The sequence below is a fragment of the Lithobates pipiens genome, unplaced genomic scaffold (assembly GCF_037356315.1).
Source record: "Lithobates pipiens isolate NorthernLeopardFrog02 unplaced genomic scaffold, aLitPip1_a1.2 Scaffold_28, whole genome shotgun sequence".
NCBI classification, from domain to species: domain Eukaryota; kingdom Metazoa; phylum Chordata; class Amphibia; order Anura; family Ranidae; genus Lithobates; species Lithobates pipiens.
In genome coordinates, this window is record NW_027507789.1 from 27,973,881 (window position 1) to 28,262,238 (window position 288,358).

A 288,358-nucleotide genomic window follows, 5' to 3' on the forward strand; every position below is an offset into this window, starting at 1 on the left:
GCCAGTGTCACTAAGGCTGGGTTCACATTGCAGCGGTTTATGAGAACGGATGTGATTCGCACCGCACTGCAGTGCAAATCACATCCGATCTCTGTGCGATTCGAGTTCAGCCATACAGATAGTATGGCTGAATTCGTGTCGCACCCGCCGCAAACTCGCACGGGACCCTTTTTTTGGTCCGCAGCAGAATCGGATCGCATGGGTGTTCACACCATGCAATCCGAGTTTGCAGATCGCACTGCGATATGCGAACTGATCTGGGGGTGTCATTAACAATTCACTGACACTCCCAGCAGTTCGCATAGGGCAGTGTGAACTGCCGCCGGGAGGCATGCGATGCGGGAACCCGCCGCGGATTCGTGGCGTTCCCGCATCGCTCCAGTGTGAACCCAGCCTAATAAGCAATCGTTTTTCTGATCGCTGTATTAGTGTCACAGGTGACGCTAGTTAGGCAGGTAGGTATTTAGGTTCGCCGCAGCTTTTTATAGCGCCAGGGACCCCCATATACTACCGCATAAAGCCCCCTGATTGCCCCCTAGTTAACCCTTTCACCAGTGATCACCATATAACTGTTACAGGTGACGCTGGTTGGTTAGTTATTTTTTTATAGTTTCAGGGCACCCGCCATTTATTACCTAGTCTCACTAGTGTACCCCTAAATTTAGGGGTGTCTACTTTCCAAAATGGGGTCATTTGGGGGGGGGGTTTGTGCCATCTTGGCATTTTATGGCCTTCAAAACTGTAACGCCCTTAGAAAGCCTGAAGGCGGTGCTTGGTTTTCGGGGCCCCGTACGCGGCTAGGCTCCCAAAAAGTCCCACATATGTGGTATCCCTGTACTCAGGAGAAGCAGCAGAATTTATTTTGGGGTGTCATTTCACATATGCCCATGGCATGCGTGAGCAATGTATCATTTAGTGACAACTTTGTGAAAAAAAAAAAAAAAAAAAAAAGTTTGTAATTTTCCCGCAACTTGTGGCAAAATATAAAATATTCCATGGACTCAACATGCCTCTCAGCAAATAGCTTGGGGTGTCTACTTTCTAAAATGGGGTCATTTGTGGGGGTTTTGTGCCATCTTGGCATTTTATGGCCTTCAAAACTGTAATAGGTAGTGAGGAGTGAAGTCAAATATTTACGCCCTTAGAAAGCCTGAAGGCGGTGCTTGGTTTTCGGGGCCCCGTACGCGGCTAGGCTCCCAAAAAGTCCCACATATGTGGTATCCCCGTACTCAGGAGAAGCAGCAGAATTTATTTTGGGGTGTCATTTCACATATGCCCATAGCATGTGTGAGCAATATATCATTTAGTGACAACTTTGTGTAAAATAAAAAAAAAAAATTTTTTTTTTGTCATTATTCAATCGCTTGAGGCAAAAAAATAAAATATTCAATGGGCTCAACATGCCTCTTATCAATTTCCTTAGGGAGTCTACTTTCCAAAATGGGGTCATTTGGGGGGGTTTTGTACTGCCCTGCCATTTTAGCACCTCAAGAAATGAGATAGGCAGTCGTAAACTAAAAGCTGCGTAAATTCCAGAAAACGTACCTTAGTTTGTAGATGTGACAACTTTTGCGCAAACCAATAAATATACAATTATTGACTTTTTTTTTACCAAAGACATGTGGCTGAATACATTTTGGCCTAAATGTATGACTAAAATTGAGTTTATTGGATTTTTCTAATAACAAAAAGTAGAAAATATCATTTTTTTTCAAAATTTGCGGTTTTTTACGTTTATATCGCAAAAAATAAAAATCGCAGAGGCAATCAAATACCATCAAAAGAAAGCTCTATTTGTGGGAAGAAAAGGACGCAAATTTTGTTTGGGTGCAAGATTGCATGACCGCGCAATTACCAGTTAAAGCAGCGCAGTGCCAAATTGTAAAAAGACCTCTGGTCATTTACCAGCAAAATGGTCCGGTCTGAAAGTGGTTAAAAAAGAAAATGACTTTTTTGGCCACTAGATGGCGCTGAGTATTATATGAAATTCCTATGATACTTAGTGCCATTTAGTAGCTATAGGTGGTATTTTCTGTTTTAAAGTGGAGTTCCATGAAAGATTAAACTTCTTTGAAAACATAAGTACTCCCCATCCCCGTCGTTTTTGGATATTTTTTTTTTTCATACCTTTTTGGTATGTTTTCTTCGAGACTTCTGCCCCACGTTGCGCTGCCACATACGTCCCTTCTGCAGTTTTTCTCCGAGAATGATCGAGATCGGCCAAGAACGGCTGAAAGCCGCCGAGATACATGGGACATGGGAATTTTTCCTTAAAATTCCCTCCTAAACTTGGGGTGCGTGTTATACGCCGGCATGGTTATACACCAATAAATATGGTAATCACCACTGGGTTTTTTATTTTTGGCAAAAAAAAAAAAAGGAGACCAAACATTTTGAAAAAAAAAGCAAAACATTTTCATGGTTTGTTATAAAATTTTGCAAACAGGTAATTTTTCTCCTTCACTGATGTGCGCAGATGAGGCTGCATTGGTGGACACTGAGAGGCACTGAGGTGGCACTGATGAGGGTGCACTGGTAGGTGGCATTGATGAGCACTGATGGGGCTGAAACTGATGGGGACTGATTAGATGGTAATGGTCGGCACTGATGAGGAGGTACTGATGGGAACTCATAAGTGGCACTAATGGTCTCTGATAGGTGGCACTGATAGGCAGAACTGATGGGTGGCACTGATATGCAGCACTGGTGACACTGATGGACACTGATGGGCATTGATAGGTGGCACTGATAAGCAGCACTGATAGATGACACTGATTGGTAGCACTGGTAGGCACTGATAGTTGGCACTGATTAGCAGCACTGATGGGAACTGTGTGGGACCGATTTTCCTGTAACAGAAGTCGGTTACCGTTTTTTTCCTTTCTCCTTATGCTATCAGCGTAAGGAGAAAAAAAGCAGATAACCGGCTTCTGTTTACTTCCATGATCAGCTGTCATTGGCTGACAGCTGATCACGTGGCAAAGGGCCGCTGTGATTTGCCCTTTATCCCGTTCTGTGATCAACCGAGTCCGAAGGACTCAACGATCACACAGCATGCCCTCCTGGCACTGGGAGCCCACGCAGTAGCCGTCTATCAGCTATAGCGTGGGCTAAAAGTGGTTAAATCAGTGTGCAATACCGCATTTGGCCAATAGTTGGCAGCACGCATTTTATGAAATTCCTATGATACATAGCGCCAGCTAATAACCAATTTTAAACTGGTTGTTCAATGTTTCAAAAAATAAAAATATGTTATTCAGCTATTTCCTGTGCTGGTTGAAATTTTTTTATTTCTCATTTACTCTTGCTTCGGCTTCAACAAGGCTTTGCTATACCTCTCTGAATGCCAAGCCAAGCTCCTATCATTAAATATAATGGTTAGCTTACAGTCCAGTTTACACCTTGCTTTTACTTTGCTTCAAAATTATACCCCATGTAGCTTCAATGGTGCTTCAAAGCGCCTTTAAAGCCTCCATAGAAGTCTATGGCAAAGTTTGCTTGAAGCCCCACCGAAGCCTCATCAAAGCTCCACCAAAGCCACCTCGAAAAAGCCTAATCGAAGCCCCATCGAAGCTCCACCAAAGCCCCACCGAAGCCTCCTCGAAAAAGCCTCATCGAAGATCCACCGAACCCTCATCGAAGCACCAAGCAAAAGCAAGGTGACTGTAAGCTAACCATTTTATTTAGTGACAGGAGCTTTGACTGGCGTTCAGAGAGCTTTAACACAGCCTGTCCGAAGCCTTGTTTTGAAGCAAATGTAAACAAGCCCTAAAACTGAAAATAACGCATTTGGCCACTAGATGGCGCTAAGTATCATACGAGATACCTAGCGACGTTTAGCGATGTGGTGTTTTCTGTTTTAAATCAGTGTGCAATTCCACATTTATCCAATAGATGGTGACAAGCATTGTATGAAATTCCTGTGATACACAGCGCCATCCAGTAGCTAAATACGGTATTTTCTGTTTTAAATCAAGAAAACAGGAAATAGCCTAGTAACATTCTTTTTTTTTGGCCCATTCACGCAGAATGAATGTTCTTGCACTTTCACTGCGTGGACTGCAGGGCTTTTATTTTTTTATAAATACACCCAGTAATGTCAACGAACTGGTTTCTCTAACTTTAGTATTGGTTGCACGACTGGATAGCACTTATTGTTTTTTTTTTTTGGCTATTGTGATTTTGTATCGGATGGAACAAGGAAGTGTTGCAATCTCTGTCTGGATTTTATTGTGGTCAGGACAGGAAAACAGAAAATGGTGGAAAGCCTTTCCAACGGGAACACTGCATGCCTTCCTGTCCTGTTAACCCCTTTGCCCTCATTTCTTCTGCAGTGTCACAGGGACAGGAAGTAAGGGAAAATCTCCCCAATGGGGTCACAGACAGCAATGGAAAAAATGGACACGATTTTACTCTGTACTATTTTTAGGAATTTAACCAGCTGCTAACACTGGTATCCGACCCTTTAGGCGATCCATAATGCACCAGGCTGCTAGAAAAGCCTCCCAATCATGTGGCACTGTGATTGGCTGATGTCATCGGGACCCATCCTATCGCTTCCAGGCGTCGGTGGTTGACTGTGAGGCTCTGTAATCTTGCAGCACTTATGTTATAATTAAAATCTCACCCTCGTGTACCAAGAAAGCCGTGTCCTCCCCCTTAAAGTGTTACTAAACCCAGGAGCCTGCATTCACCATATCTGGTCTCCCGCAGTACACAGAAATGCAATTAATTTAGTAAATATAAACTACTAAATATCTTTTCTAATCACAGAATATAGTCTTGTGGCTTCTATCAGTGTCCGGTTAAAGCTTGTAGGAGTTTTCATTCTGCTCTGATCAGGGCCGTCTTCAAGGCAGGGCAAAAGGGGCATCTGCCCTGGGCCCAGTCATTGCTGTGGGGCCCAAAGCAGCTGCCCTTTGAGCCTACACTGCCTGAAAATAGTTGACAAGTGGATTCAGAAGGACCCAAGAAAATGTTTGCCTGGGGTCCAATCAATATTAAAGATGGCCCTGGCTCTGATTGTCCTATGAGGCTGGAGGACCCCCTGACCCTTTGTCTGGACAGTGCTGATAGGCCCTTTGCTGATCACATGCACGCCCCCCCCCACCCACATTAAAAAAAACTCTCTAGCAATACACACCAAACTAAGCCTGTACAGTTTGCCCCCATGGCTTCATTCTAGCAGCAGATAGATTGGGGACTGTGGAAGAAGGGAGGATCAGAAAATACAGGATCAAAAAGGTAGTTGAAGCACACCTATGCTCTCACCACACATATGCGTTAAAGCCATCATAAAGGGATTCATTTATTTTTTATGCAAGTAATGTAATGTATGTAAATACCTGAATCTGACCTGACCTTGTACCAGCTTTTTGTACAGCAGGACTGGAGCGTGAAAGAAGAAGCAGCGCAAGGTGCCAACGCTGATTGGAGGAGAAAACAGAGCGACAGAGAGATGAGCTCATCACTATGCTGCTTCTCCTTTCACTGTCCAATCCCAACCTGGGGTGGGGCTCAGTGGAATGATGCTGACTGAGGACATCTAGTGGTATAAAAAAAGTACTGTGGGGGGAAATCTCTAGAGTCTAAATTAATGGAGATATTTTTATCTTTTGCTTTTAAAGGTAGAGATTTGGGGTCTTATAGACCCCAGATCATTCCATAAAGAGGACCTGTCACTGCTTATTGCTGTTACAAGGAATGTTTACATGTTTTGCGATAGCAATAAAAGTAATAAAAAAAAAATGAAAGGAACAGTGCAAAAAAAAAAAAATACATTTTTATTTAAAGAACCCCCGTCCCTTCCCATGCAGTGGTGAACGCATATGCAGGTCATACCCCACACATGTGAGGTATCGCCACGAACCTCAGAGCGAGAGCAATATTTCTAGCCCTAGACCTCCTCTATAATTCTAAACTGGTAACCTGTCGATATTTTTAAAATGTTGACCGTGGAGATTTGGCACCACTCCATGACAAATGCGCAGTTTTAAAGCGTGACATGTTGGGTATCATCTTTCATATTTACAAAAAAATATATATATATTGTGTGTTTTTTAATACATTAACCGCTTCAGCCCCGGAAGATGTACCCGAACAAAATGTATGTCCTTTTTTTTGCGCTATAAACAAAAAAAGAGCGACAATTTAAAAAAAAAAAAAAAAAAAAACAAGATTTTGTACTTTTTGCTATACTAAATATCCCCAATTTTTTTTTTAAAAAGCTAATTTTTTCTCAGTTTAGGCCAATATGTATTCTTCTACATATTTTTGGTAAAAAAAAAAAAAAAAAATTGCAATAAGCGTAGTATATTAAGAAAAAATTAGATTGTCACCAAAAACAAAATCTGTGCCACTGTCACCCAGCAGAATGGTGACGGTGGCACATATCTGCGATTTTTATCAGGACTGCAACATTATGGCGGACACATCTGACACTTTTGAGACCATTGGCATTTATACAGCCACCAGTGCTATAAAAATGCACCGATTGCTGTAAAAATGTCACTGGTGGGGAAAGGATTAACCACTAGGGGGCGATCAAGGGGTTAATTGTGTTCCCTCTCTGTGTTCTAACTGAAGGGGGGATGGGACTGTGTAGGGGAGGTGACAGATCGCTGTTCATACTCTGTAGGAACACACAGTCTCTTCTCCCCTCAGAAAACCGGGATCTTTACACACACACAGATCCTGGTTCTCGGTGTGTCATGAGTGATCGTGGGAGACCGGCGGTCAATGCATACGCCGGGCACTCACATCGGCTCCAGGGGTCAGCCCCTAGTGGCCATAGGGCAAAGCGACTTTACAAGAACGTTTTTTCCCTAAGCCGTGCCATTCTGCCGCAGTAAAACTGTGGCAGCTGGTCGGCAAGTGGTTATTTTATTTTTTTTAAATCGCTTCTCAAATACAGTGTGACTTAAAAAACTGCAACAACAGCTATTTTATTCTCTAGGGCCTCAGCAAAACAAAAATCGTATATATATATAAAATGTTTGGGGGTTCTAAGTAATTTTCTAGCAATAAAAAATAAAATACATATATGAGAGAAATGTCCGATTTTTTGGCCGGTAGGCAAGTGGTTACATAAAAGAATAATAAAAAAAAATGTATATAAACATTAAGCAAGTAAAATAATTTTTTTTTTTTTTTTTACACCTGCTAGTTGGTAGTGCAATCAACCCGCCCGCTCCTGTTTTGTACGGCCCAGCCAAGCAGCAACCAAAAGATTTACCCGGTGTTCCCAGCTCACGTTGCACCAAGCGCGGCCGTCGGATTGCTCTGTCACGTGAAGGGGAGCGGCTGACCTACATTGAGCCAATCAGCGGAGGGGAGCGGCGGCAGCTTCGGCGTGTCACGTGGGAGTCGCGCTGATTTTGGAGCTTCTGCTGGGAGAAGAGGGTCGGGAGCGCGCGGTCGCGTGCTCGGGAGCGCGCTTCAGGCTGTTCTTCACCTCCATATATGATGCCTCACACAGCCACAGCCTGCAGCCAATTAAAAAGTCTTTTACAGCAGAGCTGCCAAGTGTATGTATGTCGGTAGTTTCCAGGGGCAACCGTGAAGTTTGTTTTTGGTCAGCCCTGGAATGTGTAAAGAACTTCTGACCATTAACTCTTAATCTGCTGGGACTGAGCTTGTGAGAATCAAAATTGTAGGGAATTAAGTGCAAAACCAAAATCTAAAATAATACTCATCTCTCCCCTGCCTGCCGATTGCTTCTTAAGTGGAATCGCCCACTGGAGAATCTTCAGAGACCGCATCCATGGCTTGTTCCCCCCCCCCCGCTGCATTCAATGGTACCTCCCGCAGACCACTTCTTTACTGCTGTGTGCTAAATTAGTGGAAGGAACCACTGAGTGCTGCAGGGGAGGAGAAAAAAGTCTGACACTCCCAGGAGGGTTCCTTTCTGATTCTTTAGGGCTCATTCACATCTGGGACATTGAACTGCATTGATTCAACGCAACAGTTATTTTCCAAGTGCCATGTTCACACTATACATGTGCAGTGGTGTGCGCTCCATAAACATGCCACACCAGTGCACACGTGGATTAGGCTTCATGCACCGGGCTGTACAGCATGCAGTGCCTTGAAAAAGTATTCATACCCCTTGAAACGTAAATGTCTTTTACTTTGACCTGAAGGGAACGTCCCATTGTGTTGTCCTGCAGTTCCCCCCACGTCAAGGGTCATGGTGTTGTCCTGGGGTTCCCCTCAGATCTAAGGGCAATGGTGTTGTCCTGCGGTTCCCCCTAGGTTGAGTGCTATGGTGTTTTCCTGGGGTAGCCCTCAGGTCCAAGAGCCATAGTGTTGTCCTGTGGTTCAACCCAGGTCGAGGGCCATAGTGTTATCCTGTGGTTCCCCCCAGGTCGAAGGTCATGATGTTGTCATAGGGTTACCCCTAGGTTGAGGTTCATTGTATTTTTCTGGGTTTTCCCTCAGGTCCAAGGGCCATGGTGTTGTTCTGCGGTTCAACCCAGGTCAAGGGCCATGGTGTTGTCCTGTGGTTCTGGTGTTGTCGTGAGGTTCCCCCTAGGTTGAGGGTCATTGTATTTTTCTGGGGTTCCCCTCAGGTCTAAGCGCCATGGTGTTGTTCTGTGGTTCCCCCCAGGTCAAGGGCCATAATGTTTTCTTGGGGTTTGGGTTCCCCCCAGGAATCAAAAGAAAGCAGAGTCCTGGTTTGAGGAAACAACCTGGAGGTGGAATCACCACAACAAACTCTTCCTTAAGAGTGTACTGGGGGAGATGGGGAGAACAGGATTCTGTGGCATCACAGCCACACATACAGCCAGTGGGGGCCACTAGGGGGTGATTTGTGAGGGGGAGCATGGAACTGGAGAACCTTAATATAGGTTTATACTTTTGCATGTCGGGAATGCGTGCAAAATCACATTCTTTCCCGACCCAGACAGAAACTTTAGCAAATGCATGGTGGTGCCACTAATTGTTAATGGCACTGCCACGTAACTGCTAATGTGCGTGCCAAACCTGGTGCACATTTTTGGAAAAAGGGTTAAGGACCTGTTTGTAAAACGCACACGTAGGTGTGAACTTAGCTTTAACCACTTCCCGACCAGCGCACGACGATGTACGTCGACAGAATGGCACGGGCAGGCATATTGGCGTACATGTACGTCCAATATTCGTTGCCGCCGTGCCATCGGGAGTGCGCCGGCGGCGCGCTCCCGCGCTGGTCGGGACCCCCGTGAGTCCGGTCGCGGGACCCGCGGACTCGATCGCCGCGGGCATCCCCGCGATCGTCTCACGGAGCGGCCGAATGGAGGAAATGCTGTATAAACAACATTTTTCCATTCTGCCTAGCAACTAGTGACGCTGATCTCTGCTCCATGTGATTGGAGCAGAGATCAGTGTACACTAAATGAAAGCCCAACTCCCCCACAGTTAGTAACACACCCCTAGGAACACTTAACCCCTACACTGCCACCCACTGGTTAACCCTTTCACTGCCAGTGTCATTTACACAGGAATCACTGCATTTATATAGCAGTGATTACTGTATAAATGACAATGGTCCCAGAAATGTGTCAAAAATGTCCGATGGGTCCCCCACAATGTCGCAGTCACAATAAAAATCGCAGATCGCCACCATTACTAGTAAAAAAATAAATAATAAAAAATTATTAATAAAAATGCTATAAAACTATCCCTATTTTGTAAACGCTATAACTTTTGCGCAAACCAATCAATAATCGCTTATTGCGATTTTTTTTTACCAAAAATATGTAGAAGAATACGTATCGGCCTAAACTGAGGGAAAAAAATGTTTTTTTATATATTTTTGGGATATTTATTATTACAAAAAGTAAAAAATAATGCGTTTTTTTCAAAATTATCGCTCTATTTTTGTTTATAGCGCAAAAAATAAAAACCGCAGGGGTGATCAAATACCACCAAAAGAAAGCTCTATTTGTGGGAAAAAAAGGATGTTAATTTTGTTTGGGAGCCACGTCGCACGACCGCGCAATTGTCAGTTAAAGCGACGCAGTGCCGAATCACAAAAAGTGGTCTGGTCTTTGACCAGCAAATTGGTCCGGTCTGAAAGTGGTTAAAGAGACTTTGCCCATTGAAACAAAGTCCCTCCAGCTGACATCTTCACTTCTGTGTCCCATGGTGATTTAGGGGGGGGGAAGAAACCACAATGATCAATGGAAGATTCGGAGATGGACACACCCGGAAGTGTCAGTTTCTGCTGGCAGTTTTCTTTTCAAAGACATGGCAATGAACGGGTACCAGAAGGGGTACTTCTGGTCTTCTTTACAGGCACATGTTTTAAGGGTGCTTTCAGTTTGGTGACGGGGTCACTTTAAAAGGAAAAGTCGCAGCCGTTTATTAAATCTGGAGCTGGCTGAAAAACAAAGATTCCATTTATAATACAATCATTCTATTATAAATTTCAGATTAAGACGGCAAACCTGTCCATCAAGATTAGTCTTCCCTTTTTTTATCAGTCCCCAGTATGAGTCACACACTGGTGACATTGTGTTCAGAGAGGAGATGTCCTCGAGCAGCGGGTGAAATTACCGGCACCTACTGTAAACAGGAAACAAGGTGATCAAATATATTTAAAGCCAAACCTTTTTGAACTCCATTCAATCTTACCTTCGGCCTTGCGCAGTTGTACAGGCTACTCCTTTGTACTGAAAATGACTTATTTGGTATTTTTGAATAGCCAATAATAAAACGGAACTTTACCCATAACGATTTGATAAAAAATAATGTTCTTTAGCAAGGAACTTACATTCCACATTAATAGTTATGTTATTAAAATTATAAAATTATTGTGTGCTGTAAATTTCCTCCGGCATTGCTCCTGATTCATTTACACAGTAATCAGTGCATATTTATAGCACTGATCAATGCATAATTGTCAATGGTCCCAAAAAAGTGTCAAACGTGTCTGATCTGTCCATCGCAATATCGCTAAAAATCGCAGATCATTACTAGTAAAAAAATAAAAAATAAAATAAAAATGCTATAAGTCTTTCCCATAGTTTGTAGACGCTATAACTTTTGCGCAAACCAATGAATATACGCTTATTGCTTTTTTTTTTTACCAAAAATATATAGAAGAATATATATCGACCTAAACTGATGAAGAAATGCGTTTAAAAAAAAAAAAAATTTGGGTATATTTATTATAGCAAAAAGTAAAAAATATATATATTTTTTAAATTGCTGGGTTTTTTTGTGCCCTTTTGACACTTTTTTTGGGACCACTGACATTTATACAGCGAATACTGATTACTGTATAAATGTCATTGACAGGGAAGGTGTTAACACTAGGGGGCGATCAAGGGGTTAAATGTGTGTCCTAGGGAGTGTTTCTAATTGTGGGGGATGGCACTGCCTGGGGGAGGAGACCAATCGTTGTTCATACTTAGCATGAACGACAGATCTGGCTCCTCTGCCCTGACAGACTGGAGATCTGTCTGTTTAGATCCGCCGGGCACGTGCATCACTCCATTGTCACACCGTGCGCGCACACCCCCTAGTGGTCATTAAGCGCCAGACGTACAGCTACGACGGCTCGCCCAGGGGAGCCAACCTGCTGCAGTATAATGACGGTGGTTGGTCGGAAATCAGATAACATTCAGCTCCTATGGTGTTCGGATTTGGCAAACTTCTATAATGATTGTTGAACCTTGCTCAAACCAAACCCAGGTATCTCTGGTACATCCTTAAAGCTGTAGTAAACTGCAAAAAAAAACAGACAAAAACGGCAAGAGAATAGCATAATGTGCTAGTATGCATTGCATACCAGCACATTATGAAATTCTTACCTTAGTATGAAGCCCTGCAGCGGCACCCAGTCACAGCTGAGGGAGCTGACATGTTCCCTCAACGTTTCTTCCGGGATCGCTGGCTCCGGCGCTGTGAGTGGCCAGAGACACGATGTCGTCGCTCCAGCGCAAATGAGCGCAGGAGCCCACCGTTCCAGCAGGATATGCAGGACCTGCAGAGTGTACAGACATCAGCGGTAGCATACAGGGTCAATATCTCCTAAACCGTGTAGGTTTAAGGGAAGATTCTTTTTAACTACAGGTAGGCCTTATTATAGACTTACCTGTAGATAAAAATCCCCAAGCGGGGTATAAAACCGCCTTAAACCCTTCAGGCTGCATTCACACCTGAGCGTCGGGTTTTTGACTGTTTTTTCAAGTGTTTGTATGCGCATTTCTGTGAGTTTGTATACATTGTTTTTAAAGTGTTTTTGTGGTTTCTTCTTCTTTGGTGTTTTTTAATTGGCCAACAGAGAAAAATATAATCTGTTTCATCATTTGTTGCTATATTTTTCAGCCTTTTCATCCGCTTTTATTATTTATTATTATCTATTCATTTTTTTACTTTTTTTTGTAAGGGGTTAAGGGTTAGGGTTTAAAGGTTAGGGGTTTATTTATCTTTATTTACTTATAGTTTATTTACTTGTCTTGTTAGGTTAGTGGTTAATATCAGGGTTAGGCTTTAGGATTGGGATTAAGGTTTAATATTAGGGGTTAGAGCTTAACCACATCCCGCAAAATCACATATTGATATGCCATTTTGTTTAAGTGGTTGTACCGGGGTGATGCCTGCCCCCCTCCCGCCCCCCTCCGCCGTCCTGAACAAAGCCAAAATTGGCTTTGATCGGGGTCTCCAATGTAGTAACCTGGAGTAGCCAGGTCACAACGTCACTTCCAGTTGACACAGCAGCCAACAGCGCCAGTTTTCAAAAATCTAAAGTATTTAAAAAAACACTAATCTTGGAGTTTTGAATACTTTCAAGTGCAAAGGAGGGTTAAGTGTTTTTTTAGACCTCAAATCCCTCCATAAAGAGGACCAGTCACTGCCTTTCACTGTCACAAGGGATTTTTACATTCCTTGCGACAGCAATGAAAGTGATCAAAAAAACAAAAATTTATAGACATTGTAAAAAAAACAAATAAAAACAAATGAAACACCCTATCCCTCAGTGCCGAAAAAACGATGCGCAAATACCGTGTGACATAAAATATTGCAATGACCACCATTTTATTCTCTAGGGTCTCTGCAAAAAAAATAAAAAAAAATAAAATAAAATAATATATATATATATATATTTATATATATATATATATATATATATATGTAAATATAAAAAACAAAATATATATATATATATATATATATATATATATATATATATATTTTTTTTTTTTTTGCAGAGACCATAGAGAATAAAATGCCGGTCGTTGCAATATTTTATGTCACACTGTATTTGCGCATCGTTTGGGGGTTATAAGTAATTTTCTAGCAGAAAATACAGATTTTTAACTTGTAAGCAACAAATGTCAGGAAAAGGCCTGATCTTCAAGTGGTTAACATTAGGGTTAGGGGTTAATATTAGGGTTAGGTTGGGGTTACGGTTTTCTATTTCATGTATTTAGTGTTATTATTTTTCTTATTTATTGCATTTGAGCCGGAAAACACTCAAAAATGCGCAACAAAATGCTTACAAATGCTCAAATCAAGCGTTTCCATGCGTTTCTATGGACCAAAAAAAGCTTTAAAAAAAAAAAACGCACCAATCTGCCCAGATTGAGCTACAAAACTGCTCTAGAACTGTTTTGAGCTTCACGCGTTTGGCTTCAGATGACTTTTTTGTGGAGGTGTGTCTTCATTGAGAATAATAGATTTTTTTCTCCTCCAGCGTTTTGGAGCTTCTGTCCCATCAGGGAAATGTTCTTTGATTTTCTTTCCCAGAGACACTGATTGATAGATATCTGCATGAAAAAAAAATACATACAAAATAAATAAATAAATAAAAAGATCGGTTTGATCATAGCACAACTTCTGCAAAATGCAATTAAAGATCTATTCAGTGTAACAGAACGTACATTTATCAAGTACAATTACTTGGGGAAAGGAGATAGAATTTGCCAAACAGGTGAAATTTTTAACTATGCGGATTCTGTTGTTCAGGAGCAAAGTGCTGAAGGAGCCATTCTGTGCTCTCCTAACAAACAAATAAATCTTCCAAAAGTTAAGATCAGCGAAGCGTAACAGATGACTCTTTATCAGGAATTGGTAATTACAGCTTCTCCTTCGCTCTGAAAATATATTGTTTGTTCTTTTCTTTTTCCTTGCGCAAGTCCCCAAAAAAACAAAAAAAAAACAGGTAGTTGATATTTGGGTGGATTGTGGAATTTGAATAATACACTGTCTTCTAATAATCCTTGTGGGCAGTGCCAGTGCCAGCTCCACCCCCCTACTACAGGTCATTACAGAAAGTATTTTCTTCAATGTGTTGCTTTTATTATTTGCGTCTCCCATAGAGGGTTTGGCCAAGCCAAGGCTCTATCAGAAAGCAAAGAAATAAGGAAACCTACTTTGCTTCTGTCCATGGGGAACGCCTAGGGCAGCATCTCAAAGCATATGCCAACCTGGTTGAGATACCCTCTGCATTGAAATGGATCGCCCCCAAATCGCTGGGGGAAGCGGAGCAGAACCAGACATACCTCTTTCAGAGGTAATACTCGAGGCGGGTGCCTGCGCAGAGACTGGAGCAGCAGCAGGGATTGCCTGCAACAGAGGTTGTACCGGAACAGCCACAGTGGGAGGGTCCAGGTGAGCCGTGTGAATCAGGAGCGTCTGTAATGCCATGGCAAACTGATCCATGCGGTGATCCTGCTAATTCAGAAAAATCTGGAAAAAAATATTACCACTAGGTGGATTACCTGCATCTTCTGAATTCATGGCCTTTGCCTAGTGTCAGAAACCATGAATCAGACAGAGGCAGAAAATGCAGTAAAAAAATCACACCTTTTAATATAGCGGTAAAAATGGTGCAAATAGTAAACATAGTCAAAACATAGACAGAGTTCGGTAATCAAAGCAGGTAGTCAGTGCAAGCCAGTAAATCAGGAAGCCAGAGGTCAGCGTAGACGGAGAAAGCAAACAGGATCAGGAACCAGAAGGGATGTCAGCCAGGCAAGTCTTTAACAGCGAGAGCGGAGACCCTCCTTACATCTGTGTTCCCAGCGGAGCCCCTCCTTACATCTGCGTCCCCAGTGGAGCCCCTCCTTACATCTGCGTCCCCAGCAGCACACCCTTCCTTCATATCGTGTCTGTCTCTCTCTCTCTCCTTCATCTACTTCCTACTTTTGCCTTGTAGCTAAAGTTGATTGACAATGTTAAATTTCAGGGTTCTGGTGGGGGGGGGGATTAAATCTTAAGGTCAGCCCGAGAGTTAGGTTGCAGGTCACTACCAGCACTGAAATTCTTGACGCTCAACACTAATGTATGGATCGAATGACCCCAGATGTGCCTGCCTGTTATAAATATGCCTCTTAAAACTTTTTAGTGTCAGAAAGAAAGTTTAAAGCTTTTCCTTGTACCGATTTCTTGGCCACATAAGCACCCAGGAGTTGCTACTGTCACCTTTAATGTTAACTGTGACCTGAAAGCCTGGTGTGAAATGTTCTTTGGTGAGAATCAAACACAGTCGGAGAGGTCACACGAGAAATGAGAGGTGCAAGAGATAATGTTAAAGCAACATTGAATATTTATTTTTTAAATTAAAATAACAAACAAGTCATACTTACCTGCTCTGTGTAATGGTTTTGCACAGAGCAGCCCTGATCCTCATTCTTAAAAGAGGAAGTGCTGGAATCTCAATGCAACTCTACAGCCAGTGCAAAAAAAATCTACAATTTTAGGTTGTCACCGGACCAAGAATAGACACAACCCCCAGTAAGTACCTAAATTTAACCCAGTAAAAGTCTCCCTTTACACCAAAGCTCAGACTAGGAAAGGGAGGAGCTAAAAAAGGCTAGGTTCATACATATGTGGGTCAGGGAACACATGCTAATCATACCTGTACCCTGACCATGCACTTTCAGTTACCGGTATGACGCCATGTGCTCCTCCCAAAGCATTGCGTCACAGAGTAATGCAACACCCCCTGATAAAGACACGTAACTCTCTGACGCAACTTGTTGGGAGGAGCCTATGACGTTACATCGTTAACTGGAAGTCTACCATCTTGAGTGAGGTTTGTTCTATTAAAATTAATGTAAAATGCTGTGCACCAGGATATGTGCACATTTCAAGTTGAGTTTTTATATTTTGGCTAATTTTCAATAAAAAAATACTAGTGGTTATACAGACTATATAGCACTAAATATCCCTTTCTAAATATCCCTTTCTTTTTTGAGTTTTGCATGAATATTAACTTAGGATTGCGGAGGATGGAGATGGATTAATAGACATCTGGATGCAGGAGAGAGAAACAACATTCCTGGTTTATGAGGTCCTGGTATTAAAGGGAAAAGCATATGGGACCTGATGTACATTGGGTCAGAACATAAGGTGAGAGTATTGGAATGCTGGAGTTATGCACATGAGGTGAAACAACACTGCAGAGGTTCAGCTATAAGAACGACACTCATGGAAGCACTATTATTACCAACATTTATATTATAATTTAATCAAGTTTGATAAGAATTGTGGATGAATTGGATTATTTTTTTAGTTTTTTTTTTATGAAGAATTGTTTATAACATTATACAGGTTATTTGAATACTATGTGTCATGATCACTTAGTGCCCCCCTTTTCCTCATTCCAGCACCCATCTGTATTCACCTGGAAGGTGATTGATTTGATCAGTCACCTGATGTAAGCAAACTGAACACTCTATCCCTTTCTTGTGATAGAGACAGTTACCTACATTGTTCCTGTTCAAGCCTCCTGTTTATCTGCCTTGCTTTGCTGTTGGATTTCCCTGTATATGACCCGGATCGGATATTGGACAATTCCCTGAACTCAGCCTGCCTTATTACCTGGACCGTCTTAGAACCACGCTATCTGTCTGCTAAACTGCAAGTAGTCTGTTGTTTGCGTCTGCCCTGGTGTGGTGGCCAGGCACTATAGCATTGTGTATACGTCCTGGGGGCAACCAGGTACTGGGAGGCCTGTTTGACTTAAGGGAAAGGGGGCGGCTATTGGTGAAGCACACAGTATCCAGCTATACCGTCTGACCATCTGCATTGAGGTAGACATGAGATTCATGGTTTCCATTTAAAGCAGTGGTCTCCAAACTGCAGCCCGGGGGCCGGATGTGGCCCTTTTCTTGCATTTATCTAGCTCTTTGGGCATTATTCCCTCCACTGACAGCAACAATTGGGCACTAGTCCTCTTGCTGACCAGCCGCCAGTTTTACTGTGGCAGAATGGCATGGCTGGGCGAAACAACGTTATGTTACGTCACTTCGCCCTGTGGCCACTAGGGGAGCAAGCCCGCTGCTCGCCCCAGGAGCCGATGCGAATGCCCGGCGGGCACGATGATAAACATACAGATTCCGGTTCTCTGAGGGGAGAAGAGGTTGATCGTGTGTTCATACAAAGTATGAACACCGATCTGTCATCTCCCCTAGACAGTTCCCTCCACCCTTCAGTTAGAACACAGAGAGGGAACACAGTTAACCCCTTGATCGCCCCCTAGTGTTAACCCCTTCCCTGCCAGTGAAATTTTTCCATTAATCAGTGCATCTATAGCACTGATCGCTGTATAAATGGCAATGGTCCCAAAAATGTGTCAAAAGTGTCCGCTATAATGTCGCAGTCCCGATAAAAATGCTATAAATCTATCCCCTATTTTGTAGACAATATAACTTTTGTGAAAACCAATCAATATACGCTTATTGCGATTTTAATTCACAAAAATATGTAGAAGAATACATATCGGCCTAATCTAAGAAAAAATTAGCTTTCTGAAAAAAAAAGGGGGGATATTTATTATAGCAAAATGTAAAAAAATAATGCATGTTTTTTTAAAAATTGGTGCTCTTTGTTTATAGCGCAACAAAATTAAAACCGCAGAGGTGATCAAATACCACCCAAAGAAATCTCTATTTGTGGGAAAAAAAGGATGTCAATTTTGTTTGGGTACGGCGCCGCAAGAAAGTGCCGAATCGCAAAAATCACTACTTTTTTTTTGTTTTTTTTATTCTTTGCCAAACAAACAAAAAAAGACCGAAAATTTTGAAAAAGAAAAAGTTTTTCTTAGTTTATGTTATAAAATATTTGCAAATAAGTAATTTTTCTTTTTCACTGATGTGCGCTGATGAGGCTACACTGAGGCTGCACTGATGGGCCCTGATATACACTGATAAGCTGCACTGATGGGCACTGATATACACTGATAAGCTGTACTGATGGGCACTGATATACACTGATAAGCTGTACTGATGGGCACTGATAAATTGTATTAATTTGCACTGATGGAGCTGCACTGATGATAAGTGCCCTAATTATCAGTGCTAACCATGTACTACACAGAGACAGCGTGTGAGGAAAGGACTGCCGATAATCGGTAATCACACGATCGGAATAAACTTCGAAGATTTTTCTGACGGAGTTCTGCTGAAACTGACGTGTGTACACACAATCACACCAAAGTCAGATCTTTAAGAACGCGGCGACCTACGACGGGACTAGAAAAAGGAAGTTCAATAGCCAATAGCTGCCCATGCGTCGTTTTTGGTCCGTCGGAACAGCATACAGAGGAACGGTTTTCCAGATAGGAATTAAGTCCGTCAGACAGATTTAAAACCTGTTCTATTTCTAGGTCCGTCAGAAAATCTGATGATGCCCACACACGATCAGAATATCCAATCAAAAGATTCTGTTGGACTTTTTCTGGCGGAAAGTCCAACCGTGTGTACACAGCATTAGTCTGTTTACATGTGACCAGCTGTGATTGGACACAGCTGATGATATGGTGAAGAACTGCTGTGATTGGCCCTTTAGAGCCGGTTCACACAGGGGCGACTCAGATCCGACTTCAGGTCGCCCCTAGTCGCCTCAGGTCGGACAACATGTAAAAATCAATGTAAGTGAATGAGAGCCGTCCTAATGCACACTACTGAAGTCGCTCCGACTTCAGAAAAGGTTCCTGTACTACTTCAATCCGACTTGTAGGCGACTGTTACCCATTGATTTCAATGGAGGTCGCCTACAAGTCGGATCTCCTTCTATACAGAGGCGACTCTCACGGAATTATCAGCTCTGAAGGGGGAACTCCACGCCAAATTTATTTAAAAAAATTGGCGTGGGTTCCCCCTCCGAGAGCATACCAGGCCCTTAGGTCTGGTATGGATTCTAAGGGGAACCCCCTACGCCGCTCCATACCAGACCCTTATCCGAGCACGCTACCCGGCCGGCCAGGAAAGGGGGTGGGGACGAGCGAGCGCCCCCTCCCCTCCTGAGCCGTACCAGGCCGCGTGCCCTCAACATGGGGAGCACCTTGTCCCCATGTTGATGAGGACAAGGGCCTCTTCCCGACAACCCTGGCCGTATTAAAGGGGGCTCCCGGATTCCGATAAGCCTCCTGCCCGCAGACCCCAAAACCAGCGTCCAGGGTTGTCGGGAAGAGGCCCTTGTCCTCATCAACATGGGGACAAGGTGCTTTGGGGTGGGGGGGCACGTGGCCCCCCCTTCCCCAAGGCACCCCCCCATGTTGAGGGCACGCGGCCTGGTATGGCTCAGGAGGGGGGGGGCGCTCGCTCGTCCCCACCCCCTTTTCTGGCCAGCCGGGTAGCGTGCTCGGATAAGGGTCTGGTATGGATCTGGGGGGGACCCCCACACCGTTTTTGCGGCGTAGGGGGTTCCCCTTAGAATCCATACCAGACCTAAGGACCTGGTATGCTCTCGGAGGGGGAACCCACACCAAATTTTTTTCATAAATTTGGCGTGGAGTTCCCCCTTCAGAGCTCATTCTCTGATTGGCCACGGCAAAAGTCGCCTGGCCTGGGGCGACTTAAAGTCGTGTTGTAGGTCTCCCCAGGTCGTGTCTAAGTCGTGTTCAAGTCGTCTCCAAGTTGCCTCACAAAGTCGTCCTGGAAGTCGTGTCGCCCCTGTGTGAACCGGCTCTTACTGTGATCTGTGATCAGCTGTGTCCAAAGGACACATCGGTCACAAAGCACGCCCGATGCATGCCCCAGGGGGCGCAGTTCTGGGAGGACGTCCATGGATGCCCTCCCAGAACTGGAGAGCCACGCTCTAGCCGTCTTGTGGTAGGGAAGTGGTGCAGCTATTGTCCTTATGGCTTAGGGAGGATGTCCATGGACGCCCTCCCAGAACTGGAGAGCCACGCTCTAGCCGTCTTGTGGTAGGGAAGTGGTGAAGCTATGGTCCTTACGGCTTAGGGAGGATGTCCATGGACGCCCTCCCAGAACTGGAGAGCCACGCTCTAGCCGTCTTGTAGTAGGGAAGTGGTGAAGCTATGGTCCTTATGGCTTAGGGAGGATGTCCATGGATGACCTCCCAGAACTGAAGAGCCACGCTCTAGCCGTCTTGTAGTAGGGAAGTGGTGAAGCTATGGTCCTTATGGCTTAGGGAGGATGTCCATGGACGCCCTCCCAGAACTGGAGAGCCACGCTCTAGCCGTCTTGTGGTAGGGAAGTGGTGAAGCTATGGTCCTTATGGCTTAGGGAGGATGTCCATGGATGCCCTCCTAGAACTGGAGAGCCACGCTCTAGCCGTCTTGTGGTAGGGAAGTGGTGAAGCTATTGTCCTTATGGCTTAGGGAGGATGTCCATGGACGCCCTCCCAGAACTGGAGAGCCACGCTCTAGCCGTCTTGTGGTAGGGAAGTGGTGAAGCTATTGTCCTTATGGCTTAGGGAGGATGTCCATGGACGCCCTCCCAGAACTGGAGAGCCACGCTCTGGCCATCTTGCGGTAGGGAAGTGGTTAAGCTATGGTCCTTATGGCTTAATAACCCTAATTGTTCAATTAAAGATTGTTAACAATTCCTTTATGCACTGAACCGAAATGATCACGTTTTGGGTGGACCAACTCTTAAAGTCAAGCAGAAAAGCACCTGTTCGGCATCACCTTAAAACTTCACAGTGAAGGCGTTGAATACATTATCGCTGAATCGCCCGCTCCTGCGACTGCAAGGTTGCAATTAAACTCTAAACTGCTTACAGCACAAAGAAAATCCATGCATCTTCCCCTTACCTGTTTATCTTTTCATTTCACGTTCAAAAATTAACTTATATATGCATTTTCTCCATTATTGGAAATTCCTTAATGTGTCCCCATTTGTATTTAGCTGCAAAAAAAAAAGAGCCCGACATCAGTTAAAAATTAAAGATGATCCAAGAGATATTATTTGCTGCCGAATACCTTTATTATTTTCTCTTCCCCGTAGAATAATTTGCGGCACATTTAAATAAATAAATTTCGCCTCAACAAAACGATTCAGCAGATTGGAAAGCCAGGTGCTGAAGTTTTGCCGTCTTCAGTATGTTTTATATGCTTGTTTTTCACGGGGAGCAGCAATTAGGCAGCGACAGACCTGGGCAAAATAAATAAACCTTTCAAAGTGAAACTCTGCAGATTTCAAAGTGTCTTGTCTCCGGGATATCGGGGCAGCGCTGCCAGGCCTGGAAAAATGGCTATTTGTTTTTCTTGGGTGTAGAAAATCTCTTTATGTTCTATAGCTTTGTCAAAGAGTTATCCTTAAAGGAAAACCAAAAGTAGAACTCTTAATATGTTCCTTATATGTGGCGGCTGCATTTGTTTTCTTTTTTTTTAGGCTAAAAAAAACATTTTCAGCACAATACCTGTTGGTCCTGCCAGAAATGCAGCATCCTTGTCACTTTCAGCATGCTGTGCTATGTGGCGTGCTGTAATGCAGGTGCGTTGGCAGCTACTATATGGGGTGCGTTTAAAAAAATTTGCTTCGCTGTTTGTCCAGAGAAACTACGTGTAAATTTGTTCTGTGCGAACGGGCAAAAATCATGGGGCGAAAATCAAATGCTCTCAGGCTATATATTTGCAAATTGAATGCGTGGATAGAAAAAATACTGCATTAGGGCCACTAGATGGTGCTGAGTATCACGAGGAATAAGGCACCTTTCACACTGGGGTAGTGGGTGCACCTGCGGTAAAACGCTGCTATTTTTAGCGGTGCTTTACCGCCAATTTCGCTGCGCTACGCCGCTAGCAGGGCACTTTTATCCCCCCCTGCCAGCGGCTGAGAAAGGGTTAAAACCACCGCAGATCACTGCTGCAGTAGCGCTATGCCGACAGTATAGCCGCGCTGCCCCATTGATTTCAATGGGCAGGAGCGGTGAAGGAGCAGTGTATACACCGCTCCAGAAATGCTGCTAGCAGGGCTTGTTTTTAGCGTCCTGCCAGCGCACCGCTCCAGTGTGAAAGCCCTCGGGGCTTTCACACTGGAGACACAGCAGCGGCTCTTTCAGGGCTCTTTGCAGGCGCTATTTTTAGCGTTGTAGCGCCTACAAAGCGCTCCGTGTGAAAGAGGTCTAAGCATGCTCATCGGCTCCATCTAGTGGCCACAATTTTCCCCATTCACACATTTGATCTATAGAGAATATACACTCGGAACATTTGATTTTTAGTACCTGGCAAATTTTCTTTGCTGTTTGTCCATAGAAACTGCATGTATAATTTAAACTTTACATTTTAACCACTTCAGCTCTGGAAGATTTGACTGCTGAATGACTGAGCAATTTTTTACGATATGGGCACTGTGTGGACAATTGTGTGGTGTTGACGTCCTTTTTTCCCACAAATAGAGCTTTCTTTTGGTGGTATTTGATCGCCTCTGTGGTTTTTCTTTTTATGCGCTATAAACAAAAAAAAGCGACGATTTTGAAAAAAAACTATTATTTTGTACTTTTTGTTATAATAATAATTTTTTTTTAAAAAAGCAATTTTTTTCTCAGTTTAGGCCGATATGTATTCTTCTACATATTTTTGGTAAAAAAAAATAGGGGATAGATTTATAGCATTTTTATTATTATTTTATTTTTTTTACTAGTAATGGTGATGATCTGCAATTTTTATTGTGACTGCGACATTATGGCGGACACATCGGGCAATTTTGACCCACTGGCATTTATACAGCATTTATACAGCGATCAGCGCTATAAAAATGCATTGATTACTGTAAAAATGTCACTGAGATTGAAGGGGTTAACACGTGAATGGGGCCAAATTAAATGCTCTCAGGCTATATTCTTTGCAAATTGAATGCGTGGATAGAGAAAATACTGCAATAACCCCTTTGCGCTTGCACCTCCCTTACCCTTTAACTAGTTAAGAACCGAGCCTATTTTTCAGACTTGGTGTTTACAAGTTAAATCTGTTGATAGGATCGTGTGCGGGCGCCACCATACTAACTAAGGGAAACAGGCAGTGGAGCCTTGCGGCTTCACTGCCCGTTTCCTACTGCGCATGCACAAATCGCGTGGCGCTTTGTGAATGGCCCTGTAGAGTTCTGGGACAGCACATGCCGCAGAAGACAACGGGGCAGCTCACCCAAGAGGAAGAAGTGAAGGAACAGCGCCGCGGAATAGGAAGAGGCAGATTAGGAAGACAACCTAGCAACAGGGGTTTCTGGTAAGTAAAACATTTTTTTTATTTTTTTTTAAGAATTTTTTTTGTAGAATGTTAATGTAATTTTTAATTTTAGGGTGGACCTACGCCTTCAGTAGATCTGCAGGCCAAACTTTTTTCTTCTAACTTTGAGTAAAGTGAGGACGGATGTTGTTTGATAAGAGATCCCTCCTCCTTGACACAACGATCACCGGGACAATGGGAACAGCCAACAATGAAATGTCCACAGAAGCTAAGGCTAGGATCACCTCAGTGCGGGTTGGGTACATATGTATAATTGTGTGCGTTTCAGACCAACAGGCAAAACGCTGTGCTCTTTTGCAGACATATGTGCCAATTAATTCTTAATGACACCCACTGCATTGCCAAACGTGACCTGTTTTCAGGTGTATAAAATCACATAGTGCTGCATGCGGCTGCACTTTAAAAAAAAAAAAAGAAGGGTTGTGGACATTTTTTCCCACAGCTACAGCACCCTATTCAAACGAATGGGCTGCTGTGCCCATGCAAAAGCACCCATACAGTTGTGAACCTGGACCATACAGTAGGCTTGTCCACAGTTTGCAGTGCGTTGCTTTTCAGAGGGCATTTGGCAGGTGGTGAAGTCTTCTCCTCATTGCCTGCTTTAAATCTTAAAATTCTGAAGCACGCGGTTGCGACGTGCATGACCATATTCACTTGAATGGGTAACTTTTAGAGGGGGTACTACCTCCGATAACAGCATGCATTTAATTTTTGCGGCAACCCTGAAGCAAAGTAGAACGCCATGTGTACAGCCCTGAGTGGCTGCATGCCCTAGTTTAGGTAGGTGGGTGGTCGGTAAAGACACGGTTCAACTGCCTGCTTTTACGAACCGCTGGCCACGTGTGTGAACGAGCCTTTAAGTGTTACTAAACCCACAGCAGTAAAATCAGTCTGTATATGCAGTAAAGCATCCTTGTTATATTCACTGAGGAACCCTAAGGGGTTAATCCTCTGCATGTAAAAAGGCCGTTTGATCCTGTCTTCTCTGATCCTCCTTTTTTCCCACTGTCCCCAATCCATCTCCTGATAAGACAGAGCCTTGGGGGGGCACTCAGCACATGCTCAGTTTGTTGTGTATTGCTAGAGAGTTGTTGTTTTTTCTGGGAGGGTACATGTGATCAGCACAGGGCCAATCTGCACTGTCCAGACAGAGGGTCAGGGGTCCTGCAGCCTCATAGGACAGTCAGAGGAGAACGAAAACTCTTCCTACAAGCTTTAACCAGACACTGATAGAAGTCACAGGATTGCTATACCATACCTCCCAACTTGTTGAGATGGGAATGAGGGACAGCTATCAAAAGTATGCAGGCATAGGGCACACCCCTTGCCACGCCCCCTTAAAGGAGAATTGTACAAAAACAAGATTGGTTAAACCCACCAAGTGCTTTTTTTTTTACCACTACTATTCCTTTATATTGGCTTTTAGAATTTACAAATGCAGCAATTTAGAAATCGGATTAAATGTTTAGCACCGGAAAACACTTTTTGATAGATAAAAAGTGCATTTTATATACAACTATAGAGATCAGACCAAAATGAGGGACAAATGAGGAGGAATGAGGGACAGAGGGACATTGCTCCAAATCAGGGACAGTCCCTCGAAATCAGGGACAGTTGGGAGCTGTGCAATATATTGCCGATGAGAAAAGGGTATTTAGCAGTTTATATTTACTAAAATAATTGAATTTCCATGTTCTGTGTACTGTGGGAGACCAGATATAGTGAATGCAGAGTCCTGGGTTTAGTAACACTTTAACCTCTCCCCTTTGTAGCCAAACTAGAAAGGAGTTTAGACTAGAGCAGGCCTATAAATGTCATAGTGCTAGGTGCATTGTCCTGTATATTACACGCTGGACCGCCATAGAACTACTGAATACATGGATGACACTACAGTCAACATAAGGCCCTCAAAATATATTTTTATATTTTGAACCAGCTGGCCGCAGATCAGAAAGTTTGGTTTTGACGTCATTCTCTAACTGCAGGAGACCCTAATTACTGCCAGGCTGCGGCAAACGCTGCGCTCTGTTCACAGCTGAAATTGCTGTTCCTGAGATAGTCAGCAATTGGCGGCATAAGGGGAGAGGCCGAAATCGATTTTATTTTTAGGACATTGAAAGGTTTTTGTTCAATGTACGGAACACAACAGACGTAGCGTGGAGAGATCAGTTACCGTCTCCGATATATATATATATATTTGTGCTAATTTGTGTTATGAGCTGTTGACAGCAATGATGATGTCCCGTCTGTTCGGGGTTCCCGGCCCAGAAGAACCCCGATCAGACGGGACATATATATGTATATATATATATATTGAATTACTTGACAGAGTTGGGTGTGTTGGTGTCCGTTCTACTTTTAGAACAATTTTTCAGCAACATTATCCCATCGAATATCCATAGGATATGGAAGTGGTTAAAACAACAAACACGTTATACTTACCTGCTCTGTGTTATGGTTTTGCACAGAGCAGCCCTGATCCTCCTCTTCTGGGGTTGCTCCTCCTGGCCCCTCCCCCCTTCCAAGGACATACACGCCTGTATCACTAGATTTAATGGACAGCAGCAGGAGTCAATGGCTCCCGCTGCTATCAATCTGTCCAATGAGGAGGGAGACAGCGGTGGGAGCCGCTGCACGTCGCTGGATCAGATCAGGCTCAGGTAAGAAAAAGGGAGGCTGGGGGAGGAAGTGCCTAGATGCATAGAATGCATTAAGGTGAAAAACCTTAAGGCCCCTTTCACATGGGCGGATAGAGATTCAGCTTTTAGCTGCGGATAGATGCCGTTATCTACCGCAGCTAATCTCACACAATGCTTTCCTATGGCCCCGTTCACACACTGCATTTAGCAACGGTTTCGTCACATGGGGTTTGGTGCGGTTAGAAAAAAAATGAATTTGACTGCGTCCAGGAGCGATTTATTGCAGCTATCTGCACATAACCGCAGGTAATCGCAGTGTACTATTTCTCCTGCAGATAGCAGCGGCAACAAGGAAAGAAAAACAACAGGAAGTACATGAGAAATGGCAAGAATGTTCCACCGCAGCCGCATGTAAATGCACGTAAACGCAGCTAATCGCAATGTACAACTGCAAGTGAGCGCTGTGTCAGGATTTTTCTCTGAATTTCAATATAACAAAACATGCTTTTAACAGCCGTGTGAAAGGGACCTAAGGGCGCGACTAATTTGTCCACTAATTTGTACTCAAAAGTCTCACATGGATTTGTCCTGCCCAGAGTACAGCATGCGTGTTCTACACACTGAGGTCATATCAGAATCACGGAGATAGTGGATTACACCCTGTTATTAAGCTGTGATTAGCTCATCCTGTAACACACATTGTATAGTGTACATACATCTTGTCTTTGTCTAATACCATTTTATTGCCTATCCAGCACTCTTTAGGATATAATTATTTGAATGCACTCTCGCGTCGTGTCAATGTGGATAATTAAAGCGTGTTTATTATGAATGTCGGCTTTATTAGTCTTATTGCATAACCAATTACTGCAGTGTTTTCATAGTACGATGGGCGCAATCGATCGCGGTCCTGATTTATCTGCTAATTATAGAAGGCCAAGAGCTAACGTGCTCATCTGCTGAACAGAACACAGGAAGCAATGGAAATGTATGGCTCTGCCAATATATTTTAAATACATGTTAAATTAACATATATGTTAAATGTCAATACATGTCAATACATGTTAAATTAACAACAACAAAAAACCTGTTAAACATAAAAAAATCGTTGGCTGCAATACTGACCCCCTTTTTGCAGCAGTACCTCTTCTCCGCCACAAGATGTCCTCAGTCTTCCGGATTTAAAGTGGAGTTCCACCCAAAAGTGTAATTTGTCTCCTCTCCCCCCTCCGGTGCCACTGTTGCCACCTTTTGGGGGGGAGGGGGACCGGATACCTGTCTTGTCGTGGCCCGTGACATCACTGCGGGGCTCCCTCCCTGTCACTGGGCCAGTAGGAGAGAGGAGTGGGGCCTCGCGCATGTGCAGTAGGGTTCCCGACGTAAAGCCATAAGGCTACACTGCCGCGTACCCTCATCTGCAATGGCGGATGGAAACATCAGCTGCGGTGCCGACATTGCTGGACTGCTGGACAGTTAAGTGTCCTATTGCAGCTGCAGTATGTGTTTTTTGGAGGGTTTTTTGGGGCGGAACACCGCTGTAACCACTTAAGCCCCGGACCATTTTGCTGGCCAAAGACCAGAGCACTTTTTGCGATTCGGCACAGTGTCGCTTTAACTGACAATTGCGCAGTCATGCGACGTGGCTCCCAAACAAAACTGATGTATTTTTTTCCTCACAAATAGAGCTTTCTTTTGGTGGTATTTAATCACCTCTGCGGTTTTTATTTTTTGCGCTGTAAACCAAAAAATAGCGACAATTTTTGAAAAAAACACATTATTTTTTTTACTTTTTGCTATAATAAATATCCCCCAAAAATATAAAAAACATTTTTTCCACAGTTTAGGCCGATACATACTCTTCTACATATTTTTGGTTAAAAAAAAAATCAAAAAAAAAAAAAAAAAAAAAAAAAAAAAATCGCAATAAGCGCTTATTTGATTGGTTTGCGCAAAAGTTGTATTGTTTACAAAATAGGGGATAGTTTTATGGCATTTTTATTAATATATATATATTTTTTATTAGTAATGGTGGCGATCAGCGATTTTTATCCTGACAGCGACATTATGGCGGACACATCGGACACTTTTCGCATGATTTTGGGACCAGTCATTTATACAGCGATCGGTGCAATTAAAAATGCATTGATTACTGTGTAAATGTGACTGGCAGTGAAGGGGTTAACCACTAGGTGGCGCTGTAGGGGTTAAGTGTGTCCTAGAAAGTGATTCTGTGGGGGGAGGGGCTGTGTGTGACACGACACTGATCACCGCTCCGATTACAGGGAGCGGTGATCAGTGTCACTGGGCAGAACAGGGAAATGCTTGTTACATTAGCATCTCCCCGTTCTTCTTCTCCGTGAGATGATCGCGGGTATCCGAGTCCGCAGGACCCGCGATCACGCTCACGAAGCTCCCGGTGAGTGCATTTATAAAATGTGTGGACAGCAGTTTCACCCAGTGAAAGCGCACATACATTCAAATGGAGCAAAAAAAATAAAAAATGAATGTTATTATGCTATTTCTTGTGCTGTTTGACAGTTTTTTAATGATTAAACCAGAAAATACTGCATTTGGCCACTAGATGGTGTAAAGTACGATTCTGATGCTAGATATAGCTCTGCTCACTCTTGATGATACTTATTGCCATCTAGTGGCCAAATGTGGTATTTCTGTTTTAAATAAATCAATGACAAATATTCAAACAGCACAGGAAATAGTCTAATACCATTTGTTTTTTGCCTATTCATTTCAATGGCCCCTGTTCCCATCAGCTGCTTTTCAGACAGATCTGACCGTTTTTTCTCGCCCTAGGCTTTAATGAAAAAACGCGACATAAGACCTCCGTTCACACTTTTTTTAATCTCGAAGCGCGACACTCAAAAACGCTCAACAAGCAAAATCCCATTCAAAATCTGTTCACATTTGAGCATTTTGTTGCCTGTAGCAAAATAACTCAGTCAAAAAAAGTACACAAGCTGCTTTTCAGGCAGATTTCAGCATTTTTGTCCCCATAGACTTAAAAAAAAACAAAAAAAAAAAAACACATTGACAGCGAGAAATGTTGTATTTTTTTTCAAGTCTTTTCAGCTCAAACAGCAGCTCCCCCTCTCCTTTTTTAGCAACACTCCACACCTTACACAGGTTACTATTGGCCACAGCAAAAAGGCCTAAATGAAAAATGCCTATGCAAATCTGCTAAAAAAAAAAAAAAAAAAAATGCTCAAAAACATCTGAAAAAACAAACAAACACTTGAACAAAAAAAAAAAACGACTGAAAACGCTCACCTAAATGTGAATGTAGCCTCAGACAAGACCATCCGGTTTGTTGCAGGCTGGCTGGTAAGTGAGCTGGGAATTTGTCTTTTTAAACTAGATGGATTTGTGTTTTTTCTACCAGATTAAAGTGTCGCTAAACCCACAACAGTAAAATCAGTCTGTATATGCAACATAACAGTATAGTTATTCTCACTGCGGAACCTAAGTTTATTGTAACAGAACCTCCTGAAGAAGCTGTGAAAGGCGAAACATGTAGAGAGACAATTTACTTATGTTGATATTTGTTACTGATGTGCTGTGGTTTTATCTTTTTTTTCACATATGTATTTTTAATTCAATAAATATTTTCTATTTTTCTACATTTTGTATATGTGTGTGCGCTTTAACCACTTGCTTACTGGGCACTTAAGCACCCTTCCTGACCAGACCAATTTTCAGCTTTTGGTGCTCTCACACTTTGAATGACAATTACTCAGTCATGCAACACTGTACCCAAATGAATTTTGTGTCCTTTTTTTCCCACAAATAGAGCTTTCTTTTGGTGGTATTTGATCACCTCTGGGGTTTTTATTTTTTGCGCTATAAATGAAAAAAGACCGAAAATTTTGAAAAAAAACGCATATTTGTTTCTGTGATAAAATTTTGCAAATTATAATTTTTTTTTCATAAATTTTGGCCACAATTTATACTGCTGCATATCTTTGGTAAAAATAACCCAAATTAGTGGATATTATTTGGTCTTTGTGAAAGTTAGAGAGTCTACAAGCTGTGGTGCGAATCGCACAAAATTGATCACACCTGATGTACTGGTGGCCGATCTCATTTCTTGCGACCCGAACAAGTCAGGAAAGTACAAATACCCCCCAAATGACCCCTTTTTTGAAAGTAGACATTCCAAGGTATTTACTAAGATGCATGGTGAGGTTTTTGATGTTGTCATCTTTTTCCCACAATTCTTTGCAAAATGAAGATTATTTTTTTTTTTTCTCACAAAATTTTCAATGTAATAGGTTATTTCTCTCACATGGCATGTGTATACCACAAATGACACCCCAAAATACGTTCTGCTACTCCTTCTGAGTATTACGATACCAAATGTGTGAGACTTTTACACAGCCTGGCCACATACAGAGGCCCAATATTGAAATAGCACCATCAGGCGTTCTAGGAGCATAAATTACACATCTTATTTCTCAACCAACTATTACAGTTTTGAAGGCCCTGGAGCACCAGGACAATGGAAATGCCCACAAAGTGACCCCACGTGGCACTGACGACACGTGGCACTGACGACAGGTGGCACTGACAGATGGCCCTGGAGGCAGATGGCACTGGAGGCAGATGGGGCTGACAGATGGGGCTGGCAGATGTCGCTGACAGATGGCACTGGGGCTGGCACTGGCAGATGGCACTGGCAGATGGTGCTGGCTATTTGCTCTGGCAAATGGGGCTGGCAGATGGCACTGCGGCTGGCAGATGGCGCTGGCAGGTGGCGCTGGCAGGTGGCACTGGTGGCACTGGGGCTGACGGCACTGGGGCTGACGGATGGCACTGGCAGGTGGCACTGGCAGGTGGCACTGGCACTGGGGCTGGCGGCACTGGGGCTGACGACACTGGGGCTGACAGATGGCACTGGCGCTGGCACTGGCGGCACTGGTGGTGGCAGGTGGCACTGGCAGGTGGCACTGGCAGCACTGGGGCTGACGGATGGCACTGGCAGGTGGCACTGGCAGGTGGCACTGGCGGCACTGGGGCTGACGGCACTGGGGCTGACGGATGGCGCTGGTGCTGGCAGGTGGCACTGGGGCTGACGGCACTGGGGCTGACGGCACTGGGGCTGATGGATGGCACTGGGGCTGACGGATGGCACTGGGGCTGACGGATGGCGCTGGTGCTGGCAGGTGGCACTGGGGCTGACGGCACTGGCGGCACTGGGGCTGACGGCACTGGGGCTGATGGATGGCACTGGGGCTGACGGATGGCACTGGGGCTGACGGATGGCACTGGGGCTGGCAGGTGGCACTGGGGCTGGCAGGTGGCACTGGCGGCACTGGGGCTGACGGCACTGGGGCTGTTGGCAGGCACTGGCGCTGGCAGGTGGCGGCACTGGCACTACTGGCAGATGGCACTGGGCTGACAGATGGCACTGGCGCTGACAGATGGCACTGGGGCTGACAGATGGCACTGGCACTGGGGCTGACAGATGGCACTGGGGCTGACACACAGATCGCTCTCCCTCCTCACACGCTGTCTGTGTGAGGAGGAAGAGATACGGCAATGGGAGATGATCTCATATGTTTACATATGAGATCATCTCCCATTGGCAGCTGCGATCGCGCTGTGAACGGCCGCTTTGATTGGCCGTTCACGGCGATCTGTATTTGCCTGTCTCCGGGAGACACGGCGAATACAATACTTCCGCGATGCGCGCCCCCGGCGGCGCGCATTGCGGAAGTAAACACAAGGCCGTCCAGGGACGGCCAGGCGAAGGAACCCGCCTGCTCTAAGGCCGTCATTCGGCTATAGGGCGGGGCGGGAGGTGGTTAAAGGCCCCAATTTCTTTCCTTCTGTTATTTTTGCAATATGGGATGTGGTGCCTAAATTTAGTCTTTGCAACAGACTAGCTCTAAAAACTATACTTCTCCCCAGGGGAGGCAGAGGTTGATGTTAAAGAGGAAAGGAGGGAACAGGGGCAGACTGCAGGGGCACTGTAATGTAAAGGGGGGCTATGATGTAAGGAGCACTGTAATATAAAGGGGACTGCACTGTAAAACGGGGTCTGTTACAGTGCAGTTCACTTTATATCACAGCCCCCCTTTACATTAATGTAAAGGGGACTGCACTGTGAAGGGGGGTTTTGATGTTAAGGGGAACGGAGGACACTGTGGGGCTGCTTCAAAGGGAGAACTGTGATGTAAAGGGGGACTGTAGACACTGATATATAGGAAGGACTGTGCTGTCAAGGGGGGGTTGTGGTTTGAAAGGGGCTGAGGACAGATTTTGTGAATATTCCATCCCCTGGCCCCAACCACCATACCCCCCCCCCCCCCCCCCCCCCAGCCCAATGCACCTTCCCACTCTGGTCCCTAGGAAATATGGCTGCCATGAAACCGGTCCCTGCAGCCAAAAAGGTTGGGGACCGCTGCTGTAGAAGACAGTTCTGGATTGAAGGTAAATATTTCAAAATCTGTTTTCGTTTACGGTATTCCTTTTTCCAGTTTTTTCTTTTTTTTTTTATTAAGCTGAAGTTCTGCCTTACCTCCTTTAGTCTTTTCTGTCCCAGCAGATCATGCAATGTCCTGAAATGATGAGTTCAGTTCAGCGTGCGCCAGCAGCAAAGGAAAGTGTTAATCACCCCTTGACGCTTCTCGGTGTGCGATGTTCTAATCAGCAGCTTTTATCTTAAATTCCAACAGAACTTGTCAGGTGGGTCTTGTTTTACTCCCTTCACTTGTGTGTCGGGCGGTATTCCTTGGTCAGCGACGGCAGCAGAGAAGACGGCACCGTGTACCTGCCAAGGCGGTGTGAAAAGAAACACGTTTGGCAAACTGCAAATGTGCGTTTCCTGAGATGACAAAAGAATACATGTTATTTTCTCGCAATTTGCACGATTTCTTGCTAAAGACCTTGTTTTCATACACAAGCCCTGGAGATCTTGCTGACACCGCAGATTAGTTGGCAGATTTAAACTAGAAAGAGGCAAATGAAGAAGTAGGTGTTGTCTTAAAGGGAACCCATGCTTTCCTCATGTAGGCCAACAGGCTAACTTTATTGTGGGCCTCCCCAGCTGCACATCTCAGTCATCATTTCACTCCTCTGATGCTCCATAAATGCACCAGGAGTGAAGAAAAATGTCTGATACTTTCAGAGAGGGGAATATGTGACTACCACCCCTTCTCTTCCACATGAGCTTGTAATTGGGTATTTAGGCACCCATCACTTTTAGGCCTCTCGCACATGTGCGGCTGTAAAAATAGGCAGCCGAGCTGCGTTGCTTTGCTTCATGGCTTTAGTAACAATTATACTCCTCATCGTATTTGGCAGTACCACCAATGGTTGCGGCAGGGTGGTACAGGCTTTTTATGGTTAAACAGGCAAGTGAGAAGGCAAAATAGTCAATAGACCCTTATTTGAGGTTAAGTAGAGAGACATTTGACCTGTTGAAGTCCCAAATTGTCACTTGGAGCTTACATAGTATTGGATCCTTTGCTTCCGGTGACTAAACATAACAGCAGAGAAGAATGTGTAGCTGGGGGGAGCAGCAGTTAAAGGACAACTACACTTTTACAATAGACCAAACCAAGACAAGAAAATGGCGCAAGACAGGATCTTCCAACTCAAACCGGTGAACAAGGAAAAACGGGGGGAAAGCAGAAACAATGAACATGCTGTAGTTAAAGCGGGGTTCCACCCTAAAGTGGAACTTCCGCTGATCGGAACCCTCCGGTGTCACAATTGGCACCTTTCAGGGGGGAGGGGGGGGTGGAGATACCTGTCGAAGACAGGTATTTACACCCACTTCTGGGCATAGACTCCCGTGGGAGTCTATGTCATTTCCTGTCCTGCCGCGCTGTCTGCTGGGACACACACGGGTCCCAGACACAGCGCGGACAATTCCTATTGCGCTGCGCGACTCGAGCATGCGCAGTAGGGAACCGGGAAGTGAAGCGGATTTGCTTCACTTCCTGAATCCTTCACCTAGAATGGTGGCGGCAGCAGCCGAGAGATCGATCGGCCTCGGCTGCCAGCATCGCTGGACCCCGGGACAGGTGAGTGTCCATTTATTAAAAGTCAGCAGCTGTAGTATTTATAGCTGCTGGCTTTTAATATTTTTTTTGTAGGTGGAATCCCGCTATAAATTTCTTGTTAATTCAAAAAAAGTCAGTGTAAAAGAGTCCATAAAGTCTGTATCCTGCTCCACACAACAACAACATCTGCTCTTCCTTCCTCGACGGTCTGAGGAAGAAGCCACAGGGATTTGAAATGCATAACCACAGCCCTCTGCTTCCTGTTCTGCCCACAGTGACATCACTTCCGGTCCAGAGCCCCTTTATGTTCCAACATGACCTGATCCTGGTGGTGGCCACAGCAGCATCCTGACCCTTCACCTTGTGGACCTACGTAGAGCAGAGATCTACATCATGGAGACATGCTTTGTTTTCACATCTAAAAGCGAGTGGCCAATTGTCTTTGAATAAAAACTGTGCCCATACTACCGCACCTAGTCTGGCACGCTCTTCTGTTCTTTTGTACATTTTTGCAATAAAATCCTTTAATCTACGCACCACCCTACTCTTCTACACTCACCAACCTAGCTTCTTAGTTATCCTTGCAGCACAGATGCAACACTGCTGTCCTGTAACACTATTTACTTCTTGGCAGATATCCACTTTAAAGACGTTTACATCTGCAGCAGTCATCGAAATAAGATTAGCTGAACGGGGTTTTTGAATGGAATACTGGCCTCAACTGTGGATCCGAGCTTTTGACTCGTGGTTGAGGCTTGGCCCCATTCACTTGAGTGGCAATACTACCAGCTAAACCTGACAGGCAATATCATTTTTGCTGTGACGCCGAGCATCGTGGTTGCGATGTGTGTACAGCTTCTGTGCTAGCTTAACCAGTTGCCGACCAGCGCACGCCGATGTACGTCGGCAGAATGGCACGGGCAGGCAAATGGGCGTACCTGTACGTCCCTTTAAATTTGCCGCTCTGCCATCACCCCCGTGAGTCCGGTCGCGGGACCCGCGGACTCGATCGCCGCGGGCATACCCGCGATCGTCTCACAGAGCGGCCGAATGAAGAAATTCCGTTGTAAACAGCATTTCTCCATTCTGCCTAGCAACTAGTGACGCTGATCTCTGCTCCATGGGATTGGAGCAGAGATCAGTGTTCACTAAATTAAAGCCCAGCCCCCAACAGTTAGTAACACACCCCTAGGAACACTTAACCCCTACACTGCCACCCACTGGTTAACCCCTTCACTGCCTGTGTCATTTACACAGGAATCAGTGCATTTATATAGCAGTGATTGCGGTATAAATGACAATGGTCCCAAAAATGTGTCAAAAATGTCCGATATGTCCGCCACAATGTCGCAGTCGCAATAAAAATCGCTGATCGCTGCCATTACTAGTAAAAAAAAAATATTAATAAAAATGCCATAAAACTATCCCCTATTTTGTAAACGCTATAACTTTTGCGCAAACCAATCAATAATCGCTTATTGCGATTTTTTTTTAACCAAAAATATGAAGAATACGTATCGGCCTAAACTGAGGGAAAAAAATGTTTTTTTATATATTTTTGGGGGATATTTATTATAACAAAGTAAAAAATAATGCGTTTTTTTCAAAATTGTCGCTCTATTTTTGTTTATAGCGCAAAAAATAAAAACCGCAGAGGTAATCAAATACCACCAAAAGAAAGCTCTATTTGTGGGAAAAAAAGGACGTAAATTTTGTTTGGGAGCCATGTCGCACGACCGCGCAATTGTCAGTTAAAGCGACGCAGTGCCGAATCGCAAAAAGTGGTCTGGTCTTTGACCAGCAAAATGGTCCGGTCTGTAAGTGGTTAAGGAAGGACAGCAAAAGCAAAGCTCGACTGCCTATTTTTTTTTTTTAACCGTCACCTCGACCGCAAGTGTAAACGAGCTCTAAGACCAAACACATACAAATTACACAGGCTCCTAATAATTCACCAAACCTGTTGTGTTAAGTTTTAAAGGAATGAGGTGGCAACCTTATCTTGAAATTAAGATTGAATGGACAGTGTCAAAAGTACTCCTTTAACCATTACTTTGCCCCCGGAAATAAGATGGTCCATGTCCACATACCATGAACATTCTAGCATACTTGACCAAGTTCAGGCTAAAGCTACACAAGTTTTATGCAGCTTATTAATGCTATCAAAATCTCTATAAATAAAGCCCAACTCCAGGGCTGTATTTTCTGCCTTTTCTTTTAAATATGCTTACTTTTTCCAGATGGTCCTCTTCAAATATTCTCCGGCAGTGGAGTTCAGTGGCATTATTTCTTCAGTATCTCTCAATCATTGTATACAAGTGTGGGGTGCTGTGGTTATCCCCCCTAAAGAGGGTTGTCCATTACATTCTGCACTCACAGGATGTCCTCAGTGTTTCAGGTTGAATGATGCTGGACTCTAGGAAGGTGGTGGAAAGGAAGACTGAGGACATTTAGGCAGGCCATACATTATACAATTTTCATATTTAATTTCTTTTAGATTTACCTTAAATTTTGTAGTTTAAGGGCCTGCCTGATACAAATGAAAGTATTTCGATTTGACCCCCAATTTTATGGTTTTGGTAAATCTAAAGGAACATTGTGCAAGAAATTTGTATAATGTATGGCCAAGCCATTAGTGTCTAATCTATTCCTAAAATTGTTGGGAAGTCCAAAGCAATCCCATGAGCGGCGAGCAACAACAAACTGCTACGGTAACAGGCCCAACAGGAACAATCTAAGAGAGAGGAATAACTAAGAAAACCCCTACAGGCAGGGGCGGACAGACCATTCGGCCACTGCCCGGGGGCCCCATCAGGGTTGCCGGGCTCAGTAAAACCAGGGACAGTATGTAAAAATCTGTGTTTTTTTTACATCTGTCTTTGAAATGTCCCTTACCGACATCCTTTTGGTCTACAAATCCCGAGATTATAGCTGCCCCACCTCTCCAGTACCTTCTCAGCCAATAGAAACACGTCTGTGTATACTGTGTGATTGTATACTGTGTGTGTGTGTTTGTGTATACTGTGTGATTGTATACTGTGTGTGTGTGTTTGTGTATACTGTGTGATTGTATACTGTGTGTGTGTGTTTGTGTATACTGTGTGGCCCCATAATCTCTGATTGCCTGGGGGCCCCATAATCTTCTATTGCCCAGGGGCCCCATGAGTTGTCAGTCCGCCCCTGCCTACAGGGCCACCAGTAGCTCTTTTCAACCAAGGCCGGAACATCCACCTGCTAAAATGCAGTGAACTGTAATCAAAAGAAAACCGTGCTGAATGCCCAAAGAAGAACTGTATTAAAAAACTGCTGCCACAATACCCTAATGCAAGACATACATCAAATAAAACCCACTAGTGTTGCACTCATGAATTATAATACATATATGAATTGAATATAGTGCTTAAACTATACAAAAAGCTAAAACATAAATGCGAAAGTATCAGTGCTCAAATACAAACAAAAACATGCGTAATAAAAAAATATATATATATAAAAAGTCCCACAATGAAAACCAAGAGCTGTCAAGTGTGATTCATTGTGTATACAACAGATAAAAGAGGTGCATCCCAAAGGAAAACTTCTGAATTCCAGTTGTTGGAGCCACCCCAGTGTGCAAGGAGTGGGGGCTCACCGGATTCCAATGACCCTCACTTAAGAGAGGTCAAAATACTTTTTGTAAATGTTTTGGCTCCACAGAACCTACGATCAGATCACTGGGATTCACTTACAATGAATGAAGATCAAACAAGCATGTCAAGCTGAATAGAGTAGGGGCCCTGTGCCTCTGATGACGACACGTATAACGAAACATGTAGGGTGGAGCTACAACACACAATACTGCGCATGGGTCAACCAGCTGTGGCCATCTTGCTTTTGGGAAGGGCACAAGTCTATTTAGCTTGAAATGCTTGTTTGATCTTTATTCATTGTAAGTGAATTTTTTAATGACATTTCTGCTATTGTTAATGGCCTTACGCTATAAGGAGTGCTTCTTTCTTTCATGACAGTACCCGTAGATGGAGTTTCAACATTCTGTGACACATGCCCACATGCTGTGATTTAACTGCCTTGATGAGGTATTTACTCTAATTAGTACCTAGTACGTGATCCAATACTTCCGGGTAGGGGGTGAGCACCCAATCTCGACGTCCGCCGGCACCCGATGATCATTTGGTACAGAGGCAGAACAACGACGACAGTCTGCCTATGTAAGCAAGGCAGATTGCTGTTCTGTCAGTAAGGAAGGAATGTATCCAGTGTTTCTGCAAAGCAGGGGCAAGGATCCATGCCCCACCCCTAGTAAAAGCAGCACATACACTGTACAAAAACACCAGCTAGGCACACAGTTAAACCTTTGATCGCCCCGATGCTAACTCCTTCCCAGCCAGTGTCACTAGTACAGTGGCAGTGCATATTTTTAGCACTGATCAGTATTGAGGACCAGTATTCATGTCACTGGTCCCCAAAAATGTGCCATTTAGTGTCAAATATGTCTGCTGCAATATCGCAGTCCCACTATAAGTCGCTGATCGCCACCATTACTATTAAAATAAAAATTCCAGTATATATACTATAGTTTGTAGACGCTATAACTTTTGCACAAACCAACAAATATGCGCTTATTGGGATTTTTTTTTACCAAAAATATGTAGCAGAATAGATATTAGCCTAAATTTAGGAAAAAAAAAAAATTTTTTTAATTGGATATGTTTTATAGCAGTAAAAAAAATAGTTTCTTTTTTTTGTCTTTTTTTTTTTGTTTATAGCGAAAAAAATTAATAAAAAGGTGATCAAATACCATCAAAAGAAACCTCTATTTGTGGGAAAAAAAGTACATACATTTTATTTGGTTACAGCGATACATGACCGCGCAATTGTCAGTTAACCACTTAAGCCCCAGACCAATTTGCAGCCAAAGGACCAGGCACTTTTTGCGATTCGGCACTGCGTCGCTTTGACAATTGAGCAGTCGTGCGACGTGAATCCCAAACAAGATTGGCGTCTTTTTTTCCCACAAATAGAACTTTCTTTTGGTGGTATTTGATCACCCCTGCGGTTTTTATTTTTTGCGCTATAAACAAAAATAGATCGTCAATTTTAAAAAAAAATTCAATATTTTTTACTTTTTGCTATAATAAATATCCCCAAAAAATATATAAAAAAATATTTTTTTCCTCAGTTTAGGCCGATACGTATTCTTCTACATATTTTTGGTAAAAAGAAAAAAAAATCACAATTAGCGATTATTGATTGGTTTGCACAAAAGTTATAGCGTTTACAAAATAGGGGATAGTTTTATAGCATTTTTATTATTTTTTACTAGTAATGGCGGTGATCAGCGATTTTTATTGTGACTGCGACATTATGGTGGACACATCGGACATTTTTGACACATTTTTGGGACCATTGTCATTTATACAGCAATCAGTGCTATTTAAATGCACCGATTCCTGTGTAAATGACACTGGCAGTGAAGGAGTTAACCACTATGGGGCAGTGTAGGGGTTATGTGTGACATTATGTGTTTTTTTTTTTTATTGTAGGGGGGCGTGGCCTGGCATGTGACATCACTGATCGTCTTTCCCTATAAAAGGGAACAGACGATTGGTGACAACCACACTAGGAAGCACGGGGAGAGGTTTGTTTACACAGACCTTGCCTCGTTCTTCAGCTCTGTGACCCGATCGCTGGACACCAGCGGCGATCGGGTCCGCTGGTCCCGTGGCTACGGTCATGGAGCTCAGGACTGGACTTAAAGAGCCACGTACAGGTACGTGATTGTACCCAGCCGTGCCATTCTGCCGACGTATATCGGCGTGAGGCGGTCCTTAAGTGGTTAAAGTAACGCAGTGCCGTATCGCAAAAAAAAACAAAAAAAAAAACAGCCTGGCAATGAAGGGGGGTAAATCTTCTGGAGGTCAAGTGGTTAATGAACACATACCTGCATAAACAAAATACTGTTTTATCTGCCTGGAGATGAGCACTGAAGAACCTAGATAGGTAAAATACAGATATTTTCAAATTTAATCAATTTAAAGATACGATTCTTCTAAAAGGCTGTGAAAAAAAAAAAAGAAACTCACTAAAGCAACAAACCATGCTTAAATATAAATGTGGAATAGTTTATTCATTTTATTCGGGTCATTTCATTTTGGTTATACGCAAAACCTTCACTCTTCGTACAATATCAGCCTATCAGTTGTATTCCTTGAACTTTAACTGACTTTCTATTTCAAAATTCATTTTCTAGAGGTTGAATAAAAAAGATAAAATATCACTAACTAAATGTAACAGACAAAAAACAAACATACATGAATGGGAAATACTGTAAAAGTATATGAAGCATTCACAGTATAAATTATTATTTTTTATCTTCACAAACCTGTTACATGCACAAAAAAAAAAATATATAAAAAATAAAGTTACAAAACAACAAATACATAAAAGAGAAGCTTAATGTGATCCTATGCACTGCCCTATATATGGCAAAGCAATATACAGTAAAACCTTGGTTTGAGAGCGTTTTGCAAGACAAGCAACATTTTTTAATACATTTTGACTTGATATACAAGCGATGTCTTGATATACAAGTAGCGTCATATTACAACTGTGTATAAAAGAGAAGAGAGGCGCCTCTAAGTGTAGCAATAGGGTTACATTTGATGAAGGTACAACATTTAGAAACTCACATGGTTGATGAATAAAAGAGGCACATCTAAGTATGCAGGCATCCGGGGTAAAGATGTCCACATAGACCGTCCTCCCCACCGCCATCGATGGCGTCCCTTCCACGCTGTGCCCCACGAGCGCTTCAAGCCTCGCTTTAAGATCGCTCTACTGCAATTTAGTTTTTTCCTATCACGTTTGCAGACAGCTTTACCCCAGATGCCGGCATACTTAGATGTGTCTGTTTTAATCATCAACCATGTGAGTTGCTAAATGTTGTACCTTCATTAAATGTAACCATATTGCTACACTTAGAGGCGCCTCTCTTCTCTTTTATACTCTGGAGCTCCTGCTGGATTTTGCTTCTAATTCCCTTGTGGAGGCTTCCATTTGTGGATGGACATTTTATGGTTACACAACCTGGTCATATTGCTATAATCTTTTTATATGGACTATAAACTAAAGGACCTATGAATAAATGGTTGTGGAACAAATAATTTGAATTTCCATTATTTCTTATAGGGAAATTCGCTTTGATATACAAGCGCATTGGATAACAAGCATGTTTCCGGAATGAATGATGCTCACAATCTAAGGTTTTACAGTACTCACTTTAATAGTCCAACAAGCTGCACATACTCACTTCCCCTTCACACACCAGCAGCTCTGTCTGGCTGTCGGGAATACTTCACAGTATGAAGGAGCTTATGATGCACCCCTTCCCCCCCCCCCTCCCCGAGGTAGGGTAGTGCTTGGCTGGTCATGGTTGGGTAGTGCTTGGCAGGTCATGGTTGGGTAGTGCTTGGCTGGTCATGGAGGCAGCAGAGCTTTCATGTGATTGCAACATGAGAAGTTTCCTGCGCCGCTTATTGCGCATGCGCGAGAACAGGCGGTGCATGCTGGTAATACAGCAGCACTGTATCCCGGAAATATATGCTTGTGGACTTTGCCTGCCCACAACTAAGATGGGAATGCCAGAACAGGAATATCAGAAGGTAATTTTTAGACCCCCTTTTACATTGGGGGGCTTTGCAGGCGCTACAGCGCTAAAAATAGCACCTGCAAAGCGGCCTGAAAGAGCCCCCGAGGGCTTTCACACTGGAGCGGTGAATTGGCAGGATGCTAAAAAAAAGTCCTGCTAGCAGCATCTTTGGAGCAGTGAAATCAATGGGGCAGCGCGGCTATACCGCCGGCATAGTGCTGTAGCAGCAGCGCTTTGAGGTGGTTTTAACCCTTTCTCGGCCACTAGCGGGGGGTAAACTGAGTGCGGTAAATCAACGCTAAAAACAGCAGCATTTTACCGCCGCCCCTCCCCAGTGTGAAAAGGGTCTTATAATAAAATAGTAATAAACGCGGCGCTATTTTCGGGACTAAACAATGTTAATTAAACATTATATGATAGAAAGACATAGATTAAAAAAAACATATATGTGGGTGGAACTCCACTTTAAGCTGGGCATATGGTTTTTCTTTGTTCAGCCAGTGAGCCAAATGGAAAAAAAAAAACAGATTCCTCCATCCACACAAGTGACATGCAAGGACATTGTATTCTGACAGCAGAACTCTCTGCTGTCAGAAGACACTGATCAGCGGCTGCCAATCAACAAAAGTTTTTCAACATTCTATAGGAGTTCATTTAACATGCGTCTTCTATGGAGCAGGGGGTGGCCACATGAAGATTGAAATTTGGCCAGTCCTTTTATTTCATACATCAGTGCAAAAGAACAACAATATCCAAAGTAAGTCAACACAACGATTCAGATCACATTGGCTGAAAAGACATCACAAATCGGAAATTAATAGGAAGGGAAGAAACTCTGGACAGCCGCACTCCAAATGGAATCTATAGTAACTTGTGCCTTTATTTTTCAAGTAAAAATTACATCACACGAACCACAGCAAAAGAGAACATGGAACAAAAAATTGTTGCGTTTCACACTGAAATCAGTGCTTACTAATGAGCTATGAGTAAGCACTGATTTCAGTGCAAAACGCGTCAGTATTTTTTGTTCTATGTTCTCTTTTGCTGTGGTTCGTGTGATGTAAATTTTTACTTGAAAAATAAAGGCACAAGTTACTATAGATTCCATCCGGAGTGTGGCTGTCCAGTTTCTTCCCTTCCTATCTACTTGCTTGTGCATTAGCCAGCACCTGGGACTCCATACCTGGAAATCAAGCTATTATCCTAGTGAATTGGCCTGGAGCGGTGGCTCTCTCTTTCTCTCAAATCTGAATTCATATTGGCTCCTACTGGTTATAAAAAATTAAGTGTATTTGTGCGATTAAAGCATGCTGCTTCTTATATCTGTTGATTAAATATAAGCAGTCTTTAAGTCCATATTGCTATGTATAATGTAGTAAAGCTTTCAATGCTAGCCCCTGCCAAGCAAATCTTAGTCAGGAAACTAGAAAAGTGACGCAGGGGTAGGCAACCTGGGGCCCTCCAGATGTTGTAGAACTACATTTCCCATGAGGCATTGCAAGGCTGGCAGTTACAATGACTCCCTGAGGCATGGTGGGACTTGTAGTTCTGCAACAGCTGGAGAGCCCCAGGTTGTCTATGCCTTCTCTAACGACAGCAGTAGTAAGGAAAATATGTATCAGGTTATACTTGGAACCTTGTGTGATTTGCCTGGATATATTTAAGGAACGTAGGTGTTTTAAAGGTCTACTTATGCTTTAAAAAGCTCCCATGCGTTAGCTATTACAGCCGAGATGAGCCGAGGTCTGACCAAACAAGGTCTGTTCGAAATTCATCTTGTAATCCTGGCCTTTTGCAAGAATACGCAGTCTGGTCATCTGTATGATGACTAAATGTCAGGTCAGATATCAGCAGCTCTTCAGTTCTGTTGGATCTCTGGGGCTCTCCTCACCACTGTCTTCTGCATAAGTCAGATTCAAGGCACTGGCCACGGGGTGGGTCCATGAAGTGGTTTCTGTGACATGGCTGCATGAAAGAGAGAGAGAGAAAAAAGGAAAGGATAATACTTTACTTCTACAAAGAAACTCCATTAAATTGTTCCTAAACCCAGGACCCTGTATTCACCATATCTGGTCTCCCATAGTAAACAGAACATGGAAATGCAATTATTTTAATAGATATAAACTGCCAAATATCTTTTCTCCTCAGCAGTATAGCAGTCTCGTCTTTCTATCAATGTCTGGTTAAAGCTTGTAGGAAGAGTCTTCATTATACTCTGACTGTCCTATGAGGCTGCAGGACCCCTGAGCCTCTGTCTGGACAGTGCTGATTGGCCCTGTGCTGATCACATGCATCTTCGCAAGAAAGAAAAAAACTCTTTAGCAATACACTCCAAAGGCTCTGTCTCATCAGAAGATGGATTGGGGATATTAGAAGAAGAGGAGGGTCAGAGAAGACAGGATCAAACAGATTTTTTACACGATGCAGAGGATTAACCCACTAGGTTACACTAGGTGACTATAACACTGAAAGGACAGGTGATCCTATTGGTTGCCTAGAAGGAGGAGGGAGAAGCAGCATGGCAGAAGCCAACGTGATGCAATGAGGACACAGGAGCCGCTGCACACTGCCCATAGGAGCCAACAACCCACCCATAAGAGCCCGCAACCCACCCATAGCAGCCTGCAACCCACCCAAAGGAGCATGGAAGCCAGCCGCTGCCTGTTGCCCATAGGAGCTCACCCGCCTACAACCTATGGGGTATGTGTCGGGGGGGGGGGGGGGGTGCCAGCCACCACTGCAGCCCATTTTTTTGAATGGGCTACAAATCACAGCGAAACGCACAAAAAGTAGTACATGCGCTACTTTTGAAAAGCGTGCCGCACCAAATTACGTGGTAATGCGGTACAATACAATTTGGGGGGGTTTCCAATCTGTGTTTGGAGTGCCATTAATATATTAAAAGCAGCAGATGGCAAAAGCAGTGCATTTTGAACACAGTGCGGGAAATGTGCCTTTCCTAGACCTGGTTCTGGTGTGAACTGCCCATAATGCCGCCTACACACGCCTGGACTTTCCGGCAGACTAGGTCCGACAGTCTTCCCGATGGACTTTCGGTGGAGTTCGGATGGACTTTCCGAACGGACGGACTTTGCCACACACGACCGGACTAAGTCCATTCGTAAGTCCGTTCGTTTTGAACGTGATGATGTAAGACAGGACTAAAAAAGGAAGTTCAATAGCCAGTAGCCAATAGCTTCCCTTTGCGTTGTATTTGGTCCGTCGGACTAGCACACAGACGAACGGTTTTCCCGATTTTAATCTGTCGGAATCAAGTCCGTCGGACAGATTTGAAACATGTTCTATTTCTAGGTCCATCGGATTTTTAATTTCGAAAAAATGATCGGACTAGCCCACACAGTCGGATTTGTCCGACGGACTGATCCCTTCGGACCCAGTCTGCCGGAACGTCCGGTCGTGTGTAAGCGGCATAAGAGTTTCTACTACTGCTCTATATTCTATCTCATCACCATCAACCAAAATATCTACAGTACATCTTTGTATAAACGCTAAGCACACAGGTAAAGTGACATTTTAGGAATCAACATCTTAACGAATTGCTGAAATGATTAACACTTGCCAATAAAAATGCAAACCCCTCCAGAAACAACAGCTTCCTATTAATCAACCTCCTTTACATTTCATGTATAGCACAGGTAGGCAACGTTCACGGATTTAAAGAGGCAGATTTATTCACAGAGAAAGGAAAACCGTGCCAACTCTGGAGCAGTAAATATTGAGCCAACATAAAGTAAGCCGCAGAAACTGTGTCATAATATTTAATGAAACACTCTGTTAAACATGAGAATTTCACATTTGCACTCACTTGGGGGATGTGGCCCCTGCTGAGCATCTGTAATTCTCATTCTGGATGTGTGCACCTGGCTGCCTAGCTAGCTAAATCATTATAGCTAAAGCCGAGCTTTGTCTTACCCATCAGCCTGAACCTGGCACAGCAGAACCATAGGCTTCTTAGGTTTTGAGCCACGCTCACTCTTGGAGCTTGCCTAGACATATTGAACCATTAGAAGACTACTTCTAGGAGGCACGCTATGAGTTAAACCCAAAGAGTACATACATATGGGAACCATGAATGATAAAGAACTTGTTTATTGCACTGTAGGCCAATCAAACAAGGACTACAAGGAGGCTTGAACTTAAAAAAGACTGCAATGATCAAAGAATATGACAAGAATAAAAATGAAAAATATGAAAAAAAGCAAACCGTACCACTAGTGACTTCTGAGTGGAGAAGGGTTAATATGATCCAAAAGGCTTGCTGGTCAAACATGGAGAGGGGGTACCATAGACCATGTTGGGAGTGGTGGAAGCCCGGTGGGGAAAGTTGCAGCCCTCTGCTACCAACACGGCCTATGGTGCCCCCTTCTCCATGTTTGACCAGCAAGCCTTTTGGCTAATGCCGCGTACACACGATCGTAATTCTCGTCTGAAAAAGCTCTGCTGGTTTTCCCATCGGAATTCCTCTCAAATTGTCTTGCATACACACGGTCACACCAAATTCCGACTGCCAAGAACGCGGTGATGTACAACACGTATGACAGGACTAGAAAAAGGAAGTTCAATACGTAGTAGCCAATAGCTTCCATCTCGTAGTTGAATCTGAGCATGCGTTAGTTTTTGCGTGTCGGAATTGCATACACACGATCGGAATTTCCGATAGAAAGTTTTTCCATCGGGAAAATTGAGAACATGCTATCATATTTTTGCTGGCAGGAATTCGGCCAGCTAAATTCAGATGGAGCATACACACGGTCGCATTTTCTGATGAAAAGCTCTCATCAGTCTTTTGCTGGCCGAAATTCCGAGAGTGTGTACGCGGCATTACATTGATAATTAGAGCAATGATTATCAGTGTCCTGATTATCAGTGTGGTCCCTACAGTGCCCACCAGTGCAGCATATCAGTGCCGACCAGTGAAGGAGAAAAAAAATTACCCGTTTACAAAATTTTATAACAAACTATGAAAAACTTTTTTTCTAGTGCGTCCAGGAGCAGCAGAGTTTTGATGCTGCTAAATGTGTCTAAACATTAATTGTTCATTTCAATAGCCAGAATAAATAAAAAAATTTGGCCAATAAAATAAATACCCAAACACTGCTAAACTGGTCTGAAAAAACGCAGCTTATGTGAGTTTTTAACACTAATTTTCTCCTGTTTACGATACAATAAACCAATGTGCATGAGGCCCAATTAAGCTGCTAGAAGGATTTAGTACTTTTAGGATCTTTTTGAAAGCCTGCTGTATAAAGTGTCAATCAACGCTCCCATTAAAGAGGAAGTAAACCCTGATGAGTTTACTTCCTCTTTGATTCCCTGCAAAGGTAAAGCATAATGGACAACTATACATCGCATAGTAGTCCATTATGTGTCACTTACCTGACACAGGAGCCAGCAAAGTCATCGCCGTCCCCTGTAGTCCGGAGCATTTATCTTCTTGGTGGGTCTCACTGCTCTGCCGCTGTCATTCGACGAAGCCGGGATGACGTCACTCCCGCGCATGCACATGGGAGCCGCCACTCGTGACATATCGCCGCTGACAGCGGCGCGCTCAGTGTGCCTGCACGCCGCCGTCTATGGCACATGCACTGTAGACAGCGCTGCCTGTCTTTCGGCAAATATCTCCTAAACCGTCTAGATTTAGGAGATATTTCTTGGACCTACAGGTAAGCCTTAATCTAGGCTTACCTGTAGGTCAAAGTGGTTTGTAAGGGTTTACAACCACTTTAAGATATGTGCTCAACATTTACAAACGGGAGTTGAATAGTACTTTCACCACATGCCGACTTGTCACGTATCTGGTACGTCATCGGCCTTCAAGTGATTGTACCCACATGATGCCTGCAGCTGCAGTTTTTAAGGGTGGTGTGTAATATAAGCACTGTCTTGCCGTAAAGAATTTTTTGTAGGGGTTTAAAAGTTTAATGGATTCCAGTGCCAAGAACATTAACATGCTATTGATATCCAAAGTGAAAACAAAGCCATAATACAGGTGATGAATGGGATAAGATATGGCTAGGTCTCCTTTATACTGGTGTTGGTGCTTCTCTAAGAATGCATTTCTTTTTCTTAAAGTATACCTGTCACATCCATCAAAACTGTAACCAATTAAAGAGTTGCCCTATTAAAGTGATTAAACAATCAGTGACAATAACAATTTCAAAATTAATTTTCATTAAGATATTTTAGCATTTCTTAATCCTCGCCAACTTCCCCACGACATTACTGGATGACGAAACGCGTAGAGGGGAGTGATGTGCTGACGTCATCACGGTCTACTAGTCCCGGAAAGACGGGTTGTTGTTGATTTTTCCAGCCAGTGAAATTTATTTTAAAAGGCGATTATTTACATCTGTTGATGCAAGTGCAATTGTTGAGCTTTGGTAATAAAGTTTTAAGGATTTTACAATATGTGGAGCCTTCTGTATTTTGGGTTTAGGTTTTGACATCACTCCTATGATGGTTGGTCGGAAGTTGTGAGAGGATTTGGAGATGGTAACAAAGGCCCAGGCTGGGTGTATAGCCACAAGCGTTGCTGACCTTCCATAATAGGAGGTCTGTGTGAGCTGGTAAACGAGCACTTTATCTGTATTGGTGGTGGTTTAAGACCCCTTTCACACTGGGGCGTTTTTCAGGCGTTTTTTACGAGCTTTAGCGTAAAAAAAAGCGCCTGTAAAGCACTTGAAAGAAGCCTCATCTGCAATCCCAATGTGAAAGCCCAAGTGCTTTAAAAACCCTTTCACACTGCCAGCACCTGAAAAACGCTGGTAAAGCACCGCTTAAACTAGGGGCGGCACAGTGGTGTAGTGGTTAGCACTCTGACCTAGCAGTAAAAAGGGTCGCTGGTTTGAATCCCAACCACGACACTACCTGCCTGGAGTTTGCATGTTCTCTCTGTGCCTGTGTGGGTTTCCTCCGGGTACTCCGGTTTCCTCCCACACTCCAAAGACATGCAGGTAGTTTAATTGGCCCTAGTATATGAATGGGGACCTTGGATTGTGGGCTCCTTGAGAGTAGGGACTGATGTGAGTATGCAATGTACTGGGATAGGGACAATTGCAGACACTCACTCAATTTGAACTGGATGGACTGGTGTCTTTATTCAACCTTACTAACTATGTAACTATGAGCATTTTTCGAGCGCTAGCGAGGCGCTTTTAACCTCTACTAGTAGCCAAATAAAGGGTTAAAAGCACCCACAATGCGCCGCTGCCAAAAGCGCTTTGCAGGCGCTTCCCATCAATTTCAATGGGAAAGGGCGCTATAGGAGCGGTGTATGCACTGCTCCAAAAGTGCCGCAAAGAAGCTGCTTGAAGGACTTTTTTTGACACCCTGCCAGTGCAGCGCCTTAGTGTGAAAGCGCATGGGATTTCGCATTGGGGTTGCAGATGAGGTTTCTTTCACGTGATTTTTTTTAACGCTAAAGCACCTGAAAAACACCTGAAAAACGCCCCAGTGTGAAAGGGGTCTAAGGGATCACATTCCAGGTGGCAGATGGTGGCGAGGATTAGGAAATTCTACAATACCCTCATTTCTTTTGAACTTTTTATTGTCACTGATGACTTAATCACTTTAGACCCCTTTCACACTGCCATGACTTAAGTCGTGTGATTTTACTGCGATTTCAATAAACTTGAGGTCTATGGACCTCAGCTCGCATCAAAGTTGGACCACTTGTCAGCACATATTCTTTCCAGAGACTGTCACAGAGCATGGATTGAGTTTATTCAGGTTTCTTCCGCAATCAAGAGTTTAATTTATTTATGTATATTATTGTAGCTTCACTTTCTGGTTCCCTACTGCGCATGCGTGAGTCGCACTGCACAATACGGACGGTCCCTGCTGTCTCTGGGACTGTGCGTTTCCCAGCAGACAGCGGGGAAGGGACAGGAAGTGGAGTAAATACCCACAGATTCTGCTACTATCTATGCCCGGAAATGGATTATACAGGTATCTGCAACCCCCTCCCCCCTAAAAGGTGCCAATTGTGGCACCGGAGGGGGGGGGGGGGGGTTTCCGATGAGCTTCTGCTTTAGGGTGGAGCCCCGCTTTAATATAATTAATCACATTTTTCTGTTTTAGGTCGTTTGTTACTCATATCAGAACTTTAGTAATATATTTCACAAAGTAGTACAGGGACTACTTTGAAGTCGCACAGATATGAATTGTACTCATTGGAAATCGTGGGGGTACGACTTGTCATGCGACTTTGCAGTCCCAAGTCGCAGGACAAGTCGCACAAGTGTGAAAGGGGCCTTAATAGCACAACTCTTTAATTGTTTACGTTTGAGATTGTGTTTGTATCTCAAAGAAGAGGTGCTACTTTAAAACTCGTATAGGTCGAACATATTAGCGTAGTTTTTACGCTTTTTTTTTTACATCCATCAAAGTGCATGGACAACCATTTTTGGTAAAGTGTAAGCAAACAAAAAATAAGCAGGCAATGCTAGGCTTTCTTATGAGAAAGCCCAGCTTTGCTTTAGAAAGCAGCATGAATTTTCTATGCTTTACAAAGTAGCATGCATTTTCTATGCAATAAAGTTGATGCCGCGTACACACGAGCGGACTGTATGGCGTACTTAGTCCGTTGAAACACATTTCAGCGGACAGTCCGCTCGTGTGTGGGCTTCAGCGGACTTTTTCAGCGTGCAGTCCGGCGTACTAAGTATTTCGGTTTTTTCGAAATTCTGTCCGTCGTACTTTGGTTTCAGCGGACAATACGGTCGTCAGTAGGCTAGTTCGACGGACTAAGAATGGCGCATGCCCAGAAAGGATTTACACGGCGGAAGGGTGCTTTGCTGTGTATTGGACTTCCTATTTCTAGTCCCGTCGTACGTGCCGTACACGTCATCGCGCAAGCTTTCGACGGACTGTTTGTGTATCCGTGTGTGGTCAAGTCCGTTCAGTGGAAAGTACGACGGACTGTCCGTCGGATTGTATGACGAACTAAGTATGCCATACAGTCCGCTCGTGTGTACGCGGCATTAGTTGTAAAACAAAAATATTATACAAATAACAAAATAAATATAAAATTTACTATAACATTTAATATAAAATACATCATTTCTAAATGTTTAACATTTCAAATACATTAAAATGAACTTGACCATGAACCATTGTAGCTTCCCCTTATAAAAAAATAAAATAAAAATAAAATAAAATAAAAAAAAATAAAAATAAAAAATAAAAAAAATCCAATGCTGGCAATGTGTGTGTCAATGACACAATGACAGGAATGACATTGCGCTGGCTCTTGGAGTACACGAGAGGACGGACATCTGGTCAGTGGGTCTATGAGAGATTACTTCCCGATCAGTCAATGGCCGCGGTGTATTTTTAGCTCTGCGCATGAAGTGTGGTTAAAGAGCTATGACATAAAGTAATCAGCACACTGAATAATCTCTGATTATCTGCACTGGGAATGCTGCTGCATCTACAGCGACGTGAAACTTCACTGCTACTAATCATTCAGGGAAATTAATCCTGACAGCTGGAGGTGTTAAAGGGAAATGCATTTTAAATTATTACAGTAAGGTTTCACTGGAAACATCTTTTAACCCTTTCACTGCCAGGTCCATACGCCGTACAGAAGTGCCTGTGTTCTGTCATAATCTCCAACCTGTCAAAAACTCCCAACAGCTGGCACTGCGCATGCACGAGCACGAGTAGGACTTTCTTCTGTGCGTCGGATTGCGACGTAAAAAGCCATCAGCTACACCAACTCCTCTTGTCACCACACCGCGCCTGCGCAGTCTTCGTGTAACACACGAAAATCATTCCATCAAATTCTCCAACTGTTACGGCAGCAGTGCGCACGCGCGAGCGCGGGGACGAGTAGGCCTTTCTTCTGCACGTCGGATTGTGACGTAAAAAGCCATCAGCTACACCAACTCCTCTTGCCGCTGCTCTGCGCAGTCTTCGTGTAACACACGAAAATCATTCCATCAAATTCTCCAACTGTTGTGGCAGCAGTGCGCATGCGCAGGAACACTAACGCCCCCTGTCACATCTTCCGACTGTCTCATACATACACCAAAGGAGATACATGGACAGTTGAGCAAAAATACTGAGTTTTTTCATACGTGATTCAAAGCAATGAACACGATGAACTGGGAAGATAAAGTACGGAACAATGTATTTGCAGAACTATGTTCACACTCGCATACATATCCGCACATTTTTCTTTCACAAATTCTGAAAGCTGTAAGGGAAAAATTAAATCCTTCCGATTTTTTGAGAAAACACTCCTGAACCTTGTGGCTGTCCATCCCAAAGGTGTTCTATCTATTCCCAGAAGAGTTGAAGCTGTTATAGCTGCAAAGGGTGGGCCAACTCAATATTGAACCCTACAGACTAAGACTGGGATGCCATTAAAGTTCACGTGCGTGTAAAGGCAGGTGTCCCAATACTTTTGGGAATATAGTGTATATTGCTGCTAACCAGTCCTTAGATGTGGTCAGGCTGCATTTTTTTTTTTTTTTCAATAAATTTATTTGCAAGTACCGAAAGTTTGTGAACCTTGCCAGAACTCTACAGTGTACTTGGAACTTTCTGTGGATTTGATAAACTTCTCAAACAATATTATCAGCTTTCTCAGTTATCTTCTTTGTACTACAGAACACAGGCCCTATGTAATGAAGACGAGGATGAGGAGAAGATGACGTTTTTATTAGTTCAAATCAGAAAAGCAGCCAAAAAGTGAAAATTCGACTCCTTTCTTAGAACTTGTGCAGTCAGTGAGTGTTGTCGCCCCCTAGGGTGGAAAGTGTGTTACTGACAGGCTTGCACTAGACATGTGCAATTCATTTAGTTCGAATTTCTTTTGTTAACAAATTTTGACAAATTCATTAATTCGGAAATATCTTAACGAAAACCTGTTTAACAAATTTTTCCAAATATTCATAAATTTGAATATTCGGAAATCTGAAATAAACGAATAATAACGTAACTATTAATAACTATTAAATTATAGGTATTGGAACTTCTTTTCAAATTTGGCTGTTAGTGAACGTAATGAATACGAATTTATCCAAAGTTCCGAATTATTCAAAATAACGAATCAAAAGTAACAAATTAATAATAATAATTAACAAGAATAATAAATAATAATAAATAAAAACATTTTATTATTTATTGTTTCCGTTCTATTTGTTTAGAAGTGGCATTCGATATTACGTTCACAGCCAAATTTGAAAGGAAATTCCAATACCTGTAATTTAATAGTTAGCTATTATTAATTATTCTTTCCAATTTTTGGATTTTCTTTCTTATTTTCGGATTTTCAAATTTACGATTTGTGAACATAACGAATGAAAAAAAAAAAAAAAACATGCATTAAACGAAAACAAAACACATTTTCTGGCAGTGCACATGTCTGTTAACCATTTGATCTAGAAAAAAATTTGACCCACTGCATGACCAGAGCATTTTTTTCTATTCGGCACTGCACTACTTTAACTGGCGATTGACTGAACAGTCATGCAACACTGTACACACATTTTTTTCACACAGAGCTTTGTTTTGATGGTATTTGATCACCACTGGGTTATTTCATTTTTTGCGATATCAATGAAAAAAAAAGATGAAACATTTTGAAAAAAAAAAAAAAATTATTATTATTTACATATTTAATAAAAATCTAAAATCTCAAGAGTATATTAATTGGTTCGTGTGAAAGTTATAGCATCTGGTATAGATACTGGATTAAAAAAAAAATGTTTTATACTAGTAATGTCGGTGATTAGCGACTTATAGTGGGGCTGCGATAGTGTGGTGGACAATTTGACACTAGCTGATGCTGGCAGTGGGGTACACTAACGCTGCCATCAGTAGTGACATTAATACAGTACAGTGGTCAGTGATAATACTATGCACCGTCACTGTACTAATGACACTGGCTGGGAGGGGGTTAACATCTAAAAGGTCGATTGTGTGCCTCATAATGTGCAATGTATGTGTTATGTGCTGCTTTTATGAAGCAAAGCAAAGCCGGGGAAAAACAGCAAGATCGCCTACTAGTATTCAGAGCGCTGCATTGTTTACAACACAGAGCTCCCTTCCCTGAATGATGGGACCAATCAGCTGGTCGCTGGCTGTAACAAATCATAGCACAGCCAGGGCAGCAGGCACATGTCCCCTACCTGGAAGCGCTGATCACTTATCAGCTATGTGATCCAGTAGGGTTCAGGAGTGCGCTATGTACAGAGTGCAAGGTTCAGGAGTGTGTTACTCATAGAGTGAAGGCTTCCGGAGTGAGTTACGTATAGAGTGCAGGGTTCAGGAGTGCTTTACGCGCAGGGTGCAGGAGTGTATTACTCATAGAGTGCAGGGTTCAGGAGTGTGTTGTGCACAGAGAGCAGGGTTCAGATGTACATTACGTACAGAAAACAGGGTTCAGGAGTGTGTTACGTACAGAGAGCACAGTTCAGGAGTGCGTTACATACAGAGTGCAGGGTCCAGGAGTGCGTTATGTACAGAGAGCAGGGTTCAGATGTGCATTACGTACAGAGTGCAGGGTTCAGGAGTGCGTTACGTACAGAGTGCAGGTTTTAGGGGTGAGTTATGTACAGAGTGCAGGGATCAGGAGTGCGTTACGTACAGAGTGCAGCGTTCATGATTATGCTAACTTATTAATGCAGAGTTCAGGAGTGCGCTATGAATTGCATTACGTAAGAGTGCAGAAGTTCAAGAGTGCAGAGTTCAGGAGTGCGCTATGCAGAGTGCAGAGTTCAGGGGTGTACTAAATACAGAGTCCAGGGTTCACAGGTGCGCTACGTACAGATTGCAGGGTTCATGGGTGCACTACGTACAGATTGCAGGGTTCATGGGTGTGCTGTATATGGAGGACACTTTTTGGGGTGTGTGCTAAGCACAATCTGCAACCCCAACCAAGCTCGGCTCTAATACCTCCCTGTGTAGGAGGCTCTGCATCACCTTGCAGGAAGATTGTTCTCTCTCTCAGATTCTGGAGATCTGACCCCACCATGCTCCACTGTGAGTGCATGCATTTGTTAGATTGAGGAGCAGCTGAGAGCAAAGTTGCCCCTTGTAAACACAGAGGGCTTCTGTGTTTACAAATGAGAGCAAGGAGTAGAGTGGAGGGTGAAAGACACGTTCCAGATGCAAAGCTGGGTGTGAGGCCCATAAGACAAGGCCTGGAGGGCCTTTTGTTTGACATATGTGATCTATGGGGAGGACAGTAGAGACTGAGACTGAGAATAGAGAATAGAGCGGTTTTCTAATCTACCCAATCTATGTTCAACCCCTAATGCCACGTACACACGAGCGGAATGTCCGACAGAAAAAGTCAGATGGAAGCTTTTCGATTGGACTTTGGTGTGATCATGTGTACGCAAGACAGCTTCAGAGGAACTTTGTCGGAAAAACCTTTGGAGTTTATTCCGACGGAAGAAAACCAGTCATGTGTATGCGGCATAAGAGTTGTTGCCATTGCTTATGTATTTTTTTTTATAGTTTGTAAACTAATTAACAAATATATTTTCATGAAACCTCAGAAATTACCACTTTTCCAGAAAAAAAACGAATATAATTGTATAAATGTAAGTGCTGCTACTCCTTTCGCAGAACAAATACAGATTGCAGTCAAGGTTATTCTACATCGGCTCAATGTTGTTCTGCGAAGGGAAATAGGTAACATGCTGGGATCTCATTATTTTCCAACATCATCCAAATGTATGACAGAAGTAAATGCTGAATCTAAGGTGTCTGCCACTTCTGCACTTTTCTAATTAAGTTTAACTACTTTTTTTCTTTATTGACTTGCGTACTCCCAAAACGATTATCTGCTCTCTGTGCTATTGCTTGCTGTTGACAATTTTTTATTTTTTTTATACCTGACCCCTGATCATTGCAGCGTTGTTTTACTACTTTTATTCTTATGGAGTTCAGAAAACAGGTAACCGTGCAAAAAAAAAAAACCCTAAACATATTTATCGGCGTATAACACGCGCCGGCGTATAACACGCACCCCGTAAGCGTAAGTTTAGGAGGGAATTTTAAAGGAAAAAACTTTTAGGAACGTTTAAGGAAAAAAAAAAAAAAACTTACATTTAAATGCCCATCAATGCAGCATTATCAGTGTCCATCTGCAGTCTTGTCAGTCATTTGCAACCTTCTGTTGCAGCCTTGCATGTCATTTACAGCCTTCAATTGCAGCCTTGCATGTCATTTACAGCCTTCAATTGCAGCCTTGCATATCATTTACAGCCTTCAATTGCAGCCTTGCATGTCATTTACAGCCTTCAATTGCAGCCTTGCATGTCATTTACAGCCTTCAATTGCAGCCTTGCATGTCATTTACAGCCTTCAATTGCAGCCTTGCATGTCATTTACAGCCTTCAATTGCAGCCTTACATGTCATTTGCAGCCTTCCTTGTCATTTTGCATCCTTCCTTTGCAGCCTTGTCAGTCATTTGCAGCCTTGTCAATTTCTTTTGCAGGCTTTCCGTTTAAAAATGGCGCCGTCGAGATACACAGGACATGTCGCTCGGTAGCTCTCGGCCATTCTCGGCTATTTTCAGCTGCACTCGGCCATTCTCGGCGGCTTTCGGCCGTTCTCTGCGCCTTCTGAAGCCGAAAAATAGCCGAGCGTGGCCGAAAATAGCCAAAAGCTGCCAAGACTAGCAGAAAAGCTGACAATCGACGGGGGATCAGCGTATAACACGCACCCATGATTTCTCCCTGATTTTAAGGGGAAAAAAGTGTGTGTTATACGCCGATAAATACGGTAAATTCATTTTTTTTTTACTTTTTTTAATCTATATTTTACTTGGCAGTAATTTGTCTCCTTTGTTTTTCCAATATAATTTTTAAGAGCCTTGTAAAGTTCTAGATGAAAGCAACTTTGTAAAAGTGGCTTCAAAAATATCCTGGTGTTTTCAAACCCAACTGCCTTCTTAATACTCAGGACTCTGGAGGACCCAACTTCCCAGTATGAAAGGTAAAGAAAAAGCTATTCTGAAAAGTATTTGCCCAAGAATCCTTAGTGTTCTAGGGCCTGTTGCCTCCCTCGTCACCCTATTCTGTTTGATAACTCTCAACAGACCTAATTACGAGTAAAGGATCATGGGACTCCCGCAACCGGCTTGAAAAAAATCATTTTTCAGCTTTAAAGATGAAAATGTTTTTTTTTTCTATTTTTTTGTACTCTGTACAGCAAAAAAGCCCAAGAGTGCAGAGGGTATTTGCTCACTAAATATAGGTAAGAGAGAGAGGCGGTGTGTTTGATGAAGTTGTAGTCTTCCCAAAGATGACACAGTGAGAGGATAGCAATTAGCTCATACAATATTGATGGTATGCAGCTTTCAACAAAAAAAAAAAAGAAGTTTGCCTACAGATTTGCAAAAAGTGTAATAAAGTACAACGTAAGCAGAATTATTTAAAGAGTCATTCCACCCCAACCTGATATTTTAGTTGAGGTGAGTGCATTTAGGTGTCCTGGGAGTGAAGCATAGTTACAAGTGAGGGAAAAAAGTATTTGATCCCCTGCTGATTTTGTACGTTTGCCCGCAAAGAAATGATCAGTCTATAATTTTAATGGAAGGTTTATTGTAGCCTCTCTGGCGGTATTCCCAAGTCTGGCTCGGGGTGAGATTTAATTACCATAAGCGGTATTCCCGAGTCTGGCTCGGGGTAAGATTTAATTACCATAAGCGGTATTCCCTAACCAGACTCGGGATCGTATGGCAGGATCCATGGAGGGGGTTACTTACCTTGTCCCCTGGATCCAGCGATGTCGCCCCGCTGTGATCAGCGAGCCGCCGCGTCTCGCCTTGATCTGTGACAGCGCAGAGCCCCATTCCCTGCAAGCGTTGTGACGCACGAGGATGGAGTTCGGCGCCAAATTCAAAATGTAAAAAACACAGTATAGATTACAGTACTGTATCAAATAATTACACATCCCCTTTGTCCCTAGTGGTTTGTTCAGTGTCCTGCATGAAGTTTTATATTATAAATACTGTTCTTTATGCCAGGAAACTGGAGATTGTCCATAGCAACCAAAAAATGTCAGTTTACATCAAAAGTGATTATAGACCAGCTAGAAAACAGCGATAATAAAATTAGAATCACTCGCAGAATTGAGCGATAGTAATTTGTGGGGAAATTCGTCATCAAACACTAAAAGTAATGACAGCGACGATTCTGCAACTTGGCATATTTCAGTGTTTTTGCTTTGATTACATTATTGAATAATTTTTATTATTACCATTCTAGGTGAGGGAATCGGGAAGGGAAGTGTTGCAGCTTCACTTTCCGGTTCCCTACTGCGCATGCGCGAGTCGCGCAGCACAATAGGAATTGTCTGCGCTGTCTCTGGGACCCGTGTGTGTCCCAGTAGACAGCGCGCCAGGACAGGAAGAGGCAGACTCCCATGGGAAGTGGGTGCAAATACCTGTCTTAGACAGGTATCTGCACCCCCTACCCCCTGAAAGGTGCCAACTGTGACACCGGAGGGGGGGAGGATTCCGATGAGTGGAAGTTCCACTTTAGGGTGGAACCCCGCTTTAACTAGAAAATCATTGAAATTACAAATGTTTAGGCATTGCCATGTTTATTTCTTTTGTTTGTATTGTTATGACACAAAAAGTGGAGAAACAAAAAGCCAAATCTGACATTCCATGCAAATCTCCAAAAATGGTCTGGACAAATTTATTGGCACCCTCATTTGGTAGCACATCCCTTGGGGGAAAAACAACCCCATCAATGAGTTGTTACACCTCTCTACTGGAATTTTGGACCACTCTTCTTTCGGTCTGTCCGATTGGAAGGGTTCCTTTTCCCAAAGGCTGTTTTGAGATCTCTCCACAGGTGCTCTATGGGATTTAGATCTGGACTCATTGCTGGCCAGTTCAGTACTCTCCAGCACTTTGTCCTAAACCATTTCTGGGTGCTTCTTGACGTGTGCTTTGGGTCATTGTCCTGCTGAAAGACCTATGACCTCTGATGGAGACCCAACTTTCTGACACCGGGCTCTACATTGCACCTCAGAATTCTTTGGTAATCTTCAGATTTCATAATACATTTCACATAATAAAGACATCCAGTGTCTGAAACAGCAAAGCAACCCCAAAACATCAGGGAACCTCCACCATGTGGGACTGTAGGCACTGTATTCTTTCCTTTAAAAGGTCTCATTTTTTTTCTGAAAAGAGTAGAATCATGGGCCTTACCAAAAAGCTGCAATTTTGTTTCGTCAGTCCACAACACATTCTCCCAAAAGGATTTTAGCTTCTTCAGGTAAGTTTTGGAAAACTTCAATCTGGATATTTTTATGTTTGTGTCAGCAGTGGGGTCCTCCTGGGTCTCCTACCATAGTGTCCCTTTTCATTCAGATGGTGACGTAGAGCTGACACAGTTGTACGCTGTGCTTAAAGGTCAGCTTGGATTTGTCTGGAAGTTTATCGAGGTTCTTTATCCACCATTCCAACAATCCTTCACTGCAATCTTTGATTAACTTTTCTCTTTCGTCCATGTCCAGGAGGATTAGTTACAGCGCCACGGACTGTAAACTTCTTGACAATGTTGCGTACATTGGACACAGGAACGTTAAGATCTCTGGAGGAGGATTTGTAACCTTGAGATTGCCCATGCTTTTCCACAATTTATGTTCTCAAATCCTCTGACAATTCTTTGCTGCCCCTTTTCTTCTCCATGCTCCGTGTGGCACACAGAAACAACAGAAAGGTTGAGTCAAATTTTCACCATTTTAACTTCTATATTGTCAGTAGTGATGGCCGAACAGTTGGCCCGGCGGTCGGTTCGCGGCGAATTTCGGCTGTTCGCGGTCCACCAGTTCGGCGGACTATTGGTGTCGTTCGCCCGGCGGACTTCCGTGTTTTTACTGTGTAGAGGAACTTTGACCTGATGACACACCCATCATGGGGTACAGGACAGCCAATTGAGACATTACAGCACAAGGTCACTTGGACATTCCCCCTAACCTATAAATACACCCGATCCGGCGGCCATTTTACATTCTTTCTTCTGTCACTATAGGGAAAGGTTGCTGTGTGGAGTAGGGAGAGATAAATAGATAGCTATTTGGTACACAAAAGTTCTTTTCAGGACTGGTATAGGTGTTAGGTGTATATAGGTTTGCTGTGCTACTGATTCTTGCAGCAGCCTGAGTGTCTTTTGTCAGTTTAGAGAAAGGGACAGAGCGCTGTGTGCTGCTATTTTAGGGACAGCCACATTAGTCACCATCATCATCATCATTAGCTGTTACTATCAGGTCCACAAAAGAGCTATTCCAGTAACCACTAATCGTTCCAGTCTCCTCTTTTCTGCCACTTTGTATAGGGACAGGAAGGAAGCAGTGTGTCAGGCAGTGAGGGTCAGTTTAAAGAGTTGCTGTTACTATTAGTTCCACAAAGGTTCTTTTCAGGACTGGTATTAGTGGTATGGTAATAGGCTTGTACACGTATAATATTCTTTCTTCCAAATATAGAAAGAATATTATACTTGACTGCTGCCCTTCTGCTGCAGTCTGCTAATCATTCACAACTCACTTGTTCCACAAAGCTCTTTATCAGGACTGGTAACTTGGTCTGTGTAGGGTGCTACAGTACATAGGGTTGAGTGCGGTACAGTCTGCTGTTCTGTAAGGACCGCTATCGGTCCACAATAGATAGGGTTGAGGTGCACCACTGCTGACCGCTGCCCTATACTGCAGCAGTCCTTCATTGGTATAGGGACTGACGTACAGTCTGCTAATCACTAACACACAACCTGCTTGCTCCACAAAAGTTCTTATAAGGACTGGTAACTTGGTCTAGGGTGCTACAGTACATAGGGTTGAGTGCGGTACAGTCTGCTGTTCTGTAAGGACCGCTATCGGTCCACAATAGATAGGGTTGAGGTGCACCACTGCTGACCGCTGCCCTATACTGCAGCAGTCCTTCATTGGTATAGGGACTGACATACAGTCTGCTAATCACTAACACACAACCTGCTTGGTCCACAAAAGTTCTTATAAGGACTGGTAACTTGGTCTAGGGTGCTACAGTACATAGGGTTGAGTGAGGTACAGTCTGCTATTCTATAAGGACTGTTATCGGTCCACAATACATAGGGTTGAGGTGCACTACTGCTGACTGCTGCCCTATACTGCAGCAGTCCTTCATTGGTATAGGGACTGATGTACAGTCTGCTAATCACTGAGGCCGCGTACACACGGGCGGCCTGTTCGCCCAACTTTGTTCGTCAAACAGTTTCGGCAAACAGTCCGCTCAAAATTAGCATGGACGGACATGGCCACACACGGCACTTTTTGAGCGGACTGTTTCAGCGAACTGTTTGCCAAACAGTTCGCTCAACTTTTGAAATGAACGGACTCGCCCACGTAAGGCGGAGGCAAGTCCGCCCATTTCGAGCGCGTGTACAGGTAGGCGGGGCCCGCGAAGGAGACATCGCGGGCTCCGCCGCCTGGAATGGACTTAAAGGGGAACCCCAACGCCGGAAAAAATCGGCGTGGGGGTCCCCCCCCAAGTCCACAACAGACCCTTGTCCGAGCACGCTACCCGGCCGGCCAGGAAAGGGGGGCGAGCGAGCGCGCCCCCCCTCCTGAGCCGTACCAGGCCGCGTGCCCTCAACATGGGGGGTGCCTTGGGGAAGGGGGGGCGCGCGGCCCCCCCACCCCAAAGCACCTTGTCCCCATGTTGATGAGGACAAGGGCCTCTTCCCGACAACCCTGGCCGTTGGTTGTCGGGGTCTGCGGGCGGGGGGCTTATCGGAATCCGGGAGCCCCCTTTAAGAAGGGGGCCCCCCGGATACCGGCCCCCCACCCTATGTGAATGAGTATGGGGTACAATGTACCCCTACCCATTCACCTGTAAAATAAAAGGACCCAAAAAAAAAAACACAACACACGAGAAAAAATATTTTATTGCACAGCTCCGGTGGTCTTCCGTCTTCGGGGGTCTTCTCGCCGGACTCCTCCGCTATCTTCGTGTAGCTCTTTTGCTAGCGGAGGAGTCCGGCTTTCTTCCTCCCCGCCGCCGGCCTCTTCTCCCGACTTCGGGGGTCTTGTCCCCCTCTTCGGTTCTTCTGCCGGGCCACCGCGCCTTCTTCTAGCTCTTTTACAGGCGGTGGCCCGGTCTTCTGTCGCCGCTGTCGCCGCCTTCCGTTCTTGTTCTTCTTCTTGTTCTTCTTCTTCTTCTCCAGGAGATGTTGACACGTCGCTCTCTCCGGCCGGAATGCCAGAGCCGCCCTGCGTTGCCACTTATATAGTGACAATGGGGCGGTGTCACATGGTATATGTCACATGGGTTGGTCACATGGGTTGATGTCACATGGGGACTATGACATCGTAAGGGGGCGGGGTCACCATGTGACCAACCCATGTGACATATACCATGTGACACCGCCCCATTGTCACTATATAAGTGACCGCACAGCGCGGCTCTGGCATTCCGGCCGGAGAGAGCGACGTGTCAACATCTCCTGGAGAAGAAGAAGAAGAACAAGAACGGAAGGCGGCGACAGCGACAGCGGCGACAGAAGACCGGGCCACCGCCTGTAAAAGAGCTACAAGAAGGCGCGGTGGCCCGGCAGAAGAACCGAAGGCTGCGACAGAAGAACGAAAGGCAGCGGCGACAGAAGACCGGGCCACCGCCTGTAAAAGAGCTAGAAGAAGGCGCGGTGGCCCGGCAGAAGAACCGAAGAGGGGGACAAGACCCCCGAAGTCGGGAGAAGAGGCCGGCGGCGGGGAGGAAGAAAGCCGGACTCCTCCGCTAGCAAAAGAGCTACACGAAGATAGCGGAGGAGTCCGGCGAGAAGACCCCCGAAGACGGAAGACCCCCGGAGCTGTGCAATAAAATATTTTTTCTCGTGTGTTGTGTTTTTTTTTTTGGGTACTTTTATTTTACAGGTGAATGGGTAGGGGTACATTGTACCCCATACTCATTCACATAGGGTGGGGGGCCGGTATCCGGGGGCCCCCTTCTTAAAGGGGGCTCCCGGATTCCGATAAGCCCCCCGCCCGCAGACCCCGACAACCAACGGCCAGGGTTGTCGGGAAGAGGCCCTTGTCCTCATCAACATGGGGACAAGGTGCTTTGGGGTGGGGGGGCCGCGCGGCCCCCCCTTTCCCAAGGCACCCCCCATGTTGAGGGCACGCGGCCTGGTACGGCTCAGGAGGGGGGGGCGCTCGCTCGCCCCCCTTTCCTGGCCGGCCGGGTAGCGTGCTCGGACAAGGGTCTGTTGTGGACTTGGGGGGGGACCCCCACGCCGATTTTTTTCGGCGTTGGGGTTCCCCTTTAAGTCCATTCCAGGCGGCGGAGCCCGCGACGTCTCCTTCGCGGGCCCCGCCTACCTTCACACGCGCTCGAAATGGGCGGACTTTCCTCCGAGCGGGAACAGTTTGCTCATTTCGAAAGTGGCCTACACACGGGCGGACTGTTCGCTCAAACAAGGTTTCAGCGGACAGTTTTTCGGAATTTCCGAAAGACCTTGTCCGTCCAACTGTCCGCTGAAACTGTCCGCTGAAAGCCCACACACGAGCGGACTGTCCGCCCAAACACTGTTCAGCGGACAAGGTTGGGCGAACAGTCCGCCCGTGTGTACGCGGCCTGACACACAACCTGCTTGGTCCACAAAAGTTCTTATAAGGACTGGTAACTTGGTCTAGGGTGCTACAGTACATAGGGTTGAGTGCGGTACAGTCTGCTGTTCTGTAAGGACCGCCATCGGTCCACAATAGATAGGGTTGAGGTGCACCACTGCTGACCGCTGCCCTATACTGCAGCAGTCCTTCATTGGTATAGGGACTGACGTACAGTCTGCTAATCACAAACACACAACCTGCTTGGTCCACAAAAGTTCTTATAAGGACTGGTAACTTGGTCTAGGGTGCTACAGTACATAGGGTTGAGTGAGGTACAGTCTGCTATTCTATAAGGACTGGTATCGGTCCACAATACATAGGGTTGAGGTGCACTACTGCTGACCGCTGCCCTATACTGCAGCAGTCCATCATTGGTATAGGGACTGACGTAAAGTCTTCTAATCAGTCACACACAACCTGCTTGGTCCACAAAAGTTCTTATAAGGACTGGTAACTTGGTCTAGGGTGCTACAGTACATAGGGTTGAGTGAGGTACAGTCTGCTATTCTATAAGGACTGGTATCGGTCCACAATACATAGGGTTGAGGTGCACTACTGCTGACCGCTGCCCTATACTGCAGCAGTCCTTCATCGGTATAGGGACTAAGAGTTTTGTCACAGGGTGATTTAAAAAATGACAGGCAGAGGAAGAGGCAGGCCCTTCCGCAGGGGTGGTAGGGGTAGGGCAGGAGCACCAGCCTTGAGACAAAGTGGGAAGTTGCAGAAGGTGCGTTCAATTACTTTAAAGGACGCACCAGACTTGGTTGAGTGGCTGACTCAGCCTTACTCTTCTGCACCCTCCTCATCCTCTCGATCTGCACCCTCTTCTTCACTCTCTGCTATGTGCACCCCCCAAAGACACTACCACCAACAACAACACCACCACCACCACCACCACATACCTTCCGCTTGAGTCACAGGAATTATTTTCCGATCCATATCAAGAGGACATTTCTGATGCGCAGCCACTCTTGGTATTGGATCAGGAAGAGGAGGTAGCAACAACCGCTACTCAGCAGTCTGACGACAGTACCCAGATCAGCCCAAGGAGGAGGTTGGTCCCCGGTGTTGCTGCCTACTCCGAGATCTCTACTTATAGCGGTGGGGAAGGTGACGTTGATGATGACGTGTCTAGTGATGTCACGTGGGTGCCCACAAGAGAGGAAGAGGAGGGGAGTTCAGAGGGAGATATGGACCAGCAGATAGGGAGGAGAAGCAGGAATAACTTACATTGCACAGGAGGGACAAAGCAGACTGCAAATGTATCAGGAGCGAGTCATCGACCATGTACGGTCACATCTGGCGCTCCCAGGGCACCGGCACATGGCTCCGCAGTGTGGGCTTTTTTTAACGTGTCCGCTGCTGACAATAGCGTTGCCATCTGCAATCTTTGCAGTCAACGCATTAGTCGCGGTAAGCCCAACACTCACCTAGGGACGACCGCCTTAAGAAGGCACATGAGCAGCCATCACCGAGCCCAGTGGGAGCAACGAAACACACAAAGCCACACTGCAGGCTCTCACCGTCCAGCCTCGTCTTCTACTTCTCCTCTCTCCTCACAATTGTCCTCCACTCCACCTTCCATCACGCCAAGCTCACGTTTTTCTGCAAAAAGGCAGGCTTCCGTGGGCTTAATGTTCGAGCGTAAAAAAATGATGACGCCGGATAACCCTCTTGCCCAACGGTTGACGGCTGGCTTGTCAGAACTGATAGCCCGCCAACTACTGCCATATAAACTGGTGGACTCGGAGGCCTTTCGCAAATTTGTGGCCATTGGAACACCACAATGGAAGGTCCCAGGAAGGAAGTATTTCTCGGAGAAGGGCATCCCAGAGCTATATGGCCATGTTCAGCGGCAAGTGAATGTATCTCTGGCACACAGTGTCGGTGCCAAGATACATCTGACCACAGACACGTGGTCTAGCAAACACGGGCAGGGAAGGTATATCACTTTTACTGCCCACTGGGTGAACCTTCTGACGGCCGTCAAGCATGTAACCCGTGGCACCCGTGTAGATTTGGTTTTACCGCCACGGATTGCATGCAGGCCTGACTCTTCTTCTCCTCCTCCTCCTACTCCATCCTCCTCCTTCTCCTCCTCAGCTGCCTCCTTTTCCGCTGCTAGCGTCTCTTCCGCTGCACCGCCCAAGCTCCCCAGAACCTATTCCACATGCCAGGTGAGACGTTGCCATGCCGTGCTGCGTCTGTTGTGCCTGGAAGCCAAGAGCCACACTGGCCCGGCACTCCTTTCAGCTTTGCGTTCACAGGCAGATCAGTGGCTAACACCGCTCAATTTGACAGTTGGTAAAGTGGTGTGTGACAAAGGTGCCAATCTGCTCAGCGCATTGAAACAGGGCAAAATCACGCACGTGCCATGCATGGCACACGTCTTAAACTTGGTCGTGCAGCGATTCCTTGTCAAATACCCTGGGGTCCAGGACATCTTGCGGCAGGCAAGGAAAATCTCGGCCCATTTCAGAAGATCTTACACGGCCATGGCTCGCCTTGCTGACATTCAGCGGCGACACAATCTGCCGGTCAGACGTCTTATTTGCGATTGCCCGACGCGATGGAACTCAACCTTCTATATGCTTGATAGGCTGCTCCAGCAGAAACGTGCAGTTAACGTCTACCTTTATGAACTCTGCGGCAGAAACGGTTCTGGGGAGCTGGGTTTTTTTTCACCGCGCCAGTGGCTGCTCATGCGCGACGCATGCAGACTTCTGCGGCCATTTGAGGAGATCACCAAACTGGTCAGTCGCAGCCATGGCGCCATCAGTGACATGGTACCTTATGCCTTCTTTATGGAGCGTGCATTGCGTCGTGTCATTGATCAGGCTGTGGAGGAGCAGGAGCGGGAAGATGAGGAAGTTGCAATGCTGGATGAATTCCCAGGGGGGGCTACTCTATCTGAGACAAGTCAACAACAGGAGTCTGAAGAGGAGTCAGAGGAGGATGGTGCCGGGGCGGATGAGGAGGAGCAAGAAGAGCATGCCTTAAACCTTTTTGGGATCCCTGTTGTGCGTGGATGGGGAGAGGAGAATGAAGAGGACGACATTATCCTGGATAATGAGCAGGAGCCAGGCCACCACACCGCTTCCACTTTAGTGCAAATGGGGGCCTTCATGCTCCAGTGTTTTAATAGGGACCCCCGTATAAAAAGCATAAGGGTCAAGGACCAGTACTGGGTGGCAACGTACTTAGACCCCCGGTACAAACACAAAATGGCGGAAATGTTACCGCCGTCACAGAGGGCTGTCAGAATGCAGCACTTCCAGGCCTTGCTTCGAGAAATGCTGCATTCTGCTTTTGCGTGCGCTGGCAGAGGAGCAATTCCCACTCCCAGAGAAGGATTTGCGGGTACCAATCCAACAGCGCCTGCAAGAAGAGGCCAGTTTGAAGATGTGTTGGTGACTTCGGATATGAGGTCATTCTTTCAGCTGACCCATCGACAGGTGTAATCCGGATCCAGCATCAGGGAACGCCTAGACCGTCAGGTGTCCGACTACATTGGGTTAACGGCCGATGTGGACGCTCTGAGGAGTGATGAACCCCTGGACTACTGGGTGGGCAGGCTTGACCTCTGGCCAGAGCTTGCCCAATTTGCAATCGAACTGTTGGCTTGCCCCTTGTCCAGTGTCCTGTCCGAAAGGACGTTCAGCGCAGCAGGGGGGATCGTGACCGATAAGCGTACTCGCCTAGCTCACGACAGTGTTAACTACCTCACATTTCTAAAAATGAATGAGGCATGGATCTCAGAGGAATTCAACACATGTGACCAGTAGACCATGTATATGTCTATAAACTATTTTTTTAATCAAGCACACAGACCTTCTTTCTTCATTTGGCTCACTTCCTTGTCCCAAAAAAGCACACCGTACTATATGCCCCTACCCTCCTCTTTGAAGAGGTTGAGCGGTGTCATATTTCTACTGGGGCTGCTTATGAGGGGATCACACCATCCCTGTGCTGTGCTGAGTTTCTCCTGGGCCTGCTTATTATGAGGGGATCACACCATCCCTGTGCTGTGCAGACTTCCTCCTGGGGGTTCTTATTATGAGGGGATCACACCATCCCTGTGCTGTGCTGAGTTTCTCCTGGGCCTGCTTATTATGAGGGGATCACACCATCCCTGTGCTGTGCTGACTTCCTCCTGGGGGTTCTTATTATGAGGGGATCACTCCATCCCTGTGCTGTGCCAGGTTTCTCCTGGGCCTGCTTATTATGAGGGGATCACACCATCCCTGTGCTGTGCTGACTTCCTCCTGGGGGTTCTTATTATGAGGGGATCACACCATCCCTGTGCTGTGCTGAGTTTATCCTGGGCCTGCTTATTATGAGGGGATCACACCATCCCTGTGCTGTGCTGACTTCCTCCTGGGGGTTCTTATTATGAGGGGATCACACCATCCCTGTGCTGTGCAGACTTCCTCCTGGGGGTTCTTATTATGAGGGGATCACACCATCCCTGTGCTGTGCTGAGTTTCTCCTGGGCCTGCTTATTATGAGGGGATCACACCATCCCTGTGCTGTGCTGACTTCCTCCTGGGGGTTCTTATTATGAGGGGATCACTCCATCCCTGTGCTGTGCCAGGTTTCTCCTGGGCCTGCTTATTATGAGGGGATCACACCATCCCTGTGCTGTGCTGACTTCCTCCTGGGGGTTCTTATTATGAGGGGATCACACCATCCCTGTGCTGTGCTGAGTTTATCCTGGGCCTGCTTATTATGAGGGGATCACACCATCCCTGTGCTGTGCTGACTTCCTCCTGGGGGTTCTTATTATGAGGGGATCACACCATCCCTGTGCTGTGCTGAGTTTATCCTGGGCCTGCTTATTATGAGGGGATCACACCATCCCTGTGCTGTGCTGACTTCCTCCTGGGGGTTCTTATTATGAGGGGATCACACCATCCCTGTGCTGTGCTGAGTTTCTCCTGGGCCTGCTTATTATGAGGGGATCACACCATCCCTGTGCTGTGCTGACTTCCTCCTGGGGGTTCTTATTATGAGGGGATCACACCATCCCTGTGCTGTGCTTAGTTTCTCCTGGGCCTGCTTATTATGAGGGGATCACACCATCCCTGTGCTGTGCTGACTTCCTCCTGGGGGTTCTTATTATGAGGGGATCACACCATCCCTGTGCTGTGCTGACTTACTCCTGGGGGTTCTTATTATGAGGGGATCACACCATCCCTGTGCTGTGCTGAGTTTATCCTGGGCCTGCTTATTATGAGGGGATCACACCATCCCTGTGCTGACTTCCTCCTGGGGGTTCTTATTATGAGGGGATCACACCATCCCTGTGCTGTGCTGAGTTTCTCCTGGGCCTGCTTATTATGAGGGGAATCACACCATCCCTGTGCTGTGCTGACTTCCTCCTGGGGGTTCTTATTATGAGGGGATCACACCATCCCTGTGCTGTGCTGAGTTTATCCTGGGCCTGCTTATTATGAGGGGATCACACCATCCCTGTGCTGTGCTGACTTCCTCCTGGGGGTTCTTATTATGAGGGGATCACACCATCCCTGTGCTGTGCTGACTTACTCCTGGGGCTGCTTACTGTGCTGCTGTCAGTGCTGTATATCACGGTGCTGGTGTGAGTGCTTAATGTCACGCTGCTGCTGTCAGTGCTGTATATCACGGTGCTGATGTCAGTGCTTAATGTCACGCTTCTGATGTCAGTGCTCTCTATCACGGTGCTGCTGTCAGTGCTGTATATCACGGTGCTGATGTCAGTGCTTAATGTCACGCTTCTGATGTCAGTGCTCTCTATCATGCTGCTGCTGTCAATGCTGTATGTCACGTGCTGGTGTTAATGCTTTATGTCACGCTGCTGATGTCAGTGCCCTCTATCACGGTGCTGCTGTCAGTGCTGTATATCACGGTGCTGATGTCAGTGCTTAATGTCACGCTTCTGATGTCAGTGCTCTCTATCACGCTGCTGCTGTCAATGCTGTATGTCACGGTGCTGGTGTTAATGCTTTATGTCACGCTGCTGATGTCAGTGCCCTCTATCACGGTGCTGCTGTCAGTGCTGTATATCACGGTGCTGATGTCAGTGCTTAATGTCACGCTGCTGATGTCAGTGCCCTCTATCACGGTGCTGCTGTCAGTGCTGTATATCACGGTGCTGATGTCAGTGCTTAATGTCACGCTGCTGATGTCAGTGCCCTCTATCACGGTGCTGCTGTCAGTGCTGTATATCACGGTGCTGATGTCACTGCTTAATGTCACGCTGCTGATGTCAGTGCTGTATATCACGGTGCTGATGTCAGTGCTTAATGTCACGCTTCTGATGTCAGTGCTCTCTATCACGGTGCTGCTGTCAGTGCTGTATATCACGGTGCTGATGTCAGTGCTTAATGTCACGCTTCTGATGTCAGTGCTCTCTATCACGCTGCTGCTGTCAATGCTGTATGTCACGGTGCTGGTGTTAATGCTTTATGTCACGCTGCTGATGTCAGTGCCCTCTATCACGGTGCTGCTGTCAGTGCTGTATATCACGGTGCTGATGTCAGTGCTTAATGTCACGCTGCTGATGTCAGTGCCCTCTATCACGGTGCTGCTGTCAGTGCTGTATATCACGGTGCTGATGTCAGTGCTTAATGTCACGCTGCTGATGTCAGTGCCCTCTATCGCGGTGCTGTTGTCAGATGACTCTATCACGGTGCAGGTGTCATTGCTGTATGTGACGCTGCTGGTGATCATCTCCTGCACCCTCTTCTTTGCCTACCCTGGTCCCTGACCTTCCCTCTCCTCCATTGCCTTCATGCGCTGCACAGTCCAGAATTGTCAGAACAATTTCCCATATAAAAAAAGAATGCTTGTAGTTATCGATCCCAAATTCACCTCATACATGTATTATGTCATTGGCCATGTGGTGGGACTATGTTTGCCCAGCTAATAATTATTTTGTGGCTGCAAATTTGACCTAAAGGTTTGCGAAGTTCGCCTCCCATTGAAGTCAATGGGGCCCGCCGCGAACTTTCGGTTTCGCGAACTATCGGCCGCGTTCGCGAAACGTCCCGTCGGAGGTTCGGACCATCACTAATTGTCAGCACCTGTTAATTAATACAGATGAGCTTAATTCCAAATTACAGGAGCATCACAAACTTGGAATGCAATTATTTCTTACAATTTTGAGAAGGTGCCAGTAAGTTTGTCCAGTCCATTTTTGGAGTTTTGCGCTGACTTTTTTTATTTTTTTCGTTTCTCCACTTTTTTGTGTCATACCAATACAAACAGAATAAACAAACACGAGAATGCCTAAACATTTGTAATTGCAATGATTTTCTCAGTGAAGTGGTGCATTATCTGACAGAAATGCAGGGGTACCAATATTTTTGGCCATAACTGTATGTACCATGTGCGTTGCCGATTTCCATGCACCGAATACTGCCTATAATTTACTGCACTAAGTCTGGTGCCCCCTGGTGTGTCTTCTTGGCTCTACAGGTTACCCACCAGCCCACCAAGGTGTCACACTCTGCTGAAGATTACCACCAGAGGCCCAAACCTATTGATGAGTAACTTCTTTTAACTTTTTGCGTAAGTTGCCAAATTGTCTTTTACTCCAATACGTACGTTTTATATTACACTTAGATCGCGCCCCCTCTTCTCTCTAATTATTCAAGCTGGAAATGGAGTGGTGCCAGACTGCTGGATTAGCCAGTCCCCAATGGAGGAAAGTGCCAGAGATTGGGACTTTTTGCCACTGCAGATGGATCCAATTTATGTCCCAAGCTGGATTTGGGCTTTAAAAAAAACTGAGCCTGTTCTGAAAAATTCTAGTTGGGTTTCTCCCAGTCTGAAAGCTGCTGTGCAAGGTATAGGAAGCCAGTACCAAGCCAGATTCAGGTACTTATGAGGGTTGCATGTAAAGTACAAGTATTTTTTTTTCCTATATCTAGGAGTTAAGCTAAACTCAATACAAAAAAAAAAACACGATGGTTCAACCTGGTAACCTGATTTCCTGCATTTAAGTGGCTAGAAAATGAAAGACCTAGAATGGGTTAATCTATTAACAGCATTTCTGTTTTTCCTTTTCAGAACTATTTGATGAAGGGAATTTTCTGCATGGTGCGTGTCATCTTTTAAAGGCTGCCTGTGGTTTATTTGATTGTAATTACGCATGGGGTGGAAAAAAAAAAAAGAAAAAAAAGAAGAAAACATTTGAAAACTGTACAAGGACATAATACACATGAGGACACTTCATAAGGGAAATAATGAGGGGAAGTCAGTGGGACACTACTAGCAGGTGTTTTTAATTATTTTGCTAATATAGAACACAAAAAATGGCATTTTTTCACTGTGCATGAAAAAGTTTAAAAAATTTTTTTTTGTATTTATTTAAAAAAAACAAAACACCAACAGCAAACTTGTGAACTGTCCTAGCTACTAGAATATATAGTCAAACTGAAAACTGTTAGTAATGCAGGACTGTAAATAGCCATTTATCAGGTGATTATATATCATTACTGCTAGATAAAACTGTGCCCATCAAATGCAGCCTCACTGTGCCCGTCATATGCAGCCTCACTGTGCCCGTCATATGCAGCCTCACTGTGCCCGTCATATGCAGCCTCACTGTGCCCGTCATATGCAGCCTCACTGTGTCCTCCTTTACATCAGATGTCACCATCAGAGTCACCTTCGCATCAGATGCCCCCATTAGAGTCCCCTTTACATTAGATGTCCCCATCAGATCCCCCTTTACATTATATGTCCCCATCAGAGTCCCCTTTACATTAGATGTCCCCATCAGAGTCCCCTTTACATTAGATGTCCCCATTAGAGTCCCCCTTTACATTTGATGTCCCCATCAGAGTCCCCCTTTGCATTAGAGGTTCCCATCAGATCCCCCTTTACATTAGATATCACCATCAGAGTTCCCCTTTACATTAGAGGTTCCCATCAGAGTCTTCCTTTACATTAGAGGTTCCCATCAGGTCCCCCTTTACATCAGATGTCCCCATCAGAGTCCCCCTTTACATTAGAGGTTCCCATCAGAGTCCTCCTTTACATCAGATGTCACCATCAGAGTCCCCCCCTCGTACTCACAGCAAGTCGCCTTGCATCCGCCTTTTGGACTGGCTGGGATGAGTAAGAGAAACCAGAACTGAAAGCACAAGACCCGCGCCAATCACTTACCACAGCAGGGAACAATGCTATAGAGGGAGTGTTCTGGGCGCAGAGCTCACGCTCCGAGGATTTTCTAAAGGAAACCAATAGAGCTTCTTGTTTGCAATCACGTGATTGCAAACACGTCATGCTTCCCATAGCAGCTGCGTGTCCGATGCCCTACACACACTTAAAAGGATGTTATTTTTTTTTTCCAGTGATTGCAGCATGTCATTCTTCCCATACACCTGTGTGTCCAGCGTCCTGCACACACTGGGTCAGTATATATATATATATATATATATATATATATATATACACATATATATATATTTTTTTTTTTAATAATTAGTAGCTCCTTGGGGGGTGGGGGGAGCAGCACAGGCGGGCCACCATTGTGCTATATGCTGCACAGAAAGTAGGCAGGAGAGGTAGACTTTGACTTCTTGTTTTATCATTTTTTTTTACCAGACTGTAGATAGGAAGGTAAAATATATCATTAAAAAAAGGAGGGTGCCACCACCTAAGTGTAAACCATTTATTAAAGTGATATTAAAGGCAATTTAAAAAAAAACCTGTTGCACTTACCTGCTCTGTGCGATGGTTAAGCACAGAGCAGCCCCTATCCTCCTCTTATTGGGTTCTATACCGGCGAGCCTGACCCCTCCTGCCTGCTGAGTGCCCACATAGAAAGCTGCTATTCTGTGCCCATCCACACAGGAATTGCAGCACAGCCATGCCCCCACTCTCTCCTCATTGGCTCACTGGCTATGATTGACAGTGGCAGGAGTCAATGGCTCCTGCTGCTGTCTTAGCCAATGAGGAGGAAGAGACCTGGGAGAGCCACTACTCTCATGCACATCATGAGATAGAGATGGGGGTCAGGTAAGTACTGGGGGGGGGGGGTGGAGGAGTAGAGCTGCACACAGAATGCATGAAGGCAAAAAACCTTGAGCCTTTACAACGACTTTAAAGAGAATTAAAAAGTTAAAATTGCATTCACTAGTAGCAAGCCTATCACCAAGTCCAGATGGGAACATTCTGTGGTTAGGATTTACATTGGCAGAAGTTGGCAAGGAGGTGGCCGGGTAAAAGCAGAGTTGTGCCTGGAAGGTACTGGAGGGGGAAGATAGTATCTGTCAATGCTGGAACGCAAGCAACTCTGCTACGGCAGCTCTCGGGTCCACTCGGTATTCCTCATCGGTGACGTCACTACGTCAGCGCATGGGGGGGCATGGCTACGCATTTCTAGGCTGGACATGCCACTCCCCTGATAGAAAGCAATTGAGCTGCAAGTTTTAAAATGACTTGCTAAGATATTACTATACTTGCCAGGCAATTTTGCAACAAGTCTGCATTGCATGACTCCAGATCAACTTTCTTTGCAAACATTCTGCAAGTTCTGATTCAGTTATGTTGTGTAATAGTCATCCCACCACAGGGGTCACTGTGACTTGCAGAGATCTTGTTGTAGACTCACCACTGCAACTTTACGCTTGCTAGAGACTGGCTACAAATTTGAAAAGTGTCAACTAGATATTGTGTTTCAAGTGATCTGCAAGTGTATAACTTGCCAGGAAAAATGTGCAGCAAGTTAACAGACTTACAATTCAACACTGCCAAAAATTTGTGGCACGTTATCCTCGCTATCTGGGTTTGTCAAGCCAGGAGCAAGGGGAAAAGGAAAGGCTTCTCAGAGTGTTCCCATACGGATTTTCTGATATACTTACTACCATATTTATGCAATGAGTGCAAATTTTAACTGTTTAGTTCTCCTTAATAAATGGTTTACACTTAGATGTGGGCGCCCTCTTCTGTTTGCATTTTAATATGTGCACAAAGACTCAAGACCTGAGCTGCAATCATCTTTGGTGCTTTGAGAAACAATTGTACTCTGGATACCTATTTTTATTTCATCATTGTGATTTTTTAGTCCTCTTTTCATTAGTCTCTCGTCGTTTCACAAGTTTTAACCCCCCCCCCCCCATGATCCAGTCCCCCTTGACATGCCGTACTCTCATTACAAATATATCTATTCCTTACATCACAGTGCTCGTATTGTCTGCAGCTACTGTATAAAGATTTCTTTTAGACTTTATTTTAATTTAGTTTTGCAAAAAAATTGCAAAAAATGTAAATCTGCTTTAATAAAAAATCAGTTTTAATAAAAAATTCAAGAAGTTTGAGCTTTTTCTCAAGTTACTAAAAATGGGTTCATTTATTTTGTTTGTGTTGGAGAGATTTCATGTTACTACCTGTCTTGAAAGGAAATAATGGAAAATGTCCCCCAAAAAAATAAAAAAAATAAAAGATTTCTATAAATTGTTAATGTAACATTAAGTGCAGGCAGTGGGAAGTATCCACTTAAAGCAATTATTTTTAGTCCAGGTCAGTTTTGCTGAAAGCAGGACGCCAATCAAAAACAAAAAGATAAAAATTAAAATAGCCCATTAAAAAAAAAAAAAAAAAAAATAACAAAAAAAAAAACAGCTTTTGCTGCAATATTCGCTTTCAACCACACGATTTCCCTCACATTACTTTTTTTTTTAAAATAAATTCCTAACGCTTCATGTACTCATTCTGATGGCCATCATCACTCAACCCACTTCTTCACTACTGTACAGGGGCTGCAAGAGGCTGATACAGGGGAAACTCAGGTATTTAAACTATAGGCAAAACTTGTTTTCATTGTAGATAGAGCAAGGAAGGATTGTACCCCCCTGTCTGATTTTTTTTTTTTTTTTTTAACATCCGCGTCTCAGAGAGATTTACCTTCTCTTCCCTGCAAAGCAGGGAAAAGAAACAAACAGATTTTTAGTAAAAAGTATCACATATTAACCCTTGATGTTAACCCCTTTCCAGCCAGTGTAATTAGTACAGTCACAGTGTATAGTATTATCACTGATCCCTGTATTAATGGCACTAGTGATGTCAGTTTGCCTACCTCACACCCAGTGTACGTTAGTGTCAGATTGCCTGCCGCAATAGAGTTCCGCTATAAGTCGCTGATCCCTACCATTACTAATTTATTTTATTTTTTTACCCAAAGACAATACATTTAGGCTAAAATTTATGAAGAAATTTGATTCTTTATTGGATATGTATTATAGAAAAAAGTAAACAGTATTGTTTTGTTAGCTAGATATATCCATCTATATTGATATATATATATTGAGATATATATAGGATATATATATATATAGGATCTCTCTCTCTCTCTCTCTCTCTCTCTCTCTCTCTCTCTCTCTCTCTATATATATATATATATATATATACACAGTGGTGTGAAAAAGTGTTTGCCCCCTTCCTCATTTCCTGTTCCTTTGCATGTTTGTCACACTTAAGTGTTTCGGAACATCAAACCAATTTAAACAATAGTCAAGGACAACACAAGTAAACACAAAATGCAATTTGTAAATGAAGGTGTTTATTATTAAAGGTGAAAAAAAATCCAAACCATCATGGCCCTGTGTGAAAAAGTGATTGCCCCCTAAACCTAATAACTGGTTGGGCCACCCTTAGCAGCAACAACTGCAACCAAGCGTTTGCGATAACATGCAATGAGGCTTTTACAGCGTCCTGGAGGAATTTTGGCCCACTCATCTTTGCAGAATTGTCCTAATTCAGTTACATTAGAGGGTTTTCGTGCATGAACGGCCTTTTTAAGGTCATACCACAACATCTCAATAGGATTCAGGTCAGGACTTTGGCTAGGCCACTCCAAAGTCTTCATTTTGTTTTTCTTCAGCCATTCGGTGGTGGACTTGCTGGTGTGTTTAGGATCATTGTCCTGCTGCAGAACCCAAGTTCGTTTCAGCTTGAGTACACGAACAGATGGTCGGACATTCTCCTTCGGGATCTCTTGGTAGACAGCAGAATTCATAGTTCCTTTTATCACGGCAAGTCTTCCAGGTCCTGAAGCAGCAAAACAGCCCCAGACCATCACACTACCACCACCATATTTTACTGTTGGTATAATGTTCTTTTTATGAAATGCAGTGTTCCTTCTACGCCAGATATACTTGGACACACACCTTCCAAAGAGTTCCACTTTTGTCTCATCGGTCCACAGAATGTTGTCCCAAAAGTCTTGGGGATCATCAAGATGTGTTGTGGAGAAATTGAGACGAGCTTTGATGTTCTTTTTGCTCAGCAGTGGTTTTCTCCTTGGAACTCTGCCATGCAGGCCATTTTTGCCCAGTCTTTTCCTGATGGTGGAGGCATGAACGCTGACCTTAACTGAGGCAAGTGAGGCCTGCAGTTCCTTGGACGTTGTTGTGGGGTCTTTTGTGACCTCTTGGATGAGTCGTCGCTGCACTCTTGGGGTAATTTTGGGCGGCCGGCCACTCCTGGGAAGGTTCACCACTGTTCCATGTCTTCGCCATTTGTGGATAATGGCTCTCACTGTGGTTCGCTGGATTCCCAAAGCTTTGGCTTTATAACCCTTTCCAGACTGATAGATCTCAATTACTTTCTTTCTCAATTGTTCCTGAATTTCTTTGGGTCTCGGCATGATGTGTAGCTTTTAAGGATCTTCTGGTGGACCTTACTGTGTCAAGCAGCTCCTATTTAAGTGATGCCTTGATTGTGAACAGGTGTGGCAATAATCAGGCCTGGGTGTGGCTATAGAAATTGAACTCAGATGTGGACAACCACAGTTATAGTATGTTTTAACAAGGGGGGCAATCACTTTTTCACACAGGGCCATGATGGTTTGGATTTTTTTTTCCCCTTTAATAATAAACACCTTCATTTACAAATTGCATTTTGTGTTTACTTGTGTTGTCCTTGACTATTGTTTAAATTGGTTTGATGTTCCGAAACACTTAAGTGTGACAAACATGCAAAGGAACAGGAAATGAGGAAGGGGGCAAACACTTTTTCACACCACTGTATGTATATATATATATATATATATATATATATATATATATATATATATATATATATATATATATATATATAGAGAGAGAGAGAGAGAGAGAGAGAGAGAGAGAGAGAGAGAGAGAGAGAGAGAGAGAGAGAGAGAGAGAGAGAGAGAGAGAGAGAGAGAGAGAGAGAGATATTGATCTAGAGATTATATATATATATATATATTATATAAAAACCCAGTGGTGATCAAATACCACCAAAAGAAAGCTGTATTTGTGTGTAAAAAACGATATCAATTTCATTTGTAGCCGTATACATTTTCCCTTAAATTTACGAAGAAATTAATACAATTGAAATAATTTTTTCATTGGATATGTTTTATAACAGAAAGTAAAGAGTATTTTTTTTCTATCTATTATTCTTAATTTCGGTCATTTTGTGATATATATATATATATATATATATATATATATATATATATATATATATATATATATATATATATATATAACCCCAGTGGTGATCAAATACCACCAAAATAAAGCCCTATTTGTGTGAAAAAAAAGAAGATAATATAAATTTCATCTATAGCAGAATACATTTTGCCTTAAATTCAAGTACCACCAAAAGAAAGCTCTATTTATCCTACTTGGGTATCTGGTTAATACTGTTCTATTTTACTGATATTTTTCTGTAAGGATTACTGGTACTACTTGTGCTCCGGCACTTTATGGAACATTGCACTGTGGGGAGGGGGAGGAGGAGGGGTGGATTGTTTTTTTTTTTTTGTACTGTCTGTGCTGTTTACAAAAATGTTGAATAAAAATAATTTTCCAAAAAAATAAAAAGATTTTAAATTTCATTTGGATACAGCGTTGCATGACCGCATGATCAGTTAACCACTTCAGCCCCGGACCAATTAACAGCCTAAGGACCAGAGGTCTCTTTACAATTTCGCACTGCACTGCTTTAACTGGTAATTGCGCGGTCATGCAATGTTGTACCCAAACGAAATTTGCATCCTTTTCTTCCCACAAATAGAGCTTGCTTTTGGTGGTATTTGATTGCCTCTGCGATTTTTATTTTTTGCGATATGAATGGAAAAAGACCGAAAATTAAGAAAAAAATATATTTTCTACTTTTTGTTATAAGAAAAATCGAATAAACTCAATTTTAGTCATACATTTAGGGCAAAATTTATTCAGCCACATGTCTTTAGTAAAAAAAATGTCAATAAGTGGATATTTATTGGTTTGTGCAAAAGTTATAGCGTCTACAAACTAGAGTACATTTTCTGGAATTTACACAGCTTTTAATTTATTTTCTTGAGGTGCTAAAATGGCAGGGCAGTACAACCCCCCCCCCCCCAAATGACCCCATTTTGGAAAGTAGACACCCCAAGGAAATTGCTTAGAGGCATGTTGAGCCCATTGAATATTTTTTTTTTGTCCCAAGTGATTGAATAATGACACAAAAAAAAAAAAAAAAAAAAAAAAAGTTTACAAAAAGTTGTCACTAAATGATATATTGCTCACACATGCCATAGTTATATGTGGAATTGCACCCCAAAATATATTCTGCTGCTTCTCCTGAGTACGGGGATACCACATATGTGGGACTTTTTGGGAGTCTAGCCGCGTACGGCACCCCGAAAACCAATCACTGCCTTCAGGGTTTCTAAGGGTGCAAATTTTTGATTTCACTCCTCACTACCTATCACAGTTTCGAAGGCCATAAAATGCCAAAATAGCACAAAACACCCCCAAATGACCCCATTTTGGAAAGTAGACACCCCAAGCTATTTACTGAGAGGCATGTTGAGTCCATGAAATATTTTATATTTTGCCACAAGTTGCAGGAATATTACAATTTTTTTTTTTTTTGCACAAAGTTGTCACTAAATGATATATTGCTCACACATGCTATGGGCATAAGTCAAATTACACCCCAAAATAAATTCTGCTGCTTCTCCCGAGTACGGGGATACCACATGTGGGGGACTTTTTGGGAGCCTAGCCACGTACAGGACCCCGAAAACCAAGCACTGCCTTCCGGATTTAAATATAAAATGCTACCAAAAAAAAACTGTTAGCGATGGCAGGGATCAGGCCTGACTCTGCGATCGCTGCAGTTATGTGTTTAGTGTTTTGTAAGTGACAGTAATCGATCGATACTGCACTTGGGTGGGCTGGGCGAAGGGGCAAAACGCAGGTGCTAGCAGGTATCTGGGCTGATCCCGCTAACAATTAGTTTTTTTGGAACCCTAAACTGCTGGGGACGCTAGTATAGATCTGATCAGATCAGATATTGATCTGTTCAGATTCTATACCACTACGGGAGGTTTATGCTTTGCGTGTGGGTGTTAGCGGTACTGGCACTAACCTAGCGCTGCCTGGGGCGACGCAGACCCTGACCCTAAAACCTAATTGATATCACCCGCCGGGTAATCAGGGGGTTAAACCTTTATTGGGTAATAAATGGTGGTTGCCCTGATGCTATAAAAAGCAAACTAACTAACCAGAGTCACCCGTAACACTTATACGGTGATCACTGGTGAAAGGGTTAACTAGGGGCAATCAGGGGGTTCAAATTTTTATTAGGTAGTATATGGGGGTCCCTGGCGCTATATAAAAACCTGACGGGGAACCTAAATAACTAACTGGATAACCAGCGTCACCAGTGACACTTATACGGTGATTGCTGGTGAAAGAGTTAACTAGGGGCAATCAGGGGGTTAAAACCATTATTGGGTAGTATATGGGGGTACCTAGCGCTATAAAAACCTGGCGGTGAACCTAAAAAAATAACTAGCTACCTAGCGACACTAGTGACACTAATGCAGCGATCAGAAAAATGATCGCTTAGTGACACTGGCAAAAGGGGGGTGAAAGGGTTAACTAGGGACAATCAGGGGGTTAAAACCATTATTGGGTAGTATATCGGGGTACCTAGCGCTATAAAAACCTGGCGGTGAACCTATAAAAATAACTAGCTACCTAGTGACACTAATGCAGCGATCAGAAAAATGATCGCTTAGTGACACTGGCAAAAGGGGGTGAAAGGGTTAACTCTAGGGGCAATCAGGGGGTTAAACCTTTATTGGGGGGTGGTAGGGGGCTACCCTGGACCTAACACTGACAGTTTTTACTTTTACAACTGACACTGAATGCAGTGATCAGTAAATAAATGATCACTGCAATCAGTGACACTGTGACTGGGGGGGGAGGGGGGTATCGGGGTATCGTTTGTGTACCTATGTGTTAGTGTAGTGTTTGGTGCACTTACTTTTAGTCGTCTCCTCGTAGTCCGGTCAAAAAGACCGCCCCGAGGAGAATGACATCACTTCCTCCCTGCCTGTGTATACAATACACAGTGGGAGGAAGCTTCTCATTCGCCAGGAGCGATCGAGAGGGGATGGCCAGAAACCAACGGCCATCCCCTCATCCCGGATCGCTCCTGAAGCGAAACGGACCGCCGCATCCAGCGGGAGGGGGTCCAATCGGACCCCCCACCCGCTGGAAGGCGAGCACGTACATGTACGTGCTTGTGCCTGTACATGCCATTGTGATGACGTACAATGGCATGCAGCGGTCATTAAGTGGTTAAAGTAACGCAGTGCTAAATAGCAAAACATGGTCATGAAGGGGGTAAACCCTTCCGGAGCTCAAGTGGTTAATATTCTACAGTATATAAATAAAATATTTTATAATATCCCCTCCCCCCTCTCCAAATATAGCTACTATATAGATGTACATATACTGTATCTGTCCATTGTTTAAATAGCAGCACAATATTGTGTTTATTTCTACCACTCGGGAACACGTTTGCTAGTATTGCCTGTATACCAATTCTGAATTTGGATTTCCAAGTGTCCTCCTCCTCCTCCTCCTCCTCGTACTTTGTACTGTGTTCTCTGCATTTTCTAGCTATTGCTATTCCCAACCAGATGTGAGTCAAACTGCTTACACTGCTTAACACAACTACTCACTTGATAAAGTACTTGATACCATCTGCTGTGTAAGCTTCTTCCCATCCATAAGGGAGGCCTGTAGAGAGAACAGACATAAAGACACATTGATCAGGAATGCTCCCAGGAAAATGGAGGTATGCGGTCATCTTGTTTAACGCCGCCGGAGGAGCGTCTCCGTTAAAGGATGTATCTTAAAGAGAAACGTTTATTCTCGTTCCTCCTTAAATTATTATAAGAGTCTATGTACATGGGCTTCAGAATTAAAGTGATATTAAAGTCTCATTTCTTTTTATTCAAAAATAACAAACATGTTATACTTACCTCCTTTGTTGCAGTTGGTTTTGCACAGAGCAGCCCGGATCCTCCTCTTCTCAGGTCCCTCATCGGAGTTCCTGGTCCCTCCCCTCCTGTCAAGTGTCCTCACAAGCAAGCAGATTACTATGGGGCCACCTGAGCCTAGTCACAGCTCCCTGTGTCCATTCAGACACGGAGCCGCGGCTTGGCCCCACCCCCTCTCTCTCCTCATTGGCTAACTGACTTTGATTGACAGCAGTGTGAGCCAATGGCGCCGCTGCTGGGCCTTTGCCAACCAGGAGGGAGAGTCCCGGACGGCCGAGGCACTGGTGCACATCACTGGATCGAAATGGGGCTCAGTTAAAGGGGTTGTAAAGGTTTGTGTTATAGAATGCATTAAGGTGAAAAAACAACTGCCAGTGACCGGCCCCCCAGCCTCCCCCCGTTTTACTTACCTGACCCCTCTAACTTGACCCACGGGGACGCGCCGTCTCTCTGCCCGGGGTTCTCAGCTGTTGATTGGCTAGACTGATAGCAGCGCAGCCATTGGCTCCCGCTGCTGTCAAACAAAATCCAATGACGCAAGCTCCAGGGGCGCAGGGCCATGTTCTGCATTCGGCCTCTATGTATGCCAAATGCTGGACTCGGGAGCGAGTCCGCAAGGCAACCCCCTCGGGAAAGCGCTTCTCCTAGGGGGTTATCTGATGTGGGGGAGGAGCCGCGAGAGCCGCTGAGGGACCCCAGAAGAGGATGTACAGATAAGCACTCTGTGCAAAATGAGCTGCACAGTGGAGGCAAGTGTGATTGTTATTTAAAAAATAAAACTAACCTTAATGCCCCATACACACCATCAGATTTTCAGACAGAAAATGTGCGACCGGATCATGTTGTCGGAAAATCCGACCATGTGTGGGCTTCATTGGACTTTTTCTGACAACAAAATACGATCGTTTAAATTCCGATCGTGTGTAGACAATTTCCGACAGACAAAGTGCCATGCATGCTCAGAATAGACTAAGAGACGAAAGCTATTGGCTAGCCTTTTTATAGTCTCGTCGTACGTGTTATACGTCACCGCCGTCCGAACGATCAGATTTTTCCGACAACTTTGTGCGACCGTGTGTATGCAAGACAAGTTTGGGCCAAAATCGGTCTGAAAAAATCCGAAGGATTTTGTTGTCGGAATGTCCGACCGTGTGTACAGGGCATTAATGCCACTTTAAAGAGGGATTCCACCAAAAAAAAAAAAGAATATTAAAAGCCAGCAGCTACAAATACTGCAGCTGCTGACTTTTAATAAATGGACACTCACCTGTCCCGGGGTCCAGCGATGCCGGTAGCCGAGGCCGATCGATCGCTCGGCTCTCGGCTGCTGCTGTCACCATTCTAGGTGTGGGAATCAGGAAGTGAAGCGAATCGGCTTCATTTCCTGGTTCCCTACTGCGCATGCGCGAGTCGCGCAGCGCAATAGAAATTCTCCGCGCTGTCTCTGAGACCCGTGTGTGTCCCAGCAGACAGCGCGGCAGGACAGGAAATGGCGTAGACTCCCACGGGAGTCTATGCCCGGAAGTGGGTGTAAATACCTGTCTTTGACAGGTATCTCCACCCCCCTCCCCCCTGAAAGGTGCCAATTGTGACGCCGGAGGGGGGGAGGGTTCCGATCAGCGGAGGTTCCACTTTAGGGTGGAACCTCACTTTAAGTATTAGGGGGGCTGCTGCACACAGAGGGGTGTTTTATCCTAATGCATAGAATGCAATAAGATGAAAAGACTTCTGACTTTACAACCACTTTAACAATTGCACTCTGCCCCTGGCATGGGGGTTTATTTTTTATTGTATCTTATATATTGGGGATGTGGCACCTTGGCTTACATTAGACTTCATTGTGATTTGCTCCCCACGTTTATAACTAACTTTCGTGCTTTGCCTCAATTTACTTAGGTTGGACTTGATGGACTTTGTGTCTTTTTTCAATCTCACCTTCTATGTAACTACCGTACATCTCCGATTTGCCTAGTTCATGCATCACAAACATTTTTGTTGCTTTCTTTGTACACGTCATGCTGCAAAATTAGCCAGGCAATATTAAAAAAAAAAGATTTCTAAATGCCTTCTTTTTATGAACTGAACTCAGGGGGTCACGAAACACAATTGGCAAACCAGAGGTTATTTCTCTTCCAGCAGTAACAGAAATACCGAACCTTGTTAAGAACAAACATTTCATTTTTATGGTATGATTAAAAGTAAAAACTTTTTTTCCTCTCCCGATTTAAACCATTTTAACAGAACGAGAGCTGCGTCCTTGGAATTGTGTTAAATGTATCCAGTTGCCGCTCGTGAACTACGCTTGCGTTTTAATGTAGTGGAGCTATTTATTTTGAACGTCCGTTCCTTCAACCTACAGTATGGTGAAAGAGAAAATAGACAAACTGCAGAGAACTTGACTTAAAGTATAACCCCGCTTTTGTTGAGAAAAAAAAAAAAAGCAATCCCCTCTGTGTGATTAATGTACATTGTGGGGATTTTAGCAACTTTTGTAGCAGATTCCTACCATTTGTTGCTGGGAAGAAATAGCTCTTTGCTTCACTGAACTGAACACATAGTTATTCTGAATGGAAGTGACTGAGTTCATTATATTTAGCTGATGCACTTTCTGTGTTCTAATCAGCAGTGTATGCATCCCTTTAGAAGTGGTTAACCCATGGAGAGCACCTTGCCAAAGTCTTACATTTTTTTATTATAGGGGTGTTTAAAATCTGACCTGTATCTTAGAGCAGATATCTTGAAAAATGAGTGATCCAATCACATAAACAAATTTTTTTTATTTATTCTATACACCGTGTACAGAACCCCTCCAGGCTGCCATATTGCATTGAATTTTACAGAAATTTACAGCACTGCTGGCGGAAAAGGAAAGGTTATTTTAAAAGAAAAACATTAAAGCCCTAAATAAAAAAAACACAAAAATTAGCACAACACAACTTACAGTCAAGTAAGATGTGTGCCTTGTGCTGATTCTGCTTAGAATGTTAGAAATGTTGTTTTTTTTGGATGGGATTTTTTTAGGCACCAATCGTGACAAAATGAAAAAAAAAAAAAAAAATTCTAATTTTATTGATAAAAAAATAAAATAAAAAACACATTTAAAAAACAAGACCATATCATACAAAACTACATATTTTTAAGAGCAGACCACTTATTATTGTAGTCATGTTACAATAAGAAAATCAACAACCGCTTTTTTTATATAAAGCATGGAAGTGTTGACTCGTTTCAAACAGTCTTCATCAGGGGGCAAACAGAATGTTGATTTCTACAATCTGAACATAGAATGCTGTACCCTTTAGGTAGGCACCATTATCTTTTTTAAATATTTCTGCGCCAGTCTGGATCAACTAATGACGGCCGGCGTAATTTCCCTTTATTTTTTTTTTACCATTAACGTAAGTAAAAAAAAAAAAGTTTTTTCTTTCTTCTTGAGTAGTATACAACATTTGTACACTAAGCACCCTCCCCAATAAGAGCCAGCCAGCCAACATTTCACATGACTGTTGGCTCCTAATGTTGGCTGAAACTGCCAGCCAACACCCCCACTGACAAATTAGAACCAATTAGAGGGTTTTCCGATCAAATGATTGCTATGTCTGATCTGACATCATGATCACATAAAGACTGTAGGCCATCTTCAACCTGCGTACATCTGTGGTGACATCTATTTAACCACTTCCCGACCAGCGCACGACGATGTACGTCGACAGAATGGCACGGGCAGGCATATTGGCGTACAGGTACGTCCAATATTCAATGCCGCCTTGCCATCGGGAGCGCGCCGGCTGGTCGGGACCCCCGTGAGTCCGGTCGCGGGACCCGCGGACTCGATCGCCGCGGGCATCCCCGCGATCGTCTCACGGAGCGGCCGAATGGAGGAAATGCTGTGTAAACAACATTTCTCCATTCTGCCTAGCAACTAGTGACGCTGATCTCTGCTCCATGTGATTGGAGCAGAGATCAGTGTTCACTAAATGAAAGCCCAACCCCCCCACAGTTAGTAACACACCCCTAGGAACACTTAACCCCTACACTGCCACCCACTGGTTAACCCTTTCACTGCCAGTGTCATTTACACAGGAATCACTGCATTTATATAGCAGTGATTACTGTATAAATGACAACGGTCCCAAAAATGTGTCAAAAATGTCCGATGGGTCCCCCACAATGTCGCAGTCACAATAAAAATCGCTGATCGCCGCCATTACTAGTAAAAAAAAAATAATAAAAAATTATTAATAAAAAATGCTATAAAACTATCCCTATTTTGTAAACGCTATAACTTTTGCGCAAACCAATCAATAATCGCTTATTGCGATTTTTTTTACCAAAAATATGTAGAAGAATACGTATCGGCCTAAACTGAGGGAAAAAAATGTTTTTTTATATATTTTTGGGAGATATTTATTATAACAAAAAGTAAAAAATAATGCGTTTTTTTCAAAATTGTCGCTCTATTTTTGTTTATAGTACAAAAAATAAAAACTGCAGGGGTGATCAAATACCACCAAAAGAAAGCTCTATTTGTGGGAAAAAAAGGACGTCAATTTTGTTTGGGAGCCACGTCGCACGACCGCGCAATTGTCAGTTAAAGCGACGCAGTGCCGAATCGCAAAAAGTGGTCTAGTCTTTGACCAGCAAAATGGTCCGGTCTGCAAGTGGTTAATGGGTAAAGGAAAAAAGGACAGAAAAGCATCACTCTATGTATAAATGTTTATCACCAAGGAACACAGGAGGTGCATTTTGGGGGTTGAAAAAGTCTCCCTTCCTCAGGGCTGAATTAGAGCAAAAGAATTAAATATGGATACGAAAAAAAAAAAAAGAAGAAAAATCAGAAACAAGGATAATTACCAATAGTCTCTTCAGATATCTTAGGTCTTACATTTGTTACTGCCTCTGGTCAAGAAAGGATTAGGCTGGGTTCACATGTGCGGTGTGAACTGAAGCTATTTTTGGAGGAGTGCCTCTTTACAATCTCCTTCAATATGCACTGCTTGGGGGTTCCCCCCCCCCACGTCCATACCAGGCCCTTCGGGTATAGTATAGTCAGAGGGGACGCCCCACGTCCATTTTTTCTAAATGGTGTGGGGCCCCCCAAAATCCAAACCAGACCCTTATCCAAGCATGCAGCCCGGCAGGTCAGGAAAAGGAGGGGATGAGCGAGCCCCCCCTCCTGGACCATACCAGGCCGCATGCCCTCAATATGAGATGGGGGGGTGCTTTGGGATGGGGGGCTCTACACCTCCCACCCCAAAGCACCTTGCCCCCATGTTTATGGAGACAAGGGCCTCTTCCCAACAACCCTGTGGTTATAAGAGTCTGCGGGCGGTAGGTTATCGGAATCTGGAAGCCTCTTTAACCAGATCCCGGCTGGTATGGATTTTGGGGGGCCCCACACCATTTAAAAAAAATGTTGGTGTGGGGGATCCCCTCCGAATCCATATTAGACCTGAAGGTCCTGGTACTGACCTAGGGGGGACCACACGCCGTTTTTTTTCTGCAATTTTTTTGCCAGCTTCCCAGGCCCCCTCCTTAGCAACCAGCTATATACAGTATTTTTTAAGCAAAAAACTTAAAACTGCAAAACACACACTTGCATTTCTGGTGTGATTCCATTGAAGTCTTACTTGCAAAACAAGGAAAAAAGTCCCCGTCCTTTTCCAAAAATGCACCAGCCACAAAACGCATAGATGTGAACACTTACCATAGGAAACCGTGTTAAATGGACTGTAATGCATTTCTGCAAACTGCAAAACGCACTAAAAAAAACACATAGGTGTAGGTGTGAACCTAGGGTTACAGCATTTTTCACACCTGCATAAAACTTTTGCAAAGTACTGTAGTTCTGAAGTACCTCCAAGGAAAGGAGCTGTGGGTCCTGAACCCACCTAGAGAACCGAAGTTCGCTCCCAGGGAGTCGGCAAGACCAAACAGGTTAAGGTACACAGGGAGTTTCCAAACAAGAATTAGGGGATAGAAAGCCCAAAATTTAGCAAGGTGGAATGGAGACCTGATAGGGGGGGACTAAGCTCAACTCCCATCCATCTGTAAGGACAAAGGTACCCCTGAGGGGTAGCACTAAGGGACAACTGCTGAAATACCCTGCCTATTCTGAAGCCGCAAAAAGACTCACAGAACTAGAGCAGCTCTCAGCTTCTCAGATCCAACAATGCATCACAGCAACCTGCAATGCAGGATCTGCAATGCATCTTGGTGCATGTACCGCTCCCCTTTGCCCAGAAGCTACCAGTTGGCAAAAGCTGGTCCCCCATGACTAGAGTAAACAAGGCTAGTACACAAATTGTTGTGCAAGTCAGGCTCCAAACTACCTCTCTTCACAGAAAAATCCCACGTTCCTCCTGGATGGTAGGGACACAACAGCATTTGTTACTCTCTGTTCTATGGTATCCATATCATGAGACCTGACCACAGAATGATCCTGCCATGTAGAATGAACCACTTATTCTGGAACTCCAGAAAGTAGACCAGGAGACAAGAGTTCTTCAATGTCAAGACCTTCCAGAAGGTGGGAAGAGGAGTTGTCTTCAACCCCAGATCTTGAAGACTAACCGCATTGTCAGGAACAATTTAATCCTCAGGAGCAGACAATTCAGACATCTCAAACTTGATCCACAAAAAGCATAGAAAAACACCATGTTAGTCTGAGAAGACACTGGAACAAAGGGGGTGCCTTGAAGATGGTGACCACTCAACAAACTTCTGTTGAGAGATGGGTAATTTCCAAAATGAGAGCAAAGGACAAGATAGCGAATTTGCTGGTTCAAACTTCCTACCAGTGATAAACATCCAGCCAAATTTCATGTAATCCTGAAGGGACATTCTCTGCACCTAAAAGCTTGAAGGGAAAACAATTCAAGAGCCTGAAAGAATGTAAAAACCTCCCCACATGTAAAATAGTAGCCAAGCACCTTTATGTCAATGAAGGCTTCTCTGAGGTTCTGGTAGGCTTTTTACCCCATACCTTGTGGGTAGCTGGGGAACCAGACTTAGAAGGCCTAGGTGTACTTACTCCAGAAGTAGGGGGAAGGAGAGGGAAGAGACTTAGCCAACCTTTCCCCAGACTTCTTAAGCCCCATACACACTATCAGATTATCTGCTGAGTTTTTCCTTCAGATTTACCAAAACCATGTTGTAGAAAGGCCTGCCTGATTACATACACATTGAAACTCCTAAGGTTTGTCCTCATATTATATGGTTTTGGTAAATCTGAAGGAAAAACTCAGCAGATAATCTGATAGTGTGTATGGGGCTTTAGGCTGAGGCATGGGGGTGCTCTGGCCTCCAGTGATATCTTTGATGATAACGGCATACGTTATCCCTCAAAGACAAGGGGGGCAGGCATTCCTGTCCACATCCATAGCACTTTAACCAGAGCACTTTGCACACTTCTATTGAAAAAAGGTCCATATGGGAGACAAGCAGCGTTGCTTCCAGCAAGCCATCGCAACAAAAAGTGTAAGGCTTCAAACATTTGTGCCCAAAAAATTTTTTATACAGTAATGCCTTACATTGGCCCCAATGCTGGCAATCATTAAAAGCACCCGCGGTCAACCCTACTTGGGAACAGATGTGCTACTTCTAGGATGTGGTTACTGACTTCATCTATGCTCTAAATAAGGGTACATAGTATGTCTGGTTTCTGGTCTGATCACCAGTAGTTTTGAGTGGGGGAGCTTATGGGCAGAACGTTCCAGTTACTGGGGACCTTTGTGCAGCCTTATTTTCCATATTTGCATTTATATTGAAATATTTCTAAAAACACACAATTGCTCATAGCAATTTTGAAAAATGTTTGACTCCTTGATGAGGTTTAATGGTTGGATTTCGAGAGAACATCTTTTCTAAATAAGAGTTTAGCACAGTGTGCGGTCCGTATGTTCTGTTCATTCACAAGAACTTGCCTAGAAGACGCCTACTGACTAGTCGATAATACTCCACACTGTATAAAAAGGTTCTGTGTAATTTTTTTATGTATGACATAATGACAGGATGTTCTATTTTTCAATCAAAGCATTATTAGTAGCATTCTAGCGTTTGTTTGAAGAGCAACAGCTACCGGGAGAAATATATAGGTTAGGTGACAGAAGGTTCCTGGTAATACAATTCTTCAATGACAATGGAGAGATGAACTCCCATTCTTTAAGAAAAATGGCAGCAATTGGGGTTTGGCCTTTATTTCTCCACTATTCATAGGCCTACGAGTGGTAAAGAATAGGGAAAGAACCATTTGTGACTGTGCACATTGATGAGGCTTGTCTACCTTTAGTGTGATCTATTTAGTAAATAAACAGATGCAATGTGGAGGATTAGGAAGTTTTAACCTTGAAAGGCTACTAAAAAGAACGTGCCGTGGTTCTGTATACACTTTCTTTACATTTTATTTATTTTATATGCTTAGTAATACAGCCGTGGCCAAATGTTTTGAGAATTACACAAATATTAATTTTCACAGTCCCCGCTTCTTCATTTTTTTTTTTGATCTTTTTGTCAGCCCTTGTACACACGGTCGGAGATTCCGACAACCAAATCCGTCGGATTTTGTCCGAAACTGTTGCATACACACGGTCGGACAAAGTTGTCGGAAAATCCAACGCAATGACGTTATTTCGTTATGACGGGACTACGTTCACGCTAGTAGCCAATAGCTTTGGTGTAGGAATTTGATCTGAGCATGCGTGGCACTTTGTCCGATCGGAATTCTCTACACATGATCGGAGTATGTCCGATCGGAGCATTTTGGCGGAAAATTTTACCAACAAGATGGAAAACTTGGTCTGTTGGATACTCCGTCGGAAACAGTCCGATGTAGACCACACACAGTCGGAATATCCGACAAAACGGTCCGATCGGACACATTCCGTCAGAATCTCCGACCGTGTGTACAAGGGTTCAGATTTTACTATGGTATACTGAAGTATTTTTGTATCGTCTTTTGTGGTAGACTGATTACTGTTTGTGCTGTAATTCATACATATTATGATTGTTCCACCCTCTTTTACAATGTCTTTTTGTTTATACCTTAAAATACACCCATTTAATATCTACTTTTCTTTAGTTTTTATTAAAATTGGGCCACTTGATTGTTCTTTTATTTAGATTCTGTACACTTTCTGTTTTTAATACTGCTGACATCTATACAGTATCTCACAAAAGTGAGTACACCCCTCACATTTTTGTAAATATTTTATTCTACATTTTCATGTGACAACACTGAAGAAATGACACTTTGCTACAATGTAAAGTAGTGAGTGTACAGCTTGTATAACAGTGTAAATTTGCTGTCCCCTCAAAATAACTCAACACACAGACATTAATGTCTAAACTGCTGGCAACAAAAGTGAGTACACCCCAAAGTGAAAATGTTCAAATTGGGCCCAAAGTGTCAATATTTTGTGTGGCCGCCATTATTTTCCAGCACTGCCTTAACCCTCTTAGGCATGGAGTTCACCAGAGCTTCACAGGTTGCCACTGAAGTCCTCTTCCCCTCCTCCAAGACTACATCACAGAGCTGGTGGATGTTAGAGAGCTTACACTCCCCCACCTTTCGTTTGAGGTTACCCCACAGATGCTCAATAGGGTTTAGGTCTGGAGACATGCTTGACCAGTCCATCACCTTTACCCTCAACTTCTTTAGCAAGGCAGTAGTAGTTTCAGAGGAGCATTTGGGGTCATTATGTTAGAATACTGCCCTGCGGCCCAGTCTCCGAAGAGAGGGAGGGGGATCATGCTCTGCTTCAGTATGTCACATTACATGTTGGCATTCATGGTTCCCTCAATGAACTGTAGCTCCCAAGTGCCAGCAGCATTCATGCAGCCACAGACCATGACACTCTCACCACCATGCTTGACTGTAGGCAAGACTTGTCTTTGTACTCCTCATCTGGTTGCTGTGACACACGCTTGACTACCATGTGAACCAAATAAGTCTATCTTGGTCTCATCAGACCACAGGACTTGGTTCCAGTAAACAATGTCCTTAGTCTGCTTGTCATCAGCAAACCGCTTGCGGGCTTTCTTGTGCATCATCTTTAGAAGAGGCTTCCTTCTGGCATGACAGCCATGCAGACCAATCTGATGCAGTGTGCGGCGTATGGGCTGAGCACTGACAGGCTGACCCCCCACCCCTTCAATCTCTGCAGCAATGCTGGCAGCACTCATAGGTTTATTTCCCAAAGACAACCTCTGGATATGATGCTGAGCACGTGCACTCAACTTCTTTGGTCGACCATGGTGAGGCCTGTTCTGAGTGAAACTTGTCCTGTTAAACCGCTGTATGGTCTTGGTCATCGTGCTGCAGGTCAGTTTCAGGGTCTTGGCAATCTTCTTATAGCCTAGGCTATCTTTATGTAGAGCAGCATTTCTTTTTTTCAGATCCTCAGAGAGTTCTTTGCCATGAGGTGCCATGTTGAACTTCCAGTGACTAGTATGAGAGCCATAACACCAAATTTAACACACTTGCTCCCCATTTACACCTGAGACTTGTAACAATAATGAGTCACATGACACTGGGGAGGGAAAATGGCTAACTGGGCCCAATTTCAACATTTTCACTTAGGGGTGTACTCACTTTTGTTCGATACTGTATGTCTCTCAGTTTTTTACTGTTCTTTCAGGTATACGTTCACTGTATGCTATCATGTCTGTCTGTTACATTATTTCTTCATTTAAAAAAAAAAAAAAAGAGAGAGACTACCCTGTTCTTAATTAAGATTGGTAATTTAAATTCATTTTTTTTTTATGTATCTAAATCCTTGTGCATTTTCCACATGTTGTCATGTTACAACCAAAAATGTAAATGGATTTTATTGGGATTTTATGTGATAGACGAATACAAATTGACACATAATTGTGAAGTGGAAGAAAAATGATAAATCGTTTTCAAAGTATCTGAAAAGTGTGGTGTGCATTTGTATGCAGCCCCCTTCATTCTGATACCACTAACTAGAATTTAGTGCAAATGATTGCCTTCAGAAGTCACCTAATTAGTACTTGCAGAGAAATGTGGTTCATATTGACTCAGAGGGGACTGAATACAAATGCATGCCACATTTTTCACATATTTGTAAAAAAATAAAATAAAATTAAAACCATTTATCATTTTCCTTTCATTTCACAATTATGTCCACTTTTGTCGACAACATGATCCGATCGAACTTTGTCCGATCGTTTGTAGAGAATTTCAATCGGCAAAAGTGCCACGCATGCTCAGATCAAATTACGAGACCAAAGCTATTGACTACTAGCCTGAACGTAGTCCCATCATAATGAATGAACGTCATCACGTTCTGAACGATTGGATTTTCCGACAAGTTTGCCCGACTGTGTGTATGCAACACCAGTTTCGGACAAAATCTGTCGGAAAAAATCCGACGGATTTTGTTGTCGGAATGTCCGACCGTGTGTACAAGGGCTTAGAGTATCAGATCCTACTAACTACCGGCCCCACTTGTATTGATAAGTCATGGTTCTCTGCATAGCCTCTTGCGGCAGCTTACATATTTTGAGCTTGTAGTCTGGGATACTCCAGAGGGCCTCTCTCTAGAATGGTAAGAGCTGCATGATGAAAGCACTTTCATCACAGCTGTCTGCAAGCCGCTCCTTCTTCAATAATCCTATCGCACGTGTTCCTGGCAAATAAGGCTCATAAAATGGTAGGTGCTGCAGCGAATACCAGTTGCGTCCTGGAATCATCAAGCAAGTGTACATATTCACCAGCACACCATGGATCAACAATTACCAGCCAAAGGTTTCTTTATTGTAAAGTGGTCACATCACAGAGATAAGTGCATTGTTTCTGAGCCGCGCAGGGCCCCTTCATCGGGCATGTGCAAGCTGCTCCTGGTGGTCAATATCAGCACAAAGCTTTGAAGGCCACATCAATAAATGGATGGAATCTTCGCTGTCGTCTGGTGAATCAGCCAAATTTTGATTCATGTATGGTCAGCTTAACAGATTCCTCTATCCCCACAATCAAGGTCGATAGAGGAATCCCGCCACCAGGACACTGTATTCTGACAGAGTAACTCTTTGCTGTTAGAATACACTGATCAGCAGCTCTGCAACAACAGTTTTCCAGCTTGTTCATTTAACTTCTGTCAAATGGGAAAAGCCCCACACGGTACACAAAATTCGGCCATGCCCACCTAAGGCATCTTAAGAATGTCCAGAAATTCTAATGCCGTGTACACACGAGCGTTTTTTCCGTCGGAATAAACTCTGAAGGTTTCTCCGATGGAATTCCACTCAAGCTGTTTTGCGTACACACGATCACACCAAAGTCCGACCGCCAAGAACGCGGTGATGTACAACACGTACGACGGGACTGGAAAAAGGAAGTTCAATAGCCAGTAGCCAATAGCTTCCGTCTCGTACTTGCTTCAGAGCATGCAACGTTTTTGGTACATCGGAACAGCATACAGACGAGCGGTTTTCCCGATAGGAATTGGTTCTGTTGCAAACATTTAGAACATGTTCTCTTTCTAGGTCCGTCAGAATTTTTGACGTAAAAAGTCAGATGGCGCATACATACGATTGGAATATACGATGAAAAGCTCTCGTCTGACTTTCTGTCGGAAATTCCACTTGTGTGTACGCGGCATTACAGTTGACCACGACACCTTCTTATTGGAAACATCTAAAATGTAAGACATTTATTTTTAAAACTTTTTTGAGCATGCTACATGAATGAGAACACATAACAAAAATCAAGTGGGATTTTCTCAAATTTGACTGCAATAGCTCCATGCACACTATAAGCTAAAAAAAAAAAATGCCAAAAAGACGCTGGCTGAAAAAAATGCTGATAACAACGCGTTAGCAGCAGTTAGGAGCTTTCAGATTCTTTTTCTGCTGGCAAATCGCTCCCAAAAAAAGCAAAAAAAAATTGATGATTGGCTGGTTTCTGTCGGACCAGCTGCTGTACACACAGACCGAATGTTGGCCGTTTTTTTAATTGAACCAGCCGATGCCGCCTAATATTCGGCCCATGTGTACAAGGCTTAAGGTTGTATATTTTGACTCTGAACAACATACACTATATTACCAAAAGTATTGGGGTGGGTACATTTAAACACACATGAACTGTAATGGCATCCCAGTTTCGGTCCGTAGGGTTCAATATTGAGTTGGCACACAATTTGCAGCAATAACAGCTTTTAGCCCTTGTACACACGGTCGGAAAATCTGTCGGAATGAGTCTTATCGGACCGTGTCGTCAGATAATCTGACTGTGTGTGGTATGCATCGGACTGATTCTGTCCGAATCTCCGTCCGACCCAATTTTCCAACATGTTGGAAATATTTCCCAACCAACTGGGCCGGGCGGACCTAATCCGATCATGTGTAGAGCATTTTCATCGGACCAAGTGCCGCGCATGCTCAGATCAAATTCCTACATCAAAGCTATTGGCTACTAGCCTGAATGTAGTCCCATCGTAACGAAATTACGTCATCACGTTCTGAAAGATCGGATTTTTCGCCAACTTGGCCCGACTGTGTGTATGCAGACACAATCCGTCGGACTAAATCCGACGGGCAAAATCCGACGGATTTGGTTGGCAAAATCTCAGACCGTGTGTACGTGGGCTAACTCTTCTGGGAAGGCTGCCCACAAGGTTTAGGAGTATGTCTATGGAAATGTTTGAGCATTCTTCCAGAAGCGCATTTGTGAGGTCAGGCACTGATGTTGAAGAGCAGGCCTGGCTCACAGTCTCCACACAAATTCATCCCAAAGGTGTTCTACCGAGTTGAGGTCAGGACTCTGTTCAGACCAGTCAAGTTCTTCCACCCCAAACTCGCTCATCCATGTTTTTATGGACCTTGCATTGTGCACTGGTGCGCAGTCATGTTAGAACAGGAAGGAGCCGTCCCCAAACTGTTCCCACAAAGTTGGGAGCATGAAATTGTCCAAATTCTCTTGGTATGCTGATGCTTTAAGAGTTCCCTTCACTGGAACCAAGGGGCCAAGCCCAACCCCTAAAAAAAAGCCCCACACTATAATCCCCCCTCCACCAAATGATTTAGTCCACAAAGCATGGTCTATAAAAGACATGGATGAGTGAGTTTGGGGTAGAGGAACTTGACTGGCCTGCACAGAGTCCATACCTCAAACCGACAGAACACTTTTGGGATTAATTGGAGCGAAGACTGCGAGCCAGGTCTTCTCTCCAACATTAGTGCCTGACCTCACAAATGCGCTTCTGGAAGAATGGTCAAACATTCCCATAGACACACTCCTAAACCTTGTGGACAGCCTTCCCAGAAGAGTTGAAGCTGTTATAGCTGCAAAGGGTGGGCCAACTCAATATTAAACCCTATGGACTAAGACTGGGATGCCATTAAAGTTCATGTGCGTTTAAAGGCAGGCGACCCAATACTTTTGGTAATATAGTGTATACAAAACTACTATACATTCCCTTCAAAGGCACTAGAAGAGAGGACTGTTTTTTTCTCCCCCTGTTACAGGCTAAAATCTTTTAAACTTTTGCATTCAAATAGCCAATCATTGCACCTATTGACTTCTATAAATTTACTTGTTAGCCTGGAATGGCTTGAGATATGCATCCAGCAACACAAGAACATTTACAGTTAAATTATTATTGTTAAATATTTGACTGACCTCCTCTATAAAAAAAATGCCTTTAATTTCTCAGAGACATAAACATTAGAACTTATCACAGGCATTGTGCCGCTACCAACGTTGATATGGAGCTCCATGGTAACAGCTGAGGCCTGACATTGAGAGAAGGTGAGCGGCAGAGTGTCTCTTCGCGTCATCCGGCTTCCATGCTTCGCAATCAACCTTCATGCATTTATAGAACAAAATGACTCATTACTACCAATGGCTTTTAAAGAAATTATTAAAACTTATAAGGAATTAAACAACTGGGGGCAGTTAATTTGAAATGAACAGATTGGCCTTGCAGCTATAAATATATAGAATCAACAGTGGGACAATTAATAGAGCCGAATGAAGGGGGTGGGGCTTTAACAGAAAGAGGTGGGGCTTCACTTTATCAAAAATTTGGCAAACATAGGAAATGTTACCGGACATTGTATTTGTGCTCTAGAGTTTAGCTCCACTAGAACTACCATAATGGTCACCAAAGTATAAAAATGTCTAGGTTTAAAAATGCATTTACCGTCCGAATTTCGGGGTATTTTCGTTATAGTTTTAACAAACGATAACGAACGCGCAGAATCAGAAAACCGAAAGATCCGACAAACAAATGCTTTATTTTCGTTTTCGTTGCGACAACAGTTCGATATAAATAGGAGATTCAACATGACGCTGACAATAGCGATCTGTGTCCATCGAACCTGTGGTCGAATGTGCCCAACCTTAACTCTATCAGTCCAAGATTATTCTACAAAGAAAGAAAAGATTCGACATAGAGAGAAAAGATTCAACATTATAGAGACAATAGCAAAAAAAGGTCAAATGTGCCTAACCTAACTATTAGTCCAAGGTTATTCGACACAGAGAGAAAGATTCAACATGGAGGCTGAAGACAGGAGATGGGCTGATCCGGGGCAACATAATAAAATGGATAAATGGCAGCTTACTGTAGCAGCTGTTAGAACTCCCGTGCCTCTTCAGGTGAGGCGATGCGGGATCTGTGTCGGCTCCTCTGCGGTCTGGGCGAACGGGCTCTCCTTGATCCCGCTAAGTGCTGGGACATCTGGAGCCAGTTGGGTATCTCAATGGGGTCAACCTCCATGAAGGCAAACAAGGCGGGGAGCTCCTACATGGTACGAAAAGTGAAGAACTGCTGGGCTTTCTTGAAGGTAACAGTGATGGGGAAACCCCACCTGTAGGTAATTTCCCGATTGTCAGGCCATCTCCAGCACTGCTCGCCGCTGTAAGGTTGCCCTGGACAAATTGGGTAGGATCCATAGGGTAGTGCCATCAAAGTCTATGTCCCCCTTCTACTAGGCCTTCCACAAGATAAGTTCTTTGTGGGGATAATGATGCACAGGGCAGATTATATCTCGCTGCCTATCCGGGTCCAAGGACCGGGGAACCCAGGGCCCTGTGGATCCAATCAAAGGTCAGGTTGATAGGGAAAGCCTCCCCTGCTATGTCCCAAAAGATAGCCAGGGTTGATGCTGCTAGGTTTTCAGTCTCCATGGCTTCCGGTAGGCCTCTCAGCCTCAGATTGTTTCTCCTGTTACAGTCCTCGATTTCCTCAAGCTGGAGTTGCACGGTGAGTATCGTAGCCGTCTGGGATGTCTGATGATTCTCCACCGCTAGAATCCGTCTTTCCAGCACTGCCACCAAGGACTCACCCAACCCCATCCGATCTGAGAGTAGTTTCACCTCTTTTCAGATCCGATGGTATGTCTTTTCGATGCAATGTCTCAAGCCTGCTAACCAGGGCCCGATGTTTGACCTCGCAGGCAAGGCCTGCAGCAGCGCCCTCAGTTTGGCATTGGCTCTCAGGGTGAGCGGCATATGTTTTGAGCCCTGGGGCTCCGATTGGAATGCTGCCAGGGGGTCAAAGCCCATCTCTGAGGCAATCAAGGCCAATGGGGAGGTAGAGGGGTCCTGAGACAGTCGACCCTCGTGGTTGGTGAGCAGCTTGGGATCCACCATCTTGGTAACCGGGGAGGACCCTGTGTGTTCGTAAAGTAACGTTTGATTTCGCCACTCGCCTGCGGTTTGGGAGATGTCTTCTTTTTACTTTTTCCTTTCCTCTTTCCGGCAGAGTACATGCTGGGGAATTCTGAAGAATATAGGCTGGATTTTAAGCTAGTTTAGGCTGAGAAGGGCCAGGAGCTCCACAGACACAGTTCCTCACTCAGGCATGTCCAGACCATGCCGCCATTTGCCTGTTTTTCTTATAGTATGTACCCACCTTAAAGAAGAGGTCCAGCTTCCCCACAAAAACACTTAAAAGTCAGCAGCTACAAATACTGTGGCTGCTGATTTTTAATATTAGGACTCTTACTTGTACTGGAATCCAGTTCCGGTGTTGGAACCCCAGCTGATGTTTCCATTTGCTCTCGGGTGCTGCCGCCAGCCATTGCCTGTAAGGGAAACCAGCAGTGAAGCCTTGCAGCTTCACAGCTGGTTCCCTACTGCGCATGCATGAAGCGCGCTGCGCCTTGTGAATAGCCCAGTGGCGGGGGGGGGGAGGAAAGAGCGAGATCACGCTGAAGTGGGAGCGGGTACCTGTCAAAACCAGGTACCAATTGTGACTCCGGAGGGAGAGAGAATTCAGAAGTTCAGAAGTGATGCTTCCCCTTTTGGGTGAAGCTCTGCTTTAAGTCAACTTTTTGAAAGTTTGAGCTTTATACGCTTTAGGCTAAAGGAGACACATCCATCAATAAAAATCTGACAGGAGTGATAACCCTAACTACTAAAGCTTTGGTTTTGTATACACTATATAATTAAATTGATCAAAAAACATCATTTTCCTTTATATATTTTGTTTAAATATTTGGCTTATTTCTAACATACTGCTGTGGACAAGTTCGTCCTTTTTGCTGATGCAGTGAGATGGGGAAGATGAAATAATTTACATTCATAAAAGGAAGAAGAAAAAAAAATATTTAAAACAGCAATAAGTTCTTCTCCGAGATGTTCCCAACTAATTAAGTCACCAACCCATTTGAATTAAGTTGTTTCTTCCGGAGAAGAGAAAACTGCTGCAGTAGAGGATTTTCAGTTCATGTCTGCAATCTGTGAACTGTAATCAGCCAAGCCAGCAACACTGTGTGCAGTAATTCAACAGATAATGCGATGAGATATCCCGGGGGAGTGTTTCTGAGTTTCTGAACCTGCATCCATCGGTGACCTAGTTCTCGCTCTGTACAACCACTGCTCCGAAAAGATATTTCATTTATCAAAGTTTTGTGGTTTTTTTTTTTTTTTCCCTCTTTCCATGGTGTTGAAAAGTCGAGGTGGAGCTTGGACGTACCGTGTCGGTTTACAGGTGGAATAGGCGCTGGGGACGACTCAACAAGGAAAGAGGTCATTTACCGCTTACATCAGTATGAAGTGTAATGAGAACCTGCTCAATCGCAGAACAGAATGTACAGAAAGAGGGAATATGAAATACCTGATTAAAATGGATTTCCACAGCAACCCGGTTAATTGCTGGAAGACTGCCTGCAACAACTGTTGTTGTGATCCTGAATGATCATTGCTGTTCATCAGGGAGTTTGTGGACTCAATACATGAACCCTAATAGGCATATTAGGGCCTCCACATTATTCTACCCAATTAGAGGTCAATTAATTGAACTCTGCTGAGCATATTTTGCATCAGAATAATCTGCATAAAATAGCCTTAGCCCTTGTACACACGGTCGGAGATTCTGACAACCAATTCCGGAAGAGGTCCGGAAGTGATGTTGCATACACACGGTCGGACTAAATTGTCGGAAAATCCGATTGTACGTAACGTGATGACGTTATTTCGTTACGACGGGACTACGTTCAGGCTAGTAGCCAATAGCTTTGGTCTAGGAATTTGATCTGAGCATGCGTGGCACTTTGTCCGTCGGAGTAGGCTACACATGATCGGAGTATGTCCGATAGGAGCATTTTGTTGGAAAATTTTACCGGCAAGTTGGAAAACTTGGTCCGTCGGATATTCCGACGGAAACAGTCCGATGCAGACCACACAGTCGGAATATTAGACAAAACGGTCCGATAGGATGCATCCCGTCGGAATCACCAACAGTGTGTACAAGGGCTTAAAGTGTAACTTTAGACTGAAAATTAAGTCCTTTAGGCTGGCCCCTTTTGTAGGTATACAGTGCCTTGAAAAGTATTCATACCCCTTGACATTTTCCACATTTTGTCATGTTACAACCAAAAACTTAAAATGTATTTTATTGGGATTTTACGGGATAGACCAACACAAAGTGGCACATAATTCTGAAGTGGAAGGAAAATGATAAATGGTTTTCAAATTTTTTTACAAATAAATATGTGAAAAGTATGGCGTGCATTTGTATTCAGCTCCCTTTACTCTGATACCCCTAATTAAAATCTAGTGGAACCAAATGCCTTCAGAAGTTACCTAACTAGTAAATAAGAGTCCGCCTGTGTGTAATTTAATCTCAGTATAAACACAGCGGTTCTGTGAAGCCCTCAGAGGTTTATTAGAGGACCTTAGTGAACAAACAGCATCACGAAGACCAAGGAACACACCAGACAGGTCAGGGATAAAGTTGTGGAGAAGTTTAAAGATGCGTTAGGTTATAAAAAAATATCCTAAGATTTGAACATCTTACGGAGCTCTGTTCAATCCATCATCTGAAAATAGAAAGAGTATGGCACAACTGCAAACCTACCAACAAATAGCCATCCACCCAAACTGACAGGCTGGGCAAGGAGTTTTAATCAGAGAAGCAGCCTAGAGGTCCATGGTAACTCTGGAGGAGCTGCAGAGATCCGCAGCTCAGGTGGGAGAATCTGTCCACAGGACAACTATTAGTCGTGCTCTCCACAAATCTGACCTTTATGGAAGAGTGGCAAGAAGAAAGATATTGTTGAAAGAGATCCATAAGAAGTCCCGTTTGCAGTTTGTGAGAAGCCATGTGGGGGACACAACAAACATGTGGAAGAAGGTGCTCTGGTCAGATGAGACCAAAATTGAACTTTTTGGCTTAAAAGCAAAATGCTATGTGATGGACAACTAACACTGCACATCACCCTGAACACACCATCCCCACCGTGAAACATGCTGGTGGCAGCATTATGTTGCAGGATGCTTTTGTTCAGAAGGGACAAGGAAGCTGGTCAGAGTTGATGGGAAGATGGATGGAGCTAAATACAGTGCAATCTTAAAAGAAAACCTCTTATGCCACGTACACACGACCAGACTTATGTCCGACAGACTTTCGAAGGAGTTCTGCCAGAGTTCTGACAGAGTTCTGACGGACTTTCCGAATGAGCGGACTTGGCCACACACAATCACACCAAACTTCGACGGATTCGAACGTGATGACGTACGACTGGACTCGAATAAGGAAGTTCATAGCCAGATGCACGCCACACTTTTCACATATAGTTATTTTGAAGCCATTTATCATTTTCCTTCCACTTCTCAATTATGTGCCACTTTTTGTTGGTCTATCACATAAAATCCCCAAAAAAAGCCATTTATGTTTTGGTTGTAACATGAAAAAATGTGGAAAATTTCAAGGGGTATGAATACTTTTTCAAGGCACCGAAGCTATGTAAAACATTAAAGATAAGAGCCCATACTGTTTAAAGAGGAAGTAAACCCTGATGAGTTTACTTCCTCTTTGATTCCCTGCAAAGGTAAAGCATAATGGACTACTGTGCATCGCATAGTAGCCCATTATGTGTCACTTACCTGACACAGGAGCCAGCGAAGTCACCGCTGTCCCCTGTAGTCCGGAGCCTCCATCTTCTTGGTGGGTCTCGCTGCTCCGCCGCTTTCATTCGGCGAAGCCGCGATGACATCACTCCCGCGCATGCGCACGGGAGCCGCCACTTGCGGCATATCGCCATAGACAGCGGTGCCTGTCTTTTCGGCAAATATCATCTAAACCGTGTAGGTTTAGGAGATATTTCTTGGACCTACAGGTAAGCCTTAATCTAGGCTTACCTGTAGGTCAAAGTTGGTTGTAAGTGTTTACAACCACTTTAAAATCCAGTAATACACTGTCTCACCCTGTTCTGCACCTGCTCAGTTGCGCTCTATTTTTAGGCACTGACAAATTTGTAGAGGCCGATCTGCTGACAGCCTTAAAGCAGAATTAAACCCTCCTATCCTGTACAGCCAAGGAAGCTGCTTCTGTTTAATCTGTAACTGCCGTGGTGCTGCACGTGTGATCATTTATGACACCAGCCATTTGACGGTTTGACAGTTTTAGGGAGGACACAAGTAAAACGTAACAGTTATCAATGTTGGCATTCCAAGAATGTATCGTTTTTTTTTTAAAACTGTTAAAATAGTTTAGTTCTGCCTAATGATTTACTGCTGTTCAGGGGCTCTGGGATTCAGCAAAAAAGCAGCCTCCAGCAAGAAGAAACAGGAGCAATTCTGGAGGCAATTTACAGCACACACTAAGGTTGGTAGCATAATTATTAATGTGGAATGTATGTTCCTTGCAAAAGATTTTTTTTTTGTTGTTATGGGTAAAGTTCCGCTTTAATCAAATGAATGAAGACAAAATTTGGGAAAATGGTACTTTATGCAGCCTGTGTGCAGCATACTTCAAAACGCATAGGAGGGGCATTTTGCACATGCTTCATCTCATTTATAAAGCAGAATCTTTTAAAAATGCACTGGATGAAAATGTATAAATGTGGGGCTTAGTTACAATATATTCTCAATAAAATATATACAGAACTTCTGCTTTTCAGCCTCCTGTCCCTTCCTCTATCACTTTTGGATACATTTTTTTTTGGGGGGGGGGGGCTGTTACCTAGGCGATCCAAGTGGTAGTTTGCCCCCCCCCCCCATCTTTGCCTGCAGCCTTCTGGGACATGTCACAGGTCCTAAAAGGCTGCAGGACCAATCACAAAGCACAGCGTGGCTTGCACATGTGCAATGGGAATGGGAATTTTTTAGCTGCCCTATTGAGGGGGCTTTGGTGAAATATCAAGGGTCTAAACAGACCCCTGAGGTCTGACATTTAAGACTGAGAACACAGATTCATCAGTCCCTTTTTTCTGTAGTTGCAGATGAATGAATAGGAAGTATTCACAGACTTCCTATTCATTCACAAAATTAAGTTCTTTTTTTTAAATAACTAACATGTTATTCTTACCCCGATCCTCCTCCTCTGGGATTCCCCTCCAGTGCTCCTGGCTCCTCCTCTTTATGATGTACCACCATTCACCGCTTCCTTTTGTGGCACATCCGTGGGCTCAATCCTACCCGCGTCCATAGACATAGCATGGCTCAGCCCCACCCCAGCTCATTCGTCATAGGATCTGACTGACAGCAGAGGGAGCCAATGAGTCCTGTTGCCTCAGAAAAGCCCGTGAGAGCCTCTACAGATGGGCACAGCGCTGGATCGAGTGAAAGTTAGTTTAGTGTAAGGGGGGGGGGGGGGGGGGGGGGGTCAATATTACTACCTAAACATTTTTTTTTCCTTAATGCAGTGAATGCGGTTTAGCCTTTAGAACCCCTTTATCATACAGTACTGTATTTTATGACTGCAAACACTGAAGCCCCGGATTGCTCTGTAGGCCCATGGTCTCTGTGTAACTCACATTTTTTAAACCCCAGGCATGATCTTAAATTTGCATTTAAATAATTTGCATAAAATGAGAACCCCCCATGTAAATAACTCCCTTCATCCTTGCAGCACTATGTCTATTAGCACACAATAGGTTCCTTTATTAGATGTATCTGAAATTGCTCATGAATGACGCTCCTAAACATTAAATCTTTTATGTGTGAATGAGTGTTTGATTGCATAACGCTGACATCAATGTTATTATTTTTCTTAGTACACCATTTTCAGTTTTAATTTAGACTTTTCTGTCACTCACTATGTCCTCAATGACCCCTTCTGTGCACATAATCTCATTACAGCAAGAAAATGGGGCAGCTCATTGCATGGGAAGGCCACCCTGCTGCTAGACCATAATGTGAAGCCCATTATGGTGGACACAGACACTTCCTGAGTAAATATCCGTTTTGCTAAAGCAATGTGCTTGGAGTAAGAGTGTAAGGCTAGCCAAAGTAATATGAAGGTGTAATATTGGTGATGTTGTCCCTGTCGCCAGCAATTTGAAGCATGAGAGGTGCTTTTGGAGATGAAAGCAGATCTTAAAGTGTATGTCAAATAAGGGCAAAATAACAAAAAATGATATTATTATTATAGTATTAATAAATATGGGCAAAAAAAAAACATGCTCAGTACATCTCTCCAACACATGCACAATTTTCGTGTGTTGGGCGGCACAGTGGTGTAGTGGTTAGCACTCTCACCTAGCAGTAAGAATGGTTGCTGGTTAGAATCCCAACCACGACACTACCTGCCTGGAGTTTGCATGTTCTCCCTGTGCCTGCATTTTCTCCGGGTACTCCGGTTTCCTCCCACACTCTAAAGACATGCTGGTAGGTTAATTGGCTTCTGTCCAAAATTGGCCCTTGTATATGAATGGGGACCTTGGATTGTGGGCTCCTTGAGGGTAGGGACCAATGTGAGTGGGCAATATGCAGTGATGGGGACAATTGTAGACACTGAGGTTGAACTGGATGGACTGGTGTCTTTATTCAACCTTACTAACTCTAACTATATCGCTTCAAAAATACTGTAAGTACAGAAAAATATTTGGTGATTTGACGGAAATCCAGTGAACTGCCAATTTCTTGTTTAAGTTAACACGGTGCATTTGATACTGAAATTTTAATTGGCGATCATTGCTCCTGCCTTTACTTTTGGATATCCTGCCCACACAGGGAACGGGCTCCAGGAGATATAATTCTGTAAGCCATAAGCTACTGAGCCCCCAACAGCTCCCCCTGCAAGACTTTTTACAAGCCTGGTGATGATGTCACAGGGAGTAATTAAAGCTCTTTCTTTACCAAAAAAAAATGGGACATGCTCTAAATGCAGTGATGGCAAACCTTGGCACCCCAGATGTTTTGGAACTAAATTTCCTGTGATGCTCATGCATTCTGCAGTGTAGTTGAGCTTCATGGGAAATGTAGTTCCAAAACATCTGGGGTGCCAAGGTTCCCCATCACTGCTCTAGTAGGAAGAAGAGGGTTTGGGGGTAAATTTGGGTCAAGTTTGACTTAAAAATAAAAATCCCCAAGACTGCTGGTGGGTGCCACCATCTTGGATGTCAGCAGCCCTAGCAGACATATGCCGCATACACACGATTGGAATTCTCATCGGAAAAAGCTCTGATGGTTTTCCCGTCAGAATTCCAACAGAATTCCACTCAAACTGTCTTGCCTACACACGGTCACACCAAATTCCAACTGCCAAGAACGCGATGACGTACAACACGTACAACGCGACTAGAAAAAGGAAGTTCAATACCTAGTAGCCAATAGCTTCCATCTAGTAGTTGAATCTGAGCATGCGTGAGTTTTTGCGTGTCGGAATTGCATACACACGATCGGAATTTCTGATAAAAAGTTTTTCCATCAGGAAATTGAGAACATGCTATCAAATTTTTGCTGGCGGGAATTCGGCCAGCTAAATTCCGATGGAGCATACACACAGTCGCATTTTCCGATGAAAAGCTCTCATCTGTCTTTTGCTGGCTGAAATTCCGATCGCGTGTACGCAGCATCAGAGCTTACACTCAAATCTATAGTATTCCACTTTGCTCCTCTGCATACAAGAGGGGGGACTGTTTTAGGGAATTTATACTTTCTGGAGTGTCAAATGCTTAGCAAGTTCAGTGGCAAATCTTTCAAAAAAGGTTGATGAAAGGAAACAACACAACAAGTAAGCCACTAAAATACTTCAAATATAACTAAAGCAAAACTTTTTTTTTTTTAGTTTTGGATAGAGTGGAGAGGGATTAGAACACATGTCAGTTTTTATAGCTGTCTGTGCCCTCATTAAGGAGATTCAGCCTCTCTATTTGTCCTGTTTACTATAATAATTTAAAGTAAAAAAATTGTCCCCAGAAGAGTAATAGAGGGGAAATCTTCCAATGGGGCACTAGTCTTGGTGACGTAGGGTCCCCAAGGAATTCCCTTAATTTGTAGGGATTTCTTCTTACTTCCTGTTTGGCTATGGGACAGAAAGGGATGGTAAATCTCAGTAATGGGACACATATGGCAAAAAAAAATAAAAAATCTGACAGGGGTTATAAAACTTTTTTACGTTATTGAAGAGTAGGCACCCAAATGGGTACGTACCTAAAGTCACTTTTAGTGTCCTCTGCCTTGCATGAGTATCGGGCTGTCATAAATGGAGCTAAATGCTGACATTTCCAAGCAGAGTCAGCTCCTGCTGCCAAGCCCTGACCCCAAACATCCCTATTGGCCCATCACCCTCATGGGCTGTCTAAGTGGCCAGTAAATAAAGAGAGGGAAGCTGAAGGGGATGGAACTTTGAGGAAGAGACAAAACTTTCCTCTATCAGAAAGGACTAGCATTTGGGTGAAGTGGAAGACACAAAGCTGCTGCTGCAGGCATGTACAACTTTGGGTACCTGATCTTCATATCTGTCAATATCTTTTCAAGATTCTAACATGACAGTCTCCTTAAAGAAAATAGCTGAAAACCGCTCTGGAAGACATGATCAGAAGCCCTTGTGTTTGGGTACTGTTGCCGATGACTAATCCAAGGCCATGCATTTTCTGAAATGATTAGCATGCTTCATCCAACCATGTGAACTTCTTCTAGCAAACTGAGCTAGAGCTATAAAAGTGACTTCCAGTGGAGTCCAGTGTCTGGACATCCATAATCCTTGATGTGCCAGCCTTAAAAATGCCAGGTATAATTATTTTATAAATAGTTACATTGGTCCAGCTTCGACCAATGTACAGTGGTGTGAAAAAGTGTTTGCCCCCTTCCTCATTTCCTGTTCCTTTGCATGTTTGTCACACTTAAGTGTTTCGGAACATCAAACCAATTTAAACAATAGTCAAGGACAACACAAGTAAACACAAAATGCAATTTGTAAATGAAGGTGTTTATTATTAAAGGTGAAAAAAAAATCCAAACCATCATGGCCCTGTGTGAAAAAGTGATTGCCCCCTAAACCTAATAACTGGTTGGGCCACCCTTAGCAGCAAGAACTGCAACCAAGCGTTTGCGATAACGTGCAATGAGGCTTTTACAGCGTCCTGGAGGAATTTTGGCCCACTCATCTTTGCAGAATTGTCCTAATTCAGTTACATTAGAGGGTTTTCGAGCATGAACGGCCTTTTTAAGGTCATACCACAACATCTCAATAGGATTCAGGTCAGGACTTTGGCTAGGCCACTCCAAAGTCTTCATTTTGTTTTTCTTCAGCCATTCGGTGGTGGACTTGCTGGTGTGTTTAGGATCATTGTCCTGCTGCAGAACCCAAGTTCGTTTCAGCTTGAGTACACGAACAGATGGTCGGACATTCTCCTTCAGGATCTCTTGGTAGACAGCAGAATTCATAGTTCCTTTTATCACGGCAAGTCTTCCAGGTCCTGAAGCAGCAAAACAGCCCCAGACCATCACACTACCACCACCATATTTTACTGTTGGTATAATGTTCTTTTTATGAAATGCAGTGTTCCTTCTACGCCAGATATACTTGGACACACACCTTCCAAAGAGTTGCACTTTTGTGTCATCGGTCCACAGAATGTTGTCCCAAAAGTCTTGGGGATCATCAAGATGTGTTGTGGAGAAATTGAGACGAGCTTTGATGTTCTTTTTGCTCAGCAGTGGTTTTCTCCTTGGAACTCTGCCATGCAGGCCATTTTTGCCCAGTGTTTTCCTGATGGTGAAGGCATGAACGCTGACCTTAACTGAGGCAAGTGAGGCCTGCAGTTCCTTGGACGTTGTTGTGGGGTCTTTTGTGACCTCTTGGATGAGTCGTCGCTGCGCTCTTGGGGTAATTTTGAGCGGCCGGCCACTCCTGGGAAGGTTCACCACTGTTCCATGTCTTCGCCATTTGTGGATAATGGCTCTCACTGTGGTTCGCTGGATTCCCAAAGCTTTGGAAATGGCTTTATAACCCTTTCCAGACTGATAGATCTCAATTACTTTCTTTCTCAATTGTTCCTGAATTTCTTTGGGTCTCGGCATGATGTGTAGCTTTTAAGGATCTTCTGGTGGACCTTACTGTGTCAAGCAGCTCCTATTTAAGTGATGCCTTGATTGTGAACAGGTGTGGCAATAATCAGGCCTGGGTGTGGCTAGAGAAATTGAACTCAGGTGTGGACAACCACAGTTATAGTATGTTTTAACAAGGGGGGCAATCACTTTTTCACATAGGGCCATGATGGTTTGGATTTTTTTTCACCTTTAATAATAAACACCTTCATTTACAAATTGCATTTTGTGTTTACTTGTGTTGTCCTTGACTATTGTTTAAATTGGTTTGATGTTCCGAAACACTTAAGTGTGACAAACATGCAAAGGAACAGGAAATGAGGAAGGGGGCAAACACTTTTTCACACCACTGTATGCATATACCATACCTGGCTAATGCCCCTGGCAGCTGGAAAGTAGACACTGCTTTCAGATCATATTGCTGAGCAGATGCCCTGCTGCATTCTGACCAAAGATGGTTGGCTGTCCACCAAGTGCAAACTTTTGACAATGCTTTTCATTTTCTGAATAAATAAAGTGTTCTCTGACTGGACAAGCTGGAGAGTGTGATGTCACTGCACTTGAGGAAGTCCAGGTTTCCAAGGTTTCAGATGAAAATCCAATCATAGAACGCTTTACTTTCATTCAGAAAAGTCAAAGCATTCTCTAAATGGCGCCCGTGCTAAACGGCTGACCTCCTATACTCATAATGCAGCAGGATAGCTGCTCAGCACAGGACCCCAAAGCAAGTGGAGATCGCTGGAGTAGCAGTGTCTCCTTCAGTAATTTCCAGCTTCCAGGGTCATCGGCTAGGTATCGTATATACATAGTTACACTGATCCAGGGTGGACTAATGCAACCATGTATAAAATATATTTATCCTTGGAAGTCCTCTTTAAGCTGCCCATACAAGCAATGTGAGTAAAAGCATGACCCCCCATCCCCACCACACACAAAAAGTGTAAGACTATATTAAACTTACCGTCCATTTCTATGATGGAACGGACAGATCGCGAGAGCTCCTTAGCTTCCGTTGCAATGGCTGCTGTTACGCCAAGTCTAGATTTTCCCAATCTTGGTAGATGAGAGACTGTGGAGATTCGTTCACTGTTTAAGAAATAACATCTTAAGTACAGTCAGAAACTTTTTCACCAATAAAAAGCATTTCACAAAGTAACAAGATGTCTTTTTTTGCTTCAACTAAATCAGTTTAATAGTAAATATAATGCTGTGTAGAGTGAGGACGGGCAAGTCTTCCAATGGTAAAATTTTTAGTGTATTTTGAAAGATTATTTTTTAAAAGAAAAGCTTGGTAATGGAAAAAAACATTTATACTTACATAGTCCAATGCTACATCTGTCCCCCACAGTCTCTAAGATATAGAAATGAGCGATGAAAGACCGCTGATCTATCAGTTCTCAGTCTTCACTTGGCAGAGAGCCAGTGATGGTCAGTCTCCCAGTGGGGTGCTGAGAGGCAGACACAGCTGCCAGTCTAGGCATTTAGGTGGATCCCAACTGTAAAGTTGTGATCTTTTCAGAGCCGGAACTAGCTGAGTGACATCAGTCAACAGCAAACTTAAGCCCGTTGTCTGCTGAAAACAGGTCCCAGGAGTGCAGAACAAACAACACTCACCCATAGGAGAAGAGCCAAAAGAGCTTTGGCCCTACTTCTCCTTCAAGGGTTTACTCTATTCCTCTGTCCCTTCATAATGTTTATTTATCAAGAAAACATTAGAAAATTAGACTGTAGAATAGTTATGTCTAGCCGGCTCGAGAGTCATTTACCAGCTCAGAACATCATTTCAACAAAATTTGCTACAGTAAGCCAAGACCCTGATAATTCCCTTTTTGGTGCCAACATCTTGGTATACCGACAGCATAGAGAAATTGAAGCCAGGCCATCAGTTACAACCCATAAAAAAAACAAAAAAACACCTTCTTCCTGTGGTAATCGTATGTCACCGCTCCCTCCCTGGTCGATTTTTTTGGTTGTACAAGGTAAGTGCTAAAAATTCAAACTCAAGCCATCTCATAAAAAGGCCCAATGGAGTTGAGTGGATTTGATCAACAACCTAAAACAAGGAAGGCAACATCTGTGATCCAAAATAATTCCACTTTAAAAGAACGAGTCAGAAATGGGCATTTTTAAGCATCTGAATAGGAGTAAGTCACACGCTACCCAGACATATGGGGTACTTTCTTCCCTTTGGCAGCTGGTCAGAGGAATGGTGGAGCAAAAGAAAGGCAAGCGTGTGCTGCTGGGGAGAGGGGCATTAAAGTGGACCTGCTGGGAACAGTCTTTCAAGCATCTTGTATAAACTAGAGACAAGGACAGATTAATCCAATTCAGATTTCTTCATAGGATTTATTATACACCTGCTAGATTAGCTAACATATACCCCACCGCCTCATTTGAGTACTGGCGCTGTATATACATAGTTAGGCTGAAAAAAAAAAACACAAGTCCATCTAGCTCAACCAAATAAAAAAAAAAAAAAAACACACACACACACACAACCATACAATCCTATACCCACAGTTGATCCAGAGAAAGGCGAAGAACCCCATGAAAGCATAATCTAATTTGCTAAATCAGGGGAAATAATTCTTTCCTGATCCCTCGAGAGGCAATCTGATATTCCCTGGATAACCTTTACCTATAAATGTTAGTACCCAGTTATATTATGTACACTTAGGAAATAATCCAGGCCTTTTTAAAAGCAATCTACTGAGCTGACCAGAACCACTTCTGCAGGGAGTCTATTCCACATTTCCATAGCTCTTACTGTGAAGAAGCCTTTCCATATTGGAGATGAAATCTTTTTCTCTAGATGTAAAGAGTGCCCCCTTGTGATGACCTTAAAGTGAATAACTTACCACCAAGTTCGCTATATGGATCCCTTATGTATTTGTACATGTTGATCATATGCCCCTTAATTTCCTCTCAAGAGAGAATAAATTAAATTCCTTTAATTCTATGCATTAAGGTGAAAAAACATCTCACAGTGCCAGCGCCCCCAGCCCCCCCCGTTTTACTTACCTGACCCCTCGAAAGTCCCGCACTCGCCCCGGACGTCCTCTTCAGCCTTCAGCCTGGTCGCTGATTGACTGTAGTGGAGTGGATGGATTGAAAGCAGCGCAGCCATCGGCTCGCGCTGCTGTCAATCACATCCAATGACGCAGCACGCAGGGGGTGCGGGGCCGTGTGATACAGCCAGCGGCTATAGCCGCTGGCTGTATCATGGGAGCGCACCCGCAGGTGCTTCTCACCATGTGAGGGAGCTCCCATGAACGTGAGAAGTACCTGCGGGAGGAAGCAGAGACAGCCGCCGAGGGACCCCAGAAGAGCAGGTTGGGGGCTACTCTGTGCAAAACGAGCTGCACAGTGGAGGTAAGTATGATATGTTTGTTATTTTAAAAAAAAGAATAATTACTTTACAATCCCTTAATAAAAAGAATTTAAAAAATATATATAATTAAGTGGACATGTTGTTTTACGCTGCATGAACAATGCACAGTTTTTTTTTTGATCTTATTGAACATTTATTGATTTTATATACATATACCTTCTGACCTAGATGGATTATATAATCTTCCCAACCATGCTATCCCTCTCTACGATGCTGTCAAATGGTACCTGCCTTGCTTTTCCACAGTTTTGAATGATCATTGATCTTTTTAAAGTTGGTACCAGATCAGAGCATGCATTTTGTTTGTTAGCACACAGTCCTATATTAAACTATGTATTCAATTCGTTTTTTTGTTGTTGTTTTTTTTACATGTATTTATTTTGTATAATTGTTTGTTTTGATATACATCGTTTTTATTGCAGTGATCAGTCCACACCTACAGTGTTCATTGCAAAAGAATCTCCAGAGGAAGCCTTAACAGGCGAAACATGTAGAGATAACAATTTACATGTATAGTGGTATCTGTTACTGATCAATTCATCCTTGTTTATGGATTTTTTAATTGAATAAAATTGATATTTTTCTATATATATTTCTCATTTTGTATATGTATGCACTTAAAAAGTCCCAATTTTTTTTTCTTTTCAATGCACAGGTTTACTTTATAATGTTAGATCAGTATAGCCTTGCCTGCAGGTAAACAGGAACCAGGCTACACATGAGGTCTGATTTCCAGTATAAGAGCTAAGAGGGATGAGAGAACCTATTTTTTTTTTTATTATTACATTTTTTTTTAAGAAAAGTTACAGTCAAAAATAATGTAACACATAAAAATAGGAGATCAAAGTACAGCTTGTATTCCTCTAAAAAGTCTAAGGCAGGGATATGCAATTAGCGGACCTCCAGCTGTTGCAGAACTACAAGTACCATGAGGCATAGCAAGACTCTGACAGCCACAAGCATGACACCCAGAGGCAGAGGCATGATGGGACTTGTAGTTTTGCAACAGCTGGAGGTCTGCTAATTGCAGATCCCTGGTCTAAGGTATAGACCGACCTCTTGTGTTTCCACATTATCCATGTGAATATAAGCTAGTCCCAGCAGAAATCTTTACCAGGATAACGCGCAAGCAAGAAAAAACTAGGTCAAGGATCAAGTAAGTTCAGTGTTATTACATATGATATGTGCAGCTTAATATGGTTATTAAAAAGCAATCATGTGAAGGCACACGGACCACGCTGAACCCATGTAGCTCACATGCTGCTGCTACATTAAATGTAATAAAAGAAAAGAGAATAGGTTTCTTTTTTGATGATTACTATAATTTAAATGGTAGATTAAGGCAATGACCTTTCCTTTTAACTTTACATCAGGTTAAGCTATTAAGGTCTAAGAGGGCTGTTTGTAGCCTTTTATCTGCTATTAGATATAATGGATTTTCAACTAATTTACTAAAATAAAAGTTAAACAAATGTATCTGGTTTTATGGCTTGCAATTAGCTGTGACCTGTCCCATCTCCAAAATGACCCATCTGTTATTTTTTTCCAAAGTTGGCCCGAATAGATTTCCGACGTGTCACAATATTAAGAAACCATATCATTTTCCAAAATATTCCACTTTGTCATTAAAATCAGTTCTTAACCACTTTCAGACCGGACCAATTTGCTGGTCAAAGACCAGACCACTTTTTGCGATTCGGCACTGCGTCGCTTTAACTGACAATTGCGCGGTCGTGCGACGTGGCTCCCAAACAAAATTAACGTCCTTTTTTTCCCACAAATAGAGCTTTCTTTTGGTGGTATTTGATCACCCCTGCGGTTTTTATTTTTTGCGCTATAAACAAAAATAGAGCGATAATTTTGAAAAAAACGCATTATTTTTTACTTTTTGTAATAATAAATAGCCCCCAAAAATATATAAAAAAAACATTTTTTTCCCTCAGTTTAGGCCGATACGTATTCTTCTACATATTTTTGGTAAAAAAAATCGCAATAAGCGATTATTGATTGGTTTGCGCAAAAGTTATAACGTTTACAAAATAGGGATAGTTTTATAGCATTTTTATTAATAATTTTTTATTATTTTTTTTTTTACTAGTAATGGCGGCGACCTGCGATTTTTATTGTGACTGCGACATTGTGGGGGACCCATCGGACATTTTTGGGACCATTGTCATTTATACAGTAATCACTGCTATATAAATGCAGTGATTCCTGTGTAAATGACACTGGCAGTGAAAGGGTTAACCAGTGGGTGGCAGTGTAGGGGTTAAAGCGGAGGTCCACCCTAAAATGGACCTCCGCTCATCGGAATCCCCCCCCCTCCGGCGCCACAATCGGCACCTTTCAGGGGGGAGGGGGGTGAAGTTACCTGGATAATCCAGGTAACTGCACCCACTTCCGGGCTAGCTCTCTGCGGAAAGGGGCGTACGTTACGCCCCTTTCCGCAAGCGCCCGCCCCCTTCAGCAAGTGCCCCGCTGCCTGCTGGGAAACACACAGCTCCCAGAGGCAGCGGGGACCGTCCGGATTGCGCCGCGCGGCTCGCGCATGCGCAGTAGGGAACCGGGAAATGAAGCCGAAAGGCTCCATTTCCTGATTCCCATACCCAAGATGGCGGCGGCACGAGCGAGCGATCGGCTTCGGGTGCCGACATCGCGGGCGCGCTGGACAGGTAAGTGTCACTATTTAAAAGTCAGCAGCTGCAGTATTTGTAGCTGCTGGCTTTAAAAAAAAAAAAAAAAAAAACGCGGAGTCCCGGTGGACTCCCGCTTTAAGTGTTCCTAGGGGTGTGTTACTAACTGTGGGGGGGTTGGGCTGTCATTTAGTGTACACTGATCTCTGCTCCAATCACATGGAGCAGAGATCAGCGTCACTAGTTGCTAGGTAGAATGGAAAAATGTTGTTTATACAGCATTTCCTCCATTCGGCCGCTCCGTGAGACGATCGCGGGGATGCCCGCGGCGATCGAGTCCGCGGGTCCCGCGACCGGACTCACGGGGGTCCCGACCAGCGCGGGAGCGCGCCGCTGGCGGCGCGCTCCCGATGGCACGGCGGCAACGAATATTGGATGTACATGTACACCAATATGCCTGCCCGTGCCATTCTGTCGACGTACATCGTCGTGCGCTGGTCGGGAAGTGGTTAAAGTAGTTGTAAACCATTACATATACTCAGTGAAGTGGCTGGCCTCAGGCGATACACAGAAATTAAAAGAAATCCTCCTATATAAGTTGTAACCGTTTATCTACAGTCTTTTCTCCTCTACAGCCGTTCAAAGTCCAGAATTTATAAAGATTGTCTAAGCTGTCAGAAAAAAAAAGGGGGGGCGGAGAGCTGAAGTTACATACCACAGAGCTCAGTGAGGAGAGCTCTGAGAGCTGATTGGAGGGAAGGGACCCTTCTTCACACAGCACACAGGAACAGAGCTGAGGCTGTCAATCAGCTGGAGGTCCCTCCCCGTCATCTTTTTTTTGTCAGGAAAACTTGTCAAAAGTGACTAAAGCTTATAGAAAGTGAATGTCACAAGATGGATCATCATGGACTGTGGACAATTTTGCATTTAATTTAGAAATCAAGGTCCCAGAGTCTGGAGGAAGAGTGGAGAGGCACATAATCCAAGTTGCATGAGGTCCAGTGTGAAGTTTCCACAGTGATGATTTGGGGAGCCGTGTCATCTGCTGGTGTTGGTCCACTGTGTTTTATCAAGTCCAAAGTCTACCAGGAAAATCACTTCATGCTTCCCCCTCTGCTGACCAGCTTTATGGAGATGCCGATGTCATTTTCCAGCAAGACTTGGCACCTGCCCACACTGCCAAAAGTACCAATACGCACTGCCAATAGTACCAATACCTGGTTTAACAATCATGGTATAACTGTGCTTGATTAGCCAGCAAACTCGCTTGACCTAAAGCCCATAGAGAATCTGTGGGGTATTGTCAAGAGGAAGATGAGAGACACCAGACCCAATAATGCAGATGAGCTGAAGGCTGCTATCAAAGCAACGTGGGCCCGTGGGCTTTCACACTGGAGCGGTGCACTAGCAGGATGCACAAAAAAGTCCTGCTAGCAGCATCTTTGGAGCGTTGAAGGAATGGTGTATACACTGCTCCTCCACCGCTCCTGCCCATTGAAATCAATGGGCAGCGTGGCTATACCCCCGGCAAAGCGCTGCTGCAGCGGGTGGTTTTAATCCTTTCTCGGCCCGCTATTGGGCAAATAGCGCCGTAAAATTGACGGTAATGCCCCGCTAAAAACAGTGGCGCTTTACTGACGGCGCACCCACCGACCCAGTGTGAAAGGGACTTAAGGGTTACTTTAAAAAAAAAAAAGGGGGGGGGGTAGGTTTTTAAAGGACTAAAGTGTAAAACTCCAATTCCAAAAATGGTGTGGTGGTGGTAGGGAGGTGGCTACCCAGTTACGGTAAACTCTACACAATCTGCCAGAGAGACTAAAGTTAAGTATTATTCAAATTATTTAAAAGCAGGGTTATCGTTTACCTGGTACAATGCTACTATGATTTGGTAATGCTGAAATGTACTTGCACGATGCATCTCAATTATGAATTGTAATCAATCCACTTGCCGACCACCTTCTGCATATATACTGCGGCAAGGAGGCTCGGCTGCGCAAAACAACGTATATGTATGTTGGTCTGTGCATGTGATAGTGTGGGCGCGTGTGCGCCTGCTGCACGTTGGGGGAGCGCACATGTGCAGGTCCGGCGGACTTCCACAATCGCAGTGCAGAGAGGCAAAACGGGGATCTGCCTATATAAACAAGACAGATCCCCGTTCTGACAGAACATGGAGATCTGCTATTCCTAGTGATAAGGAACAGCGATCTATGTGTTGTCCCAGTAAGCCCATCGCCCACACAGTTAGAATACACCCAGGGAACACAGTTAACCCTTTCATCGCCCCCTAGTGTTAATCCCTTCCCTGCCAGTGTCATTTATACATTGATCAGTGCTCTTTTTTTTTTTTTTTAGCACTGATTCCTGTATTGGTATCACTGGTCCCCAAAATGTGTCACTTAGGGTCGGATTTGTTGGCTGCAATGACGCAGTCCCGCTGAAAACAGCAGATCGCCGCAATTACCAGCAAAAAACTATAAAAAGTCCCTAAATCTATCCTCTATTTTGTACACGCTATAACTTTTGCGCAAACCAATCAATATGCGCTTATTGGGATTTTTTTTTTTACTAAAAATTTTGTAGCAGAATACATGTTGGCCTGAACTGATGAAGACATTTCATTTTTTTTGGATGTCTATTATAGCAGAAAGTAAAAACATTTATTTTTTATAAAAATTTTTGCTTTTTTTGTTAATAGCGCAAAAAACAAAAAACCAACAACGCAGGGGTGATTAAATACCACCAAAAGAAAGCTCTATTTGTGGGGGAAAAAAAAAAAGGATATTGATTTTGTTTGGTTACAATGTTGCCCAAGCAAGTGTGAATGCAAGTTAAAGTGACGCAGTGCCGAATCACCAGAAATGGCATGGTCATTAAGGGGTTAAATCCTTCCGGTGCTGAAGTGGTTAAAATACAACAAATTAAATATGTGGGGGGGGAGGACATTTGTCAAATACTCACCATAGATTTAATGTAGAACCTTGATCATCGGAGAGGACCTCATGAATGTTCTGAAAATATAACCATAATATTATTATTATTATTATTATACAGGATTTATATAGTGCCAATAGTTTACGCAGCGCTTTACAAAATAAAAGGGAGACAAAACACTTGCAAGACAATAAAAGATAGGTTAACGGTTAAGAGGGTCCTACTCAGAGCAACCAATTAGACAGTCTAATTTAGACTATAAATATTGTTTTAACCACATGCCGACCAGCCGCCGCAGTTGTACTGCGGCAGAATGGCACGGCTGGGCGAAGTGACGTTATGTAACGTCGCTTCGCCATGTGGCCACTGGGGGGGGGGGGTGCGCCGCCTGCTCGCTCCCCGACCGATGCAAATGCCCGGCGGTCTCGATCACCGCCGGTGTGCTCGTGTCACCCGGACACAGCGCATCTCAGATCGGCAGGAGGGCTCTGTGATTGGCCCTCCTGATCACATGACGGCCGTGTCCAATCACGGCCGTCATGTGATGTAAACAAACAGCCGGTTGCTAGGCAATCGGCTCCTCCTCTCCTCACACAGAAGTCATCGCTGAGGAGAGGAGAGCAGATCGTTGCAGCCGGCTGATGATCAGTCAGTATGAGCTGTTTTTACAGCTTTTTACGCACTGATCATCAGTCTAGTGTAAACACACAACACACTACACAGTATAAACACAGCCCCCAGATATGTCCCCAAAACACACATGTCCCCAAATAATAAAAACATGTCCCCCACATATGTCCCACTAAAATCACATGTCCCAATGATTATCTGCACACATATGTACATGATCATTTGCGTACATATGTCCGTGATCACACAAACCAATTATTATACACTTAACGGAATTTTTTTTACCAAAAACATGTAGCAGAATACATTTTGGCTTAAATTTATGACAAAATTTGATTTTATTGGATTTCTTTTAAAATAGAAAAAAGAAAATATTGTTTTTTTTCCAAATTTCTGCTTTTTTTGCGCTTATATAACAAAAAATAAAAAACGGAGTCGTGAATAAATAACACCAAAATAAAGCTCTATTTGTGCGAACAAAATGAAAAAAAATTCATTTGGGTACAGTGTAAGCTATGAGTAAGCGCTGTTTGTAGCGTGAAACGCGTTAGCAATTTTATTCAAAAATCCTTTTTTGTTCCCTTTTTGCTGTGATGTTTTGTTCAACAGAGTTTTGTACTTGCATTTTGAAGAAATAAAGTCATCTAATTTTTACACAATCCGGAGTGCGGCTATCCAGAGTTTCATTCTGTTTCTATACAGTGTACCATGACCGCACAATTGTCACTGAAAGCGCTAGAGCGATGAAAGCTGAAAATTGGGCTGGGAAGGAAGGGGGGCAAAAGTGCCCTGTATTGAAGTGGTTAATTATGATTCATGCTAAATTGTATGCAGTGTAATGGAAGTAGTGAGAGTGTAGTACCCCTAATGGCTAAAAAATAAATAAAATAAGTTACATTAATGGGCAGTCGGCAAGTGGTTAAACAGTATTTTAACAATATATAATGAAAGAATATATAAACAAAGGTTCATATAAGATGAACCTTCGCCCCAGTCTAAGGTCCAGAATGCTCTGAGCAGGTTTTTATCAAGGATGTCTCAGTGAATTGCTGTATTCCTCTTTCCCTTGATCCTGACTAGTCTCCCAGTTCCTGCTACTGAAAAACATCCCCACAGTATGATGCTGCCACCACCATGCTTCATTGTAGGGATGGTAATGGCCAGGTGATGAGCGGTGCCTGGTTTCCTCTAGACGCTTGCCCTTCAGGTCAGAATACAATCTTTGTTTCATCAGACCAGAGAATTTTGTTTCTCATGGTCTAAGACAGGGTTTCTCAACTCCAATCCTCAAGGTGCCCCAACAGGTCATGTTTTCAGGATTTCCCTCAGATAAAAGAGCTGTGGTAATTACCAAGGCAGTGAAACTGATCAAATTACCTGTGCTAAATAATGGAAAGCCTGAAAACATGACCTGTTGGTGCACCTTGAGGACTGGAGTTGAAAAACACTGGTCTAAGAGACCTCCAGGTGTCTTTTGGCAAACAGCAGGGGGGCTGTCATGTGCCTTTTACAGAGGAGTGGCTTCCGTCTGGCCACTCTACCATACAGGCCTGATTGGTGGAGTGCTTTAGAGATGGTTGATCTTCTGAAAGATTCTCCTCTCTCCACAGAGAAATGCTGGAGCTCTGTCAGAGTGACCATCAGGTTCTTGGTCACCTCCCTCCTCCCCCCTCCATCATTTATTTTGGCCGGATGGCCCGCTCTAGGAAGTGGACAGTGTCAGTAGTTTTTTGTTGTTATTATTTTCTCTATTTTTTTACAATTTTGTTGTTTAGTATTTTCTCTAAATCATTTTTAGAAATATTTTTTTCACAATGCTTCTGGGGAATGGGTGGGGAGTATGTGGCAGTGATGGTAGTGTATGTAGGTGGGTATAATGTGCACGTGAGGAGCGTGGAGTGTACAGAGGTGAGTAGTATGTGCAGGATGGTGTCAGTAGGGTAGTAGTTTGTATTTTTACACATTGTTTTTTTTTTACAATTTTATTATTTTTTTTAATGCTTTTTTGGGGCAGTGGACAGTGTTGGTAAGGCAGGGGGGGGTGGTATCAGTAGTTTTCTGTTTATATATTTTTTTTATAATTACATTTTTTCATAATTTTTGTTTAAAAAAAATGAAACCTGTAATCAACCCTGTTTGGGTGCAGGGGGTGGCAAATGACCGGTCCAACCCCGTTTGTGGGGGGGATGCAGGGGTCGGTAAATGACTGGTCCCTTCCTCCGCTCTCCATCCTGACAGATTCCCACAGCTGGTGGGAGAGGAAAGGAGGGAAGCCAACTGTGGTGGATGGGGGGGGGGGTTGGGGGGCGGAGGAGGACAGGGAGCTGGGGGAGGATACAGTGAACAGTCGGGCACGATTGGTTCAGTGGGAGGGACAGCTGTGTTCACCAATCTGCCTGTATAACTTTTTAGCCGTCAGCCACGAGTAAACATGTGCACTGCCAAAAAATGTGTTCGTTTTCCTTTCATTCGTTTTCTTTTTTTCATTTTTCGGGTCATTCGTTATGATCGCAATTAGTAAATTTATACATTTGTAAGTTCATACATTCGTAAATTCGTACATTCGCTAAATTTGTACATTCATAAATTCGTAAACTCATAAATTCTTACATTCGTAAATTTGAAAATTCGTATTTCGTAAATTCGGAAGTTTGAAAATTGGCAAACCCAAAAATGAGAAAATCTGAAATAGTAACAAACTATTCAATTATAGGTATTGTAATTTCCTTTCAAATTTGGCTGTTAGTGAACGGAACGAATACGAATTTATCCAAAGTTACAAAATAACAAATGCTGCATCTAAACAAATGGAATGGAACTAATTAATAATAAATAATAAAGTTTTTATTATTATTAATTATTATTAATTCATTATGTTCCATTCGTATGGATACGGCATTCATTATTTCGGGTAAGTCGTAACTTCGGATAAATTTGTATTTGTTATGTTCACTAACAGCCAAATTTGAAAGGAAATTACAACACCTATGATTTAATAGTTAGTAATAGTTAAGATATTATTAGTTATTTATTATTTCAGATTTCCGAATTTACAAATTTCTGAATTTCCGAATGTGCAAATGTACGAATTTCCGAATGTGCAAATGTACGAATTTCCGAATGTGCAAATGTACGAATTTCCGAATGTGCAAATGTACGAATTTCCGATAGTTCAAATGTACGAATTTACGATTGTTCAAATGTACGAATTTACGATTGTTCAAATGTACAAATTTAGGAATGTGCAAACGTACGAATTTAGGAATGTTTGAATTTACAAATTTTCGAATATTCTAATTTACGAATATTCTGAAAAATTTGTTAAACAGGGTTTCGTTAATTTGGATATTTACAAATCAACGAATTTGTCGAAATTCATTAAAAAACATATTCGGAACGAAACGAATTGCACATGTCTAGCTGCGAGAGGGAAAGGAGGAGAATCGGATGTCAGCTATACAGGGAGATCGGTGTTTACAGCTGTCCCTCCTGCTGCACCAATCATCCCTGACTGTGAACCGGGGACAATCAAGGATCAGCCCCATAGCCAGGACATCAGGCAGCACTTGCGGGTGTCCGGGAGCTGCACCCTCGTAGGAGACTTGAGGTCTGTAATGGCTTTTACCAACCTTTTGCTCTCCTAGCACAGAAGTTGTCTGAGGTTCCCAGGCCAAGAGCACTGGCTGTCTGTCTCAGGTGAGTTTAAATTGGCCTGGGAGGAGAGGACCAAGACCCAAACTGGACCATGGATCAGAGATCCCTGAATGTGTATGAGAGGAGCCTGGGAAACGTATAAACCCCTAACAGGACTTTTCCCGACTCTCTCTGGGTTGCTCTGCTACAGGGGTTAAAAGCAAAATTAACTACAGGGAGGTTAGGTGGGTTGGTAAAGTTCTTCTTTAACCAGAGGAGTCTTTGTATACAGTTAATTCACAAGGAAACACAGTATGTTCAGAACACAGGTTGTCAATACTTATCCGCATCTATAAATATGAGTGGGGGCGACTGATAACTTGTATCTGCAGATGCCAGTCTCAGCAGTGTCACTTAGGTCTATGTAGCCTTTTCTAGATGTGTGTGATGTAACGCTAAGACAGTGAAGCAGAAGCCCTGCTGTAAAGTAAACCGAGATTCTGAAAACATCCCAGAATATACCGTGTAGCAGAAAATGACAGCGGGAAGGCCTCAACTTGGAACTCTTGCCCGTGCAGATAACATAATTACTTAACAGCAGAAAACATTTACAGTTTCTGTCTGATGCTTATCTCATTAAATATAACTTTTAAAGTTTACACATTACAAAGGGTCAATTTACCATATGTTCAAAAACAGCTTGAGTAAAATCTATACCCAAGTTTTTTTTTCTTATGCCTAAACATGTCCATTACATGTTTAGGCATAAGCAAAAAAATATATAAAACTTGGCTTGTTTACTTACCCGGAAAATTAGAATTTTTCTTCATGCTTACCTGTAAAATCAATTTCTTTGAGTACATCATGGGACACAGAGCAGCCATATACATTACTATTTGGGTTATACGACACCTATAGGTAAATGGACACTGGGAGAATAACCAAGAAACAGGAAGTGATCCCCTATATAACCCCTCACATACAGGAAGTACTCCAGTTTTGTAGCAAGCAACGAACTCCCAAAAAGAGAGGGGAGGGACCTCTGTGTCCCGTGAAGTACTCAAAGAAATGGATTTTACAGGCAAGTATGAAGAAAAAAAATCAAATTTTCTTTCTCGTACATCATTGGACAGAGAGCAGCCATATACATTACTACCTGGGATGTCCCAGAGCAATAGCCTTGAGGGGAGGGAGGCACACTGAAAACACTATAAGATTTATAAAGCCCTCCCCCCCCCTCTCCCCTTCATACCCCCCCCCCCCCCCCTTTTTTTTTTATTTTTTCCTGCCCTTCAATCCCATGAAACACCTTAGCATTTGGACAGGTGGTATAATGAAATATGCTATGTTCATTCGGATACATATAATTTATGTTTATGCTTTAATGTGTTTTTATTATTTTATATATATATATACATATATACGTTTTCCTTTTATCTTATTTTATTTTTTCTCCTTACAATATAGAACACTTTTATCAGCTCCTGAAGAAGCGTTATCTATTAGACGCGAAACATGTAGAGCACCAGAACATATGTAATTTCCAACTGTATGGTTGATATCCTCTATTTTATATCTATTGTACAGGACGCTATATTTCCCCTCTGTTTGGGTTGTGGTCTTTTTAAATGAATAAAATTGATTAACCCACCTGTTAAGGGAGTGCCTTTAAAAAACAAGACAGGAAGTGGTAGGTGGGTGTGGAGGGGTGGAGAACACATGGTGGATGGTGTTTGGTGTTTGTTTTGGGTTGCAGCAACTGAAGTGGACAGCAGTGTCCTGTTTGGAAGGCTCCTGGCAGGGGAAGCTGCCTGCCATCAAGATCAAGCTCTGTTTCTGATAAAGACAGCTATTCTGGACTTTGCAAGTCGGTGAGACTACAAACCTTTTTCCTTTTGTTTTTGGCTGCTGTAAGCTATTTAAGTTAATAAACCCTTTGTTGTATGAAAAGCCTGTGTCCTGCGATCTACCTGGTCCCCCGAACATTACAAGTGGTGCTCGAATGCAGGCAGGACAAAGTAACAGGCGTTTTCTTGCTATTTTTTTTTTTTTTTTTGCATTGGATCTGAACTGACATTTAAGGGGACAGTACAGTGAATTTATGTCCTGGGTTAAAGCTGCACAACTGTTGAAAGCTGAAACAATGGAGGAGCTAATTAAACAGCTGTCCTTAGCTAATATACAAGCGCAGACTCGCCATGAGGAAGCTAATCAGCGCTTAGCAACCCAGCTGGAGGTACAAAAAACGCACCACAACGAGTTGGTGGCCCAGTTAGCAGCCCAGCTAGCGACCCAACAAGAGGTTATGCAGGCTCAGATGGCGGCCTTAAAAGAAGCAGTGCAGCAGCTTTCTCAGGGCCGTGAACAAGTGGCCGTTGCCCCTGGCAACCAGGTGACTATAAGGGCAAGCCATTTTTTGCAGAAGTTGTCCCTGAGTGATGACGTAGAGGCGTTTCTGGCAACATTTGAGAGGACGGCAGAGAGAGAAGGGTGGCCCCAGGACCAGTGGGCCGGCTTAATTGCTCCTTTCCTCACCGGAGATTCTCAAAAAGCCTATTTTGACCTACCACCAGAAGATGCTAAAAATTATCAAAAACTAAAGGCGGAAATACTGGCTCGGTTGGGGGTGACTACGGCCGTTCGGGCCCAACGAGTGCACCAATGGAAGTATCGTTCAAACCGGCCACCGCGATCTCAAATGCATGACCTGGTGCAACTAGTAAAAAAATGGTTGCAGCCCGAAGTGTTGTCTGGCCCCCAAATTGTGGAGCGGGTCGTGCTGGACCGATACTTAAGGTCACTGCCAGATGACCTTCAACGGTGGGTCAGCCATGGAGACCCCAAAACCGCAAACTGCCTTGTTGAGATGGTGGAACGATATACGTGGTGGAGGATCTGCTTGGCCCCACCAAGCGTCAAGGGCCCAGTCTGCCACGGCCCTTCCGACCAACTGCCGCCCTTCGAAAGGATGTCCCCCGGAGCCCTGGAACCAACACCCCGGAAGGCCAAGAGTCACACCCGTTACCCCCTCAGCGACCTGTTCCTGATCGGAGAGGAGGGGATGTACAATGTTGGCGATGTCATGCCTGGGGCCATACCCGGGCCCACTGCCCATTGCAGGAAGAACCCATGGAGTGCGGGGTTCTTCGGAGGGGGTCTTTTTATGCTCATAAAGCGTGTACAACACATCTTGACCTTGGAGAGGGGAAGTTTGAGTGTGAAGTCCAAGTGAACCACCACCCTGCACAGGCTTTGCTGGACTCTGGAAGCATGATAACCCTGGTTCACCCTAGAGTAATTGGGAAGATCGGTCCGGTAAGCAAAAGGTTGCGGGTTGTGTGCATTCATGGGGACACTAGAGAGTACCCTCTCATCTCGGTGTCCATCTCCACAGCATGTGGCACTGGTACTCAAGAGGTGGGGGTGGTAAAGAACTTGGTACATGACGTTATCATAGGACGTGACTGTCCGTTATTTACAAAACTTTGGAGACAAGGAGAACTGTCTGAAAGGTCCAGAGACTGGGAAGAAACTAGTCCCTCTGTTCCTGTTGTTGAGGGTAATAACCCTGAGATGCCACATATTCGTAATATGGACTCAGTTGATAAAAACGCCAAGACTTTGGTTAATAATGATGAAAATAGTGCTGATACTGTTAAGGGTGTCAATATGTGGGGGTCTCAGACCTACCTGAACACTGAGGAGGGGGAACCTTCCCCGCTCCAGGTAATGCTGGGGGAAGAGGATGAGGAAATGGCCTCTACCCCTGACTTGCCAGATTTGGGTGTTCCCCAGGGGGCATTTGGTACTGCCCAGATGCAGGACCCCACTTTGGCCAGGGCACGGGAACAGGTTGTAGTAATAAATGGGGAGCCCCAAGAGCCAGGTGCTAATGAGCGGTGGCCACATTTTTCAATATGTAATGAATTGCTTTATCGGGTTACTAAAGTGAGAGAAAATGTGGTAGAACAATTATTGGTACCCCAACAGTATAGACGCAAGGTCCTGGACCTGGCCCATGATGATGTGTTAGGGGGACACCTGGGAGTTGAAAAGACGGAGGCACGGATCGCCGACCGGTTTTACTGGCCAGGCTTGAAAGCAGAGGTAAGGAGATACTGTACCTCTTGTCCCACCTGTCAGTTGACCGCTCCAGCGACCCATTTCCGGAGCCCGTTGGTCCCTCTGCCCATAATTGAGGTCCCATTCGAGAGGATAGCCATGGATATAGTGGGTCCCTTGGTAAAGTCGGCTCGAGGTCATTCTTACATACTGGTGATCCTCGACTATGCCACTCGATATCCTGAGGCGCTACCCCTACGGAATACCTCCTCTAAGGCTATTGCACGGGAGTTATTCCAGTTGTTTACACGGACAGGTTTTCCCAAGGAAATTCTCACAGACCAGGGCACCCCGTTTATGTCGAAGGTTATGGCTGATGTATGCAAACTGTTCCGGATTAAACAGCTGCGCACATCGGTCTACCATCCCCAAACAGATGGATTGGTAGAACGTTTTAATAAGACCCTTAAGTCTATGCTCAAGAGAGTGGTACAAAGGGATGGGAAAGACTGGGACTGCCTGTTACCAGCTCTCCTATTTGCTATCCGAGAAGTGCCCCAGGCCTACACTGGGTTTTCGCCCTTTGAATTGGTATATGGGCGGAGACCTCGTGGATTACTGGACTTTGTTAAAGAAGAATGGGAAAGTGAACCAATTCAGCATAAAAGTGTTCTTGAATATGTCTCTCAAATGCAGGAGAGGATCCGAACGGTGATGCCGCTAGTTAAGGAACACTTACAAAAAGCCCAGGAGGCTCAACGACGGGTCTATAATAGGGCAGCCAAACTTAGGAACTTCCAAGTGGGGGATCGAGTAGCAGTGTTGATTCCCACTGTGGAAAGTAAGTTCTTGGCCAGATGGCAAGGCCCTTTCGAGGTTGTAGAAAAAGTGGGAGAGGTAAATTATAGAGTCCACCAGCCAGGCAAGAGGAAACCCCTCCAGATATATCATGTAAACTTGTTAAAGCCCTGGACAGACAGGGAACCAGTGACCTCCCTGGCTAGTACAAAACTTGAGTCTCGGGTTGGGGTGGAGAGTGTCCAAGTAGCAAATACCCTGTCTAAAACCCAAAGTCAGCAGGCAAAGGAGTTCTTGCAGAGAAATAAAGAAAAATTTTCAGACTTGCCAGGGCTCACTAGTGTCATAGAGCATGATATTGTCACAGAACCAGGAGTCAAAGTTTTTGTCCGGCCCTACCGCATCCCAGAGGCTCAAAGGAAGGCCGTTTCAGAGGAAGTAAAAAAGATGTTAGACCTAGGGATTATTGAGGAATCGCAGAGTGAGTGGTCGAGCCCGATTGTGTTGGTACCGAAGCCCAATGGGACTCTGCGATTTTGCAATGATTTCCGGAAACTTAATGAAGTTTCCCGGTTTGATGCCTACCCCATGCCCCGGGTAGATGAGCTTATCGAGAGACTAGGTCCAGCCAGGTATATCACTACGTTAGACCTTACCAAGGGGTATTGGCAAATACCGTTGACTAAGGCCGCTAGAGAGAAAACAGCTTTTTCTACCCCAGAGGGGAGTTTTCAGTACAAAAGGATGCCTTTTGGATTGCAAACTGCTCCAGCCACGTTCCAGAGAGCAATGGATAGGATTTTATGACCTCACCGGAAGTATGCCTCAGTATACTTGGACGATATAGTCATTTTTAGCAAAGACTGGGAATCACATTTGCCCAAAGTGCAGGCAGTGCTGGACTCTCTTTGGAAGGAGGGGTTTACAATAAACCCTGAAAAATGTGCTTTGGGAATGGAGGAGGTGAAATACCTGGGTTATATCGTGGGTAGAGGGATAGTGAAACCTCAGGTCAACAAGATAGAGGCTATACAGAATTGGCCCCGCCCCCTCACAAAAAAGCAGGTACGTGCGTTCCTGGGCATGGTGGGATACTACAGGAGGTTTGTACCCAGCTTTGCCACGTTGGCGGCTCCGTTGACCGATCTGACTAAGGGTCGGAAATCGGTCATGGTGGAGTGGAATGCAGATGCTGAGAAGGCTTTTTTGGAGCTCAAGTCGGCGCTGTGCCAACACCCTGTCCTTGTAGCACCCAATTTTTCAAAAGAATTTGTTGTCCAGACTGATGCTTCCGATGTAGGATTGGGAGCGGTGTTGTCACAGGTTATTCATGGCGAGGAACACCCGATAGTCTTCCTCAGCAGGAAGTTAACACCAGCGGAGAAAAACTATGCCATAATTGAACGAGAGTGTCTGGCCATTAAGTGGGCTCTGGAATCCCTCAGATATTACCTTTTGGGAAGGAAGTTTAGGTTGATTTCTGACCATGCCCCTTTAACATGGCTGAGACAGGGAAAAGGGACTAATGCCAGGGTTACCCGGTGGTTCCTGGCACTCCAGGAATTTAAATTTGTAGTGGAGCATAGGCCCGGGAGACTGCATCAAAATGCAGATGCCCTCTCCCGAGTCCATTGTTTGAGCTCCACTGTTGCCTCCACCTCCTTGGCGTTGGGGCACAGGGGGGGGATATGTACAGGACGCCGTGGCTGGGTCCTGGAAGGACGCTATATTTCCCCTCTGTTTGGGTTGTGGTCTTTTTAAATGAATAAAATTGATTAACCCACCTGTTAAGGGAGTGCCTTTAAAAAACAAGACAGGAAGTGGTAGGTGGGTGTGGAGGGGTGGAGAACACATGGTGGATGGTGTTTGGTGTTTGTTTTGGGTTGCAGCAACTGAAGTGGACAGCAGTGTCCTGTTTGGAAGGCTCCTGGCAGGGGAAGCTGCCTGCCATCAAGATCAAGCTCTGTTTCTGATAAAGACTGCTATTCTGGACTTTGCAAGTCGGTGAGACTACAAACCCTTTTCCTTTTGTTTTTGGCTGCTGTAAGCTATTTAAGTTAATAAACCCTTTGTTGTATGAAAAGCCTGTGTCCTGCGATCTACCTGGTCCCCCGAACATTACACTATATAAATATGTATTTTGTTTTTCCTTTTTGGAAATTTTGAGTGGACTATATTACCTCTGATAGGATATCAATTAGGTCTTAAATGTGTATGTATAAGGAGGAAAAAATGTCTTTGTCTTTTTTTTATTTTTGGTTGTTTATATTTTCTGTTTTGATAATAAATAGAGATAAGTTCTCTTGAATATATCGGTTGTGTTTACAACTTCTTTTATGCCTAAAAAGTCCAACTGAACCCACATTTTTTCTCTTGAGGTCTTTTATGTGAAGGTTCTTTCATCCATATTTTTTATTTTTCTCCCTAATCCCCCCTATTTCCTGTCAATGTCTATATTTACAAAGTGATAACCAGGACGTGGCATTTTGTTTAATTTTTTTAGTGTATCCACAGACACCACCCTGTGATAGATACACATCCTTATTCATTTAAATACTAATTCTTCCCACTGACCATCACACTAATGTATCTTGAGTCACTTTTAGCAGGGGTCCCCTGAGACCGAAAAGTTATTTCAAAGGTTCCACTGTGTTGAAAAGGTTGAGAAAGGCTGCTGTAAAAATTGAGCAAGAAACAGCATATCCCAATCCAAAAATGCTAGGAGAATGGCTCCATTCAAGTTACTATGCAGGAGTGACCCGGAGAGCATTTTGTGGCTCCTCTGGAAGGATAGCCACATCCACTGGAGAACGAGGCATGTTAAGTCAGTTTTGGGAAAAGATCAGCTGCAGGGAGAACGCAGGCAAAACTGGCGACTGGTCTTTTTTTCCTTTTTTTTTGTATACACACAGCCGTCTCTAAGTTTAGCTAACCTTATTACACATTTTTGTGTTTTTTTTATTTAAGCATTTTGATAATTTAATTACTAACTGCAACCTTGAATTAAACAAGTTGGATCAGAAAAGACCATAATAGGCTTGCTTTCCATTAAATCCGCCATATAAGGGGAAAAAGAAAATGGAGATAGAGCATAAAGCCTTCGAGAGTCTTGCTCTGCAATAACACAGATGGTAATAGTTGATTTAAATTGCAGACATGTACATTTTCTAAATGGCCACTGTAATTTCACTTTGACAAAAGAGGAAAATAATTATTTTCTTTTATATATCCAGTGGTAAGAGAACAACAACTAAAGAGTAAAGCTTTGATTCATCTGTAAGTTTTTGCAGCAATTTCTTATTGACAGAAAAAAAAAAAAAAAAAAAGGAAAAAAGTGGACAAGTGCACTTTAATGTGCTTAAAGGAAATTTTCCACCTAAATACAACAATGTTTTTTTTTTTAAAAGCTAATTAATTTGTTCTGCAAGTAATGGTTTATTTTATCTTTATGTACTTTAGAAAATCATCACTCTTGAATACTATGGGTGGGCAGGCTTTCCACGACGCCTGACGTCAGTGCTTTGTGCATGATGGAGTTACGATAAGAGGGAAGCCGGCATCGAAGGCTTAAGCCGAAAAGCTGTGCTGACCCCTAACACAGACATTATAATAACAGTCACACTCAGTGGTAATTGTTTAAAAGCACTTGTTGCGTTATAAATATGTATTGCATTGACATTAGAAGTTCATTGATTAACCTTGTTATATAAACAATATGTGGGCAATGGCGCTATTAAAAAGGTAGGTAAGTGTTGCAAAGTCCAAGGAGTGCCTTGTCTTTGTTAGGAATCCCCACAAGGAGATCTAACATTAGTCATTTAACATTAAACATCTCCAGTTCAGAAGGATAAAGGCCTGGATCACACTACTGCGATGCAGCTTTGATGTGATTTACAGGGTGATTATGTGGTGCGGCTTTGCATACTCTATGGCAGAGATATGCAATTAGCGGACCTCCAGCTGTTGCAAAAATACAAGTCCCATCATGCATCTGTCTCTGGGTGTCATGCTTGTGGCTGTCAGAGTCTTGCTAAGCCTCATGGGACTTGTAGTTCTGCAAAAGCTGGCGGTCCGCTAATTGCATATCCCTGCTCTATGGGGACAAGTCACACTGTAATTTGCACCAAAGTAGTGCAGGAACCTTTTCCAAAATCAAACAGTTTTGAGCTGCATTAATTTGAACGGGCACCATTGAAAACAATAAGATTGCCCTTATCATGTGATTTTGGGTAACTCAAGTCAAATTGGAAGTTGCAATAGAGTAAAATAGGCCTAAATTGGAACGATGAGAAAAATAAAAAAATGTTACATATAAAGTAGGATACATTTTTTAAACATCATTGAATCAGTTTTCGTGTATTCCCACCCAAACCCCCACCCCACGCCAATTAATTCATGATATAATAGGCGAAAGTTGTCCAGCAAAGGTGGCAGGTAGAGAAGTGGGAGGTAACATTTAACACTTGTTCGATGGCGGAGGGCACGTTCTTTCATATGGTTTGGGAGTGCCCACCTATTAGGGCCTTTTGGTCAGAGGTTACGGCCTTCAGCATCAGCCTAATATTTGTAATTAATCGGGATCAGTCTTGGGTTATACAGTATAGATGGAAGAGATAAATGCAAGTGGGACTTTATATGAGCCGTGACCATGCAGTACACACAAGACTCCATCCCTGATAATTGATAAAGAAGAAGGGGAAAAGGGGCAAAAGAGAGGGGAAAACAGGACTTTATATGAAACAAAATACTTGGGGTATATTAGTTCAGTATAATATATCAAATAAATAATTTATTGGGAACACACCAAAGATAGTACAATGGATATGTTAATAATGGATCAATATACAATAGAAAACTTTGACAGTATGATAATCAGCATAGCACAATAAAATTCATGGTCCAATGATGTTGTTACACATAATAAATAATAAACCAACAGTACATTCCAAGGTGTGTATACAGTAGTAACCAACAATTTAGATTGATGATTGAAATAAATCAAACCCATAATAAAATCATGGCTGGTGGGGCATGGCATCCAATAGTAGAAAGCTTGACGCGTTTCGTGGATTGTCTCCACTCATCAGGAGCAGCTGTATATTGAAAACACCTGCGATAGACACCTGCGATAGATATATCCATTTTACTACCTTTTGGTGTGTTCCCAATAAATTATTTATTTGATATATTATACTGATTGAACTAATATACCCCAAGTATTTTGTTTCATATAAAGTCCCATTTCCCCTCTTTTTTTGCCCCTTTTCCCCTTCTTCTTTATCAATTATCAGGGATGGAGTCTTGTGTACTGGATGGTCACGGTTCATATAAAGTCCCACTTGCATTTATCTCTTCCATAATTAATTAGGGATGGAAACAACATACTTTTTTATCTTTATTTAGCTCTTGGCTTTTTGTGTGGCATGACATCCTATTTAGCCAGTACATATACATGCTTTATTGTGAACATTCCTGCGTTTATTATTGAGGCCATTGATTATTCTTCTTTGAGGGTGGTGTTTTCATCCTTTCTGGGAGCTACGATGTGCACCGTGGTTATCCTCCGCCCCCCTCGCTCTTGGGGGTGTTGGCCAGCCGACGCTGCACGTCGACGCCACGCCCACATGCCCGACGTCATTGTTGACGCCGCACGTTTGGCGTGTTTGTCATTCCAAGGACACCCTAGCACAAGGAACCCTGAGCTCTTACGTGTGAACGCTAGTCGCTCATGCGTGGATGCCCCTTCCTCCATAGCTGGTCATTTTTAGCGTAACATTGGCGCGTATTCTTGGCGGTGCTGCGGGTCACTTTCACTTATGCTTTTTTTTCTTTACAGTGTGATTTCTGGTTCAAACTGCCCTTACACTTCCTCTACTTTTTTCACGTCACGTTTTTCCGTGCAGTTTCAGGTAATTATGAACTCTGCTCTTTTCTGTGTGATCTCACGGTGGCTTGTCACTTTTGGTTTTCCCCTTTGCTTCACACTATGCACTACTTTCTCCCCCCGGTGTTCGGGGTGGCTACTTTGGTTCTAATTCAGTCTTTTATATCCACCTCTTTTTCCTTGTTCTCATCAGTCTACCAAATAGCCTCTTTTTCTTAACCTCACTTCATAATACCCCCTTTCTACTTTTCACTTATCTTCCGGGCTCACTCCCCCTATTTGTGGTTTTGACAGAGTGTACCCCATACACTATGGATTAATCACCTGATTCCTACCCGATCGCCGCTTCTGATGTCCCCTCCCGGGGGGATGCCAATATACACCTTCTAGTGCCTCTGATTTTTATCACTTACATCATCTATTATATATATTACTCGTCATCCTTAGGTAAGAGTGGCTAGGACTGTTGTTATGCTCCCCCTTTTCCTAGGTTTATAATCAGCTACCATTGATTATCTATATTATATCTATCACAGGTGTTTTCAATATACAGCTGCTCCTGATGAGTGGAGACAATCCACGAAACGCGTCAAGATTTCTACTATTGGATGCCATGCCCCACCAGCCATGATTTTATTATGGGTTTGATTTATTTCAATCATCAATCTAAATTGTTGGTTACTACTGTATACACACCTTGGAATGTACTGTTGGTTTATTATTTATTATGTGTAACAACATCATTGGACTATGAATTTTATTGTGCTATGCTGATTATCATACTGTCAAAGTTTTCTATTGTATATTGATCCATTATTAACATATCCATTGTACTACCTTTTGGTGTGTTCCCAATAAATTATTTATTTGATATATTATACTGATTGAACTAATATACCCCAAGTATTTTGTTTCATATAAAGTACAATTTCCCCTTTTTTTGCCCCTTTTCCCCTTCTTCCTTATACAGTATAGATGATTATAGCCTTGAAAGTAACATGAAAGTTTTTTGCTCTTAGTGAATTTTTACACCAAGAAATCGAAAATACTGCGATGGAAATAATGGCAAACCTCCCCCACTCTCACTTCTTGGATAGCCTTAGTTACTGCAATTAAGCAATCCCACTCTATAAGCCGACCTATAAAGACAAAGTCTGGTTCACCTGGGTAAAAACTGCCCAAACAGTGTCTTCTTAAAGTGGTTGTAAACCCTTACACACCACTTTGACCTACAGGAAAACCTAGATTAAGTCTTACCTGTAGGTCCATGAAATATCTCCTAAACCTACACGGTTTAGGAGATATTTACAAAAAGACAGGCACCGCTGTCTACGGCACATGCGCCGTTGACAGCGGCACGCAGGTGCACTGGGCATACCACTGCTAGCGGCGATATGCCGTTAGTGGCGGTTCCTGTGCACATGCGCGGGAGTGGCGTCAACGCTGCTCCAGCGCTGTGTGTGGCCGGAGCAGCGATACCCGGAAGAAGGTGGACACTTCATGCTACAGGGGACAGCGATGACATCGTTGGCTCCTGTGTCAGGTAAGTGACACATTATGGGCTACTATGCGATGCATAGTAGTCCATTATGCTTTACCTTTGCAAGGAGACAAAGAGGAAGTAAACCCATCAGGGTTTACTTCCTCTTTAAGTTGCATGTCCAGACCAAGACAATTTTGCTTTACCTTGAATACTTGCATTGTATATTCTATTTTTGTAATTTAGGATTCATGGATACTATTGTGATTATGCCCTCCTTACCCTTTGACCATTATACAAACTGTGTACTGTATTCTCTATTATGTCTTTAACCACTTCAGCCCCGGACCATTTTGCAGACCAGACCACTTTTTGCGATGCGGCACTGCGTTGATTTAACTGACAATTGCGCGGTCCTGCAACGTGGCTCCCAAACAAAATTGGCGTCCTTTTTTTCCCACAAATAGAGCTTTCTTTTGGTGGTATTTGATCACCGCTGCGGTTTTTATTTTTTGCGCTATAAACAAAAATAGAGCAAAAATTTAGAAAAAAAACGCATTATTTTTTACTTTTTGTTATAATAAATATCCCCCAAAAATATATAAAAAAATGTTTCCCTCAGTTTAGGCTGATACGTATTCTTCTACATATTTTTGGTAAAAAAAAATCACAATAAGCGATTATTGATTGGCTTGCGCAAAAGTTATAGCATTTACAAAAAAGGGGGTAGTTTTATGCAGTGATTCCTGTGTAAATGACACTGGCAGTGAAGGGGTTAACCAGTGGGTGGCAGTGTAGGGGTTAAGTGTTCCTAGGGGCGTGTTACTAACTCTGGGGGGGGGGGCTGGGCTTTCATTTAGTGAACACTGATCTCTGCTCCAATCACATGGAGCAGAGATCAGCGTCACTAGTTGCTAGGCAGAATGGGGAAATGCTGTTTACAATGGCATGAGACGATTGCGGGAATGCCCGCAGCGATCGAGTCTGTGGGACCCGCGACCAGACCCACAGGAGTCCCGACCAGCACGCACATGCGCAGAACGGCCGATGTCCACGCAAAATGGCAGAGCGTACCCGCAGCGCCCGGTTCGTAAGCAGGAGATGTTCGTAGGTCAGGCGTTCGTAAGTCAGGACCTCCTGTACTATAGTAACATCCTTCAAAAAGATCTAAAAACACTGAAGCAGCAGACTTGAAAATTAATATTTGCGTCATTCTCAAAACTTTTGGCCATGGCTGTACACTGCAATGGATGGTTTACATTAAAGTGAAACTTTAGTCAGACAATTAAATTCTGCTAAATCACTTTAGGATGGCCCCTTTTGCAGGTATAGCTATGTAAAACTTTAAAAGTAAGAGCTTATACTGTTTAAAATCCAGGAATACTTTGCCTCACCCTGCTCTGCACATGCGCAGCTTCTCTTTATTTTTTTGCCACTGTGCCAAAAACGTAGAGGCCAGTCTGCTGATAGCCTAAAGATTTACTGCTGTTCAGGGGCTCTGGGCTTCAGCATTTTACAGCATGCAATAATTTTGGTAGCATAATTTAATGTGGAATGTATGTTTCTTGCTAAAGAACTTTATTTTTACCAAGTTGTTATGCTTTAAAACAGATTTCATTCACATACATATTTAGAAAGCTGTTAAAAAAAAAAAAAAATCTATTCCCTTTATTAAAATCTCCTTTTACATGGAAAGCTGCATTATGATTCGCTGTCACAATCTTCCGCTGTGGTGTTTTATTCTGACCTTTACCGTTCATCTCCTGCAGGAAGTATATGAAGGCGCCTCTTGAAAAAGAGCCATTGGCTCCCGCTGTTTCTGCTATTCATTTTGAAACTGTGACATGCCAGCTGCAGGGAGCCAACAAAGTCTATTTTCTCATTATGAAAGCCAATACCCTCCTCTGCTCTGGAAAAATCATATACAATTATCCATCTGACACCTTTAACCAATGCATCTAGCTTTTATCAGGATGTAAAAAAAAAAAAAAAAAAATCAGCAACAATGTTTCCATTTTGCTTTAATTTGCTGATGAGCTTAAATCGTTGTTTCATTCACACTAGAACAATCAAGATCTGGTGGCTAGAGTGGAAAATTATTCTGAAGGTATAAATCATTTTTGAAAGGAAACTATTGTATTGTAGAGTGGAATAAGAAAACATCCCCAAAATGACTCTTGGAGCTTGTAATACAAAAAAGGTTTTGGCTTTATTCGTTTTGGATAGAGTAGGGCAGTGATGGTGAACCTTGGCACCCCAGATATTTTGGAACTACATTTCCCATGATGCTCTGGCACTCTGCAGTGTAGCGGAGCATCATGGGAAATGTAGTTCCAAAACATCTGGGGTGCCACTGCGTCGCTTTAACTGACAATTGCAAAATGGACGTTCTTTTTTCCCCCACACATAGAGCTTTCTTTTGATGGTATTCAATCGCCTCTGTAGATTTAAATTTTTGGCGCTATAAACAAAAAAAAGAGCGTCAATTTTGAAAAAAAAAAAAACATAAAATATTGTACTTTTTGCTATAATAAATATCACCATTTTTTTTTTAAAAAAAGCTAATTTTTTCTCACTTCAGGCCAATATGTATTCTGTTTTTTTTTTTATACCAAAAATATGTAGAAGAAAATGCAATAAGCGTATATTGATTGGTCTGCGCAAAAGTTATAGCGTCTACAAAATAGGGGATAGATTGACAACATTTTTACTATTATTTTTTTTACTAGTAATGGCGGCTATCTGCGATTTTTAATCGGGACTGCTACATTACGGCAGGCCCATCGGACACTTTTGACACATTTTTGGGACTATTGGCATTTATACAGCGATCAGTGCTATAAAAATGCACTGATTACTGTAAAAATGTCACTGGTAGAGAAGGGGTTAACACTAGGGGGCGATCAAGGGGTTAACTGTGTTCCCTGGGTGTGTTTCTAACTGTAAAGGGAGGGGACTGACTAGAGGAAATGACAGATCGTGGTTCCTAGCTATTAGGAACTTACGATCTGTCGCTCCTCAGAGCAGAACAGGGATTTGTGTGTTTACACACACACGTCCCTGTTCTGCCTCTCGTGCCCACGATCCAGCGGTCATCACGACCGCCACCCATGAGTATCGGCACCCCCGCAGTTCATCGGGCGCACGCGCCTGCTATCCCGCGAGCCAACGTAAAGCTACGACGGCTCACGGGATCGTGGCGACCTGCCGCAGTATAACGACAGCGTCTGGTCAGCAAGTGATTAAAACCGTCTCCCACGTTTACGCTTAGAAGCATTCTTATATATTTATTTTTTATCTCAAATAGTCAAAAATTAAAAACACCTGTAAACGAAACGTGGCGAAATTTGGTGGTGATTTGTAGAAATGTTTAATGGAGATTTTTAAGTACTGTAGTTTTGGCGCCGTTCCAAGAGAGTGTGCAATTATAAAGCGTGACATATTTGGTATCTGTTTATGCGGCGTAACATCATCTTTTATGTTTTAACAAACAATTGGGCTATCTATTGTGTTTTCTTGCATTAAGATTCATTAAAAGGTATATTTTCCAAAAATATTATTCAAATAGTGTTTGAAAAACTGCTGTGTAAATACCGTGGGACATAAAAAATTGCAACGCCATTTGATTACCCAGGGTATCTGCTAAAAATATTTTTTTTAAATGATATCTATATCTATATCTATATATCTATATATATATATATATATATATATATATATATATATATATATATATATATATATATATATATATATACACACATACACACACACATATACACATACATACACACCATATTTATCGGCGTATAACACGCACTTTTTTCCCCTTAAAATCAGGGGGAAATCGCAGGTGCGTGTTATACGCAGATCCAGCGCGATTTTTGAGCCTCTTGGCGGCTTTCAGCCACCTTCGTCCCTTCTTGTGGCTTTCGACCATTCTCGGTGGCTTTCAGCGGCCGAAAACTGCTGAGAAAGGCTGAGAGCGGCCGAAAGCTGACGAAAAACCGCGAGAAGAGCCAATGGCGGCCGAGAACTACTGGGCGCCGCCGAGATACACAGGACATCTCGGTGGCGCCATTTTTAAAAATAAAATCTGACAAGGGGACAACGATGAACAAGGCTACATTACAAGGCTGCAATGATAGACAGGCTGCATGACAAGGCTGCAAATTACACTGATAAGGCTGCGTTGATGAGCATTTAAATGTAAGTTTTTTTTTTCCTTAAGTTTCCCTCCTAAAAGTTTTTTTCCTTAAAATTCCCTCCTAAACTTGGGGTGCGTGTTATACGCGGGCGCGTGTTATACGCTTATAAATACAGTATATATATATATATATATATATACACAAAGACTGAAAATTAAGAATAGAAAAAAATACTCTATCTATATCTCTCTCTATATATTTATTTTTAATGTTTGGGGGTTCTGAGTACTTTTGTAGCAAAAATTTTTTTACATGTAGGAGAGAAATGCCAGAATTGGCTTGGGTGGCAAGTGATTAATTTTTAAATGCAGGGTTTAATAACATAAAAAAAAAAAAAAACAATGTTTATATGATCCCTTTTGCCTCTAAGTCAGGGACACATACAAGTTTCCAAAGAAATGAATACCCGGGTGTGGTAAATCATATTCAACCGGTTTAAATAAGAAAAGAAAGCTTGATGTGTTGAAGGGGCACCTGTGTGGGCATGCTCCCAAGGTGTGTTGTGTGTGTCCATAGACACATATAGTGCGGCGTAACCATGCTTCCGCTTGGTCAGTTACAGCTACTAGTATATGGGAAAGCAAGAGAAATAGCATGAGACACTTTGATGGTCAAGTTCCAGCCCTGTATCTGTCCATTACTTGGTAGTAAGGATGAGCTCCAGTGTGTTCGCACACCCAACGTGCAGAGCCCGCTAGGAAGTCGGCACTGCGCTGCGCTAATCACAGGCAGTGACACGTTGTCCCGATGCGCGGCTGCAGAGATCAGGAAATGTCTCACTGCCTGTGATTAGCGCAGCGCTGACTTCCTGGCGGGCTCTGCACGTGGGGTGCGCGAACACGCCGGAGCTCATCCTTACTTGGTAGTGAGTCACTAATCTGGGGCAAGCATGCAGAAAGTGAATCAGAACTAGAACTGCTAATCTGCAAAGAGATTGTGGCCCATTGACCGTTAGATGGAAAAGCAAGGAAAAGCATGGTTTGCTTTAAAAACACGTCAATAATGGCAGTTCCAACATTTTTTACTAATATCCAAAATTTCAACAGCTAACTATCTATAAAGCAAGATTCAGATTTTATACTGGACAGGCTTTACTTTTAAAAAGTCTAAATAACAATAACTTACCTCTACAAACTGCAGCAGTTTTTCTGTGGATACTTCAAAGGTTTTGCGTGTCATCTCTGATTTGCGCAGCTGACAGTCGAGGACGGTGATCCTGCGTTTTAAATCCTGAACATTGTCCTGAACAGAGAACAAAAAGAAAATTATGCTCACACAGTCTACACATATGTAGGAAAGGACAGCACCATGTATGACCCATCCAAACACTTTACTGAACTTTAACGTCTCATAGTTGCCGTTTTGTTGTGCTCTGCGAAGGGTAGGCAGGGCCTGATATTAGGAAGTGATGTGCAGACCTCAGCACCGCTTTACATAATCTGCCATTAAAGCGTTACGTACTTACTATACATAATTAGAGTTGGGCCGAAACACCTCCCGGTTCGGTTCATGCCAGAGCTTTGGAACATCGCAAAAGTTCAGACCAGAACCCCATTGAAGTCTATCGAATTAGAAAAAAAAGTCCCCATTTTGAAGACCCATATGCAAGTTATTGGCCATAAAAAGGGTATGGGGGCTCAGGGAACTGCCCTGGGGTACATGCATCATTGCAAAAAAAATATCTTTTAAAAAGATCGTTTTTACAGGAGCTGTGATTTTAATGATACTTAAAGTGGTTGAAAACAAACCCACTTTGACCTACAGGTAAGCCTAGATTAAGGCTTACCTGTAGGTCCAAGAAATATCTCCTAAACCTACATGGTTTAGCAAATATTTGTCAAAACACAGGCACCGCTGTCAACGGTGATATGCCGCGAGTGGCGGCTCCCATGAGCATGTGCGGGAGTGACATCGAATGACAGCGGCGGAGCAGCGAGACCCACCGAGAAGATGGATGCTCCGGACTACAGGGGACAGCGGTGACTTCGCTGGCTCCTGTGTCAGGTAAATGACCCATACACTATGCACTATACACTATGAGATGCATAGTAGTCCATTATGCTTTACCTTTGCAGGGAATCAAAGAGGAAGTAAACTCATCAGGGTTTACTTCCTCTTTAAAGAGAAACAATAAAAATGAAAAATATGAAATGAAAAATATAGTGCCTGAGGGGTCCCCTTTGTCTGCCTGTAAAGTGGCGCATCTATACCTTGTATAGAACCTGATTGCCATTAAAGCGGAGTTCCACCCAAAAATGGAACTTCCACTTTTCCAGCTCCTCCCCCCTCCATTGTCACATGTGGCACCTTTCAGGTGGGAGGGGGGAGCAGATAACTGTCTAATACAGGTATTTTTCTCCCACTTCCGGGCATAGATACCCGAGCCACCCGCAGGTATCTACGTCACTTCCAGGCACCTTCTCCGCCCCCCCCCCCCCCCACTGTCTTCTGGGAGACACACAGGTCCCAGAACACAGCAGAGACCAGTGGGATAGCACCACGCGAGATGCGCATGTGCAGTAGGGAACCAGAAAGTGAAGCAGCAAGGCTTCACTTCCTGATCCCCTTACCGAAGATGGTGGCGGCAGTACCCAACAGCCAAGGAATAGATCGGCTCCGGATGCCGACATCGCGGGCTCCCTGGACAGGTAAGTGTCCTTATTTTAAAAGTCAGCAGCTGCAGTATTTTCTTCCTTGAAGATTTGCTAAACACTCAGCAAAATGGCATACAGTACAGAATATATATGATTATCACTTCATGTGTGCTCTGTAAAACTAAAGACACACTTTGAGGCATAGTATAAACACACCTGCCTCAGAAAGCTCCCTTACCATATAAAACATTTTTATATACCCATAAACCTTAAAAGGCAATGCCCTCTAGCAAAACAGGTACATGTGTAATTAGAGAGCCTTGTAAAGGGAATTCTCGTTTTATTTACATCCACTGGGGCAAAGGAAAAGTGTCTGTTTTGCACACAACAAAAACGTAAAGCCCAACTACAGCTGAAGATCAAAATTTACGAATTAATTGCCTAGTATGCAAAACATAAAGAAAAAAGCTCTGGCTGTAATACCCCATCTCTAGCTCAAAATTGAAGACCCAATTTTGGAGACCCATGGTGTGCCGATAAGATCTCTCCCTCCGATTGTTCTCAGTTCCAGATGGTGGTCACTTCAGCTTTTATAGGAGCGTGTGCGTTGGGAATAGTACATTGGAATTGTTGCTATCTCTGACTATACACAGCAGACCCACAACTTTGGGATTCAGCTACAGTCCCCTTTTCAGGTTAAGCAACAAAGTAATTTGACCCAAAAGTGGACCTGGGGTGGGGAAAAGGGCTTGAAGAACCCACCCCCTGGGGGGATGTCATCAAGATGCCCAGTGCTTACAGGACCAAACTGAGAGCAGGGCCAGCCCACCGTCGCCGGAAGAGGACCTGTGATGTCACCTGACCAGACCAAAGACTCCAGAAGGAAGGAGGGCAGGAAACTGAAGGGAGTTGGAGCAACCTGGAATAACGCTTCAAAATATACACTCATCGGCCATTTTGTTAGGTACACCTTGCTAGTACCGAGTTGGACCCCCTTTTGCCTTCAGAACTACCTTAATTCTTTGTGGCATATATTCAACAAGGCGTTGTAAACATATTGACATGATAGCATCACGCAGTTGCTGCAGATTTGTCAGCTACACATCCATGATGCGAACCTCTTGCACCACATCCAAAAGGTGCTCTATTGGTTTGACATCTAGTGACTGTGGAGGCCATTGGAGTACAGTGACCCATTGTAATGTTCAAAAGACCAGTGGTGAGATGATCTGCACTTTGTGTACTCAAGGGCCTTTACCTTGGTCTGGAGAGTGTGGAGAGCAGCGGTGTGTTCTGTGACGTGTCCTCCATGTGGCTGACCCTCTGCTCAGTCTCCATTACTCTAGAGCAGAGCTTGTCCATGCCCTGCCTCAATAGGCCGACGTCCATCTATACTGTCTCAATTTTTGCAGTAAGCATGGCCTGGCAAGTCGTTATGGCCGCCATCACGTCTACCAGCTAGGGCAGCCGGGAATCAGCTGACTCCATGGGGCCTGTCTGTGAGGCCATGTGTGAGCTGCGCGTAGAACGGGTCTCCTCTATAAAATCGGTGGGAAATTAAGCTTTTTCCCATTACCGAAAGCTGTGCCCGACGATCTGCGCCTCATCCAGGTGGCTTAGCAGTGTAGACCAAGGAATTACACCCACAGGATCCAGATAATACCCAGATACCCCACGGAGCTTGAGCAGAAAGCAGCCGCTCACATCGCCATCTTGGACCCGCCCCCAATATTTTTACATTTGTAACATATATTTACACGTTTCACATAAAAAAAAAAAGCACAACATTTTAAATTAATTTAATTTGTAAAAAAACGCTTTAATGCTTTGTACCATTGCTAACAGCTGAAGTATAAAAAAAAAAAACTGTTGTGGTAGGTATCGGCGAGTACTAAAAAAATGGTATCGGTGTATCCCTAGTAATTTTTCTTATGGTTGTAATGAGTAAAAAAAATTCCATCACAGCTAAAGCCGCGTACACACGGGCGGACTGTCTGGCCAACTTAGTCCGCCGAAACACATTTCAGCGGACAGTCCGCTCGTGTGTGGGCTTCAGCGGACTTTTTCAGCGTGCAGTCTGGCGGATTAAGTATTTCGGAATTTCCGTAATATTGTCCGTCAGACTTTGGTTTCAGCGGACAATCCGCTCGTGAGTAGGCTAGTTGGACGGACTAAGTATGGCGCATGCTCAGAAAGGATTTACACGGCGAAAGGTTGCATTGCTGTGTATTGGACTTCCTATTTCTAGTCCCGTCGTACGTGCTGTACACATCATTGCGCAAACTTTCGGCGGACTGTTTTGCATCCGTGTGTGGTCAAGTCCGTTCATTCGAAAGTAGGACGGACTGTCCGTCGGATTGTCTGACGGACTAAGTTGGCCATACAGTCCGCCCGTGTGTACGCGGCTTAACATGGCAAAGTGAACAAAATCCATTAATATATATATATATTCTATTCAGAGCTGATGGTGAGATCCATTATACTTATGATTGGTACACACTGCAAGTTCTTTTTTCCCTTCAGGTCAGCAGGCTGAGTGAAAAAAAAAAAAAAACGGAGGAGCTCACTGTAACAACTATGTGATGTTCAGGGCTGTACCTAACGATTATTTTCATAATCGATTAGTTGGCTGATTACTGTTTTGATTAATCGGTTAATAACTGCAAAAAAAAGGTGTGGTGTATAATTTAGTTAATATGTAAAGTTTAAAAAAAAAGGCAATTTATTCCTAAATATCTCTATATACAGTGGTAAATATAAATAACCAACTATATGGTTAGGGAGCAAAATATCGAATCCACTCTGAGAATAACAGACAGAAGAGATATACTGTATATATTAGAGGGGATATATACTGTATATACTATTAGAGGAGAGATATACTGTATATACTATTAGAAGAGATATACTGTATATACTATTAGAAGAGATATACTGTATATACTATTAGAAGAGATATACTGTATATACTAGTAGAAGAGATATACTGTATATACTAGTAGAGGCTATATACACTATTAGAGGAGAGATATACTGTATATACTATTAGAGGGGATATATACCGCATATACTATTAGGAGATATACCGTATATACCATTAGAGGAGAGAAATACTGTATATACCATTAGATGAGAGAAATACTGTATATACCATTAGAGGAGCGATATACTGTATATACCATTAGAGGAGAGATATACTGTATATACCATTAGAGGAGAGATATACTGTATATACCATTAGAGGAGATATACTGTATATACCATTAGAGGAGATATACTGTATATACCATTAGAGGAGAGAAATACTGTATATACCATTAGAGGAGAGAAATACTGTATATACTATTAGAGGAGAGATATACTATTAAATGGTCAATCTGGTAAATATCATCAGACTCATTAACTTTAACCCGATTTTGTTACTGGCCAATTAATCGATTATGAAAATAGAAATCGATTAATTTAATAATCGATTAGTTGTTTCAGCCCTAGTGATGTTAGTGCAGCGATCTCCCCGCTAAGCTATTGTGTTTTAAAAACACATAGTGATTGGCTGCAGATGCTGATTGGATGCCGATCGGCTGGTTTAGATGTTAGGCCGGCTTCTATCGGACAGAATGCTGTACACACTGGCTGATTGTCAGCTGGTTTCTGTTGAGCTGTGTGTACCAGCCATCCCACAGGGTCTAAAACTGTAACCATTGGTAATGTACTGAGCCAACACAAAGGCTTTCAATCGCCCTGTTCCCAAGTAATTACTGAAAGTTGAGCAGCCCAAGTATCTATGACTTCATCCAGTGTAATTGGAGAAAAAAAGGGTAGTGTACTTTCCGTTCTCCTCCATCACAGCATAATGTTTGCTGTTAAGATGACAGATGCACTTTACTGTATAATCCAGTCATCTGTGCAAACTCCTGTTTCCCTCTGCGGCAAACAAAATAATACTGGCTTTTCTAATAGAAAGGGTCTCTACGCCCACACTGTGCTCAGCACTGCACATCACTGCAAGCACTGAATAATACAAGACAAATGCTGACCTACTTTACTGAAAGGGAGAGAGCTGGGGCCACATGACTGCTCAGGGGAAGCCATGGTAACGGATGGTGGCTGTTCGCCTTACTTTACTGTGGCCGGAGTAATCAGCAAGCTGGGCTTTCAGCGCCGTTATTTCAGCTTCCAGGAGGGAGATGACTTCTTCGTAGTCCATCTCAACGCCTCGTGCTTGTCTCTGCGCCACTTCAGCCAGGTGGATTCTGCTACGCAGGGCTCTGGTTTCCTCAATGGCGGCTTTAGCTTCCTGAGGACGACAACAATAAAGAAGAGTTACGCATAACCATGTCTGAACTCCCAGGAATTAAATATGATCTAAAGTCAAGACTTCTGCAGAGCCTCTCCCATCCTCTGGAACTCCCTGCCCCAGTATATCCGATCAGCCCCTACCCTGTCCACCTTTAGGAGATCCCTGAAAACTCATTTATTCAGGGAAGCCTATCCCACACCCATCTAAATGCCCCCGAGCCACCCCCTCCCTTTAGAATGTAAGCTCTATGAGCCGGGCCCTCCCGTACCTTTTGTATTGAACTGTACTGTAATTGTGTTGTCCCCCCTATACATTGTAAAGCACTGCGTAAACTGTTGGTGCTATATGCATCGTGTATAATAATAAAAAATAATAATAATGATTTAGAAGTTTAGATATCCCACTATTGATGTTCAAAAACAAAGTAATCAGCTTCTCTGGATTGTAACCACTTATGGGCCACCCACTGCCTTTTTACTGTGGCAGGACGGCCCCGCTGTGCCAGATCACGTACATATAATATATGTGATCCAGCATTTCCGGGTAGGGGGTACGCACACATCCTCGGCCCCACCTGTGTGGTCGTTTGCTACAGCACAAGTCGCTTAGCAGGTCAATGATTTATGGCCAGGGCCTGCTGAACGGCTTAGCGAATGATGGTACAGAGCCCTGTGTTTACAAACAACACAGGGCTCTGTACACAGCAGAGGTGTGGTCGTTTTTTATTTTTTATTTTACTGCTAAGCAGCCACATGTCTTAGTAAAAGCAGCACACACTACACATTTTAGGCACAAATTCAACCCTTTGATTGCCCATAAAAGTTAACCCCTTCCCAACCAGTTTCATTAATACAGTGACAGTGTATTTTATTATCACTGAACACTGTATTAGGCCCCTTTCACACTGATGGACCGATTGGTTCCGCTTGTCAGTTTTTTAGGTTGACGTGATAAGATGATCCACTGCACTCTATGGAGCAGTGGATGTTAATGGACATGTGTCCGTTGACCCGGCCGACATTAAAACATATGGATGGGGATTTGTTTCCCATCCCTCTGGCAGATCGGATGACAGTTGGATGGAAACAGACAGGCAATCCATGTCCATCTGACAGCGGGCTGTGTCCATATCCACTCTGCACCAGTGGAGCTGACACGGACCTGTCATCCCTCTGCTCAGCAGGGCTCAACGGATAGATCCCCAGCGTTAAAGAGGTCTAAAGCCACTATCAGATTTTCTACTGATTTTTTCCTTCAGGTTTACCAAAACCATGTAGTGCAAGAGCCTGCCTGATTGCATGCACATTGAAACTCCTAAGATTTGACCTCATATTATATGGTTTTGGTAAATCTGAAGGAAGAAATCGGCAGAAAATCTGATAGTGTGTATGGGGCTTTAGTGCCACTAGAGATGTCACTGTCAGTCACTTCCTACCCAGTGTTAGGTTAGCTGATGTCTGATTGTCCGCTGCACTATCACAGTCCCACTATAAGTCGCTGATCACAACCATTACTAGTATAAAGAAAATAAACATTCCAGTATCTATACCATAGTTTGTAGACAATATAACTTTCACACAAACCAATCAATATACACTTTCTGGGATTTATTTTTTTTTTTTAACAAAGACATGTAGCAGAATAGGGTTAGCCTACATTCACAAAAAAAATTGATTTTTTAATGGATATGTTTTATAGCAGAAAGTAAAAAAATATATATTTTTTTTTCCTCAAAATTGTTGGTCTTTTTCAGTTTACACAATACAAATCAACAACCCAGTGGTGATCAAATACCACCAAAAGAAAGCTCTAATTAAGTAAGTTTGTGTACAGTGTGGCATGACTGCATAATTGCTAGTTAAAGTAGCGCAGTGACAAACAGCAAAAAATGGCTTGGTCATGAAGGGGTGAAACCTTCCGGGAGGTCAAGTGGTTAAAATAGAAAAATATATACATTTTTTTAAATTGTTTTTATTGACAGATATATATATATAAAAAAAAAAAATATTGGTACAGCAACATGCTCAACATGAGCGCAAAAAAAATAAAATATTTAAATGTACACGTCAGGTAGTTCCTAAATTGGAACTTAACTCACCCATGCATTTCCCCAGTTTATTCACTGCTCATCACCATCTTCAGTTTACTATAAATTCACTGGCCATGCTCTTATCACACAATTCACAGGACAGACAGCAGGAAGAGCGCCCCCTCCCTCCTAAAATCAGAATCTTTCACGCGGCTTTGGACCCAGGACTAAGCAGCGTTGCATGACTGCGTATTTGCCAGTTAAAGTAGCGTAGTGTCTAATAACAAAAAATGGCCCGGTCTTGAAAGGGGTAAAACCTCCCGAAGCTAAAGTGGTTAAAGTAAACCCTAACAGAATGACATTTAGATTTCCAAAGCACTATATACTGTAAATCGTTGCCATTTTTAAAATAAAAAAAACAATTGGTCTTCCAATTCGTACCAAGTGCGGTACGGACATCATCTGCATTAAAGGCTTTCGGGACACACTACAGCTGATACACCTCATTGCGGTTTTGACCTCCCATAATAGAGAGTCCACCTATTGTGGTAAGGGTACATCCTAAGTTCCGTGTTGTTGACGTCACATGGTGGAGGATTCGTTTGGATTGTTCATATACAATCACTCGATTCACTACTTCACACTGCTTTGCCCTTTATAATTACATTTTTATCACTTGGACTGTTTTCACAGTTTGGACTGTCATTTTAGAATTTATATATTTTCAGTGTCTTGAGACCTGATCCATTTTTATATGCCCAGATTCTCCCTGGAGTTCGCCCCTGCTCTCTCTCTCTCTCTCAACCTTGCTCATTTGGTTACTGCAACCTTGGCCTGATTACTGGACTTGCCTCTGCCTGCTGATTCTGTACTGCTAATGCCCGGCTTTTACCAACTGTGGCCTGCTTACTTGCCCTGTCTGCTAATTGAGTTCCACGCTGCCCGGCTGTTATTGACCTTGCCATTCTCCCCAGTTTCCGCTTTCAGTCAATTGGCTACTACAGCACTCATGCCACTCTCTGCCTTCACACTCTGTCTCCACTTTCAGGAGTGTTGGGCAGGAGGTGCAAGAGAAGCCCCCACAACGTTCCAGTCTCCACCAGGTACTTGAAAGTAAGGACCACTCCTCTGGGTCCAGCCAATCGTCTGGACCTGAAATTTACATTGCCAACAAGGCTATAAAGTAAAGTTCTGCCTAAGCCCTTGTACACACGGTCGGACATTCCGGCAACCAAATCCGTCAGATTTTGTCCGAAACTGTTGCATACACACAGTCGGACAAAGTTGTCAGAAAATCCGATCGTACTTAACGTGATGACGTTATTTCGTTAGGACGGGACTATGTTCTGGCTAGTAGCCAATAGCTTTGGTCTAGGAATTTGATCTGAGCATGCGTGGCACTTTGTCCGGCTACATATGATCGGAGTATGTCCGATCGGAGCATTTTGTCGGAAAATTTTACCGGCAAGTTGGAAAAGTTGGTCCGTCGGATATTCAGACGGAAACAGTCCGATGGAAACCACACACAGTCGTAATATCCGACAAAACGGTCACATTCCGTCAGACTCTCCGACCGTGTGTACAAGGGCTAAGACAAAATCCAATATACCGCTCTAGCTGTGGCAAGACTCCAGATTCTTTCCTTAAGTCTGATGTACACCACTTGCCTCCAAAACATGACTTCAGCTCCCATCAGGTGCACGCCCAGGAGCACATCTGCACTTAGTTTTACCGCGTAGACATTTGTGACGGCATCATTGTGTGGCCAGTTCATTTCTACATTCCAAGTGGTTAGAAGGGCATCTACAGTTCTAATTTTAAACAGTATTTGGTTATTCATTAGGCCAGCATTCAACCTCATTGTCCGGTCCTCATAAAAAAAAAATAATAATCTGTTTTTGATTAGTTAATTCTATAGAAAAGGGTTTCACATGCTTCACGGAAACAGGATTATCTGTACAAAAGAACTTCTTATAAGAATAAAAAGCCAAATTAAATGGCCCTCCCAAACACTTGTGACCTGCAGGAGTACTTTGGAAAGGCTGGTGTATATTGACCAGCGGACAAGCAGACGCTTTTACAGCGGATAAATTAGTTTCTCAACGGCTCCTTTCATTTGCTCCTACACTCATTTAAAAGTGAGATATTGGATAGAACAGTCAAATTTAATCTGACCCTTTTTAACACGATTTTCACTTCAGATAAGGAGTGACAATTGGATGGTATGAAGCATGCTAGAATATGAAGTGGCTGAGGGATATTGACGAGGAACAAAGAAAGCATGTTCTGAACATTTTCATTAGATGAAAAATGTTGAAAACATCTTTTCAGACAATACTTGGAATGCTAGCTGGCTCTTGTTCTAAGAGGCAAATACAAAAAACAAAATAACTTGCTCTCCAAACCAGTTAGTCTCTTGAAAATTAATGAAGAAACAAAAAAAAAAAAAAAAGAAAAAAAAAAAAGATACTTGCCTATTTTAAAGGGTTGTTGAACATGAAGTATTATTACAATTATTACCATCATGATTATTTTTGAAGTGGGGCTTCCATTCAAAAACTCTTTTGTGCCTAATGGCTAAGAAAAGGGCACATTACTCTTTGTAATTATCGATTTCCTTCTTTTTATTGCTGTGAGAGTTCTGGTGAACACAATTTCACCATGAAAAAAACTTCTCCAATTTCTATTATAGGTACTTATTTCAACTGAAAAATGAACCACATCTAAAAATGAATTAGTCAAACCCCAAACATTGATAGTCACTTACTGACCCTTCACCTCAATGTAACCCTTAAACTGAACCCTAAGGTCTCATTCACACCGTAGAGTTTTGTGGCTTGAAGTTCGACACTCCAAAACGCTGGAGGAGGGGAAAAAAATTTAATTATTCTCTCCGGCTCCCGGTTCACATCTCCACTCCAAATCGCCTGAAGCTCAAAAAAGTTTTGGAGCTTCTTTTTTGTAGCTCGAATGGAGCAGATTTGAGCATTTTTGGCATGTTTTTATTCCCACAGAAATGAAAACGCACCATTCACGCGTTTTTTGTGTGATTTTCTTCTCAAATTAAATAAAATAGTAATAATATATGATTAAATATAAAATAAAAACACAAATAACTAAAAATCATCATAAATAAAATAAAAATATGTAATAATACACAAATAATAAATTAATGTATATCTATCTATCATCGTATATTCACCGTTCCCAAAGCACTGCAAAGAAGCTGCTTGCAGGACTTTTTTCAATGCCCTGCCAGCGCAGTGCCTCATTGTGAAAGCACGCGGGCTTTTACATTGAGATTGCAGTTGCGGCTTCTTTCAGGCGCTTTACATGCGCTTTTTTTAAAGCTAAAGAAAAACGCCCCAGTGTGAAAGGGATCTCAGGGTGAAAGCACTCAGGCTTTTACATTGGGATTGCAGATGAGGCTTCTTTCAAGCACTTTGCAGGCACTTTATTTACGCTAAAGCGCCTGAAAAACACCCCAGTGTGAAAGGGGTCTTAAGGATAAAACAGAATTGCACTATCTGGAGCTTCTTTCTTATTTATTCGAGTACGTGTGGAGATGACATGCAGCCCTGACCCACAATTATGTGCCCCTATAATTAAACTTAGGCCGCGTACACACGCGGGGACTGTTCGCCCAACTTTGTCCGCTGAACAGTGTTTCGGCAAACAGTCCGCTCGTGTGTGGGCTTTCAGCGGACAGTTTCAGCGAACAGTCCGCTGAACAAGGTTTTTCGGAAATTCCGAAAAACTGTCCGCTGAAACTTTGTTTCAGTGAACAGTCCCCTCGTGTGTAGGCTTGTTCGTCAAACTAAGTTCCGCGCATGCTCAGAAAGGATTTACACGCCGAAAGTTATAATGCAGTGTATAGGACGTCGTATTTTTCGTCCCGTCGTACGTGCCGTTCACGTCATCGCGCACGGTTTCAGCAAACTGTTCGTTCGTCGTGTGTGGCCATGTCCGTCCATGCTAATTTTGAGCGGACTGTTTGCCGAAACTGTTTGACGGACAAAGTTGGGCGAACAGTCCCCGCGGGTGTACGCGGCCTTAGTGTATTTTATCCTGAAACGTTTGTGTATCTTATCGTGCAACATAAAAAATTGGAACTACCACTATTTTATTTTCCAAGGTATCTGCTTTCAGAAAACAGAATACAAAAATATCAAACAAGGTTTTTTTTAAGGTAAACCAAACCTAGGAAATGGGACATTAACGGTGCAAAAAATCAGAGTTATATTCATAATAAAAGATTTTTCCATACAAAATTTATTTATACAAAATTCATAAAAACAGAACAGTAATCAGTATAGTCACACTAAAGTTGTATACACAGTCACATAGTTGTGACTATACTGATTACTGTTCTGTTTTTATGAATTTTGTATAAATAAATTTTGTATGGAAAAATCTTTTATTATAAATATAACTCTGATTTTTTGCACCGTTAATGTCCCATTTCCTAGGTTTGGTTTACCTTAAAAAAAACCTTGTTTGATATTTCTAAAAGGGATGAGGTGCCAATTAATGGGGTGCTGATGGAGGTTTGAATCATTTCTTTTTTTTTAGAATACAAAAATGTTTTGGGGGTTTTATGCAATCTTCAGGCCTAAATTTTTTTTTTTTAAATGTGTATTAAAAAAAATGCAAAAACGGCTCTGGAGAAAGGGTTGATTATATAATCTAAATAATAATCTGCCAACAAATTGATTATGAAACTAATCGTTAGCTGCAGCCCTACAACAGTGTGCTGTTTCCATATTGAAAATGTCAGCTTTAAATGAACATTCTGGGGTTTTTTTTTTTCTTCATCCAGCCTGCAGATTGCTGTAAAGCTGACTGTCATTTGCGATTATACTTCACATATTCATGTGTTTTGGAGGATATATGAGAGGAAAATTGAGTGAAGTTCCCCATATTCATCCCTTGGATTACTTCTGAAGACAATTGATCTTCAGCACAAAAGTATGATTGGAACACTGAAGGGCAAAAGAATTCATTTCCATACCTTCATTCAAATTGAATTTCTGGAGAGCGCTGCGCACTTCTGATGTAGCTGGAGGATGAGAAGGTGCAGCCATTTCCAGTAATGACCTAGCATACCGGAGATTGTTGTGATGTGGCACTCTTGAGAACTGCATAGTTTTGGTTATTGTAAGCAGTAAGGATATGGATATATGTACCGTATACTAGGTTACTGCTGTGCAACAGAGGTCAGTAGCAGGACAATGTTTTAACCATTTAAAGACCAGACCTGTTCTAACACTTTCTGTTCTGTTTTTTTTGCTAGAAAATTGCTTAGAACCCCTATATATATATATATATATATATATATATATATATATATATATATATATATATACACACATATACATATACATATATACACATATACATATATACACATATATATATATATATATAATTGTTTTTTGGCAGAGGCCCTAGAGAATACAATGGTGGCTGTTACAATATTTTAAGTCACACCTTATTTCCACAGCATGTTTTTTTAAAGAAAAACACATGTTAATTAATTTAAATGCCACAAGACACAACATATAACCCAATGTTTTGGTAGAATGTAAAAGATGACAATATGCCGAATAGATAGATACCTAACATGTCACTTTAAAATTGCGCACGTTCATGGAATGGTGACACACTATAGTACTTAAATAACTCCATGACGGATGCTTTAAGAATTTTTACAGGCTACTAGTTTAGAGTTAACAAGGAGGTCTAGAGCTAGAATTATCGCTCTCGCTATAATGTTCTCAGCGATACCTCAAATGTGTGGTGCGAACACCGTTTACATATGCGACATACCTATGCGTTTGCCTCTACCCACAAGCACGGGGGGGGGGGGGGTGTTAGGGGCACTTGACTTTTCTTTTTTATTATTAACTTTTTTTTTTTTTTACACTGTCCCTTTAATTTTATTTTTTTTATCACTTTTATTGCCGTCACAAGAAATGTAAAACATCCCTTGTGATAACAATAAAGTATGGACAGATCTGCTTTATGGAGATACAGACCACAGATCTGTCCTCTACCATTGAAAAATGGAGATTAAAACAAAAAAAAATTATCTTATGCTTTCCAAGAAAAAAAAAAAAAAAGGCCTTGCTTGTATTCTTTCCAGAGCTGGTTCCATTCCGTGTGATCTTACAAAATGTAACACTTGCATTGCTTTTATTCCGTGTATTTTTATTTAAGTGATACCAAAGTCTCTTTTTTTTTTTTGGTTTAAAAATAACAAACCTGTTATACTTACCTGCGCTGTGCAGTGGTCTTGCACAGAGCAGCCCAGATCCTCCTCTTTTGTGGACCTTCTTCACCCGCTGCTGTCTCAGCCAATGGGGAGAGAGAGTCCCAAACAGCTGTATGTCTCATTCAATATCACTGGATCGAGTTTGGCTCAGGTAGGTATTGGGGGGGGTGGAGGGGGGCTGCTGCACACAGAATGCATTAAGATAAAAACCTTCTGCCCTTAAAACCACTTTAAAATATCAAAACACCATTAACAACTTGCTGCACAATCACATGTATGTGTGTAATATGTATATATATACACATACACACACACACACACACACACACACACACACACACACACGCAAGCATTTCGTTATTTCCCGGTGGGATGGGTAAGTTCAGGAAACAGGAAAGCCATACTGGAGAATGGTGGGGTGGCAGACAACCCCTCCCGATGCTTTCAGTGGCTAATTAGCCACCTGGATCGCTTTTAGCAGAAAGAGAATCATCAGCTGAAAAATCCCGGAGTTATGGCTGAGAGCTGCAGCCATGGCCCCGATATAACCACTTGAACGCAATCAGGTATACGAGGTGGTATCAAAAAGTTGAGACTAGCTCTGTTTACAAGAAAGTACTTTATATCTATGTTTACACACTATCACCTTCAAAATAGTCCCTTTGTACAGCAATACAGCGCTCCCAGCGTTCCTGCCAGTTCTGGAATGTGTCCTGGAAGTCTTCTTTTCGAAGCGCGTAGAGCACAAGTTACCAAATGGTGTCAACATTTTCTAAAGTTGAGCCCATTGAAGGTCTTCCTGATCTCGCCGTCTTCTAGTGATGTTCTTTACCACTTGAAGCACGCCTGCCACTCAAAACATCTTGAAAAGACTCATTGCAGCATCGCCTTAAACTTGCCGAATCATGTCAAATGTCTCTGATGAAATAGCAGACGTGGTAACACACTTGGTCGGAATAGCACCAGTTGCACATCTCCCAATGTACACAGGACGATGTGTTTTAGCACACTGACTTGGAGGTTGGTGACTGTGTGTGAACCTTGTGCTGCCATCTGTTGGCGTGTTACAAAACTAGTCTCCAAACGTTTTGATACCACCTTGCGTATACATGATTCTGCGTTAAGTGGTTAATGAGGTTTTGAATAAAAGAAATGCTAGGGTTAATTTTGTAAGATTACACCCAATGGACCCAGTTAGCTCTGGGAAGGGGCTTAAAAATATACTTTGTTATTCGTTTTGATCTTGTGATTTTTGGCTGGAATTCTGCTTCTGCATATACAAACAAAGTACCATTTACACCCATGTGTTACTAATTAGAAGGACACAGAAACTAGGGTGCTAACTGAATGCTTTCAGGAAGATGGTTCTTGTAGGAAGTGTTATATCGTGATACCGCCCTAAGCATACCAGTTACAGAAAAAGTGTCAGTGCCCCATTAACATAGCCGTACCGCTATCCATCAATTCCTGATGAAAGGAGGCAAGTCTTCAGATAATTATGCTTGATGAAGAAGAACTAAGGAAAATACGAACTGGTCAAAGATAAAAGACATTAAGCAAACAAATAAATCTCATGCACTAATTGCATATAGCTATTGCTTTTTTTGCCAGCGGTGTTTGCTGCTAATTTGCAGAACAAGGCTCACATTTGTATCCAATTAAATGGAAAACAAAGATGGTTTTAGTTTAAAAAAAATTATATTTTTTAAAATCCTTTACAGCAGAGGTTCTCAACCGGTGCTGGTCCATGGCCTGTTAGGCACCGGATCACAGTTCAGGAGGCTTCATCTGTAACTCTTTACTGCTCCATCACCTGTCCGTTCCTCAGCTGGATGATCCGGACATTTACTGGGGAGAGGAACCCGCCCGCACCCTCAGAGTCTTTTAGGTCAGTTCAGGCTTTTACCTGGGGGCAGCTTTCAGGACTACCTACCTCCCCCATCTACATATCCCTTATATAGAGGCAATCTCAGGGAATAGGCCATGGTTCGCCATCTTGAGTCAGACCCTTTGTGAGATGCCCGATATAGCAGAAACAGGTAGACCTTGAGACAGAGCACTGCTCTAAAGTGCCCTTTGATATGATACTATAGATACTAATCTTCTATTCAATAGATTTACATTATTTTCCCCTGGTCTTTCCATTCCATTTCTCTATTTCCTGTACAGCCTTATAGACTCTGGTTTGGGCTTTGATACTAACCCTCCTTGATCACAAGTCCTTCTTGTGGACACAAGAGATATATATATATATATATATATATATATATAAAAAAATGTATATATATATATATATATATATATATATATATATATATATATATATATATATATATATATATATATCCCTTGGGTAAGAATGCATGAGTACACATTCCCCCCTCTCCCTTTATTTAGGGCAGGAGGATGACAGGTCCATCTCTGCTCACTGTGCAGAGACGTACCTGTCAGAGCCCTGCTGTCCTCTATGGAAGATCAGAGGAAGTCAAACTGCCTGTCCATTTTCATCCGATCCAATTCCCCAGACACATGAAAAATAGGGTTTTCATCCATCTGGATTTCATGGACAGCATTGGGTCGGATATCGGCGGACATGTCACCATTTACATCCACCACTCCATAGAAGTGATTGGAGTGTCCAATCAAGTCCGCCTGAAAAACCAACAGGCAGACCAAAATGTCTACAGCATTGAAGGTCCCAATGAGCACAGTTGCCTCTATCATCCATAAATGGAAAAAGTTTGGAACAACCATGTCACACACACACACACACATTGTAATATATATATATATATATATATATATACATAAATACATACATAAATACATACATACACACATATATATTAGGGGGGTCTAAGTAATTTTCTAGCAAAAAATAACAAACTGATTTTAACTTGTAAACACCAAGTCTGAAAAATAGGCTTGGTCCTTAACTAGTTAGTGTTGCTAAATCCACAACAGTAAAATCAGTCTTTATATGCAGTAAAGCATTCATATACTCATTGTGGAACCTCAGGGGTTAATCCTCTGCACTGTGTAAAAAGGCTGTTTGGTCCTGTCTTCTCTGACCCCCACCCCCAATCCATCTCCTGATAGAACAGAGCCTTGGGGGCACTCTGCACATGCTCAGTTTGGTGTGTATTGCTAGAGAATTTTTTTCTTGAGAGGGTGCATGTGATCAGCACAGGGCCAATCAGCACTGTCCAGACAGAGGTTCTGGGGTCCTGCAGCCTCGTAGGACAGTCAGGGTAGCATGAAAACACCTCTTATGCTGCGTACACACGATCGGAATTCTCGTCGGAAAAAGCTCTGATGGTTTTCCCGACGGAATTTGGCTCAAGCTGTCTTGCCTACACACGGTCACACCAAATTCCGATCGTTTAGAACGCGGTGACGTACAACGGGACTAGAAAAAGGAAGTTCAATAGCCAGTAGCCAATAACTTCTGTCTCATAGTTGAATCTGAGCATGCGTGATTTTTGGCATGTCAGAATTGCATACACACGATCGGAATTTTCGATAGAAAGTTTTTCCGTCGGGAAAATTGAGAACATGCTATCAATTTTTGGCTGGCGGAAATTCGGACAGCTAAATTCCGATGGAGCATACACACGGTCGCATTTTCCGATGAAAAGCTCTCATCAGTCTTTTTCTGGCCGGAATTCCGATCGTGTGTACGCAGCATTACAAGCTTTACCCAAACACTGATAGAAGTTACAAGACTGCTAATGATAAAAGTTATTTAGCAGTTTATATTTACTAAAATCATTGCATTTCCATGCTCTGTGTGCTGTGTGAGACCAGATATATAGTGAACACAGGCTCCTGGGTTTAGTAACACTTTAATTATACAAGCTGAAGTCACAACTCTCCAGTTTTAGTAAATCAACCCCATTTCTCCTTGTGGAGGAACTTAAGTGGCCATCAGAGAGCCCCAAGTCCAACTCTATTGAAGACCTTTGAGATGAATTGGAAAGAAGATTGTAAACCAGATCTTGCCATCCAACATTAGTATCTGACCTTACAAATCAGCACACATTTCCACAAACACACTACAAAATCTTGTGGAAAGCCATCCATGGTTTTGGAGTGGAATGTCCGACATAGACCGCATAGTGTATGTTTTTAGCTGTAACATAAAAATATAACCAGGCCGTGTTATCATTTAAAGTCCCTAGGGATGGAATTATTGGACCTTATCAGGCCATGTTTTCCTTAAAGTCCCTATCCCCCATTTATAAAATGTGTTCAACATAAAAATATAGGTGGAATTTACGCTTTAAAGCGGCTGTATACTGCTGGACATTTTTTTTCTCCTGCAAGGCAAAAGCATAATGTGCTAGTATGCATCAGCAGAGGAAGTTTGCTTCCTCTTTAAAGGAGGAGCATGTAGGATATCAAAAAAGTGATCATACATAGTCCTTTTTTTGGCTGCAGCATCAGTTCAAAGCTGCAGCTGTCCCCTGCCGACTCTAAGACCAAGAACTGGGCACATGACCACTGATGACGGCCAATCATCACTCTCTGCTGTGTCCCTCCAGTGCTGACTGGAGTGCTGGGCTGTGGAGGGGGTAGAAGCGGCTCTCAGAGCCTAGGCAGCCTGCCAGTCAAGTATCTGAGTGGATCCTGACCTCAAAGTTGGGATCCTTCCAGAACTTGGAACGGCTAAAGCCCACTATCAGCTGAATCAGAGTGCATTCCTGTGACCCAGAAAAGAAGCATGCTTTGGCCATACTTCTCTTTTAATAAATAGTTATAGGAAGACCTAGACAAGCAATATGGCAGAGCTGCCCCAGCTTCACACTGCTGCTGAAGACATTAGTCATAATTATACAGAAACTCATAACTGCTTACCAACCTGTTTTACACTCGTAAGCTCGTCAGAAAGCTGACTGTTCTGTTTTTCAGAGTCCAAGAGTTGTTCCTGGAAATAAATAGAAAAGGCTGTATTACATATTAAATTTAAACAGTGGACAAAAATATATATATATTTTTTACCACTAAAGCAGAAAACCCACTCACATTTTTCCACTGATTTATGGTGGGGGGTGGGGGTGTGAGTTTCTTTAACAACTTGCTTACTGGGCACTTAAACCCCCCCCCCATCCAGACCAATTTTCAGCTTTCAGCGTTGATGCACTTTGAATGACAATTGCGCGGTCCTACAACACTGTACCCAAATTACATTTTTTATCAAATTTTTCCCCCAAATAGAGCTTTGTGTCAGTGGTATTTGATCACCTGTGAGATTTTTATTTTATTTTTATTTTTATAAAATGTAAAAGGACCGAATTAAAAAAAAAAGTTTTTTATTTTTTTATTTTGTTATAAAATTTTAAAACGGGTAATTTTTGTCCGTCGTTGATGTACGCTGATGAGGCGGGACTGATGGGCACCAATAGGTGGCAGTGATGGGTGGCAGGGATGGGTACTGATCGGTTACACTGATAGGCAGCATTTCTAGGTAGCACTGATTGGCAGCACTGGTGGGCATTGATAGGTTGCACTTGTGGGCACTTTCAGGCTTGTGGGCACTTTCAGATAGCATAAATGAGGCATAACTGCCTCTTCCATTTTGGGAGCGATGTCCCTTTAAGATGAGCCGGTGATCAGCTTTTTTTTCCTCCTCCGCTGTCAGCGCGAGGAGAAAAAAAAACGATCACTGAGCTTTTGTTTTGATCATGTGATCAGCTGTCATTGGCTGACAGCTGATCACATGGGAAGGGCCGGGATCACCCCTTACTCGGATCGGTGATCACCCGAGTCTCTGTGACTTAGTGATCACAGCGCGCGCAGGGAGCGTGCACAGGGGAGGCCGTCATATGACGTAATTCGGCCATAGCGGTTAAAGGATAAGCACACTTCATCCGATCCCTATAGAGGTCTATAGGATGATTTTCAAGCCTCTCCAGCCAGAGAGGTAAGCATTTACAATTTTTAACAGGGATATACTTTTAGGGAATTTATTTTAACCGGGAGGGGAATTCTAACCAAAACTGATATTTCAATCATAGATGGTCACTGAAAGGTTTAATTTCTCCCCAGTCTTCATATATCCCATAAGGTATACAATGGGAAGCTTTCAACACAGTAGTTTGTGACTCTGCCCCTTTTAAAAGGCTATAATGAAGATGTACTCTCTTTAACTGAAGTTCCCCCGGTACTTATTCTACACTAGACAGATCCCAATCAGGCAGCGTGACACCACAAGTTGGCTTTGTAATGGTACTGGCAAACGGGTACAGCTAGGAATTCTGGTAGGTAAGTCTTGCCTCTGGAGAACTTCATTAATAGAAGAGGACAGTCTGTGATATACTCATCCACTTGCCCACACTTCCATTCACTTCTCAGACATTTAATGATCACTGTCCTCCTACATGTCCTTCCTGCTTACCAATTAGCTCCATATTTTTGATTCTTCAACCTACTTTCCACGATCTGTGCGCTATCTACACCACTAGGTTTTACACTCTACGTTTAGACAAATGTAGTAAATATAACCATCAGCCATAACATTAGGACCACCCAGCATGGACTCCACTAGACCTCTGAAGGTATGAGGTGATATCTGGCACCAACCCATCAGTAGCAGATCCTTTAAGTCCTGTCAGTTGTGAGGTGGGGCCTCCCTGGATTAGCCTTGTTTTTCAATGCTTGATTGGTACTTGATTGGATTAAGAACGTGGAGAATTTGGAGGCCAAATCAATATTTTGAACTCATTGTTGTATTCCTCAAACCATTCTTGAATTCATCACACCAGGCCACCTTCTTCCATTGCCCCATGGTCTAGTTCTGATGCTCACGTACCCATTATAGGCGCTTATGGGCTGTGGACATGGGTCAGCATGACTTCTATAGGGAAACTTGCTTTGATATGCGAATGCTTTGGATTCCTCTCCTGGAACAGATTATGTTTGTAATCCAATGTTCCACTGTATTCCCTTATATTGGCTTTTAAAGTGGTTGTAAACCCTCCACCACAACTTTGTCCCCTGTAAATGAGCATAAAAAACCCTAATGAACACTGCTTGTAGATATCTCCTTACTTGCTTAGTATTGTTGTAATCCTTTTTGTTCTGTAGAATGAAGTCACTGAGCATGCCCAGATCTCCCCTGATTTACGGCACACTCTCTATGTGCTTATCTATCTGTTATCAGGACTTCCTAAGGCACAACACTGAACTGCCAGGAGGCTGCTAATCACTCAGAGCTTCCTCCTACACACCATGTGACCACACATACAGTCTAAACTTGGCCATTACTGCAGTCTAAGTCTGACAAAGGCAAACAGACATCGGCACAAGTAAATACTATGAAATAAAACTAGTCAGCTATGAACAGGGAAGCAGGGTTGCCATAGAAACGTTGGATTGAGAAGGCTTGGTTAACAGTACAGGAAGTGCTCAATGTAAGGGCGGAAATACACTCCACTGTGGACAATACTTAAGATGGCGCTACCTAACCCCTGGAAACAAGTTTTTTAAAGTTTCTTTAAACAGTAAGTAATATGCGATTTGGGCTGGATTACAGTGGCTATAGTCTGATAATTACTTATTATAATGGACTAAATAAAAAGAAGCATCAGAGTGGGAGAGTTTACTTCCTCTTTAACCACTTGAGGACCGCCGTATTGCCAATGTACGTCAGCACAATGGCACAGGCAGGCACAATCACGTACATCTACGTGATTGCCTTCCAGCGGGTGGGGGGTCCGATCGGACCCCCTCCCGCTGGTTACGGCGGTCCGATTTGGTCCAGGAGCGCTCCGTGATGAGGGGATGGCCGTTGGTTTTCGGCCACCCCCTCTGGATCGCTCCTGGCCAATGAGAAGCTTCCTCCCCTGTGTATTGTTTACACAGGAAGGAGGAAGTGATGTCATTCTCCTCGGGGCGGTCTTTTTGACCGGACTACGAGGAGAAAAGTAAAAGTAAGTGTGCACCAACACTACACTGACATGTAGGTACACACAGGCACACAAACCCCCCCCCCCCCGATCGCCCCCCGATCCCCCCCCCGCCCCCCCTCCCCCCCCAGTCACAGTGTCACTGATTGCATTGATTATTTCTTTACTGATCAATGCATTCAGTGTCAGTTGTGACAGTAAAAACTGTCAGGACAGTTAGTGTTAGGTCCAGGGTAGCCCCCTATCACCCCCCAATAAAGATTTAACCCCCTGATTGCCCCTAGAGTTAACCCTTTCACCCCCTTTTGCCAGTGTCACTAAGCGATCATTTTTCTGATCGCTGCATGTGTCGCTAGGTAGCTAGTTATTTTTTTAGGTTCACCGCCAGGTTTTTATATCGCTAGGTACCCCGATATACTACCCAATAATGGTTTTAACCCCTTGATTGCCGCTAGTTAACCCTTTCACCCCCTTTTGCCAGTGTCACTAAGCGATCGTTTTTCTGATCGCTGCATCAGTGTCGCTACAGTCGCTAGGTAGCTAGTTATTTTTTTAGGTTCACCGCCAGGTTTTTATAGCGCTAGGTACCCCGATATACTACCCAATAATGGTTTTAACCCCCTGATTTCTGCTAGTTAACCCTTTCACCCCCTTTCACCAGCGATCACAGTATAAGTGTCACTGGTGACGCTGGTTAGCCAGTTAGTTATTTAGGTTCCCCGTCAGGTTTTTATATAGCGCCAGGGACCCCCATATACTACCTAATAAAAATTTGAACCCCCTGATTGCTCCTAGTTAACCCTTTCACCACTGATCACCGTATAAGTGTTACGGGTGACTCTGGTTAGTTTGTTTTTTATAGCATCAGGGCACCCACCATTTATTACCCAATAAAGGTTTAGCCCCCTGATCACCCGGCGGGTGATATCAATTAGGTTTTAGGGTCAGGGTCTGCGTCGCCCCAGGCAGCGCTAGGTTAGTGCCAGTACCGCTAACACCCACACACAAAGCATACACCTCCCGTAGTGGTATAGAATCTGAACAGATCAATATCTAAACTGAAAAGATCTATACTAGCGTCCCCAGCAGTTTAGGGTTCCAAAAAAACGCATTGTTAGCGGGATCAGCCCAAATACCTGCTGGCACCTGCGTTTTGCCCCTCTGCCCAGCCCACCCAAGTGCAGTATCGATCGATCACTGTCACTTACAAAACACTAAACACATAACTGCAGCGATCGCAGAGTCAGGCCTGATCCCTGCCATCGCTAACAGGTTTTTTGGTAGCATTTTATATTCAAATCCGGAAGGCAGTGCTTGGTTTTCGGGGTCCCGTACGTGGCTAGGCTCCCAAAAAGTCCCCCACATGTGGTATCCCCGTACTCGGGAGAAGCAGCAGAATTTATTTTGGGGTGTAATTTGACTTCTGCCCATAGCATGTGTGAGCAATATATCATTTAGTGACAACTTTGTGCAAAAAAAAAAAAGTTTGTAATATTCCCGCAACTTTTGGCAAAATATAAAATATTCCATGGACTCAACATGCCTCTCAGTAAATAGCTTGGGGTGTCTACTTTCCAAAATGGGGTCATTTGGGGGGGTTTTGTGCTATTTTGGCATTTTATGGACTTCGAAACTGTGATAGGTAGTGAGGAGTTAAATCTAAAATTTGCACCCTTAGAAATCCTGAAGGTGGTGATTGGTTTTCGGGGTGCCGTGCGCGACTAGACTCCCAAAAAGTCCCACATATGTGGTATCCCCGTACTCAGGAGAAGCAGCAGAATGTATTTTGGGGTGTCATTTCACATATGCCCATAGCATGTGTGAGCAATATATCATTTAGTGACAACTTGGTGCAAAAAAAAAAAAGTTTGTAATATTCCCGCAACTTGTGGCAAAATATAAAATATTCCATGGACTCAACATGCCTCTCAGTAAATAGCTTGGGGTGTCTACTTTCCAAAATGGGGTCATTTTGGGGGGTTTTGTGCTATTTTGGCATTTTATGGCCTTCGAAACTGTGATAGGTAGTGAGGAGTTAAATCAAAAATTTGCACCCTTAGAAATCCTGAAGGTGGTGATTGGTTTTCGGGGTGCCGTGCGCGACTAGACTCCCAAAAAGTCCCACACATGTGGTATCCCCATACTCGGGAGAAGTAGCGGAATATATTTTGGGGTGCAATTCCACATATAACCATGGCATGTGTGAGCAATATATCATTTAGTGACAACTTTTTGTAAAAAAAAATTTTTATTTTTTTTTTGTCATTATTCAATCCCTTAGGACAAAAAAAATAAATATTCAATGGGCTCAACATACCCATCAGCAATTTCCTTGGGGTGTCTACTTTCCAAAATGGGGTCATTTGGGGGGGATTTGTACTGCCCTGCCATTTTAGCACCTCAAGAAATGAGATCGGCAGTCATAAATTAAAAGCTGTGTAAATTCCAGAAAATGTACTCTAGTTTGTAGACGCTATAACTTTTGCGCAAACCAAAAAATATACGCTTATTGACATTTTTTTTACTAAAGACATGTGGCTGAATAAATTTTGCCCTCAATGTATGACTAAAATTTAGTTTATTCGATTTTTCTTATAACAAAAAGAAGAAAATATCTTTTTTTTTCAAAATTTTCGCTCTTTTTCCATTTATATCGCAAAAAAAAAAAATCGCAGAGGCAATCAAATACCATCAAAAGAAAGCTCTATTTGTGGGAAGAAAAGGACGCAAATTTCGTTTGGGTGCAATATTGCATGACCGCGCAATTACCAGTTAAAGCAGCGCAGTGCGAAATTGCAAAAAGACCTCTGGTCCTTAAGGTATTTATTGGTCCGGAGCTGAAGTGGTTAAAATTGACAAATGCAGCAATTTTGAATTTGGATGAAGAGTTTAGCACTGGGAAACACTTTTTTAAAGCTAAAAAGTGCATTTTATATACATCTATATAGATCAGACCAAAATGAGGGACAAATGAGGAGGAAAGAGGGAAAGGGGGACATTCCTTCGAAATCAGGGACAGTTGGGAGCTATGACTATCCCCTCCTAGAGAGATTATCAAACTACATATAAATATGATCCTGAATAAGACCTATATTTGTAACTGGTTCATTTTAAAGCACTAAGAAATAGGAAAGCGTGCTATTAATAACAATATTTAACAATGAAGTGAATATGTGACTTTACCATAAGCGGAGAGTGCGCTTTTATTTTCCTCTTTATTATATCTCTCTTTCAGTGGCCTTTCTGTTTTTCATGCCCTCATCACCATTATTACTGCCATTCTGCAACACAGCTCAACGTAAGTGCCTCGCCCAGCGCTCCTTGACCTGAGATTTACTCTACCAAGCAGCAACTGCTAATTCAGATTATAAACAATACCAGGCACAAATGGACAGCGTACAAGAACGGAGTGTTCTCCTATAAAGCCTTTTAAAGCTTGTTAGGTGTAATCAGCTCTTTTCTTCTCTTTCTGCTAATGATGCAGAGAAACCTGGCAAAGGACACAGAGCCCTAAATGGTAACCTTTAAATGATAACCATTTGAGGGCCCAGTCCTAGGGGGCGTACACTACATCCGACACATTTTTTTGAAAAGTTTTTCATCCTCAAAAATTTTTGGGTATTTATGATTGACCCCTTCAAACTGAATAAGTATCATTTCTGATATATAATCTTGAGAAATACGAAATTAACTTTTAACCCCCTGAGCTCCGGAAGGTTTTACCCCCTTCCTGACCAGGCTATTTTTCATGATGCGGAATGGTGTTACTTTGACAATTGCGCGGTCGTGCGGCGCTGTACCCAAATAAAAGGTGTGTCCTTTGTTTCTCACAAATAGAGATTTCTTTTGGTGGTATTTGATTACCTCTGCATTTTTTTGTCTGGATCGCCTCTGCATATTTTTTTTGCACTATAAACAAAAAAAGCCTGACAATTTTGAATTATATAAAAATATATATATATATATTTTTTTTTTCTGCTTTAAAACAACCCAATGAAAAAATGTAATAAATCAAATATCTTCATAAATGAAGGCCAATATGTATTTTTGTACATATTTTTGGTAAAAAAAAAAAAATAATAAGCGTATGTTGATTGATTTGGGCAAAAGGTATAGCATCCTTAAAAGTGGAGGGCCACTCAAAAAAAAATTAAAAATAAAAATTGCCTAAAAATGTTCCTAAAAAAAGACGGGAAAACAAATGTTTAACTTACCAGAAATGCCTGTTGCTAGGCAGATCATCCTAATCTGCCTCTTCCTATTCCACGGTGATCTTCAGTCTTCTCCTCCTCACGTCGCCTTCTAGTGAATGGGGCGCGGTGTGTTCTGGGAACTGTGTTTGTCCCAGAACACAGCGTGCCCCATTCTCAAAGTGCTGCGTGACTCGCGCAGTAGGAAATGGGCAGTGAAGCCGCAAGGCTCCACTACTTGTTTCCCTTCGTTGGAATGGCAGCGCCGGGACCCGAGAGCTGGGGGATGGTCAGCCTCGGGCGGCTGACATCGCAGGCACCCAGATCAGGTAAGTGTCCTTATTAAAAGTCAGCAGATACAGTGTTTGTAGCTGCTGACTTAATTTAACCACTTGCCGACCGCTGCACGCCGGTAGCGGTGGGCAAATGGGCTTACATGTACGTCCCCTTTAATTGGTGGGGTTGGCGTAACCGTCCCCGTGGACTCGATGTCCACCGCTCTCCCAGCAAACGTGTCATGCCTAAACTGAGGAAAAAAATCATTTTTTTATATAATTTTTGGGGGATATTTATTATAGCAAAAAGTAAAAAATAATGCTTTTTTTTCAAAATTTTCGCTCTTTTTTTGTTTATAGCACAAAAAATAAAAAAATCGAGGTGATCAAATACCACCAAAAGAAAGCTCTATTTGTGGGGAAAAAAAAGAACATGAATTTTGTTTGTGTACAACGTCGAACGACCGCGCAATTGTCAGTTAAAGCGACGCAGTGCCGAATCGCAAAAATCACTCTGGTCAGGAAAGGGGTAAAATCTTTCGGGGCTGAAGCAATTAAACTATGGGATATTTTTTAATATTTTAAGATTTTTTTTATTTTTTTACTAGTAATGGTGGCAATCAGTGACATATAGCATAACTGTGATATTGCGGCATAAAAATCGGACATCCGACACTTTTTGGGGACCAGTGACACTAATACAGTGATCAGCGCTACAAAATATGCGCCGTCACTGTACTAATGATGCTGGCAGGGAAGGGGTTAACATTGGAGACGATCAAAGGGTTAAATGTATGCCTAGATCAGTGATGGCGAACCTTGGCACCACAGATGTTTTGGAACTACATTTCCCATGATGCTCATGCACTTTGCAGCGATGTTGAGCATCATAGGAAATTTAGTTCCAAAACATCTGGGGTGCCAAGGTTCCCCATCACTTGGCCCTAGGTTGTGCTTACACACTGTGGGGGAGGTGCTTTGACTAGAGGAAGGCAAAGATCCCTGCTCCTGCTTTGCAGAAAGACAGGATCAAAGCTTTCTCTGCCAACAGAACCACAATCTGTCTTGTTTACATAGGCACGTCGCTGTTCTGCTTGTATTCCAAACGATTGGCAGGTCCTGGCGGACATCGAATCCTCCAGACCTGCTGATTGGCTCCTGCTGTGTCCAGTCACAGAGGGAGTTTGTTGTCAGTGCACGCCCCAGACCCGAAAGTGGCAGATCATGTACCAGGAATGTGATCTGGCACAGAGCGCCCACCCTGTCGCAGTAAATGTACGCGGGGCGATCGCTAAATGGTTAATGTATTTAATGGCATAATTTTTCCAACACAATGCATGAGTTCAACTGAGATAAAGGTATTTTGCTGCTGATTTTTATTGTTACTCGATGTCCAGTGCATCCCACTCGACTATCCAACAATAGCCTAGCTAGCATTGATAGACTCTAGCTGCATTGATGCCGTTTTTCCATTGTGACAATGTCCTGGTGAAACGTTTCACCATGTTCCTCACTCACTGCACCTAGTTTTTCAGGAAGGAAGTCCAAATGTGAATGCAGAAAATGAATGTTCAGGGAGATGTTGTTCATAGTCTTATATGCTATAAGGAGATTTTCAGCCAACTAAATGAAATGCTCTGAAGTTGCCAAGAATGCTTGCCAGGAGATATTCTCTGGCTTCACTAACAGATCTTCAAACAGCTCATCATTAATAATGTATCTGATCCATGGACCAACAAAAATGCCTTCCTTAACCACTTGACCTCTGGAAGATTTACCCCCCTGACCAGGCCAATTTTGCTATACAGCACTGCATTGCTTTAACAATTGCGCAGTCATACAACACTGTCACGACCGCTCGGGCACCTCGGTCGTATGTAAGAGACTTACCTGTAGAGTTCCGTCGTGGAGAGGCCGTCATTTCCCTTTGACGCGCGCTAAAGCCGACGAACGCACTCGCGTCGACCCGGACGAACGTGCACGCGCTCGTGGGTCACGAACGGGAACACGTTCCCTTGCGGGGACGCGCTGACCCGTCGTACGTCTGTTTGGCGCCCTAAGGCCTTTAGTCACTGGCTCCCTTCCACCCGTGCTGTCCAGTCTACAGCGTGTCCGTGATCTTGTTGTCTGAATCTGTACCCGTTACTCTGGTTTCCTGATACCCGGCCTGTTCCTTGACTCCGATCCATTGCTGCCTGTCTACGACCTCTGCTTGCCTGACCACGTCTCTGCCTCATCCCTTGTACCTCGCTGACCGACTCCTGCTGACCCGGCCTGTACCCGATACTCCCGCTTCTGTTTACCCATTGGGTTCCTGGTGCCTCCTGACGACTACCTGCCCAGCAGTCCATCCACGGGTGCCTGCCCGCTACTGATCAATCCTACCAGCTCTACCAACCCGCTGTCGGTGCCCAGCTGATCATCTGGACCAGTCTCCATCTGCCAGGCACTTGTGCCCCCTGAACTTTTGAATACCTGTTCCCCATCTCCAGGGGTTCATTAGCCAGGGGGATACGAGAGGCCGATCCCTGCATTCCAGGCTCTACAACTAGGTACGTGACAAACACTGTATGCAAATTAAATGCGTAATTTTTTCCCCCAAAATCGTTAGCGTGAGAGCAATCTCTCTAGCATTAGACCTCCTCTGTAACTCTAAACTGGTAACCTGTAAACATTTATAAAACTATTTTTAAGTACCGTAGTCTTGCGCCATTCCATGAGTGTGCACAATTTTAAAGCATGGCATGTTTGGTACCTATTTATCTATTGGCGTAACATTATCTTTTACAAAAAAAAAATTGGGATATCTATTATGTTTTCTTGTATTAAAATTAAAGTTTTTTTTTTGTTTTTTTAGACAAAATAATGTATTTGAAAATACAGTGTGCTATTTTATTCTCTATGGTCTCTACTAAAAAAAAAAAATATTATATATATATTTTTTTTTTTTTTGGGGGGGGGGGGGGGGTCCCCAGTAATTTTCTAGTAAACAAAATATGATTTTCCATGGAGAGGAATGTCTTGGCTTGGACTGGAAGTGGTTAAGCTGAATTCCAGGAATTCAGCAACTTCCAAAAAGTACACCCACACTATGAATTAAATCCAATTAGGTGCATGTCACAATGGGACTTACAGTATTTCTATTGCTTAAATGTGACAGGCTTATTGCACTCCCAGAAGATCCACTCTGGTTGTGAGAGGAGAGAAGCAAGCAAAGCAACTATGCCTGTCCTTCCGCTGCCCATTCACAAAAGCCTTTGTATTATGTAAACTCATTCACAAAATACAATACAAAGGCTTCTGTGAATGGGCAGAGGTGGGAGGAACAGGCACAGCAGTTCCAGCGATTCTGCTCTTGAAAGCGATGAGAGGACCAGTGTTATGCCGTGTACACACGACCTGACTTTTTGACGGACTAGGTCCAACGGTCTTCCTGATGAAGAATAAGGAAGTTCATAGCCAGTAGGTAATAGCTGCCCTAGTGTTGGTTTTTGTACGTCGGACTAGCATACAAACGGATTTCTCGATAGGGTCCGGCGGAGTTCCGGGCGAAAAATTTGAAACATGTTCTATTTCTAAAGTCCGTCAGATTTTTTTGGACAGGTATGGTCCGATGGAGCCCACACACAATCAAATTTTCAGACGGATTAGATTCGTTGGACCTTTTCTGTGGAAAAGTCCAGTCATGTGTACGTGGCATTAGAGCTCCAGAAGCCATCTTACTGGAGCACAATAAACCTGTCAGAATAAAATAACAGAGATAAGTCTACAAGGCATTGCATTAGATTGAACTCATGGTACGCCTGCAGTTTTTACAAAGTAGCTGAATTTCTGAAGCTATAAATCCAATATGTGGATAGAAAAAATGTCTCAGCACAACTACTAAGCAGCTGGGTTGTGACCTCGTATGCAATATCAAGAGTTTCAATTTTGATTCTTTTTTTGACCTTCATAGTTTCATGATATAATTACCTTGTCACTATAGTGCTTCCTACTTGGATTGAAATAGGGATCGACCAACTATCAATACGGCCGATATTCACTTTTTTTGAAGAATCAGTATAGATCACAAACTTACCAATATTACCGATATTGCTTCAAGGGGATGTACCGGTGGGATGCATGCATCTCCCTGGTACCATTCTTTAGAGCGGATGGTTGGCTTTCTTGTAACAACCAACGATGCAGCTAAGCAACCACTCTGCCGTTATGGCAAGCAGCAGGAGCATACACCCCACCTCTCTGCACGGGTCCAAAACCAGAAATCGCCTTTGTTCAGGTCTCAGATGCAGTAGCCCGGAAGCAATGTCATGACATCACTTCCGGATTACTGGCATCCAGTTTTAAAGTAGTAAGTATTCAAAAAGGCCGATCTTGGCGTTTTGAATACTTTCAGAAGAGGGGTTTGGGGTCTTATAGACCCCAGATCCCTCCATAAAGAGTGCCTGTCACTGCCTATTACTGTAACAAGGGATGTTTACATTCCTTGTGACAGCAATAAGACCCCTTTCACACTGGGCACTTTGCAGGCTCTACATAGCGCCTGCATATCGCCTGTAAAGCGCCTCTCCTGTATCTCCGAGGGCTTTCACACTGGAGCGGTGCGCTTGCAGGCCGTTAAAAAAACTCCTTCAAGCAGCATCTTTGGAGCGGTGTATACACCGCTCGTAAACCACTCCTGCCCATTGAAATCAATGGGGGAAGCGTGGCTATACTTTTTTGTCCGCTAGCAGGGGGTTAAAATCACCCTGCTAGTGGCTGAATAGCGCCACTAAAACGATGGTAAAGCGGTGCTAAAAATAGCGCAGTTTTGCGCCTGCACCGCCCGGTGTGAAAGGGGCCTTAGAGTGATAAAAAAACTTTTTTTTTTTTTTTTTTTTAAAGGACAGTGTAAAAATAATTTTTTTTTTTTAAATCTACAGAATATCGACACACAGTATTGGCTATCGGCCTGAAAGGCAGCCGAAAAATCGGTATCAGTCCTGAAAAAACTATATCGGTCGACTCCCAGTTTGAAAGCCAAGAAAACAGAAAAATATAACTAGATTTATTCTTTGAGTTACAAGAAAGAAAAAAAAGAAGCCAACTATCAGCAACACGCCGCATTACAACTCCGACATCATGATCACCCCAGCGAAGCCAAATACAGAAACAAATGCAGTTCTGAAGGAAAAGAGCCACTTTGACATCAAGCATCTGCAGTTCAACTTTGAGCATACAAATGATAAGATAAGATACAGGACTTAAAGTGTTACTAAACCTAAAAACATTTTTTACCTTAATGCATTGCTTGCATTAAGGTAAAAACGTTTTCAATGTCCCTGTGCCCCCCTTCCCTGTGTGAAGGGGAAGAGATTGGAGAAGAGATCAGCGCTGTGGAGGGCTAGATCTTTTCTCCCCTTACTTGCTCTTTACACAGCAGTCGAGCAGGAGCCATTGGCTCTCGCTGTTGTCAATCAGAGAAAGTGGTGGGCGGGCCGAAGTCCCGCTGTATACGTCTATGGAACGCAGCTCCACAGACACACAGCTCGAGGAGCGCAGGGACTACCTCTCCCCAGCAGCTGGCTATGGTAGTCAAGCAGAAGAGGAGGAGCCAAGATCGCCGCCGGGGACCCCAGAAGAGGAGGATCGGGGGCCACTCTAAGCAATACCACTGCACAGAGCATGTAAGTATAACATGTTTGTTATTTAAAAAAAATAAAAATCATTTAGTTTAGTAACACTTTAAAATGAAACTCCAGGCCAACAGCTAAATATACAGATGAAATACATATATGGGCTTGATTTTGCAACAATCCCCATGTTCACTGTGCGTTTCTGCATGTGCGATTACATGCATTTGCAATGTTTTCAGTGCATTTTACTTGGGTTTGCAGTGACTTTTTGGGAATGATTTTTTATTTATTTTAAATTGTTTACCAAGTTAATTTAATATACATTTACATGTGTTTATGTGTGTTTGCTGTGTATTCGCGTGCTTATAGATACAAAGATAAATGAGTTTTTTACAGATTGTTTCAACTATTAAAAGGTTTTATTTTTTAAATATTAAAGTTTTTAGTTTTTTTTTGTACCTTACTGCAGTCTATGCTGTAAGGTAAGTAAACTTTCTCAAAAATAAATGTAGTGTCAGGGAAAATCCGATTGCCCCTTGGGGGGGGAATCAGGAAGGAATTTCTTCCCCTGCTGTAGCAAATTGGAGCATGCTCTGCTGGGGTTTTTTGTGGGTACTGTGGGTATAGAATTGGGTATATTGGATTGGATATTTTTTTATTTTTTTTTTTATGGTTGAACTGGATGGACTTGGTCTTTTTTCAACCTGACTAACTATATAACTATGTAACAATACCATTGATAGAGTAGAAAAGCGTTTAATGGATACATTTAAAATTCGATCAGTCACACATGTGATGATCAGTTAAAACAAATTAATGGACAAAAAACAAAAACAAAAATCACAAAGTGAATTCATTGCAAGCATAAAATGTGTAAATGTTACTCCCCAATTCTGAAACAATTTTTCGGTACCAAACGCGTTTCAGGTTTGAGCCCTTTGTCAGGATTTTCTTTTTTTCCTATTTATCAGCTATAGTGCCAGTAGAAAGTGAGAAAAGGCTGGGACCATCAGGATTTTCTTTCAAGTAGGAAATTACTGGGTCCACAGCTAAAGAACCACAATTCTTGAAAAAAATCCACTTCTGTGAGGTACTAATGGGCTGTCAGGGCTGGGCTCAACCCTTCTTTCTCTGAGCTTGCCGCTCAGCTGTCGGATAATTGCTAGCTCCTATCTCTCCACAGTATCTCACCTGTTGATATCCTGCTCGTCAGCCCTGCCTACTTAAGCTGTCCAGCCCAGATGATCTCTGCCTTCGCCTTGGTCAACATCACAGAGACCATCTCCTGCGTTCCTGTTAAAGACTTGCTTGGCTGACATTTTTTCTGGCTCCAGATCCTGCTTGCTGTTCATTACGCTGTTCCCTGGCTTCCTGAATTTCTGGCTTGTCTGACTATCCATTCCGGATACCAAACTTTGGCTATGTTTTGACTATGTTTGTTCTATTTACTTTTTTGATTAAACAAGTATGATTTAACTGTACTTCTGCCTTCGGTCTGATTCATGTTTTTTGGCATGGGCATATGAAAACTGTGTCTTCCGGTGAGACGAATTAGAAAACAAACTCCTGCAAGTAAGGGTGCACCAGGTAAGATTTGAGAATTTTTTGGTGGCCCCTAGGACCCACAATCAGTGAGGATTCCAGTAGCAGCAGCTTAGCATTGATGTGTACCACATTCACAAGGAAGCATATAGCCCTGGACCCTGAAATTCCTCATGGAAAGACCCATCTATAGAGCTTTCTTGATCCTCCCCAGCTTCCAACTCTTTCTAATAGTTTGGAACTTCCTCTAATGCCTCATTCCATATCAAAAGGGGAGGAAGGGATTGAGAGCATCCACGCTTGGTTCACAGGCATTGACACAGCACCTCCACCTTTCATTTCCCTATATAATCTTTTCTGAAGCAGCCAGGGAGAAGTGAGAAGTGAAGGGCAAAACTATGGAGTGTAACTTGAGTGACAGTTTTAGGCCTGCTGATGACATCTCATTATATATGGCAGCACCCAGCAGTTCTCAGGGCTGTTGGATGTCCACACAAGGCAGGTTTTTATAAGAAAATAACACACCTAAAATACACTAAACGCATACATAATATTCCTTGCTTACCTTCAGCATTTTTAACTGGGCACGTGCCTCATCTCTTTCTCTCTTCAGTTTGTTAATTTCATCCTTTTCTGAGAGATCACATGACTGCATCTGCAAAAATAAAACAAGGTGCATTACAGAACTCCTACTGTAGCCAAGTTGTTGAATAGGGTATGATAGAGCTGCACGATCAATTTTTAAAGAATCTACCCCCCGACCGATCTTAAAAAAGCATTTCCTTGATTCAGAGCAGAGAGTTCTCTGCCCAAGATGACAGCTGTCAAAAAAACAAGCAAACCAGATAACCTGACACATTTCTCACAACATCGCCATAAAGAGAAACATTGTAACATATAGTTCTTTTAGATCAAAGGAATGAACTTCGGTATGTAAATGAGGGAAGTTTAACCACTTAAAGACTAAACCTTTTTCTGACACTTGTCATTTACAAGTTAAAATCAGTATTTTTTGCTAGACAATTACTTCAAACATTATATTTTTTTTTTAGCAGGGTCCCTAAAATGTTGGTTGTTGTAATATTTTATGTCACACTGTATTTGCACAGCGGTCTTTCAAACGCAATTTTTTTGGGGGGGAAAAAAAATACACTTTAATTAAATAAAAAGAAAAAACGAAAACAGTAAAGTTAGCCCAATTTTTTTGTATAATGTGAAAGATGTTAAGCTGCGGAAATCGTGAGAGAATAACGATCTTTATTCTAAGCAAAAAAAATTGCGATTCTCATTTTAACCATTTTGCAGCTCTAGGATATGCTTTCCAGTATTACAGACCCTTCACATCATTCACACAAAGTGAGATTAAATTACACGCAGGAAGTAATTCTATTTTTTTCTTTTTTATAGACTTTATAAATACAAAACACAACAAAAAAACAGTTAGGACTTGGTGATATGTTAAAATTATAAATAGAATAATTCTTATAAATTGCAGTGTGTGCATTAGGTAGAGCTGCCAGGTTGTATCCCTTGGAAAGAATCAGTCTTGCAGATTTATCATTTGCAAAGTGTTTATCTTTTCACATTTTCGGGGGCATTCCTTATTTTGGAAAGTCATTTTGTACAAGGAAAGGTATTTATCAAAAAAAATAAATGAAATGAATTTGCCAAGAGCCAGAAATTCTCCTCCCTTTTGAAATATGCGACTAATATCTTCTGTTGTAGTCAGGCTTTTTCCCCAGCAATCACAGGAGTTTTAAATTGGTGCTGCTGTGAAACATCATCTAACTTTTTTTATGTCTTGGCTATTCCAATACTGAGATCTCCTGGACATATTTCCTGACTGTATTGCAGTCCACTTGGGAGTGTTTAGTGTTCTAGCCAACCACCATGGTGTTTCAGCTTCTCCTGTTATATTCTCTATTATATAAAATAATTAAAACGCCTCATAATGAGCACAGCAGGTGTGCAAATCAAGAGCAAAGTTTTCACCGGCAGAGGCCCTGAGAACGTCTCCAGCTCTTAGCAAACACTAAAGCTTCGTACATACGATCAGATTGTTGGCCAACAAAACCGTGGAATTTAGTCTGAAGGGCGCTGGCCCAAACTTGTCTTGCATACACATGGCCACACAATTGTTGGTCAACAATTACGGACATAGTGACGTACTACGTGGTTTTTCAGCTCTTTAGCGCCACCCTTTGGGCTCCTTCTTCTAATTTTGTGTTAGTAGAAGTTTGGCGAGTGTTGATTCATGCTTTTCTTTTCGCTTTTTCATTTAGCGCCTTTTCAGTTCGCACTTTTCATTACGTGCTTTTCAATTTGTTTCTGAACAGTCGTTGATCAACCAGACATGTTGCAGAATTGGAGGAGATAACGTGTTATTTATTATTGGCCTTGGAGTTATTGCTTTGACATTATTTTTTTGGTTGAATAATAATGATTTGATTTGTTATATTTTCTATATTTTTTAATGCATAGAATGCACTTTTTGGTTAAAGTGGGGTACCCCCTAAAAAAAAAAAAAAAAAGTCAGCAGCTACAAATACTTCAGCTGCTGACTTTTAATAATCGGACACTTACCTGTCCCAGAGTTCAGCGTTGCGGGGGAACGAAGCCCCCCCTCGTTCCCCGCTCCGCTCGCGGCGCCGTCATGCATACTGTGGGCACCCACTGCGCATTCGCGAGCGGCGCAGGGTGCCGTGATACGCCGTACAGTCACCTGGGACACGTGACAGGTCCCAGGTGAATGTGCGGCGTAAGGGGAAGTGATGTCACCAGCCCGGGCAAGGAAGAAGGCAGACTACGAGGGACCCCCCTAGCAACAGGTATTTAGAGGTGAGTAAAAAAAATTTTTTTTGCCAATTATTATTTTTTATATTTTTTTAAGAATTTTAAGCAACTTTTTATTTTTTGGTGGCAACACCACTTTAAGTTCTATTGGCAGATATCATGTCTTATTTTAATGCACAATAAAAAAAAATTGTGGAGAATAATACTTGGCTATGTGTTTTACTTCAAATGGCAGTTTGGGAGTAGACAGTTACATTTTAAAAGATACAATGTAAAATTGACAAGGGACACCAACATAGTTGTATCTTTGATCTTAAAAACTACAGGATAATGGTAACTTGCCCAAAAAAAAAAAAAAAAAGCATAGTATTCTTGATATCACTGGAAAAAAAAATGTTTTGGTTTGCAATAACTCCATCCGTATCACCAGCAAAGCAGCTTCATTATTATCCCATTAAAGAAGAGAATTGTGCACTGAATTTGGAGATTTCATAATTTGCCGCGTCACAAATGTTAATTCTCCATTACGAACGCTGGTTTACAAGACCGATTGCTTCCGAGCATGCGTGTTTGTACTTTGGACTTGTGATTGTGTACACACGCTTGGAAAATCCGACAACACACATTTGTCCGCAGAAAATTTTTGGGACACAGAAATCTACAACATCCACAATATTGGATCAGTATCAGATCAATTCATTCAAACTACAAATTCAAAGCATGAAGCATCCCTTGGTCTTCAAGCAGTGCTCGAACATTGCACTTGCGGTCTGATAGAATAAATATACAGTGGATATAAAAAGTCTACACACCCCTGTTAAAATGTCAGGTTTCTGTGATGTAAAAAAATTAGACAAAGATAAATCATTTCAGAACTTTTTCCACCTTTAATGTGACCTATAAACTGTACAACTCAGTTGAACAACAAACTGAAATCTTTTAGGTGGAGGGAAATAAAAATAAAAAGACTAACATAATATGGTTGCATAAGTGTGCACACCCTTAAACTAATAATTTGTTGAAGAGCCTTTTGATTTTATTACAGCACTCAGTCTTTTTGGGTATGAATCTATCAGCAAGGCCCATCTTGGCAGTATTTGCCCACTCTTCTTTGCAAAAACACTCCAAATCTGTCAGACTGCGAGGGCATCTCCTGTGCACAGCCCTCTTCAGATTTTTAATGGCATTCCAGTCTGGGCCATTCCAGAACTTTAATCTTCTTCTGGTGAAGCCGTTCCTTTGTTGATTTGGATGTATGCTTTGGATCATTGCCATGCTGAAAGATGACGTTCCTCTTCGTATTGAGCTTTCTAGAAGAAGCCTGAAGGTTTTGCGCCAATATTGACTGGTATTTGGAACTGTTCATAATTCCCTCTACCTTGACTAAGGCCCCTTTTCCAGCTGAAGAAAAACAGCCCCAAAGCATAATTCAGCCACCACCATGCTTCACTGTGGGTATGGTGCTCTTTTGGTGATGTGCAGTGTTTTCGCGTCAAACATATCTATTGGAATTGTGGACAAAAAATTCAACCTTGGTCTCATCAAACCATAACACATTTTCCCACAAATGCATTGGGAGACTTGAGATGTCTTTTTGCAACATTTAGCCGGGCTTGGTTGTTTTTCTTTGTAAGAAAAGACTTCCGTCTTGCCACTCTACCCCATAGCCCAGACATATGAAGAACATGGGAGATTGTTGTCACATGTACCACACAGCCAGTACTTGCCAGATATTCCTACAGCTTCTTTAATGTTGCTGTTGGCCTCTTGGAAGCCTCCCTGACCAGTTTTCTTCTCGTCTTTTCATAAATTTTGGAGGGACGTCCAGTTCTTGGTAATGTCACTGTTGTGCCATATTTTCTCCACTTGATGATGACTGTCTTCAGTGTTCCATGGTATATCTAATGCCTTGAAAATTCTTTTGTACCCTTCTCCAAACTGATACCATTTAACAATGAGATCCCTCTAATGTTTTGGAAGCTCTCTGTGGACCATGGCTTTTGCTGTAGGATGCGACTAAGAAAAAAGTCAGGAAAGACCTACTAGAACAGCTGAAGTTTAATTGAGGTTAATCAGAGGCACTTTAACCACTTGGATCCGCTGCTACATGGAGAGAAATGGATGGTTGGATTGGGTTCCACCTAAAAAATTGACGGGTGGACCCAATCGGTCCACCTGTGTGAAAGGGGTATTACTCTGTCCCATCACATAATTGTGCCGGGACTGTACAATGAACTGTGTATGCATTGCCCAGTGTACTCCTACAGAAAAAAGTGCTCACAGTCAGAAAGAAATATTTATGGCAGATTTAAACATTTTCTTGTGTCAAAAAAAGTCCACCTGCCAGCAATTTTTGAAAAAATTACTTTACTTCCACAAGTAAAATTATTAAGAAGTGCATTCTCACTTACTAAAAAATGCTTGTTCCCATGAAAACATTTTTCAGAAGCTGCAAATTCTTTTAAAAACAAACTAGTTTAGTTCTGATCTCTCCAGGAATTCGGTATAATTTTCCCACAAACTCTTGCTTGTGTGTTAGGCAATAGGGTACACAAACAGATGGATAAATATGCTTGCAAACAGCATGAACTTAGATATTCAGAATGCTTGTTGGGATTGCATGTTGGGCAGCAGTCTGTTCTGGTAGAATCCTAAAGATGCGCAATTCAGCTTATAAAACTTTAACAAAACTTTTACCCAGAAAATGGGTCTGGTTTACACATACCGCAAGATCAGACTCCCCAGCAACCAACAGATCCTGGCTCAAATACCCGACTTGGCTTCAGGAAATACTTCTACTTTATTTTAAATGTATTTTATGATTAAATAAAAAGAGGCCACATGACGTTCAGGATAATTTGTTGAGATGAGTGTATGATAGAGGAACTTCACCTGATGTGTGACTACGTCCAATAATTGTATGCCTTCGTTCATCTTCAACAGGTGCTCCAAGTCTTTGTCCTCTAGCTGAAGGTTAAACATCTCTTTGCTTACCCGGACAAAGTCTAAAAAGAGTAAAATAAAATGGTAGTTATGGTTTAAAGGTTCCACTTAAAAAAAGCCAGGAAGAGATCTCAAAATATATTATATATTTTTTATATATCTCCACTTCAATATAAGGCAACCTTCCTGTCCAGACCAATTTTCAGCTTTCAGCTTGAATGACAATTACGCGGTCATGCTACATTGTACCCAAACCAAATTTTTATCATTTTGTTCCCACAAATAGAGATTTCTTTTGGTGGTATTTGATCACCTCTGCGATTTTTATTTTCTGCTAAAAACTAAGAAAAGTCAGAAAATTTGGGAAAAAAAAACGTTATTTTTTGTTTCTGTTACAAAACTTTGTAATTAAGTACGCCAAGTTGTCTCCTTCACTGATGGGCACTGATGGGGCTGCACGGACGAGGTGGAACTGATGGGCACTACGGATGGGCATGAATGGGCACTGATGTACACTAATGGATGGTACTGATGGATGCCAATCAGTGCCAAACAATAATGCCTGTCAATCAGTGATGCCCATTGTGGGCACTAATTGGCTTTCCCGGTGGCCATGGGTGGCATCCCTGGTGATCCAGTGTGGGCATCCTTGGGGGGGCTGCGCCGATAATCAATCAGCACAGACCCCACCCCCCGTCAGAAGAGCAGCCGCTCTTCTCTACTCGCGTCTGACAGAGGCGAGTGAGGAAAAGCTGGTCAACGGCTCTTCCTGTTTACATCGTGATCAGCCGTGATTAGACACAGCTGATCACATGTTAAAGAGTCTGTCGGAGACTCTTTACCTAGATCGGAAACGAGCTTTGGCTGTATTTTTTCCTATGGAAAACTATTGTTTGTTTGTTATTTCTTCACTACTTCGACTGACCCCTCTATCAAGATCTGCCTGTTGTTTCAGGGCTCCTTATCCGTTTCTGGATCAGTTTCCCAAGATTTACATCAGGGATGCTCAATCGGTATCCCGCTCTAATGTGGCCCGCGACCTCCTGCGATGGGATGGTGGGTCAGCAAGCTGAGATCGCGAGTTGCCGACCTGCCATTCCAGAGCATAAATGTTGTCAACGAAGTCCACGGTAGAGGAAGCAAGCAGATGCGGAGCAAAGCCGCATAAGCTGATGCTGCCTGTATAGCGCTGGATCCTGTCACAGGCAGAGTGATACCAAGTCCACCTGGGACAGAAGACCGAATAGAAGACTGTTATTAAGGGTCTAAGTTTATTACTAAAATTAGTGTATATATGGGAATGTGGCAATGGCAGAATGACCAGTGACGCAGCAGTCGCACTTGCAACAGGGCCCTGGCATTCCGTCACTGTCAGGGGGCCCCAGCAGGGTAGCTAGTTGCAGGTCTCTGAGCTGAGAGCATGTCTCTCATACAGCTCAGAGCCGTCATTGACAGTTCTCCCTTTCTCCTCTCTCGCACGGGATGAGAGAGGACACAGCCGATCTGCTCCTTCTCCAACCCCCCTCTCCTGTGTGTGCCCTGCAGGAAATCAAGTTCAGATTTCTGTAGGTACACACAAGAGGGGGAGGGGGGTCACTGTATAAATGGGCTGTATAATGCAAATGGGGGGGGGGGGGGGTTGTATAACATACATGAGCTGTATAATATAAATGAGCTATGTAAAGTAAATGGGGGGGGGATTTATAATATAAGTGGGCTGTGTAATGTAAATGGGGGGGCTGTATAATATAAATGTGCTGTGTAAAGTAAATAGGGGGGGGCTGTACAATATAAATGGGTGGGGGGGGGGCTGCATAATATAAATGGGCTGTATAATTCATTTTTTTATGAAAACCACGGGCAGTAATCACGGTGAATCGTTGACATGATAATCGTAATACCAGTGAAGATGCGCACTGCTACTTTCACACATAAAAATGTGGAATTGGGCTGTATTATAAATGCGCATATGCATACATGCTTGTAAAAATTCTTCTAGCTTTTCTTGGGTTGCATCAAATCACGTGTAAAATACCGTCCACCAACCCAGATTTTTTTTACTGATCTATACACAGCGCAAGTTTTGCGCCTTTGTGTACAGGCTCATTAGAAACAATGGGCTGCATTTAGATAATATTAAAAAAATGTATGTGTAAGAGGTCTAAAAACATCTGTTTGGTAGAACAAGAAAAAGAAAACCCCACATGATAATGTCATTATTATTAGTAAATCACCTCCATACGACACTGTTCCACTGGCATCCATATGTATACGGGATCTTAATAAACGTTTCTGTTCCTCTGTTGGGCTTATGCCAAGAAAATGTAGAGCCTGCGGAAACACAAAAAAAAAAAAAAAAAAAAAGAAGCCGTTTCATTTTGTTAATGCCCATGGAGATCAATACAATAGGTTTGCTTTAACATCCAGGCTCCGCCCCCCCCTTTGTTCTGTTCATAGCCACAGGAAGTGAAAATAGTACCTGCTACTTTCAGGTATGGAGGCACATGTGACTTGCTGCACTAGTACTTAGCGACTGGCCTGGCAGGAAGAATTTTAAGCTCCGTGTAAGCTCCGGCTAGAGATAATTTTAGCTTGCACATTAATTTCATTTTTTATGGAAAGAAAACAAAGTGGCGCTCCATCCAAAAGGGGAAGTTCCGCTTATCTGCCTCCTCCCCCCTCCACTGCTACATTTGGAACCTTATGGGGGGGAGCAGGTACCTGGTTTTGATAGGTACATTCTCCCGCTTCCTGCTGAGTTCACCACAGCAAACTCAGCCGGCAGTTCGGCCCTCGCCGTAGCCAGCCCATTGAAAAATCATAAAGCAATTCAGGGAATGCGAAGTAGCAAACCGGCAGTGAAGCTGCAAGCCTTCTCTGCCAGTTTTCCTTACCGAACACGGCCGCGCCAGCACCCGAGAGCCGATTCATGAATCAGCTTGGACAAGGACACCATGGGATCCCTGGATAGGTAAGTGCTCTAATAGAAAAAAAGTCACCAGCTACAGTATTTGAAGCTGCTGACTTTTTTTTTGTTGGGGGGCTGGAGCTCCTCTTTAACAATGGAAGATATGTCCAAAACAAAGCAGACAGAGGGTAAAGCACTAGTCAACAGTATTGTCTGTGGTCATCCTGTAGCTGATCTTTCTTCATTACTGACTTGCCATGCCTTATTCTGAATTGTGTCTATGTATGAAGGCGCCCATCCTTTTAGGGGCAGGGCTTTGCTTCATGCTGGGGGGGAATCACAGTAAATTTCACATTTTTAGATATACAGCTATGAGACTAAGCGCAGGAGTACACAAGTGTCCAGGCACACTCACATACCAGAAGTGCACTGCTACTTTTTAGGAATTTCAGAAAAAAAAAGTAAACAATTGTAGATGTTTACTATATTTTTGAGTTGAGGTCCACTTTAACGCAAATCTATTGCTTTTCTGTGAATGGGCAAATTATTGGTTTGCTCCACAATTCATCAGAACTGGTATTTGGCAAAAATACTAACCACACATTCTGGACCAACTGTGCATCCAGAAGAAATTAGGAAGTTCTATAAAGCGTGTTAATACTATACACCGAATGACTTCAAAAACCGCATACAATTTGGCCACAACTAAATACACAAAGCATTCAGACACGGTCCGAAACTGCCCAAAAAGGTGTGCCAAGCTGGCAGCAACATACTCAAAAAGACTTGAGGCTGTAATTGGTGCCAAAGGTGCTTCAACAAAGTATTGAGCATTTCATTTATTAAAAATAAAAAAGGAAGAATACGTATGTACATGGGGTTTCCTTCCTTTTTTTTTTTTTATAAATTTGCATAGATTTTAAACAAACGTCTTTCACGTTGTCATTATGGGGAATTGTTTGTAGAATTTTGAGGAAAATAATGAATTGAATCCATTTTGGAATAAGGCTGTAACGTACCAAAACATGGAAAAAGTGAAGCGCTGCAAATACTTTCCTGGATGCATTGTATATTGTATATTCAAGGGCGGCACAGTGGTGCAGTGGTAAGCACTCTCACCTAGCAGTAAGAAGGGTTGCTGGTTTGAATCCCAACCACAACACTACCTGCCTGGAGTTTGCATGTTCTCCCTGTGCCTGTGTGGGTTTCCTCCAGGTACTCCGGTTTCCTCCAAAGACATGCAGGTAGGTTAATTGGCTTCTGTCCCAAATTGGCCCTAGTGTATGAATGGGGACCTTGGATTGTGGGCTCCTTGAGGGTAGGGACCGCTGTGAGTGTGTGATGTACAGGGATAGGGACAATTGTAGACACTCACTCAGGTTGAACTGGATGGACTGGTGTCTTTATTCAACTTTACTAACTATGTAACTATTTATACTGAAGACATACGATATAAGCGCTACTACTGCGAATCTTGCATTCCTCTCACCCCTCGCTGTCATGATAATCCAATGGCTTCAGTCCCTGACAAGTCTGCAGATTAGGAGATCCACTTTCATTCCAGCTTTCCTATCTTACATAGTTACATAGTTACATAGTTAGTAAGGTTCAATAAAGACACCAGTCCATCCAGTTCAACCTGAGTGTCTACAATTGTCCCCATCAAAGTACATTGCACACTCACATCCCTCAAGGAGCCCATTTATATACCAGGGCCAATTTTGGACAGAAGCCAATTAACCTACCTGCATGTCTTTGGAGTGTGGGAGGAAACCGGAGTACCTGGGGGAAACCCACGCAGGCACAGGGAGAACATGCAAACTCCAGGCAGGTAGTGTTGTGGTGTGGTTGGGATTTGAACCAGCGACCCTGCTTACTGCTAGGTGAGAGTGCTACCCACTACACCACTGTGCCGCCAATCTGTATGCTTGCCTTGTCCTTGCTTAGTGACTCAAAAAAGTGAAGCCAAGGACAGCCAGGTACCCAGCACTTTCTTTAGGAGGTCAGCAATGGTGTCTTTTGCTGGCCATACATTATACAATTTTCTTCTATAGATTTCCTTTAGATTTATCAAAACCATATAATATGAGGTCAAATCTAAACACTTCCAATTTGTGTGCAATCAGACAGGCCCTTGTACCACACAGTTGAAGGTAAATCTAAAGGAAATTGAATAAGAAAATTGTATGGTGTATGGCCAGCTTTACTATCAGTACAGGTTCAATACAACCAAGTATCATTTCAAAGCCAAGGCAAACCTGAGTATTGTTGCTGACGATTTAAACTTTTCTGTGGGTACTAAGCAGGTAAATGGAATATAACAGCCGCTGAGTGTCGATAGTGTAATGTAAAAAAAAATATATAATTCAACACAACGTCATCAAATTCGTATCTTACCATTTCCAGAGTTTCCACTTTCAGCCGGACATCAGGGGTGAGAGGAATCAACCTTTCCCGGCTGGGTCCCTGATGAGGAACTGTCAACAACAAACACCGGGGTGTGAGTTAATTACAGCGGCTAATGGTAATTCAGTGCAGCTTGACTTTTCCTGCTTTGCTCAACAGCTAATCATCTGATTGGAAGAGTCAATCAGCGGTTTTATGACTGGGGCTTCTAAAGGTCATCACAGGAATGAAATATATAGCGGCGGTCACGGATAACACAATTATGTGTCCTATATGAGCTTTAATTTATAACTGCATCATGTAGGAGCTAAAGCCCATCTACAGCTCCTTACCACCTGGCCCCCTCTGCCACACTTTAAAAAACAAAAACAAAGGTATTCATATATTCCCCAATCCCCCCCCCCCCCCCCCCCAACAGTCTCGTTGTGCTTCCTGTGACATCACAGGTACCTTCTCTACAGTGGGGAGCATTCCTTTGCTCACATAATGACATCCAAGTGTCATGAAGTGCCCAGGCCTGGGGGATGAACCAATCCCGGGGGGGGGGGGGGGTGGGGGACCATGACAGCCATGTTTACAAGCCCTGTACACACGGTTGGACTTTCTGACGGAAAATGTGCGATCGGATCTTGTTGTCGGAAAATCCGATTGTGTGTGGGCTCCATCAGACTTTTTCCGTTGGAATTTCCGACACACAAAGTTTGAGAGCAGGATCTCAAGTTTTCTGACAACAAAATCCGATCGTGTGTAGACAATTCTGACGCACAAAGTGGGATCGCAAGGTAGCAAGAGTAGGGGATAGCCGGACCGGTGGAGGTAGCGAGTTTCTGAAGAAATCCTGGAGATAAGCATTGGAGGAGGAGACAAGAAAGCTTCAGAGTAGGAGGTCTTGAGAAGAGCGGAGACATGTACACAATGGGGGAGATTTATGAAAATTGGGGCAGCTGTGCATGGTAACCAATTGGCTTCTAACTTCAGCTTGTTCAATTAAGCTTTGACGATAAAACCTGGAAGCCGAATGGTTACTATGGAAAGTTGCACCAGGTTCTCTGTGCACAAGTTTTAGAAAATCTCCCCCATTGTGTACATGTTACCGGATATGAAATGAAAAAGGAGAAAATGGAAGGTGTGTGCCTTTAAAATGATTTTGTATTTTACACGTTGTTGTAACTTTGGACCCTGGGCAAGCAGATAAATACATACACTGTTTTACCAGACAAGGAATATGCAAGAATGTTGGGCCAGGCTTGTGATCCTGTCTACACTGCCAGGCAACACAGGCCCTCGCCTCAACCGTAGCAGTGATTAGGCAACATTGGGGTTCAATATTGAGTTGGTCCACCCTTTGCAGCTATAACAGCTTCAACTCTTCTGGGAAGGCTGCCCACAAGGGCTGTCTTCCAGAAGCGCATTTGTGAGGTCAGGCACTAATGTTGGACAAGAAGACCCGGGTCACAGTCTCCGCTCTAATTCATCCAAAATGTGTTCTATCAGTTTGAGGTCAAGACTCTGTGAAGGTCAGTCAAGTTCCTCCACCCCATACTCGCTCATCCAGGTCTTTATGGACCTTGCTTTGTGCACTGGTCCAAATCATTTGGTGGAGGGGGGATTATGGTGTGGGGTTGTTTTTCAGGGGTTGGGCTTGGCCCCTTAGTTCCAGTGAAGGGAACTCTTAAGGTACCAGCATACCAAGACATTTTGGACAATTTCATGCCCCCAACTTTGTGGGAACAGTTTGGGGATGGCCCATTCTTGTTCCAACATGACTGCGCACCAGTGCACAAAGCAAGGTCCAAGGTGGAGGAATTTGACTGGCCTGCACAGTTTTGACCTCAACTGGATAGAACACCTTTGGGATGAATTAGAGTGCAGACTGTGAGCCAGGCCTTCTCATCCAGATCAATGCCTGACCTCACAAATACGCTTCTGGAAGAATGGTCAAACGTTCCGATAGACACACTCCTAAACCTTGTGGACAGCCTTCCCAGAAGAGTTGAAACTGTTAGCTCTTGTACACACGGTCGGAGATTCCGACGGAATGTGTCCTATCGGACCGTTTTGTTGGATATTCCGACTGTGTGTGGTCTGCATCGGACTGTTTCCGTCGAAATATCCGACAGACCGTTCCCAACTTGCCGGTAAAATTTTCCGACAAAATGCTCCGATCGGACATACTCCGATCATGTGTAGCCTACTCCAACGGACAAAGTGCCACGCATACTCAGATCATTTTCCTAGACCAAAGCTATTGGCTACTAGCCTGAACGTAGTCCCGTCGTAATGAAATAACGTCATCACGTTATGTACAATCGGATTTTCCGTCAACTTTGTCCGGCCGCGTGTATGCAACATCACTTCCGGAACTCTTCCGGAAGTAATCCATCGGAATTACTCCGACAGATTTGGTTGTCGTAATCTTCGACCGTGTGTACAAGGGCTTATAGCTGGAAAGGATGGGCCAGCTCAATATTGAACCCGACGGACTAAGACTGGGATGCCAATAAAGTTCATGTGCGTGTAAAGGCAGGCGTCCCAATACTTTTGGTAATATAGTGTATGTCTGGCGTTCAGCTTTAAAGCTCAATACCAGCTCTCTCCAAGAGAAAGACTTCCCAGTAGCCAATGTAGCACTTGCCTGCTGCCACCCTAACCTTTGCATGCTCCTTCCCTCCGCTGCTTTAAAAAAGGCAAAGAGAAAAAGCAATCTACTTGAACACGGCATTAAATTGGAAGCACGCTGGCGCCATGGTAACCTAATCTCACTTGATGATGCAGGCGTCTGTTCATTATATGTCTTCTGTGAGATCTATTGATTACTTGAGCTACCTGGAGAATGCTCGGCCATCTCATCCCAGTTATTTCAAGCCTCTCGACTGTAAGAGGTCTGCTGGAGGGCCTTATTTTCGGAACTCTCCGACATCTCATTCAGCTGCCTTTTATTCGCCTTTTCTAAAGAGGTGCCCGCGTCTTTTGTGCGGCCCATAAAGCCTGCATTACGAGACAGGCTTTCTACAAGATGGGAGTGAAATTAAAAGTGTGAAAATCGTGCAGAGAAGGTTACCTATCGCAGACGTGTCTGAGAGGTTTCGATCCAAGATTAAGCGCGACTCTTTAATATATCCACTCTGACCCTGTGCAAACAAAACAGAATTGAAGCGGGAGTTACAACCTTACGTAGGCAACGTATAAAAATCTTGCCAGCAATAATGGGTACACTCTGGTCTAAACTGAAAACCACCACTGGAATGCAAATGGGTGGTGTCTGCAACTCACAGACCTTGCTGGAACCCACCAGTTCACCTCTGTAGCGGAATCCCTCTACTACCGCCAATCTGATGTTGGGGGAAGACTTACTTATCAGCTTTGTACCCAAGCAAAGGTCAAGTAATTCTAAGTACTCTCCGAGCAGAGCTTAGAACTACATGACGGATTTAATTGATGCTTTTCGCTGTCCATACAGGCACAGGATTACCTTTCCACAAGGCTAGAAGTCTTTACTTGTCCCTATGTCATAGCATTGGGCCAATCACGAGACACCAGTGTTGTCAGGGTAGGGGAGGGAATCGTACGCTATTTATATTTTACTTCCCTTAGCTGTACTAGAGGTCAGGAACCTGGCTGATTTTCCCAGCAGAACGTCAAGACTTGCTAAACAGAATTACAAATTGTTTAGCAGGTAAGACAGTTCACACATCTACATTACAACTCTATTTAACCAATTACCTACCAGGGCAATTCCAACATCTCTCCTACATGTAAAAATCATCATTTGTTTGCTAGAAAAATTATACAGAACCCCCAAACATTATATATGTTTTTTAAAACAATTTTTTTAATTTTTTTGCATAATGTGAAAGATGATATTACGCAGAGGAAATAGATACCCAACATGTCACGCAAAATTGCACACGCTGATGAAAGATCCTCACAGATCACAAACTATTGTAATCTTATGAGTTTCTAACTCTCTTAATGAAAGGTGCTGCTGATTGGAGATTATATATATAGATAGATAGATAGATAGATATATAGATAGATAGAGATAGAGAGCGAGAGAGAATGAGAGAGAGCGAGAGCGAGATTATATATTATATATATATATATATATCACACATACATACACATACATATACAGGAAGTCCCCGAGTAACGAACGGGTTAGGGACTGTATGTTTGTTCTTAAGTCAAATATGTTCGTAAGTCGAAACAGCAGGCGCAGAACGACAGAGACATCGTTTTCCGATGTTCTGTTGAAAGTGCCCTCCTCCCGTTTGTAAGTAGGAGTCGTTCGCAAGTCAGATGTTCGTAACTCAGGGACTGCCTGTGTATGTACATTATAATTATAATATTATATATATATATATATATATATATATATACACACATACACACACTGTAATATATATTACAGTGTGTGTATAATATATATATATATATATACACACACACACATGTATATACACACATATATACATATATATATATATATATATATATATATATATATATATACACACACACACACACACACACACACACACACATATATATATGGTACGGGCAGACAGCTATGCTGACATTCTGCAGGAAACTGAGATTGCACCCACGATCTGCTGATTTCAAATGCAATGTTTTGCAGGTTCCAGGAAAAAAAAAATGCACATATTCTTTGCAGGTAAAAAAAATTGCAATTATTTTTATTTTTTTGAAAAGGTCAGCTTATCCTTTTGTATCTGCTTTGAGCTGTATCATTGCTTTGTTTCTATGATGGTATTCTGCAAGCACACTACCATCGCTACAGAAAGTAGGAACAGCAAAGAAAAACTCCATGTCTGAATATTTTCTACATAGTTATAATGTGAACATGTATACACCACACCTGGCTGATCCTCCAGAACCTGGAAATCACTGAAGTAGACACTGCCATTTCAGTGATCTCCACTAGCTTACAGGACCTATGCCAAGCGCCTGCCCTGCTGATTACAGGGGGGTTGGCCATTTGGCATGGGCACCATTTAGAGAATGCTTTGCTTTTTCTTAACGAATACAAAGCATTTCCTGATTAGACGAGGTGTAGAGACAGGCGCGTGCTGTCACACTTTTCACCTCATCCAATCAGAGAGAACACTTTGCATTCATTCGTAGAATGCAAAAAGAAATTGTCCTAAAAGTTCCCGTGCCAAACAGCCAACCCCTGTTTTTAGAATGCAGCAGGGCAGCCTCTCAGCATGGAACCCGGAAGCTATTGGCGATGACTGGCTGTGTCTACGTCAGTGATTTCCAGCGGTCTTTAAAAGTTCTAATATACAGGTAGGACATTGATGTACGTACAGGTCCACAGGCATCTGGATTGGAAGACATCTTCAGCCTGGTGTCCCTTGGCATCTGAGCACTCTTTGTCAGTGAAGCTGAGCTTGCAAGCATGTTTCCTGACCTGATGAAGGCAATTTCCCAGCAAGTACTCTTCCTGCAAGCATTAAATGGAACATGGAATGGTTTTGTACATATTTTCTTTATGGTCAGAAAAAAAGAAAAAAACTATTTTATAAAAATAAAAAATGTAGGAAGAAAAATTATGAAGGACTATATATGAAAGTGTTGAATGTTCATATGCAGTCAACAGGTGAAACCTGAAACACCAAGAAAACAAACTTAACATCTAAAATTTAAAACCCGTTATAGTTTATTTTCTAATGAAATACATCAATATTGAAGAGCTTCTATTTTGAGCTAAACTGCCCAAAATAACATCAGAATTCCAGATAGACAACCCTTACTGTCAAAATGACTTGATTCTTAACTTGAAATCCATTGAGGAACACAGTCGAGTTATACTGCCACCTATAGGAGGCTGGGACACTGACAAACAGAAAATGTAGTCAGCTCCTGTGTCAATTCCTCTACCAAATATGCCTCAGTTTTTTGAGAAAGCAACACCTATGTCCCTCCATTGATTTCCAAGAAGATCATTTTACAGTAACTACAAACTTTTGCTTTCCTTAAAGTGGATGTAAACTCTAACATATACCCAGTGAAGTGAACAGCCTCAGATAATACAGGGATGAAACAAATCTCCCTACGTAAGTTTTATATGTAAATCTGCTGTCTTCATCTTTATATACTGTTTAGAAAGTGCACAGTGTTAGAATTTTCTCTTCCTAATTTACCTGTGGGTGTGGATGCTTGCCGTATACTGTGATACAGCTGATTGGAGGAAAAGCACACACTCCCCTCCACATAGGCATAGACTTGCAAAGCTGTGCTGTGAATAGTCCAGCTCTCTGTTAATCTATTTAAAGTACTCACCCTGACACAAAATTCAGGCTGGTTTTATCTTGGTTGTCAGAGAACTTGTCAGAAGTTATCATGCTGATAACAGAAGAACAGAGCAGGAGAAAGCCACGGGACTTAGTGCTTTGAAGAGAGATCAGAAAACACTGCAGATATATGTGCCTCAAATTTCATGAATGGGGTTACATCCACTTTAACATGCATTGGGGAAAACAGGAATTCTATTGCAGTAAGGACTTTCATAAGCAGTCTAACTGAAAAGTGGGTAACAGCCACTGATAGGACAAATAAAGTGTAGTGAATGTTGTTTGCAAGAACAATTTCCCACATAATGGATAGATGAAGAGTAACCCTCTGCAAGGCAGAGGCAGTGCAACAACCAAGAGGAGGCCAGAGGATCAACCTGTTGTTCCAGAGCAGTACAAAGAAAACCACAGCCAAATGGGAAATTCCTTACTAAAGGAGCAATGGGCCTCTGCCATTGAGAAATGGAGGGCCAACACAACTGATGAGGTCAACAGAAGAAAGCAATTTGCAGAGCACAGACCCAGGAAAAGCAAACCCAGAGCGAAGTTTGGCCAACATTAGTCCAAAAGACCAGTCTGTTAAAATAAGAGAACAAAGGCCCAAGCCTTGTACTCTTAGCTCTAGCAGCAGGGAAAGAGATTTCATGATGAGGAAAAGGCTGCCTGGCCAGACAATCAATCTTGTAGGAAGATGGCAAAGTTGCGAGAGCCCTCACAACATCCCAAAGGATAGACAAATAACCCCAACACCAAGACTGATGAACAGCACATGTAACCAGCTCAAAAGTCAGTTTGAAGGTGAGAGCAAGTAAATAGAAACAGCAAAAAGAAAAAAAAAGAAAAAAAAAAAAAAAGGGAAAAAAGCGATCGTGCCAAGGGTATCTCACAACCCAACTGACGCACGTCCAGCCTGAAGAATGAACAGAGATCCTTCCACACGACATCTAGAGGACTGACAGACAATGCTGCATACCTGCCTAACTAGTTCCGCAACCCATGATTATAGGAATCAGCCAACCTTTTCTGAGCCCACGCCACATCCTCCGAGGAGAGAGAGGTAGGCATCTCAGACCCCAAGCATTTGCCTGACTGGTAACAGGAACAAGGAAGGAACGAGATGGAACTTCCTCAGGAGTCTGCAAAGCAGCTCTGCAGATGAGGGACCCAGCTCCTAATAATCAGGTCTCATGAAGTCCTCATAAGGGGTACTTGCAGTAGGATCCGAGTTTGTCTTGACAGTCCAGTGGCATACAGGGCAATCTAATGATGGAAGTTTCCTACCAAGCAGGAAAGGAGGAACACATAGGTGCTGAACCCTCAAATTTTAATAGGGAGGTCACCAGCTATAAAGATCCAGGAGGGTGAAATCTTGTCACCAGCTGAACCGGCGTGGTCAATAGGGAAAAACTTAGTGCAGTACATGGGAGAGTTCCAAACCTTACTAGAGGAGAAGGCCCTGTAGCACTCAGGAAACGTCCAAAAGGAGGCCTGATAAAAACACCAATTCACAGGATCCCCCACCAGAGCAGGAACGGTCTGATGAGATGAGAATCCTGGGTGTGAAGATCCACTGGCCAAGAAGCATTCCCATGGCAGCGTTAAGATGCTACTCTGTTCCCAGCCACAGACTGCAAAGCAGCATCCACGACTTCATGATCCAAAAGAGAGGGTGAATGTCACAGGCCACAAGAGAAAGGGAGACCATGGTAGAAGAGCAATCCTTGTCTTCCCACATGTCTCAGGAGGGAGCAAAAGTCCATTGGAAGGGAACCCCTTTAGCAAGGGCCAAAGCTAAACCCCCTCATCTGTTGGTGAACCAAAAATAAAGTGTTAGACCCCAAAGAGATCATGTCCAAGTCTGGCCTGCAGGCGTAAGGTCCAGCAAAAGCAATTGGACCATCAGAGTTTAGAAACAGACTTTTTAGGGAGGGGTTCCTAAGCTTTTCGCTATAGTGGTGGCAGGAGAAGGAGCTAGGGTGGACATGAGGTCCACTGCTGAAAGTGGGTTCTTCCAAGGGGATACTGAATGGACAGGCCCCTACTAGCAAATGAACCAGTCATGGCTGATTGCAGATCAGGGGATACCTTGGAAGAAGGATGGGACTGATAGGTAGCAAATACCCCAAAGGGATCAACAGTAGCCCGGAACAGAAAACTCCCCATTAGAGGAGGGGTGCAAGCAAAAAAGGGGTGCCACTCTCAAAGGGTACGTTCCTGCCAAGAGATATACCAGAGATCCCGGGGTGCGGGGAAGTCAAACAAGTCTGGGAAGATGCAACCTTCCGAGTCAAAAGATCTGAAGAATAATAGGAGATATCTTCAAGGAGTAGTCAGAGCATCCAAATGCTGGGAAGGGACACTACCTAGAGACCCAACTGAATGAACGTACCCAGCTGAATGAACGGAAAACTACCCAGAGATCCACGTGATGCTTCTTGAGCAGAAGCAACAGCTGGATGATGCTGCGTTCAGGCTTAATAGTGGAAGTGAGGGTGTTTCATTTAAAGGATGACATCAGTCACACCTCAGCTTTACCCTTTATCACTGGAAGCTGGAGGCAGTGGGATATTTAAAAAACATGTCAAATGGTGCAGCTTAACTGGCCTTTCTCACAAATTGAGTTTTCAGAGACAGGGTCACACCTAGGGCCATACCACAGCTCAAGTCCCAGAATGTGCTCCATGGCTTATAAATACAGTACAATCGGGTCTGAAAGTGCCACAATCCACATGCGCAAAGGTCACATTTCTGGCTAGCCCACACATCTAGTCCAGCAGGGTCTAGGTACAGCCTCTGAAGCTGCTATGTAGAGACCAGCTCAAGCAGCCATAAAACAAAGAGTATTGACTGAAGTTTTTCAGGAAGTAGTATCAGCAGTGCAGCAGAAATCTTGATAGAAGTCACCAAAACTATCTAGACCAGGGATATGCAATTAGCGGACCTCCAGCTGTTGCTAAACTACAAGTTCCATCATGCCTCTGCCTCTGGCTGCCATGCTTGTGGCTCTTAGCCCTTGTACACATGGTCAGAGATTCCGATGGAATGTTTCCTATCGGACCGTTTTGTCGGATATTCCGACTGTGTGTGGTCTGCATTGGACTGTTTCCGTCGGAATATCCGACGGACCAACTTTTCCAACTTGCTGGTAAAATTTTCTGACAAAATGCTCCGATCGGACATACTCCGGTCATGTGTAGCCTACTCCGACGGACAAAGTGCCACGCATGCTCAGATCAAATTCCTGGACAAAAGCTATTGGCTACTAGCCTGAACGTAGTCCCGTCGTAACGAAAGAACGTCATCACGTTACGTACAATCGGATTTTCCGACAACTTAGTCCGACTGTGTGTATGCAACATCACTTCCGGACCTCTTCCGGAATTAATCCGTCGGAATTATTCCGATGGATTTGGTTGTCGGAATCTCCGACCCTGTGTACAAGGGCTAAGAGTCTTGCTATACCTCATGGGAATTGTAGTTCTGCAACAGCTGGAGGTCCGCTAATTGCATATCCCTGATCTAGACCTTGCCAGCAATGCTGAAGAAAAGGTATCCAACCTCCTAAGACATTAGCATAAAATGGGGCATGCTGGGTAGAATAGGGGTTCTACAGGAGCTGGCTTACACATTTTTATGTTTTCCAATGTCCCAATTTCCTGTAGGTGGCAGAACAACATGACTAATTTAATTCATGTGTCCCTCAATGGATGCCCATCCCTCTAACAGTCATAAACAGGTAAAATAATTAAAGTGGTTCTAAAGCCTAAAGGTTTTTTTTACCCTAAAACATTCTATGCATTAGGGTAAAAAAATAACTGAAACAGAATTGCATATATAAGAGCGGTTTTATCTCCCAAAAAAATTTGTATTTCTGCCCATGAAGTACTAAGATTTTCACAACAGCATAGCCAGCCCGGTGACCTTTTTCTCTTTTCTCTTCTCTACAGCAGTTATAGAAAATAACCAACCCCCTTTAAAATAATCAAATTTTGTTGCTTTGCAGCCTGAAATGAAGACAGACACAGTTATTGTGTTATCCAGCTGTATTTACTCAGTGCAACTTATAATGTCCAAATAATAGATATAACACCACATGTCAGACATTTTTTTAAAATTCAAAAACAGAATCACAGAGTTGGAAAAAGGATCACCCCCTTGTGTCAGTATTTTGTTGAACCACCTTTTGCTTTAATTACAACCTTTAGTCTGTTGGGATATGTCTTTACTAACTCGATGGCCACACGAAAATTGGCCATCGCTGTATCCCAATAATGGTGCGAAATTCGAAAGAAAATTCTTAGTTATGGTTTTCGTAAGACTAGGCCATGCAAGGACATTCACCTTTTTCTCCTTCAACCACTGTGTGGTCTTTTTTGCTGTGTGCTTTGGATCATTGTCATGTTGGAAGGTAAACTTTCTTCCCATTAACATTTTTCTGGCAGAGAGCAGCAGATTTTCCTGAAGAATTTTATGGTATTTTGCCCCATACATTTTTCCTTATATCCTGACAAGTGCTCTAGTCCCTTCTGCAGAGGAACACCCCCATGCTTTACTGTAGGAATGGCGGTATTTGGATGGTGAGCTGTATTGGATTTCTGCCAGACGTATCGTTTGGTGTTGAGGCCGAATAATTAGATTTTAGTCTCATCTGACCAGAACACCTTTTTCCATGTGGCCTCAGAATCTTCAAGGAGCGTTTTGGCAAAGCTCAGTGGTGACTGCATGTGTCCTTTTTTTTTCTTGCAACCCTCCCATACAAGTCACATTTGTGGAGACTTTGTGATATTGTGGTCACATGCACACAATGACCACTCTTGTCATAAATTCCTGCAACTGTTTCAGAGTTGCTGTAGGGCCCGTTCACACTACCGCGACACGACTTGCGCACGACTTATCGACGCGACTTCGACGCGACTTTCGACGCGACTTAGCGCGACTTACAAGTCGCCTCAAGCACAGGCGACTTTGCCTGTGGCCAATCAGCGCTACTCAGCTCTTGTGACATCATTGTTGTTCCTGTCGCTTCCTGCTTCCTGTCGTGTGTCTTGTCCTGTCACCACAATGTTGTCATTGCCTTATTTGATGACAGCTGTAGTAACTGCTGGTGTGGCAGTGTTAATGGAAGAGGAGGAAGAGAGGAAGCGAAGGATGAGGATGAGAAGACGACGCCGCTACTGGATCCATCCAATTATTGCAAGTAGAAACAGTAGAGGCCAATTTTGGGCCATCTATGAAAATTTGCGTGTTTTTGAGGACAAGTTTCACAACTATACCCGGATGTCAATTGCAAGGCAAGTACATATGCTAATAGACTATTTTGTCCCATTTAATTTTTTTTTTTTGAAAGATATATTTTGTAGCATTTAACGTAGAGAATAAAATGGCAAAGATTGATATTTAGCAGAATTGTTTGTCATCTACCTATGCTAAACATCAACTGGGGTGATCGGCAAGCTTGCATGTATCACATTAAAGCGGTGCGCTGGCTGGAAGGTGAAAAAAGTCCTGCTAGCCGCATCTTTGGAGCAGTGAAGGAGCAGTGTATTCACCACTCCTAACCGCTCCTACCCATCAAAATCAATGGGACAGGGCCGCACAACCGCTGGCAAAGCGCCTCTGCATCGGCGCTTTTAACCCTTTTTCGGGTGCTAGTGGGTGTTAAAACCACCCCGCAAGTGCCCCCAGACCACCGCTAAAACGACTGTAAAACGCCGCTAAAAATAGCAGCCTTTTACCGCCGACGGCCGCACCAGCCCAGTGTGAAAGGGGTCCTAGAGGCATCAGATTTGCATATGTTATTACATCGGTAATAGTGTAGCTACAAATGTCAGATATTTCTCATGTAGAATATATCAAATTACATTTTTTATTCATTTTACAGTTTTGATGAATTGCTTCGTCTAGTTTACAACCATCTGGAGCGACAGAACACCTCATATAGGAGGAGCATCTCACCTACTGAAAGATTGATTATTACGCTCAGGTAAACTATCTATTTTTTTGATGCACATTACCATTATCACATTGTTATTATATGTGCAACAATCTAGCCTGAGCTCATTTGTCTTGGCTTCTCCTACGGGTCATATGAGTGCAATTATTTTGCAATCCTGTGCCCCTTTTCAGTGCAGAGTGAGCAGAAGTCCACTTTGTGCAAATATCACGAAGATTAGTTGAGACTGCTCATCATCCTTCATTTGCCAGCAGCTGGCTGGACTGATGACAGTGTCAGCCTCTCAGCAAGCTGCTATCCACCCCTCCACATTGAGCGTGGGGGAGCAGAGCAGCTGAGAGACAGCACCTCCCATCTTGGGGAGAGGACAGAACAGAGACATAGACGATGTATGTTGACTCAGTTCTGTGTGAAGAAACAGCAGTGGACAGATGCATCATTGCTGCGATGTTGCATCCACCTAGGTACTTCTTCCAAAGAAACATATTGTTGAAGAAATATTGCAAAATTTATCACACCAACATCCTTTTTTTTTGAAAAAAACTTTAATTATTAGAACAATATATAACCATATATCAACAAAACAGAATATATTTTTATTTTTAAAATCTTACAGGTTATGGTAAACTGGCTCATATGGTGAGGAGCTGGTGGAAGGCCTTGGGGATGGTGTTGGTGGAACATTAGCTGAAGTTGCTGATGTCAGTGGGGATGGAGTGGGATAGGGTATAGGTGGATGGGCAGGATTAAGGGCATTTCCATACTCATCGGAGTAGGGACGGAAGTGAGGGGGATAGTAGGGAGGGGTTCTGGGTGGTGGTGGGGTTGAGTATGTATAGTAGGGTCCGGATGGTGGTGGTGGTCCAAACATGGAAGCGGATGGAATAGGATCATTTCTAATGCTCGCTTCCATGAGATCCATCACTGCCTTCTTTATGTCATTTTTCCTCTCCTGCGGAACTCTTTTTAGCATTCCGGCGACCATGAGTCCAAAACCATGGTCTTCAGAATGCAGCTCATCCAATTTTTGGTTCATACGATCAACCAGTTCGGAAAATCGCTCTATGTTTTGAGAGTTACTTCCCCTCGCTGGTCTACTTCGTTGTTGACGGAGTCGGATAGGCTGAGCCGGCTGCTGACTATTGGAAGCCTCTCCCTGGTTGCGGTCTGGTTCTTCACCTTGCTGTTCTTCCAGCAGCAAAGGATGATCCAAGGAAAGCGACAACGAGCCTTCCACTTCTTGAGATGCTGCCTCCTGTGCTGCATCCTGCCGTTCACCAGCAACTTCCCAACTGGATTGTGTTCTGCAATAAACATATAAAAGAACAGTTACCCCCTTCTTAGTAGAATTGTATAGTATCACTTTACAACTATGTAAGATGTTATCTTACTCTCTCAGCTCCAGGAAAGGCCGCAGAAACTCTAGTTCGTCTGCGTGCACATAGGGGACGATACGCTTTCCTCCAGACCCACTCCTGGCCTCATTCAATTTGCGAATGTAGCGACTAAAGCAGTCGCGCAAACCCTTCCACCGGATTTGTAATATTGATACTGCAAAACATAAATAGGAACATAAAATGGTTTATGTCTTTTGTCTTTCAGATACCTGGCAACCGGTCATTCCCTAGTTAGTCTACATTATGAGTTCATGTTGGGCAGATCAACGATCAGCTACATTATCCAAGACACCTGCCAAGTCATATGGGATGTGCTTAACAGCATGGTTATGAAGCGGCCTACACAAGATAATTGGCGTGATATAGCACAAATATTTTGGCGTCGGTGCAATTTCCCAAATTGCCTTGGAGCTATAGATGGGAAGCATGTGCGTGTCGTTAAGCCTGTTGGTAGTGGAAGTATGTTCTACAATTACAAAAAATATTGTTCTTTTGTACTTCTTGCTGTTGTCGATGCAAACTACTGCTTCACCTATATCGATATAGGATCCTACGGAAGTAGCTGCGATTCGCGTATTTTTGCAAATTCCTCATTTGGTGAAAGGCTACGATCTAATCAGCTAGATATTCCTGAGAACTGTCCTCTTCCGGGCACAACTGAACCCCCAATACCCTATGTGTTTGTCGCAGATGAGGCTTTTGCATTGTCGCAACACCTAATGAGGCCTTACTCCAATAGAAATCTGACAACCCCCAAGAAAGTCTTTAATTACCGGCTGACAAGGGCAAGAAGGATGGTTGAGTGCACGTTTGGAATTCTTGCCAATAAATGGCGTTTGTTACATACGCCTATTGCATTAAACATTGAAAATGCAATTACTGCTGTCAAAGCAGATTGCGTGCTGCACAATTTTGTACGGGTACGTGACGGGTACCGTTTTGAGGATTCCCTTATGCATGACTTGGAAAGTGCACATATCACTGCTGCAAGGGGATCCTGCGATGGTGCCACTGTTCGTGCAAAGTTTGCATCATACTTTATTTCACCGGCCGGTGACTTAGAATGGCAATTGGATGCCATTTCCTAACTGCATTGCTCACTGCTTTACATCTAGAATTTGCTAATGTGTTATTACGGTTATAATGTTTTCATGCTATGTAATCTTTATTTCATGTAATAAAAATGATATGTTGGTTATTTTTTTTTTCTATAATGTAATAATAAAAGAATCATTCATTCATGATCATTCATTATTAACATTTATTAACACTAGCAGTTAGCATCAGTGAAAGAATACACAAAAGTGACGTGGCAAGTGACGTGGCAGGTGACGTGGCAGGTGACGTGGCAAGTGACGTGGCAAGTGACGTGGCAGGTGACGTGGCAGGTGACGTGGCAGGTGATGTGGCAGGTGACGTGGCAGGTGACGTGGCAGGTGACGTGGCAGAACACATGCATAATAAATAACACCATGAATTTAATAAAAAGGTTAAACTTACATTTGTCACTACGATCGGTCGGCAGCATTGTTTCCCAATCTTCAATAGTTAGTCTGCATATTTCCAACCAAGCACTATCCCTCTTGGATTGATCCTTGTAGTTGGGATCTTGTTTATTATATATGCAGGGTCGCTGCCTCACATGTCTGATTAGGGACTCATTATCCACTGGCTCCCTGTGCTGCACTTCTCTGCGGCCTCGGGATGACATGTTCTCTCAATTCTTCAATCACTTCTTTTCTTCACTTCACCTCACACCTACCCACACTTCACACAGGAAGTGATCAGTGTATGGGAAGGGGGAGGGATGCCATAATTGTGTTCTTCTTCCTGTTAAGTCGCTTGCTTACAGACGGTGATCCGACTTGTAGGCGACTTGTATTGAAATCTATGGGTACAAGTCGCCTATAAGTCGCCTTGAAGTAGTACAGGAACCTTTTTGGAAGTCGCTCCGACTTGAGTAGCGGTCATTAAGACGGCTCTCATTCACTTTAATGGAATTATTAATGTCAAGCGACTTGGGGCGACTTGCGGTCTGACAAGTCGCGTCCCAAGTCGCGGTAGTGTGAACGGGCTCGTAGACCTCTTGGTAGCCTCTCTGACCAGTTTCCTCCTGGCTCTTTCATCCAGTTTGGAGCAACGTCCTGATCCAGGGAGGGTCTGTGTTGTACCAAATACCTTCCACTTCTTAATAATAGACTTCACTGTGCTTCTCGGTCAGGGATATGCAATTGGCGGACCTCCAGCTGTTGCAGAACTACAATTCTCATGAGGCATAGCAAGACTCTTAGAGCCGCAAACATGATGCCCAGAGGCAGAGGCATGGTGGGACTTGTAGTTTAGCAACAGCTGGAGGTCCGCTAATTGCATATCCCTGTTCTAGGCATCGATAAAGCCTTTGACATTTTTTGTATCCATCTCCTGGCTTGTGCCTGTCCACAACTTTATCCCGGAGATCCCAGTGACAGTGCCTTGCCACCCATAGTTGATTGTTTGCTTCAGTTGCACTACCAGCGACTGAAATGTTCCAGGAACGCTCTTTTCATACTGAGCTTAATAAAATGACCACAGCTGGTCACACTTGAAAGTCAAATGGCTTTGTGTGCCATTGAGAAGCTTGATTAGCTACACCTGATTGGGTTTATAAGCCATTTTTTAGGAGGGGGGGGGGGGGTGATCCTTTTTCCAACTCAGTGATTCCGTTTTTGAATTAGTTTTTATTTATTTTTCTTTGAACATTGAAGGAGTAGAAGTAGGTTGATGAGGTCATCTGTCCTCTCAGTATGTTCCTTTTATTATAATTGCATGCAGTACATCTGATTGGCTCCTAGAGCTTCCCATTTGTCTCACAAAATGCACTTTTTACTGTAGAAGAGACTATCAGTAGATTTGAAGACATATACAGGGATTTAAACAAATTGCATTTAAAGATGCATTAAATTATGTTTAATGAACATACAGTACATCTGAATTTTTTAATGCTGTTTTTATGTTTGCTTGAAGCTGACTTTTAAAGTAAATATACCCACAAATTAACATAAAAAGATACCTTAATTTCGCTCTGTTTAAAATGCTTTTGGCTTCACCACAACACACACCAATCAATGACTCTTTATTCACAGAAACAAGCTGGTCTCCAGGCCGCAGTCGTCCATCCTAATTAAAAGAGAAACATAAAGCGGAAATTATTGACCAAAAAAAAGCTTGTGAAAAGCATTCCTTAATTAAGGGAATGAGTAGTGAAGAGAACAAGAACACAGATTACAGCTAAGGCTAAATCAAGCCTAAGCATCTTTCGTGGTACACATCAGGCAAATATATATAAAAAAACAAAAACAAAAAAAAAACCCTCTTTAGTCCAGTTATGTTGCGTATATTTCACAAAATCAATCAATCAAGGTATTTTAAGCTACATCTAGTACAGGGGTTGGCAACCCCTGGGCACACGTGTCTAACCTTTTTTTCAGTGGCACACGCTGGCTTCCCAGTGATGCCACCAGAGAGGCAACTGCTTTTTATTTTTAAATCACTGGTGTGGACATCCAGCCCTGCTTAGAAATTCCGTGGTTACATCCAGCTCCAACCACCTTCACCCAGGACCACAAACAGGGACATTAAATCTCACCAGCTGACCTTGGGGGTACAAGGCAAGGAAGTACAGTGGTGGAAGCGATATGATGGGGTCTACATTAGTGGCACGTGTGCAGGTGAAACAGGCATGCAGAGGGCGTTACAGCAGCGAAGCTGGTGTGCAGGAGCATACAGGTGAAGAGCAGGTGTCTAGAAGGGTACACCAGGTGTGCAGGAGGTACAGCAACAGAGCAGGGGGTACAGTGGTGGAACAGGTGTGCAGTGGGGGTACAGTGGGGTAACTGATGTAGAGGGTTTACAGCTATGGTGTACAGTGGAGAACAGGTATGCAGGAGGCTAGAGCGACATAGCAGGTGTGCAGGGGGTACAGTGGTCAATAGGGGTGCAGGGGAGGACAGAAGCAGAGCAGGGGTTCATTGGTGAAACAGACATGCAGAAGTGTACAATGGCAGTAAAGATGTGCAGGAATTGGGATGATCTGATCTGAGGTGTGAAGATGCAGGAATTGGTGTCATCTGAGGTGTGAAGATGCAGGAATTGGTGTCATCTGAGGTGTGAGGGTGCAGGAATTGGTGTGATCTGAGGTGTGAGAATTGGTGTGATCTGAGGTGTGAAGGTGCAGGAATTGGGGTGATCTGAGGTGTGAAGGTGCAGGAATTGGGGTGATCTGAGGTGTGAAGGTGCAGAAATTGGGGTGATCTGAGGTGAAGGTGCAGGAATTGGGGTGATCTGAGGTGTGAAGGTGCAGGAATTGGGGTGATCTGAGGTGTGAAGGTGCAGGAATTGGGGTGATCTGAGGTGTGAAGGTGCAGGAATTGGGGTGATCTGAGGTGAAGGTGCTGGAATTGAGGTGATCTGAGGTAGGAGGGTGGAGGAATTGGGGTGATCTGAGGTGGGAGGTTGGAGCAATTGGGGTGATCTGAGGTGAAGGTGCTGGAATTGAGGTGATCTGAGGTGTAGAAATTGGGGCTGATCTGATGTCTAAGTATAAAACGCGTTGTGTGTGCGCCAGTTATTAACTAATGACATTTTCTTGCCATTATCAGTGTAACTATAGGTTAAAAAACTGAGAACAAACTCTATGACTTCAGCACGCTATTGGTCACTGGCACGCCTGTTGTCTAATGTACTGAAGAATGGCACTTTACGTGGAAAGGCAGGTGAAATGTAGTGTTCTAGTCCGACTTCCTAAAATCTGTCTTCAAATGATCTTTTCACTAATTCCAAGAAGTAGGAAGCAGACAAAAGGGTGCCCATTCACTCTATACAGACCAATCATTCGACAATCCAGTCATTGTTGTATTACAATCATACAGATTGGAAAATGTCTCACTAATATACAACGAAGACAGTTGCAAATGTGATTGTAAATTCTAACCAAAAATGCAAAACTGATGTGTATGTAGCCTGCAGAAAAAAAAAAGGGAGGGGGGGGGGGCGGTATGCACTATGAGCCTTTGCTGAGTGGCACAGCGCTGAAAATCAATCAGGTTTTGGGCACTGGGAGTTGCAGGAGGATGAAAGCACAAATTGTAGTGAAGTCACCATAGAGGCCAAGGATCTGTTTGTGTTGTCTGGCAGAGGCACTTGGATCACAAGACTGACTGAACAGAATTACAAGTTTTGAGGCAGAAAACAGACAATTCATATATGGTGTATCTATTTTAACTTAAAGTGGCTCTAAGGGCAGAAGATTTCTCTACATTAAAATGGTAAAAAAAAAAACTTGTGTGTGCAGCTCACCACCCCCACCCTCCTCTTATACTTAACTGAGCCTGACCTCAATTCAGGGCTGTGCATGAGATCAGTGGCTGGCTCTACTCTCTGCCACCTTACATGGCAGACTGATAGCAGCGGGGGCCATTGCATCCTAGAGCTGCCAATCAAATCCTGTGAAAAGGGGAATGGGGAGGCGGGGCCAAGCCACACTGTCTGCATCTATGGACACAGGCAGAGGGGCTTGGGATCGAGCCCACAGGTGTGCCACAACTGGCTTCCTATGGTGGCACACTGAGAAGAGGAGGAGCCAGGAGTTCCAGCAGGGGACCCTAGAAGAGGAGGATCATGGCTGCACAGTGCAAAACCATTTACCCTTTACAATCACTTTCATTTTTAGCTCTTTACCTAATGTACAGCTTTAAAATGATTATAAAGGTTTTTGACCTTCATGCATTCCATGGCAGAATGACGGCCGGGCAGTGGTTCAGTTATCCTGACTGGGCGTCATATGACATCCTGCAGGATAAAAGCCGCCGCGCACCCCATGGTGGTCAGTGGTGTGGTGTGTCAGTCTGACACACCGATACACCGATCTCGGTAAAGAGCCTCCGACGGACACTCTTTACCATTTGATCAGTCGTGTCCAATCATGGCTGATCACGATATAAACAGGAAGAGCTGTTGATCGTCTTTTCCTCACTTGCGTCTGACAGACAGTAGAGAAGAGCCGATCGGTCGGTCTCCTGACAGGGGGGTCTGCGCCAATTGTTTCTCAGCACAGCCCCCCCCCCCCGGATTCCGCCCAGGACCACCATTATGCTGCCCACGACCACCAGGGAAATGCAAATCTGTGCCAAGGCAGCTGCGAGTCAATGCCCAGGCAGCTGCCAATCAGTGCACGCTCAGAATGCCTACGACTGCCAGTGCCACCAGGGATGCCTATCAGTGCCGCATATCAGTCCCCATTAGTGCCACATATCAATGCCCATCAGTGCTGCCTATCAGTGCCACCTATAAGTACCCATCTTTGCAGCCTATCAGTGTCACCTATCAGTGCCCACCAGTGCCAGCCATGAGTGGTCCATCAGTGCTGCATATCAGTGCTGCCTACCAGTGCCCATCAGTGGCGCATATAAGTGCCCATCGTCAGGGCCTGTCAGTGCCTGCTCATTGGTGCCACCTTATCAGTGTCCGTTAGTGCCGTCTTATCAGTGCCCATCAATGAAGGAGAAAACTTATTTCACAAAATTTTATAACAGAAACAAAAGCAAAACTTTAAATTTTTTTTCAAAATTTTCTGTCTTTTTTTATTTGTTTAAAAAACACAGAGGTGATCAAATACCACCAAAAGAAATCTCTATTTGTGAGGACAAAATAAAAAATAAAAATTCTGTTTGGGTACAGTGTAGCATGACCGTGCAATTGTCATTTAAACAGCAACAGCGCAGAAAACTGAAAATTGGCCTGGGCAGGAAGGGAGGGTAAGTGCCCGGTATTGAAGAGGTTAAAGTTGAACTCAAGGTAAACTGCTAGAAACGCGGACGAAGCCGCATAGGGGAGGGGACCTGAATTTTTTATTTTTTGCTGCAATTAAAGTGGTTGTAAACCCTTACAAACCACTTTGACCTACAGGTAAGCCTAGATTAAGGCTTACCTGTAGGTCCAAGAAATATCTCCTAAACCTAAACGGTTTAGGAGATATTTACCTAAAGACAGCCACCGCTGTCTATGGCGCATGCACCATAGACAGCGGCGCGCAGGCGCACTGGGTAAGCCGCAGATTGCGGCGATATGCCGCGAGAGTTGGCTCCAGTGCGCATGCGCGGGAGTGACGTCATCGCTGCTCCGGCGAATCACAGTGCTGGAGCAGCGAGACCCACGGAGACCCACCAAGAAGATGGACGCTCCGGACTACAGGGGACAGCGGTGACATCGCTGGCTCCTGTGTCAAGTAAGTGACACATAATGGGCTACTATGCGATGCATAGTAGTCCATTATGCTTTACCTTTGCAGGGAATCAAATAAGAAGTAAACCCATCAGGGTTTACTTCCTCTTTAAGCAAAAACTTACAGCCCGAGTCCCAATTGGACAGTAAATGAGAGGAAGAAGACTGACAAGCTCATCTGTTATTCTGTTCTCTCTTCCTATCAGGGGGTTTCCTGTTCACACATGACTACTGCAGCACAACCAAGTGGCTCCCTGCGCTGCTTCTCCCTCTCCCATTCTAAGCTCAGCTGTTCAGGGGATTACAAGAGGCCGATACCAAGTCCAATTCAAGTGCCTGCATTCAAAATATCTGTCTGGAGTTCAACTTTAATAATGTTGATCAAGAAATTGGTTCATGGGCATTAACCTAAATCTGAACGATCAGTTTCACATTTAACCAACAATACTCAGTAGGTCAATCTCATTATCGAGAAACAAGTAATCCAATGATTACTGACTAATATGAAAATCTCCAATTCACGGCTGACCGAGTAGCCAATGTTAGATTGTATTTCTTTAATCCTCGGCACCAGGTTACCATATAGCTGCATTCTGTACGGAGTGGGAATCTAGGTTAGAGCAGCATGTATACTTTTGGAATATAGTTCATCATGATAACCAGCGGTTATGTCACCCAGAGTCATTGACCTGATTAAGTTGGTGAAAATTGGAGCTTGTTAGCGCGGCCCAGAGCTGCGAAAATGTGAGAAGAGGTGCATATATGCTTCGGAAGTATATTTCTGCATTTGCCTTTGTAACGTTACACCTAGTAATGAATCTGCAAGAAGGTGGAGGGTGACGATATTATATAAACCCACCTGACACCGGGGAGGAAAGTCGGGTCCTCTTCTACGATCAGAGAGCAGACTTCAACACCTCTAAACATTGAAACAACAAATATCGCTCTAAAGGCCTAACGTGTTTGCTTCTGCATTTGATAAGATGTACAGTGCCTTGAAAAAGTATTCATACCCCTTGAAATTTTCCACATTTTTGTCACGTTACAACCAAAAATGTAAAAGTATTTTATTGGGATTTTATGTGATCGACCAACACAAAGTGCCACATAATTGTAAAGCAGGATGAAAATGATAACTGTTTTTTCAAAAAAAATTTTTAAATAAATATGTGAAAAATATGGTGTGCATTTGTACGCAGAACCCTTTACTCTGATACCCCTAACTAAAATCAATTGCCTTCAGAAGTCACCTAATTAGTATATAGAGTCCACCTGTGTGTAATAATTTAATTATTAAATGTAATAATTTTGTAAATTAATCTCAGAATAAATACAGCTGTTCTGTGAAGCCCTCAGAGCTTTGTTAAAGCGGTTCTGCACCTTAAAAAAAAAAAAAATATTAAAAGCCAGCAGCTACAAATATTGCAGCTGCGGACTTTTAATAAATTGACACTTGCCTGTCCCAGGGTCCAGCGATGTCGGCGGCAGATGACGAGCGATCGCTTGTCTCTCTGCTGCCCCCGCCGCCATCCTCTGTCAGGGAATCAGGAAGTGAAGCGCTGCGGCTTCACTGCCCGGTTCCCTACTGCGCATGCGTGAGTCGCGCTGCGCGTCTCTGCTGGTCTCCCGCTGTGTCCTGGGAACTGTGTGTTTCCAGAACACAATGGGAGGGGGGCGGGGCATCTGCGGCGGTCTGTCCTGGAAGTGGGTGCAGATACCTGGATTATCCAGGTAACTGCACCCCCCTCCCCCCTGAAAGGTGCCGATTGTGGCACCGGAGGAGGGGGAGGGATCAGGTTAGCGGAACTTCCACTTTAGGGTGGAGAACTGCTTTAAGAGGACCTTAGTGAACAAACAGCAGCATGAACGCCAAGGAACACACCAGACAGGTCAGGGATAAAGTTGTGGAGAAGTTTAAAGCAGGGTTAGGTTATAAAAAAAAATATCCCAAGCTTTGAACATCTCACAGAGCTCTGTTCAGTCCATCATCCGAAAATGGAAAGAGTATAGGACAACTGCAAACCTACCAAGACATGGCCGTCCACCTAAACTGACAGGCAAGGAGAGCATTCATCAGAGAAGCAGCCAAGAGGTCCATGGTAATTATGGAGGAGCTGCAGAGATCTACAGCTCAGGTGGGAGAATCCTGTCCACAGGACAACTATAATGCACACGGCCAGAATTTCCGATGGAAACAGTCCGATGGGAGCTTTTCGTCAGATTTTCTGACCGTGTGTATGCCCATCTGTCTTTTTCTGTCTGCATTTCTGACGGTCTTTGGATTGAGAGCCCGTTCTTAATTTTTCCAACAGAAAACCTTTCTATCGGATTATTCGATCATGTGTATGCAATTCCGACACGCAAAATTCCGACGCATGCTCCGAAGCATTAAACTTCCCTTTTACAGTGCCGTCGAAACGTGTTGTATGTCTCTGTGTTATTGACCATTGGAATTTGGTGTGACCGTGTGTAGGTAAGACAGTTTGAGCGTAATTCTGTCGGAAATCCGACGGGAAAACCGTCAGAGATTTTTCCGACGAGAATTCCGATCGTGTGTACGTGGCATTAGTCGTGCACCTCCACAAATCTGGCCTTTATGGAGTAGTGGCAAGAAGAAAGCCATTGGTGAAAGAAAGCCATAAGAAGTCCCGTTTGCAGTTTGCGAGACGCCATGTGGGGGACACAACAAACATTTGGAAGAAGGTGCTCTTGTCAGACGAGACCAAAATTGAACTCGAAAAAAACTTTTTGTCCTAAAAGCAAAACATTATGCGTGTTGGAAAACTAACACTGCAGCACATCACGGCAGCATCATGTGGTGGGGATGTTTTTCTTCAGCGGGGACAGGGAAGCTGGTCAGAGATGATGGGACGATGGATGGAGCCAAATACAGGGCAATCTTCGAAAGAAAACTTGTTAGAGTCTGTAAAACACTTGAGACCGGGGTGGAGGTTCACCTTCCAGCAGGACCAACGACCCCAAACATACAGGCAGAGCTACAATGGAATGGTTTAGATCAAAGCATATTCATGTGTTAGAATGGTCCAGCCAAAGTCCAGACCTAAATCCAATTGAGAATCTGTGGCAAGACCTGAAAATTGCTGTTCACAGATGCTCTCCATGCAATCTGACGGAGCTTGCGCAATTCTGCAAGAAAAGTACGAAGCCTTTATTGCAGACATATCACTTCTGTAATAAAATACCTTCCTGCTCACAATTTTGGTTATAAAGTGGTTGTAAAGTCACTGAGTATCATTACTACCAGCCCCTCTGTTATAACAACGTATAACACACGGGGGTTATTTACTAAAGGAAAATCCACTTTGCACTGAAAGTGCACTTGGAAGTAAAGTCGCTGTAGATCTGAGGGGGACGGGCAAGGAAAATAAAAAACAGCATTTTAGGTTGCACATGATTGGATGATAAAATCAGCAGAGTTTCCCCTCATTTCCAATCTACCCCTTAGATTTAGAGCGTCTCCACTTCCAAGTGCACTTTAAGGACTACAGCAGGAGGTCGCATGACCGCTGTGCTGTCCGCTGAGCCCCTCCCGCTGTAGTTCTTAGATCGGAGGAGGAGAGTGACGAGAGGTCACGTAACCGCACAGCAGCTTTCTAAAATAAGATAGCAGCATCATTTTGAAAAAACATAGACACTGTGTTGTATACCTTGTTATAGGTGGTAGCTATAGGTGTAGGTAAAGCTGGCAGTAATAGTACTCACTGACTTTACTGCCACATGAAATAGCAGCGGGGGGGGGGGATTGAGCTTCCTCTCACACTAGGAATTGACAGGCAGGGAGGGAGAGAGAGAGGAGAGATTCTAACACAGCAGGATGATGAAGGCATTTAAACAGACCGCAGCATCATGGATCCGAAGCCATGATTACCGTGGTCATTTCACACATGGGACACAGAAACAAGCAGGATCAATCTGGTATATTACAGCATAGAAAGGGACAAATTACAAAGCACAAGCACTATGCTGTTTATCATGCTTTAAAGTGGTTGTATACTCATTTTTTAAACTTTTACCTACAGGAAAGCCTATAATAAGGCTTACCTGTAGGTAAAAAAAATATCTCCTAAACCTGTACGGTTTAGGAGATATTCCCCTCGGTATGCGCTGCTGACTGCAGCGGCGCATGTGCACATCCATCAGTAGTGAAAATCCATCAGTAGCCGACCGGCCGGAATGAAATCTCCCATGCGCATGCGCGGGAGTGACGATATCGCGGCTCCGGCCACTCACAGCGCCGGAGCCGCGATACCCGGAAGAAACGCCGAGGGAGCATGTCAGCTCCCTCGGCGTGGATCGGGCCAGATGTCGGGGCCTCGTTCTAAGGTAAGTATTTCATAATGAGCTAGTATGCGGTGCATACTAGCTCATTATGCCTTTTGCTTTGCAGGTGTTAAAAAAAAAAATAGCGGGTTTACTACCGCTTTAAATCAGCATTTTTTATGGTTACAACCTTTTTAAAGAGGAGCTCCAGTCTGGAAAAAATAAATAAAAAATTAATAGGTCAGCAGCTACAAATACTGTAGCTGCTTCTGACGTTTAATATAAAGGACGCTTGCCTGTCCAGAGGTTCCGCAATGTCGACACCCATTCGTCAATCGGCTTTGGGTGCATGCGCCCTCATTGCAAGTAGCAAGTAAGGGAAACTGGTAGCGAAGCATTCAGGCTTCACAGTCGGTTCCCTACTATGCATGCCACGCTTTCTGAATGGTCCCGCTGTCTTCTGGGACCTGTGTGTGTCCCAAGAGGAAGAAGGAGGGACCGGAAAAGCTTGCAGATCGCTGCAGCGATCTTACCCGGAAATGGGAACGAGTACCTGTCAAAACCAGGTACCCACTCTCTCCCAGAAGGTGCCAAATGTGGCACTGGAAGGTGGTGGAGCAAGTGGAGCTTCCACTTTTGGAGCCAAACCATGAATGTGCATTGTTATAAGTGTGGAGGTTCACTATCAAAACATCTATATCTTTCTTTTTTTGGCTTTACTTGACTGAGGATAATTCTGGAGTTCAGGATCAGAACAGAAAGGCCTTCTCAGGTCTGACATTTACTTCTCTATCAGCTGCGGGACCTCATACTGTAAACCGCACACAGTCTGCTCCTTCCAGAGCATACAGAGAGCAGAGCCGCTGATGGGTCAGCACCGGTAAAGATGCCTATTTCTAAAGTGGGAGTATGGAGGAGAAGTATAACCTACTTCATGTTACACTCACTTCCCCATCTAGAGGTCTAGGTTTCCTGGATTTAAAGTGTAAGCCCACCCACAACTTTTTGGGTTGGATTTAACAGTTAACTTAAAATGGATTCTCTATGCTGGCAGTTCTACACCCAGCTTGTCTTGGAGCATAAGGGAATGATATAAATGGCTCCACGCATCATGGAAATATGAAGAATAAGAGCCTTGTTTATTTTCTACCCAATAGAACATTTTCTATTTTAAAATGTCAGTGCTGTACTATTCACATTTCACATGTTATCAGAACTGAAAACGGAGTATTCTTTACGAATCAATTAATCTGCAAACTGATTCTCGCGCTGTATAATCCTACATGAACAATAATGGGCTGATGGTGACCTCTAGTGGTGAGAAACAAAACTGCTGTGTAGACTTTCCTATTGTCAGGAAGTGACACTGAATTAACCACCAACCGCCCACCATATAGACCAGGGATATGCAATTAGTGGACCTCCAGCTGTTGCAAAACTACAAGTCCCATCATGCCTCTGCCTCTGGGTGTCATGCTTGTGGCTGTCAGATTCTTGCTATGCCTCATGGGAGTTGTAGTTCCGCAACAGCTGGAGGTCCGCTAATTGCATATCCCTGATATAGACAAATAACGGTGGATGGGGTGCTTTCTTGTTCTGGGTCACCCACGGGGATGCGCAGTATGGCGATCAGCAGGACACTGTGTCCCTGATACAAGGTGCATCCCCGATTTTGGTAAAGAGCAGATGACGCGGCTCTTTGCCCATTTGATCAGCTGTGTCCAATCACAGCTGATCACATGTAAATAAGGAAACGCTGGTTATCAGCTTTCCTCTCCTTGCACTGACAGAGTGCGAAGACAGGAGAGCTGATCAGTGGCATCCCCTTAAAAGGGAAGGCTTGTATAGATAATCAGGGCACTGATTATTAGTGCCCTGATTATCAGTCCAGGCCAAACAGTGCTCATCTGTGATGCCAATTAGTGCTGCCTTTCAGTGCCCTCTCATCAGTGACACCTCATCAGTGCACATCACTGAAGGAGAAAAATTATTTACTGTATTTATCGGCGTAGAGAACACACTTTTCCCCCTGAAAATAGGGGGCAAAATCAAAGGTGCGGGTTATACGCTGATATGTTACCTTGGAGGGGAGGAGGGGGGGGGGACGAGTGCCACCGGAATTCACTTGAGCCGCCATCTCCTGTTTACTCGGCTTTCACCCAGCAGTTACACACAGTCCCACCTCCGCCCTCGGCATTGGACCAGTGTTCCATCTATAATAGGAGCTGGTCCAATGCTGGTAGCGGAGGCGGGCTGTGTGTGACTGCGAGAGCCGAGTAAACAGGAGATGATGGCTCTGTGATTTCCAGCACTGATCAGGCTGCATTGATGGGAGATGGTGAGGCTGCAGATGGGCATTTATCAGGCTGCATTGAGGCTGCAGATGGGCATTTATCAGGCTGCATTGATGGGAGATGGCGAGGCTGCAGATGGGCACTGATAAAGCTGCATTGACAGGCATTGGGCCTTATTTTGCTTCAAAGTTATTTTACAAATATGTTTTTTTCCCAAAACTTCCCTCTTAAAGTGAATGTGTGTGTTATACGCCGATAAATACAGTATTTACAAAATTTTCTAACCAAGAAAACCTTTTTTTCTTCAACATTTTCAGGTTTTGTTTTTTTAGCAAAAAATAAAAAGAAACAATGCTAAAAAAATAAAAAAAATTAAATTTGGGTACATCGGTGCATGACCGCGCAAATTGTCAAAGTGTGAGGGCTGAAAGCTGAAAATTGGCCTGGGCAGGAAGGGGGTGAAAGTGCCCGCTATTGAAGTGGTTAAAGTTAAACTTTTTTTTCTCATTTTGGCTAGAGCAAGGGAGGGTTATAACCCCGTTAATCGCCATCTGCGTCCCACTGAGATTTCCCTTCACTTCCTGTCCCATAGCAAAAAACAGGAATTGAAAGGAAATCCTGGCAAATTAAGGGAATTCCTTCGTTTTAATGACCTGGAGGTCCCTAGTGTCTCCATTGGAAGATTTCCCGCTCTATTACTTTTCTGAGGACAACCCAAAACTTTGAATTTTTTTCACTTTCAACGATAATGGTAAGCAGGACAAATAGAGAGGGAGAATCTTCTTAACATGGGCACAGACAGCAATAAAATCTGATGGGTATTCAAACCTCTCACCGCTTTGTCCAACACTATAAAAGAAAAAAAAAAAAAAAAAAAAGAGAACCTTTGACTTTAGTTATACTTTGAATCAAATAATTTTAGGGGATGAATTACTGCTAAATTTTCTAAATTTTTATTCTAGGGCAGACTTTTAGCCAATGGCTGTGTTCTGTTCTGGTGGGGGGGGTTGAACCCCCTGTCAGAACACAGTAGCACAGCTGGGAGATCACTGTACTAGTATTGCTTGTGTTAGTACAGCGATCTGTCAGTTTTCTTTTGTTGAATGAAAAATAACTCCTTGTGTGTACCAAGCACCAAGCATTAGGCCCCTTTTACACTGCAATCAACATATGTGTTAGAAGCCTCTCTTAATCTAAGATCTAATATTTATCAACTAACATTACTAATATGTATGAATGGGTTAGATCTTTATTATTATAATTGAGTTGTATATATTTATCTCTTCTAGATTTTTAAAAGTAAGAAATAAGATTTTACAGCCTGTGATTCTCTTTGAAAAGCTAACGTGGTAGCAATTAGGCTTTCTTCCCCCCCATCCCCTAGGAATGCCAATGCATAGAGACTGAGTTTAGCTTCTAGTCAATCCCCACTATTACATGAAAGGAGGAGGTGATTTAACTTGAAGTCCGCATTTATTGAAGTTAGTTCAATTCAGGGTGGATAAAAATGTATGGTTTAAAAAAAAAAAAAAAAAAAAATTATATAATTTAGATTTTAATAACTTTTTTTGATTTAAATACATTTTTTTGATATTTATTAAATTTATTTCAATAAAATGCTTTTGGAGTAAAAATCTACCATTTAGGATACATTAATTTAGTTTAATAAGCGTAATATGGAGCTTAGTTATGTAGAATGAGGTTGTGTATTCTGCAATATTTACATTTTTCGGTAAAATCATTCAATGAATCCAAGCTCTGCAAGCTGAGATAACATGCACTGCATTGATGCATTCACACTTTTTCACAGTAACCATGAGATAAACCAAAGTTCAGGAATATTCCTTTATCCTATTGTTTTTCAAATCTATGTACACTACAAACTGTATGATTGAATCGGTTCTGATATCGCTGTTTTACTAACCTGACAGCTTCTTATTCTAAACAGAAAACCTTAATTTTGTTTGCATAAAGATTCTAACTACCAGCAAGAATGAGTCCTTACATTTAAAGAGCACCTGTCATTTCAGATCCATCATGGCAGCGCTTGTTAGCGGGCATCCACTCACCTGCTGTCGCCACGTCCCTCACCTTGTTGGGTCACTGCCGCATCACCAGCCGTCCCATTAAAGTGAATGGGACTGTCGGTGAGTCAACAGCGGGTCAGAGGAGGAGTCGCTGCAGGACAGAGATGACAGTTGCTCTTTAAAAAAAAAAAAAAATAGCGATTCAAATCAAATCCCCACTAGTTCAATTCATTGGTCACTGAAATTTGTAGGACTATAAGACAAAAACCAACCGTTGTGGAGAATAAGCTATGATCATAGGGTTTGAAAGGCAAACTAGCAGACACGGGGGACACCATCAGCTTCTTACACAGACACACACATATGATTAGATACACAATCTTCATCTCGAGAATATAACTACATTATTGATATTTTCACATTTTGTATTTTAATATTGTTCTTGTAATACTATGCTATTATTAAATCTTTTTTTTAGTTTTTACTCAAAAACTGAACTCTTTATTTCGGGACTTTTCTCATCAGTATAAGTTCACAGAATATTGGGAGAACATTTTTATATTTAACAATCTGTAAGCAGACTTCCTGCTGATCGGGGCAGAGAGGGTGGATGTCCACACAGTTTGTCGAGCGAACATGAAAAGAGCCCGCTTTGCTCTATGGGCAGCTGGGAATAAACGGACTCCGCTGTCCGTTTACACCTGACTACCTCCGAGTAGGCCTGATGGGATCCAGAGGTAGGCTGGTGTAAAAACGAACCAAGTCTGTTTATACCCACCTGTCCATAGGAATGAATGGACCCTCCAGTCCGCTTTCAAAAACTGACAGCAGGACCTGAACAGAATGCCCGTCTGAAGGGGGTCTAGAAGCCCAATTCTGTTTAAACCAGCTAAATACATTCCAGGTGCTTAAAACAAAAAACTACCCAAGGTCTACAGTTTTTTCTTCTAAAGTAACCACAGCCTGAGTAGAAAAGTTTGTTGCCTGTAGCAGGACCCTTCTTTGTGTAGAAGCAGTGATTTCTCTATAGAGATCCAATACACCCCCCAATGACTTGGAGCCCCAGCTCTTCAATCAAAAGGGAATATGACCTTTGCAAAGTGTCAGGGCTGTGATCAGCCCTTCCTTCTCTGAGCTGGCCACTCAGTTGTCAGCTAATTGCCAGCTCCCATCTCTATCCACAGTTACTCAGCTGTTGATGATCCTGCTCGTCAGTCCTGCCTACTTAAAACCGTCCAGTCCAGAGGAGCTCTGCCTTTGCCTACTATCAGAAACCATTAAATCAGACTGAGACAGAAGTACAGTTAAATCACACCTGTTTAATAATAAAAAGTAAAAAGAACAAAACTTAGTCAAAACATAGCCAAAGTTCAGTAACCGGAATGGATAGTCAGCCAAGCCAGAAGTCAGGAGTTAAAGTAGTGGAAAAGCAAGCAGCATCTGGAGCCAGAAGGGATGTCAGGAAATACAGTCTTTAAACAGGAACGCAGGAGATAGTTTCTTGTGATGTGACCAAGGCGAAGGCAGAGCTCCTCTGGACTGGACAGCTTAAGTAGGCAGGACTGACGAGCAGGATCATCAACAGCTCAGTAACTGTGGAGAGAGATGGGAGCTGGCAATTAGCCAACAGCTGAGCGGCCAGCTCAGAGAAGGAAGGTCTGAGCCCAGCCCTGACACAAAGCTGTAGGTCTGATTTAGTAAGGGGACATGTTAGACCACTGCAAAGACACCACTGTTTCACTGTGGAGAGCAAGGGAGACACTCTGCAGCAGCTGGCAGTTGACAGGCTGTGTTAGAAAGAAATCAAGTAAGATCATAAGTGTGCGCACAGGGTGTGCCAGGTGCACCTAAGCACACTCTTATCACACTGTATGGTGCTGATTCCCCTTGTGTGGACCCCTGATATTTCACCAAAGCCCCCTAACTTGGCTACTAAAAAAATTAAAGTACATAAAATTATAAGAATAAAATAACAAAAATAAAAATTACTGACACTAATCTCTGCCCTATTGACACTGTCCATTGCTCTACGGATACTGTCAGTATATATACCCATACAGGCATATGTGTGTGAGCCTTGGGGTGCAGACCCTATCACAACAGGCTATGCACACCTATGAGTAAGACATTGAACACCTTTTATATATATTTTTTTTATAAACAAAAGAAGTGTACTTAGCCAATTTAAACTGAAAGTTCAACTAGGCTTAAATAATCATGCAGTTAGCAAAGGCCATTGAAAGAAAACATGCTTTTGTTGTTAGGTATATAAAGCCCCTTGCGCTAGTTGTAGTTAATGCTATCATTTCTGCCCTTGAGTTAAACTAACTAAATTAGATTCTATTGTAATACTGAATGTGGCTTGCAGATGATTCACAAAGAGGAGTTCATTTATCTCCATGGTATTAGAAGGCCCCAATTGTGTTCCAAGATCCAGATCAACAAAGATTTGAAGGCGCTTTCAGTAAAAAGAACCATTCCAAGGTATTCTAATCGCTGTGATCACTAGAAGGACACATTTACATCTATGATTTTGTAGAAGATTATATTGTACAGCCACTGTTCCATTCTCTTCCGTGACACCAGTCACTGGGATAGGAAGTGAGGAGGAACCGAACCACAGTCAGCACTAAACACCTTCCCAGATCTAACCCTGAAGCCTCGCACACACAGGCCAAATGTCGGGCGACATTCGACCCATGCGCATGGCAGCCGAACCGATGGAAGCCAGCTGTCCGGCCGGGCTATTGTCGGACGTGCATGCTGGAAAACCAGCAGCCGACCGGCTCCCAATCAGCGCTCTTAGCCCTTGTACACACGGTCAGACATTCCGACGGAAAATGTCAGATCGGACCGCGTGGTTGGATAATCCGACTGTGTGTGGGCTCCATCGGACTGTTTCCGTCGGAATATCCGATGGACAACGTTTTAGAGCTGGGCTATACAACTTTCCGACAACATGAATCCGGTCGGACTTTGTCCGATTGTGTGTAGAGAATTCCAATTGGACAAAGTGCCACGCATGCTCAGATCAAATTCCTAGACCAAAGGTATTGGCTACTAGCCTGAACGTAGTCCCGTCGTAACGAAATAACGTCATCACGTTCTGAACGATCGGATTTTCCGACAACTTTGTCCGACCGTGTGTATGCAACAGTTTCGGACAAAATCCGTCTGACAAAATCCAACGGATTTGGTTGTCGGAATGTCCGACCGTGTGTACAAGGGCTTAGACACTGATGGCGCGGCTGTCTCGCTCTTATAACACAACAGCTCAGCTTGGGGAGATCGCTCTACTAAAGTCGGATTGTTAATTCAGGGGCTTCGACTGGAGCTGACAGTGGTACACTGATGGTGTGTACCAGGCTTTAAAATAAAGATCTGTTATGCAAGTCAGGATTCAAAGGTGAATTCACTTAGCTCTCTTAATAAAACACAGATAAATCACAGAGCATCCGGAAAATATTTACAGTGTTTCACTTTTTACAGACTTATTCCAAAATGAATTAAATTCATTATTTTCCTCAAAATTCTACAAACAATACCCCACAATGATAACGTGAAAAAAGTTTTTTGAAATCTTTTCAAATTTATTAAATCCAAAAACGAAAAAAATCCCACGTACATAAGTATTCACAGCCTTTGCCATGAAACTCAAGATTGATCTCTGGTGCATCCTGTCTCCACTGTTCATCCTTGAGCTGTTTCTACAACTTGATTGGAGTCCACCTGGGGTAAATTCATTGGACATGATTTGGAAAGGCACTCACCTGTCTATATAAGGTCCCACAGTTAACAGTGCATGTCAGAGCACAAACCAAGCCATGAGGTCCAAGGAATTGTCTGTAGACCTCTGAGACAGGATTGCATCAAAGCACAGATCTGGGGAAGGGTACAGAAAGATTTCTGCAGCATTGAAGGTCCCAATCATCGAGTGGGCTGTCTGGCCAAACTAAGCGATTGGGGTTGAAGGACCTTGGTCAGGGAGGTGCCCGAGAACCCTATGGTCACTCTTGCAGAGCTCCAGAAGAACAACCATCTCTGCGACACTCCACTAATCAGGCCTGTATGGTAGAGTGGCCAGACAGAAGCCACTCCTCAGTAAAAGGCACATGACAGTCCGCCCGGAGTTTGCTAAAAGACACCTGAAAGACTCTCAGACTATGAGAGACAAAAATCTCTGGTCTGATGAAACAAAGATTGAATTTTTTGGCCTGAATGGTAATCGTCATGTCTGGAGGAAACCAGGCATCGCTCATCATCTGGCCAATACCATCCCTACAGTGAGGCATGGTGGTGGCAGCATCATGCTCTGGGGATGTTTTTCAGCAGCAGGAACTTGGAGACTAGTCAGGATTGAAGGAAAGATGAATACACCAATGTACAGAGACGTCCTGGATGAAAAACTGCTCCAGAGCGCTCTGACCCTCAGACTGGGACGAAGTTTCATCTTCCAACAGGACAACGACCCTAAATACACAGGCAAGATAACAAATTAATGGCTATGGGACAACTCTGAATGAGAGAAAGAGAAAGAGAAAGAGAAAGAGAAAGAGAGAGAGAGAAAGAGAAAGAGAAAGAGAAAGAGAAAGAGAAAGAGAAAGAGAAAGAGAAAGAGAGAAAGAGAAAGAGAGAAAGAGAAAGAGAAAGAGAAAGAGAAAGAGAAAGAGAAAGAGAAAGAGAGAAGAGAGAAAGAGAAAGAGAAAGAGAAAGAGAAAGAGAAAGAGAGAAAGAGAAAGAGAAAGAGAAAGAGAAAGAGAAAGAGAAAGAGAAAGAGAAAGAGAGAAAGAGAAAGAGAGAAAGAGAAAGAGAAAGAGAAAGAGAAAGAGAAAGAGAAAGAGAAAGAGAGAAAGAGAAAGAGAGAAAGAGAAAGAGAAAGAGAGAAAGAGAAAGAGAGAAAGAGAAAGAGAAAGAGAAAGAGAAAGAGAAAGAGAAAGAGAAAGAGAAAGAGAAAGAGAAAGAGAAAGAGAAAGAGAAAGAGAAAGAGAAAGAGAAGAGAAAGAGAAAGAGAGAAAGAGAAAGAGAGAGAGAGAGAGAGAGAGAGAGAGAGAGAGAGAGAGAGAGAGAGAGAGAGAGAGAGAGAGATGAAAATGGATGTGCACAGACGCTCCCCATCCAACCTGATGGAGCTTGAGAGGTCCTTCAAAGAAGATTGGGATCTGTAACTAGGGTTAGAAAGCACATGCAACAAAGTACTACATGTATCCCATAAGGCAGCAGTCCCCAAACTTGGTGGCACCGGGGACCGGCTGTGTGGAAGAAAATGATATCAAGGCCTGAGGGGAGTTGAAATAGTTCAACTCACCATAATGCAGAATCAGTGGAAGCCCTAAGCATGTCACTTGCCACGTTGCCTGCCAGATGCGGATGGTCATTTGCCACTTGGCATGCCACCAAATGCGAATTGTCACTTGCCACTTCGTCTGCCACCAGCATACCTTGCTGGAACTTCAGAGCTTAGTGCTGGAACCGAGGGCTCCCAAGCACATGCACAGGAGTGAGGTCATCACTGCTCCTGCCAATCACACAGCTGCAGCGCATGAACCTGGAAGAAAGACCGGGTAAAGATGTCAGCCCTCTCAGCGGTGACCGGGCACCACAGGAGGGCTTTGTTCTAAGGCAAGTATTTCATAATGTGATAGTATACAGTATAGTAGATGATGCATACTAGCACATTATACAATTGCTTACCAGGTGTTTTTTTTTTTTACTAGCCACGGTTTACAGCCACTTTAAAGCCAAACTCCAAGTTTACTATAAGTTTAAATAATTCCTTTGGGCAAAGTTGGCCCAAACAAACTATTAACTTCAGTAACAGATGTGCCGATGGAAGCAATGTATAAACGGTGTGTAGGGTCAGCTACATAGAGTACAGCATACATGTGTCCCAGCAGCGGTAAGGTATAGTATAGCAGTATAGTCCCACAACAAAAGTGAATACAAGGCTTCCTCTGATGGCTGAAATGGAGATTGTGATGTCATCAACCCCCACCATCCACCTCAGCCAGAACAACAAGCATAACACAGCTCTATTATAGAGCCAAAAGGAGTGACTACTGTCTCTGGTTTCCAACTCTCTTCTGTGTTACACAAACCTGAGCTGCACCATTTGGTTTTGGATTGACTGAAAACATCTTTTTAAAAAAATAAAAATAAAAAAAAACAAAAGTATTTACCCCCTTCAAGTGGAAGTATTTACCCCCTTCAAGACCAGGGCATTTTTTGCTATTCAGCACTGTGCTACTGTCATGGTTACTGGCTGCAGGGACCCTTTCTGCCCACATTCACCCTATTTGTTATTTCTATATTTCTCTGTTAAATCTTTGAGGAACTGTTTTCTTGGATTTGCCCTGTAGACTATTCCTGGTGTGTTTAATTCGGGAATATATATATGTTCATTGAAAGAGCTAGTCATACTGGCCTCTGTCCCATGTACTCCAATATAGGAGCCGGACAGTCTGTTACTAGGGGTCTCCTGCCATTGTCTGTTTATTAAGGTGTTATGTGTTTTCTGCTAAGCATATATCTCTTCTATTGTTATTGGGTCACCTATTGTTTCTGTCTGTCTAATTAATCCCAACTTTGTCTGGGTGGGGATTGAGTCACTTAGGCTGGTTTCAATTATTTAGCTCATGTTAATTATATTCCTGTATACAGTTTCTTTTGCATACGATAATGTGATTAGGCTCAACTGATCCGGTGTACTATAAATTCTGTGCGAGTTTCAAATAAACAGGCCAGCTCCAGTTTTGCATCTGAGCTAGTTCCGTCTAATATCTTGAGTGCAATATGCCGCTATAACCACTTAAGTCCCGGACCAATTTGCAGCCAAAGTACCAGGCCCCTTTTTGCGATTCAGCACTGCGTCGCTTTAACTGACAATTGCGCGGTCGTGCAACGTGGCTCCCAAACAAAATTGGCGTCCTTTTTTTCCCACAAATAGAGCTTCCTTTTGGTGGTATTTGATCACCTCTGCGGCTTTTATTTTTTGCGCTATAAACAAAAAGAGTGACAATTTTGAAAAAAATTCAATATTTTTTTACTTTTTGCTATAATAAATATCCCCAAAAAATATATAAAAAAACATTTTTTGTTCCTCAGTTTAGGCCGATATGTATTCTTCTACATATTTTTGTTAAAAACAAAAAAAAAATTGATTGGTTTGCGCAAAAGTTATAGCGTTTACAAAATAGGGGATAGTTTTATAGCATTTTTATTAATATATATTTTTTTACTAGTAATGGCGGCGATCAGCGATTTTTATTGTGACATTATGGCGGACACATCGGACATTTTTGACACATTTTTGGGACCATTGTCATTTATACAGCAATCAATGCTATTTAAATGCACTGATTCCTGTGTAAATGACACTGGCAGTGAAGGAGTTAACCACTAGGGGGGGCAGTGTAGTGTTATGTATGATGTTATGCGTTGTTTTTTTACTGTAGGGGGGCGTGGCCTGGCGTGTGACGTCACTGATCGTCATTCCCTATAAAACGGAAGAGACAATCAGTGACAGCCTCACAGGGAAGCATGGGGAGAGGTTTGTTTACACAGACCTCTCCTCGTTCTTCAGCTCTGTGACCCGATCGTGGGACACCAGTGGCGATCGGGTCCACTGGTCCCGCGGTCACGGAGCACAGGACCGGGTCGTGAGCACTTAAAGAATCATGTACCGGTATGCGATTATGCCCAGCCGTGCCATTCTACCGACATATATCGGCGTGAGGCGGTCCTTAAGTGGATAATATTCGGTTCCCTGATCCAGACTGCAGTAAGCTATATCTTGACGGAAGCACCCAAGCGGGGTGCTGGATGGTTCTGTCACAGCTATTTTAAAATGGTAATTGCTCGGTCATACAACACAACGCACAAATGAAATCTATATAATTTTATTCATACAATTAGAGTTTTTTTATGGTAGCATTTGATCTCCTCTGTGGTTTTTTATTTTTGCTATATAACCCAAAACGTTTGAAAAAAACATATTTTCTACATTCTGTTATAAAACATATCCAATAAAATTACATATATTCATAAATTAGGCCAGAATGTATTCTGTTACATGTCACATAAAATGCAAATAAGCGTATATTAATTGGTTTGTGTGAAAGGTAGGGCATCTACAAAGTATGGTATATATTTGAAAATCGATCAATCCTGATGTACTCATAGCCTTACATTTTAAAAGTTGTGATTTATTATTGTGTGCTGTGATTGGCCCACAGCTATCACATGGTACAGGGTGCTGTCACTGGCCCAGGTACCATATGATAGCTGTGAGTCAATCACAGCATGACTATAGGAAAGACAGCTGTTCAATGAAATCAATGAAAGTGGCAGGGTACTGGGAGCCACAAGTTGTGGGAGCATTGTGCGGTGTGCCCCTAACCCAGAAGAGGCAGGATGACGTACATGTAAGTGATCCTGCCTGCCCGCGCCGCCCTGTCACAGTATGTGTACTATGGCTGGGTGGCAAGCTGTTAAATCAAACAGGCACACTTGGGTCTCCTGTAGTCCACTACAAAGCAGCACTTACATTGTGGAGGGAAAGGCAGCACTGATTACAGGGGACTTGGCTGCAGAAATGCAGAGCATAGGGATGACCTCATCAGCATGCTGTTGCTGCCTCATTGACCAATTATAGGATGGGTGGAGGGGTGTCCTAGAACAGGCTCAATTGCACTATAGTTACATACAAATCACAGCAAGAACTGGATCTGGCTGTACTATCTAGCAAAAGTGCTTGGATCACAAGACTAGCTAAACAGAATTAAAACAGAACACTGATATACACTATATTTCAACTATTTGGAAGTAAAAGGGACACGATTCTTACCTTGTGACAGTCTCCGCCAGGGATTATGTCCTTAATGTGGATTAATTGCCCCTCAGTTCTGCTGTTGCCTCCAGTCAGGCTGAGGCCTAGGCTGGTTTCTTTTGGAATAGTGATTGTCTGGACTGAGGCCTCGCTGGAAACAAGAAACCACAGGAGGTCACATTACACAAATGGCCACAAAGAAGTGACATTGTAAAAGTGAATGTATGGCAAAAACTCTATTTTTATGTTTTGGGTAGAGTTGGGAAGGAATAAAAATGTTGCCAGTCTTTTTTTTTTCTACCATCTCTGCCTTGTCGGGGTAATATCCTCTCCTAGTGACACAACAGGAAGTCTTCCCAAAATGACAGCAATTCTTTCCCTATACAGTGGTCACCAGAATAATGTCCGATTGGATGATTTCTCCTCCCTCTTGTTCTGGTGAAAGTATTTAAAATTTTCCTTCTTTTGACGGCAATGGTGACCAGGAAATATAGATGTGTGAAATCCTTAGGTGGGGACACAGAAAGCGCTAAAAATAAATAAAATTCTTTAAAAATAGGAGGAAAAGCCTAATGCCGCGTACACACGACCGGAATTTCTGGCAGACTAGGTCCGAAGGGATTAGTCCACCAGACAATCCGATCGTGTGTGGGCTAATACGATGGTTTTTAGGGGGAAAAAAAATTAAAATCAGACGGACCTAGAAGTAGAACATTTTTCAAATCTATCCGACGGACTCAATTCCGATGGACTAAAATTGGGAAAACCGTTCGTCTGTGTGCTGGTCCAATGGACCAAATACGACGCAAGGGAAGCTATTGGCTACTGGCTATTGAACTTCCTTGTTTAGTTCTGTTTACGTCATCACGTTCAAAATGAACGGTCGTGTGTGGGCAAGTCCGTTCGTTCGGAAAGTCCGTCGGAACTCCACTGAAAGTTCGTCGTACCTAGTCCCCCGGAAAGTCCGGTTGTGTGTACGAGACATAACTATAAGGATTCTTAAAATGTTCCCTCTCCCTCCTCCTACCTAACCTGCCCTGCCTACCCTGTACGAAAAAGATCTGTGTACTTACCTATTTTTAATCCACACAGGTCCAATCACATGACCCTGCAGCTCTGGCTTCCCTGTGTCAGTGAGCAGCTGCTGCAGGGAAGGGGGAGGAGCGCCAACAACTGGACCATGGGAGCCGTCAGAGCTCTGAGAACTCACAGCCGTTGTTGAGTGTTCCCTTACACAGGGGAACTGGAGCTGCAGGATCACATGACTGTACTGGATAAAAAATAGGTAAGTACACAGATCTTTTTATACCGGGTAAGCAGGATTAGGTAGGAGGTATTTTTAAGAATAGTTATATAGTTAGACTTATCTTCTAACTTTTTTCACACTGTGTTGCTGCTGGTCTTCTGTAGCTTCTCTGCATTAATCTAGAACAAAAGACCCAACTTGTTTTTATTTTGGATAGAGTAAAGCCGGCCATAGATGGTTTAAATCTCAGCCGGTTCAGCAGAGACCACATATGGGCCTGCATTCAATGCATGAAGGTGAAAAACCTGTGTGCAGCGGATCCCTTCCCCCCACCAATACTTACCTGAGCCCCATCTTGATCCAGAGATGTGCATAAGAGCCTCAGCTCTCTGAGAACTCTCCCGCCTCATTGGCTCATCCCACGATTAGACAGGGCCAGGGCAGAACCGTGGCTGTGTGTTAATGAACACGCAGAGCAGCGGCTCGGGAACAAGCCTGCTCGGGTGCCCCCCCCATAGCAAGCTGCTTGCTGTGGGGGCACTTTTCAGGAGGGAGGAACACAGGATCAATGCCTTCCCTATCGACAGAATGGAGATCTGCCTTGTTTACGTAGGCAGATCGCAGATCTGGCTCTCTGCCTAATGTAGGTGGGTGCTGGCAGACATAGAGTTCGCGGTACCCGCAGATCAGCTCACACTGTGTCTAATCAAAGCAGATTGCCGACAACGCGCATCCGCACCCCAGACCCCGAAGTGTAGAATCATGTACTAGGCATGTGATCTGGCGCAGAGCGGCCTCCCTGCCCCAGTATATATGTATAGTGGGCAGTCATAAAGTGGTTAAGAATAATGGCACCCAATCATGCCTCTTGCCAGCGATTTGGAATCACTGTGATTCTGCGGCAATTTCAAATCGCAGAACGGGGCCCAAGTCTGCAGATGATAAAACAAATGGTGTTAAAATAATTTTTATTACTTCCTAGTTTATTTATTTTATTTATTTAGTTACTGAATGTATGTACATAAAAGAGTGGGTTGTTGAAGTTGTGGTATAAGTAGGAAAACACCTCCAGAGTGAACAGTACCTTATGTGAATGGTGTCGGCCATGATGAAGTTATTCAGCAGGAAACACCTGACCAAACAAAATAAAATAACATTAGGATGTTTCTATGTCACAAAAGAAAAAAAAAGAAAAGAAAGAAAATTAAATAATGAAAAGTACGGCCCTGACGACGTTCCATAGGACGAAACGCCGCGTAGGGTGGAGCTCTGACGTCACAGCGCTGTAACGTGCCGATCATGGCCATCTTTGTGTTTGGTGCTATCCATGACAGATTGCTGCTTCTGACATGCCTATTTTTATTGAACAAAAAGCGAGTACCCTGTTTTTTTTTTTTTTAAGAAATAAATGTATCCTGGTTTTTAAATACTACACCATGAGGAGTCGTTTTCTTGTATTCTATACAAGTGCCTATGAACTCCCATTTGGCGAGACTACAAGACCCAGCCATCTATGATCCAATTGGAGTGGTTTAGTGGCGCTGTGGACATATCATGCTTGTTTGACCACCTGTAATTCAGTGGTCCATTTCCTCTGGTAAGAGGCCCGGTGTGTTGGCGTTTGGTGGAGGGTAATTTCATGTTCACCTAATTGTGTCTCTGTCTACACCATGGGTGGTTTCCAGGTTTTTCCCCCAACAAGGACTTTGCATTAAACACTATGGGCTCTTAATTGTATGTTTTTAGTGCTGCGTACACTCATTTTTTTTTTTATGAAAAGTAAGCACTTAGACATTTGTAAAGCCGGCCACTGCAACGTTTACAAATACTTTGTAATAAAAATCAGCTACCTCTTGCCAGGTGTACAACTCTGACCTGTTTACTGCATTACCCTGTTTCCCCGAAAATAAGACCTAGCATGATTGTCGGTGATGGCTGCAATATAAGCCCTACCCCCCAAATAAGCCCTAGTTAAAGTCCTTGTAGGTCTTATTTTCAGGGTAGTTCATTCATTTCTTCCCGCTGAATACTACAGCCAATGCTCTACTTTTTGGTGCTACCTATAAGAGCCCTCATACAATGAAGTATCCCTTTCCTCTCCCCCCCCCCCCCAGTTCATTCACAAAACTTCAAGCATTTTGTAACAGGCAGAAAGTGTTCTGTGAGTGGACAAGGATCCCGTTGTTTACCCTTTCCTCTTCTTGCCTTGCCATTATATATACTGCCATCGAGGGATAGGTGGGGGACGATCACCGCCATCAATCTTTTTGCCAACTACTGTATGAGCGCCGCTTCCTCAGGTCAACAGAGGAGATGGACCTTCAGCCTTGTTATCAGCACTTACTTCAAAAGCCTCCCTCTCTGATTGTATTGGGGTGCATTAGTGCATATGAGGCCCTCCTCGTCAGTGCCTCCCATCAGTGCTACCTCATTGGTGCCCATCAGTCCCTCCTCAACAGTGCCTCCCATCAGTGCCACCTCATCAGTGCCTCCTCCTCATTGGTGCCTATCAGTGCCACCTAATTTGTGCCCATCAGTGTCTCCCATCAGTGCCTCCTGATCAGCGCCCGTCAGTGCCTCCCATCAGTGCCACCTCATTGGTGCCCGTCAGTTACACCTCATTGGTGCTCAGTGCCTACCAGTGCCACCTCTTTGGTGCCCACCGGTGCCTCCCATCAGTGCCACTTCATTGGTGCCCATCAGTGAAGGAGCAAAATTACCTGATTGAAAAATTGTATAGCAGAAACTAAGAAAAACTTTTTTTTTTTTTCAAAATTTTCGATCTTTTTTCATTTGTTTAGCAAAAAATAAAACCCCCGGAAATCTCGAATTGTGTGAAAAAAACGAAATGTGATGTGAGTGCGGTGTTGTATGACCGCAATTGTCATTCAAAGTGTGACAGCGCTGAAAGCTGGTCTGGGCAGGAAGGGGGGTAAAAGTGCCCGCTGGGCAAATGGTTAGAGTCGCTGCAACTGTAAGTCGCACAGATATGACCGGCACTCATTGGAAAACATGGGGGGAGGGCTTGTCATGTGACTCTGGGGTCCTAATAATGAGGGGGGAGGGGATCCTCTATAGCACGGTGATCAGTGGTGCCCCAGGGTGAGGAGATCTATGGAGGGATGGAGACGGACTATCATACAGAGGTAGCGGGCCATGCAGGCTCTTGTAGTATCACCTATGAGGGGTGCAGAGGGCGCCTCATACACAATACACACGGCGGTCATGTGACCCCGCACCGGGGTTACTACGCAACCTCCCCTCCCCCATCACACCCCTCACCCTCCTCCTCCGGCCGGTGCTCTGTCAGCGGACGCCTCGCGAGAACGGAAACAGGAGAGGCGGGGCTAGGGTCCTGGTACGAAACGCCCCCGTCACCTATGTGCGCGCTGGTGGGTGTGTTCCCTAAGCTGCTCCGCCCCCTACTACTCCATGCCACGCCCCAATATTGCTCTTCGTATACAACAACCCCCTCGGCTTCATACCATGACTCCTCCCCTGTACCGCCCCTTCCCGACAGCGAACTCTTCTACCCCGCATTTACTATAACAACATCCCGGGGCTTAGGCACAGCACGACTATAGCGCAAGAAGGAGAACATGGGCGCGGCCTAGCAGAAGCAAGATCCGCCCATCCCTCGCACCCAAACAAAGGATAGATTTCCCTCCTGCTAAGGCGTGGCTGCAAGATATCCAACCAATCAGCTCTCTCGATCATCTCCGCCCACCCGACCAAAGCGGCGCACGCCCACTAGAAAGTGGCAGGCGCAAGAGCCTATAGGAAGTAGAAGAGTCTCGTTTTTTTTAAAAAAAAAAAAGCCTGCTGACCAATCACAATCGTAGGATTCCCCAGGACAGGTACGGGGGGTGGGGAGAAGGGTTGAGAGGTGTTTTGTCCTGGAGGAGTCCAGCAGTTTGAGCCGCGATTGTGCGCAGTATAGGCGTCTAGCAGCCACAATATTATAGCACTTAATCTAGACAGGGCTGGTGCAGGGATTTTTGACACCCTAGAGGCGAAACCCCATTTTGGCTCCACCCCCTAACCCCACCCCCTTTGCCATGCCCATGTATACCCCGCCTTTTTAACCACTTAAGGACCGAGCCTCTTTCTGAGATTTGTTGTTTACAAGTTAAAATTTTTTATTTTTTTTGCTAGAAAATTACTTACAACCCCCAAACATTATACTTTTTTTTTTCTAACACCCTAGAGAATAAAATGGCGGTGGTTGCAATACTTTCTGTCGCAACATATTCGCACAGCGGTCTTACAAGCGCACTTTTTTGGGAAAAAATACACTTTTTTTAAATTAAAAACATAAGTCAACAGTAAAGTTAGCCCAATTTTTTTTAATACTGTGAAAGATAATGTTATGCCAAGTAAATTGATACCCAACATCTCACGTTTCAAAATTGCGCTCGCTCGTGGAATGGCGACAAACTTTTACCCTTAAAAGTCTCCATAGGCAACATTTTAAAAAATTCTACAGGTTACATGTTTTAAGTTACAGAGGAGGTCTAGAGCTAGAATTATCGCTCTCGCTCTACCGATCGCGGCGATACCTCACATGTATGGTTTGAACACCGTTTTTATATGCGTGCGCTACTCGCGTATGCGTTCGATTCTGCACGCGAGCTCGGCAGGACGGGATGCGTTTACATTTTTTTTTTATTATTCTTATTTATTTTACCTTTTATTTTAATTTTTACACTGTTTAAAAAAAAAAATTGTGTGAGTTTTATTCCTATTACAAGGAATGTAAACTAGGGTTGCCACCTGTCCAGGATTCACCCGGACAGTTCGGGTTTGGAATCATGCGTCCGGGTTTCTACCTGAAACCCAGACACATTATTTAGACTGGACTATGGCTTCCCAGCAGGGTTGCTGGCTGCAGTTGTCTAAGCTGAAAGTGTCTGTTACACTCTTTCACACTGCTCAAAGCCAGCACTAACACCCCCCCCCCCCCCCCCCGAAACACACACACAGACAGGAGAGGAGAGAGGGCTCGATTAGCACCTCTTCCCCCACCCCTACCCCTCTGGGTCTGCCCACACTCCAATCCCTGGCGCTGTGCCTCAGAAAAGTAAAGTTGGGGCTGGAAAATTTTGAATTCAGCAAACTCAGATACATCTGGATGAGAGGTGCTGACTGCCAAGGGGTGAGTGAGCTCACCATCCATTCCTGTCTGTGTCTGAAGTCTCCCCCTTCTCTCTCCTGCCTCTGAGTGAGTACACTAAGGTAAATCAGGGTTCTCAGAGCACCCCTTACATCAGATTTCCCCTTTAAAGCAGAGGCCACAGTATTCCCCCTTACATTAGAGTCCTCTCCGTACATCAGAGTTCTCAGTGTTCCCCCTTACATCAGTTTTACCAGAGCATCCCTTATGTTAGAGTCCCTATAGTTCTCCCTTACATCAGAGTCTGTAGAGTCCCCCCTTACAGCGAAAGGGAACTCTGCGAGTTCAGATGTAAAATGGGGAACTCTGTGGGCTCTGATGTAAAGGGGGACTCTTGTTATTAACTTCATATGATTAGAAATGTAATTTAATAGCAAAATATATGTATAGTTTATACTATCAAAAAAATAAATTGGCATGCTCCGCTAAAGTGTTTGGGTTTGACTTGAACAAAAAGTGGCAACCCTGATGTAAACATCCCTTGTAATAGAAAAAAAAGCATGACATGACCTCTTAAATATGAGCTCTGCGGTCAAAAAGACCTCGGATCTCATATTTACACTAAAATGCAATAAAAAAAAAATGTCATTTAAAAAAAAAATGGCCCTTTAAGAGCTATGGGCGTAAGTGACGTTTTGATGCCGCTTCTGCCCTGCAATGATATGGAGACGGGGGGGCCATCTTCCACTCACTCATCTCCACGTCAGGCCACAGGAAGGATTTGATCTGCCGACGGCTCCGGTAAGTGGCGGAGGGCACCGGATCGTGGCGGGAGGGGGGGCCCTCTCCCACCGCCGATAAAACTGATCTTGTGGCGAATCCGCCACAGAGACCACTTTTATCTTGTAGCAGACCGTGTGGTTAATGAAGCGCCCATCAGATGTAGCCCACCAGTGCCCATCAAAGCCAATTGTCAGGCACCACCACCAGAGCCAAGTGTCAGGAACCACCACCAGAGCCAAGTGTCAGGAACCACCACCAGAGCCAAGTGTCAGGGACCACCAGAGCCAAATGTCAGGAACCACCACCAGAGCCAAGTCTCAGGGACCACCACCAGAGCCAAGTCTCAGGGACCACCAGAGCCAAATGTCAGGGACCACCAGAGCCAAATGTCAGGGACCACCAGAGCCAAATGTCAGGAACCACCACCAGAGCCAAGTGTCAGGGACCACCACCAGAGCCAAGTCTCAGGGACCACCAGAGCCAAGTCTCAGGGACCACCACCAGAGCCAAGTCTCAGGGACCACCAGAGCCAAATGTCAGGGACCACCAGAGCCAAATGTCAGGGACCACCAGAGCCAAATGTCAGGAACCACCACCAGAGCCAAGTCTCAGGGACCACCAGAGCCAAATGTCAGGAACCACCACCGGAGCCAAGTCTCAGGGACCACCAGAGCCAAGTGTCAGGAACCACCACCAGATCCAGGTCTCAGGGACCACCAGAGCCAAGTGTCAGGAACCACCACTAGAGCTAAGTCTCAGGGACCACCAGAGCCAAGTGTCAGGAACCACCACCAGAGCCAGATCTCAGGGACCACCAGAGCCAAATGTCAGGAACCACCACCAGAGCCAAGTCTCAGAGACCACCAGAGCCAAGTGTCAGGAACCACCACCAGAGCCAAGTCTCAGGGACCACCAGAGCCAAATGTCAGGAACCACCACCAGAGCCAAGTCTCAGGGACCACCAGAGCCAAGTGTCAGGAACCACCACCAGATCCAGGTCTCAGGGACCACCAGAGCCAAGTGTCAGGAACCACCACTAGAGCTAAGTCTCAGGGACCACCAGAGCCAAGTGTCAGGAACCACCACCAGAGCCAAGTCTCAGGGACCACCAGAGCCAAATGTCAGGAACCACCACCAGAGCCAAGTCTCAGAGACCACCAGAGCCAAATGTCAGGAACCACCACCAGAGCCAAGTCTCAGGGACCACCAGAGCCAAATGTCAGGAACCACCACCAGAGCCAAGTCTCAGGGACCACCAGAGCCAAGTGTCAGGAACCACCACCAGATCCAAGTCTCAGGGACCACCAGAGCCAAGTGTCAGGAACCACCACTAGAGCTAAGTCTCAGGGACCACCAGAGCCAAGTGTCAGGAACCACCACCAGAGCCGAGTGTCAGGAACCACCCGACCAACCGAGGAGAAAAGTGAAGATTAGAGAAGAAAGGATGTGCACCGTGATAGAGTGATCTGACACCAGCAGCATGATAGAGACCACTGACACCTGCACCGTAAGCAGCCCCAGGAGGAAGTAAGCATAGCACAGGGATGGTGGGAGCCCCTTATAATGAGCATAGCATAGCACAGGGATGGTGGGAGCCCCTCATAATGAGCATAGCACAGGGATGGTGGGAGCCCCTCATAATATGCACAGCAGAGGTACAGCCCCAGGAGGAAGTCAGCACAGCACAGGGATGGTGGGAACCCCTCATAATAAGCAGCCCCAGTAGAAATATGACACCGCTCAACCTCTTCAAACAGGAGGGTACGGGCATATAGTACGGTGTGCTTTTTTTGGACAAGGAAGTGAGCCAAATGAAGAAAGACGGTCTGTGTGCTCGATTACAAAAATAGTTTATAGACATATACATGGTCTACTGGTCACATGTTTTGAATTCCTCCGAGATCCATGCCTCATTCATTTTTAGAAATGTGAGGTAGTTAACACTGTCGTGAGCTAGGCGAGTACGCTTATCGGTCACGATCACCCTTGCTGCGCTGAACGTCCTTTCGGACAGGACACTGGATGAGGGGCAAGCCAACAGTTCGATTGCAAATTGGGCAAGCTCTGGCCAGAGGTCAAGCCTGCCCACCCAGTAGTCCAGGGGTTCATCACTCCTCAGAGCGTCCACATCGCCCGTTAACCCGATGTAGTCGGACACCTGACGGTCTAGGCGTTCCCTGATGCTGGATCCGGATGACACCTGTCGATGGGTCGGCTGAAAGAATGACCTCATATCCGAAGTCACCAACACATCTTCAAACCGCCCTCTTCTTGCAGGCGCTGTTGGATTGGTACCCGCAACTCCTTCTCTGGGAGTGGGAATTGCTCCTCTGCCAGCGCACGCAAAAGCAGAATGCAGCATTTCTCGAAGTGAGGCCTGGAAGTGCTGCATTCTGACAGCCCTCTGTGACGGCGGTAGCATTTCCACCATTTTGTGTTTGTACCGGGGGTCTAAGTACGTTGCCACCCAGTACTGGTCCTTGACCCTTATGCTTTTTATACGGGGGTCCCTATTAAAACACTGGAGCATGAAGGCCCCCATTTGCACTAAACTGGAAGCGGCGTGGTGGCCTGGCTCCTGCTCATCATCCAGGATAATGTTGTCCTCTTCATTCTCCCCTCCCCATCCACGCACAACAACAGGGGTCCCAGAAAGGTTTAAAGCATGCTCTTCTTGCTCCTCCTCATCCGCCCTGCCACCATCCTCCTCTGACTCCTCTTCAGACTCCTGTTGTTGACTTGTCTCAGATAGAGTAGCCCCCTGGGAATTCATCCAGCATTGCGACTTCCTCATCTCCCCGCTCCTGCTCCTCCACAGCTTGATCAATGACACGACGCAATGCACCCTCCATAAAGAAGGCATAAGGTACCATGTCACTGATGGCGCCCTGGCTGCGACTGACCAGTTTGGTGATCTCCTCAAATGGCCGCAGAAGTCTGCATGCGTCGCGCATGAGCAGCCACTGGCGCTGTGAAAAAACCCCCAGCTCCCCAGAACCTGTTCTGCCGCAGAGTTCATATAGGTAGACGTTAACTGCACGTTTCTGCTGGAGCAGCCTATCAAGCATATAGAAGGTTGAGTTCCATCGAGTCGGGCAATCGCAAATAAGACGTCTGACCGGCAGATTGTGTCGCCGCTGAATGTCAGCAAGGCGAGCCATTAGTGATGGACGAACTTCCGACGGGACGTTTCGCGAACGCGAAACGCGAACGGACACAAACGTTCGCGAAAACGACCGTTCGCCGCGGGCTCCATTGACTTCAATGGGAGGCGAATTTCGCAAACCTTTAGGTCGAATTTGCGGCCACGGGGTAATTATTAGGGGGTAGCACGTAGTCCCACCACCTGGACAATAGCATAATACATGTATGAGGTGAATTTGGGATCGATAACTACAAGCATTTTTTTTTTATTTGGGAAATTGTTCTGACAATTCAGGACTATGGAGCTAATGAAGGCAATGGAGGAGAGGGAAGGTCAGGGACCAGGGTAGGCAAACAAGAGGGTGCAGGAGATACAGAGCACTGACAGCAGCACCGTAATACAGAGCACTGACATCAGCACCGTGACATACAGCGCTGACAGCAGCTCCGTGACATACAGCGCTGACAGCAGCTCCGTGACATACAGCGCTGACAGCAGCTCCGTGACATACAGCGCTGACAGCAGCTCCGTGACATACAGCGCTGACAGCAGCTCCGTGACATACAGCGCTGACAGCAGCACCGTGACATACAGCGCTGACAGCAGCTCCGTGACATACAGCGCTGACAGCAGCTCCGTGACATACAGCGCTGACAGCAGCTCCGTGACATACAGCACTGACAGCAGCTCCGTGACATACAGCGCTGACAGCAGCTCCGTGACATACAGCGCTGACAGCAGCACCGTGACATACAGCGCTGACAGCAGCTCCGTGACATACAGCGCTGACAGCAGCTCCGTGACATACAGCGCTGACAGCAGCTCCGTGACATACAGCACTGACAGCAGCTCCGTGACATACAGCGCTGACAGCAGCTCCGTGACATACAGCGCTGACAGCAGCACCGTGACATACAGCGCTGACAGCAGCTCCGTGACATACAGCGCTGACAGCAGCTCCGTGACATACAGCGCTGACAGCAGCTCCGTGACATACAGCGCTGACAGCAGCTCCGTGACATACAGCGCTGACAGCAGCACCGTAAGCAGCCCCAGGAGGAAGTCAGCACAGCACAGGGATGGTGTGATCCCCTCATAATAAGAACCCCCAGGAGGAAGTCAGCACAGCACAGGGATGGTGGGAGCCCCTCATAATAAGAACCCCCAGGAGGAAGTCAGCACAGCACAGGGATGGTGGGAGCCCCTCATAATAAGAACACCCAGGAGGAAGTCAGCACAGCACAGGGATGGTGGGAACCCCTCATAATAAGCAGCCCCAGTAGAAATATGACACCGCTCAACCTCTTCAAAGAGGAGGGTAGGGGCATATAGTACGGTGTGCTTTTTTGGGTCAGGGAAGTGAGCCAAATGAATTAAGAAGGTCTGTGTGCTTGATTCCAAAAATTGTTTATAGACATATACATGGTCTACTGATCACATGTGTTGAATTCCTCCGAGATCCATGCCTCATTCATTTTTAGAAATGTGAGGTAGTTAACACTGTCGTGAGCTAGGCGAGTACGCTTATCGGTCACAATCCCCCCTGCTGCGCTGAACGTCCTTTCGGACAGGACACTGGATGAGGGGCAAGCCAACAGTTCGATTGCAAATTGGGCAAGCTCTGGCCAGAGGTCAAGCCTGCCCACCCAGTAGTCTAGGGGTTCATCACTCCTCAGAGCGTCCACATCGGCCGTTAACCCAATGTAGTCGGACACCTGACGGTCTAGGCGTTCCCTGATGCTGGATCCGGATGACACCTGTCGATGGGTCGGCTGAAAGAATGACCTCATATCCGAAGTCACCAACACATCTTCAAACCGGCCTCTTCTTGCAGGCGCTGTTGGATTGGTACCCGCAAATCCTTCTCTGGGAGTGGGAATTGCTCCTCTGCCAGCGCACGCAAAAGCAGAATGCAGCATTTCTCGAAGCAAGGCCTGGAAGTGCTGCATTCTGACAGCCCTCTGCGACGGCGGTAACATTTCCGCCATTTTGTGTTTGTACCGGGGATCTAAGTACGTTGCCACCCAGTACTGGTCCTTGACCCTCATGCTTTTTATACGGGGGTCCCTATTAAAACACTGGAGCATGAAGGCCCCCATTTGCACTCAAGCGGAAGGTATGTGGTGGTGGTGGTGTTGTTGGTGGTAGTGTCTTTGGGGGTGCACATAGCAGAGAGTGAAGAAGAGGGTGCAGATCGAGAGGATGAGGAGGGTGCAGAAGAATAAGGCTGAGTGAGCCACTCAACCAAGTCTGGTGCGTCCTTTAAAGTAATTGAACGCACCTTCTGCAACTTCCCACTTTGGCTCAAGGCTGTTGCTCCTGCCCTACCCCTACCACCCCTGCGGAAGGGCCTGCCTCTTCCTCTGCCTGTCATTTTTTAAATCACCCTGTGACAAAACTCTTAGTCCCTATACCGCTGAAGGACTGCTGCAGTATAGGGCAGCGGTCAGCAGTAGTGCACGTCAACCCTATGTATTGTGGACCGATAGCGGTCCTTACAGAACAGCAGACTGTACTGCACTCAGGCCTATGTACCGTAGCACCCTATACCAAGTTACCAGTCCTTATAAAAACTTTTGTGGACCAAGCAGGTTGTGTGTTAGTGATTAGCAGACTGTACGTCAGTCCCTATACCAATGAAGGACTGCTGCAGTATAGGGCAGCGGTCAGCAGTAGTGCACGGCAACCCTATGTATTGTGGACCGATAGCGGTCCTTACAGAACAGCAGACTGTACTGCACTCAGGCCTATGTACCGTAGCACCCTATACCAAGTTACCAGTCCTTATAAGAACTTTTGTGGACCAAGCAGGTTGTGTGTTAGTGATTAGCAGACTGTACGTCAGTCCCTATACCAATGAAGGACTGCTGCAGTATAGGGCAGCGGTCAGCAGTAGTGCACGGCAACCCTATGTATTGTGGACCGATAGCGGTCCTTACAGAACAGCAGACTGTACTGCACTCAGGCCTATGTACCGTAGCACCCTATACCAAGTTACCAGTCCTTATAAAAACTTTTGTGGACCAAGCAGGTTGTGTGTTAGTGATTAGCAGACTGTACGTCAGTCCCTATACCAATGAAGGACTGCTGCAGTATAGGGCAGCGGTCAGCAGTAGTGCACGTCAACCCTATGTATTGTGGACCGATAGCGGTCCTTACAGAACAGCAGACTGTACTGCACTCAGGCCTATGTACCGTAGCACCCTATACCAAGTTACCAGTCCTTATAAGAACTTTTGTGGACCAAGCAGGTTGTGTGTTAGTGATTAGCAGACTGTACGTCAGTCCCTATACCAATGAAGGACTGCTGCAGTATAGGGCAGCGGTCAGCAGTAGTGCACGGCAACCCTATGTATTGTGGACCGATAGCGGTCCTTACAGAACAGCAGACTGTAACGCACTCAGGCCTATGTACCGTAGCACCCTACACCAAGTTACCAGTCCTTATAAGAACTTTTGTGGACCAAGCAGGTTGTGTGTTAGTGATTAGCAGACTGTACGTCAGTCCCTATACCAATGAAGGACTGCTGCAGTATAGGGCAGCGGTCAGCAGTAGTGCACGGCAACCCTATGTATTGTGGACCGATAGCGGTCCTTACAGAACAGCAGACTGTAACGCACTCAGGCCTATGTACCGTAGCACCCTATACCAAGTTACCAGTCCTTATAAGAACTTTTGTGGACCAAGCAGGTTGTGTGTTAGTGATTAGCAGACTGTACGTCAGTCCCTATACCAATGAAGGACTGCTGCAGTATAGGGCAGCGGTCAGCAGTAGTGCACGGCAACCCTATGTATTGTGGACCGATAGCGGTCCTTACAGAACAGCAGACTGTACTGCACTCAGGCCTATGTACCGTAGCACCCTATACCAAGTTACCAGTCCTTATAAGAACTTTTGTGGACCAAGCAGGTTGTGTATTAGTGTTTAGCAGACTGTGCGTCAGTCCCTATACCGCTGAAGGACTGCTGCAGTATAGGGCAGCGGTCAGCAGTAGTGCACGGCAACCCTATGTATTGTGGACCGATAGCAGTCCTTACAGAACAGCAGACTGTACTGCACTCAGGCCTATGTACCGTAGCACCCTATACCAAGTTACCAGTCCTTATAAGAACTTTTGTGGACCAAGCAGGTTGTGTGTTAGTGTTTAGCAGACTGTGCGTCAGTCCCTATACCGCTGAAGGACTGCTGCAGTATAGGGCAGCGGTCAGCAGTAGTGCACGTCAACCCTATGTATTGTGGACCGATAGCGGTCCTTACAGAACAGCAGACTGTAACGCACTCAGGCCTATGTACCGTAGCACCCTATACCAAGTTACCAGTCCTTATAAGAACTTTTGTGGACCAAGCAGGTTGTGTATTAGTGTTTAGCAGACTGTGCGTCAGTCCCTATACCGCTGAAGGACTGCTGCAGTATAGGGCAGCGGTCAGCAGTAGTGCACGGCAACCCTATCTATTGTGGACCGATAGCGGTCCTTACAGAACAGCAGACTGTACCGCACCCAAGCCTATGTACCGTAGCACCCTAGACAGACCAAGTTACCAGTCCTGATAAAGAGCTTTGTGGAACAAGTGAGTTGTGAATGATTAGCAGACTGCAGCAGAAGGGCAGCAGTCAAGTATAATATTCTTTCTATATTTGGAAGAAAGAATATTATACGTGTACAAGCCTATTACCGTACCACTGATACCAGTCCTGAAAAGAACCTTTGTGGAACTAATAGTAACAGCAAGTCTTTAAAATTATCCTCACTGCCTGACACACTGCTTCCTGCCTGTCCCTATACAAATTGGCAAAAAAGAGTAGGCTGGAACGATTAGCTGGAACAGCTCTTTTGTGGACCTGATAGTAACAGCTAATGATGATGATGATGATGATGATGAAGAAAGACTAATCTGGCTGAGCTGTCCCTAAAATAGCAGCATACAGCGCTCTGTCCCTTTATCTAAACTGACAAAAGAAACTCAGGCTGCTGACCTAACACCTATACCAGTCCTGAAAAGAACTTTTGTGTACCAAATAGCTAGCGTTTTCTCTGTCCCTACTCCACACAGGATCCTTTCCCTACAGTGACAGAAGAAAGAATGTAAAATGGCCACCGGATCGGGTGTATTTATAGGTTAGGGGGAATGTCCAAGTGTCCATGAGCTGTCATGTCTCAATTGGTTGTCCTGTAACACATGATAAACGTGTCACGAAAGGTTAAAGTTCTTGTATACATTAAACACGTAAGTCCGCCGGGGCGAACGACGGAAAAAGGCGTTCGAACCCGCGGACGGCGAAAGTCGGAAATTCGCCGCGAAACGACCGCCGGGCGAACCGTTCGGCCATCACTACGAGCCATGGCCGTGTAAGATCTTCTGAAATGGGCTGAGATTTTCCTTGCCTACCGCAAGATGTCCTGGACCCCAGGGTATTTGACAACGAATCGCTGCACGACCAAGTTTAAGACGTGTGCCATGCATGGCACGTGCGTGATTTTGCCCTGTTTCAATGCGCTAAGCAGATTGGCACCGTTGTCACACACCACTTTACCAACTGTCAAATTGAGCGGTGTTAGCCACTGATCTGCCTATGAACGCAAAGCTGAAAGGAGTGCCAGGCCAGTGTGGTTCTTGGCTTCCAGGCACAACAGACGCAGCACGGCATGGCAACGTCTCACCTGGCATGTCGAATAGGTTCTGGGGAGCTTGGGCGGCGCAGCGGAAGAGACGCTAGCAGCGGAAAAGGAGGAGTCAGCCGAGGAGGAGAGGGAGGAGGATGGAGTAGGAGGAGTAGAAGAAGAGCCAGGCCTGCATGCAATCCGTGGCGGTAAAACCAAATCTACACGGGTGCCATGGGTTACATGTTATAAGACGCACTTGGCACTTTATGATCAATTCACAGTTTTTTGGCTTTGCACTCAATTGAAGCAGTTGTGTTTCCGTGGAGGTTTTCAATTGACTCTGTAGTGTGTTTACTTTTTTTTTTTGCATTTTTTCTGCACTTTATCAAAATAGTAATTTTTTAAGAGACTGTTTTTAGTTACTTACCTTTGTTCACTTGATTTTCATTTATTTGGATTCTATCACCTTTGTGGTGTGTTTATTTTATTTAATGTAGCACTTTGCACTTTTTGATACTATTCAGTAGACATTTATAGATATATATTTTTATATTACACTATTGATTTATGTAACTAGGCATTATACTTATCACCCTCGGAGGGTTATTTAATATAGGGACAGCGCAATACCAACATATCTTTAGTTTCATATTAAGTGGATACGGCGTGATCCATTCCGGTAGTAGCAGCAGCCCCTGACATTTGATAGATCACCAGTGGTAGCGCAGGAATAAAACACTATCATTTATACTGATTAAACTGACTGTCCCTCACTGCCTCACACACAGCTTCCTGCCTGTCCCTATTTAAACTGACAAAACAGAGGCTGCTGGAACAATAACTTGAATAGCACTTTTGTGGACCTGATAGTAACAGCTAATGATTAAACTGACTGTCCCTGCAGCACACAGCGTACTGTCCCTCTCTCTACACTGACAAGAGACAGGCTGCTGCAACAATCAGTAGCACAGCAGTGCCTCAAACCTATATCAGGAACTACACCTAACACCTATACCAGTCCTGAAAAGAACTTTTGTGGACCAAATAGCTAGCGATTTGGGTCACTGTAATCTCTCCCTGCTCCACACAGCAACCTCTCCCTATAGTGACAGAAGAAAGAATGTAAAATGGCCGCCGGATCGGGTCTATTTATAAGTTAGGGGGAATGTCCAAGTGTCCATGTGCTGTAATGTCTCAATTGGCTGTCCTGTACCCCATGATGGATGTGTCATCATAGGTCAAAGTTCTTTTACACAGTAAACACGGAAGTCCGCCGGGCGAACGGCGGCAATAGTCCGCCGATCGGGCGGACGGCGAACAGCCGAAATTCTCCGCGAAGCGACCGCCGGGCGAACCGTTCGGCCATCCCTAATAATGATACAATCTTATTGATAATCAAAGAGCACCCTTTGGAGGGTATCATGTATTTAGCTATCAGTGTCCCGTAAAACAACCCCACCACAAGAAGGTGAGAACTGCAGGTCGAAAAAGCTTTTTGTTTGACTATTGTGGACAGTATGCTGAGAATAGTATGGAAGATGTAGAGGTATGTCACTATGATAAAACCACATGTGAAAATAAATATTGACAAGGAAAAGACAAAAACGTCTAGTTCAACCAAAGAGGTATCTGAGCCAGAGAGCTTCTGAAGAGGTAAGAGGTCACAGTAGAAGTGGTCAATAACATTGTCAGCACAAAAGTCAAAATTGGATACAGGCAGAACGACTACAAGATTCGAAGTAAAACACAACAGCCATGGCCAGGTTGAAAGTTTGACACAAAACTTCATGTTCATGATACTGGAATTTCTCAAAGGGTTACAGATGGCCAAGTACCGATCATAGGACATGATGGAGAGGATCAAACATTCTGTAGCAGTTGTAGCGCAGAAAAAATAACATTTTGTGATGCAACCACGGAAAGTAATTATTTCCTTTCCACGAAGAAGACTGCCAAGAATGTTTTGAAGAATATTGGTTGAAATCAAAAGATCTGAAAGTGAGAGATGACTTAGGAGATAATACATGGGGGACTGAAGGCCTGGGGTGATGGATACTAATACAACGATTAGAAGATTTCCTGTGATAGTGAATACAAATATGATTAGGAAGACTAAAAATAATAAAACATTTAATTCATGAAGATTTCCAAATCCTACAAGAACAAATTCTGAGACTTTTGTAAAGTTCTTTACAGACATAATGTTCAAATCCATAAATCTGCAGTATAAAAACAAAATAGTTAATAGTCTATGAACATTTTAGTCATCCATATCATGGAATTAGAGGTAGTAAATGAAGTCCAACATCTTAAAACTGTTTTACCCCTCATCTAAATGGCTTCTTCAGTGGATGAACTGAAAGATACCACTTGGCAGAGCAGTGAGATGTGTTTAGGAATAAGGAAGTGTAGTTTTATCTGCTTTGCTAAACTCTAAAGAACATTTTTGTCTTTTTTTTCTTGGAAAACATTATATGAAATGTACAGTAGATCCTCAATGTGTGCCAGCATGTTGGTCATATTTACCTCTTCCTGCCAGCAAGTTGTGTTTGTCAGCATTGCCCAGCATGGTGCCCCAAGCAAAGTATACAGTATGCTGTATAATAAATATATATATATTAAATTCCCCCACTTTGAGAGACGTCAGCTGACATTTTGCATGGCTGCTGGCTCTCAATCCCGAGTGTCACTGACATCGACCATTAAAACCCTACCATTGTCAGCCTATAATAATAAAAAAAAAACAGAGTTTGACAAACTAAGAGAATAAAGAGAGTATATTGCGGCTAGACTCACACCTATGCATCATGGTGCATTTACATGCATTATGGTTCGCTACCTGTTATACTGTATGTGGAGTTTAGCAATGAAAGACCCAAGCCCAAACTGCTGGTACCAAGGTGCCTGGCTTTATTCTGGTACAGGAATCATGTACTCTCGCTGAGAAAAAACTGACCCCCCCCCCCCCCCCCCCCGCCTGAAATTCATTAGTGCAAGACTGATGTACATTGTCTTGTTCTTCATTATAGAAGCTGCTGTCAGCGCGAGGAGGAAAAATAGCCGATTACCGGCTCTGTTGTGTCACATGATCAGCTGTCATTAGCTGACAGTTGATCACGTGGTAAGGGGTCGGGATCGACCCCTTGCTCCGATCCGTGATCAGGCGAGTCTCAGATTCGCTGATCACAGGGCGCGCAGGCCGCTCGTGCACGGGACGACGTCAATAGACATAGTCCCGGCAAAGCAGGTCCGCGCTGTAACCGTCATTCGGCTATAGTGCGGATCTCTAGTGGTTAAGTTCAATTTTTGCTTTTTTAGGTTTAGATATAATTTAATAATTTGTTAGTGGAATCATAACACACATTGAAAAAAAATCAAAAGCCTTTGCTCTGCAAAAACAAAAACTGTGTAAACTTAGCTCTCCATAGTGTGGTCTTTGAGTGATATAGCACGTGGCACTTCCATGGGTGTTGAATGACCGTCCCCTGCCACGCTCTGTGGTTTTCTCTGCCAACCTCTATATCACTACAGGACATAAGATTGAAGTTGTGGCTGGTGGGACAAACCACTGATTACATTGGGAGACAGAGGCACTTGACACCCCTGGAAGTATCAAATACTGAAACTTTTTGCAATGACTATACCACTGGAAGCAGTGGTGGCCCACCCATACGGGGCACAGGTGTGCCGCCCCCGTAATCCATGCGCCCCACCCCTATTCTATGCTGGATGCATGGATTCCAATGGGTTTTTGTTTTGTTTTTTAGAAGCACATGATTAGAGCCTGAAGCTATAATTGGCTTAAAAAAGTGTGGGCTCGGGGGAAACAGAGCCCACCCAGTTGTGTGACAATGACCCATTAATATTCGCTATTGTCTTCTTGAGTCTCCTCCCGGCCAATCAGGAAGCGGTCCTGAGATCTGTCACCCGATTGGCAAAGAGGAGAAGCAATCTCCTATTGGCTGCCTAGGAGGAGGGCGGAAGCCATCATGATGTCGAGGAGAAGAAGCTGTGGGTGCATTGTGTGCCTCCACCCCCCTCCAAAAAAAATATATATACCACCAGTCGCCACTGGCTGGAAGACAGCTGAGTTTGACTCCCTGCCTATCAAAGAGTACAGTAGGTATCAAGCATTTTCTGTGGCTTTTACATTTTTTGTTTCAACTAGTTTATGGCTGGCAGCTGTTTAGCTGTTTTGGACACAATTTCCACAATACAGGAACTGCATGGACCTATGCTGATTCACATTCATTTTGTCATTACTTATGGTGCTAAAGGAAGGCATACATTGCACTATATTTAAACACTTGACCTCCGGAAGATTTACACCCCCCCCCCCCTTTATGACCAGGCCATTGTTTGCTATATGGCACTGCGTTACTTTGACAATTGTGCGGTCATGCAACGCTGTACATCGGTGTCATTTATGCAATTTTTTACCATAAATAGAGCTTTCGTTTGGTGCTATTTGATCACCACTGGTTTTTTTATTTTTTGCACTATAAACAAAGACGACAATTTTGAAAAAAAAAAAATGTATATATATATATATATTTTTTTTTTACTTTCCGCTATAAATCATATCCAATAAATAATGTTAAAACTTTTTTTTGATTAATTATATGTGCGAATTCCCCCCTTTTGCATATGTGCGATATAGTTGTTGGATATTTATTACTATTTTTATTGTCAACATGTTAGTATATATATTTGAACGTGTTTATAAATTTAGCATGGTTTTTAAGAGGGAAAATCAATATTGAACCCATTGTTATAGATGACCCCGAACAGGAAGAGACTGCAAAGATGTTTCTGGTGTCTCTCCTGTGTTGCATGTATTTTGTCAGGACTGGGCTCAGCCCTTCCTTCTCTTAGATGGCCGCTCAGCTGTCGGCTCCTATCTATCCACAGTTACTCAGCTGTTGATGATATCCTTCTCGTCAGTCCTGCCTACATAAGCCGTCCAGTCCAGAGGAGCTCTGCCTTCGCCTTGGTCAACATCACAGAAATTGTCTCCTGCGATCCTGTTCAAGACTTGCTTTGCTGACATCCCTTCTGGCTCCAGATCCTGCTTTCTGTTCCACTACATTGATCCCTGACTTCCGGTTACTTGAACTTTGGCTATGTTTTGACTACGTTTGTTCTTTTTACTTTTATTATTAAACAAGTTTGATTTAACTGTACTTCTGTCTCGGCCTGATTTCATGGTTTCTGACATATTAAGAGCCTGGTGTGTGATGTCTAGACCTAGCCTCTGTTTCCAGTCGATGCCTTGTATGGGGAAACGCGTCAGTTGGAGCACCAGTTCTTGACGTCACCATGCACCAGCTGGCTGGCTTGAGCAGCCAGTGTTTGAAAAATGTATTTCATTGATTTTTAGATGTCGGTGCCTATGAAGTTTTAACACATATTTTAACTGGGGTACTATAGAGAGGATTGGATGAGCCCTTGGAGGAGTATTCCCTAGCTGAGTGATCCTTGGATGAGCGAATTTTGATCTCTATAATCTGAGATCCTCCCAATCTGGTAAGCGACGCTATTTTATTATACCTTCCAAACAGAAGCACCAAGTTTTATCAGAGTGTTCAAAATCACAGTTTCATCATCAGGACCACTGTGTGGACTTTAATATTTAATATTGTGTTCATGCTTTACTCTAAATATTTGCACATCGCTGTGATTATTTTTTCTACATTCTATGACCTGACATTCAGTCTATCTAAGTTGCAGCACCACACACACACACATATATATATATATATATACATACAGTGCCTTGCGAAAGTATTCGGCCCCCTTAAACTTTTCAACCTTTTGCCACATTTCAGGCTTCAAACATAAAGATATAAAAATTTTATTGTTTGTGAAGAATCACCAACAAGTGGGACACAATTGTGAAGTGGAACGAAATCTATTGGATTTTTGAATCTTTTTTAACTACCGTATATACTCGAGTATAGGCCGACCCGAATATAAGCCGAGGCCCCCAATTTACCCCCAAAAAAACTGGCAAACTTATTGACTCGTGTATAAGCCGAGGGTGAGACATGCCTGTCCATCCCTGTGTGTGTGTCCGTCCATCCCTGTGTGTCCGTCCATCCCTGTGTGTCCGTCCATCCCTGTGTGTCCGTCCATCCATCCCTGTGTGTGTGTGTCTCCATCCATCCATCCATCCATCCATCCATCCATCCCTGTGTGTGTGTGTATCCATCCATCCCTGTGTGTGTGTGTGTGTGTGTGTCTCCATCCATCCATCCATCCGTGTGTGTGTGTCTCCATCCGTGTGTGTGTGTGTGTGTGTGTGTGTGTGTGTGTGTGTGTGTGTGTGTGTGTGTGTGTGTGTCCAGCCTACCTGTGTCCCGAGCCTTTGTCCCGAGCCTCCGTCCCGTGTCGTGCCTTGCCTTCGTCCCGTCCCGTCCCGTCCCGTCCTGTCCCGTGCCGTGCCTTGCCTTGCCTCCGTCCCGTGCCCTCTTCGTCGGCGGCCATTGTAAAATTCAAAAGCCGCGCCTCCTCCTTCGCCTGTGATAGGCGGAACACTGAATTTCCCAGCAGGCTGTGTTCCGCCTATCACGGACGTCGTATCATCCTCGTCCGTAGTACGAGGATGAGACGACGCCCGTGATAGGCGGAACACAGGCTGCTGGGAAATTCAGTGTTCCGCCTATCACAGGCGAAGGCGGAGCCGGAGGCGCGGCTTTTGAATCATAGAATGGCCGCTGTCTGTCTGCTCGACACGCTGATCGAGCGGGCAGACAGCGATGACTCGAGTATAAGCCGAGGGGGGCACTTTCAGCCTCAAAAAAGAGGCTGAAAATCTCGGCTTATACTCGAGTATATACGGTAATAAAAAAATGAAAAGTGGGGCGTGCAAAATTATTCGGCCCCCTTGCGTTAATACTTTGTAGAGCCACCCTTTGCTGCGATTACAGCTGCAAGTCGCTTCGGGTATGTCTCTATCAGTTTTGCACATCGAGAGACTGAAATTCTTGCCAATTCTTCCTTGCAAAACAGCTCGAGCTCAGTGAGGTTGGATGGAGAGCGTTTGTGAACAGCAGTTTTCAGCTCTTTCCACAGATTCTCGATTGGATTCAGGTCCAGGGCTGGACTGGAACAAAAATTTGGCCCTGGACTTCAACCAGAGTGGCCCACTTTAATTTTGCAAACATGCACAAAAACAGTATATAAAACCATTCACAATTGCGCAATATGGATACTTATTGAGTTTGAGATGGATCTGAGGCGGTGAGGCCTTTGTATGGGGCATCAGAGCGACCCAAGGGAAAATTGACACCTTGTCCCCCGGTAGGGTGATCACATTTCTAGACTGCCATTCAGGGACAATTTTTCCAAAGACCGGGGGGGGAATGTAGTCTCAGGGTTGACGGGGAATTAAGCGGCAGGGGTGATTTGTTGGGTGAATGGCTGGTGCTGCCAAGTAAAACATCCCCACATCATGCTTAATATGGTGTCAGGATGATCAAATCACATTATTTCTATTGCTACATTGTAATATATAATGAAATAGTTCAACTCACCAGAATGCAGAATGAGTAGGAACCATTGCCTGTTACCAGATGCAGCATGTCATTTGCCACCGCTGCCTGCCACCAGATGTTGTGTGTCACTTGCCACCATCGCTTGCCAACGTATGCAGTGTGTCACATGCCACATCATCTGCTGCCAGAGAGAGGGGGCAGGGAGAGGGAGCCGGGAGAGAGAGAGGGGGGATATTAGAGAGAGAGAGAGAGAGGGGACATGGAGAGAGAGAGAGAGAGAGGGGGGACATGGAGAGAGAGAGAGGGGGGGCATGTAGAGAGAGAGAGAGGGGGGGGCATGGAGAGAGAGAGAGGGGGGGACATGGAGAGAGAGAGAGAGAGGGGGGGGACATGGAGAGAGAGAGAGAGGGGGGACATGTAGAGAGAGAGAGAGGGGGGGACATGGAGAGAGAGAGGGGGGACATGGAGAGAGAGAGAGAGGGGGGACATGGAGAGAGAGAGAGAGAGAGGGGGGGGGACATGGAGAGAGAGAGAGAGAAAGAGGGGGACATGGAGAGAGAGAGAGAGAGAGAGAGAGGGGGGGACATGAAGAGAGATAGAGAGGGGGGACATGGAGAGAGAGGGGACATGGAGAGAGAGAGAGGGGGGGACATGGAGAGAGAGAGGGGGGGCATGGAGAGAGAGAGAGGGGGGGGACATGGAGAGAGAGAGAGAGGGGGGACATGGAGAGAGAGAGAGAGGGGGGACATGGAGAGAGAGAGAGGGAGGGGGGACATGGAGAGAGAGAGAGGGAGGGGGGACATGGAGAGAGAGAGAGGAAGGGGAGACATGGAGAGAGAGAGAGGGAGGGGAGACATGGAGAGAGGGAGGGGGGACATGGAGGGAGAGAGAGGGGGGACATGGAGAGAGAGAGAGAGAGGGGGACATGGAGAGAGAGAGGGGGACATGGAGAGAGAGAGGGGGGGGACATGGAGAGAGAGAGAGAGGGGGGCGACATGGAGAGAGAGAGAGAGAGGGGGGGACATGGAGAGAGAGAGAGGGGGGCGACATGGAGAGAGAGAGAGAGGGGGATGACATGGAGAGAGAGAGAGGGGGGCGACATGGAGAGAGAGAGAGAGGGGGACGACATGGAGAGAGAGAGAGAGAGAGAGAGAGAGGGGGCGACATGGAGAGAGAGAGAGAGAGAGAGGGGGACATGGAGAGAGAGAGAGGGGGACATGGAGAGGGAGGGGGGGCATGGACATGGAGAGAGAGGGGGGGATGTGGAGAGAGGGGGGACATGGAGAGAGAGGGGGGGAGGACATGGAGAGAGAGAGCAGGGGACATGGAGAGAGAGAGAGCGGGGGACATGGAGAGAGAGAGAGCGGGGGACATGGAGAGAGAGCGGGGGACATGGAGAGAGAGAGAGCGGGGGTCATGGAGAGAGAGAGAGCGGGGGTCATGGAGAGAGAGCGGGGGTCATGGAGAGAGAGAGAGCGGGGTTTATGGAGAGAGAGAGCGGGGGACACGGAGAAAAAGAGCGGGGGACACGGAGAGAGAGAGCGGGGGACACGGAGAGAGAGAGAGCGGGGGACACGGAGAGAGAGAGAGCGGGGGACACGGAGAGAGAGAGAGCGGGGGACATGGAGAGAGAGAGAGTGGGGGACATGGAGAGAGAGAGAGTGGGGGACATGGAGAGAGAGAGAGAGAGAGACACAGAGAGAGGGGGAGAGAGAGGGAGAGAGAGAGAGGGGGACATGGAGAGAGAGGGGGACATGGAGAGAGAGAGAGGGACATGGAGAGAGAAGCACATGGAGAGAGAGAGAGTGACATGGAGAGAGAGAGAGTGACATGGAGAGAGAGAGAGGGCCATGGAGAGAGAGAGAGAGGGACATGGAGAGAGAGAGAGAGTGACATGGAGAGAGAGAGAGTGACATGGAGAGAGAAGGACATGGAGAGAGAGAGGGGGACATGGAGAGAGAGAGAGGGGGACATGGAGAGAGAGAGGGGAACATGGAGAGAAAGAGGTGAGGGGGCAGAGAAAGGGGTCCGGGTCTGGGCTACTTGTTTAATTTACCGCCTCCCTCTTGCTCTTCATTGATGTAACGTACAGGCAGGGAGAGAAGGGCGGGAAGTGGTGTGTGTCACAAGCTGGCTGCACCGAGCACTTGCACACACACACTGGCATCAGGGATGTTCCGGGGGATGCAGTGGCCATCGGAGGACCTTTGTCCCCGCCCATCAGCGTGACCTTTCAGACACATTGCAGCGGCAGAGCCTATCGGCTGTGCTACAGGTGGTGGGCGGGCCGGCAACAGAAGCAGTGAAACACTCACTGAAGCACCATCCCGACTGAGTCCACCCCTGAATTGCCGCTTTGGTCCTGTGGTTGGGCCGGCCCTGGGCAGTACAGCAGTGCTCAAAATAATGGCTGTGCGGGCCGTGCATCCATTATTTTGACAGGCTGTCTGTCACTGAAACCAACCGGCCCACTGAGCCATCGGCCCACCGGGAATCTCCCGGTAGTCCCGATGGCCAGTACATGCCTGTTCAGGTCTGGACTTTGACTTGGCCATTCTAACACCTGGATACGTTTATTTGTGAACCATTCCTTTGTAGATTTTGTATGTTTGGGATCATTGTCTTGTTGGAAGATAAATCTCCGTCCCAGTTTCAGGTCTTTTGCAGACTCCAAAAGGTTTTCATCCAGAATGGTCCTGTATTTGGCTGCATCCATCTTCCCCTCAATTTTAACCATCTTCCCTGTCCCTGCTGAAGAAAAGCAGGCCCAAACCATGATGCTGCCACCACCATGTTTGACAGTGGGGATGGTGTGTTGAGGGTGATGAGCTGTGTTGCTTTTACGCCAAACATATAGTTTTGCATTGTTGGCAAAAAGTGCGATTTTGGTTTCATCTGACCAGAGCACCTTCTTCCACATGTTTGGTGTGTCTCCCAGGTGGCTTGTGGCAAACTTTAGACGAGACTTTTTATGGATATCTTTGAGAAATGGCTTTCTTCTTGCCACTCTTCCATAAAGGCCAGATTTGTGCAGTGTACGACTGATTGTTGTCCTATGGACAGACTCTCCCACCTCAGCTGTAGTTCTCTGCAGTTCATCCAGAGTGATCATGGGCCTTTTGGCTGCATCTCTGATCAGTCTTCTCCTTGTCTGAGCTGAAAGTTTAGAGGGACGGCCAGGTCTTGGTAGATTTGCAGTGGTCTGATACTCCTTCCATTTCAAAATGATCGCTTGCACAGTGCTCCTTGGGATGTTTAAAGCTTGGGAAATCTTTTTGTATCCAAATCCGGCTTTAAACTTCTCCACAACAGTATTACGGACCTGCCTGGTGTGTTCCTTGGTCTTCATGATGCTCTCTGCGCTTTCAACAGAACCCTGAGACTATCACAGAGCAGGTGCATATATACAGAGACTTGATTACACACAGGTGGATTCTATTTATCACCATCAGTCATTTAGGACAACATTGGATCATTCAGAGATCCTCGCTGAACTTCTGGAGCGAGTTTGCTGCACTGAAAGTAAAGGGGCCGAATAATTTCGCACGCACCACTTTTCAGTTTTTTATTTGCTAAAAAAGTTTAAATTATCCAATAGATTTCGTTCCACTTCACAATTGTGTCCCACTTGTTGGTAATTCTTCACAAAAAAGAAAAATTTTATATCTTTATGTTTGAAGCCTGAAATGTGGCAAAAGGTTGAAAAGTTCAAGGGGGCCGAATACTTTCGCAAGGCACTGTATATATATATATATATTTTTTTTTTTTTTCCATATTTAACATTTTTCATCACATCAGTTGCTTTGGTAATTAATTTTTCTTTGTCATTTAACCAATTTGGGGCAGCACAGATATTTCACTATACGTAAAATTTGCAGGGCTTTAAAATTCAGTAGCACTACTACAGGTCATGTGCTTTCAGAAAATATATATTCGGGAGGGGGTACTTTTACAAACTCTAAAAGCTGTAAGGAAAATAAATAAATAAAAAATAAATGGAAAAATTGCAAAAAATGTCCTCCCAGCTGCGTTTAAAAGTGGAGTGCAGGGCCTGGCAGTGAAAGGGTTAATACAGGGTGCATCCATACAGGTTTTGCAGGAGTCTGAATTTTCTAAAGAGAAACCACAGTTGTAGTTTTATGCCTTTGTGACTCTTTCTCTAAGCAAAACTCCATACGGCCCAACCTGAGCAGAGCAGATGGGGAATAATGGGACAGTCATTCTTCGGCATATGAGATCTTGAATCAATTATTTGGAAAAAAACATCTATTGTCCATGGCTTAAGCCAGAGCAATTTTCTTGTTGTAAATGATTGCACCATAGTTCTAGCTGAGCAATACAGGGTGTGAATGTATTTGTCACCTTCTCTTAACTACCTGTAGGGATCTGCTTCCCTCTACTGTCTATATTTGTAAATAACTGTGCTGATTAAATGTCATAGAATTAATTATGTAAAATTGCTTCCTGCCTCTGGATGATTGGGTTGAAAACCCCAGAGGGAGGATGTAAAAAAAAGGCAGAGAGAGTGTGGGACCTCATGTCCTGCTATGGTAGAGCTGATGCTAAGTCCTGACAAGAATCAGGGATTATTAGGAAGGTGTTCTTATGTTTGTACAGTATCTCACAAAAGTGTGAGTACACCCGTCACATTTGTGTCAATGTTTTTTTATATCTTCTATATCTGTAACAATACTGAAGAAATATCACTTTGCTACAATGTAAAGTAGTGAGTGTACAGTTTGTGTAAATTTTCTCAAAATAATTCAACACACAGCCATTTATGTCTAAACCGCTGGCAACAAAAGTGAGTACACCCCTAAGTGAAAAATCCAAATTGGGCCCAAAGTGTCGATATTTTGTGTGGCCACCGTTATTTTTCAGCACTGCCTTAACCCTCTTGGGCATGGAGTTCACCAGAGCTTCACAGGTTGCCACTGGAGTCCTCTTCCCCTCCTCCATGATGACATCACGGAGCTGGTGGAGGTTAGAGACCTTGTGCTCCTCCACCTTCTGTTTGAGGATGCCCCACAGATGCTCAATAGGCTTTAGGTCTGAAGACATGCTTGGCCAGTCCATCACGCTCTTAGCTTTTTTAGCAAGGCGGTGGTCATCTTGGAGGTGTGTTTGGGGTTGTTATCATGTTGGAATACTGCACTGTGGCCCAGTCTCTGAAGGGAGGGGTTCATGCTCTGCTTCAGTATGTCACAGTACATGTTGGCATTCATGGTTCCTTCAATGAACTGTAGCCCCCCAGTGCCAACAGAACCCACGCAGCCTCAGACCATGGCACTCCCACCTCCATGCTTGACTCTAGGCAAGACACACTTGTCTTTGTACTCCTCATCTGGTTGCCACCAAACACGCTTGACACCATCTGAACCAAATTAGGTTATCTTGGTCTCATCAGACCACAGGACATGGTTCCAGTAAACCATGTCCTTAGTCTGCTTGTCTTCAGCAAACTGTTTTCGGGCTTTCCTGTGCATCATCTTTAGAAGAGGCTTCCTTCTAGGATGACAGCCATGCAGACCAATTTGATTCAGTGTGCGGCGTATGGTTTTGAGTACTGACAGGCTGACCCCTCACCCCTTCAACCTCAGAAACAATGCTGGCAGCACTCATAAGTCTATCTTCCAAAGACAACAGCTGGATATGACGCTGAGCACATGCACTCAACTTCTTTGGTTGACCATGGTGAGGCCTGTTCTAAATGGAAACACGGTACAAAGGGTAAACCGCGCTACTCAAACAACAAAAGAAAATAACCTATAAGCAGCAACCCTAATCGTAATACTCCGATATCAAACTAAATAGGTGAACAAAGTGAGCTGCGCTAAAAACAAAAAATTGTATACCTAAAACCTAATCCAAAACTATATCGATAAACATGAGGAAAAACAATGTTACGTGACAAAAATATGATTAGTAAATAGTATATGTGAATACTATCATATCATCATATAAGTGAATAAAGTGTATACTAAATCTGAAATGAAGTTAACATAAATAATATAGAAAAACCCCCACAAAAATTAATGTATATTAAAACAAAAATTGTGTGTGCTAAATCTAAACCAATAATAAAATTATCAAAAATAATATTCAAAAGCAATAAAGAGTTCATATATAATGAAGAAAAAATTGTCCAAAAAGTATTGTTGGTTCCTCAAAATTGATATTAAGGTGCAAAAATATCCACAAATGTGTGTATAAAAAAATAATCAAAACAATCCTCCACCAGTGAGAAGAGGGGCCGCTTACCAAAGTTATAGATCCCAGTGTTAGTGAGATCAGTAAGGCAACAGCACAGAAGTTTCTGGATGAACCGTCACAGGCACCACACCGTTTGCATCTCCAATACGAAGGCTCCAATCGGGAAACTAAGGTATCGTAGATTACTGGCACCACGCTGCTTCTATCTCCAATACGAAGCCTCCAGTCAGGAAACGAGGGTATCGTGGATCATGTATAAAAAATCAAAGGCACTCGCATAGCGTAAAACCACTTGGTTTAATGAAATAGAATATAAAAAATTACACTCACATGTGTATAGAGAAAAACGATCACATAAAAAACGAGCCGGCCGGACTCGTGTGCCGCCCGCACTTCCTGGTTGGGCGTAGAACGCGGAGACGTCAGAACGCCTATCTCCCAACCTGTTCTGAATGGAACCTGCCCTATTAAACCATTGTATGGTCTTGGCCACCGTGCTGCAGCTCCGTTTCAGGATCTTGGCAATCTTCTTATAGCCGAGGCCATCTTTATGTAGAGCAACAATTCTTTTTTTCAGTTCCTCAGAGAGTTCTGTAAGGTACCTGTGATAGGTCCGAAGTGGAGCTTGGGTGCTGAGGATTCAGGCGAAAACTTCGTCAGGCAGATCAGGTTGGCAACAGATCAGGCAAATCGGTACATGATCGAAATCGATCGAAATCCAGAGAGTGGTCAGACAGGCAAAGGTCATACACGAGCTGGTGGTGAAGTACAAAATCAGCAGGCTAGAGAGTAGTCAGGAAATTCAGGCAGAAGTTCATATACGGTATTCAGAGTCTCAAAGCAGTCACAACACCCAGGGAGCTAGTCCACACAAACGGGCACTAAGAGATAGGAAGTGCTGCTATTTATGGGCTGTTTTGATTATAGATTGTCCACAGCTGGCAGCAGGTGGAGCTAGTGAGTCCAAGGTAATGCATTAAACTGAGAGAACATAACTCCAGAGCTCCTCTGTGGCACAATAAGTAAGACTACAGTAAGAGGACCATTTCCCATAACTCACCGCCCGAAGAAGGCTACCATCCCCATAAAGCAGAGAAGAAGAATACACCATAAAGAACTGTATCAATAAGTTACAGTACTGTCCAGGAGCATTCTGAAAACCTGAATCTGTCTTCAATTGAATATTTAAAGCTTTTACCGCAGAGGAACCCCTAAAATAATTTCAGGTCTCTGGGAACCCGTATTAAAATCAATCCATCAAGGGTCAATGACAATAATCCCCCTCGTATTGGTGGTCAATAGGAAGAAAGCATCCCTTACGCTGGTGGTCAGAATGCCACCAGACAGCTAAAAATATAACTGGTGCCATGCTTAGGGCTCGACCGATTATCGGTGTGGCCGATTATTGGCGACTGATATTCACTTTTTTTGAAGAATCCGTATCGGTAACAATCTTACCGATATTACTGATATTGCTTCAAGTGGTTGTACCGGGGTGACGCCTGCTAAGTAGCCGCTCAGCCGTAATCACAAGTAGCAGGAAGGTTTTATAGACCCCAGATCCCTCCATGAAGAGTACCTGTCACTGCCTATTACTGTCACAAGGGATGTTTACATTCCTTGTGACAGCAATAAAAGTGATTAAAAAAAATGTAAAAGGACAGTGTAAAAAACAAAACAAAACTTTCAATCTACAGAATATCTGCACCCAATAACAGCTATTGGCTTTAAAGGCAGGCAAAAAATCTGTATTGTATTGGCCCTGAAAAAACTATATCGGTCAACCCATAGTCATACTGCTGACTTTGCTACGTGGCAAAGGCACCATACAAAAATGGGACGTAAACACGGGCCAAATCTAGCAAAAATGGTCGGTTCGGCAAGAACTAGTTGACCTTCCGCCTGTGTGTACAGTTTTGTCGCATGAGCATGCTGGAAAATTAGCATCCAATCATGTTTGCAGCTAATGGCTATGAGTGATGATCAGTGTGTTCTGGTGGAGGGGGCTGGGGGGCAGTCCCCCTGTCAAAACACAATAGTTAATTAAGGAGATCAACACATTAACATTGCTTTTCCCTTCTGGGTTGAAGGAAACCCGCATTAGCCAGAATATATCCTTAATTGGGAAGGGAGCTGGGGGAATAATTAGATATCCCAGAATGGAAAAAAAAAATCTCTGGCAATGGCTAAATGCTCAGTTAATGTCCTAGCCCAGGAAATTTTTTACAAAGCATTATTTTGATGGTATATGATCCCAGATCTTGTAGCCAAGTTTATGCCCTTGGTTTCCCTCTATGCTTTCAGGGATATGGTGGTGCACCATATCTGGTGTAAATAAGCACAAACACTATGGATAGAGGCATATAACCTGATCCGCAACGTCCTAAGCAAAAAACGTAACATGTAATTTTAGGAAAGCACTGCTCCATAGACCTATTCCAGACCTCACTAGTTCTGAATGAAAGTTGGTGTCCTTTATCGTTCTAGCTACACGCCACACTATTGCAAGAGGATAGAGACAACCTTCCCTGAATAATGGGTACCATTACTCACTTCTATATTAAACTACACCCACACAAAATTCCTGAAAATATGGTCCTCGTGGTTGGAACATAATTACAATCTTAAACCCAGTAATATGAAAATAGTTAATCTGCCCCAACCCCCCCCCCCCCCCCCCCCCCCCAACACACACACTTCTCCAGTACTGAGAGTTCAGAAAGGAGGAGACTTCTACTTCAGTCTGTTAACACGCCCATATGTGTGATGCCAATATCATGTGACCTGGCTATCTCTGAGTAATTATTCTCTACAGCATAAAAGACACAACTGAGCATGTGCAGGTCGGCAGCTCGGCTTGTGTTAGCTGGTTTCCCCCAAATAGATAGTGCAGGAGTGGGAGGATCTATGTATAAAGAATAAAACAGCCTTTTTACACAGTGCAGAGGATTCACCCCTTAAGTTCCACGGTGAGTATAACAAGCATGCTATGCTGCATATACAGACAGATTTTACTGTTGTGGATTTAGTAACACTTTAACCTTGACCATTCTGTACTCCTCCCTTTGACAAGTAAGGGCGCACACATGATGTGTGCACCTGGCCCATGCCCCCCACTACTTTCCTCTTCTTAAAGAGACCCTTTTCTTCTTGCTCCCCTCCACACTTATCAGTGTTTTGATCAGACAGGAGGGAATCTACCCAGAGCAGTAATGAAAAACCTTAAGGATTCTAATTCTTCCACATCACTAAACAGATCTCTGGCTAGGAATGGTGGCCATATTTGGAATCAATCAGCCATTTTCAGCAGTGGTGTTCTGTGCTGCCCCTTTCACCTCCCTGTCACTCCTGTGCTGCCTGCTTCTTTTTTTTTTACTGCCTATAAGCCTCTGTAATATGGGGGAGCCCAGGATTACCAACCAACTGTTTGTAAAAGTAAACAGTCTTTACTATCCCTTCAAAATCAGGAAAATAAAACAGTCTATTCTGCAAAGCAAATACAAGTCCATAAATCACATATATGGAAAACAATATTATGGCTCACCACCAGTATACCAGTCCCACCCCTGGGTTAAGGTTCCCATCTGCTTCATGGTACAGGAAAATCAGGAGCTCAGCAAACAATATCTCAGCCAGATAGTCCACACTATAGCTGTGAACTACTCCACTCTACATCACAGACAGGTTCAGACACCTCCCTGCACCGTTTGAAGCCTCCTCTGCAGACGGGTTAACCTTTTTGAGACCAAAGTCCCTGTAATCAGGGTTGAAGGCTCTTTCCCACTCAAAGTCTCTCAGAGCCTCTGAATACTGGGTCACATATGAGGATTTACCAATCCTAAGAGAACTGCCAATCAGTCCTCTCCATCCTGCATGAGTAAGAACCCCTGGGTACTCAGAAACGTCTCTATCATTCCCCTTAAAGGGACGACAATCCAAATAACAGGGTAATATACCTGCCTTCCACAACCCATCCCCACATCCTGGACACCCCCTTACTTCCCTACTACCCCCTATAACTGTTCTAAGCCTCTACTGCCACATACTAGTGCTCTGCTATTGGCTGGTACTCCTTCTCTGTCACCTCCTACTTTCTCTTAAATAATCCTGGATGTTCCATCTGCTGCTAGGTGCCAGGCTGCCAAGCTCTGCTGTCCACCTCTGCCCCTAACTATTACTCTTTCTCAGCCCCATATTGCTCCAGTACTTTTTCTCTATCATCACTTACTAAAAATAGGCGTAAAGGACATCCATCTGATGTAATTAATCTTATAAATGTGTATTAATAAATATATGTTTGTATAATTTGTAATTACATATAAAGATGTTAAACAGGAAGATTTACAAAGCTTTGTTCTGACTACAAAGGGTCATGGAGACACACTGCAATAAACATTTATTTGAAAAATAATTATAAAAATTAAATATGTCATATAATATGAGTTTGTAAACTGGTAAACTATCAATTTCCAGCCAAATTCAGCCATGTTGAGATCAAAATGCTGTTCCCCCAAACATGATGTTTTAGTTTTACATGGAGCCTGGTATTGACCCATAAATTTCTATAGGTCTTGGATACTATCATAGTAAGATTTTTCTGCTATATAAGTTCCTTCTGTTTAACTGGAAGATTTGGAAATCTGCTAACATTTTGTTTGCCCCAGCTCCTCCTGTTACATTGCCTATAATTTAAAATACGGGAAATACAGAAGGGATGGTAGGAAGAATGTATCCTTAATTAAAAGTGATTATTTCTAAAGTTTTTTGAAATGCTGTCCTGATTTCTTGGTTCCTCAGACTATATATAATAGGGTTAAATAAAGGAGTAAACACAGTGTGAAGTAAAGATGCAATCTTATTGATAATCAAAGAGTGTCCTTTAGAGGGTATCATGTATTTAGCTATCAGTGTCCCGTAAAACAACCCCACCACAAGAAGGTGAGAACTGCAGGTTGAAAAAGCTTTTTGCTTGCCTGTTGTGGACAGTATGCTGAGAATAGTATGGAAGATGTAGATGTACGTCACCGTGATAAAACCACATGGAAAAATAAATATTGGCAAGGAAAAGACAAAAACCTCTAGTTCAACCGAATAGGTGTCTGAACAAGAGAGCTTCTGAAGAGGGTAGAGATCACAGTAGAAGTGGTCAATGACATTGTCAGCACAAAAGTCAAAATTGGATACAGGCAGAACGACTACAAGGTTTGAAGTAAAACTCAACAGCCACGGCCAGATCGAGAGTTTGACACAAAACATCATGTTCATTATACTGGAATATCTTAAAGGATTACAGATGGCCAAGTACCGATCATAGGACATGATTGAGAGGAGGAAACATTCCGTAACAGTTGTAGCGCTGAAAAAATAAAATTGTACGATGCAGCCACAGAAAGTAACTATTTCTTTCCCAGGAAGAAGACTGCCAAGAATGTTTGGAAGAATGTTGGTTGAAACCAAGAGATCTGAAAATGAGAGATGACTTAGGAGATAATACATAGGTATCTGAAGAGCTGGGGTGATGGACACTAATACAATGATCAGAAGATTTCCTGTGATAGTAAATATAAAGATGATTAGGAAGACTATAAACAGTACAAGATTGAATTCGTGAAGGTTTCCCAATCCTAGAAGAACAAATTCTGTCACTTTTGTATAATTCTTTCCAGACGTAATGTTAATCAAATCCATACATCTGCAGTATAAAAAAATGTATTTTCTGGTCTATGATGGTTTATAGTCAACCAGATCATGTAACTAGAAGTAGCAAATCACTTGTCCAAGTGGCTTCTTTCATTGATAAACTGAAAGACATGATAATAATATGATGATATTAGAAATAATATGTTTTAGGAATAATATACTAGTCAGTTTTGATTGATTTACTAACACTACATAATATTTTTACTTATTTTCTTGGAATATGTTATATATTGTAAGATATAGATTTTCCCTTTTATAAAATACGTTTATAAACATCCCCCCTTTGGGAGACAACACTTTGCATGGCTGTTGGCTCTCAATTTTAGCTGTCATGGACATCCACCAATAAAAAAAAAGAGCAGGGTGCGAAGAACTAGGTGTGCATAGAGAGCATACAGAGGGTGGATTCAAACCTATTCTTTATTACCCTGATGCAGTATCCGTTTAAAGCCAAGGAAGTGCATTGACATGCATGTCAATGTGAGTTGACGCACATTAACATGCATCGTTGTGCAGTTTCCAAATCGTGCTGTAATGCACTTTTTATTGGATGTCAATGTACATCATAATCTACATCAGCCTTTCTCAACCTTTTCAACACAGAGGAACCCTTGAAATAGTTCTCCAGTCTTGGGGAACCCCTGCTAGAAATCTACAACTCATACATTAGTGTGATGGTCATTGGGAAGAATTACCTCCCTACAGATAGCTAAAAAGATCAATGGTGTCAGTGGGAACTTATCTGAGAGGCTAAGCACACATGGTTCAACATGCAGGGCATTTGCTCACCAGAAGGGACCAGAATAGAGAGGACAAATATAACAATTTGGGTGGGCCACAAAGTAATCCAACGCCAGCAATGATCACATTCGTTGAATGGGCAGCAACACAAGTCCCAGGGGTCCCAGTGTCCATAAAGCAACACACAGGAAGTATGGAACTAAAAGTCCCAGTAGTCCTAGTGTCCAGACAACAGTACACAGCCAGTATGAAACTATAAGTGGCAGCAGTCCTGATCTTACATACAAGGGTAAAAAATGCAGTAGATGTCCTAGAAGTTCTAAACTCCTTCTAGTGAGACTCCATAGCTATGAGTTCCTTTGTGTTTAGCACTGAAACAGGAGGAAACTTGAAGTACACTAACCCCTTTCTCTGAGCACAGGCCTGTTATAATATATCCAGAATTTAGCAATCATAGACCTCTGGCTTTATTCTGGTACAGAGTACTTTGAAACATGTTCTCCATGCTGAGGACATGCTTAGCCATGCAGATCAGCTAACTGATTTTAGGTCTCACAGGTGCCCCAGGTAGTACAACATAAAATGTGGTCTAATTTTCCTGCCTGGAAGCCACGGGTGCTACATACAGCCACCCATAGAAATCAATGGCTGTATAGGTGTTATGGGGTCCCTGGCAGGTGACACAGGCTCAACAGAGGAGAAGGGTCTAAGCAACAGTTGGTCTTCAACAAAGCCTCTAAAAGGGAAGATGGGCCAGACATCCTAGTTATTCCAGTTTACTTAGCTGCAAGCTGTCAGAAGTTTGCAGCTTTTAGGATCAATCCACCATGGAAAAAGCAGAAACAGAATGGTTAGGGTGTGGAGACTGTACACTAGGCATAGCTCCCAACTGTCCCTGATTTCAAGGGACTGTCCCTGATTTGGAGCAATGTCCCCCTGTCCCTCATTCCCCCTCATTTGTCCCTCATTTTGGTCTGATCTATATAGTTGTATATAAAATATATAAGTTTTTTTCTTTCAAAAAGTGTTTGTCAGTGCTAAACCTTTAGTCCAAATTCAAAATTGCTGTATTTCTAAATTTTAAAAGTGAATATAAAGGAATAGTAGTGGTTATAAAAAACTCTTGTGGATTTAATTCAACTTTTTTTCTTGGTTAATTCTCCTTTAAGGGGGTGTGGCAGTAGGGTGTATCCTATGACAACATACATTTGCTAGTAGGTGTCACTCATTCCCATCTCAAATTGTTGGGGGGTATGACACTAGGTGGTAGCCAAGAAAGTGGTATGATCCACACAGTGGTCAAAACAAGGTGGCAATCAAGAGAGAGTATGGTCAATCCAGTCAGGCAGCCTACAGGTAAGTATTGGTTCTTTGCATAAGAGTAGCTGGCAATAAGGCACAGCACCAAACACTCCAAAGGCTGGTGCTTAAATACCCTTCTTGGGTAAAGATCAGCCCAGCATTGGTACAAGTGACTCTGGAAGTCATTGATTTCTATGGGCAACGTTATACAGCACCTGTGGTTCCTGGGCAAGGAAATTCACAAAAATGTGACATTGTATGGCCCCACGTACCCATATGCATAAGGCCTTATACACTGTCTAGTTTTTCATGTAAAAATGTTTTATAGAGGCTGCTGATAATAATATTAAATAATGTCACACAGTTTTTTATAACAATGCAACAAATACAAGCCAAAGAGTCAACAGAAAATTTGATTATAGAGAAAGAGCTACTCCAGCTAAAGAAAATACTGTGATTGATCCTTTAGGCTCATAGTTCTGTCTGGCTGCATTCACAGGGCCAGCAATTCTGGAAATACAAAGAGTCTGCTCCTAAAAGGGCTTATTGTCATCATTGTTCCTTCAGAGCACCTCTCCTCTTTTCTGCAATATTTGGATATCCTACACCCCTAAACCCTATTTCCTGCTATTAAGTGCAGCAATAAACTGTAAAAAGATAAAGTGATTGGAGCCCAACTTATTTTTCACCCCACCATGCACCAAGGACCAGACCGTGGGATTGAGATGATAGACCACCAAACCACCTAGGAGATCACATCTGCCATTAAAGGGTTGATACACTGATAGTGATAACAGTTAACCATGCCTGTGTATTGTGTGTTGAAATGACCACTTGTGATCTTCATTAGAAGCAGGGCCGTCTTTAAGGCAGGGCAAAAGGGGCAGCTGCCCAGGGCCCTGTCATTGTTGTGGGGCCCAAAGAAGCTGCCTCATACTTGTCAACTATCCCAGTTTACATTCCCTTGTCCCTTGAAGTTTTAGTCCTGTGCTGCTACTAATGCTGCCCAGCTCTGCCCTATTGTTGTGAACAGATGACTCACCTGCAGACCTGTGTTTACATGTAAATACTGGCATTCATATGTAAATAGCAGTCACATGCATATGTAAATACCTGAGACCAACGGCAGCATAAATAAAGGCAGCATTCATAGGTATATCATGCCCCCCTGCAGTGAGGAGAAGATGTGCTGTAACCTATCGCAACCAGTGAGCAGTATTACTGTACAGTAATCTCCAGCAGCCAATCAACAAGCAGAAATGTGCTGTAACCTCTAGCAACTAATCAGTGAGCCTTAAGGAGTGCTGTAACCTCTAGCAACCAGTCAGTAAGCAGTAATGATATGCTGTAACCTCTGGCAACCAATCGCAATTGCTGCCTGATCTGATACAGTAGACTGATTTTAAGTCTAGCTGCTATTTATTGTATGTCTCAGAGAAGGTGGAGAGCAAAATTGCATGGGGGAAAACATTTTTTGCCCAGGATCCAATCAATATTAAAGATGGCCCTAATTAGAAGCCTGTGTGGGTGGATGACAATGGAGGAATACAACTGAGAAAAAGGGACAGAATGTTTCTCAGCCTATAACATAGGGTTGCTGCCTTTTCTATCTGCCAAACCTGAACATTTTATTTGATTTTTTTTTTTTTTTTAGCTCAGTAGTCAGCACCCCCCCTATTACAGGCCACCATTATATCAGAGTCACCTTATATCAACACCCCCCTTACAGACCATTATATTAGATTCCCTTTATATTAACTAACCGTTGGGCTCTAAAGGGTGGGTCACTGATATAAGGGGACTCTGATCTAATGGGGAGGGTTCTCTAAGGGGGGTGCTAATATGATTTTTTTTTTAGATCAGTAGTCAGCACCCCCCCCCCCAATTAGAGGCCACCATTATATCAGAGTCACCTTATATCAACACCCCCGTTACAGACCCCCAGTATATTAGAGTCCCTTTATATTAACTAACCGTTGGGCTCTAGAGGGTGGGTCACTGATATAAGGGTACTCTAATCTAATGGGGAAGGGGTCTCTAAGAGGGGTGTTAATATAAATGAACTCTAATCTAATGGGGGGTCTGTAAGGGGGGGTGCTGATATAAGGTGACTCTGATATAATGGTGGTCTCTAATGGGGGGTGCTGACTGCTGAGATAATGGTTGGCCAATCCCCCATTAGAGATCCCATTGGCTCATAGTCCCCTTATATTAGTTCCCCTTCCCCCACAGAGACCTCCATTAGATAGAGACCCCACTTATAGTATCCCATTCTATCGTATTGTATATGCCTTACTGGCAGGAGGGATAGTCACTGGAGTCACTGTGGGAGTGGGAACCGTCCAAAGTTAGGGGGCAGAGCTGCCTGGGAGGTGGAGTGGCTCTAAGAAAATCCCCCTGTGTGCATGCACAGTGGCAAAATCGTCACTAGTTGCTAGGACACCAGCAGTCCTAGCAGCCAATGACTGCAAAGCATTCACAGGCTGGCGGGGGGGGGGGGGTAGGCACCCCGCCTGGGAGGAGGGAGAAAGTGCACAGTAGAGAAAGCCACAGTCAGCAGAAATAATCACTGATATCAAGGATACCCCCAAGACAGATACCTGATGGGTTGGGACTGGAGGTATGCTGTATCTGGGTTTCAAGAGGACAGAAACCCGGGCACAAGTGTCAAAACCCAGATTGTCTGGGTCATTCCTGTACAGGTGGCAACCTTACTATAACAGGAAGTGGCTGAACAAGGACCCTCATCACAGGATCAACAGATATTATTGTGGTCTTCAGATTTACCCCTGCACCTCTAGACTAAAAGAGCATTTTTTTTTTTTGCAAATATCATTTTATTAGTATTTTTGAAGAGCAAGAACACACATATGGGGAAGGCCCCCAAACAAACAATAATAAATGAAACAAAAAAAAAAAGAAGTCGCAGCCTCACAAACTTGCTATACATGTACTGGTATGGCAACATATAATTTATCAATCTAGCATGTCCTGTCTGCCGGCCTTGTAGGTAAAACCCACTTGGCCAGTGCCGGTAAGGATGCCCTTGCCATGCCCTATAAATCAGACATGCCGAAGCCTAATCTAGCGCCTCGGCATAAGAACCTCATGAGCAGGTTTGGGGCCGCGGCCAAGAAAGAGAGTGAGGACTGAGATAAGAGTAAAAGAGTAACAGAAAAGAAGGAGAGATGGGGGAGAGGGGTGGGGGGGGGGGGGGAGAGGGAGAGGCAAGGGAAGGCGGTGGTGGGTATGGAGGGGGGGGGGAGGAAGGGGTGGGATCAGCGTTAAAAGAGCATTTAACCCTTGCAGGTTGGGGTCCCACAGCAAGGGCTTAGTTTGTCTAATTCCGATGGTTCAGCTTTAAAGGATAGCTATAAAAACAACCAGAACTCCTTTGTAAATATCTTAGATCAGGGAGCAACCTGAAGCAGGAGCAATACCCTATGACAAAAGTGGAGGGCACTCCTGTCTTCCTCCAAGCCGAGGAGCCTTGTGTATGTGTGACCTAGGCTGCAAAGCATTGTTGACCTTTTTCTAGTTGCCCGATACCATTGGCTAACTTACCATCTGAATGCTGACTACATCTGATGGGATGTAGTCACTGTTTGGCCAATAATTTTTGGTGCTTACCAAAATTCAAGCCATGTATGACCAGATTAAAACTTTCTGACTCGCTGACTAAAGAACTGTACAGATTAGGAGTTGTGACCTAAAGCTGAACACAAGACAAATAACTATATACACAGATGAAATACAGAAGTGGGAGCTGTTTTACCTTCCAACAGATCTGTATTTTTGTCTATCCAGCACTTACATTTAAACAGCTCTGCCATGCAGCACAGTCCAGTCTGGCAGGGGGACAGAGACCTGACTGATCTCCGCTACAGTTAAAGCACAACTGAGCCCTCAGTTTAAATCAGAAAAATACATACACTCCAGATGCAGCAAAACAAAAGGTAAAGCCTTATGCCCTGTACACACGATCAGATTTTCCTGACGGGAAATTTTAGGATGACAGGCTGTTGGTGGAAAATCCAACCATGTGTATGCTCCATCGGACAAGTGTTGTCGGACTTTCCGCCAGCAAATGTTGGCTAGCATATCTTAAACTTTTCCGCCAACAAATGTGTGTTGTCGGATGTTCCGATCGCGTGTACACAAGTCCGTCGGACAAAAGTCCAAAGTACAAACAAAAATGCTCGGAAGCAGAAGCGTTCGGTCTTGTAAACTAGTGTTCGTAATGGAGAATTAACAATTCGTGACGCGGCAAATTATGAAATCTCCAAATGCAGCGCACAATTCTCTTCTTCAATGGGATAATAATGAAGCTGCTTTGCTGGTGATACTGATGGAGTTATTGCAAACAAATTTTCAAAGGCTTTTTTTTTCTAGTGATATCAATAATAATGTTATTATGCTTTTTTTATTTTTATTTGAGCAAGTTACCACAACACCATTATCCCATAGTTTATAAGATCAAAGATACAGCTATGTCGGTGTCCCTTGTCAATTTTACATTGTATTTTTTAAAATGTAACTGTCTACTCCCAAACTGTCATTTGAAGTAAAACACATAGCCAAGTATTATTCACCACAATTTATTTATTGTGCATTAAAAAACAAATAAAATTAGACATGCTATCTGCCAATAGAACTTAACCAAAAAGTGCATTTTATGAATCCAAAAATATAAAAAATATACCAAATCAAATCATTATTCAACCAAAAAAATAATGTCAAAGCGATAACTCCAAGGTCAATAATAAATAACACGTTATCTCCTCCAATTCTGCAACATGTCTGGGCGACGAACGGCCATTCAGAAATAAACTGAAAAGCGCTAAATGAAAAACGTGACAAGAAAATCACGAATCAACACTCACCAAACTTCTACTAACACGAAATTAGGAGAAGGAGCCCAAAGGGTGGCGCTAAAGAGCTGAAAAAACACGTAGTACGTCCAGTACATCACTACATTCGTAATTGTTGGCCAACATTTGTTTGACCGTGTGTATGCAAGACAAGTTTGAGCCAACACCCTTCGGACAAAATTCCACAGTTTTGTTGGCGGAAAGTCTGATCGTGTGGGCGGGGCATTACAGTTATTTTTTTTCTTAAAACAGCCATAGCCCCCCCCCCCCCCCCCCCACAGAGTTAGACCAGTCAGCAAATCTCATGCTCCCTGTTGATTGAAGAGTTCTGCCTCTGACTCAGTAGGGGACGTGTTGGACGGTTGCTAAAAGATCTCAGCTTCCCCATAAGGTTCCCACTCTGCACAAACTAACAGGACACAGCCTGTTTTTATGGAAAATATGAAGCTAACTTAAACTGAAAGTGTAATTAGGTTTTAAGTAACCCTTAAGGCTAGGTTCACATATATGTGGTTTTGGTGCAAAGTGCAGTGCGGTTTTCATTCAGCGGTTCAGGTGCGATCCAGGTGTGAATTTGACACTGAAATCACACCTGTACTGGACTGAAAAACACACAGGACCCTTTTCAAATTCACACCGCAACCAGCCTGCACATATATGAACTGGTTCCATTGAAAGCCGATCTTGTTCACATGTTATGCAAATAGGATGCGGTTCAACATGGTCTTGTCTCTCCTCCAGCCTGTGACTGGACAGTGAAAGGAGAAGCAGCTCCATAATGTACTTATCTCTCTGTGACTCTGCTCTCCCCACCTATCAGAATGTCTCCTCTACTGAAGCACCACTTATTATTATTTTTTTGCTGCTTCTACCCCTCAAAATTCCTCTATGCAGCGGGTTGCAAAAGGGTGATACCGAGTCAAATTCAGGTACTCACACCGCCTTAAAAAATACATTTAATCATGTATGAATGAATACAGAGCCACATTAGTGGGTGTCTTTATCCACCGGGAGTTCAGCTTTAACTTTGAATTTCTAATCCGTGTGAGTGTTCCAGGTCAGAGAGAACATTGAAGCCAGAGACATCGGGCATGCAGAAGGAGGTCAATCGTCTCTTTATGAAAACTTGTTGCCTGGCTGTCCATAGTTTCATTGTTGTCTAAATCACTATCCTGGGATAAGTACAGCATGTAGATTGTGAGTGACTTTCCTGTGATTTCATTGGCTGTATGCTTGTCCCAGGTCAATGACTTAGAATATCAGAGACAGCCAGGCAACTAGCATTTTCATAGAAGGGCAACGCTAGCAGCTGCATGGCAGGCTGCCTTTATACTCATGCTTTAAAATCAAGTAATATCATACCTTGTCAGATTTGTGAATACAGCATAGCATGTCCTAGCACTTTTTCGTTGGTGACAAAATACTGTAATTTTAAATGTCTTCCTCCAATCTTTAAAGGGAAATAATAGCTATAACAAAAATGACATCCACAGAACAGAGATGTGATCACATAAAACCAAACCTTTCTGGGGCTATATGCCACAGAGCATTGTTTGATCTTCCTCTTATATCATTTCTGCAATTCATATTTACGTTTCTAGAGATTGTAATCAAGGTCCCTCAGTGATAGGCTTTGTTTATTTTATTACCTTAATTAAATATATTCTCATTATACAAGACAAATTGTAATTTTAATAGTTATGTGAAAGAAAAAATACATCAAATATTAAAGTTTATCTAAACTCCAAACAAAAAATATTAGTATACTTCATTTTTGGAAAGCTAAACAGCTATTTTCTATACTTGCTGAAAATGTACATAACCTTAAATAGAAAACGAATGTGGCCACCAAATAACTAAGGACAGCGCCTCACCTTAAGAGGAATTTCTGTGCCACTGTGCCCACATCCGAAATTCCACTAACTCAACAGCAAAATATGTAGCAAGGACTTTGAGGGGCACATGAGCAAAAGTTGTGGTAATGACCAAAATAATAAAAAAAAAAAGACAAATGCTTTATTAAATCTTGATAAAAATAATAATAAAAACATTTATGTGACCATTTCATATATCTTGCATCCATCCTATATTTAAGGGCCTCGTAGCCCACTTTTATTAAAAGGGAAATGGAAAGTCCATAGAACATAGGGTTTCCCACACAGCAGTTGTTCTTCAACAAAAGATACACATGAAGAATGCAAGCCTGCCTGGCAAGCCCACCAGCGTCTAATGATCCTGCTCTTCATTCCAGAATCCTGGTTTTGGCTGTGGCACTCTGCTTGTAATTCTGTCCACCTGCAAGGTTATTAATGTGGCCAGTCTCTGGGGGAAAACCAAAACTGTTATAAGCCAGCCAAACACTCACTCGCATGCTTGTGATAGAGAGTGACACGTATGTAATTCTTGATCAAACCCCCCTCTCTGTCTGTCTGCCTTGCTCTGCTAGTTTGGTTTTCCCTGTGTATGACCTTGGACCGGATATTGGACTATTCCCTGAACTCAGTCTGCCTTTTACCTGGACTGTCATTGAACCACTCTACCTGTCTGCTTTGCTCAGTTTGCGCCTGCCTTGGTGTTGTAGCCAGGCACTATAGCATTGTGTATAAGACCTGTGGGCAACTGAGTACTGGTAGGCCTGCTTGCCTTATGGGAAAAGGGGGCTGCTATAGGTGAGGAACACAGTAGCCAGCTATAGTGTCTGGCCACCTGCGTTTGGGTAGACGTGACATAGTCACCGTACCTCTTCTCTTTATGCTGGTCATCCAGACCACAGGTTCTTCAATGCAGACGGCTTCACTCCAATGCATGCAGCACCTCTCTGGCTCCTGGAGAGGGCTTGGAGTCCTTCTGACACCTGAATGAGAGACCCTCCTGTCTCTCTTGAGTGAAGCCCTGAGTATTCCCAAACCTCCATTATAAGGCCTATGTGCACCTGAGCACACACTCTGCTGGTCCTACACAAAACCCAGACACTGGGTTGGCGACTCTGTTCCACCCAAGACACTATGGAGTCTCCAAACTACGGATCCCTATCCAGGAATACCAAAACATGGAGAAAGTTGCAAAAGCAGTCTTCTCCTCTCAAAACAAATACTCCTTAGTCCTACACTCAAATGTGCAAATGCTGTGTCCTTTTCTTGACCAATTACACAGTGAGAGAGTCTTGTAATGTCACACACCCTATGGCATTATTAACTCTTGTAAATTCTCTACTGTTCATCTACTGCTTCTCCACTCCCTATAGCTCCTGTCCTGTCCCTCTTCCTTTTTATTACTGCTCATAACCCCCTTACTGCCCTACTACTCCCTATAACTGTTTTACTCCTCTACTGCCACCTACGGTTGTTCTACCATTGCCTAAAACTCCTGTAGTGGGGCTCTGCCACTTCCTATTTTTCCTCCACTAGGCTATCCCTTTTGCTGCCAGGTACTTACCACTCTGCCACCCATCACTGCCCCCTACTGTTGCTCTTTCCCTATCCCATATTAACTCTATACTCCTTCTCTACCATCCCTTGCTAGAAATAGGTGTAAAGGAGATCCATCTAATGTAAATAATCTTACCAATGTTAATACCAAGGGTTCTCAACCAGGGTTCCATGGAACCCTAGGGTTCCTCCAGGGGTTGCTAGGGGTTCCTTGAGCAATTACAATTTCTGCCTCTGAAATAAGTTTCCACTGACTCCATTGATCTTTTTAGCTATCTATAAGGGGGGAATTCCTCCCAATGACCACAAGTGTAAGCAGCATTGTTTCCACTGACCATCACACTAATGTATCGAGTTGTGAATATAGTAATTTTTAGCAGGGGTTCCCAGAGACTGGAAAGTTATTTCAAGGGTGTTGAAAAGGTTGAGAAAGACTGGTTTATACCATACTTTTTAAGCATGAAGATTTACAAAGCATGAGGCAGCGTACACACGGGCGGACTGTTCGCCCAACCTTGTCCGCTGAACAGTGTTTGGGCGGACAGTCCGCTCGTGTGTGGGCTTTCAGCGGACAGTTTCAGCGGACAGTTGGACGGACAAAGTCTTTCGGAAATTCCGAAAAACTGTCCGCTGAAACTGTGTTTGAGCGAACAGTCCGCCCGTGTGTGGGCCTGTCCGCTGTACTTTCGAAATGAGCGGACTGTTCCCGCTCGGAAAGTCCGCCCATTTCGAGCGCGTGTACAGGTAGGCGGGGCCCGCGAAGGAGACGTCGCGGGCTCCGCCGCCTGGAGTGGGCTTAAAGGGGAACCCCAACGCCGAAAAAAATCGGCGTGGGGGTTCCCCCAAAGTCCACACCAGACCCTTGTCCGAGCACGCTACCCGGCCGGCCAGGAAAGGGGGGCGAGCGAGCGCGCCCCCCCTCCTGAGCCGTACCAGGCCGCGTGCCCTCAACATGGGGGGGTGCCTTGGGGAAGGGGGGGCCGCACGGCCCCCCCCACCCCAAAGCACCTTGTCCCCATGTTGATGAGGACAAGGGCCTCTTCCCGACAACCCTGGCCGTTGGTTGTCGGGGTCTGCGGGCGGGGGGCTTATCGGAATCCGGGAGCCCCCTTTAAGAAGGGGGCCCCCGGATACCGGCCCCCCACCCTATGTGAATGAGTATGGGGTACAATGTACCCCTACCCATTCACCTGTGAAATAAAGTACAAAAAAAAAACACAACACAGGGGAAAAAATATTTTATTGCACAGCTCCGGGGGTCTTCCGTCTTCGGGGGTCTTCTCGCCGGACTCCTCCGCTATCTGTGTGTAGCTCTTTTACTAGCGGAGGAGTCCGGCTTTCTTCCTCCCCGCCGCCGGCCTCTTCTCCCGACTTCGGGGGTCTTGTCCCCCTCTTCGGTTCTTCTGCCGGGCCACCGCGCCTTCTTGTAGCTCTTTTGCAGGCGGTGGCCCGGTCTTCTGTCGCCGCTGCCTTCCGTTCTTCTGTCGCCGCCTTCGGTTCTTCTGCCGGGCCACCGCGCCTTCTTGTAGCTCTTTTACAGGCGGTGGCCCGGTCTTCTGTCGCCGCTGTCGCCGCTGTCGTCGCCGCCGCCGCCGCCTTCCGTTCTTGTTCTTCTTGTTCTTCTTCTTCTCCTGGAGATGTTGACTCGACGAGCTCTCCGGCCGGAATGCCAGAGCCGCGCTGTGCGGTCACTTATATAGTGACAATGGGGCGGGGTCACATGGTATATGTCACATGGGTTGGTCACATGGGTTGATGTCACATGGGGACTATGACATCGTAAGGGGGCGGGGTCACCATGTGACCAACCCATGTGACATATACCATGTGACCCCGCCCCATTGTCACTATATAAGTGACCGCACAGCGCGGCTCTGGCATTCCGGCCGGAGAGCTCGTCGAGTCAACATCTCCAGGAGAAGAAGAAGAACAAGAAGAACAAGAACGGAAGGCGGCGGCGGCGGCGACGACAGCGGCGACAGCGGCGACAGAAGACCGGGCCACCGCCTGTAAAAGAGCTACAAGAAGGCGCGGTGGCCCGGCAGAAGAACCGAAGGCGGCGACAGAAGAACGGAAGGCAGCGGCGACAGAAGACCGGGCCACCGCCTGCAAAAGAGCTACAAGAAGGCGCGGTGGCCCGGCAGAAGAACCGAAGAGGGGGACAAGACCCCCGAAGTCGGGAGAAGAGGCCGGCGGCGGGGAGGAAGAAAGCCGGACTCCTCCGCTAGTAAAAGAGCTACACACAGATAGCGGAGGAGTCCGGCGAGAAGACCCCCGAAGACGGAAGACCCCCGGAGCTGTGCAATAAAATATTTTTTCCCCTGTGTTGTGTTTTTTTTTTGTACTTTATTTCACAGGTGAATGGGTAGGGGTACATTGTACCCCATACTCATTCACATAGGGTGGGGGGCCGGTATCCAGGGGCCCCCTTCTTAAAGGGGGCTCCCGGATTCCGATAAGCCCCCCGCCCGCAGACCCCGACAACCAACGGCCAGGGTTGTCGGGAAGAGGCCCTTGTCCTCATCAACATGGGGACAAGGTGCTTTGGGGTGGGGGGGCCGCGCGGCCCCCCCTTCCCCAAGGCACCCCCCCATGTTGAGGGCACGCGGCCTGGTACGGCTCAGGAGGGGGGGCGCGCTCGCTCGCCCCCCTTTCCTGGCCGGCCGGGTAGCGTGCTCGGACAAGGGTCTGGTGTGGACTTTGGGGGAACCCCCACGCCGATTTTTTTCGGCGTGGGGGTTCCCCTTTAAGCCCATTCCAGGCGGCGGAGCCCGCGACGTCTCCTTCGCGGGCCCCGCCTACCTGTACACGCGCTCGAAATGGGCGGATTTGCCTCCTCCTTACGTGGGCGAGTCCGTTCATTTCAAAAGTTGAGCGAACTGTTTGGCAAACAGTTCGCTGAAACAGTCCGCTCGTGTGTGGGCAAGTCCGCTCATGCAAATTTTGAGCGGACTGTTTGCCGAAACTGTTTGATGAACAAGGTTGGGCAAACAGTCCGCGCGTGTGTACGCGGCCTTACTCTGATTCTAAAATCATATTAGCCCAGTTTTCTTTGTAAACTATGAGTCATGAAGGCACTCTGCAATAAACATTTATTTTAAAAATAAAGATAAAAAAATTATTAAAAAAACATTGCAACATTTAGTTTGTGAAGGTTTCCCAACCTTAGAAGAACAAACTCTGAGACTTTTGTATAATTCTGTTGATTGAATCTATAAGTCTGCAGTATAAAAAAAAAGATTCTAGTCTATGATGGTTTATAGTCACTCAGATCATGTAATTAGAAGTAGCAAATCAAGTCCAACATCTTGAAAATGTTTTCGTCTCTTGTCCAAGTGGCTTCTTTAATTGATAAACTGAAAGATATCACTTATTAATAATATGTTTTAGGAATAATATACTAGTCAGTTTTGGTTGATTTGCTTACACTAGATAATATTTTTGCCTATTTTCTTGGAATATGTTATATAAGATATAGATGCTCCCCCCTTTAGCAGCCAACACTTTGCATGGCTGTTGGCTCTCAATCTCAGCTGTCACTGACATCCACCAATAAAAAATAGAAAAAGGAGCAGGGTGTGATGAACTAGGAGTGCATAGAGAGCACACAGAGGCTGGGTTCAAACCTATTCTTTATTCGCCTGATGCACTATCCATTGAAGATCATAAATATGCATGTTAATGTGAGTTGGTAACCATTAATATGCATTGTTGTGTGGTTTTTAAATCATGCTGCAATCCACTTTTTATTAGATGTCGATGTGCTTCATAATCCCCATCAACGTGTGGTGCAAGATGCATTGGGATGCATTTTGTTGCAAATCAATTAATTTCAATAGAAAACACTCCAAGCAAGACACAAATATGTAAATCCAGCCTGAGGCTAAGCCCACATTGCTCGACATTTGGGGCATTTACTCTCCAGAAGGGACCAGAATAGAGAGGACAAATCTAACAATTGGTGAACTACCAAGTAATCCAACCCCAGCAAGGATCACGTTCTGTGTCTGGTGGCAACACAAGTCCCAGTGCTCCCATGTCCATAAAGCAGCACACATCTAGCATGGACCTACAAACCCCAGTAGTCCTAGTGTCCAGACAACCCTACACAACCAGTATACAACTATAAGTGCCAGCAGTCCTGATCTGTGAGTTCCTCTGTGTTTAGCACTGACACAGGAAGAAACTTGAAGTACACTGACCCCTTTCTCTGAGCACAGGCCTGTTATATTATATCTAGAGTGTAGTAATCGTAGACCTGAGCCCTAATTGCCGGTGCTGAGGTATCTGGCTTTATTCTGGTACAGAGTACTTTGAATCATGTTCTCCCTGCTGAGGACATGCTTAACCATGTAGATCAGCTAACTGATTTTAGATCTCAGGTGCCTCGGGTAGTACAAGATAAAATCTGAGCTTATTTTTCTGCCTGAAAGCCGCAGGTGCTACATACAGTCACCCATAGAAATCAATGGCTGTATGGGTGTTATGCTGCAGGTAACAAAGGCTCTCCAGAGGAGAAAGGTCTAAAAAAGAGTTGGTCTTCACCAGAGCTCCTAAAGGAGGAGATGGGCCAGACACCCTAGTTTACTTTGTTGCAAACTGTCCCAAGGTCTCAGCCTTTAGGATCACCCCACCAAGGGAATAGCAAGAACAGAATTGTCAGGGTGTGGAGACTGTACACTAGGTGGTAGCCAAAAGAGTGGCATGGTCCACATAGTGGTCAAGGCCAGGTGGAAATCAAGAGAGAGTATGGTCTATCCAGGTTAACTTTGATCAGGCAACCCATAGGTAACTATTGGTTCTTTGCAGAGTAGCTGGCGATAAGGCACAGTACCAAGAACATCAAAGGCTGGGGCTTAAATACCCTTCTTGGTTAGAGAGCAGCCCAGCATTGTTACAAGTGACTCTGGAAGCCATTCATTTCTATGGGCAACTGCATACAGCAGCTGTGGCTCCTGGGCAGAGAGATACACCCAAATTTTACATTGTATGGCCCCAAGTACCCATGTGCATAAGGCCTTATATACTGTCAAGTTTTTCATGTAACATGTTTTATAGAGGCTGCTAATAATAGTATTAAATAATGGCACACAGGTTTTTATTAAAACAGTGCAACAAATACAAGTCATTATTTAAAAATGTATAACATTACTTAAGAATGCAAATTGGTCATAGCGTTAATGTGAAGTTGACCATACGATCTCCAAAGCCTGGTACACACGGGAACTGACATTTGGTTGGACTCTGGTTGGAAGAAAAAAAAAAGAGCTCCACACCCATCGCTTGCCTCCTGGCGTCTGATATGTCTGGTTCCCACCTACATTAAATAAACAAAAGGGGTGGGGTCACCTGTGACAGCAAAGCACCCCCTATGTTGAGGGCATGTGGCCTGGTATGGTTCAGGAGGGGGTGGTGCTATCACTTTCTGCCAACTTTCCAGACCTGCCGGTCTGCAAGCTCAGATAAGGGTCTGGTATGAATTTTGGGGGGAACCCCACATTGTTTCATTTTGGCTTGGGGTTCCCCTTAAAATCCAAACCAGAACCGAAGGGTCTGGTATGGATTGGATTGGGGGGACCCCACACTGTTTATTTTTTTAAACTTTTTAATGCCGGCACTGGTTTGTTTATATTCTGCTGTCAGAGGAAAATCCTGTGGACAGTAAATGAGTCATAGGTGTTGAGTTCCTTAATGACTAGCTATTCTTCACACAGAAAACTGATCAATATTTTCAATTTGATTCAAATTCGAAACCATCTAAAAAATTGGAGTTAATTCAAAAACAAAACGAAATGAAACTAAACAATTTCAATTAAACAAAATTGGTAACATAACAAATCTAGCCAAAACTAAACTACATTTTCCATTCTGCACATGTCTAATGTAGCACTCGTTGGAAAATACCCTGGTCTCCCTTAAATGTTCAGAGGCTGCCAGGCCCAGACACCATTTCCGAGGACACCGACAAACACAGACCGAGCCTAGGGGATGTTTTTTTTTTTTATTTATTGCAGTCAGTAACAGGAGAGAGCAATGAGGTTGTAGGGTACTCCAAACACACACAACAGGTAAAAGAGGACAGACTCTCAAGCACAAGTTCTTTAACAGTAGCCTTTGTTGGAGATAGAAGGGATAGCCAACAAATTAGAGACTGTATGAGCAGTTCCAGTCCTTAAAGCAACCTCTGGCATTAATCCCCAATGCACTTGCGCACCTTGAGCTCCAAATCAAAGTCCTACTTACAATGTCCAAGGACAGCTGTGAAGGAAAATGGCCATCTCCAGATCAGCTTCCACAGTTGATGCCATCCAGCAAATATATTCCAATCCACATTCCTTCAGGTCCCCAGCCAGGCAAATGTTGAGGTCTAATAATAACTCTTCAATACACAAGCTGCGTCAGTGGAGAATGACTCAATTGAACAGGCTTCCTAAACATTTATTTTCTCCCCAGCCACCTTCTGCGCACCTCATCCCAAGGATTGGCTGAGGTCAGATAAAGATTCATAACCCAAAGGTTGATCCTCCAACTCTATTTCTGCAAGCTTCTTCCAGAGCCCAGCAAGTGCAACCAATCACCAAGCTTAGAGAAGCCTGACCAGACCTCGAGAATCGACTACTGCTCCAGCTGAGTACAGCAGGGCCAAAAGCTAATCTAACTGGGTTGGGGCACTACATAAAAAATAAACAGAAATCAAATGGGATGGTAGGAACTCCTAATAATAGGCAAATCAAGTGTGAGAACTCAGATGTAGATGGTATATCAGTTTATCAGAATGGACCTGTTCTTTAAAGCGGGAGTCCGCCCGGAGTTCCGCCGTTTTTTTTTTTAAAAGCCAGCAGCTACAAATACTGCAGCTGCTGACTTTTAAAATAAGGACACTTACCCGCCCAGCGCTCCCGCGATGTCGGCACCCGAAGCCGATCTCTCGATCGTCTCTCGGGTGCTGCCGCCGCCATCTTGGTTATGGGAATCAGGAAGTGGAGCCTTTTCGGCTTCATTTCCCGATTCCCTACTGCGCATGCGCGAGTCGCGCTGCACAATAAGGATGGACCCGCTGCCTCTGGGATCTGTGTGTTCCCCAGCAGGCAGCGGTGGACTTTTGGAAAGGGGCGTAATCTACGCCCCTTTCCGCAGAGAGCTATCCCGGAAGTGGGTGCAGATACCTGTACTGTACAGGTACCTACACCCCCCTCCCCCCTGAAAGGTGCCAATTGTGGCGCCGGAGGGGGGGAGGATTCCAATGAGCGGAAGGTCCACTTTAGGGTGGACCTCCGCTTTAAAAGAGGTTATTTATAAGAAAGTTTTTGAAGTGCTGTCCTGATATCTTGGTTCTTCAAACTATATATAATAGGGTTAAATAAAGGTGTAAACACAGTGTGCAGTAAAGATGCAATCTTATTGATAATCAAAGAGTTTCCATTAGAAGGTATCATGTATTTAGCTATCAGTGTCCCGTAAAATGTCCCCACCACAAAAAGGTGAGAACTGCAGGTTGAAAAAGCTTTTTGTTTGCCTGTTGTGGTCAGTATGCTGAAAATAGTATGGAAGATGCGGGTGTAAGTCACCATGATAAAACCACATGGAAAAATAAATGTCGGTATGGAAGAGACAAGAGCTTCAAGCTCAATCAAAGAGGTGTCTGAACAAGAGAGCTTCTGAAGAGGGGAGAGGTCGCAGTAGAAATGGTCAATGACATTATCAGCACAAAAGTCAAAATTTGTTAGAGGCAAAACGCCGATAAGATTTAATGTAAAACCCAACAGCCATGGCCAAGTCGAAAGATTGACACAAAACATCATGTTCATGATACTGGCATATCTCAGAGGGTTACAGATGGCCAAGTACCGATCATAAGACATGACTGCGAGGAGGAGACATTCTGTAATGGTTGTACCACAGAAAAAATAAAATTGTGTGATGCAGCCACAGTACGTAATTATTTTCTCCCCAAGAAGAAGACTGCCAAGCATGTTTGGAAGAATGTTGGTTGATATCAACAGGTCTGAAAAAGAGAGATGACTTAGGAGATAATACATGGGTGTCTGAAGGGCTGGGGTGATGGATACTAATACAATGATCAGAAGGTTTCCTGTGATAGTGAATATGAAGATGATTAGGAAGACTATAAACAATACAACATTTAATGTGTGAAGGTTTCCAAATCCTAGAAGAACAAATTCTGAGACTTTTGTATAATTCTTTACACACATATTGTTGATTGAATTAATAAATCTGCAGTATTAAAAAAAAAAAAACACAAAAATACCACTTTATTGATTGTATACACAGGAATTGTCTGTTCTGGTTAATATTTTGAACATTACTACCATTACTCAGTACTTACCTGTGGATTTTTTTGTTTATGTTTTTGACACAAAAATAACACCTTATTGATTGTATACACGTGAATTATTTGTGTTGGTAATTTTTTTGAGCGTGCACAGAACAGCAGATACAAGTGTTGAAGCACTATATATTTAAAACTATATGCTAAAGCACAGATCATAATAGATCATTAGTGGGATTGCGCAATCATTAGTGCTAATGCATTAAAAAATATTTTTAATTGTGTACTGTATGCAGTGGCGGCAGGTTTTTTTTTTTGGGGGGGTGACAAACAAACCCCCCCAAGTGGCCGATGGCACCTCCCACCTGCTGTTTGTCAGTCGGTCCGACACTTACCCCATCTAGGCGGGTGGCGAGCAGCATGCAGCGCCCCCGTGTCCTCGCCTCCATCGGTGGCTTCCAGCGTGCGTCTCCTCCCCTCCTCTTAGGCATCCAATAGGATCGTCTGTCCTTTCAGCCAATCAGGTGATGGGTATCAAAACCCACTTCCTGATTGTCCAGAAGCAGAATATTCATTCTCTGTTGTAACACACCTGGGTGGGCTCCGAGTGCATTCTCTGCACCCCGAGCCCACCCTATTTTGAAGCCTATTAGAGCCTTTGAAAGGGGCCAGATGCATGGATAGGGGGAGGAGGCGATGGATAGGAGTGGCGGCGCCCATGCGCCCTTAATGGATGGGCCGCCCCTGACTGAAGAATGCAGAGCCATGTTAGTGTGTGTCTTATATCTGTAGGCAGGTTGTAATATGTCTACCTTAGTAAGTTAGAGCAGTGTTCCTCAACCTTTTTTTAAGTCAAGGCAAAATTATGCACAACCTCGAGGCACCCCATTTTAAAATATAAAAAACAAAACTAATAGTTTTACATAATGCAGCGGCATTGACGAACGTAGGACACCCAACATTGGAGGTAATTTATTAATCCAAAGAAAATACACCTTTGCATACTGGTGCTGACTAACATTCCAATGTTTCTCTTCTTCCTCGGTTTCCCTCCAACACTCTCCAACAGGCCAGCACTGATGGAGTTCTTATCAACTGATGATGTCATTGTTACTAGGACACTGGCGGCTAGGAGGTTGTAATGATGCACAATGAAAACCTGTGGCTTTGCATAACTAAAAGGCAGGCTTAACCCACCCACTGACTTGTATACAGTTTTGGACGATTTCTAGGCATTTTGCCAAGGCACCCCTGAAGAAACCCGAAGGCACCCTAGTTTGAAAAGCCTGAGTTAGAGGCTGGCCCAGGCTGAGGCTGAGGATTAAGTGCTGTGTGCTCAGTTCCTGGGCTTTTTGGTCCCAGCCAGCTCACCTGTGGTATAAAAAGGGGTAAGGCTGAGGCCCAGGGCTCTTGGCTCGGTTTGCAGTCTTGGCCTGCACTGTGAACAAGGACTACTGGGTCTTGTAGTCTGTTAGAGGCACCAAGGTTCTAGGAGGACATCCAAGCATGGGAAGTGCCACAGTGGACTACTACCTTGAGAGGTATGCCTGGGCAATCACACAGCTCTAGTTAGGATTAGGGTTTAGACTCAGTTCATGTTGAATTGTAATGTTGAAATCTCTTCAGTAAAGTTGCATCAATTGTTCTGAGCCTGTTCTAAAGTTATTAATGAGGTACATGTTGGTTCTGGCGTATCTAAAGAACCGGGGTCTGTAAAGCACAAAGGGTTATTAGGTAACACCGTTACAGAAGGGTTAATTCAGCAAGACAAGCAAGAGGTGTATAGTTACTAAGACTAACCAAGCATTAGTTCAAGACACTAAGCAACCCATCGTGAAGCGTGGTACCTGGTATGGTGACGGGTCCTCTGGTAGCGAGGAGGTCGATGTACTGATTCCCTCCCTAGCGGCCAGACTTCAGGAGCAACCAGAACTGAATCTGTATTACAGAGATCTATGGCCTGTTCACGAGGTAGGGAAGTAAGGAGTTAGGAATAAGAGTAAGAGTAAGGAGTTAAAAAGTGCATGCATGAGGTCTGTGCTAGGTGCAGGGCGAGGCCCCATTCTGTTACTGGTAGTGATGTAACAGAGGTATGCTGAACTGATAGCAAGGACACGGGTCAGCATGTTCCTCCTATGCAACATAACCATGTCAGCTCCGGAAGATTTATCCCCCTTCATGACAAGGCCATTTTTTGCTTTTTGGCACTGCGTTACTTTAACTGACAATTGCACGGTCAATAACACTGTATTTATGTCATTCTTTTCACACAAATAAAACTTTATTTTGGTAGTATTCCATCGCCACTGGATAAAAAAAAAATTAGGGTGAATATTATGATATTATGTTTTTTTTTTAATTCATGAAAGTGTTTTTTTTTTAAAATACATTTAAAAAATAGCTGCACAAATACCACGTGACATAAACATTTGCAAGGACCGCCATTTTATTTATTAGGGTCTCTGCTAAAAAAAAAAATGTCTTCCTACAATCTGTAAAGTGAGATAATAGCTATAAAAGCTCATAAAACCCACATATAACACTGATGTGATCACATAAAGCCAGACTCTTCTTGGGCTATATGCCACAGAGAATTGTTTGATCTTCCTCATATATATTTTCTACAATTCATTTTTTAGTTTCTAGGGATTGTAGACAAGGTCCCTCTGCGGTAGGCTTTGTTTATTTCATTACCTAATTAAATCTATTCTTAGTATACAAGGAATTAAAAAGCAATTTTGAATATAAAGGGGTGGGTCCTGCGCAAATCGTGCCACTCAAATAAAATACACAAATTCAAAATAATATAAATATGTGCATACATACAATGCCGTGAAAAAAAATATAGTCCAAAAAACAGCACGCATAAAAATATATAAAAAATATATAAAAAAATGGAAAAAAGGTTTAATGATAGAACAATAATAAAATGTCCGCTACTCAAGGCTCCCAGAACTCTCACCTTTAAACGAAGTGAATAAGCAAATCAAACAAACTCCAGGATTCTCTTATTTCATTCATAAATAATAAATAATAGCCATCAGGAAATCCAAAGGAGGGATGCAATGATACAATTCCGCCACTAGAGGGCCAGTCCCAGCTTCCAGAACAGGTGAAATGGATCTTCACTTCTATTTCACAGTGTATGGCTCAAAATAAGAGAGAGGAGGGGGAGAGAGAGAAACAGGAGACTTCCATAGTGTAGTAGTTTAAAAAACGGCAGGTAGATTTATTAAAAAGCAGTAAAGACTCTCACATTTTAATTGCAAAAACAAGCACAATCAGGAAGAGGGTATAATGACAACTTCCTCCCGCCTTACTCTACTTCCGGTTCGTCCTCTGGCCAATCCCTACGCGTTACGTCATGTGACTTCTTCATGGGGATCCCCATGAAGAAGTCACATGACGTAACGCGTAGGGATTGGCCAGAGGACGAACCGGAAGTAGAGTAAGGCGGGAGGAAGTTGTCATTATACCCTCTTCCTGATTGTGCTTGTTTTTGCAATTAAAATGTGAGAGTCTTTACTGCTTTTTAATAAATCTACCTGCCGTTTTTTAAACTACTACACTATGGAAGTCTCCTGTTTCTCTCTCTCCCCCTCCTCTCTCTTATTTTGAGCCATACACTGTGAAATAGAAGTGAAGATCCATTTCACCTGTTCTGGAAGCTGGGACTGGCCCTCTAGTGGCGGAATTGTATCATTGCATCCCTCCTTTGGATTTCCTGATGGCTATTATTTATTATTTATGAATGAAATAAGAGAATCCTGGAGTTTGTTTGATTTGCTTATTCACTTCGTTTAAAGGTGAGAGTTCTGGGAGCCTTGAGTAGCGGACATTTTATTATTGTTCTATCATTAAACCTTTTTTCCATTTTTTTATATATTTTTTATATATTTTTATGCGTGCTGTTTTTTGGACTATATTTTTTTTCACGGCATTGTATGTATGCACATATTTATATTATTTTGAATTTGTGTATTTTATTTGAGTGGCACGATTTGCGCAGGACCCACCCCTTTATATTCATTATTTGATAGTTTGTGCTCACTATTTTGTCCTGCTGCATTTTTTAGTTAGCATTTGCACTTTATATCACTCAGGCTCTTTTTCACAGCATCTGTGTTTCATTATATCTGATTTTGGATTTTGTTCCACTTTAGTCACTTATTACCACTTAGCGGCGCGAAGGCTGACCACTTTTATTTTTAAAAAGCAATTTTGCTAGTTATGAGAAAGTAAATATACATCAAATATTAAAGTTTATCTAAACCTCAAACTAAAAATATTAATATACTGTATTTTTGGAAAAATAAACAGATATCTTCTATGTGCTAATGGTTTAAGACAGGTGTGAAAAAAAGTGCTGCAAATTAGGAATGCTTTTAGAAATGAAAGTGTTAATAGTTTATTTTTTCAATTAACAAAATGGAAAGTGAACAGAAGAGAAATACAAATCAAATCAATATTTGGAGTGACCACCCTTTGCTTTCGAAAACAGCATCAATTCATCAATTCTAGGTAGATTTACACACAGTTTTTGAAGGAACTCAGCAGGTAGGTTGTTCCAAACTTGGAGAAGTAACCACAGATCTTCTGTGGATGTAGGCTGCCTGAAATCCTGCTGTCTCTTCATATAATTTCAGACAGACCTGATGATGGGATCAGGGCTCTGTGGAGGTCAAACCATCACTTCCAGGACTCCTTGTTCTTATTTACCCTGTAGATAGTTCTTAATGACATTGGCTGTATGTTTAGATTCATTGTCCTGCTGCAGAATACATTTGAGGCCAGTCACACCTCTCCCTGATGGTATGGCATTATGGATAAGTATCTACCTGTATAGCTCAGCATTGAGGACACCATTGATTCTGACCAAATCTCCAACTCCATTTGTAGGAATGCAGCCCCACCATGCTTCACAGTTCTGCAGACACTCATTATTGTTCCGCTCTCCAGCCCTTCGCTAACAAACTACCTCCTGCTACAGCCAAATATTTCACATTTTGACTCATCAGTCCAGAGCGCCCGCTTATGGGGGAAATCACTCAGCACGGTGGGAGACACAGGTACCTGATACTCCTTGAACTGTCAAATACTGAACACTTTGGTGATGACGGTACTACTTCTGTGGATTTTTGTTGCTTTAATTACATTGGGACTAGCAGATGTTTACCTGTTATGGACACAAACAGATTCCACATTTCAGCAACTGCATGGACCTATACTGCTTTCATAATCATTTTGTCACTACTTACAGTATGGTACCAAAGTGAGACATACAATGCTATATTTTGTATAAGAATTTTGAAATTCTGTATAAAAGTGTATTTCATTGTGTGTGCTTTGCTTATATACTGCACACTGCACTCATTATGCGCAAAGTACTAACAATTGTTTTCATTAAGTATTTGCATTCTTTCAAGTCAGATTAGCCTACATCTATGCTATGTTCTTTGTTACCTTAAAATAAAAATTGTAAAATATATGTGATACCTACATAAGCATGGTTATGAGAAAAAAATGTACCGTATTTATCGGCGTAAAACCTAAAATCAGGGGGGAATCGGGGGTGCGTGTTATACGCCGAACCCCCGCTGTTGCTACCCGTTTCTGCCATTCTCTGCGGCTTCCGGGTATTTTCGGCCGCACTCGGCCGTTCTCGGATATTTTCGGCCGTTCTCGACTATTTTCGGCCACACTCGGCCGTCCTCTGCGGTTTTCGGAAAGCCGAAAGCCACCAAGAACGGCTGGAAATAGCCGAAAATGGCCGAGTGCAGCCGAGAATACCTGAAAGCCGCCGAGAACTAGCGACCGCCACCGAGATACACAAGACATCCGCTGTGTATCTCGACGGTGCCATTTTTAAACGACAAACGCACTGACATGGCTGCAATGGACTGACAAGGCTGCAATTTACTGACAAGGCTGCAATTTACTGAAATGGCTGCAATGGACTGACAAGGCTGCAATTTACTGACAAGGCTGCAATTTACCAACAAGGCTGCAATGGACTGACAAGGCTGCAAATGACTGACAATGCTGCAATGCAAGGCTGCAAATGACTGCCAAGGCTGCAATGCAAGGCTGCAAATGACACTCATAAGACTGCATTGATGGGCATTTAAATGTACGTTTTTTTCCTTAAACTTCCCTCCTAAAAGTTTTTTTCTTTTAAATTGCCTCCTAAACTTGGGGTGCGTTTTATACGCCGATAAATATGGTAAATGCTCCAAATAGAACAGTTATTTGGATAGATTCTGAGCGTATGTTTTTGAGTTCCCTACTGCATCAGTTATTAATTTGGAACTACTGATCAATATGGGGATAGGAGTTGCTTATCTGTAAAATTTCCAAGACAATTTAAAGTGTTTTTAAACCCAAAACCAAAAATGTAATATACTGCATTACAGCATTAAATTTTTTTAAAAACTTCTTTTTTTTTTTTTTTTTTTAAACCTGGTGATTTGTCCAGTAACACATTTCCTGTCTTGTGGTGTCTTCACTCTGGATGGAGGAGCAATGAGGATACCCTTGGACAGAAGCATTGCTAATTTGGGGTGGGGAGTGTTAGGTGTACTAGCAAGTTAATATGGACTTGACTAATAAATTGAAGGATAAAGTCAAGTTTTAAGAAAAAATAATAAATGCACATATTTTTGCAGAAAAAAAGTGCATTTATTTTTTTACTGCAGGAGCCTGGCAAACATTGCACCTGTGATCAGTGAATCAAGAGTACAATGTCAGGCTTCTGCAGGCAAGCCCTGCAGCTTTTAGCTGGTCAAGAATGAAGGACTCACCGCTCCAAGTGAATAAATTAGTGCCTGATAGGAATGTCCAACCAAGTGCTGGCCACGGCATGCCTCTATGGGTAAGTAGATTGAAATCCAAAAATGTTGTTTATTAATCACCAAGATGACATAAAAGGACACCAACACACAGGTCTTGTAGACCAGTTTCACACAATATAGTTGTGCTTAATTAAGGCTGTTCCACCTATAACAGGTACACCCTACTGACAGGCTGCCTTTTAAACTTCTGTTAACATAGGTAACCCCTGATGTCTTCTGACTACATTACTTCCATACTGATGTCTCCAAGTATCCAGTGACCTGAACCATGGGATGGTGCCAGTTACTTGCATTACACCCCTTTTGTAACTTCAGACCAGGAGGTAACAAGATTTCAAAACTTTATTTGTAAAAGTGCAAAAGGCATCACAAAGTTCAACATTCAAAGACATATGTCTTTCCTATATCCAGGGCCGGACTGGCCTACCGGGAGATTTCCCGGTAGGCCGCCTGCCCTGGGGCCGTTTTCGGCTGCACTGCTCCTCTCCTCTCTCCTTCTGTGTATCACAGAGCTGGCTGGCTGTGTTCGGTGGCCATGCTATAACACGGCCCCGCCCCCCTAGACCTGCTGTGTGATAGGCGGAGTATTGATTCTATCTACTATCAAACAAGCAGGTCTAGGGGGGCGGGGCTGTGTTATAGCACGGCCGCCGAACACAGCCAGCCAGCTCTGTGATACACAGTAAGAGATGCCGCCCTGTGTGCCTGGATAGGAGGAGAAGCAGGACATATAGAGGAGATGAGCTCTCTATATTCCTCCATGCAGCCACTGCTTCTCCTCCTATCCAATCCAACTTCTTTTACTGCCCCCTCCAGTTATCCTTGTGCTCCCTGCCCCCCCTCCTGCTCTCCTCCCTCACCACACTCTCCAGCTACCACCCCCACAGTGCTCTCTAGCCCCCCCCACAGTGCTGTCCACCCCCCCACAGTGCTCTCCAGCCCCCCCCCCACAGTGCTGGCCCCCCCACAGTACTCTCCAGGCCCCCCCACAGTGCTCTCCATCCCCCCCCCACAGTGCTGTCGCCCCCACAGTACTCTCCAGCCCCCCCACAGTACTCTCCAGCCCCCCACAGTGCTCTCCATCCCCCCCACAGTGCTGTCCACCCCCACAGTACTCTCCAGCCCCCCACAGTGCTCTCCAGCCCCCCACAGTGCTCTCCAGCCCCCCCCACAGTGCTGTCCACCCCCACAGTACTCTCCAGCCCCCCACAGTGCTCTCCAGCCCTGTCCACCCCCCACAGTACTCTCCAGCCCCCCCCACAGTGCTCTCCACCCCCCCACAGTACTCTCCAGCCCCCCACAGTACTCTCCAGCCCCCCCACAGTGCTCTCCACCCCCCCCCACAGTACTCTCCAGCCCCCCCACAGTGCTCTCCACCCCCCACAGTACTCTCCAGCCCCCCCACAGTGCTCTCCACCCCCCCACAGTACTCTCCAGCCCCCCCACAGTGCTCTCCACCCCCCCACAGTACTCTCCACCCCCCCACAGTACTCTCCAGCCCCCCCACAATGCTCTTCAGCCCCCCGACAGTGCTCTCCAGCCCCCACAGTACTCTCCAGCCCCCCACAGTGCTCTCCAGCCCCCCCCAACAGTGCTGTCCACCCCCCACAGCGCTCTCCAGCCCCCACAGTGCTGTCCACCCCCCACAGTGCTCTCCAGCCACCACAGTGCTGTCCACCCCCCCCCCCCACAGTGCTTTCCAGCTCCCACAGTGCTCTCCAGCCCCCCCCCCACAGTGCTCTCCAACCCCCACAGTGCTCTCCAACCCCCACACTTCTCTCCAGCCTCCCACAGTGCTCTCTACCCCCCTCAGTGCTCTCCAGCCCCCCACAGTGCTCTCAACCCCCCCTCCCACAGTGCTCTCCACCCTCCCACAGTGATCTCCACCCCCCACAGTGCTCTCTAGCCCCCACAGTGGTCTCCACCTCCCCCCACAGTGGTCTCCAGCCCCCCACAGTGGTCTCCAGCCCCCACAGTGGTCTCCACCCCCCCCCCCACAGTGCTCTCCAGCTCCCACAGTGCTCTCCAGCCCCCCATGCTCCCCACCACTGTTCTTTCTGCACCCAGCACTCTCTGCAACCGTGCTCTCCAACCCTGTTCTTTTTGGCTCCCCCTTCAGTGCTCTCTCAAGCTCCCCCCCAGCACTCTCCGCTCCCTACCCCTGTACTCTCCACTCCCCCCTGCATTTTGCCCCCACCCATGTGCTCTCCAACTCTGCCAGTCCTCTCCGCCCCCCATAGCGCTCTCCAGTCCCTGTGCTTTCCACCCCTGTTCTTTCTGGCCCCCACTGGTGCTCTCAAGCTCCCCCCATTTCTCTCCACTCCTCCCTGCTCTTTGTACCCCCCATTGCTCTCCAGCCCTGTTTTTCTTCTCCCCAGTAGTCTCAAGCTCCCCCCAGTGCTCTTCACCACCCCACACTCTTAGCCCCCCAGTGCTCTCAGCCTCCCGTGCTCTCCACCCCTGTTCTTTTTGGCCCCCACCATTGCTCTCAAGTTCCCCCCAGCACTCACCGCTCCCCACGCCTGTACTCTCTACTCTCCCTGCATTTTGCTCCCACCCATGTGCTCTCCAACCCCGCCAGTGCTCTCCGTCCTCCATAGTGCTCGCCAGTCCCCCGTGCTTTCCATGCCTGTTCTTTCTGCCCCCCACAGGTGCTCTCAAGCTCCCCCAATTGCTCTCCACTCCACCCTGCTCTTTGTACCCCCCCAGTGCTCTCCAGCCCTGTTTTTCGGCCCCCCAGTACTCTCAAGCTCCCCCCCAGTGCTCTTCGCTACCCCACACTCTTAGCCCCCCCAGTACTCTCAGCCTTCCGTGCTCTCCACCTCTGTTCTTTTTGGCCCCCACCATTGCTCTCAAGTCCCCCCCAGCACTCCCCACCCCTGTGATCTCCACTCACCCCTGCTCTTTGCCCCCACCCATGTGCTCTCCAACCCCACCAGTACTCTCTGCTCCCCCTTCTCTCCAGCTTCCACACAGTGCTCTCCACTTCCCCAGGACCAGGGGACAGGCTGACTGGGGATGAAAAATAAGGATGGCTGAAGGTGCAGGTGGCCAGGGACCACTCTATCTCACAGCAAACAGATCCTCTGAAAGGAGCACCATCCCCATCCAAAACGAGAACAGGCTCTGCCTGCTGCTGGCCATCATGGATATCCTGCTGACATGCAAGGTACCGTACCGAGCATCAACAGCACACCTTCCCACAGACAGGGACTGCAGACTGGGACATGAGGCTGCAATGATGGGCACAGTGAGGCTGCAATTATGGGCACAGTGAGGCTGCAATTATGGGCACAGTGAGGCTGCAATGGTGGGCACAGTGAGGCTGCCTTTGGGCACAGTGAGGCTGCATTTGATGGGCACAGTGAGGCTGCATTTGATGGGCACAGTGAGGCTGCAATGATGGGCACAGTGAGGCCGCATTCATGGGCACAGTGAGACTGCATTTGATGAGCACATTGAGATTGCATTGATGGGCACAGTGAGGCTGCATTTGATGAGCACAGTGAGGCTGCAATGGTGGGCACAGTGAGGCTGCAATGGTGGGCACAGTGAGGCCACATTCATGGGCACAGTGAGACTGCATTTGAAAAGCACAGTGAGGCTGCATTTGATGAGCACAGTGAGGCAGCATTGATGGGCACAGTGAGGCTGCATTTGATGGGCACTGGTGAGGCTGCGTTGAGCTCTTGTATCATGTCTGCAGTCTGACCATCTCCGGTATTGTCTGCAGTCTCTGACCATCTCCTGTATCATGTCTGTAGTCTCTGAGGGAGTCTGGAGAGGAGTCAGGATGGGGGTCATGGGAGAAGTCAGACTTGTGTGGACTGTGAAGAGGAGACTATAGGATAAAACCAGAGCCAACCAAGCTGGAACTGACTGACTGAGCCCTGCACAGTGCACCTGAGATGTCGTCAGTGACAGCACCACCAGGCCAGTCTGAAGGGGGGTCACTGATGTAAGGGGGGAGTGAATACGATAATGGCACTGATATAAAGGGTTTCCCCCTTATATCAGTAACCCACCCCCCCTTACCTTAGTGTATTCTTTCTGCAGAAGGTGGTCTCCCTCCCCCCCCCATGTTCTGAGTTCCTGGGGTCCCCCTTGATGATTGACCACTTTTAACTGGAATTTGTACATACATACATATAAATCCCTATGTGAGTTCATATCTGTCTTATCTATATAGAATACACTGTTCAAATGTGCTTTAAAATGTGTGGTTTTCCCTTTTATGAACATAAAATAATGACGTTATGCTGTTGCGCTGGTATAATAATGCTGTGGGGCTGGTATGAAATTTTTTCCAGGGCTGGATTTTATTCCCAGTCCGGCCCTGCCTATATCCCCAACCTAAATTCCAGTATTTCTGCAAAGGTAGTGTCCACTGTTATTACAGAGTGTCGGAAACCATGAATCAGACCAAGACAGAAGTACAGTTAAATCACACTTGTTTAATAATAAAAGTAAATAGAACAAACATAGTCAAAACATAGCCAAAGTTCGGTAACCGGAACAGATAGTCAGCCAAGCTAGAAAGTCAGGGATCAGTGTAGTGGAACAGCAAGCGAGAACTGGAGACAGAAGGGATGTCAGCCAAGCAAGTCTTTAACAGGAATGCAGGAGATAGTCTCTGTAATGTTGACCAAGGCAGAGATCCTCTGGACTGGACGGCTTGTGTCTTCATGGCGAACCCCAAGTTCTGCTGACTTCATATCCCAGTAGTAATGAGCGACATCCTTCTGCTACTCGAGGGTGTCGTTCTCTGTCTTATTCACCTATGGGCAACAAATCTCTCTTTTCTGCAAGGGGAACCTTCTCTTGGGGGCACTCCATCCCCAGGCTCCCTGGACCTCTCTCACTCTGGACCACTGCCACTCTTTTATAACACAGGATCAATGGTTGGAGCCAGAGAAAAACCTGCCAAAAAGACCACAGAACCAGGAAAGCATTTACTCTTACCCTCCTGTCCGAGACAGCACCTAACTAGTTATGCTTGTATCCCAGAGGAATTCATTTCTAGTTTTAATTACCCCCAACCTCCATTGCAAGGCTGACTTTAAATATGGTAAATTCTTTAATATTTATCACTAAGTAGATCTCTGGCTAGTTAAGGTGGACAGATGTGCCATCAATCAGACATTTTCAGCAGTGGTGTCAATGAGTAGTAAACACATTCTCCTTGTACCTGTGTAGGAGTACTCTGGTTTCCTCCTACACTCTAAAGACATGCTGATATGTTAATTGACTCCTGTCTAAATTGGCCCTAGTATATGCATGTATGTGAGTTAGTGACTTTAGTGTGGTTATATGTTATGCACTATATTCACAGTTATAAGCATATGAGCGTTAGCACCAACCTTTTATAT

At 43.9% G+C, this 288,358-nt stretch overlaps 5 protein-coding genes across 9 annotated transcripts in view; all 5 read right to left on the reverse strand.

Moving 5' to 3' along the window:
• Positions 1 to 42,814: 42,814 nt before the first annotated feature.
• Positions 42,815 to 226,839, reverse strand: STXBP4 (syntaxin binding protein 4). 4 transcript variants are annotated; one of them, XM_077458947.1, is made up of 17 exons: positions 226,734 to 226,838; positions 224,536 to 224,583; positions 222,224 to 222,356; positions 200,572 to 200,678; positions 189,187 to 189,322; positions 186,917 to 186,986; positions 183,847 to 183,926; positions 180,776 to 180,872; positions 178,491 to 178,603; positions 173,371 to 173,460; positions 158,138 to 158,203; positions 144,794 to 144,970; positions 139,205 to 139,321; positions 117,412 to 117,461; positions 109,388 to 109,512; positions 81,360 to 81,417; positions 42,815 to 43,701 (listed from the first exon to the last, which is right to left on the reverse strand). In XM_077458947.1, exons 2-17 carry the CDS (start codon positions 224,556 to 224,558, stop codon positions 43,584 to 43,586), a joined length of 1,560 nt encoding a protein of 519 aa, XP_077315073.1. In that variant the 5' UTR covers positions 224,559 to 224,583; positions 226,734 to 226,838; the 3' UTR covers positions 42,815 to 43,583. The 4 variants fall into 4 exon arrangements, with proteins under 4 accessions (XP_077315073.1, XP_077315075.1, XP_077315074.1 ...); XM_077458949.1 differs by lacking the exon at positions 226,734 to 226,838 and adding an exon at positions 226,172 to 226,665; XM_077458948.1 differs by lacking the exon at positions 226,734 to 226,838 and adding an exon at positions 225,641 to 226,130.
• On the reverse strand, positions 226,168 to 240,297 carry LOC143934978 (olfactory receptor 11L1-like). The gene is made up of 2 exons (XM_077458525.1): positions 239,453 to 240,297; positions 226,168 to 226,171 (listed from the first exon to the last, which is right to left on the reverse strand). The coding sequence occupies exons 1-2, from the start codon at positions 240,295 to 240,297 to the stop codon at positions 226,168 to 226,170; spliced, it is 849 nt and encodes a 282-aa protein (XP_077314651.1).
• A 14,550-nt stretch (positions 240,298 to 254,847) lies between these two features.
• LOC143935243 (olfactory receptor 8H1-like) lies at positions 254,848 to 265,953 on the reverse strand. The gene is made up of 2 exons (XM_077458951.1): positions 265,783 to 265,953; positions 254,848 to 257,607 (listed from the first exon to the last, which is right to left on the reverse strand). Exon 2 carries the CDS (start codon positions 257,492 to 257,494, stop codon positions 256,541 to 256,543), a length of 954 nt encoding a protein of 317 aa, XP_077315077.1. The 5' UTR covers positions 257,495 to 257,607; positions 265,783 to 265,953; the 3' UTR covers positions 254,848 to 256,540.
• A 9,046-nt stretch (positions 265,954 to 274,999) lies between these two features.
• LOC143934839 (olfactory receptor 10A7-like) lies at positions 275,000 to 278,720 on the reverse strand. Of its 2 annotated transcripts, none has more exons than XM_077458448.1 (2): positions 278,673 to 278,715; positions 275,000 to 276,083 (listed from the first exon to the last, which is right to left on the reverse strand). In XM_077458448.1, the coding sequence occupies exon 2, from the start codon at positions 276,059 to 276,061 to the stop codon at positions 275,138 to 275,140; it is 924 nt and encodes a 307-aa protein (XP_077314574.1). In that variant the 5' UTR covers positions 276,062 to 276,083; positions 278,673 to 278,715; the 3' UTR covers positions 275,000 to 275,137. The 2 variants fall into 2 exon arrangements, 1 of the variants encoding a protein (XP_077314574.1); XR_013263383.1 differs by lacking the exon at positions 275,000 to 276,083 and adding an exon at positions 276,631 to 277,848 and having other exon boundaries at positions 278,673 to 278,720.
• An 8,771-nt stretch (positions 278,721 to 287,491) lies between these two features.
• The window catches only part of LOC143935244 (olfactory receptor 10A4-like), a 7,297-nt gene continuing 6,430 nt past the window's right edge, over positions 287,492 to 288,358 (reverse strand). The window contains exon 2 of the mRNA XM_077458952.1: positions 287,492 to 288,358. This exon is cut by the window's right edge and continues 3,237 nt beyond it. The gene's annotated coding sequence lies outside the window, so the exon portion shown is untranslated.

Coding starts and splice junctions, on each gene's coding strand:
- LOC143934978 (XM_077458525.1), bottom strand. CDS start 240,297: ATGTCTGTAAAGAACTTTACAAAAGTCTCAGAATTTGTTCTTGTAGGA.
- LOC143934839 (XM_077458448.1), bottom strand. CDS start 276,061: ATGTGTGTAAAGAATTATACAAAAGTCTCAGAATTTGTTCTTCTAGGA.
- LOC143935243 (XM_077458951.1), bottom strand. CDS start 257,494: ATGGATTTGATTAACATTACGTCTGGAAAGAATTATACAAAAGTGACA.
- STXBP4 (XM_077458947.1), bottom strand. CDS start 224,558: ATGGCCGACACCATTCACATAAG. Junction 180,873..183,846: donor AAGTGGAAACTCTGGAAATG/GTAAGATACGAA, acceptor GTGTTTCCGCAG/GCTCTACATTTTCTTGGCAT. Junction 173,461..178,490: donor TGGACGTAGTCACACATCAG/GTGAAGTTCCTC, acceptor TTATTTTTGCAG/ATGCAGTCATGTGATCTCTC.